This window comes from Xenopus laevis, chromosome 7L (genome assembly GCF_017654675.1).
Source record: "Xenopus laevis strain J_2021 chromosome 7L, Xenopus_laevis_v10.1, whole genome shotgun sequence".
Classification (NCBI taxonomy): domain Eukaryota; kingdom Metazoa; phylum Chordata; class Amphibia; order Anura; family Pipidae; genus Xenopus; species Xenopus laevis.
The window spans coordinates 11,950,543-12,238,900 of NC_054383.1; the positions used below are offsets into that span (position 1 = coordinate 11,950,543).

A 288,358-nucleotide genomic window follows, 5' to 3' on the forward strand; every position below is an offset into this window, starting at 1 on the left:
CAGCATTATGATTCGTTTGTTGGGCCCTAGGGCCCACAATCAAATCAGCCCAATATCGCCCACCTCAATGTGGACATATTGGGGAGAGATCCGCTCGTTTGGCAACATTGCCAAACAAGCGGATCTCTCTGTGTATTGCCACCTTTAGCCGTTCTATAACATATTAAAAGTAAACGTAAAGGTGAACAACCCCTTTACTGAAACCATGCCTGGCGAAGAAACAATCATCAATATATCTATTCCCTGTAATTTTTATACACATCTCACCCCCCATCAAATAAAAGAATAAAGTAACTACCCCCCCCATAAATAAACAAACAAGTCCTTATAATAAAGCAGTTTAACCCTGCACTAAAGGTGGCCATGCACGAGGAGATCCGCTCGTTTGGCGACCTCTCCCCCCGACATTGAGATGGGCGATATCGGGCTGATCCAATTGTGGGCCCTAGGGCCCAACGATCGGATCAGAATGGAGGCCATACCGGCGTTCAGTTCGTGGGATCAAACAGATGCGACCGCGATCCACCGGGATTTTTTACCCTGTCTGATCGGCATTTGCCTGACTTTCGGACAGATATCGATCAGGGAAGCCCGTTGGAGGACCCCATACATGGGCCAATAAGCTACCAACTCAGTCTGTCGGCAGTTTTTATCGGCCTATATATGGGGGCCTTAACAGACTCAAGCCTGACAGCTGATTGGCCCAATTACAGGCAGATCGCCCTTCTGACAACCAATATCGATCGATTCTTCATCGATTTCCAGTTAAAAAAAGAAGAAAATAAGAGATGTCCAATGTTGCCTGCAGCAGATCTTGCTTTCTCTTTCTCCCCCCCTTCCCCTAATGCTGAGTCTATTTTTCCTGCCCTCAAAGCACACAAGCAAAGCATTAATATTTATATGTTTATATAATAAAACACCCTCCTCCTCCTCCTCCTCTTCTGAACACAAGCCCTGATCTCTCATTGACACCATTGCTGATTGATTAAATAAAATATACATTGAGAGAAAAATCTGGCAGTGAAAGGGTGCAATAGAAACGATCAAACGAATGTGCATGTGTAATAAAAGCGATGTGCTAAACAGCATTAGAGAGAAGAGCGCCCCTGAATCTCTGCAGGAAATGTTCTTTATATTGTACATATACACGCAGGTCCTGGTTGCTCGGTAGTGCTGCGCGCACGGTTTAGCGCTCGGGAAAAATAATCGCGCGTCTCTGCGGCAGAGCAGAAACGACTCTGCGGTCGCCCGATGTCATCTTCAACCATTTAGAACGTCGTTTTATTTTTTTAGTCAACGCCAAGGGAAATTTCACGTCAGATTCCGGATCGGCCGCGCCATGTTGGCCGCTGCTGGTATTATGGCGGAGGCGGTGGTCGCGGCAGAAGTTTTTTTCCGATCGGCGATGAAAATATAGTCCGCGGGGAAATATTAGCGCGTGTCGGTTTTTAATTTGGAGCCGGCGTCGGCCATGGGCGACCGTTTCATATTGAGCGCGGCGGCTGCGGGGTTTCGCCCTGCCAGGACCTGATGCAATCCATTCAAGCCAACAAGTTTGGAGAGAATGTTGAGTTCAATCAATTCAGAACGTCGAGATGGAGCCCAACTCACTCAAGGTATTATTAGCTGCTCCTCCTGCTGCTGCTCTATCACCCTGCTGGGGGGACACCCTGTCTCAGGCACCCTGCAACTTTCTCACAAACTTTTAACCTATGGATTTTTACCCAAAAAAAAAAAAAAAAAATTAGAATTTTTTTTTAAATTTTTTTTTTTGCAATATCAATATTGTAAGATGGAGCAGGAAGTGTCAGATTGGGGTGATGTGTGTAGCCCCCAGCACCCCCCCACCCTTCAACCTCCCCCCCCACCACCCCTGATATTTTCTGGGTGTCTGATTATTATTTTGTATCTCTTGCAGTGGGTCGGATCCGCCTGCGGACTGCATGGACCTTACATCTTCTATAAAGCCTTCCAGTTCCACCTGGAGAACAGAGCGCGGATCCTGTCCCTGGGAGACTTCTTCTTGGTCCGCTGCAAACCCCACGAGCCCGTCTGTGTAGCGGAGCTGCAGCTCTTGTGGGAAGAGAGGACTAGCCGGCAACTTTTATCCAGCTCCAAACTTTATTTCCTCCCAGAAGATACCCCCAAGGGCAAGAACAGCAGCCACGGAGAGGTGACATCCCTACCATTCTTCTATATTGTCCCCCCTTGTGTTCTGTGGCCGGCATATGTCTCTATATATACATATAGCTATAGATATATCTATGTAAATGTGTATATATAGGGCATTAACCCTGTCCCTGCCAAGCCTGGAAATCAAACGACAACATCTGTTTAACCTCAGCGTTCGGAGGTGATGGGGTTGATGCTTTGAGAAAGTTGCAGCCGCTGACCAGCAGCTGTTGGGAGCAGGCCACCTATGAGAAGGTAGATCCTGGCAGCTGTAGGGTTAATGCAGTGCCAGCTGTTTTACCGAATCCCAGGGGTGGTGGTTGGGGGTTTGTAACGCTGATCACATCAGGATGATCTTTCGACTAATGCTTATTATTTGTCTATTGTTTTATTACAAGGATTTTTCTATTGATGGCTTTAACCCCCTCCTCTCCGCGGGTGTGTGTGTTTTAATCCCCGCTGACAGAGCCCCCCTATACAATGTTTAAAGAAAGGGAGGAAATTATGAAATGGAAGCTGCGTCCGGATCCAAAGCTGTTTTGGGTTTTTCTTCTTCTTTCTCTTTTATTTTAATTGATTTTTTTTTTTTTTTTTCTCCCCTCTTTCTTTTCCCTTCGCTGTTGAATAAAGTGATCAGTGTCAGGTAGTGCGAGAAAAGGCATTGAAAATAACTTGCTTGGGCGGATTGGAGAGAGAGAAAAGAAACAGAGAGAGAGAAAAAAAAAAAAAAAAACCCATGTAACCAGCACAAACACGTTAAGCATTAACAGCCTGAGACTTAACATCGAGGGATTGGACGTTTATTATAAATGCTCGTGCCGTTGCCAGATCTCTTATTTTTTTGGATAGCTGCCATTGAGTGTTATTGTCATTTCTTTAAAAAAAAAATAAAATGCTGTGTGTTTAGTGTTATGAGCCGGGAGGTAAAGGGTTAATCCATGCGCCTTGCAGGATACGATCTGGCTGCAATGATTGAGTTACATTGTTGATGATATTGTTTCACATTCCTGCAATACGTTAATGCTGCTGAACTATATCTTTGTGGGGCTGGTTATTTATAAGAATAGTATATTAATAGCAAGTTAAATCATATCCACGTTCGCCGTTTCATCTGATTCCACCGTAAGCGAAGTCTCTTCTGTTATTTTAACCCAAATCAGTAGCTTCGTTGCCATTTTTTTTCTCGTTACGGTTTAATATTACATGTCATCAATTGTTCTTGATTGCCCCCTGTGCCCAGAACTAGAATTTATTTATTTCTTCCCAATCCCCCCCCCCCTTCTTTCCTTCTGCTGATGTCAACACTGACATTCTGTAACTTGTAATAAGGTTGTTGTTGGGGGGGGGGGGTTGAGCATTAGCAGGTTGCCCCCCCTCTGTCCCCACCACTGAGATATTATAATGTCCCCACCCCCTGTCTAACTTTCCTGTGCAGCTGTCTAACCTCTCATCTGCCGCTTGAGTACTTTATTATTTGCTTTTCAAATTTATTACTTCAACATGGTCTGTGATCTTGGGGGGGGGGCAAAGGAAGGGGAAAAAAAGGGGGGTGGAAGGATTAAATATCATGAAAGCAGAATGAATATCATCCATGTTTGCCGGTTACTTAGAGGAAATGAGTCAGCCTTTTTTTTTTTTTTTTTTTTTTTTTTTTATTAGACATTGAGCTGCATTAGAAACAGAAGCTGATGACGACCCCCAGCACTGTTACAATAACTGCACTGTTGACACATACCATTGTGACATCAACCATGCATAGATGATAGATAGAGAGAAAGATATATAGAGAGAACAATATATATATATTTAGATATATATGTATGTATATGTATGTATGTATGTATGTATGAATATATATATTTAGATATGTATATATATTTAGATATAGAGTGAGAGAGAGATGTTTATAAATATATATATATATATATATAGAGAGAGAGAGATGTATATACTGTAGGGAGAGCTATATATAGAGAGAGATATTTAGAGAGTGAGTGAGAGAGGGAGAGATTTAGAGAGGGAGAGATTTAGAGAGGGAGAGATTTAGATATATATATATATATATATATATATATATATATATATATAGTAGAGAGAGAAAGATATTTAGAGTGAGAGATTTATAGAGAGAGTGAGAGAGAGATTTAGAGGGAGGGAGAGATTTAGAGAGGGAGAGATATTTGTGTGTGTATATATATATATATATATATACTGTATATATAGATAGATAGATAGATATAGAGAGAGAGAGAGAGAAAAAGAAAAAAATGGCAGGTGGGTGGATTGTTGAAAGCTGATGATTTTTGCCTCTGACTTCTAATTGAATTGAATTGACAGTGTTATCAGTCCTTACAATGAATATTCAGCAGACACAGTTGTGTGAGTGAGTCACAGGCTGGGCCCCAGCACATTGTACAGTAAGAAGCAAAGGCTGAAAACATGTCGTTGTCGGAATGTTATTGAAACAGGTAGAAAGTTTCCTAATGCAGTTTTGGTGTTGTTTTTTTTTACACCCTGGTGATGTCATTTCCCCCGCTGGCCCTGGTTAGTCATTCATTAGCCGAATAGCAGAAGCAGCGAGGGCAGCGCACAGTGTTACTTCACTGGCAGGGAGACGACAGCAGCGCAGCAGATCCTAAAGAGGGCAACATTACACTCCCATTAGTAACCGACTTTGTTTGCCATTCTTCCATTATCTTATTTATACACACACAAACAAAAAGGGAACATTGAATTTTTTCTTTTTTTAATAAATCCGTAAAAGGTTAGGAATTCTGCACATGTACATGGCTGGGTTTTTATTGCCTGAAACACATGTGCCCTTTTGCATGTGTAATTGGACGTGGCGGGGTGAATTATTTCTAGGACTGTAATAAGAAGCCATGTTGTTCTGTTCTTTTGTCCTATTTTCATCTTTGTGTTCTAGGGCTCCCGTCATTGAAGAATTAGCTGCTTGGCTGGGGGGGGGGGCTTTACCTGCTGTTCTTAATCTTTCAGGGCAACTTTTTGCTGACTGCTCTTTTATATGTAGTATGACCCCTGCAGCATTAACCCTTCACAGCCCATAAACTCTGCCAAAGCTGCTGCAAATGCATGGGTTTATCTTCTATTGCCCAATGTCTTGTTTTATAAATAGCTGCGAAACGCGTCATCTGATGATGAAATGGGATGTTTCTGATTCAGGCACTTGTGTGCACTTCATCTTATGTCTGACCGTGAGCATCTATTTCTTTGGGTCCTGCAGCTTTAACCCTTGACAGCCGACCAACTCTGGCAAAGCTGCTGCAAATGCATAGGTTTGTCTCCTATTGCCCAATGTCTTCTTTTATAAATAGCTGCGAAACGCGTCATCTGATGATGAAATGGGACGTTTCTGATTCAGGCACTTATGCGCACACATTCATCTTATGTCTGACCGTGAGCATCTATTTCTTTGGGCCCTGCAGCATTAACCCTTAACAGCCCACCAGCTGTGCCTAAGCTGCTGCAAATGCATGGGGTTATCTTCTGTTGCCCAATGTCTTCTTTTATAAATAGCTGCGAAATGTGTCATCTGATGACGAAATGAGAAGTCTCTGATTCAGGCACTTATGTGCACTTCATCTTATGTGCAACCAGGAGCATCTATTTCTTTGGGCCCTTCAGCATTAACCCTTGATAGTCCATCAACTCTGCCAAAGCTGTTCCAAATGCATAGATTTATCTTCTATTGCCCAATGTCTTATATTTTTATGTTTTATAAATAGCTGTGAAACGCGTCATCTAGTGACGAAATGACACGTTTCTTATTCAGGCACTTATGTGCACTTATTCATCTTATGTTTGACCAGGAGCATCTATTTCTTTGGCCCTGCAGCATTAACCCTTGATAGTCCATCAACTCTGCCAAAGCTGCTCCAAATGCATAGGTTTATCTTCTATTGCCCAATGTCTTATATTTTTATGTTTTATAAATAGCTGCGAAATGCTAGTGAAGAAACGTTTCTGATTCAGGCACTTATGTGCGCTTATTCATCTTTATGTCTGGACGGGAGCATTTATTTCTTTAGGCATATTAATTACCTCATTCCCTATCAGCGTCAGTGAATCATGGAGCTGCAGTGCATTTCATGCTAATTCCAGCAGGAGAGTTTGCTTAGTGATATTTGAAGTAGAGGACTCGATGTCATGTGCAGGAGGCTGTGATTTATTGTCTTGTGAAACGGTTGTCAATGCCAAGGGGGGAGGCTCTGCTACAAGTGGTGTTAATATTGATTTGTGCTGAAAATATGTTTTGCTTTGGCTTCTTTTTCATGTGCCTTATAATTTACTTGCATTCCTGACGTGTTATGGCAGAACTTCAAAGCAAAAATGTTTCATTTTGATTCTGCAAATGCCAATGTAATTTGTCCAATTCCGCAACTTTGTCTACTAGAAGTCTACTAGAAAATCAGGCAAACATCAAATGAACCCAATAAGCTGGCTTTGCCTCCAATAAAGATTAAATATATCTTAGTTGGGATCAAGTACAGGTATGGGACCTGTTATTCAGGATGCTCGGGACCTGGGGTTTTCCGGATAACGGATCTTTCCGTAATTTGGATCTTCATACCTTATGATCATGGTATGTCATGGTAAAAAAAAATTTTTTTCAAAATGAATCAGTTAATAGTGTTGCTCCAGCAGAATTCTGCACTGAAATACATTTCTCAAAAGAGCAAACAGATTTTTTTATATTCAATTTTGAAATCTGACATGGGGCTAGACATATTGTCAATTTCCCAGCTGCCCCAAGTCATGTGACTTGTGCTCTGATAAACTTCAATCACTCTTTACTGCTGTACTGGAAATTAGAGTGAAATCACTCCCCTCCCTTTTCCCCCTCCAGCAGCCAAACAAAAGAACAATGGGAAGGTAACCAGATAGCAGCTCCCTAACACAAGATAACAGCTGCCTGGTAGATCTAAGAACTTTCTCTTCTAAAGTGCAGGCACAAGTCACATGACCAGGGGCAGCTGGGAAATTGACAAAATGTCTAGCCCCATGTCAGATTTTAAAATTGAATATAAAAAAATCTGTTTGCTCTTTTGAGAAATGGATTTCAGTGCAGAATTCTGCTGGAGCAGCACTATTAACTGATTCATTTTGAAAACATTTTTTTCCCATGACAGTATCCCTTTAAGTCTATTGCTTCCAATAAGGATTAATTATATCTTAGTTTGGGATCAAGTACACACTACTGTTTTATTATTACAGAGAAAAAGGAAATCATTTTTGTAAAAAATTGTATTATTTGAATATTATGAGATCCCATACCTGTACTGCGTACACATGGTAATATAAAAATGATCTGGGTTCCCCAGGTATTTTATTTCATTTAATGTCTACATGATTTGCTAGTAGACTTAAAGGGGTGGTTCATCTTTAAGATAACTTTTATTATGTTATAGAACAACCTATTCTAAGCAAATTTTCAATTGGTTTTCATTATTTATTTTTTATAGTTATTTGCCTTTTTCTTCTGATCCTTTCCAGCTTTCAAATGACCCCTTCTAAAAAAACAAATGCTCTGTACGGCTACAAATGTATTGTTATTGCTACTTTTTATTACTGATCCTTCTATTCAGACTCTCGTCTATTCATATTCCAGTCTCTTATTCAAATCGATGCATGGTTGCTAGGGTAATTTGGGCCCTGGTTGCCAGATTGCTTAAAATGCAAATTGAAGAGCTGCTGAATAAAAAGCTAAATACCGGTAACTCAAAAACCACAAATAACAAAAAATGAAAACAAATTGCAAATTTTCAGAATATCACTCTCTACATCATACTAAATTTAAAGTTATCTCAAAGGTGAACAACCCCTTTAAGTTATGAACCCCTTTAAGTTATGAAGATCCAAACTACGGAAAGATTCATTATCCGGAAAACCCCAGGTCTCAAGCATTCTGGATAACAGGTCCCATACCTGTATTTGAAGACTGCTGGCCATTTCACCCCTAGGGGAATTAATACCTGACAGCAGTCAAGGCAGCTTTGTTTTGGGATTCATTAGGGCTTTGGGGCAATATCGGGCATATCGCCTGCCCCATTCTTATCATTGTTGGGAATAAAATACCATTGCACACAGTCATCAGGCAGAGTATCTGGGTGAATGCCTTCAGGGAAAAGGCAGGCAAGGTGGTATATCCAAGCTCACAAGGGCTTGATTTTAGTATTAAAGCTGCAATTTCGTAGGCCGGTGATTTATTCCTAATATTGTCAATTGACTTTTGTTCCAAGACACTGTTAGTGGTGCCAGTCCTTTTCATGTGCCGAGTGGTTCTCCTTCAAGTTAACTTTTAGTATGTTATAATGGCTAATTCTAAGCAAGTTTTCAATTGGCCTTCAATTTTTTTTTTTCTGACTCTTTCCAGCTTTCAAATGTGGGGTCAGTGACCCCCATCTAAAAAAAAGCAAATGCCCTGTCAAAGCTACAAAAATGTATTGTTACTTTGTATTACTCATCTTTCTATACAGGCCTCTCCTATGCATTTTCCAGTCTCTTATTCAAATCAATGCATGGTTGCTAGGGTAATTTGGACCGTAGCAACCAGAGTGCAGAAACTGCAAACTGGAGAGCTGCTGAATAAAATGCTAAATAAGCAAATAATAATAAAAAGGAAAACCAATTGCAAATTGTCTCAGAATATCACTCTCTACATCATACTTAAAAGTTAATTTAAAGGTGAACAACCCCTTTAATGACAGGCAATATCACAGTCACAGCTGCCTCCTGTATGTTTGCTGCTGATTTTTAGTTCAATAACTCAACATGTTGCTCTAGGCCAACTCCTATCCTCTGATGAGAGACGTACTCATGGGAGTTTATTGTGATAAGGTAGCTGGAAGAGAATTGTGTAATAGGACCTGTAAGTCCAGCCTTAGAGATGGTTCCTTGCTGTTCCCTGCACTGCTGGTCCTGACTGTATGTACCATTAAAACAATTTAGCAGTACTCTGCTCCTATACAGCCAAGATATCCGTTCCTACAATGCTTTTGCGTGTTCTGTGCTTCTCCTTACAAGACATGGTGAGAATTGGAGCCTCTGCTGGGCGGAAAGTAGCCACTACTTTATAGGGATGCACCGAATCCACTATTTTGGCTTCGGCCCGAACCCCCGCATCCTTCACAAAAGATTTGGCCCAATACCGAACCAAATCCAAACCCTAATTTGCATATGTAAATTAGGGGTGGGAAGGGGAAAACATTTTTTACTTCCTTGTTTTCTGACAAAAAGTCACGCAATTTCCCTCCCGCCCATAATTTGCATATGCAAATTAGGGTTCGGATTCGGTTCGGCTGGGGAGAAGGATTCGGCCGAATCCGAATCCTGCTGAAAAAGGCCGAATCCCGAACCGAATCCTGGATTCGGTGCATCCCTACTACTTTACTGTGTCAGACATACATGTAGTCAGGACCAGCAGTGCAGAGAAGCAATTGCACTGGCCAGCTAAGGATGATGGGAATTGTGGTTCTGCTGTTTTTGCCTGCACATGATGCATAGCTGATGAGAAATATAGCTTACAGCTGCACACGCATACACAGGCTGATTACAAGGCATTTATTTAGATGAGCCCATAATAAAGTACTTGAAATATCTCATCCTAATTAAATATCTTCCCATTTCCATGCGCGTATAAGAGAATGTAACTGCACCATTGATTCAGCCGAATGAATGGCACGACTCTGAACGCAGCGACTCTTGCTATTCGTTAAATTCAACCTAATGCATTTTAATGGTTTATTATTGCTTTTACTACAGCGCCGAGCTCTTTTATTGTATCCTAAGATCCGCGCATTATGCTATTTGTCATTGATAATGTGAAATCATGGGATTTTTATTTAGAGCGTAAATGCGATTGCAGCGAGCTGTATCTCCGCGGGGTATGATGCATTTCCTCAGAGCGCTATAGAATGGGAGTTTATTGCGTGTTGCCCTCTGGCTGCTGATGGACTGCAACTCCCAGCATCCCCTTCTAGGCTTCGGCTAATTAGTTGCTGTGTTGCCATGCAACAATGTGTATTGGAAATCGCGACTCTCTAATGTTTTATCATCAGCTCAGTATAGTTGGGGCACTATTACTTTATCTTTAAAGGGAAAGTAACCCCAAATATAAACATAATTTGAGCAACCTATTAGGAATGTTGCACTACATGTTTTTAATGGCATTATATTATAAGGGATATCTGTCTGCTATTCCCTGCACTGCTGCTCCTGACTACATACTAAAGTAACCGTTATTGGCCAAGACTCCCAGTCTCCTGAAAACTTTGCACATTCTACATCTTTGTGCTAAAAGCATTACATTAAATATAATGTATCTATGGTAATAGCTGTGCCTTTGCTTCAGAATCTGTACGTTCATATAAATAAGCTGCTGTTTGGCCTAGGGGGCAGCAATTCAAAATAAAGTACAAATCGCCCTCTAAAAACACTACAACTGAAATATTGGCAGATTAACGTCTCTCTGTATGTGTGTGTATATATTGTCCAAATCTATTTCTACACTGTTAATGTCAATATAGCACTTACTTTAAAGGCAAAGTGGTGATTTTTTTTTTTTTTTTGCCTCCCTTTTCCATTTCAAACATGACTTTGAAAATATTTTGATAACCGGGGAACGTAATAAAACTGACCTTGTTAGGGAGGGTGTCGGTCCAGAAAACTACAGGTCGTTTGTTTCTAAATTAATCACAAATACATAACAAGCCAAGTGTAAAGGGCAAGGCACAAGCAATCAGCACAGACTTTGGAAGTCGTGAAGAAAATATAAATTGTTCTTAGCGTGTGAGAAGTTCAATTGTTTTCTTATTTGTTATATTGGCTGGATTTACATTTACACTTTTTAAAAAAATCGTTTTTCCTTAATTGTTGCTTTAGCTGGGGATTGTGTTGTTCCAGGGAAGACAATTGAATTTATTTCACTGCTAGGATACACTGATGTGTTAAAAAACTAGTATATTCAGCCTTCAGCACTTCTGCTGTTACAAAACAACTCTCCTCTAGTTAAGCTTTACAAGAGCAAATGATGAAAGGCCTATAGAAGAACCTCTGGAGATCACTGTGAAAGTATAAGTAGGTGTAAAGTGATTAGCTGCTTGTGAACTGTCTCATAAATTACCAATTGCTTTAGGGAATATATAGTGTCCTACCTACAAGTCTTAGTCCATGTAGTGACCTTTGTGTCTGTCTGGGAATATGGGTCATATTTAGGGATCCAGTTTCAGTACCTAGAATCTAGAACAAGTGTTCCCATGGGGTTGGACCCTCAGACGAGGCCTGCACAGAAGCAGGAGAGGCCATCTGAAGGTTACTTTAGGTGAGATTGATTGAGAATGTTACTTTTCTAGACAAACCTGAAAGCCTAGGTGGAAGGATTGTTAAATATTACAGGTATTCTTGGAACTATGCTTAATGTTTTCCTATATTTGTGACCTTGTCATGAGCTAAGGGAGTCCATGGTCAAAGGCTGGACCTCCAAGGGAGCCTTGAACTTAAAGTTCAACTGCTCCAGGGTAAGGAAGTATTTATGTAGCAATGGTGCCTATAGTAATAGTCTCTGGGAAGGGAGTGTGACTGTGGGATAGCAGGTATAGTAGGGAGAGATGGTGCCTATAGTAACAGTGGATAATAGTCTCTGGGAAGGGAGTGTGACTGTGGGATAGCAGGTATAGTAGGGAGAGATGGTGTCTATAGTAACAGTGGATAATAGTCTCTGGGAAGGGAATGTGACTGTGGGATAGCAGGTATAGTAGGGAGAGATGGTGCCTATAGTAACAGTGGGATAATAGTCTCTGGGAAGGGAGTGTGACTGTGGGATAGCAGGTATAGTAGGGAGAGATGGTGCCTATAGTAACAGTGGGATAATAGTCTCTGGGAAGGGAGTGTGACTGTGGGATAGCAGGTATAGTAGGGAGAGATGGTGTCTATAGTAACAGTGGATAATAGTCTCTGGGAAGGGAGTGTGACTGTGGGATAGCAGGTATAGTAGGGAGAGATGGTGCCTATAGTAACAGTGGATAATAGTCTCTGGGAAGGGAATGTGACTGTGGGATAGCAGGTATAGTAGGGAGAGATGGTGCCTATAGTAACAGTGGGATAATAGTCTCTGGGAAGGGAGTGTGACTGTGGGATAGCAGGTATAGTAGGGAGAGATGGTGTCTATAGTAACAGTGGATAATAGTCTCTGGGAAGGGAGTGTGACTGTGGGATAGCAGGTATAGTAGGGAGAGATGGTGCCTATAGTAACAGTGGATAATAGTCTCTGGGAAGGGAATGTGACTGTGGGATAGCAGGTATAGTAGGGAGCAGGCCTGGACTGGGAGTCAAAATAGGCCCTGCCATTCCAAGTACACAGAGGCCCAAACAGCCCCCTACCAGCCCACTATATGGTAACTTTATATGGAACCATACAGCAGCCCATCTGGCATTTGCCAGAACCCACAGATTGCCAGTCCGGGCCTGGTAGGGAGAGATGGTGCCTATAGTAACAGTGGATAATAGTCTCTGGGAAGGGAGTGTGACTGTGGGATAGCAGGTATAGTAGGGAGAGATGGTGCCTATAGTAACAGTGGATAATAGTCTCTGGGAAGGGAGTGTGACTGTGGGATAGCAGGTATAGTAGGGAGAGATGGTGCCTATAGTAACAGTGGATAATAGTCTCTGGGAAGGGAGTGTGACTGTGGGATAGCAGGTATAGTAGGGAGAGATGGTGCCTATAGTAACAGTGGGATAATAGTCTCTGGGAAGGGAGTGTGACTGTGGGATAGCAGGTATAGTAGGGAGAGATGGTGCCTATAGTAACAGTGGATAATAGTCTCTAGGAAGGGAGTGTGACTGTGGGATAGCAGGTATAGTAGGGAGAGATGGTGTCTATAGTAACAGTGGATAATAGTCTCTGGGAAGGGAGTGTAACTGTGGGATAGCAGGTATAGTAGGGGGAGATGGTGTCTATAGTAACAGTGGATAATAGTCTCTGGGAAGGGAGTGTGACTGTGGGATAGCAGGTATAGTAAGGAGAGATGGTGCCTATAGTAACAGTGGATAATAGTCTCTGGGAAGGGAGTGTGACTGTGGGATAGCAGGTATAGTAGGGAGAGATGGTGTCTATAGTAACAGTGGATAATAGTCTCTGGGAAGGGAGTGTAACTGTGGGATAGCAGGTATAGTAGGGGGAGATGGTGTCTATAGTAACAGTGGATAATAGTCTCTGGGAAGGGAGTGTGGCTGTAGGATAGCAGGTATAGTAGGGAGAGATGGAGATAATGGATGATGAAGTTTGACAGCATATTTAAGCCAACAAGTTGGATAGATCTATTAGTAAATCAATAATAGGTTTGTATTAAGTCTTTTTTTGGCCCCCCTGCCTCCCTCCTTAAAAGAACCTTGACCATAAATTTGCAAGCTGTTAACATAGTCTTTAAGGACACTCAATGCTTTCAATTATCCCTTCGACTATATAATGTGAGTTTCACTGATCAGTTAGAACACACCGCGGGACCAGTCAGTAGGCACCACGGGAGCTTCTCTCCGCTCACTGTAACTGAAATAGCCTGGGGCACACGGTTGGTTTTTTAAGAATAAATATTCACTTGGAAACCCTATGCTGTGCAAGCAGGAAACCAAAAAAAATAAAAAAATGTTCTAATTGTGTCTTTTAAATAAGCATAGAAGTGAATTAATGAGAACATATTTTGTCTTCTGTTGCCTGGTTACAAAGTATTGTTCCATCACGCATGTGAGATAAATTGCTTCTTTCTATGCTGCGTGTCCCCTAAACATAATGACTCTATTGCGCTGGAGAGTAAGATATGGAGATGTGGAGCAATTTTTCCTAATACTCGCTCTGGTTAAGGTATATAATAATAATAATAATAATAATAATAATAATGCTGTCATTCTGAGACTTCCTTATTGCAACCCATGCATTGCTGTGCTGCAGGATTCCTGCGCATGTCACTGGCTGACAGATGTAGAACACCGCTTAGATGGAGTCGGCGCTACCTACTCGATATCTTTTTATAGTACAGGTATGGAATCCATTATCCGGAAACTCGTTATCCAGAATGCTCCGAATTACAGGATAGCCGTTTCCAGTAGACTCAATTTTATCCAAATAATCCAAATTTTTAAAAATGATTAATAATAAAACAGTACTTCCCAACTAAGATATAATTAATCCTTATTGGAAGGAAAACCAGCCTATTGGGTTTATTTAATGTTTAAATGATTTTCTCGTAGACTATAGGTACTGTATGAAGATCAAAATTACAGAAGATCCATAATCCGGAATATCTGGATAACCGGTCCAATACCTGTACTGTGAATGCACCGTTACACTCATGCGCCGGACAAATGTGAATTCTTCAAGCAGCGCTGCTATGGGGATTTATATGACCCCTAAATATCTGCAGGTTTAGTTGTGTATATACTGTATGAATAAATATACATATATACCTCTGCATATATCTAGGGTTGGCACTGGTTAGTATTCTACTCGCTCAGATGGTATAAATGACGTTTTTGCCTCCATTAAGGATTAATTATATCTTAGAAGGGATCAAGTACAAGGTACTGTTTTATTATTACAGGTATGGGACCTGTTATCCAGAATGCTCGGGACCGTAATTTGGATCTCCATACCTTAAGTCTACTAAAAAATAATTTACATCCTATTGGGATTTATTATATATTAGTGTGGATCAAGTACAAGGTACTGTTTTAATATTACAGAGGAAAATATATATATTTTTTAAATGGATTATTTGGATAAAATTGAGTCTATGGGTATGATCTTCCTGTAATTTGGAGCTTTCTGGATAACGGGTTTCCAGATAACATAATTCAGAATGTATCAGTATTTTTTCTGCTGAGTGGTAACCCTTGTTACTACAGGTATGTGACCAGTTATCCAGAATGCTGGGAACCTGGGGGTTTTCTGGATAAGGGATCTTTCCATAGTTTGGATCTTTATACCTTAAATCTGAAACCTAAAAAAGTATTTCCTTTTTCTCTGTAATAATAACACAGTAGCTTGTACTTGATCCCTTGCAATGCAGGTCTGGCTTTATGTGACTAAAGTTTTGCTAGTGTCACCCTGCGAACCAAATTCCTTTATTGCCAGGCTCTGTCATTTCCTTTATAGTCCATACCACACTAGTATGGGACCTGTTATCCAGAATACTCGGATAAGTCTACTAGAAAATCATGTAAACATGAAATAAACCCAATAGGCTGGTTTTGCTTCCAATAAGGATTAATTATATCTTAGTTGGGATCAAGTACAAGCTACTGATTTATTATTACAGAGAAAAAGGAAATCGTTTTAAAAAAATTGGATTTGGATAAAATTTTAAAAAATTTGAATTATTCGATTATAATAGAGTCTATGTTAGACGGCCTTCCCGTAATTTAAAGCTTTCTGGATAATGGGTTTCCTAATAACAAATCCCATACCTGTAGCAGAAGGATCTGTACTGACTGAAAATAGAATTTTGCAACTAAATATTGCTATAGGGCCAGGAACAAATTGAAAGTGCGTGGCACCAATCCATGGGACCTTGTTCTTTGGCAGCCCTCCACATCTTGGCTTGTAGGTACCTTAGCAGTAGTGTTTGCTTTCATTTTAGAGGATAGTGTGGCCTTTATAAATGTCACTTTATTCATTTCTCTTGGGCATTTGAGTCAGGAGAATTGGACTCTTTTGTATTGAATGGCTTTAAAGGGGTGGTTAGCCTTTAAATCAACTTTTAGAGGCATATTTATTAAAGGTCGAATTTCGAATTCATGTGAGTTTTTTTTAAACTCGGTTAAATTTCGAATATACTCGAAATTCGACTGGGGGGGTTATTTATAAAAAAAAATTGAATATCTAAAACTTAGACAAATTTAACCGACTCAAATCGAATTCGAATTGAATTCTTCGAAATTTTTTGTCCGAAAAAAAAAAAATATTGAATGTCAGGAAGGCTACTAAGATGTCTAAATTGGTGCCTGGAACTCTCCCATTGACTTATACATGAACTCGGCAGGTTTTAGGTGGCGAATAGTCGAATTTGAGTTCTTAAAGGGCCAGAGTATGATAAATCTCAAAATTTAAAACTCGAATTGAATTTGGATAATTCACAATTCGAATTTGAGAGTTTTGACCATAAAAAAAATTCGAAAATTCTAATTTTCAATTCCACCCTTAAAGGGGTAATTCACCTTCAAACAACTAGTTGTTTCCAGATAAACCACCAAAAATAACAACTTTTTCTAATTACTTTCTATTTTCTATGTGTCACTGTTGTTCTATTATTAAAGTGTAATTTTTCACCTTCTAAAGCAGCTCTGGGATGGGGGTCACCGACCCTGTAAACTTCTAAACCAATACATTTAGTTGATACATTTCTCATCTTTGTCCCTGCTGAGCAGAATCTCTGGGTTTCATTACAGGCAGCTGTTAGAATTGATACAATAGTTGCTAATACTCCAGAGATGCTGCTGAGAAATGGATCAACTCAATGTTGTAAAATTGTAACAGTTCAGAATCTGCAGCTGAATTACTGAGCTGCCAGACTGAAACACCAGAGACACCAACATTCAACTTTACACTTAGATTTTGGAAAAACAGTAATCTGAAACAATCTGAAAACAACTGAACTCAAAAAAGGATTTGGAATGTGAACGATCCCTTTAATAAATCTGCCCCTTAGTAGAATCGCCAATTCTAAGCAACTTCTCAACTGGTCTTCATTATTTATTTTATATCGTTTTTGCATTATTTGCCACCTTCTTCTGACTCTTCCCTGCTTTCAAATGGGGGCCAATACCCCATCTAAATAAAAAAAAAAAAAAAATACTCCATAAGGCTACGCATTTATTGTTACCGTTGCTACTTTTTAATTTAGGGGAAATGGAATTCGCTGATCAAACAAAAGAGGGAAGTCTTAGTCATTGCTGATGGCATTACATGGACGCATTGTGCGTGTATTAATATATTTCTGAGAATGAATTACTGGTTCTGTAATTCTGAAAATAAAACTGATATATAATATATATATATATATATATATATATATATATATATATATATATATAAATGCTGTTATTATAAATTGTATCAATGTATGACATGTCCTTCAAATAATCTACAACATACAAATATGGTATCTGTTATTTGGAAAGCTCCAAATTACAGAAAGGCCATCTCCCATAGACTCCATTTTATCCAAATCTTTCTTTTTTTTCCTCTGTAATAATAAAACAGTAACTTGTACTTGATCCCAACTAAGAAATAATTAATCCTTATTGGAAGCACAACCAGCCTATTGGGTTTATTTAATGTTTACATGATTTTCTAGTAGCATTAAGACATGAAGATCCACATTAGGGTAAGATCCGTTATCCAGAAAACCTCTGTTCCTAAGCATTCTGGATAACCGATTCCATCCCTGTGCTGTATATCTTTAGAATACAAACAAGCTATTGACATTGTAAAACATTCTGACTGGTGCTTAGTGATGTCATAGGTTATAATTGGTGCTTAGTGATGTCATCAGTGCTTCATAATCTCATTGGCTACATGCCTTCACTAAAATTGGTGACTTTTACGTCTATAGAACTGCTTGGTGAGTTCTATGGCATTTCATGGAAATGTGGACTGTACATTTCTTGGCCAGCTGATAAACCCAGTGCTGATAGAGAATAGGGTCCTTGGTTTCCCTAATACGTTTCAAATGATCAGCTCTGGTGTGATAGGCCTAGTTGGTGTTTTTTGTGGAATATTGATATATATCTACAGTAATTGTGCTGATAAAACCCTGGCTGGTTTCATTGTACAATAAAATAATTTAACAGTATAAACATTTGGTACCGTATATACTCGTGTATAAGCCGACCCGTGTATAAGCCGAGGTACCTAATTTACCTAAGAAAACTGGAAAAATGTATTGACTCGTGTCTAAGCCTAGGGGCCCCATGTCAGATTTCAAAATGTGTGTGTAAATGTGTAATCATGTTTTATGGCATAGAAATCTATCTAAAACTATTTAAAAGAGCCTCCCCATAATTCCATCAGCAGGAACATGACACTGCAAAAATATGCTTACCCTGAGAAGGATCAGTGTGGGCCAGGTTATAAATTGGCTGGAGAAATGTTCCCCTTTACACCCAGCACCCTGCGAGCCCTGCAGAGACAGAGGGAGCAACTGGAGAGCGAAGATCGAAGGAGAGCGTTGAGCATCGAACTCTTGTCCCGCAGAGCTTTGACTTCCAGCCCAGCAGTGCGACCCCCTGTGACCCGGCCCCAGCAGGACTGTCTGTGACTGGCCCATGGCGCCGCTACCCACGTGGCGGCCATGGGCGCCACCATTTTGGGAGCGAACGCCGGCAGGGAAGGACGCGCCGCCCGGAGCTCCTGGACCTGCTCCGGGCGGCGATCGTGACAGTCAGTCACAGACAGTCCTGCTGGGGCCGCGGAAGGAGCGTATCTACGGTATGACCCGCGTATAAGCCGAGGTTGAGTTTTTCAGCACATTTTGGGTGCTGAAAAACTCGGCTTATACGCGAGTATATACGGTAATTTAAAACTGTGTGTATATATATATATATATATATATATATATATATATATATATATATTTTTTTTTTTAAATGGCCAAATATTTATAGCCGAGTAATGTATATTATTTAGAAGGATCAGAAATATAAATTCTTAGTAGAACCATGTCATTACGGGCCAGAATTGGATTGGGCACAGTGCCCTGGATAAGGATATACACGTAAATTGCTTCTCTGCTTGACACGAGCAATATTGGCTGCAGCTCGGCGCGCTATTTCTAGGATATCTGATGGGAAAACCTTCTGGCAGGAACATTTCTCCATGGCTTGATCCTACGGCTGTAGCACTGGGGAAGTGTGAAATTCACTGTGATCCACAGCTGGGGAAATGGAATCGAGCGCAGAAATGTTTGTTGTCGCGAAACCTGATATTCATGTCCACAATTTAATTTATCTTGGCCATTTTTATTCTGTTTTGTTTTATTTGTTCTAATTTAAATGTATTTTTTTTTTTTATTAATGGCCATTTGTCCTGCTGTTTTTCAGTAATATTGAACCTAATACTGGAATATATCTAAATTGGCATAGATCACTCTTTATAATGTAAGAGCAGTTTGTGCCATACAAAATTAACCAATGGGCTGCTAAACCACTCATTATAACACAGTAGGAGGCTTGTGGGAGGTGATAAAGAGGTTTGTGGCAAGTCAAAGACAATGGCGGATTAAATGGGTGGTTCACCTTTAAATTAACTTTTAGTATGTTATATAATGGCTAATTCTAACTTTTTTTTTTTTTAACTTTTCAATTGGTTTTATTATTTGCCTTCTTCAGACTCTTTCCAGCTTTCAAAGGGAGGTCACTGACCCCATCTAAAAAAAACATACTCTTTAGGGTAAGGACACACTGGACGATTTGTCGCCAACGTTTTAAAAGACGATCGTCTTTTTTGAACAGACGATTCACAGCGACTATTGGCACAGAGCGATTTGTATCCCATTACTCTGTGCGGTACGTGCTTTATTACTCCTCTTTCTATTTAGGCCTCTCCTATTCATATTCCAGTCTCTTATTCAAATCAGTGCATGGTTGCTATGGTAAATTGGACCCTACCAACCAGATTGCTGACATTGAAAACCGGAGAGCTGCTGAATAAAAAGCTAAATAACTCAAAAAACACAAATACTAAAAAAATAAAAGGCAATTGCAAATTGTCTCAGAATATCACTCTCTACATCATACTTAAAGTTAATTCAAAGGCGAACAACCCCTTTAATAAAGGTCATGCTGCAAGCAGAGCCTGTAACACCTTCATAGAAGCTCAGATGAACAAGGAAAAATATAATATATATTTATCTTGTCATATTTAGTCTAATTTTAACAAAACATCTAAAATTGTTGTATTGTGGCCCTTAGGTGCAATTTTAAAGGGGGAACGCTGGCTTCCAAACCAAAATTAGATAAAGGGGCCACATAACACAGAAACCCCTAATATACCCATCACAGTTACCTATTTTTTCAAAAAGTATTAATAAATGCCATTTTCTAGGCTGCAATCCAGCTGTTTAACAGTTCTTCTCTTTCTGCATCATTTGAAATCCTGGCAGGGAAGGAGGGACTAAACACTGTTGTTACAAATTGTAACAACTTCTCTTACAGACAGCATGCAGGAACTACATAACCCACAATGCATTGCACTGTGATGTTCCTTTCCTTATTGAAATCACATGTGCAGGGAATTGTGGGGTTTGGAGGATGCAGGCTGAGGACAGATGGCTGTTGATACAAAGTAACAGTAGTCAGTCAGCTCAGCAAAGTAGTCAGACAGATCAGCAGGAGAGCAGGGGGCTAGGCTTAGGGAACTGTCAGAAACAATTAAAAATCAGGAAAATCTGCATATTTTTTAAATGAAGTATATTGCAAAGTTGCTTAAAATAATGTTTACTTTTCAAAAAGCTTAAGTTATGTTTTTGTGGAGTTCCCCTTTAAAAAAAAGTCTTGAATTTTAAATTTCTATAATCCATTACCCCTGTATTCCCCAGTCCTATGATCACTGTCAGACTTCTTCTAGTGGGTGCGAGTGGGGGGGGGGACCAGGGAGAAGTTTCGGAAGTCGCAGTAGGCTTTGCACAGGGATCGGGTCTGGGCCGATGTGGCCCATTGAGTTATTTTTTACAGCTGGGTGTTCGAATCAACAACAAATATCACTTAAATACAAAGCCGTTTTTCTTTTTTAATTTAATGTTACTTGGAACTACATCTCCCAGCATCCCACTGACAGCTGCTGTCGGCTATGATAATTTAGCAACACGTGGAGGACTTCAGGCAGCCATTCCTTGAATCCAACATGCACTTCAAATAGAAACGGCTGTGGCAGGTGTATAACACAGGGCTGATTTATCGCTAATCCCCAACGCTACAGAACAGAGAGAAAATCTGATTAATACACTGTACAGTCTCTGACACACACATGACTTGCCTGCGCCCAAATAAATTAGAAATTGGCATCATAAGGAGCAAAGTTAACAAATCTGTGAATTATTTCCGTGGTTAAAAAAAATAAACAAATAGAATTCAAGAATGTTCAATGTTTAATGGCAAGCTGTTATGATATGTGTATATATATATATATATTTCTATAGAGTACATGAAATATTTACAGGAATGTGACCAAACATGGCAGCTCTTTGACATTCAGAATGCAGCCACAGGCAAATTTGTGTTTTCTTGCTGTTTTCCGTACGTTCTAAACAGAAATGTAAAAATAAAACCTTATTGTTTTTTGTTTGATGGGTTTTAGTTTTTTTTCCCCCTACAGTTCCACGAATGATGTGATACCGTATCAGTAATTTAGTAGACAGTGAAGCAGGTGGATAAATCTTCAGTGACCTAAAAAATGCCTCTCGTGATCCCAGGAAGCAGCAAAGTGGAAATGTTTTGAGCGAGTGACAATTTCATGGGATCATTGCTATCGTTTGCTTTGAAGGCAGGCTACTCGTTTTTTGGGATAGAAATAAATGTTTGGGCTAACAGCGACTGAACTGGTTCAGGGTTGCCAGTAGTGATGGGCCAATCTGTGCAGTTTTGCTTCACCGAAAAATTCGCAGAAAGCATTTAATTATTAAAATAATTTAAATAATTTAAAAATAAATAATTAAAAATTATTAAAATAATTTTAATGTGCGCGTCAATTCTTATACGTGCGACTATTTGGTCCAAATGCATTAAAGTCAATGGGCGTCTGAATAATTTTGACAGCAACAATTTTGATGCGGCGGATCTTTATTGTCGCCGCAGTTTCGCAAATTAATTTGCTTGTGGCGAAACACGGAAGTTTGCTGCGAATTCATGTCTGCCGAATTTATTCGCCCATCACTAGTTGCCACCTGTCTAGATTTGGGACCTGTCCAGGTCAAAAATGCCTGCCCGGTTTAACTAATTAGGAAAACCGGGCAGGATTCCTAAGATTAATGCATCTTTTAATGGGTTAATGGGTGTTTTTTTCCCTTGCATTCTTCTGGGATCATCCAGTGGCACGTGTTAGTAGAAAAATGTTTTTCTTAAAGTATTTTTTTAATTGAAAATGATTTCGAAAATGATTTAGATATAGGATGTATTCTGTCATATTTTTATAGAGACCTAGAATGTCCAGGAGTATATTTTCGATTTAAGGTTTAGATATAAGACGAGATCCCCAAATCACACCTTAACTGGCCTTTAAGGTGGCCATAGATGTAACAATTATGATCTTTCTTGGAAAAGATCTTTCCAAGAAAGATCGTTTGTTACTATACACACGTGTAGAGCTGAATTGTCAGATATTCAGGTAGATATACGGGAAGAAACAATAGAATTCTACCTGTATCTGACGATTCAGCACTAACAATGGGCGATGTTTGAGTCCCTTCAAAGGTGCCAGATCAAAATTTTCCGTCCAGCCCGATCGACGAGCCGACCAATATCCAAGTCTTCTGCTGATATCGGTCGGCTCTTTTTCCACCATACACGCAACGAATATCGGATGAAAATACATTTTGTACGATATTATCTGTGCGTCTACGGCCACCTTTAGGCTGGGCCTCTTGAAACGACTTCTTGGGGTAACTGTGACATGTTATGTATTGTCACCGCAAAGTTTTTCTAAAGGTGGCCATAGACTTAAAGATCCGCTCGTTTGGCAACATCGCCAAATGAGCGGATCCTTCCCCGATATGCCACTAACGGCATGGCTATATCGGGGGTATCGTATGGCCGAACGATCGAATTACGATGCGAATTACGATGCTCCGACGGGTCGGTCGGGTAAAAATCCAACCTTCCCGATCGATATCGTGGCCAGATATCGATTGGGAAGACCCGTCGGAAGCCCCCATACACAGGCAGATAAGCTGTCAAATCGGTCCAAACGACCGATATCGGCAGCTTTATCTGCCCGTGTATGGCCACCTTAAGGCTAAGGCTGTCTAGATCTGCCTCCAGGTAAATGACTTTGGGAAGTGGATTTACCAGTTTCGCTTCACTGGAAAATTTGTGAAATGCGTTATGCATTATGCAAATGCATTAAAGTCAATGGCCATTTTTTCTTGCGGCAACTGTTTTTTGTTTCTGAGACTTTTTCTGAGACTTTTTGTTGCAGTTAATTTTTGTTGCAGATGGAAAAATTTGGAATTTCGCCACAGATCCATGGCTGGTGAAAAGATTCGCTCATCACTAGAAGTAGAAGTGTATTGTCCAAAAACACTATCTTGGGCAAATAGTTGCTGATATATATGTTTGTGTTCTTATAAATTACAGTTCTGTAACTTTTTATTGTTTATGGGAACTGGCCAACCATTAAATGGGCTTCAGTAGACTCTGTTGTTGAAAAAGTTGGAGAACTGGTTTGAGGCGAACGTGCGTGTTTGCTAAATTCTCTGGATTTTAGGAAAAGAAAATCAAGTAATTCTACTTACTGAGAGTACAATGGCGCTTTAGTTTTTGCCAGTGGCAGTTTCACAACTGTATATACTCTATCAGGCAAAATTTTAAGAAATGTAAAAATTTTTTGTTGCCTGGGTAAAATTTAGCTTTTGTCCCACTGGTCCGTTTTTGTTTTTTTTAAAATTATTCCAGACATATTTCCACAATCAAAAATGACTGCTTTGTTTTAAATGGCATTTTTGCAAAAGTTTAGCGCTGCTCGCAATGTAAAATAATTTGCCGGCGAATGTTACATTGCTAAGCAAAGGTTAGAGTTAACACCTGGTCTGGAGTTTCGTTAAATATTTTGTTGATACTGGCGAAATTTTATTACAGACATTGCGAATGTTTGCAAAAGCCATTTGGTCGCAAACTTTGCGAGGAAGTCGTTGAGGTCTGTAATGGGTCGAAAAGGATGCGAACATGGTTGCTAAGATTCGTAATGGTCTTTGTGAACTTTTTTTGTGCTAACGAAACATATTACATTCCACCAATACTGATCAAAGCCTTCTGCTGAGGTGAGGAAAGCCCTATACATAGGCATACAGTCTAAAGGGAAGGGAGTAATACACAAGGTGTGGGAGTGGGCAAGATCGAATTAAGTGGGTGAGAAATGTGGTACTGTATGTGGTGTTGCGTTTGGTAGTTAAGCAGAGTGAGGGTAGGCTTCTCGAAAGAAGTGCGTTTTCAGAGATTTCTTGAAAGCAGAAAGGTTAGGAGAAATAGTGAGCGCGATGACCTCACTATGTGGCCATGGGCACCGCCATCTTGGACGTGAAGTGGAGTGTTTGCAACAGAGAGCTCCTGGCAGCAAGCTAGTGATGAGCAAAACAGTCACGTTTTGCTTCCCAAACAAAATAATTTTGAAATTGCACAGGAATTTCGCCAGATGCATTGGAGTCAAAGGGCATTTTTCCTCGCTCTAAATGTATTGGCGTCAGTGGGAGGTTTCTTTCTTATGCCATTTGCATTGGATCCCATAAGATGCAATAGCAAAGTTCTAGTCACCACTTGCAAAAACACTAATTTTGCCAGAAATGTGTATAAGGCAAACAAAAATTGCTTATCGCTGTTGAAAGCAGAAGGTGTATGAAAAGCCACATGAAGATTTCTCTAATGCCATAAATGGTTTTCAAAATGATTTTCAAAATTTTACCCCTAACAGTGGGTTGGCAATTAACTTGATTGGTCAGTTGAAGCAAAACTCTGGTGACCATGAGTTATTGCAGAGTTGTCTGTATTATTTACTGCATTAACAGATGGCTCCTTCATTAAAGGAAGCAAATGCTTAGAATAATAGGGTTAGATTTACTTTTTGCCCCGCAATTCTGTTTTTTTCCAGTCCTGTGAATCACGGTTAAATCACAACTTGAAAATTAGGGAAAGTTAGGTAACCTAACAATTCATTTTGAATTTAGATGAATATCAAAGAAATGTATGTGAGAAGCATTCTGAGAATGACAACGGTGGGAAAAATATTCTAAATAAATTCCCCGCATTCAAAAGCAGGTTCTGATTGTATCTGCATATCAGCTCGCTCGCCTCCTATAAACACGGCCTTGCTTTAATTTCCAGTTTCAACAGGAGATCTTGATTATGTTGAATAAAGAATGAATTGTTGCACTTGAAATGTCAAGTACGGGGTTTTGCTAAATATTTCAATGATTGCTCTTTTGGGAAAGCAACTCAAGTGGTGCGGTGACTAAACGCCATTATTCCATATATTTTAAAGAAGTCGCTCCCAACCTGCACTTCACAAACGTTCTCCAGAATTATATCATTATATATCTTAACGCACGGACCCCTATATTTTTTATGTTGGGACAATATAATCCCCCTTAATATAGTAACTGTAGTGATGTAAATAAGGTACAGGTATGGGATCCATTATCTGGAAATGTATTATCCAGAAAGCTCTGAATTACAGAAAGGCCATCTTCCATAGACTCCATTTTATCCAAATAATTTAAATTTTTCGAACTGATTTCCCTTTTCTCTGTAATAATAAAACAGTCACTTGTACTTGATCCCAACTAAGATATAATTAATCCTTATTGGAAGCAAAACCAGCCTATTGGGTTCATTTAATCTTTACATGATTTTCTAGTAGACTTAAGGTATGGAGATCAAAATTACAAAAAGATCCATTATCCAGAAAATCACAGGTCTCGAGCATTCTGGATGACTAGTGATGGGCGAATCTGTGCTGTTTCACCTCGACAAAAAATTCACCAAATGCATTGAAATCAATGGGCGTCAAAATAATTTAGACGGTTGACAATTTTGATGCAATCGACTATTCTGATCAAATGCATTAAAGTCAATGGGCGTCCCAATAATATTTGTTGCAATTTCGCGAATTTATTTGCTGGCGGCGAAACGCGGAAATTCACTTTGAATTAATTTGTCTATAGATGACTGGTCCCATACCTGTACAATATGGTTCCTAAACTAATGTTTTGGTTGCAAAGCTGAATTAAATAAGGTTCCTTCAGCAAATGGTTTACATTGTGTATCACCGACACATGTACATCTTTTTTTAATTACCCACCAAATTCTAAACTCTGTTATGCTTTTGTGATGAAATACTGTAATATGTTCTGTTGAAGCATTAGACAAAAAGGACATTATTAAGCTGATGGAGACAGATACACCAGGAATAGTTGATGAATGATGAACTATTCCTAGAAGTGCATATATGCCTTAATAATAAACTATGGATAACATCAGGAAGAGCAGGAAGCAGATGTTCTTTATAACCCTTCCACAAATATCCAAAGGTACTAACTTTAGCAGAGGGTTTTAGCTTCCTAATTTATCAGCTGAGGAATATGGAAACGTCATGAGGGGACAACTGTGGGCACATCATAGGACAACTCTAGGAAACACAAGCCATTTCTCACCTTCTCAAGTTCCTCAAGCGCAGAAGATATCCCTTTTCTTCTTCTTCTTTGTGGTATTGGAAAGTATATTTTATGCCTCTCCTACAGTTGTCTCTACATCCTTCATGAAGTAAAAAAAAAAACGGAGTGATTTATTGCCGAGATTCCAGATAAAGAATCCGAGCAGAAGTGTCACAAGAATTATGGCAAGATGAATGATACTTTGTAGGAAAAGCTATTGTTTACACTTAGCTTGCTGCATCTCAGAGCGAACTTAATAGATAAAAGTACAACGCAGAAGATTGGAAAAGACGAGAAAGCTGACGATCACCTAAAAATATTTCTCTATCATCTTAGTATTTATAAACACACATATATATAATAATTATAATAAGCACTGATTTATTTCAGTGTTGATAAACTGATTATTTAGCAAAACAAGTCTTTAGTTTCAGTGGAGACATTGTGTACACTCAATTATGTAAAAACACACTGCATCAGTACTACTGGTGCTCACAGCAAGAATATCACCTCCAAACACATTCCTCCCCACTAGTGATGGTTGAGTAAATTCGGCAGGCACGAATTTGCAGCGAATTTCTGAATAAATTTGCGAAAAGTCGCCGGTTTTCAAAAATTTTTGGACGCGTGTTGGAAAAGTCGCTCGTGTCAAAACCGTTGCGCGTCAACATTATTCAGGCACCCAATGACTTTAACGCAGGCGTCAAAATTGATGCGAGCGTCAGAATTGACGCCGGAGTCAAAATTCGAATTTCGTGGGAAATTCACAAATTTTTCACCAAAGCAAAACAGGACAAATTCATCCATCACTATTCGTCACCATTGTTCTTACTACCTGCCCATGAACTAGGATTGCCACCTCTTTGTTTGCCGAACTCTGGGCAGGTGATGTTGGGGGTGTGTGGCTGGTGACACCCGAGGCAGACTGTGAGGCGGAGAAGTGATATAGGGGCGGGGCCGATGACTTCGGGACTGGTGACCTAGTGATCAGCAATTGGCTGATCGCCATGCCATTAACTTCAATGTCTTGTCTGGATTTCCTAAAAAAACGGGCTGTCTGGGTGTAAACTGGACAGGCGGCAACCTTACCACCAACCCACCACCATTCAAGATATCAGAAGGTGCAAAAAGAGGATTACATATTGGAGCTAGAGTTCAGGACTCTCTTAGGGTTCATTCTGTTGTATTGGGGTTCCAGGTACCGCAAATGTTTTTTTTTTATTGTGTACCCCAAAACATATAAGTATTTGGAAAGGCCGTCTCCCATAGACTCCATTTTATCCAAATTTAAATTTTTAAAAATAACTTTCTTTTTTCTCTGTAATAATAAAACAGTCGCTTGTACTTGATCCCAACTGAGATATAATTAATCCTTATTGGAAACAAATCCAGCCTATTGGGTTTATTTAACGTTTAAATGGTTTTCCAGTAGACTTAAGGTACAGTATGAAGTTATGGATCGATCCGTTATCCGGGTTATCTAATTATAATGGAGTCTAAGGGAGACAGCTTTCTGTAATTTGGAGCTTTATGGATAATGGGTTCTGAAAGCAGGCTAGAAAGTGGAAATCATATGTTTGCACAAAAGATAAGTTTTGCTTTTGCAGTTGTGTGTGTTTTCTTCATTATTATTATGTAAATAAAGCTTTCTGCATAGAATGAATCATCTTAGCCATTAGTCTGAATGTAGGTTAGATAAAATGAGTTTCTTTCTTGATTTTACAGAATCTGAGCATTATGCAAATTGAAACTGATTTTTGTTCACCCACCGGGGCTAACATGTGGCTGCTTCATGCAAAGTAAAAGGCACGCTCTCGCACTTCAGTCATGTTCTAGAATTAAGAATTATGTGGATTCTGAAGAATGAAAAAGCTATTCTTCATCGGTGGCAGTCCATGTTCTTATAATAGATACACATGGCTTTTTTTTTTTGTCCCAGAGACTAAAGTCCTCCTGGTCTTGTTCATTCTAAGCGGCAGATTTATTGTGGTTCGAATGGGAAATTCGAAATTTTCAATTTGTTTTTTTTTACATAAATAACCTCCCATTCGAGTTGTGAGCACATTCAAATTTATTGGAGTAAAAAAAAACTACCATCAATTCGAAATTCGACCTTTGATAAATGTGCCCCTAATTGTGGAAAAAGAACGTTGTAAATGTTGACTTTTGTATTTATTTGTGGTTATCTGCAGTAAAATGATGGATTTATATGACAGACTTCGTTAATCTCAGAAAGTGGCCTTATCTCGACAGGGTTGGAACAAGAATATGTGTGGCCCAGTGTGAGTGACGTAAGAGTAAATTACTGTACATTTCGTTTGTTTCAGTGCCCATTGTCGTTCCATCCATTCCAGGGGTGTAACTACAGAGAAAGCAGATCATGCGGCTGCAGGGGGCCCAGGAGGTTTTGGGGCCCCATGAGACCCTAATTGATTTACAATTTCAACAAATATTGGTTTAACGGTTCAACCTCTATTTTGGGGGCCTGAAAAATAATTTGCTGTAGGGCCCAGTAATATCTAGTTACGCCACTGATCCATTCCATTCCTGCAGTAAATGGTATTTCCCGTTATTTATCAATACATTTTCCTGAAAAATTCCAATTCAGGAAAAAACACCATAAAAATCGTGAACATTGTCAGAAAATTTGAATCTTACTAATTTTTCGAGTTTTCCTCCCAATACCTCATTTTTTTTGGATTTATGCCTGAAAACCTCGAAATCTTCGGATTTTTACATGAATCCTGGCGCAGATCAGGATATCTTCAGGACTTCTCCCATTAACTTATATACAACCTCGCAAGGTCAGAGATGCTGGATTTTCAGATTCTGTTTTTTTCATCTTTTGGGTATAAAAAAATCCCAAAAAAATCTTTTTTTTTTTCACAAAAAAATTCAGATTTTGTAGTAACAAAAACGTGAATGTTTTTAGTTTTTGGCATGCGGACTTAACCCTAAGGTGTTCAACAATATGCCATTTGGAATGATTTACTCATCTTGCAAACGTTAAACCCCAGCCAACCACAACAATATTTTTATTCGCCCCTCTCAGTCTTCGTTAAAAAAAAATGATTCTGTTTTCTCAGTGCCGATCAGAGCCCAGTTGTGTGCGTACTAATGTGCTATGGGGACACAATGTGTTTTTGTGTTGTGATTATGACGGTATTTAGCATGTGCAAAGCAAAACACCGACTGTTTGATGCTACAAACAAAACTTTCAAACATACACAGTGATGACTGTTATGATATGAAAACGATCAACCTATCTAATCAGGCGTCAGCCTATCTCTACTCTTAATATTATTTCTTATTAGGATCAGGGCACACAGGCAGATTCAGGGATATTAGTCACCTGGCGACAAATCTCCTCTTCTTCAGGACGCCGGCGGGATGGCACTTGGAGCGATTCGTTTGCCGAAGTTGCCCAAAGTTGGCAGACTTAGGAAAACATAGTAACGTAGTAAGTTAGGTTGAAAAAAGACACGCATCAAGTTCAACCTTTTGAAGCCTCTCCAATTTGCCTCAGAGGGGAAAATTTCCTTCCTGACTCCAAAATGGCATTCGGACTAGTCCCAATTGCCATTTTGGAGTCAGGAGGGAAAACAAATCGTACCGGGTGCCATCCGGCCGGCCATTTACATTCTAGCTGGCTGGAAGGCAGGGGAGGCAGTTCGGAGAGATTAGTCACCAAGAAGAAGTGGAGATTTGTCGCCGGGCGACTAATCTCCCCAAATCTGCCTGTGTGCCCTGACCCTTAAGCTTTATGTAGTTTATCTGGGTTTGGGGTGGAATTAGGGTTGGACTGAGCCAGCAGGGCACTGGGCAAAAAACTTTATGGGCCCAGCCGACCCAAGACCGCAGCCCTCCCTCTTACTGGGATCTGCAGGCCCCCACAACCCCCTGCTGGCTGGGATCTGCAGGCCACCACACCATCCCCATTGGCTGAAATTAACAGGTCCAAATCGGAGAGAGGAGGTACTCGATGGGGTGTTAGGGGGGTAGGAGTTTGCAAAGCGGATGAAGGTGGTGGGTCCTTAAGATGGCAGCCCCGGTGGGCCCCGAACCCCCAGTTCGACATGGGGTGGAATTTCTTCAGAAGTAGAGTTTCTCATATATCTCGTCTGACAACTTGAACTTTAAACTCATAGGATTGTTTTGGCATCAGCGTGGTTTTATGTACAAGTTATTGCGTTGATAAAAATGTAAGACTTGTTTGTTTACCTAGAACTCTATGGGGAAACGGCGTTCCTGTATTTTGGACAATGAGTTTTACCAGATCTCAGTTTCATCTCTGTCTATAGAAGATTTATTGCAATGCCTAGAATTTCAGTAAAAATTCTGAACAATTTCTTCCCATAGCTGTGCCCTTGATGCTTTAAAAAAAAAAAAACCCAGCTACCGTCTGCATTCACATACCATTCATACTTCACACTTGACGAAAGCTGCGAGTACTGTTCTGTTACATCCTTTTAATTTATGGGCTGTGGCTCTGCTAAGTTTTAAACTGTAATGATTTGTTATATAAAGTTTAAAACCACACGCCATAATGTAAAAATGTATAAACCCAATCCTGCAAGTTTAGGTCTGCGTTTTATTTCTTTTCTTTTTTTATACCAGGGGTCATAAAATGTTATCTGAAAGGACAAGTATCATGTATAACAGTTCATAGATATCTTAACAGAATGTGTAATATAATCTGAACTCATTGTACCTTTTATTTACAATAATCTGTGGATGTATTTATTAACATTACTATTAGTTGTTTTCTGTTGTCACATCCTATGACTCTCAAACACGCACTCCTGCACCCTAACGCGCACTCCTGCACCCTAACGCGCACTCCTGCACCCTAACGCGCACTCCTGCACCCTAACGCGCACTCCTGCACCCTAACGCGCACTCCTGCACCCTAACGCGCACTCCTGCACCCTAACGCGCACTCCTGCACCCTAACGCGCACTCCTGCACCCTAACACTAACTGTTGTGCAGGCTGGCCCAAAACCAGCAAGACCCACTGGTTAAACCCGGTTTGGGCCGGCTACCACAAAAAATCTTCGGCTTGCGGCTGCAGGCTGCCGTTTCCTGAATTTATAGATGTGCCTGCCCCACCCCTTTCATGACATCACCGCGGGCGTGGGTCTATAAATAGAGGGGATGGAGCAGGCCGGGCTGGGTTTGGGTTGGCACTGGGCTGATTAGGGTCGGGGGTGGGTTGAGGGAAACCTGTGGGGCACACATAATAAATTTCAAGATCACAGTTTTTAAAGGGGTTTTCACCTTTACGTTTGATGTAGAGGGTTATATTCTGAGACAATTTGCAATTGGTCTTCATTTTTTATTATTTGTGGTTTTTGAGTTATTTAGCTTTTTATTCAGCAGTTCTCCAGTTTGTAATTTCAGCAATCTGGTTGCATTGATTTGAAAAAGAGACTGGAATATGAATAAGTAATAAAAAGCAATAACAATACATTTTTGTAGCCTCACAGAGCATTTGTTGTTGAGATTGGGTCAGTGACCCCCATTTGAAAGCTGGAAAGAATCAGAAGAAGGCAAATCATTAAAAAAGCTTAAATACACTAAGGGCCACATTTACTAAGCTCGAGTGAAGGTTTAGAATGAAAAAAACTTTGAATTTCAAAGTATTTTTTTTGGGTACTTTGACCACCGAATAGGCTACTACGACCTTCGACTTCGATTTATAACTAAAAATCGTTCGACTATTCGACCATTCGATAGTCGAAGTACTGTCTCTTTAAAAAATACTTTGACTACATACTTCGGTAGTTTAAACCTACCGAGGTACAATCTTAGCCTATTGGGACCCCAGTACTTTTCTAACCTTTTTTTGATCGTAGAAAAATCCTTCGATCGATTGCTTAAAATTGTTCGAATCGTTGGGATCAAAGGATTTTATCCTATTCTACTTCGATCGATTTGCACTAAATCCTTCGATATTCGAATTAGAAGGATTTAAATTCGAGGGTTTATTAACCCTCGATATTCGACCCTTGATAAATGTGCCCCTAAGACTCATTTATAAACAGTGGACAAATCCACCCCTGTGCAGAAACCCAAAGCGACCAATCAGAGATGACCTTTTTTCAGCCAGATGCAGATAGAACAATAAAAGTAACCATCTCATTGGTTACCATTTGTTACTGCCCCAGTGCTGATTTGTCCACTGTTTATAAATAATGCCCAGGCTCTTATTGCTGTGCCGCAAGTTTTATAGCTATATCCTTAGGGTAAGGACACACTGGACGATTTGTCGCCAATGTTTTTAAAAAGCAAATCGCGGCGACATATCGCTCGTTTTGTCTCTGAACAAAACCAAATGAAAGACGCCAGCTCCTGTGCCCACAGCGCGTTTGTGAATCGCCTGTAGCTCCAAAACGCACTGAGACCCTTTTCCGAGCGATTTATCAGAAATAGCATGTACTTAGAAAAGCACTGAAATCTCCTAGACACGCACACACATACAGATAAGTAGCAGCAATTGTATTCAAATTACAATGCGAACGCAATGACGCAAGAACATAAAGACGCCAGGTTACAGCGGGAAGCACAAACCGTTTCCGTTTTGGGTGGAGCACGTACCGCACAGAGTTATGGGATACAAATCGCTCTGTGCCAATAGTCGCTCTGAATCGTCTGTTCAAAAAAGACGATCGTCTTGTCGCCGCGATTTACTTTTGTAAAACGTTGGCGACAAATTGTCCAGTGTGTCCCTACCCTTAGGTGTGATGTTTCAGCCTATGCTTGTGTAGTATTCTATGTGATCTCTGTCTTATACAGTGTGATATTTCCAGGCTTTTATGTGGGCTGATATTAGATACTTACTAATGTGCTGGAATAGGGGTGACGACAAAACAAAACAGCTTTGCAAACCAGAGCTAATGGGGGTGTGAAAAGCAACATCTCTAAAGCTGTCAAGACACCGGTACAAATTTGTGTTAAAAGCAGAACTCCACCCAAAACCTTTTTTTGCGTAATAAAATGAAACATGCATATTGGAAAAAAGTTGATTGGAATTAGTGATGGGCGAATTTGTGGCGTTTAGCTTCACTGAAAAACTCGCGAAACATTGCCGGCGTCTCGTTTTTGATGCCGGCGTCCATTTTTTTTGTCGTTTTCGAAAATGCGCCGACGTCCATTTTTTTTTTTTTTGAAGATGGCGAATAAATTTGCCCATCACTAATTGGAATGAGATTTTCTAATTTTCTTAAAGGGGTGGTTCACATTTAAGTTAACTTTTTATATGTTCAAGAATGGCTAATTATAAGCAACTTTTCAACTGGCCTTTATTTTTTATTTTTTATAGTTTTTTTTCCCCAACTATTTTGACTCTTTTTTTGTTGTCTTAAAAAGAACAATACCTATTTATTACGATGCCCCTGTATGTGACATTGTCAGGGTAATAAAGTGATGTTTTCGGTGATATTGCCTGGGTGCCGACGATGGATATAAATTAGGGATGCACCGAATCCAGGATTCGGTCGGAATTCGGCCAGGATTCGGCCTTTCTCAGCAGGATTTGGATTCGGCCGAATCCTTCTGCCTGGCCGAATCCGAATCCTAATTTGCATAGGCAAATTAGGGGCGGGGAGGGAAATCATGTGACTTCTTGTCAGAAAACAAGGAAGTAAAAAATGTTTTCCCCTTCCCACCCCTAATTTGCATATGCAAATAGGGTTCAGATTCGGTGCGGTATTTGGGCGAATCTTTCACGAAGGATTCGGGGGTTCGGCCGAATCCAAAATAGTGGCTTCGGTGCATCCCTAATATAAATACAGGTATGGGGATCCAGAAAGTTCCTAATTATGGAAAGACCATCTCCCATAGACTTTTTATCCAAATAATCAAATTTTTTTCAATGATTTCCTTTTTTCTCTGTAATAATAAAACAGTAGCTTGTACTTGATCCCAACTAAGATTTAATTAATCCTTATTGGAGGCAAAATTGGTTTTATTTAATGTTTACATGGTTTTCTAGTAGATTTAAGGTATTAAGATCAAAATTAGAGAAAGATCCCTTATCCGGAAATCTCAAACCAAAGAGAGAAGCCACATTTCCTGCCTTGCACGGAGGAGTTTGTGAATACGTTTGTGACACACAACTTGAACACAACTTGCACTGTGTACATGTAAATATAAAAATAACCAAGGCTGTGTGATCTGCTGTAGGTGCCTTTATAGACTGAAGACCGATACCTTTTCTACTGGAACCCAATTTGTTTGTACATATATAGACGCTTTATTCCAGTTATTCCACGGACTCGCAATGCATAACGTGAAGCTTTTGGTTGTTGGGAGTTCTCTTTCGATTGTCAACACTAAATCGCCCACTCTGGCTCTCCTCGTAAAAAGCCTATTCTGTTTGAAAGGGATTCGGGAACATAAGAGTTTTTCCTGCGTGTGAATAAATGGTTTATTTGTTCTTTTGCTATCGTCTAACCCTGTCGCTTGTAAAGTGAATTCATATATGCATTTAGATAGCATCATTTGCAAGAGTCGGAGAACAATACGGCTTTTATTGTTTCTCCTTGTTGAAATGAGAAGGCGCTGCCAATAAAAATACAGATTATTATTATCCTACCCGTTGAGTACATCCAGCAGGAGAGAGCCCAAATTATTAAGCTGGTTGCCAAGTGACATCAGTTTTAGAAGAAATTATGATGTTTATTGACTCGGTTCCTAAAGACGTCCCTGGTCTAGTAGCAAAATAAAGGCACAATTGGTAAAACTTGAAAATATGAAAAAAAAAGTTTAATTCCCATGCAATTTTATTTATTGTGCCCACAGTCAAAGAGCATTCAAGATTGGCCTATGAATGGCTACCTCAGGCCAGACCTTTGCATGACTCTGTTACTCTTAACCAACAGAATTACTTTGAAAAGCAGTTTTGTTGTGATTAGGATTTGCCCAAGACGCCCTATATACTTTGTTGGGGGTCATCAGTCAAACTGGCTTTTCATTTTGGTTTTTAATTTGGTACAGCTGGGGTTATTTATTAAAGTCTGAATGGTAAAAACTCAAAAAAATGTAGTTTTATTACTATAAAATTAAAAATTTTAGTGAAAAACTAGAATTTTTTCAAGTTTGATTATACCCCAAGGCTGCAAAAATTCAGAATCTGAAAATACTCCCTCTTCAACCTGTCGAGGTCCTGTAGAAGTTTACCGCCGATTTCATGAAAAATTCGGATTTTACGTAAAAAAAAGTTGTGGTTTTCGTTGATCCGTTGATTTTTTTGTGTGTTTTATGTTAAACCATGGATTCTTGTTTGGTCGGATTTTTGTTTATTAATTAATCACAAAAATTCGAGGGATGCATCGAATCCACTATTTTGGATTCAGCCGAATCCCCGAATCCTATGCGAAATCCCCGAATCCTACGCGAAAGATTTGGCCGAATACTGGACCAAATCGCTGAATTGCATATGCAAATTAGGGGTGGGAAGGGGAAAAAATTTTTCTTTCCTTGTTTTGTGACAAAAAGTCACGCAGCTTCCCTCCCCGACCCTAATTTGTAAAAGCAATTGTGGATTCAGTTCGGCCGGGCAGAAGGATTCGGCCAAATCCCAATCCTGCTGAAAAAGGTCGAATCCTGAACCGAATCCTGGATTTGGTGCATCCCTAAGTAAATAACCCCCTTGTTGTCTAAGCTCTGTTTACCCTTTAGTTTCTGGCTGTCACTAGCAATGCTTCTTTGCTTCTATCAGTATTAGTTGATTGGCTGAAAGCTTTACGGTTTTTATGATCGTAACAAGTATATGCTAGTTTCGTTTTTTATGTGATGTGGTTGAACACTGTCAATATATAGTGAATAAAGTACCCCCTCTTGTAAAATATAAGGATATTATAAGTTACTGAGGAGTTTCATGACCATATAAAAACATGAGGCCGAAGGTAACTTCTAATATCCTCATATTTTGCAACTGGGGGTACTTTATTTATTATAATACACAAGTTTTAGGGAGTCATGTGACAGAAATGACATCAGAACTCACCGTTTATAACTGATGACATCAGAACTCACCGTTTATAAGGATATAATTTACAAGATATTCATGACTCTTGTGTATTATAAAGGTATTTTTATCTGTTATACAGAAACCCGTTATCCAGAGAGCTCCAAATTACAGGAAAGCCATCTCCCATAGACACCATTTTAAACAAATCTAATTTATTTTTCTGTAATAAGGACACAGTAGCTTGTACTTTATCCGAATTAAGATACAATTAATCATTATTGGAGGCAAAACAGTCCTACTGGGTTCAATTAATATTTAAATGTTTTTTTAGTAGACTTAAGGTATGGAGATCCAAATTGGGGAAAGATGTCTTATCTGGAAAATTCCAGTTCCCGAGCATTCTGGATATCAGATCTTATACCTGAGCCATGAATATCTTCTAAATGGTGCTTTGAGTTCCATGAATGATTCCATAAGTTGAGTTATAATCGTTGGTGATTTAATTTGTGTCACACGACTCACTGAAATTTGTTATTCTATAGGAATTAATTCACACCCTAACAGGGTCAGACTGGCGTGAAGGCGCCTCGGCGCTCCTAAATCAATAGGTTCCGCGTGCATGCGCAGATGGCGCTGCACGCTGCCTGAAATAAAACATTTTTTTTCCCTGAATCTGATTGGGAGAGGGGACTGTCCCGGCGGGGGCCCATTAAGGGTCGGGGCCCACCGGGTTTTTTCCCGGTGTCCCGCCTGGCCAGTCCGACACTGCACCCTATTGTAAAATAAATATTAGATAGGTCCAAGGAGTTCCATGACCAGATAAGGGCTCAATCCCTTTATGCAGATCGTGGATATTCAAGGGGACTTCTAATATGGTCGTATTTTACAACTGGGGGTACAATAATCATGTTTTAGAGAGTCATATGATACAAATTACATCACTAAGCATCAGTTATAACTGATGACATCACCAAGTATGGTTTATAAGAATAGATTTTACTGGATATTCCTGGCTCTTGTGTATTATACTAGGGATGCACCAAATCCAGAATTCAGTTTGGGATTCGGCCAGGATTCGTCATTTTCAGCAGGATTTGGATTGGGACGAATCCTTCTTCCTGGGCCGAACCGAATCCTAATTTGCGTGACTTTTTGTCACAAAATGTGCTCTAGAAACCATGCTTTGATTTGAATAAAAGGCTGGAATATGTATAGGAGAGGACCTTACTAGAAAGATGAGCAATAAACAGTAGCAGTAATAATAAGTGTGTAGCCTAACAGGGCATTTGTTTTTATATGGGGTCAGCGACGCCCATCTGAAAGATGGAAAAAGTCAGAAGAAAAAGGCAAATAATTATAAAATCAAAAATAAATAATGGAAACCAATGGAAAAGTTGCTTAGAACTGGCCAGTCTATTACATACTAAAACATTACTTAAAGGTGAACTACCCCTTTAAGGGCAGAGACACACAAATATTCTGAGAGATTTAGTCGCTGTCGACTAATCTCCCCGAAAAGCCTTCCTGCCAGTTAGAATCAAAATTACAGGCGGGATGGCACTTGGAGCACTTAGTTTTCCAAAGTTTCCTCATGAGGCAGCATCCGGCGACTTCGGAAAACGATTAAATCTCCCAGAATCTTCGCGCGTGTCTCTGCCTTCTAAAAAAAATGGTTTAAATATTAATTAAACCTAATAGGATTGTTTTGCCTCCAATAAGGATTAATTATATCTTAATTGGAATTAAGTACAAGCTACTGTTTTATTATTACAGAGAAAAAGGAAATCATTTTAAAAAATTTCAATTATTTGATTAAAATGGATTCTATGGGAGATGGCTTTTCTGTAATTCGGAGCTTTCTGGATAACGGGTTTCTGGATAACTGATCCCATACCTGTATTACTCGTATGACTTTTGAATGTATTCTGTGCTAAATAACAATGCGCCAGGTTTAGTTGCGACATTATACATTCCTTGTAAGAGGAACAGCAGTACAGTTAAGGTTCCGCTTGTTGAGGAAACCTAAAGCCAAGAGAGTTTGACATTAAGCCAAGCTGCTTTCAAGTATTATAAATGATATGACATTTCAGAAAACAATCACGTTTGTACCTGGATTCATACTTTGAATATTCAACCTTTTATTCTGTATAAACTGGATGCAAGTCATCACTTTGTATTACATTATGCGGGAAAGGGTTGAAGTCCACTCTCCGTTATCGACGGGTCATATATATATATATATATATATGATATGTTTTTTTAAATGACTAGAGATTGATAAGAAGCTAAAGGCTGTTGGATAAAAATGTTGTATATGGAAAGTGGAAGTGATAAGAAAACGAAGGCAGAAATCAAAACATGTCCACAGAACGTCTCAAATAAACAGACTCGTGAAAACTGGATTATTTGGCAAAAAATTTAAATTAGAGCGCTCTGTCTGTATGCAATACCGCAGGCACATGGAACAAGGTGCATTCATGAATATGTTGTTTGTTTTTCCATATGGTTTTGAGTTTGCATCGAGCTTCAACCTCTGAGGAACAAAATCGAGAAGATTTTTGAGCATATCTCCTCTGGTCCCCATCCACAACCCATTTCCTTTCTTCTGAGGCTACAGCTCCCCAAAAAACAGTAGTGGGTTTGCCATTATGGCCTCCATTTCCTCCGAAACTTCATATATACTTAATTGATTCCTAATAAGTGACCCATTTGTTCTTCAGGGTCAGGCACACCGGCAGATTCGGAGAGATTGTCGCCGGCGACAAATCTCCTTTTCTTCAGGGCGACTAATCTCCCCCCGAACTGCCTTCCCACCGGCTAAAATGTAAATCGCCGGCAGGAAGGCACTCAGAACGATTCGTATTCCGAAGTCGCCCAAAGTTGCCTCACGAGGAAACTTCGGGCGACTTCGGAAAACTAATTGCTATGAGTGCCATCCTGCATCGATTTACATTTTAGCCGGCGGGGAGGCAGTTTGGGGAGATAAGTTGCCCCGAAGAAAAGGAGACTTGTCACTGGGCGACTAATCTCCCCAAATCTGCCTGTGTGCCCTGACCCTTAGGGTTAGTTCACACGAGGAGATTTTGTCGCCTGGCGACTAATCGCCTCGTCTTCTGAGCGACAATCTCCCCAAACTGCCTCAGCGTGTTTTCCCATAGGCTATAATGAAAAGTCGCCTGCGCTAAAGCACACGCGGCAATGCATTTTCCATAGTCGCCCGAAGTTGCCACACGGAGGCAGTTCGGGCAGATTGTTGCTCAGAAGACGAGGCGATTAGTCGCCAGATGACAAAATCTCCCCGAATCTCCTCATCGCCTCGTCTTCTGAGCGACAATCTCCCCGAACTGCCTCAGCGTGTTTTCCTATAGGCTATAATGAAAAGTCGCCTGCGCTAAAGCACGCGCGGCAATGCATTTTCCATAGTCGCCCGAAGTTGCCTCACGGAGGCAGTTCGGGGAGATTGTCGCTCAGAAGACGAGGCGATTAGTCGCCAGGCGACAAAATCTCCCCGAATCTCCTCGTGTGAACTAACCCTTAAAGTCTTTTTTTATCCTTTTATCCAGGAATTAGGTTGGAAGCTTCACTGGGACCGTAGCTGATGTAAATGATTGACTAGTCTGTAATAAGCAGTGTTATATGTTGGTGCTATAAATAATAACAATATCTTTATTGGCTGTGTGCAAATAGACTTCTCAATAGACCTTGAGCGATAACATACAGAGAGGACACCAGAAAATGAGACTTTGGAAAACCAAACATACGTACTCATAGTTATCCCATTAAGCTTGAGCTCTGAGGTTTGCAAATTTCATTGATAATAACTAGATATATTGCTCATAACTAGATATATTGCTCATTTGAAACTAAAATGACAATCTTTAATGTGAATTATGTATCAGTGGAAGACAAATTGGTTATGTCTCATGTCTCAAAAGCCTATTGACCCTCCTCCTGTTTAAATTGCAATTTATACTCTTGACATTAACTAATATATCACGTGAATGCCTTCAGTCGTTATAGGATAATGGTAGCTACTCGGCAGTTCATCATCATTTTCTGTTTAGTGTATAGTATTGTACCGTCCCAAGATTTCCCAATGCAAATCCAAACAAATGCAAGTTCCTCCATCTGTAATCACAGATGCCAAAGTATTTGCATTGCCAGCATTACTAAAGCTCTTAACTATAGAAATACAAAATAGTAATGGATAGATACATATATTTCCATGCAGTGCATAACAGGCAAATATGCCACCTCTCAGAACGAAAAGGGCTGTATGTGCAGGGCCTCCTTCAGAAATGAAGGTCCCCACTCACCCCCAAGCCCCACCCCATATCTTGCCCCCCCCCAAAGTTGTTGATGCCTGGGCCCCCCACTAGTTATTTTAAAGCCACTGGTGGCCAGGACCCTTCAAGTTAAGAAAAAAAAGGCAGTTCGGGGAGATTAGTCGCCCGAAGAAGAGGCGATTTGTCGGCAGGTGACTAAATCTCCCCAAATCTTCACGTTTGTCTCTGTCCTTAGAAAATATAAATGATTTACATCAAAATAATTGCTTGATTACTTCAAAGAAGATCTGAGAAGCCTTCACAGATATCAGGGAATGTCCTCCAAGGAACATAGGCTAGGTTATCCTTTGTAGGAACACATCCCCTGCTTTAGGTGGACAGACTTGAGTCATGGACCCCAAAACAGGTTGAGCTTTCTATGCAGTGGTTGGGGTTATTGTGATGGTTGTGTCTGGGCTAGTTATGGCCTGTACAAACCATTGGCATGGCCTAAAATGTCCTAAATATTTTAGGACTTTCAGTGAGTGGACCATTTGTTGGTTTAATTTGCATTTTGATTTGTGCATTTTCTCAGAAGAAAACAAACTATTGCACATTTCGAGTGTCGATACAGTGAACGTACCTAGTGCTTTACATACGATGCAGAAAAGTTCTTGTTGAATCAGGCGACGACAAAATCTCCCATTTTACAGATGTTGCTCGACTGCTTTTACATTTCACTTTAGAGCGTTGTTTACCAAGAAATGAAATTAAATCTCAGCTTTAGAGAGAAAAAATGAATTATGACACAGATGAAGCTGTTTGCTTTGCTTTCACAATTTCTTTTGAAATTCGATAATGTAAAGCCCGATTTAAGAAGTTTTCTTATCAGTTGCTGAAGCCGACTTAGTGCTTACTAGTTTCTTTAGGTTAAAGCAACAGTTATAAATGTCAAGCTATTGGCAATATTTTTTACAAGAGGGCCCCAAGGCAGTGCTGGCCACAACATGAAAAAAAAGTAAATTAAGGATATCCAACCAGTCAATGAGCATTTCCAAGACCTCCCTAACAGGATGTAATGAGTGAAGATCTTCAATTTTGAACAAAGATCTTTTTTGTTTAATGAGGGGGTTTGTAGAGAGCCAAGTCAATAGGCTTTTAATACAGCCCTACATATACCATCAGGCCCGCCATCAGTGGGGCACAGGGGGTACAACTGTACCGGGCCTGTCCTCCCTTGCTAGCACCAAAGCTGTGCCACCTCTTTGGAAGTCCTGAACCGAAGAAAAGCCAAAGTCACGGAAAGAGTCGAACTGGCGAAGTACCAACGCAGTGAAAAGAGTTAAACTTGAAGTCCTGAAGTCACGAAAAGAACCAAAGTCACGAAAAGAGCCGAAGTTGAAGTCCTGAAGCCACGAGTTCAGTTCTACTGAACACCAATGTGTGTTTTTATTATTTTTTTAAAGCTCTAGCCACCAATGCATTATTTTTATACTTTACAGGCCCCTGCCACCACCCTCGATGTTTTGGTTAGTAAAGAGGTTAAAGTGTGCCCAGCTTCGTTCTTTGGGTTTATCAAAAGCAACTTGTTCTAAGTCCTTGCCTCATTTTAGACCCCTTTAGTCTAATGCAGGGATCCCCAACCTTTAGAACCCGTGAGCAACATTCAGAAGTAAAAGTTGGGGAGCAACACAAGCATGAAAAATGTTGCTGGGCTGCCAAATAAGGGCTGTGATTGGCCATTTTGTAGCCCTTATGTGAATTGTCAACCTACATGAGGCTCTGTTTGGCACTGCACCTGGTTTTTATGCACCAAAACTTGCCTCCAAGCAACATCCAAGGGGTCGGAGAGCAACATGTTGCTCACGAGCCAGGGCCGGAACTAGGGGTAGGCAGAAGAGGCATTTGCCTAGGGCGCAAAGGCACAGGGGCGCCAGGCATGTACCTCTTCTGACGCCTTCCCCTAGCTTGGACCGCTATGTTCATTAGCTGTGGCCACACTTCTATGTAATTTACGCATGCGCACTCTCGCATTTTCGGCGCATGCGCACTCGCGCGGTTTCTGTGCATGCGCACTCACGTGTCATTGCCTTCTGCGCATGTGCAAGCGGCGGGGGTGAAGTATTGGCCGGGTTGCCTAGGGCGCCTAGGGCACTGTCACGAGCTACTGGTTGGGGATCACTGGTCTAATGTATTCTTATATAGACTGATACAAATTGGACATAGTTGTGCGAAAAGAGAAGTTATTCCTGTTTAACAGTCTGGACAAACATTTGTGCTTTTTTAAGTGGATCCACGCTGTGTAACTGTGCTGTGAATTTGAAATATGAAACAAAAATAATAGGCTCTTTAGCTAATAACCGTTAAGAGAATCATTTTCAGGAATTTAAAATCCAGTTTATGCCTGATCCTTCACTGAACTGTTTTACTGGCTGTTTAAATGTGGGTTTGTAGGACAATGTGCATATGCTAGCTATATGATGGGCCTGTTCCAGTTGTAATTTTTTACTTTATTATAATGGGACATTTAATCAAAATGGGAAATTTGATCGTAGCTGTTCAGCTCAGCTTGTCATGTCTTTACATTTCTGGCTGCCAGTAAATTGAGGGCTTCTAGACTATTGGTCGTGGGAAAGATTGTTAGTAGAGAAAACAAAGAGCGGATTCGTCAGATATACAGGTAGAAATAAAATCATTCTACCTCTATCTGATGATTCAGCATTAACATTTTGTGCTAATAAAAAATTCTCATTGGCAAGATGAAATCCAAGGCTTTTGCCGTTATCGGTCGACTCGTATCACACTGAATATCACCTTAAAGGAGAACCAAACCCCTTTTTATTAAAATCCCCTACCCTACATAGACCTCCATCCCTGCTCCCCCCAGCCTAGGTTTTACCCTGGGTAAATACCCTAACTCTTTACTTACCCCTCGTTGCAGATTCAAGGCATCGAAATTCACGGGCGCCATCTTCTTCTCTTCAGTAATCTTTGGGTCTTATTCCGGCAATTTCTGTCACTTTTGGCACATGTGCAGTTGTTCAGGACCGGCAACTGCAAATGCATTGACACAGCACTCTCTTCCAGAAGATTACCGAAGAGAAGAAGATGGCGCCCGTGAACTCTCATGCCCTGAATCTGCAACGAGGGGAAAATAAAGAGTTAGGCTGCGGGAGAGCAGGGAAGGGGGATCTATGTAGGGTAGGAGATTTTAATAAAAAGGGTTTGGTTCTCCTTTAAAGTGGTATTTCACCTACAGTTAACTTTTAGTATGTTATAAAGTGTTCAATTCTAACCAACTTTTTGATTGGTCTTCATTATTTATTTTTTTATAGTTTTTTTTTTAATGATTTGCCTTTTTCTTTTAACTCATTTCAGCTTTCAAATGGGGGTCAATGACCCCATCTAAAAACAAAGCTCTGTAAGGCTACAAATTTATTGTTATTGATACCTTTTTATTATAAATTTTTTTATGCAGGCCTCTCCTATTCATATTTTGGTCTCTTACTCAAATCAATGTATGGTTGCTAGGCTAATTTGGACCCTAGCTGAGGGGGGATGTTTCAGAAACCAGACTGCTTAAACAGCAATATGGAGAGCTGTTGATTAAAAAGCTAAATAACTAAAAAAAAAAAAAACCATTATCTCAATATAACCCTTTACTTAGTTGCAGATTCAGTGCATCAGAGTTCACGGGCGCCATCTTCTTTTCTATGGTAATCTTCATGAAGTAGTCGATGTATCAGCGCAAATGCGCATGCGCTAAAAGTAATGGAAATTGCCAAAGCTCCGGAACATTACCGAAGAGAAGAAAATGTCGCCCATGAACTCTGCTGCGCTGAATCTGCAACGAGGAGTAAGTAAAGATTTAGGGGCATTTACCCAGGGTAGCGTCTAGGCTGGGGGGGAGCAGGGAGGGAGGTCTATGTAGGGTAGCGGGAAGGGGATTTTAATATAAAGGGTTTGGTTCTCATTTTACTCCTGCTATCCAAAATCCACACAGTTGCCAACAGCGCTCTTTTCAGAGTAAAGGTCAACTGAGAATGATACCTTTACATTACAGTACAACAGGTGGAACGAGGTGAAATCAATAAAGATATTATTTGTAAATGCCTTGAAATAGTTTAAGAATTTCATTTTTTTTTCTCAAGGCACCGAGAGCTGCCCATATTTGTTGTTTTCACACTTTTAAACAGAATCTGAGTGTGACTATTAATGTAATTGAATACCAAGTTGTGTGTGCTAAAAATATTCGCTTATAGCTACTTGTCTGTTCTGATATCCATTTTATTTGAAAGGGAAATATCCTCTTATATTTAGACTCCTCCTGATGAGCTGCTGTAGGGGTCGGAATGTGACCCCCTGGAGATCATAGATATGTTGACTGCATTTTAGCCATTAGTGCAGATATATGTCATTGAAATAGAGACATGATTATTTAGATTAAGTACCACACTAATAGTAAGTGATGCACTCCAAGTAGTAGGTGTCGATTGCAGAGTAACATTCACCATAATGCGTGTGTCATACTTTTGACAGACTACCCGGTGATGATGAGTGATATTTTTTTTCCCGCACCAGGCATGAATTCACAGTGAAATTGTGTTCCACCATTGACGATTTATTTTTGTGAAATGCCCATTGACTGTAATGCAGTCAGACTGTAATTAATTTTCTTGCTAATCGGGACATATTCGCTCATCACTAATCGGCAACTAGGGATGATAAATTTTAATACTCTATAAATCCATCCCTTCCCTTCCCTCACCACCTATAAATCCCTCCTCTTCCCCATCTTTATACCACCCAATTCTCCTTAAAACAACAGACCTGAATACCCGTCCTTTCCCGTTCCTTCCCCCGTCCCCCAGGTGATGACATTGCTGCCCCGAAGGCCAATATAATGCAGGACAAACAACCCTAGCCTTAAGGTGACCATATACTATTAGATCTGCTCGTTTGGCAAAGTTGCCAAACAAGCAGATCTTTGGCTGGGCGATATCGTGTGAATCCAAACGTTCAGATTACAATGCTGTGAATGGGCGCCGACGGGTCACAGGACAGCATCAACTAGCCGTTGTGGTCCTGGATCGCAGAAAAAAACAAACTTGCCCGATCGATATCTGCCCAATTTTTGGCCTGATTGATCGGGAGGACCAGTCGGGAGCCCCCACACACGGGCAGATAAACTGCAGAATCGGTTTAAAGGGCCAATATCAGCAGCTTTAATCTGCCCGTGTATGGCCACCTTTACTCGAGGCTGGATTTAATCTAAGGGGGCCCAGAGGCCGATTTCCTCCGTCGCTCCCTAGCACCCACCTGCCCAGAGGATTGCGCGCATGTTCATTCTTAATTTCTACTGGAGCCTCTCTGGAATTAAGGAAATGACTCGTGCGTCTGGGACGGCATGCCTCCCCTTTATTTATGCTGCCCTAGGCACGGGCCTTTGTGGCCTTGCTGCAAATCCCGCCTGGTTGTACTTATATGGCTTATAATAGATTTGCCCTATAGTTGCTTGCGATTAATACAGATTTATGGAACTAATGAGGTCCAAAAGTACAGCTACAGTAGGCAGGTGCTATACAAACTATGGCCACCTTTCCATTGTGTCACTTGTTTGGGTCAACAGCCCGACCTGTGGCTCCTCTTCAGTCCATCATTTGCTGGTGCCCCATGGCAGATATGGTGCACTGGTAGATGCCTGACCCCTAACCAGTCAGTATCCCTTGTACATGGATATTGGTTGGTATCATCACGCCACCATACACAAACTGCCCAGTTTTAGGTCAAGTACTCTTGTTCTGTCTGACCTACAATTCTTCTACATAACAATAACTGTGATAGATGTATCCTTGTAGTGCAAGCTACAATATAATATGACACTAAATGAGAAGATAACAGAGTAATCGATATTGATCTACAGTTGGAATCACTAGTGTTATCTGTTGATATAAACCTCCCTATCCTACCGATACATCTATAAGCAAGCCGGGGTATGGCATGCAGCAATTGTTGGTTAAGTAAAAGTAAATTGTCTGTGAGCTTTACATGGTCGCTAAACTGAGCCAGAACTGAGTGAACAAATTACATGTTCTCTCTTGGATTCAGTCACCCAGATACGCTTGAAAATAGCAAGGCTTCGATGTTCATTTTTAACTTGCATAAGATCTTCCAGTTTGGTGATCACTGCTGAAAAATGTTCTGTTCTTCTGCTCCGACATCTGGTAGTTAAAAATAAACGCTGCCCTCTCCACTTCATATCTGGTGTGTTTCGCTTAGGAAATCGGGAAACATGGAGCATTTTTCTCAAGTGTTTTTTGTGGGCGATTACCTCACTGCTTTATTTCATTTTTAGTACAAAAGCCTAAATCAATATTTGCGTCCAAGACAAGAAGAAAATGTCTCTAAACAGGGGGGGGGATGTTCTTATGAGTCAGAGCCTGAAGAATTCATATTGAGTTTATTTCTGTAAAGATCAGCAAGGCATTCGTCATCTCATCATGACCGGTTGCATTTGCTTCTAAATGGACCTAGAAGTCTTCATTTACCATGAAACTGTTGTGGGTGCTCAACGTAAATCAGATGGACTCTTACAACTTTCAATTTGAGGTTTTAATTGGGATGCGTGGCAGTTTTGGTGTGCAACTAGCATTTTTGTGTTTAGTTATGATTCTGATGACGCTACAATGTTCTGGGATCGCTAATCAGTTTCCGAAATAGCCCCTCTCTTGTAACACTAATTATTTTTACAGTGTGTATACAAACAAAGGTGATTAGCTTGTATGATAAGTGTGCTTATTTCAATATATATATATATATATTGCCATGGTTATGAATGCAAGACCACAACTGTATTGGTGATATTTAATACAAAGGTCAAGTCAGGGCTATGAAAATCCACATTTGCCATGGTACTTAAAGTTTATACAGGTATGGGACCTTTTATCCAGAATGCTCGGGACCTGAGGTTTTCTGGATAATGGGTCCATAAATTATCCATACCTTAAAGGGTATCTGTCATCCAGACATGAAAAGCTGTATAATAAAAGTTCTTTTCAAATTAACCATAAAACCCCAATTCTTTTTTCGTATATAAAACATCCATACCTGTTATACTTATATAAAAATCTGTATAATTTATTGCCTGCCCCCAGGGTCGGCTGGGCCCCCACCGGCCCAGACCTGCTCCCCCAGAAAAGAAAGTAAAGGCTGTGGCGCATCTTCTGTGCGTGCATGCGCATCACGTCTTGTGCTTGCGCATGTGCGGTGCATTCACGGAGGGCAGGGGGCTGGAGGTCAGGAGGAGGCCCCGAGGACTGCTTGGAGGGAGGCCCTGCGACAGCAGCCTCGTTGGGCCCCAGGCCTTCAGTCTGACCCTACCTGCCCCTCCTCTATGCCTTAAAGTAGAAACAAACTCGTACTAGAAAAAAACCCTACCCCCCTACCCTGCAAGACCAACCTCCCTCCTCCCCCACAGCCTAACCGCCCCCCCACGGGCAAATGCCCCTAATTTTTACTTACCCCCTGCGTGCAGATCTGGCCTCGGGAGTTCACTGGCACCATCTTCTTTTTTCGGTCTTCTTCAGAATCTGAGTTGAGTTTGGCGCACGCGCAGTTGGAGTAATTTTCTGGTCCCAAACAACTGCGCATGCGCCGAAACTCTGCTCAGATTCCGAAGAAGACCGAAAAAAGAAGATGGTGCCAGTGAACTCCCGAGGCCAGATCTGCACGGAGGGGTAAGTAAAAGGGGCATTTGCCCGGGGTGCAGTTAGGCTGTGGGGGAGGAGGGAGCTTGGTCTACGCAGGGTAGGGTTTTTTTCTAGTACGAGTTTGCTTCTCCTTTAACATTAACTAAACCCAATAGGATTGATTTGCATCCAATTAGGGTTTATTATATCTTAATTGGGATCAAGTACAAGGTAACTAGTGATGGGCGAATTAATTCGGCAGGCGCGGATTTGCAGTGAATTTTTGCGATTTGCCATCCGCAAATGTTTTCTCGAAACTGCTGCAAAAATTCGACAAATTTGCCGCAACAAAAAAATTGTTGCTTGTCAAAATTGCCTCGCGCATAAAAATTCCCGCGCGTCAATTATTCAGATGCATTTGGACAAAACAGTCGTGCGTATAAAAATTTACTTGTTGCTCATGTTAAAATTGTTGCGCTTCAAAATAATTTTGACGCCTTTTGACTTCAGTGCGTTACGCTAATTTTTCATCCTTCCACTAATGTTTTCGCCATTTCGAAAAAAAATTCTGCGAAACGGGACAGATTCGCCCATCACTAGGTAACGTTTCATTATTACAGAGAAAAAGGAAGTAATTTAAAAAAAAAATATTAATTATTTGATAGTGGTCATCATCTGGATAATGTTTTCACATACTAAAACTTTTATCAAAGACTTTTTGATTTGCAACATTTGAACTATTCTGGAAAAGAACCAAGGTTGACTTAATTTGAATCCATTGCTTATCTAAGGGGGACAAACCACATCAATAAAAATTAGTTTCCTCCTAACTATAAAGCTGTAAAATAAAAAAATATTTATAAATATGATTGGCTGTAAATTGGCATGGCATATGTTTTCCCCTCTCGTAAGCACTGTTGTATTTATAATGGCGTTTTTAGATCTTGAAAGCCTTTGTTGGGTTTTACACGTGTTACAGTAGAATTAAGTGTTATGGATGGCAGGCATTATAAAGTGCATTTTGAGAATTGATTCAGATCAAGTCAAACAAAGATAAATTGCTCTTCCAAACATAAAAAAAAAAAAAAATTGAAATACAATTTCATAACAGTCGTTGCAAAATTGAATATTGACAGATATGAAATTTGTTTAATGACGCAATTTTAAAAAAATCAAACCAGTTTAAAAAAAAATAAAAAAAATATTTCTTACTACCACTTTTACATTTGGGATCTGCTTGCAATTCAATAAGTCCGTTGCCGCTTTCATTTCAGATATAATTGCTCTGCTTTATTCAATTGTTTACTTCACATTAGAATTTTCGGCTGCAACACTGGAGTCTCCGAACCTTGACATATGAAAGTAAAAGTATTTTTAAATAAAGAAGTCTTGGAGAAGGTGGTTGTTGTGTCTGGCCTCCGGGTCAATGTTTTTTCAAGCTCCTCGAAGACCTGAAAATGCCTTTGTTCTCAGAGTTTGCGAATGTTTCTGAGAAACAAGGTCAGATGCCACTCACTTCTGTGTGGAGACAGGAGGAAAAAGGTTGTGATAATAACGTAGTTCTGCAAAGGAATATTAAAGAGGGGGTTGTTTAAATGTGTCAAGAATAAATTATTATTTATTAATTATTATTAATAAATTATTTGTCCGAATAAACCCAGTTGATTGCAACAGAGGATGTGTCTTTTATCCACAGGAAGTAAATTTTTGCATAAAATTCACTTAAACTTTAATTTTATAAACAGCGAAACCTCAGTTTTACATATTTTCATTTTACACCTTTTTTTTTTTTTGTGGTCCAACCAAATGCATTTCCCTAATTTTATATTTTCTCAAATTTTACACCATTTTTTTTCTGATCCTCTAAAAAACACAAACTGGAGATTCTACTCAACGTCACATTTACACAATGCCACCTAAATATGTGTCACCTTTTAATTTCATGCCTATACAGGTATGGGGTCACTTATCTGGAAACCTGTTATCCAGAAAGCTCCGACTTACTAAATGACCATCTCCCACAGAGTCCATTCTTTGCAAATACAGGTATCGGACCTGTTATCCAGAATGCTCGAGTCCTGGGGTTTCCCGGATAACATCTTTCCGTAATTTGGAATATAGAAATCATGTAAATATTAAATAAACCCAATAGGCTGATTTTACTTCCAATAAGGGTTAATTATATCTTAGTTGGGATCAAGTACAAGCTACTGTTTTATTATTATAGAGAAAAAGGAAATCATTTTTAAAAGAATGTAATTATTTGAGTAAAATGGAGTCTATGGGAGACGGCCTTTCTGTAATTCAGAGCTTTCTGGATAACAGGTTTCCAGATAACTTTTAAGAATTATTTCCTTTTTTCCCTGTAATACTAAAACAGTACCTTGTACTTGATGAAAACTAAGCTGATTGAATCCATATTAGGGATGCACCGAATCCACTATTTTGGATTCAGCTGAATCCTTCGGGAAACATTTGTCTGAACACCGAACCGAATCCTAATTTGCATATGTGGGAAGGGGGAAAAAATTGACTTTCTTGTTTTGTGACAAAAAGTCACACGATTTCCCTCCCCACCCTAATTTGCATATGCAAATTAGGATTTGGTTCGGCCGGGCAGAGGGATTCGTCCAAACCCGAATCCAGCTGAAAAAGGCTGAATCCTGAACCAGATCTTGAATTCGGTGCATCCCTAATCCATATTGGTGCCAAAACTGTCCTATTGAGTTTATTTAATGTTTAAATGAAATAAGCAGATGTAAGGTGGCCATAGACGCACCGATAATATTGTACAAAGAAAATTTTCTTACAATATTTGGTGTGTGTATGGTGGGAGATGAGCTGATCGTTATCTGCAGAAGACTTGGATAATGGTCAGCTCGTCGATCAGTCTGGCTGGAAAATATTGATCGTTTGCCTTTCAAGGCACCCAAACATCGGTCATTGTTAGGACCAGATTTGAGGAGGCGGCATAATTTTAGGGGGCGCTTGCTGCCCAACCACACCCACATTGGTTCAGAAATACTGGGGATGAACAGGAGATACGATTTTTTAAATCTCCCGTGTGCCAATCCCCATTGCTCCAGTCCCGATGATGAAAATTTGAGCAAATCAAAAAAGAGGGGATGGGGCGATGAACAACAGCGGGCCAAGGGGTGCCCTTTATGTAAATCCAGCCCTGTTAGTGCTGAATCGTCAGATACGGGTAGAATTCTATTGTTTCAGCTCTACGCGTGCGTAGTGAAATGATCAATCGTAGAAAGATATTTTCTAGGAAAGATCGTAATTGTAAAGTCTGTGGCCACCTTTAAGGTATAGGAACCCAGATTATGGAAAGACCCCTTATCCGGAACCCCCCCTCCCCCTGGTCCCAAGCATTTTTGATAACTGATCCTATACCTGTACTTCCAAAATTTGCAAAAGTTTGTCAGGCTAACTCGGTCAAATATATAAAACGCATGGGGTAAACGTAAATTTGATGACAAGAGGAGCGCTAAGAAGTCAATGGAAAAGCAAATTGGTTCTTTCCCACCCTTGACTCTTCTAGGTTCTACTAGCGCTCAAATTGTCTCGTTCATTTCAGAACCAAGATACTAGGGTTAGACCAATTGAAAAATGTAAATCGTGCCGCGATTGTAAACAAAATACTGTTGCATTCAGTTGGCTGGAGTCACGGGACTGTTTCTTGTTCTACTAGTTGACTTCATGTCATTTGAGATTTTGACATTGTTGTTTTCAAGGGCTTGAGAGAAGTATTTTCCCATTGTGTCAGTGACTCAGCAGACAATGACTGATACAATATGAGTTGTTTCATTAGCAATGAGCATTTTGGCTAACATCGCACTTCTCTTTGGAACAAGAGCAAATAAAGTTCTCTTTATAAAGAAGTACCATTACGGTTTTGAAACAGGCTATTAACTCTCTACAGTCACACATTTGGCAGTGCAGGTATGGGACCTGTTATCCAGAAAGCTCGGGACCTGGGGTTTAACGGATAACGGATCTTTACGTAATTTGGATCTTCAAACCTCTATGATGTAGAGAGTGATAATCTGAGACAATTTGCAATTGGTTTTCATTTTTTATTATTTGTGGTTTTCGATTTATTTAGCTTTTTATTCAGCAGCTCTTCAATTTGCATCTTAACTGGTAACTAGGGTCCAAATTACCCTAGCAACCATGCATTGATTTGAATAAGAGCTTGGAATATGAGGAGAGGGCTGATGAGTAATAAAAAGTAACAATAGCAAAACATTTGTAGCCTGACAGAGCATTTGTCTTTTTAGAAGGGGTCAGCGACGCCCACTTGAAAACTGCAAAGTGAAAGAGTCGGAAGAAAAAGGCAAATAACTATTAAAAAAAATAAATAATGAAAACCAATTGAAAAGTTGCTTAGAATTGGCCATTCTATAACATAATAAAAGTTACCTTAAAGGTGAACCATTTCTTTAAGTCCACAATAAAATAATGTAACATGAAATAAAGCCAATAGGCTTTGCTTCCAATAAGGATTAATTATATCTTAGTTGGGATCAAGTACAAGCGACTGTTTTATTATTACACAGAAAAAGGAAATCATTTTTATAAAATTGGATTATTTGGATAAAAATGGAGTCTATGGGGCAAATTCACTAAACGCCGAAGCGCCTAACGCTAGCGTGAATTCGCTAACGAACGCTGGCGTAGATTCGCTAGTGTTACTTTGCACCCTTACGCCTGGCAAATTTGCGCAACGGACGTAACTACGCAAATTCACTAACACAAGAATGATTCTGAACGCTACTTTTTACGCCAGACTTCCTTCGCCACCTCAGACCAGGCGAAGTGCAATAGAGTAGATAGGGATTGCTTCAAAAAAAGTTATAAATTTTTCTAAGTCCCAAAAAACGCCATTTTTTTGGGGCTCCCCTCCTTCCCCCCTACATTTCCTAACTCATGGCAACTTAACTATACAGTGGGCACATGTGTAGGGCAAAATAAAAATTTTATTTGCTGTTTTGAAATTTTCCCAGGCTTGTGTAGTGCTGCTACGAATACTTCCATTGTAACTTGAATTTGGCGCCGTATGCAAATTAACCATTGCTAGCGCAACCTTAAGCTATCCCTGAGCGCAACTTCGGATTTTAGTGAATTTGCGTAGCGCTGGCGAAAATACACCTGACGAAGTGCGGCCAAGCGGACACTGGCGCAACTACGAAGCTTAGTGAATTTGCCCCTATGGGAGATGGCCTTTCCGTAATTTGGAGCTTTCTGGATAACGGGTTTCTGGATAATGAATCCCATGCCTGTACAGGTGCAGGACCTGTAATCAAGAAAGCTGGGGTTTCTGTAATTCGGATCTCCATACCTTAAATTTACTAAACAATTATTTAAACCTAAAATGTTTTGCCTGCAGTAAGGATTAATTATATATTAGTTGGGATCAAGTACAAGGTAACATTTTATTACAGGGGAAAAAGGAAATAATTAAAAAAAAAATGTTTAATTATTTGTTCAAAATGGAGTCTATGGGAGATGGCCATCCCGTAATTTGGAGCTTTATGAATAACTGGTTACAGATAATTGGTCCCATACCCGTATTTGTCTTAATTATCCTACTAAATTGCATGTGTCAAAGCCATTATCCAGAGCAACCAATCAGAAATTTGTTCCAATCAGAGTGAAATCTGTTTTTTTTTTTTTTGTGAATTCCAACTGAATATTGGGCTAGCTAGCTATGTTCTTGGACTATTTATCATTCATTAACCTACTATGCATTAAACCTCCAGTTTTTTTTTATGAATATAGTTATGTGATACTATGGGAAATTAATGACGGTGATGTGATCCAGCTTATCTGTTTTATATTAGGGATGCACCAAATCCAGGATTCGGTTCGGGATTCGGCCTTTTTCAGCAGGATTTGCATATGCAAATTAGTGACTTTGTCACAAAACAAGGAAGTAAAAAATGTTTTCCCTTTCCCACCCCTAATTTCCATATGCAAATTAGGAGTCGGATTTGGTTCGGTATTTGGACAAATCTTTCTCGAAGAATTTGTGCGTTCGGCCGAATCCAAAATTGTGGATTTGGTGCATCCCTATTTTATATACTTCATGAATTCTATTGTTAAAAATAAAATACAATTTTTTTTTTTATTCTGTTTAGGGATGCACCGAATCCAGGATTCGGTTGGTATTCGGCCAAGATTCGGCCTTTTTCAGCAGGATTCGGATTTGGCCGAATCCTTCTGCCTGGCCGAACCGAATCATAATTTGCATATTTGCATATGCAATATTAGGGGTGGGAAGGAAATTGCGTGACTTTTGGACACAAAACAAGGAAGTAAATTGTTTTTCCCCTTCCCACCCGTAATTTGCATATGCAAATTAGGGTTCGGATTAGGTTCGGTATTCAGCCGAATTTTTCACAAAGGATTCGGGGGTTCGGCCAAATCCAAAATAGTGGATTCGGTGCATCCCTAATTCTGTTATAAATATTAATATTAACGATAATTGTGATAATTTATTTGTATTATATTCTCATTATGCTGATCAGGCATAATGATAATTTAAAAAAATAATAATACACAAATGCAATAATTATTATAATAATATAATTATTGCAATTATATGTTTTACAAATATTTTAATAGACTACTTAAGTTTATATATTTTTTGTTCATGAAGGTAAATTCATGCACATTTTTACGCATTTCAACATAAATTCCAGTTTCTGCTGGAAATACTGCATGTAACTTTTTTTTTCTATGTATAAAATTCGGTTTAAGATGCATAATTTAAGACCTATTGACCCCAACCCATGCACTAAACAAGCAATGGCAGGAAATGGAATGTTAGACGGTTATAAATATAAGGCTATTTTGTAGATGACTTCATAACATAATATAGTCTTTGCATGGATACTGAACTAAATATACTGAAGTTGGATCCTTGTTGTAGTTTCCAGTCTATTTATGGGAAATTAGATGGAAAGTAAAAACTCTGAGCACTTAACAAATAAACTATATTTATCCTTTAATCCTGTGGGTCACAGACAGGTCTCCAGATGTAGGTTAAAATGTTCTGGGCTCTGTTATTCGAAACCTGCAGCAGAAATATTGCAGCATTTATACCCTTAAGCAGCACTTTAATTCTTTTTATCTTTGTTTTTTTCAGCATGAAGTTATAGCTGTTTCAGAAAAGGTCATCGTCCGACTGGAGGACTTGGTAAAGTGGGCACACTCGGATTTCTCAAAATGGAACTGTGGACTCAAGGCTTTACCCGTCAAACTCAAGGAACTTGCCAGGAATGGCCAGAAGGAGTCCCTGGCCAAGTACAGACAATCGGTGCTAAACAGTGGATTGAATTTCAAGGATGTCTTCAAAGAAAAAGCAGAACTAGGTAACCATGATTCTTCATAGGTCAACCTTTTTGTTAAGTGCATGTTGGTTTGGACTGGCCTGCCAGAGATTCATATGATCTCGTAGTGGCCCTAGCCAAGAAAAAATAATATTCTTGTATCCTCAATAAGCTTATATAGCACCTAGAATATGATTGCATGTAATTATTGTGAGAATGGGTCAGTGATGGGATTCACAATAATGCAATCGCCAGGGCTGGATTTACAAAGCAGGTGCCCTAGGACAACTGCCGTTCATTGCCCCATACCCTCCCCTTTATTTATGCAAATTTTCATCATGGGGACCAGAGCAATGGGGATTGGCGCACTGGATCCCCAGTGTTTTTGAACCAATGTGTGTGTGGTTGTGCAGCATGCCGCCCCCTAAAATCCTGCTGCCCTAGGCCCGGGCCTTGGTGGCCTTTCCACAAATCCGGGCCTGGCAACCCCCACGTGCCTTTGGTAAATGGTAACAGAGCAGAGACACACAGGCAGATTCGGGACGATTAGTCGCCCGGTGACAAATCTCCTCTTCTTCAGGGCGACTAATCTCTGGCAACTTCAGAAAACGAAGCGCTCCAAGTGCCATCTTGCTGGCGATTTTCATTCTAATTCAGGAAGATTAGTTGCCCGAAGAAGAGGAGATTTGCCGCCGGGCATCTAATCTCCCCGAATCCGACCGTGTGTCTCTGCCCTAAATGGGATATGTAGATCCCTTGCAATATGAATGATTACACTATGGAATGATCGCCCCAAAAGCGATTAGCCATAGTTAAAATTCTGATTCACCTTCCATCCACTCAAGAGCGTGTCAGTCCTTGGCTCAACCAGGAAGACGATAAGGCCACATTAATATGTGAGTAATCAAGCCTTGCGGCCAATAATTTGTATCTGCAATGAAGTTATCTGCATGGATGGCCCAATCATAGTGTTGTTAGAAAAAGTTTTCTTTGCATGAACTAAGCTACACACACAAGCTAAGATTTATTGCTATTTCAGAATAACTTCCACTGAAATAACTAAATATGACATTTGCCTGCACAGAGATGTGAGTAGTGCAGTTAGGAAAATCATGAGCTTCTATGGCTGTTATGGTCAATGGGGTATTATGTTAAACTGTCCTGTTGGCCAACATTCCCCGTGTATCTTAGTTCATAGAATCAAAGTGTTATTTAAATATAGTGCCAAAAAGTGGATATTGGGTAAATAAATATTAAATTACTAATACAAATTATATTGAAGGTCTACTCAGATCTTCATGACCTTCCTAACTCCAACCAACAGCCTTATACCTTTATATGGTTACAGAACCCCTCAATGACTTCTAATATCCTTATCATTTACAGTAGGGGGTACATTATCCCTTATAATACATGAGTGATACTCAGAGTTCCCTGTATAACTCAGCCTGCAGCCTTGTGCCTTTATATGGTCACAGAAACCCTCAGTGACTTCTAATATCCTTATCATTTACAGTAGGGGGTACATTATCCCTTATAATACATGAGTGATACTCAGAGTTCCCTGTATAACTCAGCCTGCAGCCTTGTGCCTTTATATGGTCACAGAACAACCCCTCAGTGACTTCTAATATCCTTATCATTTACAGTAGGGGGTACATTATCCCTTATAATACATGAGTGATACTCAGAGTTCCCTGTATAACTCAGCCTGCAACCTTGTGCCTTTATATGGTCACAGAACCCCCTTAGCACTTCTAATATACAGAGAATGGCTTCACGTTTATTTAAATGTGGCCAACAGAGTTTGCAGTTTCATTAGAGTATCTGGAATCGAGAACAATCATGGCTGCCTCCTGGCTTATTGTTTGAAAAACAAGTTAATCATGTCACTCTCGATATTTGGGGGTTACCGTGGTTTCAGAATAACACTTAAACATTTCTTGTTGAATGTCAGATTTTTGGTTAAGCCATAATTGCAGCGTAATTGCTGTTTTTATGCAATGCAACACCCATAATAAATATCCTTAATGTCTCCCTGTGTGTTAGAACAAATTTGCATCAGAGTTATCCGAATCTGAAGGACAAATAATGTATGCCCAAAAGCATTCTGCCTGACAGATGGATCAGTGGCAAGATGTCTGCATCATTTCTGGAAAGGAATATGCTTTAGTGTCACATATAGAAATAAAAGGTGAACGATCACATCTGTGCTATGGTGTTTAATTCATAGAGGCAGGAAAATGATTGGTGCTTGGTGGCGTATCGCCCCCTCTTGTTTTAGGAATATTTATTCATGTGGGTATGTTTCATGCTGTTACTGCAAGAGGTTGTTAATGTCTTCATGAGAACACTGCGGTGCATGTGGTTTGAGTAAATGGGGTGCAGATCTGCTTACTCAGCACCATTGCTCCGACCGTGCACCAAAAGCTGCACACAGTTTGCCGTGACTCATTTTCTTCTGATTTGAAGTTATTGATAAAAGTATTGTGCTGTCAGCTGGAGAGACCACTCTCATGTACTGATGGTCAATTCTTGATACAGACAACATATATTAAATAGCTGGTGGACCAAATCCTAGGCCTAAAGGTGACCATACATGCAGAGGTCCGCTCGCTTGGTGGTGTTGCCAAATGAGCGGATCTTTCCATGATTATTCCCACCTTGAGGTGGGTGATATCGAGCTGATCCCATCGTGGGCCCTAGGGCCAAACAATCACAACACTGAGAATACAGGTGGTTGGATCGAGGGCCGCATCAACCAACCAACTCTGTCCTTGATCCAATGAGATTTTTTTTAACCTGGATGATCAGGGAATCCCGTCGGAGGGCCCCATACACAGCCTAATAAGCTGCTGACTTAGTCTCTCGGCAGAGTATATCGGCCTGTCTATGGCCAGCTTAACTGTGACCTCTTTTTGCTGAAAAATTGTTGAAATTAGGGATGCCCCAAATCCTTTTTTTGCTTAAGGATTTGGCCAAATACAAGCCTTTTTTAGGCGGTTTGGCCGACTCCAATAGCCTGTCCTAACCAAATCTGAAGCTTTAAAATTAGGGATGTACCGAATCCACTATTTTGGAATCGGCCAAAACCCCAATCCCTTTGCGGCCTAATACCGAATCCGAATTTGCATATACAAATTAGGGGTGGGAAGGACAAACATTTTTTACTTCCTTGTTTTGTGACAAAAAGATACATGATTTCCCTCCCCGTCCCTAATTTCGATATGCAGATTAGGATTCGGTTCGGCCAGGTAGAATGATTCAGCCAAATCAGAATCCTGCTGAATCCTGGCCGAATCCCGGACTGAATCCTGGATTCGGTGCATCCCTACTTAAAATCATGTGACTTTTCTGATTTGCCTGTTCACATTAGGGTACAGATTCTGTTCAAGATTCACTCATATTCCATCAGAAAACTTCAGGTTCAGCTGAAATCCAAAAATGGGGATTTGGTGCGTGCCTAAATGAGATGGCTAACAAGATATGATATATCAATTTAACAATTCATAACTGATATGTAAAGTTCATTCAAGTGAACAGATTAGTAAATGCATGTATGCAATGTACCCAAGGAATATTGACAATTTTACATTTCGACTTCTTGTATTTAATAAATATGTGTGTAAATGTGTATATAAAATCAAGTATTTCGGTGTGCCCAGGATGCAAGGAATACCGAGTAAAATGGAACTACAAAATGTAACAGATGGCACATTTTTGTTAAGTTTAGATTATTTTTACCTTAGCTCATATATTGTCGGGTTTAATATCAAACGGGGGGAGCGGCAACATCTGCTGCAGTGGCCCAAGTCACAGACATAAAACAAGAGCCTTGCAGTTTCCCGGGAGCCAACAAAGTGCCAAAGTCATAGATTCTGTTTTAGAACACAGAGGAGCACAGGAGGATTTTGATGAAGTCTTTTCAGAAGATTTCAGTTGAGTGTCGCCGTTCATTCCTGTTGGTTGTTGCTGTTGTTTCATGGTGATGTTTTGCATGTTTAGCCCAGGTGGGTGGGGGGGGGGCTGATTCACATAGATTGAATTATTTGATAAAGTCACCCTGATGCCACACAACGTAAAAGACAAACCGGACATTTAGTTCACATGTGCTGTGTCACGTGAGATACCGTGAATAAACTCCAGCAAAACACAATTGCAGGATGAAAACAAAAACAAACTTCTTTATTTTATAAAAGCTCAGGCAACTCCCTTCAACCGAAATCTCCCACTGGAAAATCCAAGCAACCCTCAGTCACCAACTGCTCCTTGTTAGCACCTCTGATTGGCCAGTAAATAAAGTTGGCCCCTACTGGCTGTTGGGCTTCACAGACCCTGACAGAAGATACTGCAACATGGTCTGGCTACTGACACAGGGTCCACGTCACATCACTCCCCCTTCCCAGAATTGGTGTTACCAGGTTTACCCATTGTTGGGTAAAACCTTGGAACAACAGCATTGGGTTCATCTCAATCCTCCTGTCGAGACAAGCCATCAGCATTGCCATGTAGCTTGCCACTGCGGTTTCCAGGCGCTCCTGTAAGATGCGCCTCTCATGCTCACTGGCCGTCAGCACCTTTTGCAGCTGGTTGAGTTGGTCATGGGAGCTGGCAGAGGTGCAGTTACTCTCCGACAGGGCCCCGGTCAGACTCTGCACCTTCTCTTTCAGGGACGTCTCACTCTCCTGAGCCTTGGCCAGGGTGCCAGTCAGCCGATCCACACACAGCTGCAGGGTGCTCACCTTTCCCTCACTGTCCGACAGCTGTCTCTGCAGTCCTTCCATGCGCTGCTGCATCTCTGCTTCCCGGTCAGCAAGAACCAGTTTGTGTCGCTGAAGTTCTCCCTCTAGCCCCCGGCGGGACAGCTCCAGTTTGGTATTTCGGCTTTCAGAGGCGTCCAGTACCTCTTTCAGACGCCGCCGCTCATTCTCGTATTTTGCTTCATTGGTTTTGATCTTGTTCAGCTTGTCCTGTTCTGATGTGTTGCTGGATGATATTCCTGAAGTTGTCGGGGAAATGCATTGCACATCTCCTGGGGTGAGACTGCAGCAGATGTCTCCAACATCATTGCCCACTAATACTGGAGCAGGGAGATGATCAAGAATCCCAACTGTATGCTGTATAGGTCCATTACCCACATCCAAACTGACCTGAGCCATTGGAATCTCCTTCTTAGTACCTCCAGGTAGAATAATACAAACAGAACGTCCTGGGAGGACATCAGAGGCAGAGAGCATATGGGGTTCTACTAGGGAAATGTAGGCTCCAGAATCAAGAAATCCTTCAGCCGGTTTACCATTGAGCATTACTGGGATGATATGTTTGGTGCGAGAAATTTGGTCATTCCAGTGGACGCCCAAAATGACATACTCCAATGGCTTGGGTACAAGTGGCCCATGGGTGTGTTGTTGTACTGCTTGAATAGCCTGTTGTTGAGCAGCGGTCACTTCCTGTCTGAGAGCAGTTACTGGACGAGCAACTGCATTATTGGAGGTTCTGGGTGGTTTTGAACACTGTGCAATAAGATGAGTAGTAGAACCACAGCGAAAACAGCTCTTGTTAAATGTATGATGTGGTTGTGGTGCTGGCCAGACAGGGCAAGGAGTTGAAGAACTTGTCCGTAGTTTTGTTCCCGAATGGATCCCAACAGATGGGAGAGCTGTGGAAGAAATATTACTTCGTCCACGGCGGATTTGGGCCTGCCCTTCCAAGCACTTGTCAGCCAGCCGAGCTGCTTCCTCCAAAGTTTTCGGAGAACGATCCCATATCCATCCCCGAATTTCCGGTAAGCACTTTTCCATGAACTGCTCTAGTAGACACAATTGGCGAAGATCCTGTATTGTCTGAACCTGGCTTGTGTTAACCCATTGGTCGAAGGCTCTCCGCAATTGGTTCCCAAAATCCCAGTATGTATCAGAGGCTATTTTATTTAGAGCGCGAAATGACTGTCGATATGTTTCTGGAGAGATGGCATAATGATTCAACAATACACGTTTCACTTCCTCATAATCAGTGCGCTGGAGATATGGGATCTCTCTATAGATATCACTCGCTTTCCCTCCCAATTTACCAGCAAGTATCTTCGTCCATTCTGCCTTAGGTACAGCGTAATCCTCGCACATAATCTCAAAGATGTGTAGGTACTTATCGATTCCTTCCTGGTAGTTATCAAAAGAGGGAAAGGCAGCATGGGTGAGCTTGACCACAGGTTTGAAATGCTCAGTATTGGGATGCTGCAGTTGTACTGTGTTCACAGCAGAAATGGGAACTCTCTTCATCTGTTCTTCCTGAATAGTCAATTCAAGCAGCTTAAGGCGTTCTGAACCAGTGAGATCAGACCCCAGAGCTGTAAGCCTTGACTGATACCTCACCATCGTGGGGTCATTCTCCACCTGACCCACTGCTGCCCCATACATTGACAGCTCATCCTCTGGTTCAGTAATGGTAGCGACTAGTCCACTTACATGTGTCATCTGGGTTGAGGAAGGACCTGCCTGCTCCTCTGTCTGCTCCATCAATAAACTTGCCACATCTGTCAGTCCTGGCTGAGTGACCTTAGTGTGTTGGGCAATAAGAGATGCCATCTGCGCTTTAGTTAGTCCATTACTTTTGATTCCACGATTCTTACACAGACCTTTGAGAATAGGAAGACGAAGCTCAGCCAATTCATACTCCATTATATGTGGTTCTGGCAAAAGTCTCTGCATAAAATTATCCCACCGCTGCCACCACTTTCTGTCACGTGAGATACCGTGAATAAACTCCAGCAAAACACAATTGCAGGATGAAAACAAAAACAAACTTCTTTATTTTATAAAAGCTCAGGCAACTCCCTTCAACCGAAATCTCCCACTGGAAAATCCAAGCAACCCTCAGTCACCAACTGCTCCTTGTTAGCACCTCTGATTGGCCAGTAAATAAAGTTGGCCCCTACTGGCTGTTGGGCTTCACAGACCCTGACAGTAGATACTGCAACATGGTCTGGCTACTGACACAGGGTCCACGTCACATGCTGCTCTTGATCACTAAACATTTCATCAGCCTTGACCCCCAACAATACTTGAAGAACAAAATGGGTCAATAGGATGTTGTCCCACCGGGTTTGTTATATAGTAACCCAAGGACCAATCTCAGGTAGAGGGGTATCTCTTGGGTTCCCTCCCAGACTGCTGCAGTTAAATTAAAAAAACAGTGGAGTTCGGATGAGATATAACCTTTCTCCGACTGAGTGAGGGGGCAGGCTGAGGTCTGCTTGTTAGGGCAGGACATAAACACAGACCTGTAGTGATGGGCGAACTTCTCCCGTTTTGCTTCACTGAAAAATTCACGAAAATTGACACCTGTGATGAATGTTTGACCTTCACACCTGTGGCTGTGATCCCCAACCAGAGGCTCTCGAGCAACATGTTTCTCACCAACCCCTTGGATGTTGCTCCCAGTGGCCACAAAGCAGGTGCTTATTTTTGAATTCCTGGCTTGGAGGCAAGTTTTGGTTGTATAAGAGTCAGGTGTACTGCCAAACAGAGTCTCCTATAGGCTGCAAGTCCACATACGCTACTAGATCACGTTCTTTATTTGGCAACCCCAGGACCTTTTTTCCGTGCTTGTGTTGCTCCCCAACTCTGTGACTCACAGCTAAAAAATGTTGGGGAACCCTGGTCTACAAACTGAACATTCCAATCAAGAAAAGAATCTGTCTGCATGTGAACTTTGATCCTCCTTTTGTCCTATCTGCTGAGTTTGCAATTTTTTTTAATGTTTTTGCTGAATTTTCATTGAAGCACTTGCACATACATTTTTTTAGAGGTTGAGAGCAACAGGCCTTCAGGTTTCATATAATAAGGAAAACTTCAAGGAGAACCGATCTGATGTCAGGTCAAAAAAAGGCGCTGGTGATGCCTGTGGGACACGCAGTGGAGGGGCATGTGAAATGGAGTAGGAGGAAAATCGATAAGGTGCAGCTGAGAATTTGATTAAAATGGCGTTGTGCAAGTAAACTAGAAAATAATCCATTTGTTTTGTCTGTAAGTCCTCAATACTCGCTTACGGAGAGAGATTCAGATATGTGTTTTTGCGAGAGTTTTAAGCATTAGACTGACGCTAATAATGTTCATGGCTCTTTCTATTACGGGGAAATTACAGAAAGGTCGTCTCCCAAAGACTTACTTTTATCCCAATTTTTAAAAATAATTTTCTCTGTAATAATAAAACTGTAGCTTGTACTTGATCCCAACTGAGATATAATTAATCCTTATTGGAAGGAAACCCGGCCTATTAGATTTATTTAATGTTTAATGCATTATCTAGTAGATTTAAGGTATGAAGATCCAAATTACGGAAAGATCTGTTATCCAGAATGCTCGGGATCTGGGGCTTTCTGGATTACAGGTCCCATACCTCTACCCAAGTTTCATTGAGTCATGTGATGCAAGTGACATCACTAAGAACTAGGGATGCACCGAATCCAAGATTCGGCTGAACTGAACCCGAACCCTAATTTGCATATGCAAATTAGGGGTGGGGAGGGGAAATCACATGACCTTTTTTTTTTCACAAAACAAGGAAGTAAAAATGGTTAACCCTTCCCACCCCCATTGGTATTCGGCCGAGTCTTTCGCGAAGGATTTGGGGGTTCCGCCGAATCCAAAATAGTGGATTCGGTGCATCCCTACTAAGAACTGATTGCAAGTGATACCATTATTATATTTTACAGGAGATATTGTGTGCTAGAGGGATAATAATTCATTTCATTGAGGACTCCGAAGCCATAAAAATGAACAAGGTCGAACCCCTACTATTGTTCAACGACGTTACGTATATTGTTTTTCTCTTGGACGATACGGTTCCGCAAAGTGTTTATTTGATTCAGATGTGCTTTTAAAATGCAGTCTTACGACATGCAAGAATAGCCAGCTCTTTAAACATGTAACCTATTGATTCTCCTTTCACTTAATACATATTTATCAGTGTTCCGTGAGCCTCAGAAGTCATGCCAAGAATGCCGTGATGCAAATAGCCGCCTAATTCATTAAAACAAAAGTTGTGTGATTTAATGACCGGGAAAAGCACATTTCCCTAGCCTGTCTGCTTTTTTCCTGTCCAAAAATGGAATTATAAAGCTGGTTTTTATCATTTGTTATGTTTCATGGTTTAACAATGATACCAGTGACTGGTAAGTGGAACATTTCCTGTTTGCCAATAGTCTATAAATGTCTGCACTTAATGCTCTTACAGTAACTCCGAGATTAGTCCAGGGACTTTATATTGTAATGCACCCTCCGCAGCTGTATTTTTGTTTTTCAGATAAAGTCAAGGATCTGTGAACCAAGTCCGATCCTATCCTAAGGGCATAGATGCTGCCCATCGACAAATCTCCTCTTCTTCGGGGCGACTAATCTCCCCGAACTGCCTTCCCTCCAGCTAGAATGCAAATAACCGGCAGGATGGCACTTGGAACACTTCGTTTTCCGAAGTTGCTTCACCAGGAAACTTTGTGCAACTTCGGAAAGCCGGTGATTTACATTCTAGCCAACGGGAAGGCTGTTTGGGGAGATTAGTCGCCCGAAGAAGGAACGATTTGTCGATGGGTGACTAATCTCCTGAAATAGCAGCGTGTGTCTCTGCCCTAAATCGTTTTAAATTAATCTCTAATATCTGCCCAGGCCATTGTTAAACTATCAGTAATTTCTTTAAAAACAAAATGAATGCACTTTAAAACAGGGTTCCGTTTTAGGTTAAAAAGAATTTATTTGTCTAATGTTGAAGTTCCTTTGTATTTAATCTGTTAAAGATCAGATCTTTGCTGTTACGGTATTATTTAAAGGAGTAGATTACCTTTAAATTAACTTTTAGTATGTTAGAGAATGGACAATTCTAAGCAACTTTTCAATTGGTGTTCATTATGTTTATTTTTTTTAATAGTTTTTCAGCTTTCAAATGAGGGTCGCTGACCCCCAGCTAAAAAAACAAACAGTCTGTAAGGTTAGAAATGTATTGTTATTGCTACTTTTTATTACTCATCTTTCTATTCAGGCCGTTTCCTATCCATATTCCAGTCTCTTATTTATATCAGTGCATGGTTGCTGAAAATTCAAACTATCTCTAGTTGCCATTTCTTTGTATGTAATCTTCTTCCTTTTTGGCAATGTCTCTATAAACAAATGGAAATAAAAGCAATGTCTAAATTAAATATATCTTTTTTTTTTTTTTTTTTTTTTCTCTCACGGTTCTACAAATGGATTTCCATTTTAACATTTGTTATTGTTTTAAGTCCATTTGTTCATTTCCCACTCCGAGCATTTAATTTTTAAAACATACCATTATGCTCTTACTTGTTCCAGCAGAACTTGCCAAAATAACACTTCTAGAAACCAGAGCCTTTTACAAGCGCATCCAAATGTAAATTCCCACTTACCAAGACAGCTACTGTGAATTTTACATTTCATTTTTTTTTTGCTTTTTCTCTACTTTTTTGCTCAACTTGCTTTGTTTTTTTTTTGTATTAATATAATATTATTATATAATATTTTGAATGATATGATTGATAGATTCTTTTTCTAATTTAGTTATAATACATCCATAAATATTGTTTTAGAATCCTTTGTAATATAAGGAAATGCATTCTGGTTTGTAGGCAGCCATTCACTAAAGGTGGTCATACACGGGTCGATAAAAACTGCAGAAAGATCGATTCGGCAGCTTATCAGCTTGTTTGTGAGGCCCTCCGATGGGCTTCCCCGATCGATATCTAGCCGAAAGTCAGATCTTTGCCGGATTTGTTTGTTGACGCGGTCCCATGATCCGTGATGGTCCCTAGGGCCCACGATCGGATCAGCCCCATTTCGCCCACCTCATTCTGGGCATATCGGGGAAAAATCCATTCATTTGGTGAAATCTCTACTTGTATGGCCACCTTAAGAATTTATTGATGACAGCTGTTTGTTACTAGGCTTGTCCTGACCGAGAATGGGCCAATCAGATGTAAAAGAGGTGGTTCATTGTCTTTAATGAGTGTGGATATGATTCCACAGGGTGGGGCTATGATTCAATGGAGTGGGGCAATGATTCAACGGGGTGGGGCTATAATGTCATTGGTCAAAGTGGATAGAGGATTTTCAAGAAGTGATCATGGGTAGGTGGTGTGGAGAAGCAGGACTGAGGCCGGCTGGAGGCAGAACAACCAGGAGTTACAAATTGCCAGCAAGCACATTGCTGGTAAATTTGTAAAACCGGCCTTGTCTGGTATTTTACCGGTTAGACTGGTAAAATATCGGGCAGGTGACAATTCAGACAATTACATTTTTTCTAAAACTCAAAAAATGTTTGATTTATTAAGTGAAAAAAACTCTAAATACAAAGCTTTGACAAGTAAAAGTAGTCGAGCTCCCGTCAAAGTCAATCGGATCTGAGCTGATCCTATTGGACCTTTTTTAATCAATACGGACTTTGAGGTTTTCAGATTTTTTTCCGCTAGTAATTATCAGAAAAACTTACATTTTCTAGACATTTTAGTATATTTTTTTTTTGTGCATTGGTCAGCATTTTTTCCCATTCATACTTTTTATATTTGGAGCTTTTAATAGTTTTCATGACATTCATGTTTTTAAAGAAATAGTTTAATTGTGGTTTCAAAATTCAAAATTGTCTAATTTTACTAAAATTCTATAATAAATTGGCCTCTATATGTTCCTGAGCACACAGGGTGACGTTTGCCCAAAAAATGCACTTTTGACCAAAAGGCTGAATATTTACAGGAGTCGCTTATATGCATACTCCCAATGGGGTCAGGGAAGGGGTCAGGGAAAGGGCCATGGCCAGGGTGTAATACAGCATGTTTTAGAGTCCTGCAGCGGGTCGGGTAACTGCGGGTTACCCGCAAAAACCTGCGGTACCCAGTGGGTTGCCGGTAGAAGTTTTGGGAACGGGTATAGACGCGGGTCGGCGGTTCTCCAGGTTTCCGGGTCTTCTAAATAGTGAGTTTTACTCATTTTTTTCTGATCACGCCTACTTACACTTCCGGTTTACAATGACAGCGCTTCCTGTTTTACTCCTTTTTTTCTGATCACGCCAACTTCCAATGATGTCACTTCCGGTTTACAATGACAGCACTTCCTGTTTCTTGATGCTCAGCGGATCGAGTTGCGGATAAGGTACTTGCAGGTCGGGTAGCGGGTCCAAGCAGGTAAATATGCGTGTTGCGGGTCCGGTTGCATGTTGCGGTTCGGGTTTAACAAATTTGTTCCGTGCAGGACTCTAGCATGTTTGGCTTGGCATTGGTTTGGCCAAAAATCTTCCCAATATGGATCCTTGGAGATTAATGCCTTTATATATGTGTGTGTGTTTCCCGTACATTACAAATACACTATTATCTACTATCTGCATTTTTCCTAAGATTCTGGTGCTTAACTAAATGAAAATATGATCTGTGTTACTCTGTTGGCAATAGACAAGGTTCATTTGGCATGTCCTCCGCTTGTTTCTGCTGTGAGTGTTTAAATATTTATATTAATGATAATAAAAGCGATCCCTTCTCTATTGGAGGTATAACATAATGCATGATCGTGCAGTAATCACCTGCTAATGCAGAAATGAATGCCGATATTCCGCTTTATGAATGCAAAATGTTATTTATGTTCTCGGCCGAAATAAAACAAAGTCTTGTTGCAAATCGGTCAGGCTGGAAGGTTAATATTGTGCTTGAAGATGATGATCTTTTTTTTATTGCCAGTGTGAATCTCATTACGGCTATTAGAAAGGCAGCTGTAACAGAACAATAGAATAACCAGCCTTTTTAATGAACAAACAGCTGTTGATATTTCCTGCTTTAAAAAAAAAAACAAGACTAAATATCTTATTCAGCTGCTCGTATTTGTTTTTTTAAAATAGATAAATATCCATGTCATGTACAGTAAATGTATATATGTGTGTGTTGAAGGGGAATCAAACTTCTAGATGGCGAATACGTTATTTTATGGTATGTTGTGCTACTTACTATAGCCCTATGCCATGAGTACTGCTCTATGCTTCAACCTGGATGAGCAGTCGATTGAAGGCCATACTAGTGGGACCAAAGGGTGAAGGGAGTTTTTCTTGGCGTTGATTCCCAAGTGGTACAGGCCTGCTGAACATAAGATAAAGGACACAATAGCCCAAAAATTTATATTTTTGTTTCCAAGACTTCATTAAGTTACAGTCAACCAGTAATTAGAGAATAAAATGATTAATACTGACTTTTTTCAACTTGAGCTCGTGATTATCGGCAATCCGCTGACTGTCTGTAATAATAAATAAAATACAGCCTAAAACAGGCCTAGTGATACGTAACATTTTAAAACGCCAGTAAATTTTTCCCCTACAATTCTCGTGTCAAATGAATAAGTGGAGTTTCCCATTCGGACCAGAATTACCAAAATGGAAGTTTGTAAAGTATCAGTAATTTATTCGCCAGGCGAAAATTTGCAGCGAATTTCCACGTTCCACTGCCGGCGAATAAATTTGTGAAACTGCAGCGAAAATTCACTGGCGACAATATCCACGAACACATTGACTTTAATACAATTGAACAAATAGGCGTGCATCAAATGTCAAATTGTAGCCGGCGGCATCAAAATTTACGTTTTGCAAAGTTCACGGTAAATTTGTGCATTTTATAGTGAAACAGGACAAATTTCTATCACTAATAGTCACCTTAAAACATTACCAACAAAGTGGACCCGGCACCGAGACACACAAATCTGTGTAATAAAAGTCCTTTTCAAATTAAACATGAAATCCAATTTCTATTTTTTATTAAAGCATTCATAGCTGTTGTAAACTCTCTCATTTGAAAATCTCAGCTGTCAATCAAATATTGTCTGCCCCTCCTTTATGCCATGGGCATAGAGGCGGGACAGGCAATTACTTTCACTTTCCATTCAGCACTTACTAGATGTCACTGCTCTCCCCACATTCCCCCGTTCTCTTCACCATTTAATTGTGTAGCCAGTACATGGGGATTGACATCAGGTCCCCCATTCTGGGGCACAAACAAGATGTTGCAAGGCTTGTCTTAATAACAGTGTCCACAAAATGGCTGCTGCCTGCTTGCTATAATTATGAATTCCCAGACTGAAGGAAACAAGATTCAAATAATTTATATAATGTAATTAAAGTTCATTTTGCTTGACTAATGTGATAAAATAGGATTTTGAATAATTTTTTTGGGTGACGGTTCCCCTTTAAAAAGCATTTTATCACTACAGTGAGATGTTGAGAAGATAATTCCATATTTTCTCAATCATAAATTCTCAAACTTTTTATTTTTTTCCACAAGAATGAATTTTTTTTTTCTGGTGTCCATTGGCTACAAAGTGCTAAATATTCGTTTTACTCTTGTTTTGGAAAACAAAAAAGGTTCTTTGTTCTTCAAAAAAAGAAAAAGACTTCCTCATATGCAGTCACAAGCTCTTGATCACTTACAGACATGGGAGAAATTTACATGTGCACATTTCTCCATTGTTTAAATTTAACAGGGGAAAAAAAAAACAAAAAAACCCTGATCTGCTCATATCATCATCTCTCCCATGACTGGATGTTGGCTTGTTTCCAATGAGCTCAAATTTGAGGCTGTAAATCGCCGGCTGAAATAGCAGAAAGTGGATTTGTGGAGTGTAAACAGTTTGGAAAATCAAGTAATTGTAGAGGGTGATTGATTGCTATGCGATTGTACTTTAAATTAGTCTTAGCCTTGGACACAAATATACACAGGCTGGCTGGTGTGCTGCTTTATTCAATGGAATATTGGCTTATTAGGCGATCTACAAAACACTGTATACATTTCCAAATGTGACCTTTAAGGAAATGAATAGTTTTATTGTGCATCTATGAAACAACAGTTCAAGCGATGATTTTTAACCTGCACTATAAATACTGTATTCTAAATGAAAGGCTTCTAAAACTCACGCCGGTATTCTACCAACCAACCCCCTGAAACCCGAGTAAGAACTTGATGATTCACTCTACAAATGGTATTTATGTTTTATACGTTAGTAACATTTTTACACGTCCCCCGGCGCATGGTGATTAAACCTTGATTGTCACAGTAGTAAAGGCAATGATGACTTTAGCAAAAGGCACCGTGAAAAAAGAAAAACAGTGTAGCCTTTAAAAAGAAAATTGTAAAACGACAGCCATTTGCAGCTGCTTCTAATAAACGATTCCCTTATCCAGTGCTGTGCTTGTTCTCCTCTGTGTCTGTCTGGGAAGTAGATCAGAACATTTTTGGCATTCTAATTCAAACAGTGCTTTTTGAAAGATTTTTTTTTTTTTTTTGTAAATGTTCTTTCACCTGTTGGAGAAAAGTATAAGACTCTGAGTTATACTTTGTAGCACATCAGTCACTTACAGAAGCCATAGAATATTGCCAGATTTTGGAAATAGAAAGACCGTGTGTAATCGTTTTGAAATGTGAAATATTTTCTTTAACAATTTTTCCAATAGTTCTTTAAAATGGGGGACCTAATGCCCATGCATGGTACCCTACACAATTATAGAGTGTGAGGAGGAAGGGGGAATGTGGGGAGAGCAGTGACATCTAGGAAGTGCTGAATGGAAAGTGAAAGTAAGTGACTGCCCCACCTCTATGCCTGAGGCATAGAGGAGGGGCAGACAATATTTGATTGACAGCTGAAACTTTTAAACGAGTTTCTAAAAGGTATGGATGCTTTAAGGAAAAAAATAATTTGTGTTTCATGTTTAATTTGAAAAGGACTTTCATTATACAGCTTTTTATGTCTGAGTAACAGGTCCACTTTAAGCCATGACTTTTTCAGATTGGGCATTTTGATGCCAAAAAAACAAAAAAGTCACAGGGAACCTGTATGCTAGATAACCTGGTGTATAGCCATAAATAGGAGAATGGAGTCCGGAAGCCATGAAAAAGTGATGGTTTAATGCAAAAAAAAGGGTGCAAAATAGGAACCAATAAACAGGAATCAATGGTACCGGCAGGCAAAGCAAAGTCCAGTCAATGGCCCAAACTTCGGGAAAGGCAGAAATCGGTGAAGATCCTATAAACAAGCCAATGTCAGGACAGGCAGAAGTCCAAAGGGAAAGTCCAGATAGCAGACCGGGTCAATACCGGGAGTTCCACACGAAGCAGGCCGGCATCCAGGACAAGGGTTCAGTAGCAGGGAGAGGGCTCAGAGACTGGAACTAGGAACTTGGAACTTCCCTTCTTTCTACATGTCCTCAACATAATGATCAAGTCTCCAAGAGTTGCTTGTATAAAGGGGCAAGATTGCAGCAGAGAGATATAGCATAAGTCCATCATAATATCAAACCCACACTGACTCTTAAGATGTCCCAGTGGCAGGTATGGTTCAACAAATAGACAATAGTTTGATTGCTGGCATTTCCTGACAGTATGACCTTTTCAGGATTTATAATGCAGAAAAACTGTGACAATTCTGAATACGAAAATACTCCAGCTAAAACTTGTTGAAAATGCCCCTTTTACAACTGGAAGATCTTTCTTTAATTCTTGGTTTTAGAGGTTTTCAGGATTTTTATGATGCTGAGTTTTGTGCGACAATACGAAAAAGTCGCAATTATTGTGCCACAACTGGAAAAAGTTGCGGATTTCGTGACTTTTCATTGACTTTTCCCATTCGTGCTTTTTCACTTGGGATTTTTTCATCAATTTCATGACATGAGAAAGCGAGTTTAATCATGGTTTCAAAAACCTCTAAAACCACAGAAATGAGACAGTGAGGTGTGACAGATGATTCATGGCCCTGGTATGCTGTAATCAACATCTTGCATAAAATGGCATCTACTATTATAACATTTTGATGCCAAGTTGTATGTAGAATCCCTTCCAAAAGAACTGGGTTTCTCCTAGGTCCATTCTCCCACTTTATGGCTTTTGGTAATATTGGAGGACCTGGTGTCAACTAATCTCGTTAAGGTGATTTGTTTCTGGTTCTTCAAAAAATAATTACCGTATATACTCGAGTATAAGCCGACCCGAGTATAAGCCGAGGTACCTAAATTTACCTACGAAAACTGGGAAAACTTATTGACTCGAGTATAAGCCTAGACACAACTACAGCCCTGTCTCCCAGCAGCGCACATTCCGCCAAAGCGACCCCCCGAGCGATCACCCGGGCAAAGTTGATAGAGACAGAGAATTGCCAAACGGATTACTGTGTCCCACTGTCCCACTCCCATGTGCAGAGGGTGCAGTGTGATATTGCCATCACTGTTAATCTTTGGTATAACCAACAGAGGGCGCTGTGTGATATTGCAGTCACTGTTATTCTTTCATATAACCAACAGATGGTGCTGTGTGATATTGCAGTCTCTGTTATTCTTTCATATAACCAACAGAGGGCGCACTGTTATTCTTTCATATAACCAATAGAGGGCGCTGTTTCATATTGAAGTCTCTCCCCAAGCAAACTGTTGGTATAGGAATGATTAAAAGTGACTGCAATCTCAGCTACTGCCCACTGACTCAAGTATAAGCCGAGGTAGACTTTTGCAGCACATTTTGGATGCTGAAAAACTCGGCTTATACTAGAGTATATACGGTATTGTACTGTCCTCCCACAAAGGATACTGGGATTGAATTAGTAAACAAGGCTATCCCCTTATTTAAACGTACCCATGAAGGTAGAGGTAGCCTTGGAAAATTTTGAAAAGATATGGGGGTTTATTTACTAAACTCAGAATGCGAAAACCCCCAAAAAATCGTGTGTTTTTAGTATATAATCAAAAATAATCTTCTGCTTTTATAGTCGCGCACCTGCTCATCCCGCCCCTTTTGTGACATCATCGGTGGTCTATATAAGGTCTATAAAAGGAACCCGGAAGTCAGGCGGGTGGAGGGAGTGCGGGTTTTGTGTTTTACCCGACCCGCACATCACTAATGGCATAGTACTTCTTCCCCCCAAATCCTCTAGTTGGCACATCAGAATGTCGCCCTCTCTTGATTCCTGGCTAGTGGCCAAATTTATCAGTTGTCCGTATTGATGTTTTTTTTTGAGTCCATATGGACACTCCACATTCACAAGTATGTAACAGCCCAGCCCAAATTTACAGTGCACTCCTTAAACAAACATTGTTTTTGAATACCAGATTGAATTTTGGTTTGAGTGTGTTATTGTTAGATAAGCTTAGCTAAAAATACACGGTGGCCTTTCCTTTGCTGATGTATTCAGACTAAGGTTGTTTCCCTCAAATTTCTAAAGACTTTAGTGCAAATGATGAACATTACGACTTTTGACATGTTAGAACAATGCAATATATTTAACTGAAACACAGTCTTGACAAATCCTTGCTTGCAATGAGACTAACGTTGTCAGAGTGGCCCCCTTTGAGGTTCACCCACACTAATGCTTATACCCAACTGCTTGTAGTAGTAATTTCGATGCACGGAAAATCGTAGTTATATAAATTTATCCACAAGCATTTGTTTGTTGGGTTGTGTTTGGTCCTGTTGGAAAAAATGCAATGAAAATACGATTATTATAATTTAGATTTTGTCTGTTAATGAATCATTTTTATTACATTACAGACCATAACTTTTAAATATCTAATATTTTTTAATTGCATCTGTGTTATACAACTAGTTGGAGCATGACGTTTTCAAATTAACAGGATACAATCTAAATCGAAGTTGCAAAAAAAAAAAAAAAAGGGATATTTTTTGAATATGCATTGATATCTTTCCGACAGAAACTGGGGGAATCGTAAAAATTCCCTTTGAAAAAAGGAAAAAGTTGGGAAATGCAAAAATAATTTTTAGTGCAACTAATTGGTAATGAGCAAAACGGCTCCATTTCGCTTCACAGCCAAGTGCTTTGGAGTCAATGACCTTTTTTTTTTTACTGTTTTTTTTTTTATCTTGTGAAATGCATCTTAGTCAATGGGTAGGATTTTTTACTGTTTTTTTTCCTGGTGAAATAAAATGGATGGTGAAATTGTAGTGCAGATTTGCGAAATAACATAACCCATTGATATTTTATAATTAATGCAATAAAGTTTGTCAGAAGGGGTTATATTGTCCCTTTAAATGAACGATAAAAATTAATCCTGATATTACATGATCCCCCTAGTGCCAAACCGATGTTGTAAACTGTACAAACCAAGAACAACATATGGAGTCCTATTTATCAACGTTTGGATTTCAGAGGTAAACTCACAAACGCTAATGGGGTTATTTACTGAAATCCAAATTTATCTCATATTTTATTTTAAAAAACCATGACCAAACTCCCATGCTCAGTTTTTAGCTTATTTATTAATAATAAAAAACCTCTGTTTAACCAAATCACGAAAAAACTCTATAAAATAGAGCGAAAACCCAAATTGCTAGAATTTTCCAGGCTTTTTTTTTTTTTTTTTTTTTTTTGGAGTCAATGGTCTTTTTTTATTCACTGTTTTTTTTCTCAAATGCGTCTTAGTCAATTTGTCCCTTTAAATGAAGGATAAAAATGAAAGTGGGATAATCGTATGTCATTGAAAGAACACAACCATGTAGGGGCCCATTTACTTATCTTGTGTGAAGGAATAGAATAAAATTAACTTTGAATTTCGACTGATTTTTTTGGCTACTTCGACCATCAAATTGGCTACTTCGACCTTCGACTACGACTTCGAATCCAACGATTCGAACAAAAAATCGTTTGAATATTCGACCAATATTCGACCATTCGATAATCGAAGTTCTGTTTCTTTAAAAAAAACTTCGACCCCCTACTTTGCCACCTAAAACCTACCGAGGTGCAATGTTAGCCTATAGGCTTTTTAATGTTTTTTTGGTCGAAGAAAAATCGTTCGATCGATGGATTAAAATCCTTCGAATCAAAGGATTTAATCGTCCGATCAAACGATTTTTCGTTCGATATTCGAAGTCGAAGGATTTACATTCGGCAGTCGAATATCGAGGGTTAATTAACCCTCGATATTCAACCTTATGTCAATCTGCCCTGTAATGTATAGCCAATTTAAATAATGCTGTCAGTAGTGATGGCCGAATTTATTCGCCAGGCGCGAATTCACTGCGAATTTGCGCAATTTGCTGCTGGCAAATAAATTCGCAAAACGACCGAGAAAATTAGCTGGCGACCAAAAAAACGGACACCGGCGTAAAAAAAAACGGACACCGGCGTCAAAAACTAGACACTGGCGCCATTTCGCAAATTCGCCCATCACTAGCTGTCAAGATTCAGGGAATTGTAGTTCAGCAAAATCTGGAGGGTGGAACTTTGCCCAAATCTGATCTGCAGAACTTTAAATCAGTTTTTTGTGCAAGCGTCTGATCTAAAAAAAAAAAACATTTCTGGTTTTCATATTCACTGGAGCGTGTGTTCTCCCCAAAGTTTTCCCTCTACAGCAGCTGGGGACGCAAACACTCAGAATTAAAGAAAAAAAAAAAAAGCGTATTTTAATCTTTGTATTAAATCATTTGCAAATGAGATTCTCTGCACATGAATCATGGAAAAAAAAACAAAAAAACTGATCTCATAAATTCATTAAAATTCATGCTTGCGTTCAGAGTCCTGGAATGTTAAAATGCCCTTTGGTTAAAAACAAAAGAGAGATATTACACAATGAGTGTTTATAAAGCTGTAGGTGAATCATGATGAAGAATAAAGACATGGGTGCACATGTATAATCATGTTTTTTTTTTTTACTTTTTTCTTTCCGAGCCGAAATTAAATATATACGGTAATGTAACTGCCAGGCACAGAGCTAATGTGCAATACAAATGACTAGGTATTGTGTATGGAACATATTATATTAATTGCCTTTTTTTTTTTTTTTTTTTTTTTCCATTCCAGCTTCTTGGAAAGGCATAAAGAAATATAACTTGGTCTTGGCAGATATTGCATAATATTGAATCTATTTAGTTAGTGAAATTGAGCCGAATTAACATATTAAAAGCTACTAAATCAGTGTAACCGGGCACAATAAATAGAACAAAATGCAGTTGTTTTTTTTTTTTTGGGGAAAGCTACAATCTACAATAAAACGAGAGGATCTGATTGTTCCTAGAGGGATGTTGCTATTAATATGAAGGAGAACTAAAGTTTCAAGCAAAAATGCCAAAATGTTAGGCCCCGCCCCAGTGAAACATTGAATTGGGGGGGCAGGTACCTTTACTTCTCTAAATAGGAAGGGTAAAGGGTTTAGTGTGGGGTAGTTTGGTGAATTTCTTTCCATACCCTACTAGTTGCATCTTGTTCTAAAAGCATATTTACAGTAGATCTTTCACTTCCAAAACGCTATCCGTTATCTGGAAACTGGGGACAGTCCCTCTTTTTACAGCTCAACCCGCAGTCCCTCGTTTGTACTGGAAAGTCCCGATTTTCTCTGCACTGAACAGGCAGAAAAAGAAACCATGTTTATAACTTAATTGTCTTTTGGCAGAGAGCCCAGAACAGCCACAGCTGCAGATAAGATACTTTTGTGACAATTTTGAGATAAGCAAATAAGTAATTGTAGCAATAATGATGGTTTTTTTCCCACGCAAACTTTGATTTTTCTGGTAAAATTTTTTTTTCATTTTTCAAGTTTTTAACATTTGGACTTTAATAAATAACCCCTTATACTACAAATGTCAGGTAATTTTATTAAAACATTCGAATTATAAAAGTACAAACAGAAAATAATGTGCTAAAAAATACGAATTTGAGTTTATCGGACAATTCCAAAATGTCTAAAAGTCTGAATTGGTTTAAAACAGTCCAATAGGATCTGCAGACTTCTATTGGACCTTGACAAACTTTTATTTGGAAAAGTTTTGTTTTCATGGTTTTCGCAATTTTTACACTTACACTTACATACTTCGAATTGGCTACTTTGACCTTCGACTACAACTTCGAATCGAACTAAAAATCATTCGACCATTCGATAGTCGAAGTACTGTCTCTTTAAAAAAAACTTTGACCACCTACTTCGCCACCTAAAACCTACCGAGCACCAATGTTAGCCTATGGGGAAGGTCCCCATAGGCTTTCTTAGCTTTTTTTGATCGAAGGAAAATCGTTCGATAGATGGATTAAAATCCTTCGAATCCTTCGATCGAACGTTTTTTCCTTTGATCGTTTGATTGAAGGAAATGCGGTAAATCCTTCTACTTCTATAATCGAAGGACTTTACTTTGACGGTCGAATATCAAGGGTTAATTAACCCTCAATATTCGACCCATAGTAAATGTGCCCCTTCATGAATCTCAAATTTTTTGTTTTTTTTTTCAGAAAAAAAAAAAGGAATACCACAAATCTTTAGCAATTCGTGAATTGATTGTTATTAAATTGGCCCCTTAATAAAAACAAATTAAGGTTCCACTGGCGCATGAAACATGATTTCTTGCTATGCCTAAAATATATAAAAGATTCGGATATTTTATTATAGTGGTCCTTCAACATATAATTTTCCATTGCTATAAACAACCAACTCTGTTTGTGATTTTTTTGGATTTTTTTTGTAATACTTAACTTAACCTTACATACACTACATGTAATGTACTAATAATTGAAGAATATTTCAGTTTGAATTTTTGCTTGCATAAGCCTTTAAGTGCTGTTCATGAATCAAACCGCAACCGACTGACTCTTGTATTCATTCACTAACATTTGTCATGAGTTTCACTATGGAAAAAAAATTCTCGAAAACAATATGTAAAAATGCGCGCCCAGATTGTATTCATCCACGATTGTTGAAAGCGGAAAGATGCAAAACTATTTGAATTAAAAAATTTTTTGTTTTTCAATGGTATAAATTAAAAAACAGAGCACAATATAGCAGGTAATGTATCTACCATACCAGTAAAATAAAAAGCATAAATACTAACAGACCTGTGAAAAACTCAAACACACACACAAATATATATAAACGTTATTTAAATATATGTAATAAGTCGGCAGCTTGAAAGTAAATTGGAGGGAGGCCGTGCTGTGTAAAGTAATTATATTTTCCAATTACAGAAAGGTGTAATTAAATTGTGCTTGCTTGTACTAGGATATTTGACTTGTTATTTCATGCCATGCTCACATCATAGAGCTGTTTTCCAGAAAGGTGTTTTTTTTTTTTTAAATTTAAATACTATGGGGCATATTTATAAAATGGTGTTAAAAAAAAATTCATATTTCAATTTTCATTAACACAGTTTACACTTTTTTCCCTGTGTATTTTTGCATGCAGTAATAAAGCTGGCTTATGATTTGTCGCAATGGTGTCAGTGCTAGTAAACAAAAATTGTAAACTGGGGGCTGATTTATCAAAGGTCGAATGTTAGAGTTTTTTTTTTTACCTCAAAAGAACTAATATGACCTTGAAACTCGAATGGTATTTTATTTAAGAAAAAACATCTTTAATGAATGTTACCGACCCAAAAACTCGAATAGACTAAACAGATTTGAAGGCAATTCAAATCGAGTTCTTCTCCGAAAAAAGTTGAATGCCAGGAAGGCTATTAACTTCTTCAAATAGATCGGCGGACCTCTGCCATTGACTTCTACAGGTTTTAGGTGGCCACCTATCGAATTCGAGGCACTTCCAGGATCGGGGGATGATAAATCTCGGATTCGAATTTCAAATTTAAATTCGAGTTGCTGGTATTAAATTTGAAATTGTGAGTTTTGACCAAAAAACCAACTCGAAAATTCGAATTCAAATTTAGCATTCGAACCTTAGTAGGGATGCACCGAATCCACTATTTTGGATTCGACCGGATTCTTCACAAGCTGAACCGAATCCGAATCCTAATTTGCATATCCAAATTAGGGATGGGAAAACATTTTTTACTTCTTTGTTTGTGACAAAAAGTCACGCAATTTCCCTTCCGTCCCTAATTTCCATATGCAAATTAGGATTTGTACTCCTGCTGAAAAATGCAGAATCCCAAACCAAATCCTGGATTCAGTGCATCCCTAAACCTTGGTAAATCTGCCCCCTAGTGTAGTGGATAAACTTACTTAGGTTCTGTTACTTTTTTTTTTTTTTTACACTTTCTGCTTTTTTGTAAATTTGGTTCCATTCATTTTCGCAAAGACCAAACTCTTGGAATCTCCCCCACTGATTTGTACGCCATTTGCTGGTGCACCCGTGTTTCTGGCCATGGTTAGTGATGAGCAAATCTGTCTCGTTTTGCTTCAACAAAAATTTTACAGATTGGCAAAAATTCACAGAATCAATGGGCATTTTTCAGAAAAAATTTTTTTTGCTCATCCCTAGTCATTGTCGCTTGGAAACATGGCCTCTAATGTAGGAGTTTGTAAGGAGTGTCCTCACATTCCTGCATGAAATACGTCTTCATGTTGGCAATGATTTCAACCGATCCAATAATAAGTATTACCCATTATAAGCTATTTTTCTCTGTTACTACTACCAAGATTAATTTCTATATTGCTTCCTTGTGTATTTGGCATGTGATAAAGCCAACCGTTGAGTAAGAATGAGAGTTCATTACATTTCACTGTGAATCTATTCAAGTGCAGTAGGCCATAAATGGAAATGGAATTTATTCTGGTGCTTACATGGCTGTAAATATATGTATGTGTCATTAACATTCTAGCCTATTCTTTACCCAGAACATATATATATATATATATATAATTAATGCTTGCTAATGTTAACAATTAGCACAATAATATTGACAATAACCTTAGTATTAGCATAATCATTTTTTTGTCATTTATTTATTTTTTATTATATTTACTTTTTTTTAGTTGAATATTTTTTTTTAAAGAATTTCAGTATTATTTTAAATCAATAGTTTATCCAAATATGAGTTTGCAGTTTCATCATCTATTAAAAAAAAAAAAACAGGTGGGAATTGCTGGAAAATGTAAGAGTTCATAATATAGAGTATTTACGGAAAGAATTTCAGTATTATTTGAAATCAATAGTTTATCCAAATATGAGTTTGCAGTTTCATCATCTATTAAAAAAAAAAAACAGGTGGAAATTGCTGGAAAATATTCATAATAAAGAGTATTTACGGATTATGGAATGCACCAAATTGTTTTGTGATTTGGATAAAGTCCAGCACTTTTGTATTTGGACTAATCTTTAAAGTTGGTACAGGTATGGGATCTGTTATCCAGAATGCTCGGGACCAGGAGTTTTCCCGGATAATGGATCTTTCCATAGTTTGGGTCTTCATGAATCAAGTCTACTAGAAAATCATTTAAACATTAAATAAACCCAATAGACTAGTTTTGCTTCCAATAAGGATTAATTACATCTTATATATCAAGGACAAGTTACTGTTTTATTATCACAGAGAAAAAGGAAATTGTTTTTAAAAATTTGGATAAAATGGAGTCAATGGGAGACGGCCTTTCTGTAATTTGGAGCTTTCTGGATAATGGATCCCATACCTGTATTCCATTTCGGTTGAATGCTAAAATCATGTGATGTTGAAGCTTTGAACAAAATGCGAAACATTTTTGTTGGCAGATGATGGCCTTTTCTTTTATCTGAAATTAGAATATGCCAAGTAGGGTTTCTTTCAGTATTCAGCCAAATTAAAAAAGTATGGATTTGATGTATGTTTCCCTAATATGAACAGTATAAATGTATGTTGCAATGTACCAAATGTAACACAGAGATGATTACTCATCCTGCAATCAGCTTCTTAAGTTATTCTAATCAATTACTGACTGGAGGTGGGGTGTTTTAATTGTAAGAAAAATTCCCCTTAAACCACTGGCAAAACAATGACTAAAACTCAGGTGATTTACCACAGAGTAGTAGCATTGATAATAATTTGGTCTGTAAATGTACAAATGTACAGTAAAAACAGTTGATCATTAAAGGGGAACTCCACACAAACATAACTGATGCTATTTGAAAAGTAAACATAATTTCAAGCAATTTTGCAATAAACATCAATTAAAAAATATGCAGACTTTTCATGATTTTTAATGGTTTCTGACAATTCCCTAAGCCTAGCCCCCTGCTCTCCTGCTGATCTGTCTGACTACTTTGACTACTTTGCTGAGCTGGCTGACTACTGTTACTTTGTATCAACAGTCATCTGTCCTCAGCCTGAATCCTAGAAACACAATTCCCTGCACACGTGATTTCAATAAGGAACAGAACATCATAGTGCAATGCATTGTGGGTTATGTAGTTCCTGCATGCTGTCTGTAAGCTGTGGACACTGACAGGATTTCAAATGATGCAGAAAGAGAAGAACTGTTAAACAGCTGGATTTCAGCACAGAAAATCACATTTATTCATACTTTTTAAATGAAACAGGTAACTGTGATGGGTATATTAGGGGTTTCTGTGTTATGTAGGCCTCTTTATCAAATTTTTGTTTCGAAGCCGAAGATCCCCTTAAAAAGAGGCAGGCTTCTATGGTCATCAAGGTGGTTATCAAAGGTTGAGTTTGTGATTTTTTTTCTACCTCGAATAAACTCACAACTGAAATGTTTGCTAATTTATGAAAAAACCTGAATGTAAAAAAGTCGACTGAATGCCGTCGGGGAAAAACTCGAATAACTAAAATTGATCGAGGTATAGGCTAAAAAACCTCAAATTAGAGTCCTCCATGAAACCTATTTCTAAGACCCCGACCTGCAACCTGCATATTTAGCCACTTTTATCCGCTACCTGACCCGGACCCACAACTGCCTTATGCGCAACCCGCCGACCACCATCAAACAGGAAGTGATGTTGCTGCAAACCAGAAGTGACATCAAAAGTGGGCAGGGACAGAAACAAGTTTTTTAAAACTTTAAAAGGAGTAATATATAGACAATAGTATATAACATAAGAAATTTAGATGAGACCTGCAACCCGACTCGTGACCTGTAGACCCGCATCTATACCCGCTCCTGAAAATCATCCCCACATTCCGCAGGGTACCTGTTTTTTTTGCGGGTAACCCATGGGTACCCGACCCGCTGCAGGACTCTACCTCAGATACCTCAAATTGATTGAGGTTTTGAGAACAAACCACAGTAGAAAAATCAAAATAAAAACATCTTCAAATGGTTCAAGTGACCCCTGCCATTGGCTTCTACATGACCTCGACAGGTTTTAGATGGAGTATTTTCAGATTTGGGCTTTCAGCAGCTTAATACGGCATAATAAATCTCAAAAAATTTCAGTTTTTTTTTTATCCTGAAAAATTTGAGTTACTACCCTTAAAAAACTTGAATTTTTTGGGACACAACTCAACCTTTAATAAATAACCCCCTAAATGTTAATTGCAGTTGGAGACTTACACCCCCTCGAAAGCTTGCTTGATTGTGTTGAACAACCTTCATATCAGAAGCAAATCTTTTGGAAGCTGCCAATTTTTTCTTAAATCAAATTTTTTGTTGTACTCATTTCCTTGTACAAAATCAATCTGTGCATTCTAGTTGGCATCGACAACTCTTCTCCTGGAACATTTCTATTCTGTCGGTGCTGTCAGGATCATGGATTCCATTTACAGTTCATTTTTGAAGACATCATTCACATTAATAAGATGCTCTATAGAATGTCAAGGAGCAGACGTGTGGTAGAAGCTTAGTGGGTTTGTGATCATATATTGTACAAATGTAGCAATTAAGAGTAATGAGGAAAAAGACGATGTTTGAAGATCTCTGTGTGAAACAGGCTTAAAGAATATTATTTCATTAGCTTTGCGTTTTTTTTTTATGTCTGGAAAATAATTTGTTTAATCTGCGCTGTGTTTTTAAGTCATTGCAAAGTAATTTCATGGTAAAATGTACATTATGAGGCTTTATGATAACAGTTAATGGCCTCAAGGTGCCTGTTCCATTCTATGTGTGGATTAGGGATTTAAGGAAGTTTATTGTATATTAGAATTCATAATGATCTCTAGAAGGGATGCACCTAATTCTGGATTTGGATTGGGGTTTGGTCAAATCCAAACTTTTTTTTTTAGCAGGGATTTGATTGGATGCAAGATCCTGGCAATCTGAACCCTTAAAGGAGAATTAAACCCCCCATTGTAATAACTCCCCATTGGCCCCCTCCCTGCCTTACCCCTGAATTCTGTCCCCTCTAGAAATAGTGACCGTACATGTAGAGGGAGCGCATCGGAGCTCACGAGCGCCATCTTCTTCTCTTAGGTAATCTTCATGTCTTCTTTGTCCACTTATGCAATTTCTGTCTCTTTCGGGGCATGCGTAGTTGTCGCAAGCCGGAAGATTGCTCCAACTGCGCATGTGCCAATGCGCCGCTCACGTTACGAAGAAGTGCTCACTCTGCATGGGGACTTATCACAATGTCGGTTCAGGGTTAGGGTTCACGATTACACTTCATTCTTCCCAAAAGATTTGGAGTTTGGTTGAATCCCAAAAGTAGGGATTTGGTGCATCCCCATAACAGTTCTGTGTTTGGTTCACTAGGGTGTAAACACATTTTAAGAATGCAAACTACAAGGCCACTCATCCTGAGGCCTAATTATATAAGAATCGGGTAATAGACCTCAATTTCTGACCCTATCATTGGTCAGAGTTTTACTTGCTAAAAAAAATAACATGACCGATAATGTATTCTCATCCAATAACATATATGCCAGTCCCAAAAATATGTGTAATGCCACAGGCAGAAAATAATGAAGGTTTAGGGGCGTTTTGCCTAAAATGAGAGCAACAATTGTGGAATTAAGAACTGTGACATGGAAAACCATCTGTTTGCAGTTTCCCCAGATACAAATGTCAACCCTCCTCCATGGTAGAGTCCTGCACGGAACCAATTTCTAAGACCCGAACCCGCAGCTCGCGACCTAAACCACAGCCGCATATTTACCCACTTAGATCCGCTACCTGACCGGGACCCGCAACTGTCTTATCCACAACCCGACCTGCAACCGGCTGACCACCATCAAACAGGAAGTGATGTTGCTGCAAACCGGAAGTAACATCATCAAAAGTGGGCGGGGACAGAAACATGTTTTGTAAAACTTTAAAAGGAGTCAAATCGAAACCATATTACATAAGATAAGAAATTTAGATGAGACCCGCAGTCCTGCATCTATATCTGCACCTGAAAATCCTCCCCTCATTCCGATGGGTGCCTGCTTTTTTTTTGCGGGTAACCTGCTTGTACCCAACCTGCTGCAGGACTTTACTCCATGCAGTAAACACAGTCAGACTGGAGCATTGGGGGCCTACCGGGGCTGCAAAATAAAGAGCCCTCCTGGCAGTCCATGGGGGCCCCTTGCTGACTTCTAAACTGATAATAACCTATCAGCCGATTGCGGGAACAGGTCTGGGCTGGCGGGGGCCCTTGAGGGCCGGGGCACACTTTTTTTTCTTTCCAGTGTCCCACTGGCCCAGTCCAACCCTGGGTGTAGACTACCCTTAACAGTGGTGCCTTGATCTAGGTCACTTGCCTCCTGTTCGTGGACTTTAATATATATGCTAAAAACGTGACGTTTCGGTCCACACAGGGACCTTCCTGCATGGACCGAAACATCACGTCTGCTATTCATGCACAATTTGAATACATTTTTATTCGGTGCACAAATATCCCGGTGTTGCTGGTCTTTTTTGTAATATTATATATATATATATATATATATATATATATATATATATATATATATATATATATATATATATATAGTGAATAAAGTACCCCCTCTTGTAAAATATAAGGATATTATAGGTTACCAAGGAGTTTCATGACCATATAAAAGCACGAGGCCGAAGGCTTAGTGCTTTTATACAGGTCATGGAACTCCAAGGTAACTTCTAATATCCTCATATTTTGCAGCTGGGGGTACTTTATTATAATATACAAGTTTCAGCAGATCATGTGACAGAAATGACATCATAACTCACCGTTTATAACTGATGACATCAGAACTCACCATTTATAAGGATATAATTTACAAGATATTCATGGCTTTTGTGTATTATATACAAGTATATACACAAATATAGCACGGGATGGATAATATGCCTCTCAGATTACCATATAGGGCTGCATATTTTGGCTGCTGCTAAACCTAGTAAGTGCAATGTTGCAAAGCTTTTAGGTTGATATTTGGACAGTTTAATCAAGACTTGTGTTACTTTCACAATGAGTAATGAGTCATATGAATAATGTGTATCGTGTCGTATTTGGAGAAGGTTTGGTTCGGTGGTTTAAGTGTTTGCAAGTGTGCGGCTTCTTTTCCAACCTCAGCCTACCGAACGCAGTCACTGCGATCAAGTCCGGAGCTCGGTGTGTCTCAGAATAAGACATCGCTGTGTATTTTTAGGCATCTCTCAGATGTCCCAGATAGTAGAATAACTCGGTGTGGGGATCTTTTTGAAAGGGCTACATTCTCCCATCTCTGCGCTACTTTTTTTTTAATAATACACCTGCAAGGAATCGTGGTAGGGTGGCCTAGTGCATAGGAGAAGGCAACGCCACTAAGTAAACATCAAGTCATGCAGTGATGGCTTCCTATATGAGCCCTAAATTCTTTTATTTGGCTCCTTTCTCATAATTGTTACCCCGATAACGACGTATAAGTTCCACGCTAACTATTTAAATAAAACTGTAACATCAAACACAGTGTTTTTCATATTTTTCTCCCATAGACATTCCTAGATCTGAGAGATTCTCCAATTAAGTTATTTTAGAATAATTAATGTTAAAGTGTCCACTGGGGATAAGGATTTATTGCATCTTACAGAAAAATGATCTGTGGCACATTTCAAGGAACAGTATACACTTCTGCTAAAAACGAGCCCTATAAATAGCACTTGAAAATGCATTTTGTCCCTATAATGTAAAAATTCCATATATTACTATTTTTTGGCATTATAAAGCACTAATAATTTTTATCCTACATAACTTCCCACCGCCCATCTTTTATAAACATGACAGGTGGCTTATAGCTTCTTATCTACTTCTCCCTCCCCTAAGCTCATTATCAGGAGGCTTCTCAGTTGACTGGTAGATAGTTTTATTGTTTTTTCTCTGCTCGTCAGGACCAGGAAGTGCTAAAGTGAAGCTAGAAAAACAAAAATTCTTCATTAAAACAATAGGCAAAAACCATTTTTAGCACAAACTGTATTTATTGAGCTCTTTTTCAAAAGAGGTCATACTGTCCCTTTAAGGGCAAAAACAGATATGGCATTTACAAATCATTGGTAAGGAACGATCAGTACTGATATTCAATCATTGTTATTTACTACTGGACTGCTTCTATGGATCAATCGAAGTTTACCGGTATTACTGGAGAGTATTGTCATGTTTACAGGGCAGTCGACAATATCATTATTGTTCAGTCACTTGGAAAAAAAAGGCATTCAATATCCTTAGACAGTTTTTTATTTTATCTGGTTGGGGATAACAAAGCCGAAGGCTTGTACAGTGATCAATATTAATATTTATAGAATGCATCCATAAAAAATTCCCTTCCAAATCTGAATTTGATTGAAATTTGTGCAGTGCCCAATTTCAATTTGAGCAAATCAACCTTGAAATGTTTCACCTGCAGGGGCTTTCAGGCCCCTATGCCACCCCCTCACCCCCCTGCTTTAAATGTTTGCGTCCTAGCAGGTAGGGAGGCCCGCATATAAGAGCCGAAATTCCGATTTCTAAAATTGGAATTTCTGCTCTTTAAGTTTTTTTTTTTTTTAGCTTTTTTTTTTCTCAGCTTGCCTCATTGGCGCAGCGCCCCAGTTGACCTGGGTGGTACGAATAGTTGCCTTTAAGGTTGGTAACTCGCCCAGCAACAAATCAGATCTTCTTCTGGCGACTAATCACCCCTAAATGCCTACCCGCCGACTAGAATATAATTCGGCGGTGGAATGGCACATGAACGCTTCCTTTTCCGAAGTTGCTGCTCGAGGAAACTTCAGGCAATTTCGGAAAACTAAGCATTCCGAGTGCCATCCCGCTGGCAATTTACATTCTAGCCGGCGGGAAGGCATTTAGGGGGAGATTAGTCGCCCAAAGAAGATGCGATTTATTGCTGGGCGACTAAACTCCCCCAGAATCTTAGTGTGTGTCACCATCCTAAAGAAGTGGTTCACCTTCACATTAACTTTAAAGGAGAAACAAACCCCATATTGAAAAATAAATCCTCCCCACATAGACCCCATCCCTCCTCACCCCCAGCCGAGTTGCTACCCCAGGCAAATGCCCCTAACTTTTTACTTACCCCTCTGTGCAGATCAAAGATCGGAGTTCATAGCAGCCATCTTCTGAGTCTTCATGTCTTCTTCTGGCTCTTCGGCAATTTCCGTCCATTTCAGCGCATGCGCAGTTGTCGCGAACCGGTAAATTTCCCCAACTATGTTGGAATAAACACTTTTTGCAGCTAGCACTGCTTCAGTGGCTCATTCACAGTTCCTGTTTTCCTTATGCAAATTTCCCCAACTGCGCATGTGCTGCTCTGCTGGTCTCATTCTCAGATTACTGAAGACCCAGAAGATGGCTGCCGTGAACTCTGATCCCTGAATCTGCACTGAGAGGTAAGTATTTGCCCGGAGTAGCAGCTAGGCTGGGGGTGGAGGAGGCAGCGGGGTCTATGTGGGGTAGGGGTTTTCTTAATAAGGGGTTTGTTTCTCCTTTAAGTATGTTATAGACTGGCTTATTCTAATCAACTTTTCATTTGGTCTTCATTATTTATTTTTTATAGGTTTTTAATTATTTGAAGTTTTGAAATGAGGGTCACTGACGCCATCTAAAAACAAATGCTCTGTAAAGCTACATTATGTATTGTTATTGCTACTTTTTATTACTCCTCTTTCTATTCAGGCCTCTCCTATTCATATTCCAGTCTCTTATCCAAATCAATGCATGGTTGCTAGGGGAATTTGGACACCGGCAACCAGATTGCTGAAATTGCAAACTTTAGAGCTGCTGAATAAAAGGCTAAATAACTAAAAAGCCACAAATAATAAAAAAATGAGAACCAATTGTACGTTGTCTAGGAATATCACTGTCTACGTTATACAAAAAGTTGACCAACTGTCAGGCCCGAAGGCTCAGTTTGAAGTAACGGACCAAGGAGGAAGCTCGCAGGTTTCCAAACACCGTTCGCAGTACAAGATGGGGTCAAGAGAAAGAGTAGTCAGCCAGGCAGAAGATCAGTTCAGGCAGCAGATAGTCGTAAACAGGAACAGGCAGAGGTCGGTAACTAGAATCCAAAACACGATAATAGCACCCAGGAACACAATGAAGTAGAACCTATACACGGGCAAAGGCAGAGAGTCTCAATTGGCCTTTAAAACTAATCTTTGGCGACAAAACGTGCGCAGTGACGTCATACGCCATGTACTGACGCTGTGCGCAAATTTGCTGCGTCCAGATGAGGCGCCATTGTTGATTTCACACGTGGCCCGCCCTGGGCGCCGCCATTTTGGACCGAACGCCGGCGGGGATAGACACGCTGGACCGCGCTCCTTACACCAACTCCTTTAATTTTGTGGTTTTTAGACAATAAATTCCACTTTTTTGGGGTTGCAACACCTTTTTACTTTGTGAATGGGGTTGGGAGTTTTCATAAAAGAACCGGAAACAACAAAAGGTATTTATTGAGCTTTGAGTGCTTAATCTCTGTTATTCACACACACAGGGAACAGTTCTATCAGGAGCCAATGAAGCCGCCGGTATGTTTGTTTGAGTGGGAGGAATGTTAAAGGGATCTGATACAGATATTTTTACTTCTCCAGAAACTGCAACAACAATGCAGAATTATATTTTTCAACATGCGGAGTCAGGCCACGTTCCACAGGAAAAGACACTAAAGTAAACAAGCTTTTCTCAGTAAGAGAACTTTTTGAACTTTTTTTTTTCTTTTAAATTTCATCCTAAAGGGATTATTTCATGTAATATGAAATGTTGACTGTTGTGCCAAAGTCATCTGACTAAGCTGCAGCCTTTGGCTCGTGACCAGGAAAATTATAGCTTTTATTACACTCCGCGACATTTAGATTTATTTGTTTTTTCCTCCCTTCCGCTGATTTCACAGTGAATTTTTACATTCTTCGTGAGGGAGATTGGGGTGGGGGCAAGTTGTACCAGCTGACTTACAGTACAAACCGTTTCTGAAAATAACCACAATGCTGTTGTGTAATTTACGTCACTGCATGTTTTCATTTGATGACTTGTGGTGTGTCAAGTTAAGATAGTTTTTAAAAAGATTTTCTACTGGGTCTTTCTTTTGTTCAGGGCAGCCTTTCCCACACTGCCTTCTTGGCTCGCCTCCCGTAAAATTCACTGACGAGATAGAATTCATTTTAATTCTTTCGAGCTCAATTGCCCTTTTTCTCTAGTTGATTTTTTTTTTTATGTTGCGGTAGAATAACTATAAATGGGAATTTCAGTAACATGTAAAAAAGGTTGTTTAACCAAATCATTGTAATTATTAGAACCTGCCATTTATAACCCTTGGAAACTGGTTGGTATTTAGATTATGCTGCTCAAAAGCCAAGAGTAGCATATTAAAAGGGGAACTGTCGTGAAAATGAAAATAAAATGTTAGCTTCAGCATACTGAAATAAGAAACTTTCTTAATACAATCAATTAGAAATTCTGTACAGTTTCTGAAATAATCAAGTTTATCTTCACTATTCCTCTCTCAGCATCTGTTTCTCCTCATTCTGTCTTCCTTCAGGAGTTTGGTGTCAGATATTCATTAAGGGGCAGATTTACTACGGTTCGAGTGAATTTTCGAAGTACAAAAAGTTTGAATTTCGAAGTAATTTTTTTGGATACTTTGACCATCTAATAGGATACTACGACTTCGAATTTACTTCGATTCGAAGTAAAAATCGTTCGAATATTTGATCAATCGATAATCATATAATCATAATCATAATCATAAGTATTGTCTCTTTAAAAAAACTTCAATACTTCGCGAAATTAAACCTGCCGAATTGCTATGTTAGCCTTTGGGGACCTTCTACAAACTTTTTCTAAGTCTTTACACATCGAATAAAAATCCTTTGATTGTACGCTAAAATCGTTCGATCGAACGTTTTTTATTCAATCATAGGATTGCCCAATTCGGTGAAAAAACTTCAAATTCGAATTTGAAGTTTTTCAATTCGATGGTCGAATTTTGAAGTTTTTTGTACTTCGAAATTTGAGCCTTGATAAATCTGCCCCTAACAGTTAGATCCAATATATCTTATAGGGGGGCTCCTTTTGCCTAGAAGATGTATTAGAGATCACTCTATTAAAATCACCAGACATCGTGTCTCTCTACATGCAGAATTTGTGCAAAAGGCAGTTATTTTGTTTGTACTGGAATCAGTTATTTGAGTGAGCCCCCTGTAAGATATATTGGATCTAACTGTCAATGAATATCTGACACCCAACTGCTGCATGAAGAGAGAATGAAGAGAAACAGATGCTGAGAGAGGAATAGTGAAGATAAACTTGATTATTTCAGAAACAATGCAGAATTTTTGATTGTATTTAGAAAGTTTCTTATTTCAGTATGAGGAAGCTTAAATTAAATTTTTATTTTCGTGATAGTTCCTCATTAAATACATCCTTATAATAAATATATAACAAAAGAGCCGACATTATTCTTAAGATCCGTTCTCCGTGATGTCATCAGTTATAATCATTGCTTAGTGATGTCATTTATCACTACTCACTAAAACGAAAAGGTCTGTAAAGAAATGTGTAAACGTGTGGGCGCTATACAGGTATGGGACCAGTCATCCAGAAACCCATTATCTTGAAAACTCCGAATTACAATGGTCTCCCACAGAATCCATTTTAAGCAAATAATTAGACATTTTTAAAAGTTCAGGTATGGGATCAGGTATCCTGAAACCCGTTATCCAGAAAGCTCCAAATAACGCGGAGGCCGTCTCCCAAAGACTCCATTCATGTACGGTAATTAAAAAATTTTAAAACAGTTTTCCTTTTTCTCTGTAATAATAAAACAGTACCTTGTACTTGATCCAAACTAAGATAAAATGGAGGCAAAACAATTCTATTGGCTTTATCTTTATTGGGTCGCCCCAAAGAAGAGGAAATTTGTCGCTGGGCAACATCTCCCTGTCCCTGTGCCTCTACACCGATACTACAACTAAAAAAATACATGTGTTGGCTCAAGAATAACATTTTAAATGGCAGAGTGAATTATTTGCAATGTCAATAGTGTCATTTAGAAATAAATACATAAACGAGAGTCCTGCCCGGGTCCTAGGGTTGCCACCTGTCCGGTTTTGACCCGGACAGCCCGGTATTTTGAGGGGCTGCCTGGGTCTATACTTCCTGCACGGTTTTCCAAATAAGGAAAACCGGCTGGGATTCCCTTGATTGACACGACCTCGTAGCCCTGCCCACTGACATCACAGGTCCGCCCACTGGTGGCATAGCACCGCCCACTGATGTCATGGGTCCGCCCACTGACGTCACATGCACGCCCACTGAAGTAACAGGTCCGCCCACTGACGTCACGGACCCGCCCCCCGCCCGGTCTCAGCCAGACATAAAGGTGGCAACCCTAGCGGGTCCATTTTTTAGAACCTGGACCCGCAACCCGCATTCTTACCCGTTTGGACACGCTACCCGACCCCACAAGTACCTTATCCGCAACCATAATAAGTGACATAATCGGAAGTAGGCATGATCAGAAAAAAGAAGTAAACATCGCTATTGAGAAGACCCCCGGCCCGACCCGCAGAACTGACGACCCGCGTCTATACCTGCACCCGGAACTTATACCCGCAACCTGTTTTTGCGGGTAACGCGCAGGTACCCGACCCGCTGCAGGACTCTAAAGTAAACCATAAAAATCATGACAGAATCCCTAAGCCACTTAGTAATTTGTTACCATGTAAATGCAACTAGGAGGTCATTCAAAATTAAATGAAACCTCCACTAACCGTTTCCTCTTGCTTGGCCTGTTTTTTTTTTGTTTTGTTTTCAACCCTTAACCACAATTGTAGCAGCTCTGCAAAGAAAAAAGAAATATCCCGGATACTGTAGGACCGAACTGTTGTTGCCCTTAATAGGAATGTAGAGTTTCTGCAACCCAACGATGACCACTTCACTGCACAACCGCAGTTCTCTCTTTTGCTTCTCTCGCTTTTGCAATATATCTCATAATTAGAACAGGAAATCATTGAATAACTGCAAGATGAACAAGAGCTCTTAAAAACCGAAAGAGAAAATTACCTTCCGAGAAATTCTATTCTTTTTTTTTTTTTGTCTTCCCTTTTGCAAAGCCTGTAATGATAATAACAGATGTACATGATTTTTATCTTATTACAGCATTCGTGTTTTCAAGAGAAAAAAAAAATGTTTTTTTTTATATTACATTTCAGAGTAACATTGTTTTGCAGAAAAAAAAAGAAGGAAGTAGCTAATTATATGAGTGCACCAAAGCAAACCTTTTTTTTTTTTTTTTTTTTTTTTTCCAAATGAAATTTTAATATGGCTATCAATAAAATGTAGGACTGAACAACTGCCAGTTTTGGTTGCTATGAACAGAACAAAAGTGAGAAGCTGGGAGAATGGAATGTCGGATTCAATAAACGAACTCAAGGTGACATAAATCATTTCAAGAGAGCTTTCTATTGACACCGTCTTGCTTTAAATTCACTTTGAACAAGCCATATAGGTTTTTAAGGGAAGCAAATTAATTCTTACAAATACTTGGACATTTTTTTCTTTTTTTGGGTTGCAAAGTGCGTATTGTTTTCGACGGGATTTTAATGCATCTCAAGGACCCTTTGTGCTGAAATCATTAAATATTTGTTTCCACTGGCGTCCAAATGCAATTGCACTAATACGATTAAGAGAACTAAAGGGTGAAATATTTGGCAGATTTCGCAGTCGATGTAATTAGGTTTACAGGAAGGAACATGCATAAATTTTCCATTTAGCTTCATAGAATCTTTGTGCTTGAGGGCTGGAATCCAGGGGACTAATTGCAACCTCTTTACATAGGATTTGGCCTAAACAAACCGGCCTGAAATATATAGAGGTTTGATATTTTCTCTTTGGATTGTCAAAGGGAAAGAGACATATTGGGGGAAAATATAATAAATGTGTAGACATAAGTACCTAAAAATCAATTTAAAAAAAACAGCAGTGCTCAAGGGACTTAACAAAAGGAATAGTTCTTGCTTCAAGAGTGCATTGATATTTCAGGCCAGAACTTGAACCTTTATACAGATGAAACATTTTGATTCAATTTTATTTTCGTCCTTGTGATATATGGATCGATTGAAAAAAAAAAAAAAAATAAAATAAAATCATTGGCAATTCCATCATTCACTTGAAATTTCAGACAAGGTTAAAACTTTAGTTTTAGCTTTGGTTTCAATGTAATTTTTTTTCGCGTGTGTGTTTTTTGAGTGATTTAGCAAAGCGCATCATTACCCCCTACTGTAAATAAGGATATTGGAAGTCAATGAGGAGTTCTATGACCATATAAAGGCACAAGGCTGCAGGCTGAGTTATACAGGGAACTCTGAGTATCACTCATGTATTATAAGGGATAATGTACCCCCTACTGTAAATGATAAGGATATTAGAAGTCACTGAGAGGTTGTTCTGTGACCATATAAAGACACAAGGCTGCAGGCTGAGTTATACGGGGAACTCTGAGTATCACTCGTGTATTATAAGGGATAATGTACCCCCTACTGTAAGTGATAAGGATATTAGAAGTCACTGAGGGGTTCTGTGACCATATAAAGCCACAAGGCTGCAGGCTGAGTTATACAGGGAACTCTGAGTATCACTCATGTATTATAAGGGATCATGTACCCCCTACTGTAAATGATAAGGATATTAGAAGTCACTGAGGGATTCTGTGACCATATAAGGCACAAGGCTGCAGGCTGAGTTATACAGGGAACTCTGAGTATCACTCATGTATTATAAGGGATAATGTACCCCCTACTGTAAATAATAAGGATATTGGAAGTCAATGAGGGGTTCTATGACCATATAAAGGCACAAGGCTGCAGGCTGAATTATACAGGGAACTCATAGTATCACTCATGTATTATAAGGGATAATGTACCCCCTACTGTAAATGATAAGGATATTAGAAGTCACTGAGGGTTGTTCTGTGACCATATAAAGGCACAAGGCTGCAGGCTGAGTTATACAGGGAACTCTGAGTATCACTCATGTATTATAAGGGATCATGTACCCCCTACTGTAAATGATAAGGATATTAGAAGTCACTGAGGGATTCTGTGACCATATAAGGCACAAGGCTGCAGGCTGAGTTATACAGGGAACTCTGAGTATCACTCATGTATTATAAGGGATAATGTACCCCCTACTGTAAATAATAAGGATATTGGAAGTCAATGAGGGGTTCTATGACCATATAAAGGCACAAGGCTGCAGGCTGAATTATACAGGGAACTCATAGTATCACTCATGTATTATAAGGGATAATGTACCCCCTACTGTAAATGATAAGGATATTAGAAGTCACTGAGGGTTGTTCTGTGACCATATAAAGGCACAAGGCTGCAGGCTGAGTTATACAGGGAACTCTGAGTATCACTCATGTATTATAAGGGATAATGTACCCCCTACTGTAAATAACATGGATACATTTTATCATGCTTAGTAAGTCTTACTCTTTTAAGAAGTGCCTTTTAGTTAATTTGTATAGAAAACAAATACTTGCCATGCTATATCCATAAAAGAATTGGTAGATTTCAAACCTAATGTTGGCAAGTCTGAATCAGACACTGAGAACACAGCATGCCTTTACATGAGCAGTGTATAATGTGCCACTAAGTTGGCTTTAACAAAAGAAAATGCTATAAAGAACTGTTCTTGCTTTCAGTTGTATCCCCAACACACTTTTTTATTGTAGCCACTGGTCTCAGTCATTTCCTGTTCTGTTTGACACTGGCTTTGCAATCGGAAGTCAGTAGCCACACTGTGTTATGCTGAGCAGAAAGTAATAATAGGGATAATAACTTGTTATGAAAACATAAAATAAAAGGTAATATAATAACTTCTATTATTATAGAAACAAATTAAGTTGTAACGGTTTTTCAAGTTGTTCTTTAAAAAAAATATATAAAATTTTAGGTTGCCCTTCTTGCAAATCCATTGTTTACACAGGACTCCTGTACACAGCTGTGAGCCCGTTAGTGATTATAATGACATAACTGAGACCCCACCCAGTACTACTCAGTTCTCTTAAAATGGCACAAGCCTGGGGTACTAATGTAGGAGTGTGGCGTCACCATCTTCTTATTCCTCGTTGATCTGCTCTCTGAGACCAGTGCATGGGCATAGGGTTGCCACCCAGACAGTAAAAACACCAGCCAAGTCCAGTTCCGTATTACAAATTTACTGACAATATAGTAGCTGGTAAATTTGTAATAATCTATGTTTCGCCGCTGGCCTGCTCAATTAATCGTTGCTCTGCCCCAATACTTACCTCTTTCTCTGACAAACTGTGGAGAAAACTTTATCCGCACCCCACTTACGTCTCTGCTCTGTCCAAACGCACCATTGATCCGCCCACTAATTGTAGAGCCACCCACTGATATTGTAAATCCACCACCAATGTCACCCACACCCCCTAACATTTGAAGCTCTCTGTTGCTGATTTATTTGAAAAGGTGGCGACCCTACTGTGACGTTAGGTATCCCAAACTCAGAACAAAGCTCAACGTCCCGGCTCACTGTTCTGTCTATAACAACCGCCTTTCGCTTCGGCAGGAGCCCTCCGCTACTCGGACGCCGCCAGGTCTTATTGTGAGAGGACCAAGGAGAAGGTTCTTGGCGAGCAAGGGAACCGTAAGTGCAAACCGGAACGGAGAATAGGAGCGTGGTCAAAGAACAGTCAATACCAGATCAGGCAGCACAGTAGAAAATCGAAAGGCGAGAGCTTAGTCAAAGGCACAGGCCGAGTCAGAATACCAAATCAGGTGACACAGTACAGAATCGAGAGATAAGAGCGTAGTCGAGGTCACAGGCCAAGTCAGAATACCAATGTAGCTGGTTTAAATCAGAATCCGGGATAATGGTAAAGTACAGGCAGGAGTCAGGACAGGCAGCAATAAGGCAATAACAGGGACAGGCAAGGTCAGACACAGAATAAACAACTAGAAATCGCACCCCAGGAACTACCAAGGTAGACCTACGTTGGGCAACATGTAACTAACTGCGGACACTTAAAATATTTGAATTTCGCACCTATGATGACGCCACACAAACCAAAGCCAAAAAGACATGCACCGGCATTTTGCGCTCCAGATGGCTCCGGAAGCGCCGCACACCGCAGTCGTCCCTGTTAGGAGCTGGACCACCAGGTACTTTCCTCACACCTACACGTTTGGTAGAGGAAAAAGCTGGATTCATGTTTTTTTACACTATTGCCTATACACACAACACTCCTAGGGACCCCTAGAGGAAAGACAAAGATGACAATATGGCACTCCTACAGTCAGGGCCAGATCTAGGGGTAGGCAGAGTAGGCACGTGCCTATGGCGCAAAGCTAGGGGGAGTTGACTGTGCACTGGTGCTTATTTGCATGTGTGTGCTTGCGTGCACCTATTTGGCGCCAGGTTGCCTAGGGTGCATAACCGGATTTGCCCGGCGGTACCTACAGTTGAACTCTGGACTGGTGCAGTTTTCAGCAAACAGGAACAGCGGCCCAGGTCTCTCTAATTACAGGGAGGTACCTAATACCCCCCAGTTATTATGCCTTTCCTCGTCCTTAAATATATTGTGAATTGTGTTTTTGGGGTCTTGCTCAATTTTAGAGATACATATGTATTGGCAATAGAAATATATGGGATGTTAAATACAGCTGATTAAAAGTTTTGTTACCATGTAAAAGTGCAAAGTGGATACGGGCCCAGCTCACCAACACTACTGTTTAAAGGAGAACTAAACCCAAAAGTTAAAAAAAACCCTACCCTACATAGACCCTCCTCCTCCCGCCCAGCCTAGCTGCTTCCCCTGGCAAATGCCCCTAACGCTTTACTTACCCCTCCTTGCAGATTCTGTCCAGCGGAGTACACGGGCGCCATCTTCAGCCGCTTCGGTAATATTCAGAATGAGACAAAATTCTCCTTTAAGTCGACCACCTGATTATTTGCTAGGGGTCACTCGTGAGAAATTTTGAGCCTGAGCTTACATTACCTTTATAAACTACTTGTTGCAGACCTTGGCTCTATGACGAGCTCCTCGTATTAAACATTTTTCGCCCTGACATGCCGGGAATACTTATATCTCTTCTCTTTTGCGAAATGTATTTTACTTAATAGGATAGTGTCCCCGGGGGTGTGTGATCTACATTTCTCAAATATTATATTACACTGTTCCTCATTAATAAAATGTTTTTTTTTTTTAAATGGAAGAGAAAATAATCTAGTTCTCTGTCTACGGCACATTTGCTTAATGGCTTTCTCTGGATCTATATAAATTATTTTTCTCTTCAGCGGGGTATTCAATTAAATAGTCTCCTTCAACATTGGAACGCTCTATCTGGCCACTGCCCCTAGGGAATTATTTTTAATGCTTTCAACTTTTAGTTGCAGCAAATCACATCTAATTACTTTTTTTTGTACACAAACGCTTAATAAAATGCTTAACCAAACATATTTATGTCTGCTTCAAAGGTTGGAAGCTACCGTCATTTTCTTGGCGTGGATATGCAAATTGTAATGGTTATTAGTTCTTAGAAATAAGTGCATTTTAAATATGGTGTCTGGCTTGAGTATTAATTTGTATTTTGGAAAGCAGCAGCTTTCATAACATAATTGTTCTTATTTTTACAATAAGCGTCTTTTCTGAAATGTGCAAGGCTAAAGCAGCATTTGAGGCCCTGCACATAAACAGAAGCAGTAGAATTGTATTTCATTGGATTTTGACTGTTGTTTATTAAATACAACTACCTATTTATAAAGCACCTTTGATATCAATAGGGAATTAAAGGGCTATTGATAACAAAATAAAAAGCTAATTAAAACAGCTCTTTCCCCACGTTATGATTTTGCATTATATTTTTGTCAAGCTTGTAAATTTCAATAAGATTCATACTTATTTTGCCAAAAACATATTTGTCAGCCTCCCACAGGAAATATTAATATTCTCCCCTACGGGGGTTGGCAACAAACTTTGACTATAATGTCTGGTGAAATTCTTTCTCAATTTATTTTATAAAGAGTCGATAAAAGGGAAAAACAAGATTATCCTGTTATTAATAGGCCAATAGGAGACAACATCTAAATTTTTGGGTACCTATGCAGGGTACATTGCTATTAGGATATTTCCTAGTTGCAGCATGAGCAAGTGGAGCATCCCACTAACTACTGGGATTTTTACTTCAAGAATATCACTGCCCTTGTTAGTACAGTAGTTGCATCTGGGCCTTGCAATAAAGCATACAAGTGCCAGTGGGTCTAGCCATGAATATCTGAAGGACCAACACTTCCCTATAAAGCCATCCTAACAAACAATTGCTACATTTCTAACTTCCCCATCCAGGACCCATACAAGGGGTAGGCAGCATAGGCGGCTGTCTAAGCCACAACATGGTGTGGGGGTGGGGGAGTATGGATTGAAGGTGGTGAGGTAAGAGACCATGGGGATTGAGGTATGTGGCAGCTCTGGGGTGCAAGTGATTGGGTAGTAGTGGGGTGGATTTGCAGTGGCCGGTCGTGGGGTATTTGTGACTTTGGGCCCTCAAATAAACCATACAAGAGCTAAAAAATATATTTACGGCCCCCGATTTCCCATCATTTTCCTTGCTTGTAGTTGTCTCTAGGCCTTGAGGTAAAGCTTAGAAGTGTCAATGGATCTAGCCAAGATTATCTGGAGAACCTCCATTTCTTTTTCACTGTCCTTGTTAGTAATTGTTTCTGGGCCTTCAGAAAAAGCATACAAGTGTTAATGGATCTAGCGAAGAGGGCCTTCACTTACCTTTCACTGCCCTTGATAGTAGTTGTCTCTTGGCTTCGAGATAAAGCATAAACTTACCAATGCAACTAGCCAAGAAAATCTAGAGGGCGTCAACTTCCAGATTACTGTCCTAGTTAGTCGTTGCCTTTGGCCTCTCAAAAGATACAAGTGCATTACTGTTGGTTTAATAGTTAGTAATTGCCTTCTGGGCCCTCCAATAAAGCATACAAATGCTTATGGATTTAACCAAGAATATCTGGAGGGCATCTAATTCCCCATCACTGTCTGTAATTATCTCTGGACCTTCATATAAAGCATACAAGTGCCAGTAGATCTAGCCAAGAATATCTTAGGGGCATTCATTTTCCCATCACTGTTCTTAGTTTAGTAGTTGCCACGTGGCTTTGAGATTATGAGTGCAAATGGTTCTAGCCAATAATATAAGGAATTCTAACAGTGAAGTGAGGCAACTGACCTCTATTTTGTATACTTAGTTGTTTTCCGAGCTCTTACATTTTTTAGAAACTCGTAACAGTACAAAAGAGCCATTAAAAGTACCACCATCTATTGAAACCAGAATGTGCCACTCCCCATTCTCAAGAACACTGCTTGGATGCATTTATTGGCACAGAACCTTATATTAACCAGAGTAGGAAATAATAGTTGCTTAAGTACTAAAGTGCTTACCTTTTGCACAGTATTTGATGTCCTACATTAAAATTACAGATTGCATTGTTTTATTATGTTTATTATTGTTTTATTATCTAGTTCTATGAACACATTGATATCATATGAGCACATTGTGACATCATTAGAATGTATTAAACCTGCTCATATTATTTATAATAAGGCTAACATATTAAAGCAGAGTATTGTTACACATAGATCCATCTTAGTGCCATGCTGCTGTTGCAAACGGACTTATTGTGTAGCAGAAAGGGGATGAGAGAAGGGAAACAAAGAATGACGGAGTCAAGCTGGTTCCATTCCAAACAAAGTTTGCTCATTGCCAATATCAACAGTAAAGTACAAGTAACAATAAATGTCAGGTTTATCCCATGGTGGTTTATGATCGATGATTACTTTTGCATTCAGTGTGGCAATACAATAAATGATGATGAAAGATGCATCCTAAATTATCCAAATTAGTGCCAAAGGGAAAAATACAATGTTCGTAGATAAAGAATATATTTGGAGTTCTTTAATATATCGCTATGTTTATCATTTATCGTTAAACATTTTTTTCCTCTTAGCCATAGAAGCTAACGTATTGCTTGTCTTAGTAGAGGTCTTAAAATGGACAGAGCTTAGATAGCACTGTATTATTGCAATAGGTCTATGCGATGAGGTCTATTGTGAGTCTAAGTTTAGTTTGCAATTGGGATTTTTTTCACCAAATGACCTTGAATTTGATGTCACATCATATTGAAAAACTACAAAAACCGACTCTTTTCCCGCTGAAGCATAATTTAGTAACTTGTGAATGCTATTAAAATATTGAGACCGCACTACTTTAAGCTTGTTTCAAAGATAGCCTGACAACACAATAATACGTATGTGGAGATGTGGAAATACCACTCTGAAAAAATTGTTTTCACCTGCATCTCTACAACAACAAATGGATTGACCTCCTTCCCTAAACTTGGGGGTGCAAAAGGGGACATATTTTCAAGAGCTTCTTCTTGTATGAAATCTGAGCATGGTTTGGCCGGATTCCATGTCAGGCCAATTTACATCGGTGGCCCACACAAGAGTTGTTGGGAAGGACCTAATTCAATGAAAAATAAAGTCCACAGCCAGTAAAATAATTCTCCAGATAGGCTGATTGATATCTGGCCAAGCCTTGAGCAGAAAAGGAAGGCTTTTAGTAGACTGGAAGCCATAAAAATCTCTTGGAACTATATCGTCTTTTGTACTATCAGGCTTAGTGTTATCTGAATACCTGAGCAAAAGGTAAGCACGTTAGCTTGCTGAATCATTTTTGTAGCCTAGTTTGGGATTTCAGTGGCTATTTCAGGCCAATATGTACTTGTTTGGTGACTTTACCATATGAAAACAACTTTTTGTGTATGGCCAGCTTCATAATTGTGTTTCCACTCTAGTTAGGCAAAATATCACTCTTATGTCCGATCTTCACATTTAGGACTTTATGTTATATTATTCTACAAAAAATGCCTGTTTGGACAAAGATGGTGACCGGGTGACAGCAAAATGTAATCACCACTTTAGTCATGATCTTAAATTGACATTAGACTTAATGTACTGCCAAGGTATAAATAAAAAAATGGACTGGTGAAGTGTTACTTGAAAAGCAATTTTAAGCTTTTACGACTCCACAAAAATAAACTTTATAGACCACAGTTCGGAAAATTCTGCCGTGTAGTAGATTTAATAATTGCAAGAAGGTATTAATGTATTTTCATCTCAAACTGTAACGCTTTCTGGGTGATTATGTCATGTTTTATTTCATATTTTTGGATTGTTGCAAGGAATCCTGGAAGAGGGAACATTCTGTTTTGAAGAATGAGCAATGTTTTCAAATGTTTAGTGACCCTGCCAAAACTGCAAGGGGGTGGCCTCTCCAATATTCAGCCTTTTTTCCCCATTTTCTTATAACTTAATGCTCAGTCTTATCATGCCTTTGGGAACATTTTATGAACATCAGTTTTGATTTCCACTTATCTGTATTTTAATTTCATTCTGAATACGTAGCCTGTGCTCCATTTATGATTTAAATCCAAAAAGGCAGCTGGATCCACAGACCATTTATTTCCAATATACTCGTTTTCCTTAAGTTGGCTAAAGCTTTCTTGAAGAACTGTGATATGAAGAAATGGGTGATGTAAAATAGGAATTGTGTAATGATTAGAAACTAAGAACATTAGATAAAAAATGCATGTTCTAAAGCACTTTGTGGTGGCAGTTCTGCCAAGGTGTCTTATTGGTCTGATCTGAAAGTTGGCTGGTCTTCTGTCCACCCTCACCTCCAATCAATCTGCTTCTTCGGGCCATCAGTCGAAGGACTAAGTCAGAGGTATTTAACCACCTGGGTGGATTGCTACTTTAGAATATATCCCACCATTTTTGGTCTGTTGATTGACTTAGCCCAAGTGCCGTCATGAAGTATGTGTTAGGAATTCTCCAAATCCAATTTTAATGAGGTTGAATATCAATCCTTCCATCAAGAATTCATTTGAATTCTAAACGGAATAATCCAGGGAGAAAACCTCAAAAAGAGGACATCATTTTTCAACAGGTTTTGGTCGAATCAAATCCTGCTTAGAAAGGCTTTGATTTTGGTGGAATCCTGGATTTGGTGAATCTGTAGTTAGGAATGGACGAATCTGACCTATTTTGCTTCGCTGAAAATTTGCCAAAATGCATTGATGTATATAGGCAACAACATTTTTTTGACGTGCAACAAATTTCCTATGGGCGTCATTTTCGCAGCAAAACTTGGTGAAAAATTTTGCTCATCGCTATCTGTAGTCTCAATTTCAGATATTTCCCCTTGCAAACTGCATTGGACTTGATATGTGGCTGTAATATTCTATAAAGAACTACCTACTCCCTATAGAAGGCATGCACCTTCTGTAGCCCAAGACAAACATAGTAGGGGGGTCATTTATAAACCCTGGGTCAGTTTGCGTCTGGACAAAAACTCATGGAAATCAGATGTTTGCTTTCATTGTTCTACCAGCAGGGAAAGGCTAATCACTGATTGGTTACTATGGGTTGCTGTCCAGATGCAAACTTGCCCATTGTTTATAAACGAGCCCCAGTAAAACGTGTGAATACTTTTCTTCTCAGTCTCAGACTAAGCCAATCAATGCAAAGTTTAAATTATGGTAGTGTCAACTGCTTGTACAACAGAAGTGCTTTGGTATATAATTATATGTGACATAAACTTGAACATGTTTGATGGACTTCTGTTGGATCCATAAAAACTCACTCCATTATTGCAACCTAGTAATAAAATCAGTTCCATTACTATATCATAAAATAAACACCATGACAAAGCTAATGTATCTGTTTTAATGGAGTGTTTTCCAGCAGGAAGACTGAAAGTAAATGAATCTACATTTTATGACCTTACAACTCCTAAAACAATAAAGATGAGGCACATATCAGCCTGCCATTGTGAAAGTGGAGAAGATATAGAACTATTTTGCGTAACCTTTGTCCCGTAATATATCACTTGCAGAGCTAGGAGAAAGTTGCTTACTCTGTTCCCTTGGTGACTTTCATTGCTCTAAAAGGATTTGCATACACGTTCCAGCAGGGTAACAGGACAAATGGGGTTACTGCGCTTGGCAAGGGGTGTATAGAACACAAATGTGCATCTGTAGAAAAGAAGTGTTTGTAGAATAGAAAGACTTTATAACATGTTTGTTTTTATTGGCTGCTAAACATTTAAGATCATTTCTTTCTTTGAGCTTTTATAATTTGTGTAATTTGTTGGCTCATGAGTTCGATTCCAACCAGGATGCTATTTGCAAAGAATTTGTATGTTCTTCCACATGTAGGTATGGCTTTCCTTATGTTACTCCAGGTTGCTCCCACATTCAATAAACATACAGGCAGGTTAATTGGCTGCTGATAAAACTGATTTTTGGTAATCTGATGAGGACCTTAGATTGTAAACTCCACTATCAGCAGGGACTGATAGGAATGACTAAAGGTGGCCATACACGGGCAGATATCGGTCCTTTAGACAATTCGGCATCTTATCTGTCCTTGTGTGAGGGCTCCCGACGGGTCCTCTCAATCGATATCAGGCCAAAATTCGTCCAGGAATTTTTTTCTGCAATCCAGGACCACGTCGGCTAGTTGATGCAGTCCTGCGACCCATCGGCGCCCATTCACAGCATTGTAATCCGATCGTTCAGCCCCAAGTCCGAACGTTTGGATTCACCCGTTATCACCCAGCCATTAGTGGGCATTTCGGGTTAAAATCCGTCCTCACCAAATGAGCGGATTTTAATAGTGTATGGCCACCTTAACAGTACTGTTAGCCCTATAAAAAAAACAGATAAAATTATTCTGATTTTAGAAATAAGCACTACCCTATATAATATTTGCTTTATTATATAGGTATAGGAAAAACACCCCTTCCCTCTCTAATGTTATTGGTGGTGCTGCTCAAATCTAAGCCTTATAACTTACAACTGCCCCTGTTTGGTCAAAAACACCTAAAAAGAAGCTTACTCAAAGCTAAGCCTATACTGTATGTACAAAAATGTGCAACGTTCACATAAACCTCTACTACAATATCTCCTGAAACATCAGTTGAGTAGACAATCAAGTAACAACGGAGAGCAGCAGTGCTACAATGGTGGTGCAACATTGCATAATATTCCCAGATTTTGGGCTATAGTGACCATGAAATTCGAGCATGTACTTATTTAGCCTGCATTATAAGTAATTTACCTGTTTTCTTCACCTGCCAACCATTCCCACAATATTGTTACTTGTAGTTGCCAAAATACTGCCCATTGGAACTTGCCTCACATTATTATGTTTTTATACCTGGGATGTTGCCAATTATGACATTATTCATATACTGGTATAGAAATCAGTCACCTCAAGCATACTGCTGATTTGTATGAGCAGGATATTACAATGGGTTTCCTTGTGATTTACTTCCCTTGACATTTTATTTTTGTTCCTTTATTTCATTTTTCCCTATTGTAAATAAAACCTTGATCTCATTTATAAAGCTGTTTATCTTGTAGCCTTGCGTATAAAACTACACTTTAGATTTTCAACAGAACCGAGCATATTAATCCGCCGTTTTCTTAAAACATGATCTGGTCATATTTTGCAATAGTTCTGTACACAGAGTCACAGAGAAAGGAGGTCAGGTGCAGAGATTAAATGAAGCACCTGCTGCCATAGAGGAATACAGGAGGTTTTCATGGCCGCTGAATGTGTTGACAGCAAATATGTGAAGATGAATGTCAAAATCTAAATTCCTGCCAAATAAGTGGACAAACTGGTCAGTCTCCCAGTAGAAGTCAAATATGTTTCTCGAAAGAAGAGAGATGTTGTTTTAACAAGTTTTGAAGCATTTTTCAAATATTTTTAAAGTACGAAAATAAATTATCCTGGTGGACTTCAATGGGATATAATTGAAAGTTTAGAATTTTTTTGTCTCGGTGTCACCAACTTTAAACTGGTGATCCCCAACCAGTTGCTTGTGAGCAACATGTTGCTCTCCGACTCCTTGGATGTTGCTTTCAGAGGCCTCAAAGTAGGTGCTTCTTTTTGATTTTTTTTAATATTGCACAAGAGGCCATAATACACATGGATGCCATCTTTGCATTGTCCTGTTTGTTAGGGACAACCATCAAATGATCAGAACAGCAGGAAGTGGGGCCGCACTTTATTGAGGCCCGGATTTGCGAGGCCGCAAAAGGCTCGGCACTTAGGTTTACCCGTTGGTCGGGCGGGTTTGGGCCGACCTTGCACTCTTCTTTGCGGGTTGAGCTCTTCTCCTGCTCTCCCCGACCGCCACCATCAAATGCCGGCTCCCAGGTAAATTTTTTATAGATGCTGCGCCTTGCTCGCCCCACCCCTTTTGTGACATCATCGATGGGGCAGGTCGGTGTGGGTCTATAATAGCAACCCAGAAGTCGGATGCGGATGGGTTAGGGTCGGGGAAATCCCGACCCACACATCACTACTAGGGTGGCATAAATTAAGGGGCACATGCCACCCAGCCACAGAGGTAGTTCACTCTGTTCTGGAACACTTAATGCTATAAACGCTTACATCTCCAGTAAGAAAAGATGCGCATGCGCGCAATCCTGCGGAAGGGAGGGGGCATGGAGGACACTGGCCTCCGGGCACCCTGAGGAGAAATCTCCGCTTGACTTTAGTGATGTGTGGGTCAAGCACCCAACCCACTGCGCACTCCGCGCCCGCCCCGCTGTGATGTCATGGAAAGGGGTGGGCATGTCTGCACAAGTATATAAAAAGAAGCATGTCTAGGCGGAAGTGGGGCACTAGAAAGTCAGGAACAGGGTGGACATAGGCCAAAGTTCAGCCAGCCTGCGGCCCACAAATTTTGTGTGGAAGTCGGACTGAACCTGCCAACCCACATATCTTGTGGGCTTCAGGTCGGCCCAAACATCACTACCGCACTTACTTTAGGCTGACCAGAGGAAATTTTCTGTCAGGGCCAATGCATCAAGATAACTGTATTATCTGCATGCTACTCGGCGATACATGCCCAGATAGTTGGAAAGTATTGTTGAAAACAGTCCAGCCGGCCAGTTTAAGATTGTAATGCTTCTAGCCAAATGTGGCCTCTAAGAGATTTCATGGCCCTCAACATGTCCCAAGGCTCCATTAACTTCCTTGTTTCATCAATTTGTGATAATCTGGATAATTGGGCTACCATAAGCAAAGTTCTTCTATAATATTGATAAAGATAAAGATACAAACAGTTAAGCCTTCTGCTAGGCTGCAAGCTGAGCAAAATATGGTTTCTTTAAAACTAGAAGAGATAAAAACAAGAGGAAAATAATAATGCATTCAACTTTTAAGGTTTCCACAACAAGAAAGAAAATATGGCGGCCATTTAATTTGCCTTCTAAGCCTAGAAACAATTTTAAACCAATCGTCTTTGATGACACTTATCAAGCGGATCTCATTTTTTTCCCTAAATTCCTTGAATATGCTTGAAGATTCTTAACATTTACAGATTTATTATATTTCATTTGTCCACCCAATAAAATTAAAAAATCTGTATTTCATGTAATTGCTTCCTAGTGGATAATTATTTAGTGTTAATAACGTCAAATTGGTTAATTTGCTCTACTTGACCTTTAGTCAAAAATATTTCATATACACATTACAGATCATATCTGAATAACTATTTACATTTTATTGAAAGTGGATAATTTCACTTAAATTGCTGACATTTCAGGTTGATTGTATGTATTATCTGTGTATGATAAAGAACTGTGCCAGTGGAGACGTGTACTGTATTTATGAGACATTTAGCAAAATCACAAGTTTATATAGATATGCAGACTTATGGAATTCAATTTGTGAGTGTTTTTGTTTGGTTTTAAAGGAGACATTTTGTGTAAAAAAATTAAGTACCAGTGCGTTAAACTCATTTAGATTTAGAAGAATTGTGGTTAAAAAGTAGTGTTTCAGCCTGATTTATTGAATATTTCTGCAAAAACCCTAATAATCCCTCCCTTCTCTTCCACTTCCTGCTCCCTGAATTCCCAGGCTGTGCACTCAGCTCACTGCACTGTAGGACAGGAACCAATCAGCAGCTAGCAGGACCTGATAGGGAACTGAAGCCTGACTTTGCTTTTGTGACTGCAGGGCTGTGATTGGCCATCCCCCTCCTACTGTGCTTCTGGCAGGGACCGTTAGGACATGCCAACCCCTCATTTGAAACACAGACAAGGACCACTGAAGATCTATAGGGAGCTCTAATAAAGGGGCTATTTTTAAAGATAATATTAATTTTTAGTAGGGATGCACTGAATCCTGCCCGGCCGAACCGAATCCTAATTAACATATGCAAATTAGGGTCGGGAGGGAAATTGAGTGACTCTTTGTCACAAAACAAGGGAGTACATATAAAAAAAATGTATAGCACACCCGATTTGAAAAGCAAATACATTTATTACAAAAAAAAGAAAAAATAAGCAAAAATAGTATACAAAAATCAAATTCAAATAATAATAAGGTGAGCCCAACGCGTTTCGACCTTAAGGGTCTTTTAAGGGTCTTCCTCAGGGGCACAAAATAAACAAAAAATAAAAAAGGCAGGAAGAAAAACTGTTTTCCTCTTCCCACCCCTAATTTGCATATGCAAATTAGGATTCGGTTTCCCAAAGGATTCAGGGGTTCGACCGAATCCAAAATAGTGGATTCGGTGCATCCATAATTTTTAGCACCATTAAAAGCAACACCATTTATAACTGCCTACAAAATGAGGGTTTTTTTCATGTATTCTATGTCTCCTTTAAAAGCCCCAGAACTGTAATATTAGGTGTTTTCTCTTCAAGGCATCTAAAAATGCATCATCTTTTTCTCTGTTTGACTTAGTTGAGTTTTAGGACTAATCTATACATATTATTTTTTCTAACCACAGGTGAAGGCGAAGACGATAAAAATGTGATGGTTTTAAGTTATCCCCAGTATTGCCGTTATCGTTCAATCCTGAAACGAATTCAGGCAGAACCTTCTTCTTTACTAGCGGACCAATTTGTTCAGGCCCTCGGTGGGATTGCAGTCATCAACCACAATACAAAGATACTTTATTGTCGGGACACCTTTGACCACCCAACTCTGATTGAAAATGAAAGCATATGTGATGAATTTGGTAAGTTCCAATTCATGTAAATTTATTTTGCAATATATTAAAATGATATCGATTGAGATTGGATTAATATTGGGGGTTGTTTGTCCTGTGTGACACCATAGGATATCCAGCTAGTGACCCATCAGAGTTGTCCTTGATGAAAAATGTCTTCTTGGGCAAAAAATATGGCAATTTTTTTTTTACAATGTATTTTCTAGAATTCCAATGTTATCAGGTCACCTGTTTAAGGCAGAGACACATGCTCACATTCACATTTAGTCGCCTTGCGATAAATCGCCTTTTCTTCGGGGCGACTAATCTCCTCAAACTGCCTCCCACCGGGTAGAATCTACCCGGTGGGAATCTGCCAGCTAGAATGTAAATCGCCGGCGGGATGGCACTCGGAGCGATTCGTTTTCTGAAGTCGTCCAAAGTTTCCTCGTGAGGCAACTTTGGGCAACTTCGCAAACATAGCACACCGATTGCCATCCCGCCGGCGATTTACATTCTAGCTGGCAGAGAGAGGCAGTTCGGGGAGATTAGTCGACCCAGAAGAAGCGGAGATTTATCGATGGGCGACTAATCTCCCCAAATCTTCTCATCTGTCTCTGCCCTTAAAGGTAAAGTCAGCCCTTTAAGAAAAAAACCCGTACCCCCCACCCCAGCCTAACTCCCCCACTCCCCTCCCCCGATGTAATGCCCCATACTTTATACTTACCCCGTGGCGCAGATTCTGGCATTGGGAGTTCCACGCAGCCATCTTCTGGGTCTTCGGTAAGCTGAGGGGAGACCGGCATGTTGGCGCATGCGCAGTTGGAGCAACTTGCTGGTTTGCGACAACTGCGCATGCGCCAAAACTCACGAAAATTGCAGAGGCGCCGGAAGAAGACACAAAGACCCGGAAGATGGCTGCGTGGAACTCCGATGCCAGAATCTGTGCCTAGGGGTAAGTATAAAGTATGGGGCATTTCCCCAGGGGGCAGTTAGGCTGGGGGGAGGACGGAGGGGGTCCACGTGGGGTGGGGGATACAAGTTTTTTTTTTTCAAAGGGTTGAATTCTCCTTTAAAAGCAAATATCTGATTATTTTTTATTAGTGGTTTGTGTTGAACATCCCTTCAACACCAGTAGTACACTTAGAAGAAAATACTGGTTTTACTTAGAACTGTATTTTGTTATTGTTTGGAGCGGTTTATATAAGTTTTAAAATTATATTTTGACCTTATGCTGCTTGTTTGGCTTTTCTTGGGAAAACAGAGTTCCAACTAAATAGTGTTGTTTAAAGGCCCAGAATGTGGATATATATAGAAAGCTATGCATTTTTTTTTTTTTGCTAGAAAAGAAAGTCTGTCCTCTGGCAATATTTGTTCTTTGTTCTGCATGTTTTCTTGAAGGGAAAATAAATTGTAGATATAAATGAATCTGTACAGATGCCTTTAGCCCCTAATAGAATGCTTTCCTGAAATCCATTCTACAAACATCTGAGAACACTTGACCTCCGTTTCTTTAGATGTCTTAGTCAATGTCAAGTCTAATAATGCAGTCGCAGGGAGGGTGTATTTACTGGGATAATTACTTCTCTTTTGTAGGCTTGTCTCACAATCCAGATATGTTATTTATTCATCGCTCAAAACTTTGGATCCTTCAGAAGTTCCCTAATTGATTTTCACTCTCAATAAATGCAGAGTGTTCTTCAGCTTGTTTTCTGTTTGTTTTGTTAGAGTTCCATAGCTGTTTCAATCTTGTATGGTGCACTTATTCTGTATGATGTTTAATATATTTTACTTGGTTGTACACATGCAAATAGATATACGGTGTTTTACCCAATTTTGAAGTTTTAACTTTTAAAATAATCTTGACCAAATTGCAAGTGACATCAATTGTGTTTGCCTCAAGTATTAACTTTAAAATCTGATTTTGTTTTTACGAGATACTAATATGACCAGATCTAAATTTGCCAAAAGGTGAGATCATGGTGGAATTTTGCCAGTGTCAATGGCATCAGCTTGAAGAAATTCTAATATTAAAGTTGCCAGTTTTTCCTGCCACAAATAAACACTTTTTTCTTTTCCAAAACATACATATTGCACCAGTGTCGGACTGGGACACCAGGGGACCACCAAAAACCCTTAGACCAGGGGCCCACCCAAGCACCTTTAGACCAGGGGTCCACTCTAAGTATTATTTTCTTCCTTTCCTTAGTCAACCTCTATTCTCCTATTCTCTTTTCTTTCCATACTATAACATATTATTCCATCTATATTTACTATTCCATCTTTACTCTCATAGAAAAAGGGAATGGCCATGAAATAAGCCAAAGGAAGCAGGAGGGCCCACTAACACCTTGACCCACCGGGAGTTTTCCTGGTATCCCGGTGGGCCAGTCCAAACTGTATTGCACAATTCTAACGTTAATTTAAAAAAAATGTTTGAAATTTGCTAAAAACCATGCAATTTGCTACTAAACCGTAACCAGTGAAAAAGTATTCTCATGCCTTAGTTTTGCACATTCACGCTTTAAAGGATGAGGAAGGAGGTTGTTATTTTTATTGACACGTGTGGGGTTTTAAAAAAAGTCTGATTTTTATCTCAACATTTTCTATCCTATCCAATACACTCTGGTTTTTTACGCTTATTTATTATTACATTTTCCCAAAAAATGTTACTTTGCTGGAAAATTTCTTATGCTTTTTTGCCCTCCGTCGGGGTATTGCACAAAACCCAGTGCACATCAAAAAATCATTGGGACTTCTCCCATTGACTTATATGCAACCTCGACAGGTCTAAGATGCCGGATTTTCTAATTCTGACTTTTCCATCCTCAGGGTTTAATAAATTCAGAAAAATCTGTGATTTTTTTTTAAAGTCCAATTTTATATATATATAAAAAACAATCACAACATTTTTGGGAATTTTTCATTCAGAGTTTAGTAATTAACCCCCATAATCTAGGTTTTATTAAGGTGGATAACTAAGGGCAGAAGATTCTTCTCATGTGTGTTTCTATTCCATGATAATATTTTTGGAGATTTCTATCGTTTCTGGTAAAACCATTGTCTGCATTATCATAGATTGAGTTTAAGGTTTCTCGAGTTTTAAAAAAATCCTGATTCAGGCATCGCTTTTTCAAAATTTTATGATAAATTCAGGTGTTGAGAAAACAAATATGATGCTAAATATTCAACATTATGGGGCATATCTATCAAGCTCAAATAGGTCAGTTTTCGATGGAATCGGTCCATATTCGGCCGTATTCGAATAGTACAAATCGAAAAAGGAATATCGCATTCGATCGAATTCGATTCAAAGTTTTTCCAAAAAAAACCATAGATTTTTCAAAGTCCACCCATAGGCTAAAACAGCAATTCGGCAGGTTTTAGATGCCTAATGGTCGAAATTGAATTTTTAAAGAAACAGTATACGATAAATTTCAATATTTGAATTTTTTTCAAATTTGAATCGAATTAGGACTATTCCCTAGTCGAAGTACACATAAAATAGCTCAAAATTCGAAAGTTCACCTCGACCTTTGATAAATCTGCCCCTATGACATATCAAAAAAATATTCTCAATAAGATCAGGTGAGAAAGATTGCGAATGTGTTTTTTTTAAAAAAAATATATTTATGAAAAAATGTAAAGACAAATGCATTATTTTGTGTTTTAAAACCGCAATGGAAAAAACGCTCTATTTTGAAACGTACGTTTTGTAGATTGTCTCTTTTTCTGATAAGCGTGTGGAATTATTAGTGCTTTCTCTCTAATGATCATGAATAATATTTTAGTATTCGGTGTAAGATTGCAATATGCTTAAGGCATGATGAAATCTGCTCATTTAGTAATGTATTTGATCACTACAACATGCAAAGACATGATTAATTACTATTTCAACACAGTAACAATATAGGAAACATATTTCACAGGCATCTGCCATTGAGGAAATTAGGTTTGATTGGTCTGCACGACAGCATTGCTTTGTGAAAAATATTGTGTACAGCATTGTGCAAGTCCTTTCAATAGCTTTGAAATGCAAATACAACATCCTCGTTTTTATTTACCGGTACAGTGGAAGGACTGTTGCTGAATACTTAATGCATGAATAATTCCTTTTACAACCCAACTGTTTAAAAAGAACATTATTTGCATTCTTTTTCTTAACACCCACTCGCAATAATTTCTCTCTGAAATAACACAGTTAATATGTACTGTATATAATCCCAACAATCCACTGCTTCCTGCTTTGTTTTTGAGAGGGCATGAAGATTTTATATTGTTATTTTCAAATTCACTTTCCCATGTCGTATATTTGTATATAAAATATAGAGTTGAAGACACTCTAGAAGGCCCACGACACATGCTCAGTTTTCATTATACCGGTCCATCAGAATGACCTCTTGGTTTAACAAAATATCTGTGTGTTTGATGCAATCCATTGGTTTCTGTACATTGGGGGTTACTTGGAAAACACCACACATATGCGCAAATTTATCAAGGTTGAATTTCGAATGTATGTGAATTTTTTTTGTACTCAAATTCGAATGTACTCACAATTCAACTGGGAGGTTATTTATGAAAAATTAAAAGTAGGGAGGGGTGTGTGTATGGATGCTGGGTTTTCATTTGGAGGGGTTGAACTTGATGGACTTTGTCTTTTTTTCAACCCAATTTAACTATGTAACTATGTGATTGTCTAAAATTCGATCGAATGGGAACGACCCACAAATTTGATATAAAATTAATTTTCCTACGAAAAAAACTCATGTCAGGAAGCCTATTAACACCTTCAAATAGGTCAACGGACCTCTGCCGGTGACATGTAAATGAATTTGGCAGGTTTTAGGTGGTCGACGTAGAACTGTTTCCATGGTCGAGGTGTGATAAATCTCAGATTTGAATTGGGGGATTCAAATTCGAATGTGTGAATTTTGACAACACAAATCGAATTTACAATCGATCCTTAAAGGACATGTAAAGCCTACATTTTCCTACCATCTATATAAATTGGGCATATCTTCCCAATCCAAGCCACATCATTTGTACTGCATATACCCCCTCCATTTGCCAGTACCATCACATTTTCCTAAAACAAATAGCTTTCACCCAGCGGCCATTTTCCCTCTGACACATTATCAGTAACATTAAGACATGTATGCTAAAATTCATGGAATGCAGTGTTACAAAGGCACGACATACTTTGATAAAAAGTTTTGCTGGGGTTGAGCACTGTAATGGTTAAGTTGAGCCCAGGAGAGGTGGTTAGGAGAACAAAAATAGGATCAGACAGCTTTCAAGTTTCAATGGGAACCAGCAATGCTGTCTCTTCATTGGCTGTTAGACTGGAGGGTGTGTTTAGTAATCTGAGCTGAGAAGATCTGAGCATGCTCATGAGCCAACAGCCAAAGTAAATTCCTGAGGGAGGGGACCGAGTGGGTTAGAGGTGTAGAAGGATTTCTAAGTGATTAAGGGGATGCTGCAGCCTTACTGTTAACCTTTTAACAACCAGAGTGGCAGTTACCTTCAGATTTCAAAGAAGCTGTTCAGTGATTATATTTTTGTGGGGAGGGTTTACATGTCCTAATAAATCTGCCCCATAGCTTGTAGATATGCTTGTTGTTTACTCATCTTCTATTGATTGTTGACATGAATTTACTGTACAGCCTGCAACAAAAAATCCAGGATAGTTTTCATTTATGGAAATCTCTGGCAGTAGAAATACACCCATGGGGAAAAAATGTGTCAATGATTCAATGATCAATTTAAATAAGCAAAGTAGCTTTACTGATGAGCTACACTAAAAGAACGTCGCCAAATGCATTGGAGTCAATGGCTGTTTTTTAATGACATTTTCTTCTATTTTTTTTCCTATAAAACTAAAAGGAAAAAAACTAAATGATTTAATTCAAACAGTTTAATACAACAGAAATGTCTTAAAAAATAATAAAGTGGTTAGACCTGGAAAAACTGTTTTCTTACAGAGGTCATTAGAGGGTTAGCCAAATAACATTAAGAACTGCGTATCAGTGGAAAAGGAATCCAGCATACTAGAAACTGGCAGTTTATTAAGAAGTAGAAAAGTACAGCAGAGACGTAGGGGAGGAAGAGGAAGAAGAGGAACTGAGCGATGAGTGATTTACTATAGAATATAGTACAGGTATGGGACCTGTTATCCAGAATGCTCGGACCTGGGGTTTTCCGTATAACGGGTCTTTCCGTAATTTGGGTCTTCATGCCTTAAGTCTACTAGAAATTAATTTAAACATTAAATAAACCCAATAGGCTGGTATTGCTTCCAATAAGGATTAATTATATCTTAGTTGGGATCAAGTACAAGCTACTGTTGAGCTTTCTGGATATCGGATTTCCGGATAAGGGATCCTATACCTGTACATGGAATATATAAGGAATGATGTACTGTACTGTAAAATGCAATGTAATTTTCTTCATCCCCAATTTTATTCTCCAGTATGTGTCAATTCTGACCTATCGGAAAAATATCTGGTCAAGGCGGTAAAAGAAAAATTATGAAATTCAAATAGTTCCAATATAAAAAAATAAAATCCTTAGATCTGGAAAAAAACTTTTAGATACAGAGGTCATTAGATGGCCAGCCAAATAACCTATTGTAAATAGCTTTGTTATTAACGAAACAATAGTTAAGCAGTGGAAAAGTTTTGTTGATGCATACTAAAAACTAGTCGTAAATTAAGACGCAGAAAAGAACGGCAAAGGTGGAGTAATGATGGTGCATGAGCAATAATTGATTTATTTATTATGCATGGGATTCATTATCCGGAAACCCATTATCCAGAAAGCTCCAAATTACAGTAAGGCAAAGACTCCATTATAATCAAATAGTTCACATTTTTAAAAAAGTACAGTAGCTTGTACTTGATACCGACTAAGATATAATTAATCCTTATGGGAAGCAAAACCAGCCTATTGGGCTTATTTCATGTTTAAATCATTTTTTAGTAGACTTAAAATATGGAGACTCAAATTACAGACAGATCCCTTATTCGGAAAGCCCTATGTCCTGAGCATTCTGGATAACAGGTGCCATAACTGTACTTGAAATATGTAAGAAATGTTGTACCCCTTAAAATAAAAGGATTAGGAGTTAGAGTTCCTTAACTATATATACAGCAAGCACTTTTAGAAAGTCCTCACTTTCCAGCATGCCTTGAGTAAATTTTTTGGAGTACAGTATGGGACCTGTTATCCACAATGCTCAGGAACCGGGGTTTTCCAGATAACAGATTTTTGGAACTTCATACCATAAGTTTACTAGGAAAACATTAAATAAGCCCAGTAGGCTGGTTTTGCTTCCAATAAGGATTAATTATATCTTGGTTGGGATCAAGTACAAACTACTGTTTTATTATTACAGAGAAAAAGGAAATCATTTTTAAAAATTTGGATTATTTGGATAAAATGGTTTCCGGATAATGGATCCCACACCTGTATTTGTTTATCATTCAGAAATTTACACCTGAATAAAATATTTTGAAATTGTTATAGATTACACTCCGATATGTGAAATATTAAGTCCTGGGATCACTTCCCAAATCAGTATAAGTTGAAGTTTAAGGGGCCAATTTTTTCATGATTCAAACTTTTTAGTGCCAAAAATCTTGCAAGGGAAGAATGGTTTTAAAACGCAAAATTTAGGGGCAGATTTATCAAGGGTCGAATTGAAAATTCACCGAATTTAATAAATTCAAATTTTTTAATACATTTCAATTGATCGTTTTTTTTAAATTTTGTGTGTATGGGAGTTTTTAGAATTGAAAATTGTACATTTTAGTTTAAAATAATAATGTTTGTGTGCCCAACTTTACAAAATGTTGTGAAAGTCCTTGTAGGGGAGCAAGTCTTGCCTCATTTATTTTGCTTGCAGTCCTCTAACATAATATGGAGTTGTTATTTTTAGAAGAGCAAAACTGCATTTCAGGTGAAGAATTTTGTTTACTTTCTTTCTAAGAGACGCCACAAATTAAATATGAAAACAGGTTCTTCTTGTAGGCAGCCAGGTACTTTCATATGTGTAACCCGATGCTCGAGGAGCACAAGCAGAAAACTGAATGGAACAGAGGCTGGTGCTATTAATCCATGCCACTGATATTTGTCTAAAGGATTTGTAAAGAGATGAGAAGAATGCAAGCATTGCATTAGTAAAAAGCAAACGAAAATAAGGACCAGGCTTTCAGAATATAAATAAGCCTGTACTGAGGATCTGACAAATATTGGCCGGCATTTACATATGGTGATTAGAAATGATGTAGGTTTATTTAGGGTCTAGTGCAGGGGTACCCAACCTTTTTCATCCGTGAGCAACATTCAGATGTAAAAAGAGTTGGGGAGCAACACAAGCATGAAACAAGTTCCTGGGTGATGCCAAATAAGTGCTGTGATTGGCTATTGATGGCCCCTATGTTGACGGTCAGCCTACATGAAGCTCTATTTGACAGTACATCTGTTTTTTATACAACCAAAACTTGTCTTCAAGCCTGGAATTAAAAAATAAGCACCTGCTTTGAGACCACTGGGAGCAACATCCAAGGGATTGGAGAGCAACATGTTGTTCACAAACTACTGGTTGGGGATCATTGGTCTAGTGGGTTATTTATCAAGTAGTAGTTTTTTCTGAAAACTACTCCAAACAAATCCACATGGGTTTTTTCCCCTTATTTATCAAAAAAAAAATTCCAAAAATCTTCTGTGTTGGAAAAAACTCGAATCGTACGAATTTTCTGGATTTTCCGCCCGAAAACTCAAGATTTTTTCCGATTTCTACCCGAAATCAGCAGATTATTGCATGAAACCCAATGCAGATCAGGATATCTTCGGAACTTCTCCCATTGACTACATGGACTCGGCAGTTTTTATTCAAACTTTTAACGCCCTCACGGTTTAATACAGAGTTTAAGACCTTGGGGCTCATTTATCAACACTGGACAAATTTACCCAGGGGCAGTTACCTATAGCAACCAATCAGTGATTAGCTTTATAAAACCAGCTGCAGGTAGAAAAATTAGGGATGCACCTAATCAATTATTTTGTATTCAGCTGAACCCCCGAATCCTGCTGAAAAAAGCCTAATCCCAAAGCGAATCCTGGTTTGGTGCATCCCTAAGAAAAATGAATGCAGCAATTTGATTGGTTACCATGGATTACTGACCATGGATAAATTTGCCCAGTGTTGATAAATGACCCCCCCCCCACACCCCTTGTGTTTTTACCCCTTAGTTCTTAAAACCTGCAGGTTTTTGGATGCAATTTTTTTTTTTTTAGATTTATTTAGATTTTCGTCAAACCATATTGACAAAAATAAAAGCATGACAATCATAATTTTTGCTGGGCAAACTGTTATCTCAAAAATGAATAAATCCATCCTTAATCTTTGTTAGTACTGACACATGCTTTTCATGTTTTATGTTCAATATCCAACAATATTCTAAGCTTGGGCAGCACTTCTTCCCTTAAAGGGATACTGTCATTTTTTAAATGAACCAGTTAATAGTGCTGCTCCAGCAGAATTCTGCACTGAAATCCATTTCTCAAAAGAGCAAACTGATTTTTATATTCAATTTTGAAATCTGACATGGGGCTAGACATTTTGTCAATTTCCCAGCTGCCCCTGGTTATGTGACTTGTGCCTGCACTTTAGGAGAGAAATGCTTTCTGGCAGGCTGCTGTTTTTCCATCTCAATGTAACTCAATGTGTCTCAGTGAGACATGGGTTTTTACTATTGAGTGTTGTTCTTAGATCTACCAGGCAGTTGTTATCTTGTGTTAGGGAGCTGTTATCTGGTTACCTTCCCATTGTTCTTTTGTTTGGCTGCTGGGGGGGGGAGGGGGTGATATCACTCCAACTTGCAGTACAGCAGTAAAGAGTGATTGAAGTTTGAGAGCACAAGTCACATGACTTGGGGCAGCTGGTAAATTGACAATATGTCTAGCCCCATGTCAGATTTCAAAATTGAATATAAAAAAATCAGTTTGCTCTTTTGAGAAATGGATTTCAGTGCAGAATTCTGCTGGAGCAGCACTATTAACTGATTCATTTTGGAAAAAAAAAATTGTTTTCCCATGACAGCAGGTATATGTCTCGGTGGTGGCCACCACACATTTTGCTCTGATAAGTGATGCAGAAATATTTGGAGCCCTTTCATGCTCATCTCATAAAGAGCCTCCAGCAGTGTCTTTATACATTTTATAAGCAATCACTTGACAAGATTTCATTTGGAGACTGTATTAAAGAACCGGTCCTGATGCTCATGCTTTAATTAGCAGGGGTGGTTGTTTGTGAATGTTAATTAGATGATATAATCTTCATTATTATTGATTCCCTGGCTTTGGAAAACATTTTTGACGGCTGTAAAGCAGTATAATGATTTGTAAACATGGGAACAGTATGTTTTATACCCAAGATAAATGTGGAATCGAGCTTCTCACTTGACACACGCAACAGATTTTTCCATTAATCTTTTCCTTATGTGTTTATACAATAGTGCATCTTTCATAAAGAATGCTCTGCAGCCTTCCAACGTTGAAGGCAATGTATGTGTGTGTAGTGGGGGTATTTCTTGTAAGGGGGGGGGGCATGCATTGGAAAGGCTCAAGATTAAATTGCTGCTTTACTTTAGCAGAAGTCCAAGCAGATTGGCTGAGTTCCATTGTGCAGCCATGGACATGTCAGTTCGTAACATGTCAATATAGTGATATTAAATATATTTTGGTATATATTAAATATGTCCAAAAACAGTGCAATTTGCATCCATTTTTTTTTTAGATTTTCTTATTGCCCTTATTTAACTAGCCCTACAGTTATTTATAATTGGTTCATTTGTGTTCCCTGAAGTCTCTGCATCAACCCTTATTATATGTCCATTAAAGGAGAAGGAAAAAACTAAAGTTAAAGGCTAAAACTTAGTAAGCTTTATCAGACAGGTCTATATAAATAGACCAATAAACCCTGAAAGTAATGCGACTCTGAGTCCTCTATCAAAAGAAACACAGCATTTCTTTCCTTCTATTGTGTACACATGGGCTTCTGTATCAGACTTCCTGTTTTCAGCTTAAACCTCCAGGGCTAGGGCTTGAGCATGCTCAGTTTGCTCCTCTCTCCCTCCTTACCTCCCAGAGCTAGGAGTTAACAGGGAGAGGCAGGAAGTGATGTCACACCAAAGCTAATATGGCAGCTGTATCCTAAACAAACAGAGACAGTTTCTAGAACTGTTTACTCAGGAATGGTAAAGCATTCTACAGAATAAATATAGTGTTATAGCTTGCACTATTATGGCTAATCTATTGGTAATAAACTGCCTCAGTAGCTCAACTCCTTTTTTAAAGGCTGGAATTTCTGCTACTAAACATTTTCTAACAAAGCAAACATTTACTGAAGGCTATTTAATCCTGCGGCATCAAAGAAAGGGAAATGGTTTTGTGCATCATATGCAGCAACTGCTTACACTTCCTCTGACATTTCCTCAGCAAGAAAAAGGGGATGTTCTACATTTAAGACTTCTTTGGATAATAATAACCTATTTTATCCATTTTATATTATCTGTTTGATTCCCAACACTCCACTGCATTATATCGAACAATTTTCATTTAAATTTCTGGAAAATTTGCAATTAATGTATATCGGAAAGCTGCTTAGAATTCAAATCTGAAAAATGTATTGTTTTTGTAAAATTTTCTCTAGGCTATTTTTTTTATTGTCTATGCCACATACTTTCCTCCACTTACAGTAAGTCTTAACTAGGTTGTTATGATCAACAGCTGGAGACAGAGCTTGTTTTATCCCTTCAATGTATTGTTATATATGTCCCCTTCCCATCTGGTAGAGTTCTACAAGGGGCCAGTCAGGCAGACCCATAACCCGACCTACACCCATCACCAAACATGCCCTGCTACCCATAACCACTACCAAGCCCAGATTGCAAATTCTCAACTTAACTTCCATCCCAGGACCAGCAAAACTAGAAGTGACGTCATCATGGACTGGAAGTGACGTCACTTTGTTCCCGGAACAGCAGGGTTAAGAGGAAAAAACTTGCCAAAACCTCAGTGGAGGGAGGGATGGATCACTCCAACACCATTGCCAGCTACCCAGGTGGGTTACTGTCAGACTGCCCACACGGCAGAGAATCAGAGAGTTTCTACCCAAAACCCAACCACTTTGTGGGTACCCAGTGCAGAACTCTACCATCTGGTTCCTACAAATATAGATCATTCCCTATTTTTTCCATCACTACTTTATTATTCAGCATCTCACACTTTAAATAGTTTTTTATTTTCAAGTATTATCACAGGTCTCTGACCCACAATTTCCCCACTTACTAATATGTTTGTATACCAGATACAGCATGCTGAAATAAAATGTCTTTTCTGATTTCTTGTGTTCAAACTGAAAGCAATGACTGAAAGGAAATTTCACTTCCCCACTACTAAACGTAAATTTCCTTTTTGCATAATTTCGTTTCCTTTTGTGACATTATGGGCTTGGGTTTTTATTTCAACAATAGGTTTTTTTTTCATCTTATTTTTGTTGGATTAATACTTTCTTCAGATGAAACTCATTTCCAGGCAATAACTACATTGCCTTTTATGCAGTTTGTTCTAATTTTTTGTCCCATTAATAATAATAATAATAATAATAATAATATTTTTTTTATTGTTTTTTAAAATACCTTAACAGGACATGAAAAAAACTGTACAATTTGTTTCATTATATTACATGTAGTTTGCTAGATTAGTGCTTTAACCTTTTCCCCAGAAATCCATAATTTATATTTTTGTCCTTAATTAAGCAACTAAATGAAATAGGCTTTCAAAATCTTATTTTGTTTGAGAAACTGGATTGTAAATATACCACTTAAGCTGGCCATAGACGCAAAGATCTGATCCTAGATTTTCGAACCGTGTGTGGAGAGTCCCGACATTTTTCGTCTGGCGGAGATCGGTCGTTTGGTCGATCGGACAGGTTAGAAAATTTCTGTCGGCTGCCGATAATATCTCTGCGTGTATTGCCGATCGTACGATTTTCAGTGGGAGACTGTCACCAGCTTTGGTTGGACATAGATATCGTACGATTGCTGTCAGGGGCAGAACATTGCTGATCTGTTCTTTAACTAATCTGACTGGTAAGACTTTGATCTGAATGGTTAGTGGCGGGTCGGGAGATGGGAAAGTCCGATCGTACGATGATTCGTACGATCAGATCTTTGCATCTATGGCCAGCTTAAGTGCAGGGGTCTCCAAACTTTTTTACATGTGAGCCACATTCAAATGTAAAAAGTGTTGGGGAGCAACACAAACATGAAAATAGTCCCTTAGGATCCCAAATAAGGGCCATTTTGTTGCCCTTATCCATCATGCAGCCTACATGAGGCTCTGTTTGGCAGTACACCTGGTTTTTATACAACCAAAACTTGCCTCCAAGCCTGGAATTCAAAAATAAGCACCTGCTTTGAGGCCACTGAGGGCAACATCCAAGGGGTTGGTGAGGAATATGTTGCTCACGAGCCAATGGGCATCACTGCCTTAATGTAAAGCCATGGGTTATTGTGTATTTCTATATGACTTTTGCTAAATTATTATAAGAATAATATATTTTCCATAGATAATAATCCTATTATGGTTTAAGCATTAGTGGGCAATTGTGATACCCCAAAAAAATTAGTAAGCAAAGGAAAGAAAAGAGAGTTAAAAAAAATAAAAGAAGAATTTAAGGAATATCATGCACCTGGAATAACGGCCATAGGGTCCAAAATGCAAAAATAACTTGTGTTAAAGTGGACCTGTCACCCAGACACAAAAATTTGTATAATAAAAGTCCTTTTCAAATTAAACATGAAATCCAATTCCTATTTTTTATTAAAGCATTCATAGCTGTTGTAAGCTCATTTAAAAATCTCAGCTGTCAATCAAATATTGTCTGCCACTCCTCTATGCCAGTGGCATGGAGGCGGGGCAGACAATTACTTTCACTTTCCATTCAGCACTTCCTAGATGTCACTGCTCTCCCCACATTCCCCCGTTCTCTTCACCATTTAATTGTGTAGCCAGTGCATGGGGATGGACATTGGGTCCCCCATTCTGGTGCACAAACAAGATTCTGAGATGATACAAGGCTTGTCTTAATAACAGTGTCCACAAAATGGCTGCTGCCTGCTTGCTATGATTTTGAAATCCCAGACTGAAGGAAGCAAGAATTAAATAATTTATATAGTGTAATTAAAGTTCATTTTGCTTGATTAATGTGATAAAATAGGATTTTGAATATTTTTTTTGGGTGACGGGTCCCCTTTAACACCAGACCACTTTAATCCATTTATACTGTGCCAATACATTTTTTTGCAGAGCTTTTTTTCCATCATTCACATTGTGTCCTATTTACAAATCATTAGATGAATATTGCACATATATTAATAATGTAAAAAAAAGGAGTGTGGTAAGAGGGGCGAACACTGGATGTGAGATTTTTGAAGCATATTTATTTAATACGGTTCATTTTTTTTAATATTAATGACGGTGTCCCTTTTAATAGATAAGATCTCAACAACAAGATATGCTATGTGACAACAAATTGGCAGGAAAGCGTATTTGATCCAGAAACACGGAGAATAATAATACGTACTGTACAGGGTATCATGGGTTGCATCGTGTTATGTAAACACTAAAATATTAGTCATGAGAACATCTTGTTATTTTTTCTTTTCAAGCAATAATATCTGTTTAAAGGAGTTGAAGAACACATTGGCCAGGAGTTTCTTGCAAAGCAATTCCTGTTGTTTTCAAGCTAAATATTTTGACACTGAATTTGTTGTTTTGTAATGATAAAATTCCTGCGTTGAAATGTTTATGCTTTCATTGAAGATCCAAATATTTCACCTAAGGGCATTTCATTGTCCCTGTTTTATTTGCTGAAACTTCCTTAAAGGTCAGGCTGCAATATTTTATGAGTTTTCTTATACGTTGCTAAAAGTGTTGTGCTGTTCCCAGTAAAAAAAAAAAAAATGTTTTAAAACTGTGATAGACTCGCCTTTCAATGCGCCTAAAGCGCTGCAGAATGTCAGGTCATTGCTTTCCAGCTGAAAACTTTACATTTGTGTTCTTGAGAAAATACAACTTCATAAAATAAAATGAAGCCTGCCGTTTACTTTTACTGGGTTTCACAAGATACATAGACATATTTATATCCTTGACAGAATGCTGTCTTGGTCGTTCAGTTGATTTTGACTTGCTGTTGGAGACCCATGTTGGAAAACTGATCGTTTGTTATAAATTGGGATCAGGTTTACTTGTTACAATTCCATCCCAAATTTTTTTTGAATATATTATACCATGGAACTGCAAATATGGTGACAGTTTGAAGCTTCTGCGACAGTTTGGGGAATGATGGGCATCCACAACAACTTCTCCACAAGGACGGTTGTGTGGTAGGAGGTACCTGCAGTTTTGCTCTGGTTTGGCCATGCTACTATGTTATCTGTAAAGCAGCATACACAGGAGAATTATTTTTTAAATGGACAAGTGACAGTGGAAATGAGTAGGGCACACACAGCATCCTATTGGGGCCCACCAAGCGGCCATGTCAAGGGCCCCATACCACCTCAAAGGCCCCCCCGCCCAGGCACAAACCCCCCTCTAACAACGCCTACCTTTCTTCCTGCAAGTCGTGGCCAGGTGGGGAGGTCTGGGAGAGGCATGGGGATCAAGCCTGGCCTGGTGAGGCCCACTGGGTTTTTTCCCGGTGTTCCGCCAGCCCAGTCCGACCCTGGGCACACAAAAGTAGGGAACAAGGAATATTATGTAAATATACAGGAGAGGATGAGAAGATACAGATAGCCAATGGATATAAAGTTGATATGCAAGGGGTAGTAGTATTATGGGAGGAAATGTATATGAGATGTGAAGTAATAAAGTTGAGGATAGCAGGGGGGAGTACACATACAGATGCATACTGAAGGTTTAGTTCTCAATGGCTACAAGGATGAATGCATATGAATGGGAGTTGATGGAAAAGTAGGAGTGCAAAGAAGTATAAAGTTGTCCATAAATGACCAGAGTTAAGCTGCCAATTTGGCACCTTCAGAGTCAGCATCTTATCTGCTCATTCATGGACCTTCTCAAACAGCCTATGCAATGGATATATGGCTCAAAATGGACCAGTAATCTATCATACAAGTTTAAAAGGCCCATTGGGCAAAGACTGCACCTGCTCGTTGATGAATTCTGCTCCTTACAGTCTGCATAGGTACTTGCTATGATCAGCCCAATATCTCCCAGCACAAAGTGGCCATATCAAGCAAAGATCCACTCATTTGGCCAGGTTCCCAAACAATAGAATCAACAGACGTGTGGCCAGGAATAAAGGTATAAAATAGGATCAGACAATTGAGGTAAGATGAATTGGAAATGCTTAGGTCATACATAAACAGCAGAAAAGAACACATATAAAGGAGGAAACCTAGGAGCACAGGGGATCATAATGTAACAGATGGGACAGGTAGGGAATGGTGGTGAAAAGACTAGACGCAAAAGGGTGACAAATTAAGGCACACAGAAAGCAGTCCGTGTGGGATTCCCATGATACAATGGCAGGGGACCATAATGCTTTAAAAGAACTCTTGTTTTTGAAGCCAAGTAAATGATGATTCAGAACATTTTGTGGCTTATTTGTAATTGCTCTATATCTCAGTAGCAATCAGGCCATATGGAACACGTCATACAACTAACAAGCTTTTGCAGGGATCTGCACATGAGCATACTCCGGCCCTCCACTCATTTATACATTAAACCGTTTGTTCAGAAAGTGGTTTCAACAAAAGAAAAGAAAATCAGGAAATGCTTTGAATTCCCGATGAGATAGATCCATGAACATATTTATTTAACCACAGCCTATTATTCATGTTACCCAGGTGTAGTTAGCAAGGGTCCATTTCGGCAGCAGAAAAATAACAACTTACAGTAGCCTTTAAGTGCAAGTGGTTTTGTTAAATGGGGCTTTCATGGGTGTGTGGGGGGGGAGCAGGAAAGCAGAACTGCTTTGTTTGTATGACTAATATAATTGCTTCTGTTAAGGGAGTTCTTCAGTTTTAACGTTTTAGCTCTTAATTGCTGTTTTTCCCATACAGCTAAAAATAAATACGGGCACGTTTTGCATTTTACTACTCATTACAGAACATGAAATATTTGCTCACTTTAACAAAAAGTAATATATGTCGTCCACCTGAAATACATCATTAACCTTCTTGTAGACGCGTAAACTAGAACATTGGGTGAGCCAGTTGGCACGTCTTCATTTTGGAGAGGGAAGCATTTAAATCTTTGTCAATGTGCAGGCCTCGTGTTTGGAACAAGGAAAACTGGAAGTGACCTGGTATCATTCATGCTTTCATTAGAAAATGATTACATAACCGAAATCGGCTTGTTTCCAACGTTTGCTGGCCTGTGGTCCATGGGGGCAGGGAGGGTGACATCACGGGGTGGATCCAGTGGCATCATGGGGTGGGGCTATGACATGGCGATTGGCTGATCTCAGTGTCAGTCTTGGAGAATCATCCCTGGTTTTCCTAATTTGGAAAACTGGACAGACCTTCCAAAAACCAGGCTGTTGATGATCCTAGGTATCCCTCACCCCACAGATATAGTTACAAAGTATTTGGCACTTGAAGAGTTTTTTTTTCCTCCCCATATTAATGGAATTTACAATATAGCTACCCAAGGGCCAGCCCCTATTGCTCCCACCTTAGGCAAGGGTCCTTAAGTGCCTTTATAGTAAATACGGCCCTGTGGTTTGAGATGTTAGCAGTTTTATTTCGTTTATATGGCTTTATATGCAACGGCTCTCTTTGATGGATGACAGGATCAGTGAGCCTAATTGTTTCTAAGCATTTTCTGGGTTGGCTTTCCTAGATCACATACAAGAGGTCCTCTGCACTCAACCCATTATCAATATATTTAAGACAGAGACATTTTGTGCATACTGCTACTGAAAAATGCCTTACCCTTTAAACAAAACAGGGATTGTTTGTCCATATATTGCAATATATTTAAGCTGGCCAACTATGTCAAAGTCATCCCATATCTGGCCAGTCCTACGCTCAATTTTCATCTGATTCATTAAGAATTCTATTGCTTCACTATACATTGTACATACAGGGATTAAGTTTTACCTGCAACTTACTAGCTGCTTTCCTAGCGTTGTTGACCCTCAGTTGAGCCAAAAGCCTGATATTGGGGCTAAAAAATCTAAAAAAGCAAATATCTCAAGCTGAAAAAATTTAAGATTTATGTACATTGAAGGAAAATATATTGGGGGAAATGTAAGTGGGGAAGAAGTAAGTTTCATCAACTATCAACATCAACTATTGGTTCAGGTCCTCGTTAACGGTATTTCCAGCAGCCTAGAGCTCTCCTATGCTAAAATCGGTTGTGTTGCACCAGTGATAATATGTGTGTAAAGTTTGGGAGGGTGTGGCTAGTTTAATCCGGGTGTTAATTTGAGAATGTTGGGAGCAATTAATTTCTGCTCATGTGCCAACCCTTTTCAAGCGTGTAATATAGTATATCACCTCAACAAAAATGTTTTAGATTACGGATATAAATATACATCATTCTTAGAAATATAAAAGTTTGAGGATAAAATGAAAAAGGTACAAAGGCAGTTTTTTTTATTTAGATCACATGGAAAACTGATAAGACATTTGGTGTAATTATAGAGCCGAGAAGCGACTAATGTAAACATCTGCGGATACACTTCGGCTTGAGATAAATTGCTGTTTGAGGTGATGCAAAGTTGGTTTTCATTTCTTTTAGAGTTAAATTTCAAGGACATTTTATCTGTGTGTCTTATTTTGATCTGGGACACATCTTCAGATGTTCTGTATTGAGTGAAATAAAGAGTAATGACAACATGGATCAATAGCAAGTGGGAAAAAATCTTTTCAGGAAGGGATGTCAAGTCTGGGCTCTTCCAACTGTTGAGCTGCAGCTCCTGAGGGATACTTGGAATTGTGTTTCAAAGGATGTTCCTTTTTAAGTTTATGTCATACAGGGAGAATAGTAGCTGCTACTCATAGCTTTTTTTTCTTATGGGGCCATCTCTTACTTCTAGAATCCCTGTGTGAGAGGCCTAAAAGTGACACTAAGGGGCACATTTACTTAGCTCGAGTGAAGGAATAGAAGAAAAAATAATTCGAATTTCGAATGTTTTTTTTGGCTACTTCGACCATCGAATTGGCTAATTCGATCTTCGACTACAACTTCTAAACGAACGATTCGAACTAAACATCGTTCGACTATTCGACCATTCGATAGTCAAAATACTGTCTCTTTAAAAAAAACTTCGACCAAATACTTCGCCACCTAAAACCTACCGAACCTCAATGTTAGCCTATGGGGAAGGTCCCCATAGGCTTCCTAACAATTTTCTGATCGAAGGAAAATCGTTCGATCGATGCATTAAGATCGAACGATTTTTCCTTTCGCTCGATCGCAGGAAATGCGGTAAATCTTTCGAATTCGATATTCGAAGTCGAAGGATTTTACTTCGACAGTCGAATATCGAGGGTTAATTAACCCTCGATATTTGACCCTAAGTAAATGTGCCCCTAAGGGTATAATTTATCAAGGTCCGAATTTATTTCAGTATTTTTAATATCAAACTTCAAGCAACTCCGAATTCCCAAATGGATCTTATTTATGAAGAAAAAAGCCAATAAAATCGGTTTGGCAAAACTGAAAACTTCAGAGCTTTCCCCCAAAACTTCGGCAACAACTACGATTCTTTGAGTTTCCTGAGTTTTTTGCTCCTAATTCCTAAAATCATCAGATATCGGTACGGACATCAACGCAGACCCTGGGACCTTCCCAATTGACTTATACAGGACCTAGAGAGCTTTTAGATGCCGGGGTTTCGGATTCTGAGTTTTTAGACCATGAGACTTTGATAAATCTCGAATAATTCTTAGTTTTTTTTTTTTTTTTTGCTCCAAAAACTCAGAATTATTTGAGGTTCGGATATTTGGAGCTTGATAAATAACCCCCTATGATAATTATTAGTTTTAATAGTTATTAATCAGTTATTTAATGGCCTTATGTATGCTGAGACAATTTGGGGGCCCATTTATGAACATTCTCATTTTATTGGTTTCGAGATTTTTAAAACAACAAATAAACTAATTTTCTCTAAAGCCTTAAATACCATGTAACTCATTAAAAGATCTGAATTTAAAAAGCACAAATGAAAAAAATGGCTTAACGATCTGTATAAAAATTTGAAAACCTCTATTTGAATTTTTTGGGCTATTGCTAGCAAAAAAACAAATCAGAAAACTTCCAAACTGATTAGAAATGGACAATTTATAGAGACCATAGATGATGTTGAGCCAACTTGGAGGCCCATTTATCAACATTCTTATTTTAGTGGTTTTAGATCTTGAAGTAATAAGCATGAATGAAAGAAATTGCTTAACGCTCCTTATAAAAATACAAAAACCTTGAAAACCTCTAATTATTTGATTTTTTTTTGGAAATTACCAACAAAAAAAATATAAAACTCTGAATTAAAAATTGAGAAATAGGAAATGCTCAGCTCCCCTTGACTTGTATAGGACCTCAACAGCTTTTACGTGGCAATGTTTTGTATTAGAGTTTTTCATGGTTTTTACACTTTATGAATCTCAAATTTGTAGACTTTTAGAGAAATTAAAAAACTGAGGAAAAAAAAGAGAAAAAAAATATAAAAAAAAATAGAAACTTGAATGTTAATAAATAGGCTCCTTGTAGTGTATTGAACTATTATTTTTGTGTTACAGTTTTGGTTAGGTGGAAATATTTACTCGTAATCATGTGACGGAATGACTTCCTGTCCAGGATCTCCTGCTGTTTGAACAATGCTCCATTTGCATAAGGAGCAACTTGCGCAAAAAAGCCCCATGAAAGTATAGGATCTATTTTCTAGAATGCTTTGGGGCCTTTGGTCTTCTAGATAAGGAATTAAGGATGCACCGAATCCAGGATTCGGTTTGAGATTCGGCCAGGATTCGGCCTTTTTCAACAGGATTCAGATTCGGCTGAATCCTTTTGCCCGGCTGAACCAAATCCTAATTTGCATATGCATATTAGGGGCAGGGAGGGAAATAGTGTGATTTTTTTGTCACAAAACAAGGAAGTACATTTTCCTCTTCCCACACCTAATTTGCATATGAAAATTAGGATTCATTCTCCCGAATCTTTTGGGGTTCGGCCGAATCCAAAATAGTGGATTTGGTGCATCCCTATAAGGAATCTTCCTCTAATTTGAATCACCATACCTTAGGTCTGTTAAAAATGAAAACCTTAAGGAGCCAATTTATTAACATTCAAATTCAAGTTTTTACTCAAAACATTTGAGTTGTATCATAAATTTGATTTTACAAACTCAAATGTTCAAAATATATTAAGTGCAAACAACTTGAATGTAAGAAACTCCCCATCTAAAAGCTGGTGAGTTCATGTAGAAGTCAATGGATGTTTTTCTAGCAAATATTAAAGCTTTTTTTAAATTTTTTTCAATTCATAGTTCATCAAGTCTTTTTTAAAGTTGGTACAGTAATTCAAAATGTGACTGTGCTGCATTTCTTAGGTTTTTAAGCGATCAAGCTTTCAAAATTCAAGTTTTTTTAATAAATTAGTGCACATTCGAGTTTGGTAAGTTTTTGAGCAGTGATGGGCGAATAAATTTGCCAGACACAAATTTGCGCCGCATCTAAAAAAAAAATAGTTGTGCATCGAAAATGGCACGCCTCAAAATTACTTGTTGTTTCACAAATTTTGGCACATATTTGCCCATCACTATTTTTGAGGAATTCGAAGAACTTTAATTTACAAATTAGAAATCAGCTAAATAGGCCTATGGATGCACCAAAACCAGGAGTCAAGAATTTAGCCTTTTTATCAATGATTCAGATTCGGTTGAATCTTTTTGACATCTGAATCCGAATCCTAATTTGCATATGTAAACTAGGGGCAGGAAGAGTAACCACGTGACTTTTCATCACAAAACAAGGTAAAAACAAAGAAAACATTTTTCTTCCAAGGTTTCCTTTCCAGGCCTTAATTTGCATATGCAAATTAAGATTCGATTTGGTATTCCAAATCTTTCACGAAGGATTCGGCTACATTAAGTACAAGGTACTGTTTTATTATTGCAGAGAAAAAGGAGATTGTTTTTTAAAATTTGAATTATTAGCTTAAAATGGACTCTATGGTAGATGGCCTTCCAATAATTTGGAGTTTGTTGTATAACAGGTCTCTGGATAAGAGGATCCTTTATCTTCCTTTTGCTTTTGTGCCAGTGGAATATCTCATTACTGACGCGTTCATACGGATAAGTCCATGTCCAACCGCAAATATTTTGACTTCCAATACGAGGTGCAAATTGTCTGCCAGATTGTGGTTGGAAAAGTATGCTGGAATTCTAGGAAGGGATGGAACATGGCACTGCTTTAGTAAATAAGGGCAACACTTTTTTTTTTATTTTATTGAAATTAAATTGAAATCCAAATTATTTGCAAAGAATGGAATTTAATGAAAATCTAGACCACCACCTGCAACCACAACACCACCTTCCACCTGCAGTCAGTTCGCATTCTGCTCAGTTGTATTGTATTTGATTGAGAGAGTAATAATTGCTTTCAGCTCCATGAATAAGGATGTCTGCCAGTACTTGCTTTTATTGTTTCTCCGCTGCCACTTTGCAATCATGTTGACACAGGTTTTTTTCTTTATTCCTGACAAGGCCTAAATGGTGGGAGATAAATCCTTATGAATAGGCTTTTTTGCCTGATAAAAGTAGCATTAGAGCTTTTTGTTTGCGCAGACATACCAGCAAGTCCGTAGGGTATGTGATGTATGTTTTAGCTCTGTCCAGGAGGAAAGTCATTCATGCCCAGCAGGCTTTTGTTCCTTACATTATTTCTGCTGCCTTTTCATTTATGTTTCTGAAATGGCATCAAAATTCCAGGGAATCCAAGAGCTTCTGAAATAATGAGGCAAAATCTTTTATTTTAACTGAAGAATTTTCTTTAAAGAACATGACTTTGATGGTAGAAACACCATTTATAATTATTTTAATAGATAAGTATTAATATACTTTCCATAGATCTTACAATCAAAGTTTTGGTTTCTGTGAAGCAAGAAAGCTGCTTATTTTTCCATTTGTTTTTTAGTGGTTGCTCTCATTTATTTCTATTTTTTATAGTCCTGCCTAGGGTTGTCATCTGTCCAGTTTCGACCCGGACAGCCCAGTATTTTTAAGGGCTGCCCGGGTCAAAACTTCCTGGCTGGTTTTCCAAATTAGGAAAACCGGACAGGATTCTCCATGATTGACACGGCGATCGGCCAATCGCTGTTTGCCGCATCATAGCCCCGCCCCCTGCCCAATCTCCACCGGGTGAAAAATGTGGCAACCCTCACCCTGGCCATAACCTTTTAATATTTTAGTAATCGTTTCTCCATTTTATCGTTTAGTGGCTCTTTTTTTTTTTTAAATTCGAGGTTGTATTGTTTCTAAGATTTGACAAAATCATGGTGGCAAAATGCTTGTTTTTTCGAATTTGAGTTTTCCACTAAGGGAGTTATTTTAGAGCTATTTGAGCTTTTTAAAAACTCAAATTAACTCACAACTCGAATGGAATCTTATTTAAGAAAAAACTTGAATGGAAATAAATGTAATCAGCAAGTTCGGGGTTAACAGACCGAAAACTCAAATTTATTGAGTTTTTTGTGGAAAAAAAACTCATATCGCTCTAGTTTTTGAGCGAAACCCACCGAAAACAACTCTAACATCATGAAGGCTATTAACATCTTCAAATGGTTCAAGGGACCTCTGCCATTGACTTCAACATGACCTCGGCAGGTTTTAGATGGTGTATTTTCAGATTCGAGCTATTTCCAGGGTCAGGGTATAATACTTGAAAAATAGAATTTTGACTCCAAAATAACATTGAAAATCCGATTTTTTTTTTTTTTTTTTGGTAAACACAAATCGAACCTTAATAAATCTGCCCCTAACTTTCAAGTTATATGGAAAACTCAAAAATTCTAATGAAATATTTAAGCAGCTAAAACCCGGTGGTGTATTTTCAACAGATGTTAATTTTTTTAACTGTAATTTATAATATCTAATAGGACGATGCAATTTTTAGGAGTGTTTTTGTAAATATGCTACCAATCAAGAAGAAACTTTTAGTAATCTTTTTTTTTTTTTTTTTTATAAATATCTGAAAACGTGACTTGAAATTGAATAGATTTGCCACTTTTTATGTTTTTATAAACCCCCTCTAGAGAAGATTGCAGACCTTAAGATATCCATTGCAGAAGAATGTAGATCAGAAGCCAACCTGATCCGCTTGCAGAAAGTAAAGCTTGTGCCCAAGAATACCCACCCCCTCAAACTTTGTTTTTATTGTGTTAAACAATGGCAAATAAGGGAAAACAGTGAGTGCCTCTAAGTTCAAAAATAAGAACTGCTTATATGCTAACTAGATTGAGCGGAGTCAATGAGGCTGGTGGCAGAATTTAGGACGTTTTCAGGATGTTTGTAAGGTACTATCTTGGCTGCAGTAGAGAGAGAGTATGGGTCAACTCAGATTTCCACTGGTGAATACTGCATACCGGTACATACTGGAAGTTGTAAAGATGTGCCTCAAACCAACTTCTTGGATTTAAGACCGTGACTGAAGGTCTTCGGACCATAGTCAATTGTCTTTCAGAAGTTCCTCTTAAATTGACCCATTTTTGCAATTTGAAATTCGTCATGAATTCACGCCTGCCCAATTAATTGGCCCATCACTAGACTTGACCATATAAAGCAACTGGAAGTGCAGGAACTTTCAGGCCAGGATTTGTGGGCGGCCACATAGGCCCGGGCCTAGGGCGGCACATTTTTCGGGCAGCATCCCGCCCAGCCGCTCTATGGGGAGCACTGGGGACACAATGCTCCCCAGTGCTCCAGCGATTGCACACCAGCGCTCTTGCACCTGCGTAAGGTTGTGCGGGTAGGCGTTAGGACCGCGTGGCCTAGGGGCAAATCCGCCACTGGGAACTTTAGTTTTTATATTACTCCGATCCATTTGATGATCTTTCCAATTTGATTCATGATGTGTTTTGCAGCATCTCGTAACATTTTGTGGTTTCATTTTAGGCAAATAATTTACATGTTGAGACACAGCAGATCCCTCACCTCTAGTCATAGCTGCAGGAAAGCTCATAGAAAATCCAGTCGCCCATTGTATGTACGGCACGGCGTGTTTATTTAATTGAGCTGCTAGCTGTGGTTAAGTCTGAGCCTCACTGCGAGTACCTGGTTTTACTCAGCAGGAAAAGCCCTTTATTGAAGTTCATGTGCCTTCTCAGGTGAACCAACGTCTAATCATCTCAGTTTCTCATGAAAGTATAAGTCACCAGAGACAAATTCTAAACCCACAAAGCAGCTCTCTGGGGACATTCAAGCGCTGCAAAAACAGACCATAAAGCTGTCGGCTCCACTTTACACCACTACAGAAAACATAACTTTATCTTCCATTCTCTCTTTGCATCTTTGCTTCTCTTTATGTTGCAATATGGAAGCTGCTCGGGTTAATAATACACTAATAACTTTAATATATTTGCTGTAGGCGAGGAGACTGACATGGGTCTTGTGTAGGAACTCAAGATAGAAATGCAGCCCTACATCATCTGAACGGAGAGTATTCAGCCCTGCAGCGTGTGTATTTTATAGGTGTCATTTTAAACTAGGATGCGGTATTGCCCTATCCATATGAGAAAATGCAAGTATAGTGAGAATTGGAGGCAGAATTATTAATTTTTTTTTTTAATTTGAGTTAATTTGACATTTAATTGTGAAAAAAATTGTGATTGTACCATTTTTTTGGTATTATCTTATCTTTATACAATCTTAGGGCAGAGACACCCAGTCAGATACGGGGAGATTAGTTGCCCAGCGACAAATCTCCTCTTCTTCAGGGCGACTAATCTCCCCGAAATTCTTTCCCATCGGCTAGAATGTAAATCGCCGGCGGGATGGCACTTGGAGCGCTTTGAAGGCAGGGGAAGGCAGTTTGGGGAGATTAGTTGCCCTGAAGAAGAGGAGATTTGTCGAGGTGCGACTAATCTCTCCGAATCTGACCGGTAGTCTCTGCCCTTAAGGCCCCTAATACACACATACACAAATACACACTAGGGTCAATTAAATCAGGAACCAATTAGCTTGATTATATGTATTTGAGATGTGGGTTCAAACTGATGTACCTGGAGGAAACATGAAGAGATGGGGCACTGCTTGCAAATACTGCCCTGGCTGGAATCAAACTCTAGACTTATTTCTCTATAAAAAGTAAATCAGTACCTTGTACTTGATGGTAACTAAGCTGCATGGATCCATATTGATGGCAAAACTATTGGGTTTATTTCATGTTTAAATACTTTTTGTCGTATGGTCACCCAAATTATGGAAAGATCCCGAAGACACCAGGTCCCAAGCATTCTGGATTACAGGTCTTATACCTGCATAAAAATCATGTAAACATTAAATAAACCCAATATGTTGTTTTTGACTCCAATAAGGAATAATTATATTTTAGTTGGGATCAAGTACGAGACGCTTTTATAGTATTACAGAGAAAAATTAAGATGTTTTTAAAAATGAGAATTACTTGCTTATAAGGGACTATATGGGCATTGGCCTTCTCGTAATTTGGAGCTTTCTGAATAACGGATTTCCGGATAAAGGATTATATTTCATTTACTGTGTTAGAAAAAATAAACAATAATACAGATTTCTTGTAGGCTAATGTTCATGGAACATTTTTTTTTGCTTGGAGAAGACCTCAAAGTAGGGTTGCCACCTTTTGGGCCATCTAACTCTGGGCAGGGGATAAAGCTGTGATGTAATGGGATGGGATTGTGACATCAGGGGCGGGGCTAGGACATGGTGATTGGTCAATCTCTGCGTTAATCATAGGGAATCCTGCCCGGTCAAAACCGGACAGGTGGCCTCCCTAACTCAATGGTCAAAACTCAACTTGGGTAGGGTCATTTACTGGCTACACGTACAGTAAAACCCCCATTTTTTTCAGGGAACCAGATAAATGGTGTAAAATCCGGCAACATGTAAAATCTGAAAATAAATGTACAGGTATGGGACCTGTTATCCATAACGCTTGGGTCCTGGGGTTTTCGGATAAGGGATCTTTCCGTAATTTGGATCTTCATAATTATGTAAAAATCATGCTACTAGAAAATCATGTAAACATTAATTCAACCCAATAGGCTGATTGTGCTTCCAATAAGGATTAATTATATCTTAGTTGGGATCAAGTACAAGTTACTGTTTTATTATTACAGAGAAAAAGGAAATCGGTTTTAAAAATTTTAATTATTTGGATAAAATTGAGTCTATGGGAGACGGCTTTTCCGCAATTCTGAGCTTACTGGATACTGCTCCCATACCTGTATTGGCTGCTTCATAAAAAAAATAGTGTAAACCCCAACTGCTGTAAAACATTATATTATTCAGCCGTTACAGTTGCTTTGGGGCTAAAAGCACAGAATGCATGGCACTGCATGGATGTGGGCTGCAAATTATATCCTTGTCCTTTAAAAATGAAAAAAAAAAGGCGGAAATTGTAATCAAAATAATGTTGGGCTCTGGGTGTATTTGCAGTAAAAACATCTGTTTGCACAGAGATTTACAACTTTTCCTGAGAGCAAATGTAATTTTCATGTTTTCAGCCAAGTTCTCTGGAGCACAGGAAGCTCATTTTCAGCTTCAGCCTTAGAACAATATATGTAGCCAATTATCACGATATAAATGCAAGTGCAATTTATTTATTTATTTTTACATGTTTACACAGAGGATGATGTATCCTTAAGATAAAATACAGGTATGGGACCTGTTATCCAGAATGATTGAGTCCAGGGGTTTTCCAGATAACTGATCTTTCTGTAATTTGGCTCTTCATACCTAGTCTACTAGAAAATCATGTAACCATTAAATAAACCCAATAGGCTGGTGTTGCTTCCAATAAGGATTAATTATATCTTAGTTGGGATCAAGTACAAGCGACTGTTTTATTATTACACAGAAAAAGAAAATCGTTTTTAAAACTTTTTATTGCTTAGATAAAATGGAGTCTATGGGAGACGGCCTTTTCGTAATTCGTAGCTTTCTAGATAATGGGTTTTCAGATAACGGATTCCATACCTGAATAAGAATTCATGGTTCTAAGGTTGGAGCCAAGCAAGAAGAAAGCTTTTATATAGGTCATACAACTCCAGCGCCTCTTTATTTGTTACAGTGTTAAAGTGGACCTGTCACCTACACATAAAAAGATATATAATAAAAGTAATTTGCAAATTAAACATGGAACCCAAATTCTTTTTTTCATTAAAGCATCCCTGTCTGTCATAAAGGTGTTTAAATATCTGAGCTGTCAATCAAATATTACCTGCCGCGCCTCTATGCTTGAGGCATAGAGGCGGGGCAACCAATTACTTTCACTTTCTATTCAGCACTTCCCAGATGTCACTGCTCTCCCCACATTTCCCCTTCCTCCTAACACTTTATAATTTGGTAGGGTACTGTGCATGGTCATTAGGTCCCCTTTACTGGTGCATACATAAGATTTTGGGGGTGATACACAATTTGTCTTAATAACAGTGTCCACAAAATGGCTCCTGCCGGCTTGCTGTGATTGTGTAATTCCAAGACTGAAGGAAACAAAATGTAAATAATAAATGTAGTGTAAGTACATTTTATTTTGCTCAAACATGATAGAAAATAAATTGGAATTATTTATTAGGGCGACAAGTCCCCTGTAAGTAAGATTAAACTGCAATATTCAGTGAGGTTAGGGTTGCCACTTTTATGTCTGGCTGAGACCGGGCGGGGGGCGGGTCTGTGATGTCAGTGGGCGCGTCTGTGATGTCAGTGGGTGGACCTGTGTCGTCAGTGGGCGGGGCTATGACACAGCGATTGGCCGATCACCGTGTCAATCAAGGGAATCCCGTCCGGTTTTCCTTATTTGGAAAACCGGGCAGGAAGTATAGACCAGGGCAGCCCCTCAAAATACCGGGCTGTCCGGGTCAAAACCGGACAGGTGGCTCAAGTTGTAGAAAATGATTATAACTCGTTGTGATATCATGAAGCAGTTTCTAATTGATGTTTTACAGGTATATACACACACACAGACTCTTACAGTTCCTGCAGTGAGTGCAATGGAAAAGAGAAGTGGTTTATAATAAAAACACAAAACTTCTTCAAGCCGCTAAAAAAGACAGCTAACATTTTCCACCGATGGGTTATGATAGGTCGGTTACGGATTTGCATTACAATTTGTTATTTTATCCTTATACACATTTAGCCATTTATATTTGTGATGTTTATATTGTGAAATTGGCCAAACAAACCACTTTTGTATTGTGGGGAGATTTGTTCTTTGGCAGCTTCCTCCATGCAGTATATAAAAATATATAGAAACTGTATATATATATATATATATATATATATATATATATATATATATATATATATATATATATATATATATATATATATATATATATATATATAGGTATTGAACCTGTTATCGAGACTGCTCGGGACCTGGGGTTTTCCAGCAACGGATCTTTCTGCAATTTTGATCTCCATATGTTAAAGGAGAAACAAACCCTTAATAAAAAAAAACCCTACCCCCCTACATTACATAGACCCACCTGCCCGTAACTCTTTACTCACCCCTCGGTGCAAATTCTGTCCAGCAGGCGCCATCTTCAGCCGATTCGGTAGTCTTCGGAATGAGATTAGCGCTTCTGCAATTTTCGTGAGTTTCGGCGCAATTGTCGTGAAACAGGAAAAAAATTGCTCCAACTGTCTCTAGCTAGTCTCATTCCGAAGATTACCGAAGAGAAGAAGTTAGGGCATTTGCCCGAGGGGCAGCTAGGCTGGGGGGGGGAGAGTCTATGTATGGTAGGGGGTTAGGTTTTTTTTTTTTTATTAAGGGTTGTTTCTCCTTTAAGTCTACTAAAAAATCATCTCAATAAATAAACCCAATAGGCTGGTTTTATATCCAATAAGTAGTGATGGGCGAATAAATTCGCCTGACGCGAATTTGCAGCGAATTACTGCAAAGTTGGCGTCAAAAAATTTTCTTTCTCCTGAAAACTTCCTTGACTACTTGGTGGTCAGACTGGTGGGAAAATGACCAGCAGGTGGCGCTGTTGTAACAAAATTCATTTGTTAGTAGATGTAACCTTTAATAACTTGGAATTCAAAAAAAAAATAATGAAAGTACATTGCAAAAGTTCTGAGAAAAGCCCCCTCATCAATTTTACATTCACTTATTTTTAAGGTTTACTTATCCTTTAAGGAACCCCTTAGTGTAATAGAAATCTCCAGGGAGGATAATTTTGTGCCGCTCTGTTTCCCAGTGCAAGATACACGTAAATCTTTATATGCTATTGTCACATTTTACAGTAAGACCGTTTCTTTCCATTTCTATTGTCCATATTGATGTTGTTTTCACTTCTATGCTTGTTTTTTGCTTCAGGGGCCACAGGTTTTTCTTTCACTTGTTGAACTGAATTCACATTAGGTTTTTAAGGTGATTTCCTTCTGCTGAATCTTATCAGGAAGCCTGCACTTTTCTAACCAAATGTGTTCACACTTTGCACATCTGCCAACTGAGGCTTCTGTTTTTCTGGGTAATTTGCCGATGTCTCGCATCTCCCTGAAATTTTTTTTTTTTACTTAATCTTGGCATAGATCAAAATCAGGCCACATCAAAATAAAGCATGAAAGTAGAATCGGGCTTTGAGTCATTTTCTCACTGTAAAGTTCAGAATATTCTGCTTTGTGGGGTTGAGATTGATGATAAAGTAGAAGTAATTGTCCTTATTAACCTGTTTTATATAACGGACGGTAACGAAAGAAGCATTTGGTTTTTTTTTAAATAGATAATCGATTCCATGAAATGCGACGTTTGGTTTCAATTCCGAGTATTGGATTTTATTTTGCACAATAAATCATTAAGATCGTGCAGAAAAATGCTACTTTAAAATGTTACTTTTATGTAATCGCCGTAACTGTAGTGTTAGAGGTTTATTAAGGGTCAGGGGACACAGGCAGATTCGGGGAGATTAGACGCAGGCGACAAATCTCCTCTTCTTTGGGGCGACTAATCTTGCCAAACTGCCTCCCTGCCGGCTAAAATGTAAATCTCCGGTGGGATGGCACTCGGAGCGATTCGGTTTCTGAAGTTGCCTCACGAGGAAACTTCGGGCAACTTCCGAAAACGAATCGTTCCGAATGCCATCCTGCTGGCAATTTATGTTTTAGCGTGCGGGGAGGCAGTTCGGGGAGATTAGTCGACCCGAAAGGAGGAGATTTATCGCCGGGCGTATAATCTCCCCAAATCTGCCTGTGTGTAGGGTTGGGCGAATTTTTTCGCCTTGTTTTGCCAAAAAAATGACGCCCATAGACTTGTATGGCGTTGTGCGTCAAAATAAAAAGACATGCGTCAAAAAAAATTTGCCGTGCGGCAAATTTTTTTTGACACCCATAGAATTTAATGGGGGGCAGCGTCATTTCGCCGGCGGCGAATTTTTGGCGAAACCAAACGGGACTAATTCGCCCATCCCTACGCTGTGTGCCCTGACCCTAAATCTTTCTTTATTTGTGATTTAATTTCCTCACTTGGGGAGGATGGACTTGCATAAGACATACACATACAAGTGATATCATTTTGTTTGGTTATTGGAACAGGTATGGGATCCCTTATCCAGAAACCCATTATCCAGAAAACTCTGAATTACGGAAAGGACATCTCCCATAGACTACATTATAGTCAAATAATACAAATTTTTAAAAAATAATCTCTGTAATAATAAAACAATACCTTGTACTTGATCCCAACTAAGATATAATTAATCCTTATTGGAGGCAAAACCAGCCTATTGGGTTTATTTCATGTTTACATGATTTTCTAGTAAACTTAAAGTATGAAGATCCAAATTACAGAAAGATCCATTATCCAGAAACCCCCAGGTCCCAGCATTCTAGATAACAGGTCCCATACCTGTACATGTGTGGTGGCTTGTCAATGCTGGCCGATATGTATAGACTATAAGAGGCTGATTTATCAAAGCTCTAATTTTTTTCTTTACATCGCTTCAAGTTTCACAAACTCGACTTATAACTTCAAATCAAGTATTTATTAAGTTGAAAAAAAGTGAAGTGAAGGAAAAACGTGGCAGGCAATGGGAGCTGTCCTAGATAAAATTGTAGTTATTTTTTCAATTCAAGCTGTTTTTTGAACTTAAAAACGCACAAATTGGAGGTATTAAAGCTTTTACACAATTTTATTAAATTGATCTTTATACTTGGGTTTTTAAATTAGCAAAAAATTTTAGTTTTTGTTGAAGGTTTTTTCTGCTTTGAATAAACTCACAATTAATACCTCACAAATCAAAATGTTGGTAAATAGGCCTCTAAGTGTCAAGTATTGGACAGGTTCGAACATTTAAACTGTCGATGCCCCATGTTGGCCAATTTATGATGCACCAATAGAAGAACCTGCTGTCCAGCAGCTGTGGGGCCCAGTAACATCTATTTACTCCACTAGATCATAACAATAGGAAGGCAGCCATACCGTGTGTGGCCCCTTGTATGTTCTCCATCCATTGGGACCATAGGCTGATTTTTTCAAGTGTATTTTAAGTGTATTACTGCATTGCCGGTAAATTTGTAATACAGGCCCGGCCTTGGCAGGTGTTTTACCGATCTGGCCCTGCCCCTGATTCAGATGCAATTTGACACTCCCTTTCCTGTTCCAGATGTTATTGGGGGGTCCAGAAGCGTCACTAGAGAGGGGCGGGCCCTGGTGTGTGACGCACAGCCGGGCCCCGTCCCCCTCCGAACGGCTGCAATTGTCAGCCCCTGAGGGGGTGCGGGCCCTGCCCCGCTCACACCCCCTGCTCCCCCGGTAGTTCCGCCACTGGGGGGGTCCACCAAGATGGAGGAGGGGTCTCTGCGCTAGAAGAGATTTTCAACCCGGAAATTCATCTCTTAAAATTACCAGGGGCGGCATTTTTTGCTGGTAACTAGAGACGAGTTTCTCGAGTCACCTCATTGGCACAGCACCCCTGGCCCCGCACACCGAAATCTGATGGCCTCTCATGTTCCGTAGATTCCCTCAGGTCACAGTGTGGTCTTATGAATCCTATGGAGACACCACCTGCTAAGGAACAAGTATTGTGTTTTGTCATCGGAATTTGTTTGATTTCACTGAGATGTCAATGCCAATCTGTTGTATGGGGTGTTAGAGCTCAGTTAACACTGCAGCGGATTCCTAGCATCGAAACACAGCGCAACTGTACAAAGCTCTTTTCAGAGCTGGGATGAGCTTCTCAAACATTACAATATCACTATTAACGATCTATAATAAAGCAATGTCCTTGTTCATGGAATGGTATTATGGCCGCCGGTGGAACTGTGTAATGCTGAATTAATGAGAGGCAGAACATCTAAATCCCTAAATCCAGCACTTTATATTTATTTTAGGGATTAGTTTCTCTTTAATATTAGATCTTTCTATTCCAAGCAAAACTGGTGACTTTAGGAGACTTCTCTGCTGCCTTCATAATTTGGGCGTTAAGTGGATCAGATTGTTTGTTTTCCCCTTAATGGAAGAAGGGACAAGTTTCGGCAAGCAAAGTACTTTTGTTCTTAAATGGGTAGAAGTCTGTACAACAGCGAACGTCAGATCTTTGACTCTAGAGCTGTGTGTATTGTGCAGAACATGTTTACATTGAAAAGGAAGTGTGCGGGGGTGAGCCAAAAAAGATTTCAAAGAACAAATAGACCTTTTACAACATATGTGAACAATTTCTTTCAGTTGGTTTCTCTTTTTTTTTTTTTTTTGTCTTGTGTGGCTGGAATTTTTTAATATGCACTTTAATAAAACAAGAATTGTGCCCTAAATACAGTGTTTATATGTTCATGGTTTGCATTGCAGTGACTTTATTTATAAAGCATTTATATCCTATAAATTGAAACGTTCAGTGGCTTTGCACAAAGTAGTTTGTTGTGACAGCGCCTTCTCGTCTCTTTATTTCTGTGCGACTTTTGCTATTTGTTTGTGCTGGCGGAACCGATACTTTCCTTGTTTGGTTCAATCAAAATAATGTCTAAATTAAGCCTTTTGTGGATTTGTATTCGTAATCAAGTGAGTTAAAGTGACATAATCTGCATTTTGATTTGCTCTGCACATTGTTAGTTGTCTGAAGCGGAGGCTGCTCAGCAGGGCCGCCATCGGGGGGGGCAGGACAAGTGGCCCGGACATGAAGGAGGGGCCCGGCAGTGCTGCAGTTTTGAAAGAGCCGGGCCCCCCTTTGCGAGCACCGAAGCCTGCGTCCATTTTCGAAGTCCCGAACAGCCGAAATGCAGAACAGTCGAAGGACGCAAAGCCATGAAAACAGCCCGAAGCCGAACTCCCGAAGCAGCGAAAAGATCCGAAGCTACGAAAATAGCCGAAGTCCGAAGCGGCGAAAAGACCCAAAGTCACGAAAGGAGGCAAAGTTGAAGTCCTAAAGCCATGAGTTCAATTCTACTGAACACCAATTTGTGTGTTTTTTTTTAATCCCCTGGCCACCAATGTATTATTATAATATTCTATAGGCCCCTGCCACCAATGTTTTTATAAAAAATATTTTATTATATTTTTTTTAACTTGTAAGGGGGACCCAGACACCAATGTTTTTTTTAAAAGGGCTGATAAAGGGGATCTAAATACTGTTTGCTTAACCATACCTAGTTATAGTTGGCCAACAAATCCCAACATACTTTAACATATTCAGTGGCGGAACTACCAGGGGAGCAGGGGGTGCGAGCGGGCCAGGGCCCACACCCCCACGGGGCCCCCCCCGGCAGCCCGTGCGCCACTGAAAATGCAGCCGTACGGACCGTACGCACCAGGGCCCGCCCCCTCTAGTGACGCTACTGAACATATTATTACGGGAAAAAGGAATAGCTACATGTTGCTCACCAACCCCTTGGATGTTGCTCGCAGTGGCCTCAAAGCAGATCCTTTTGTTCGAATTCCTGGTTTCAAGGCAAGGTTTTGGTTGCATAAAGCGTTTTTTTTAGAACTTTTATGACTTTTCGCATACAGGATATGATGTCGCTGACATAAGATTGAGGAGGATGTAGCTTCATCTTATCAGTTCGCCAGGTATAAGGTGGTTCGAAGGAAACTCTGGCAAAAGAGGAAACGTTCTGTAAAATTTGAACTTTAGTGAATTTCGGAGTAATGATTGTTAGCCTGAGTGAAAATTAGTCTAGGGCGCGAAACTGCACTGGCGGCGATCTCTTTCACTAGCGAATTGTCCTCCATGCCTGATAGTAAAATGTCCTTGCGGGTGGGATTTCTGGCGAATTTTCGCTAGCGACAGCTACTTCGGTAAATCTGCTCCATGGTTTGTTAATTATGTTTTCCATAGCCCTGACAAAGCTCCTGTGATGGTAGATCTCATTGGGAAAACATGACTAAGTAGACATCTCAATAGGAAAGTCTGGCACCCATGGTTTACTACGCCGTCCATATCTCAGTTCATTTATAGATTAGTGAATAAATACCACTGTAAGTTGAATGTTGCAGCTGCCACTTCTGCACTTTTCCTGATACCCAGATCAGAAGCCGTCGCGCATTTTAGTCCAAATGGGAAAGAACTGAGTGTAATTGGCTCTAAATTCCACTAAGTCCCAGTATCTCTAGAAAGCAAAGCCTCCGTCCCTAAAAGTACGTCAATCATTGTTCTCTCGATTGGTTTCTAATGGAATGTTTTTAGTTCTCGTTGCTTCAGTTTGGAGGTCTTGATCCCCGGGTTAATGTTATGGATCATCTGGTGAAACAGGAGTGTAACATCTTTGGCATTCGCTGGTATCTGTTACATAATAATGAGATGTAGAGCATAACCACTTTATAAATACATCCACATTTCTAACCATATTGTGTATCACTGCTCACCCTCGCTGTCTGTCACATGTAGGAGCAGTAATACTTATAGTAAGTGTGACTTGTTAATTTAGTGTTGCTGTTTTGTAGAGCCGTACACATATTTTTAACCACAATAGTCCCATAAACCATACAATTTAGGGGCAGATTTACAAAGGGTCGAAGTGAATTAGAGGGAATTTTCGAAATAAAAAAATTCGAAATTTTAAGTAATTTTTTGGATACTTCGACCATCGAATAGGATACTATGACTTCAAATTTACTTCGACTCGAAGTAAAAATCATTCGAATATTGTCCATTCGATAATCAAAGTACTGTCTCTTTAAAAAAAACTTTGACTTCAATACTTCGCCAAATTAAAGCTGCCGAAGTGCTATGTTAGCCTATGGGGACCTTCTACAACATAAAAGTCTTTACACATCGAATAAAAATCCTTTGATCGATCGCTAAAGTTGTTTGATTCGAACGATTTAATCTTTCGAACGATTTAATCGTTCGATCGAACGATTTTTATTTAACCCGCAGGATTGCCAAATTTGTTGAAAAAACTTCGAATTCTATATATGCGAATTCAAAGTTTTTTAATTTGATGGTCGAATTTCGAAGTTTTTTGTACTTCGAAATTCGACTATTGATAAGTCTGCCCCTTAGTCTCTACTTTTTGATGCGCATGGGGATATAATAACGACATAACTGTTATCTGAGATTAGACTTCAGTATGACTCGGCAGTATATTTTTCAGCTGAAACCAGAGTATTTTATTTATGTTAAAGGATAAGTAAACCTTTAAAATAAGTGAATGTAAAATTGATGAGTACATGAGTATTTTTTTTTTATTTGTTTTAATTCCAAGATATTAAGGGATACATGTGCTGTTAATATGAATGAATTTTGTTACAACAGCGCCACCTGCTGGTCATGTTCCCACCAGTCTGACCAGCAAGTAGTCAAGGAAGTTGTCAGGAGAAAGAAAGAGGCTGATGTTCTTCTGCTTAGGAAAGATGTAGAACACTTTCCAAATCTTTCCTAATTATTTATATATTTTTTTGGATCAAGTTTGAGGTACAGGTATGGGACCTATTATCCAAAACACTCAGGACCTGGGGTTTTCCAGATAAGGGATCTTTCGATAATTTGTATCTTTATACAACAAGTCTACTTAAAATTAATTTAAACAATAAATAAACAAAATAGGATTGTTTTGCTTCCAATAAGGATTTATTATATAGTTATAGTTTGGACCAAGTACAAGCTACTGTTTACAGAGAAAAAGAGAATCAATTTTAAAAATCTAAAATATTTGGATAAAATGGAGTCTATGGGAGCTTTCTGAATAATAAGTTTTCAGATAATGTATCCCATACCTGTTTAAATTATTTGAATAAAATGGAGTCTATGGGAGATGGCCTTCCTGTAATTCGGAGCTTTCTGGATAATGGATCCCACACCTGTATATGCCCTAAGTGTAGTCACTGTTATAATTGGTGTAAAAGTTCTCCTGTGTAAGGGATATTACCTCACTGAGAATTGTATAAGTGCCGATCACTGATATTTACATTTCAACAACAAAAAAAAGAGGAAACCAAACTTGAAACTTCAGCAATAACATAAAGACTGAAATTAGTAGTTGAGAAGTCAAAGCTCAATATGCTGAAGGTATCCAGGCTTGTGCTTAAGTTCTCACTGTGATGTGCACTAATAAGCACTTTGTCTCTGGACTGAGATCATGGACTCATCACATCTGTGTGTGTAAATATTAAAGGGGATGTAATACACTGAAATCCATTTCTCAAAAGAGCAAACAGATTTTTTATATTCACTTTTGAAATCTGACATGGGGCTAGACATATTGTCAATTTCCCAGCTGCCCCAAGTCATGTGACTTGTGCTCTGATAAACGTCAATCACTCTTTACTGCTGTACTGGAAGTTGGAGTGATATCACCCCCTCCCTTTTCCCCCCAGCAGCTAAACAACAGAACAATGGGAAGGTAACCAGATAGCAGCTCCCTAACACAAGATAACAGCTGCCTGGTAGATCTAAGAACAGCACTCAATAGTAAAATCCAGGTCCCACGGAGACACATTCAGTTACATTGAGAAGGAAAAACAGCAGCCTGCCAGAAACCATTTCTCTCCTAAAGTGCAGGCAGTCACATGACTGGGGGCAGCTGGGAAATTGACAATGTCTAGCCCCATGTCAGATTTCAAAATTGAATATAAAAAAAATCTGTTTGCTCTTTTGAGAAATGGATTCAATGCAGAATTCTGCTGGAGTAGCACTATTAACTGATGTGTTTTGAAAAAAAACATGTTTTCCGATCACAGGATCCCTTTAATTTGGAGTTTACTGGATAGCGGATTTGCAAACAAAGGATCCCATACCTGTACTAGAAGAGCTGAAGCACCAACATCTTTCTGCCTCAGTCACCCCAAGCTGTACTTGTTCAGCAGTGCATGGATAGAGGTGTAAAGAAATAGTACTTTACCCTTTGTCGTACTAGGGTTACCAACCTTGTACAGGGGGCGGGTCATGACATTAGGGGCAGGGCAATGTACAGCAGCCTGTGATTGGCTGAAATATGCTTCAGTCAGGCATATTTTTAGACTTCTGTCCAGGTTTCAACCCTATGTCATGAAGGCTTAGGGGCAGTGCCATGTTTCTATAGACTGGACTACAAATGAAAACAGTACTCCAGCCTATCGAAGGGTTACATCACCTCCAGCTTAGTATTTTCATAGAAATGTCGCAGTATCGCTTTAAAAGCCACAGAAAATGTTTGACATACTGTAGGTTGGAACATTCTATCTTTAGAAATAAGTATAGTTCCCCTTTATGCTTAATGGTGTAGAGTATTTCAATACAATCTCAATTCTTTTTTACTTTTACTTAAAAAAATCACTTGACTACATGAATGTTTTTAGTTTAAAAAGAAAAATAGAGAAAAAACCTAAATCTAAACCCTGATCTTCTTATTTGTCTTTCTTAGCATGTTTTTAATTTGTTAAAATGTTGAAAATGTGAAACATATGGGAAAATACACTGTTCAGCTTTGAAAATGGGGAGATTTCATACATCGCACTACAGTGTCTGTTTATTTAGCAGTTACATTTGGCAACGTCTTGTAAACACACAATTAATATTTATGTGGCCGAGGGAATTTAAAAAAAAAAAAAAAAAAAATTCAGATTGATCGCAGTTCAGATAATATTCTCAAGCCTCGCTTGAATGCGGTTTATTTTTTACTGTATGTGAAATAAATAGAACTTATGAATACAGCAAAAGCATGGGGAAAATATTTGGATGCCATGTCTTGTTGTGAAATGTCCGGTTCATTGTTTAGTTTGAATAGAAGCACCGTATTTATTTTGGATCTCCAACCAAATCAAATTTGTGGGTCATTTCAAGTTAAAGTCCTAACAATTTGTATTGATCATTTCTTTTTGTATTAGAAGACTAAAATACAAAATTTTTTTCCATTACCCTAATCCATCCTGACTACTGAAAACACTGACTATTACTTATAAGCGATGAGCGAATTTCTCCCGTTTCACTTCCCCGAAAAATTTGCACATCTCCAGCGAAATTCTCAAAACGGCGAAAAATTTCCGGCATTAAAGTCAATGGGTGTCCGAATAGTGTTGACACGCTACGGTTTTTACGCAAGCAACTTTTCTGACACGCGTCCAAAATGTATTCACAGGCGAATCTGTGCATATCGGGGAGAGATCCACTCTATGGCCAAACGAGCGGATCTCCCTGTGTATGGCTACCTTAAAATCATGTAAACATTAAATAAACCCAATAGGCTGGTTTTGCTTCCAATAAGGATTAATTATATCTTAGTTGGGATCAAGTACAAACTACTGTTTTATTATTAAAGAGGAAAAGGAAATATCTTTTAACAATTTGGATTATTTCATTAAATTGAGCCTATGGGAGATGGCCTTACCTGTAATTCCAGATCTTTCTGGATAACAGATGCAAATGGCTGGTATCTGGAAATCCCCATGTCCCGAGCAATCCCTTACCTGTAAATGAAACTGGGAGTTGCATTCTTAGACTTCAGTAGAGAAGTTAAAGGGATACTGTCATCGTAAAACATGTTTTTTTCAAAATGAATCAGTTAATAGTGCTACTCCAGCAGAATTCTGCACTGAAATCCATTTCTCAAAAGAGCAAACAGATATTTTTATATTCAATTTTGAAAACTGACATGGGGCTAGACATTTTGTCAATTTCCCAGCTGCCCCCAGTCATGTGACTTGTGCCTGCACTTTAGGAGAGAAATGCTTTCTGGCAGGCTGCTGTTTTTCCTTCCAAATGTAACTGAAGGAGTCTCAGTGGGACCTGGATTTTACTGTTGAGTGTTGTTCTTAGATCTACCAGGCAGCTGTTATCTTGTGTTAGGGAGCTGCTATCTGGTTACCTTCCCATTGTGCTTTTGTTTGGCTGCTGGGGGGGGAAAAGGGAGGGGGTGATATCACTCCAACTTGCAGTACAGCAGTAAAGAGTGATTGAAGTTTATCAGAGCACAAGTCACATGACTTGGGGCAGCTGGAAAATTGACAATATGTCTAGCCCCATGTCAGATTTCAAAATTGAATATAAAAAAATCTGTTTGCTCTTTTGAGAAATGGATTTCAGTGCAAAATTCTGCTGGAGCAGCACAATTAACTGATTCAATTTGAAAAAAAGTTTTTTTTCCCATGACAGTATCCCTGTAATACTGTGATAGGGACACTTATTTGTATACAAATAAACACAGCCATTATTGAAAGTGTATTACCAATATAATGCATTTCATTAGATATGCATATTGACTCTAATTATATTTATACACAATCTGCACATGGCAGGTCAGTGATGTCAATGGTTTACGTAGGCAAATGGCCCTTTTGGTGATATCTCTGGCTGCCAAGGCCACTCTTGCTGCCTGCCATTGACTTTAGTGGCAACCACCTGTCACCATATACAATGTTTTCAGCCATAAAATGTGCACTTGAGTCCATGTAATTGTTATCATTTATAAAATGAGACTGCAAAGACTAATTCAGCAAAATTATGTCTAAGACAAGTCTCCAAAGTCAAGTTATTTAAATCCTTTGGACGAACTACCGACTAAACAAATCTAAAAGCCCTGTTGTCCTATTTAAAACGTGAGTAATTGTATGACGGGGTGAAAAAGTGCAGTAATTAATGATGGCAGTATCCCTTTAATCCCTTTAATGGTAACTGCGCTTTATCATTCTTGAAATCTCAGCACTTGTTGAGCTTTTTCTTCGCCCTCAGATCTTGACATTGAGATTATATATTGCTTTTGTATTTTTCTCGCAGACCTTGTTTCGTATTTCCCTGTTGCTTTGCTGGAAGTGAAGGGCATGTACAAACTTTGATGCATTTCTTTTTGTCCTTGTGTTTTGTTTTTTTACAGCTGTTTCACTGGTGGAGGAAAAAAAAATATTCTTTGGAGCTTTGTCTCTCCAACTCTAGAGCTGTTGAGACAAGAAACAAATATACAAACATTCTGTTCCTGCCAATATATATATATATATATTTAATACAGTAGAGTCGAGTTTGATTTTTTTTTAAGGTTATTATTTGATTATAGCAATTATATGCCATAATGTTCTTCAGCTTTGTTGGAGTGAAAAGGCTCAATAAATAAATGTAATAGCATGGTACAGAGTAAAATAGGGAATGACCAAACATGCTTTTTGTGTATTGCAAAAACAAGCATCTTCAGTTGTTTTTTTGTGCTTAAAATCAAAGAAAAAAACCCAATAAACCGTTCCTTTTGAAGTTCTTTAGATTTTCTGAGACTGCCCTGACTCGTAGATATGAAAATGGTTGGGGCTTAATGGCAAATGGGCAGTTTTCAGGATGATCAGAGGTATCATTGGGTGTATTTTAGTTGGATTTTCATGGTTCAGACATTTATGGTTGAAGCCACCTTTGAACATCTAGTCTTTTGGTGAGAGTCCCTTAATTCGTGACAAGGTTACAGCTATAGGAAGACAGTGGTGTGCCAGCCGTTGTTCCAAGAGTATCTAGAGCAGCAATGATTGTCGACCCACTAAATCCAACTCTTAGGGCAGAGACACACAGTCAGATTCGGGGAGGTTAGTCACCCGTCGACAAATCTCCTCTTCTTCGGGGCGACTAATCTCCCCAAACTGCCTTCCCGCCGGCTAGAATGAAAATTGCAGGCTGGAAGGTTGTTCAGGGAGATAAGTCGCCCCAAAGAAGAGGAGATTTGTCGACGGGTGACTAATCTCCCCGAATCTGACCTTGTGTCTCTGCCCTAAGAGTTAGATTTAGTGGGTCCACAATCATTGCTGCTGTAGATCTGCTCAATGGGATCGCTTCATTTTCTGAAGTCGCCCAAAGTTTCCTCGTGAGGCAACTTCGGAAAACGAATTGCTCCAAATGCCATCCCACTGGCGATTTTCGTTCTAGCCACAGGAAAGGCAGATGAAGGCAGTTCGGGGAGATTAGTCACCCCGAAGAAGAAGAGATTTGTCGCCGGGCATATGTCTCTGCCCTTAGTTGTTCTTTAAGCTGCTAATTATTCTTCAGGCTAAGCCACTCCCTGTCATTACTGATCCAGATTCCCCAGAATGGGGCAAGTCCTACAGCTAGGGAATTGCTACCTTAAGCCTTTTACACTTACAGCTATTACCTTACATTCCATTTGCCCTTGTAAAGTTATTTTGTAGCAACATGCTCATCTTAGGCAAGGTTGGAACCCCCAGTCATGTGATTTAGAATGTAGAATGTTCTTTCTACACACTAAAACTAAACCTCTTCTTTAATGTCTATATTTTAAGGTAAGACCAGCAACTGGGGTATGTTTGGAGTCAGAAAAAAGTTAAGTGAGAACTGTGTGAGAAGTGTTTTCTTCATCATAGCCCCCCTTCCCTAACCATACCATCCATGATCCAGAAAATGGTCTCAAGTTCTCAACCCTTGTTCTTGATCAGGATATAACCGGCTAATGAAATTGTGGCGACAACTCCCCATTCTCTGCCTTTTTAAATCAAGTATTGGGGCGTAGAGGTGTCTTTAAGTTCAGTTCAGGTGGGGTCCCTCTGCAGGGGCCCTGTAATAGGAATACAAAAACTTCTCCTTTTCAATCGTCCAATTCAGTTTCTCCCTTTATAGCCCAGTAGAGGAAATGCAATTAGGAACTCCTTTTGATCTCCTGAGGGAATGTTTCCATGGATGAGAGAACCCAGTAGTGGCTAAGCCTTTAATTTACTTATTCAGAGCAAACAAAAAAAAAAATACATAATTTAATAGCATTCTATAAAGACATTTAAGTCTGCAAATCAAATAAAACGAACGTCTCTAACAGATGTAAAACCTTCCATTCCTGTTTCCGACCAAATCAAGCAATAAATAAAAGGGAAATTTTTTTTTTACTTAAATAAAGCAAGAGATGTTACTACGCTTTCATCCTTTTGAATGTCAAAATCTGAGGTTTTATCACTTACAAAGGCTTCCAGAGTCCTTGCTTGCTGCTGCCAGCGTAGTTAAACTATACTATTCGTAACCATTAAATCGGACAAATAGAAACTTTTTGACTTTCTGAAGTCGGCAACTTTTTCCGTTGCATTGCGTCTGTGCTCCTACGATTGCTCAACTGCGGCAGGGAAAATTTATTTTCTTCATGGAAACAAAAAGAGCCGGCGTTTAGAATTGTCCGTGTGGGTAGATAGCAATGGCTACTTTGGCTTTACTAGGAAAAAGAAATTACATCTTTCTATGTAAGTGGCCACTTCAAAAGAACTGATTTTATTCTCTGGCTATAACTGAAGCGAATGAAAGAAACGAGTGACTTTGAAAGCTGTCATATCCACAGCCCCGTAGGTGTTCATTTTTGATAATGGCTCAGCGTGCTTAGCATTGACAACTTCCACAGTATTGGTATAAAGGGAACAAAAAAAAAAACCTGCTCTATTTAAAATGAACCTCTATGTTGTATGTATGCTGCAGAAAATTTACATGATAGTTGGTATTTCAACCAGCATTATTGAAGATGACACATTATTATATACATAATAACTATATACAGAATCATAGGGCAAAGAGCTTAAGAGCTATGTGATAAGAGAGATAGTGGGAAGGAGGTCCCTGCCCCGTAGAGCTTACAGTCTAAGTGGATGAGAGGCTAACATACAGGCACAAATTGGAGATAAAAAAAGTGCACAAGGTAATGGTGGCCATAGCTGCAAAGATCCGCTCGTTTGGCGATGTTGCCAAACGAGCGGTTCTTTCCCCGATATGCCATTAACGAGCATGGCTATATCGGGGGTAATCTGATTGTTCGGCCGTACGATCAGATTACGATGTGCCATGGACTCTGGCTGGATCGGTCAGGTCAAAATCAAACCTGACCGATCGACCAAAGGACCGATCTCTGCCGGACGAAAGATGTCGGCACACGACACACACGATCTGAAAATCGTACGAATCCTCGATTTGTACGATCAGATCTGTGTGTCTATGGCCACCTTAAGGCATAGTCAGTAGAGACAGGACTAGGCAAATGTTCTAGTGCTCCATAAGGTAGGCTCTTAGTTTTTTCTTGAAGAGCTTAAGAGAGGATTCCTTACGGAGGAATTCAGGGATGGAATTCCAGTGGTAAGGAGAAGCAAGAAAGAAGGGTTTGAGAGGAGAGGTGGATGTGGATGGTGAGAAGAGAAGGTGACTCTGAGAAGAGCAGAGAAGACGACCAGGAACGTATAGTGAGACAAGAGAAGACATGTAGTGAGGAGCAGAGGAGTGAAGGGCTTTGAATGGTAGTAGAAGGGTTTTATATGCTATCCTTTGCTTAACAGGCAGCCACGCTAAGGATTTTAGTTGGGGTTGAGCAGGATCCATTTTAGGAGAGAGCAGAAGGATCCTGGTAGCAGAGTTTAAGATGGATTGGATAATGGGTCTTTCCATAATATGGATACCTTAAGTCTACTAGTAAACAATTTAAACATTAAATAAACCCAATAGGCTGGTTTTGCTTCCAATAAGGATTAATTATATCTTAGTTGGGATCAAGTACAAGCGACCGTTTTATTATTACAGAAAAAAAGGAAATCATTTTTAAAAAATTTGGATTATTTGGATAAAATGGAGTCTATGGGAGATGGCCTTTCCTTAATTCGGAGCTCTCTGGATAATTGGTTTCCGAATAACGAAATACGTGAAAAATGTAAACTTAAGTTATTTTATGTAAAATTAAGGCTGCCACCTTAGCTGGGGGCTAAACCTGAACAAAGGGGGTCGGGAATATATCATTGGGGGTGGAGCAGTGAAGACATAAAAGGCAGACACAATGAAGTAGGTGGAGTTATAATGCCCGGGATGGGTTATTGCATCACAGAAACAACTGGCTGAATTTCCATCCACTTTTCCAAATGTTTTAGGGTAAGGTCACAATGGAAGATTCGGGGAGATTCAGTCGACTCGGTGACTAATCGGCTCTTATTTGGGGCAACTAATCTCCCCGAACTGCTTCCACCTGCTAGAATGAAAAAACGCCTGCGGCATGGCATTCGCGGCACTTCGTTTTCCGAAGTCACCCGAAGTTTTCCTTCTTCCCGAATCTCCCAGTGTGACCTTACCCTTAAACTGGACAGAAAGTTTTGAGGTCCAGTTCAAAACCAAACGGATGGCAACCCTATCTACTATCTATAATCTGACTGATGAGTAAACCCAATCCTTTAATTACAGGTATTTGATCTGATATACAGAAATCAGTTATTTGTGTATAATACCTACATCAAGACTGATCCAGTCTTGTTAATCTTTAAATAAACGAGCATTTATACTTAACCGTTATAAAAAAAAAACCCTTTGGTAAGGGAACTTTTTGGCTAAATTGCCAGAAATATTTCTCAGACGGCAAAATACCTAAAAATAGAAAGTGATTTTTTTTTTTTAACCAACAATGTTTGAGTATAATTATTTATGCCAAGTACATGATTTGCTGGAATTGGAAACAGCATGCTGCTCTGATTCCAAATATGCCCGGACACGATGTCTTTATAGATAATAATTATGGATTATTTACTTTGCAAAAGGGAAAGCTCTGGACTATGTTACTTTTTAAGAAGCCTTGGTTTAAAAACACTGCAACAATAATAAAACCTTATAAAGAAGGTTTGTTCCAAAAACATTTTTAGTATTAAATAAATGTTTGCATGTATGTTCAAAATGTAAATTATAAGGATATTATGTTTTCTTTGAGGGGTTCTGTGACCATATAAAGGCACAAGGCTGCAGGCTGAGTTATACAGGGAACTCTGAGTATCACTCATGTATTATAAGGGATAATGTACCCCCTACTGTAAATGATAAGGATATTAGAAGTCACTGAGGGGTTGTTCTGTGACCATATAAAGACACAAGGCTGCAGGCTGAGTTATACAGGGAACTCTGAGTATCACTCATGTATTATAAGGGATAATTTACCCCCTACTGTAAATTATAAGGATATTAGAAGTCACTGAGGGGTTCTGTGACCATATAAAGGCACAAGGCTGCAGGCTGAGTTATACAGGGAACTCTGAGTATCACTCATGTATTATAAGGGATAATTTACCCCCTACTGTAAATTATAAGGATATTAGAAGTCACTGAGGGGTTCTGTGACTATATAAAGACACAAGGCTGCAGGCCGAGTTATACAGGTCATGGACCTCTAGGGTGACTTCCAATATCCTCATTAGTGATGAAAGAAACTGGACTGTTTGGCTTCGCTGAAATTTTGGCAAAATTCATAGGAATCGATGGCCACTTTTTTGGGGTTGTTTTTTTCCAGAAAGTCATGGAGGAAACCGTTCCTTCTGATGAAATTTTAGCATGGATTAGTGGAAATATGTGGTGCTGGCAAAAAAATTATGAGTATAGGTCTAGTAACCCACACCAACCAAATGAGTCAACAGTTAATAAAACAAATATCTCATTAGTTGCTGGGAGTTACAAGACCTGGTATAAACTTTGCACCTTGTATCAAAACATCCCAAGAAGCTTTATGAAAGTTAACGCCGTTCCAAATCATTTCCCCTTTGCACAACATGACCTGTTACCTGAAAAGGGGGGGGGAAAAAGTAATTTTGATGAAATTTCTGTTTAAATTCAGTTACAACCTTTCACCACTCTTCACCAGTATCTTTATCAGGCAAAAAAAAACAACTGACTTCATTCTTCAGATATTTGGAGCTTGTGGTTTGTGCTTGTTTACGGACGGAGAGCAAAGCATCAGAATATTGTCAGCCTGCTGCCCAGGATATCATTTCATGGGCATAAGGAAAACATTAAAGCTATATTTTCCGCGATGCTATGCAGTATAAATAGTTGAGCAGTAAATCAATTCATTATGTAGGCCTATTTTTACTGAGCCAAGTTGAAAGGTTTTTGGGGGTTTTTTTTTTTGCACACAGACAAATATTTCCTCAGTTAACATTTAGGAGATGCATATTTGACCCATGATGTCAGCAGTGACCCATAATGCCTTTGCCATTGCGTGAAGGGATTCAGTAAAACATATTGGCTCTAACGATGTGATGAGTTGTTAAGGGGATGGGGCACCGGTCATGGAAGGTTAATAGAATTATAATACACACAAGCCATGGACAACCTGTAAACTATACCATATAATTGATGCTTGGTGATATCATCAGTTGTAATTGGTGCTTGTTGATGTCCCTTGTGTTACATGACTCACTAAAACCTGATTATGATAAGAAAGATGGTGTGGCATGCTTAAATGTGGAGTAATATGAAGTCAACTAGGGGTTTTATGATCTAATGATCTATGATCTAATGATCTATGTTCTATGATCTTTAAGCCCCCTGTATATGATCATAACCATGAACTTGTGGTCACTCTACTTTTATTTTTTTATTTTTTTATAATCTCTTTTATTTTTCAAAAATAGATACATTGACAGAGGATAACGTAAATATCTTTTCCAGTATAGAACAGTGAAAGTAGAACACATCAGTACAATTCCATGTAGTATAACATACATTGAACTTATTGTTTTGCTCAAGGTTGCAGAAACGAATCCCATGGGGCCCAAATTTGCATATGTCTCTCTACCCTGACTTCCAATAAAGCCGTTAAATATAACATATTCTGTGTTTGAGTAATTTTTGCAATGACAACATGAGTATCAATAGCGTATTGTAGCCAGTGTTTCGCTAAATTGGTTCGTGCAGCAGCTAAGATTTGTCTCATCAAAGTATTCTGGAGTTTCGTAAGGGACTTGGACGGGCAGGCTAAAAGAGCCGTAGTAGCTTCGGGGACTATATGTGTGTGAAATACTCGGTCAATTAAGTTATAAATCTCTGCCCAATATTGTTGTGCTACAGGACATGTCCACCAGATATGTAGATAATCACCAACTGCTGTACAACCCCTGAAGCAAGAATCGGGAGTGGAAGGATCAAAACGATGTTTCCTTGCCGGTGTAAGGTGCCAACGCATCAGCACTTTATATGTGGATTCTCTAATGGCAGTATTAGGGGATATCCTGGAGACAGTATTCCATATTAGTGACCATTCCTGCTGAGGTATAGAACGCCCTAAGTCTTTCTCCCAGTCCAGCATGTACTTAAGGGGCTTTTCCACATCCATAGAGACTAAATATTTATACAGTAACGAGATGGTGCCTCGCAGTTTCCCAGCTCGTTGAGAGCAGGTTTCCAAACTCTACTTTTATTTTTAATCAGAATCTGTATTTTGCTTGAAAAGGGAGTTCAGCTAGGTCTAAATCTTTTTAGCACTCATATGTTATTCAGATCACACTGAAACCTTAGGAGGAGTAAAACCTAAAACAAAATATGGCTAAATATGAGTTATTTCAAATACTTGGGGCCCATTTACTTAGCTCGAGTGAAGGAATAGAATAAAAAAAACTTCAAATGATTTTTTTGGCAACTTCGACCATCGAATGATCTACTTCGACCTTCGACTACGACTTTGAATCGAACGATTCGAACTAAAAATCGTTAGTCTATTCTATAGTCGAAGTACTGTCTCTTTAAAAAAAACTTCAACCCCCTAGTTCACCACCTAAAACCTACCCAAGTCAATGTTAGCCCCCCCATAGGCTTTGCTATCTTTTTTTGGTCGAATAAAAATCGTTCGATCGATGGATTAAAATCCTTCGAATCGAACGATTCAAAGGATTTAATCGTTCGATTGATCCATCGATCGTTCGATCGATGGATTAAAATCCTTCGAATCGAACGATTCAAAGGATTTAATCGTTCGACCGAACGATTTTTCTTGCGGTAAATCCTTCAACGTCGATATTCGAAGTCGAAGGATTTCAATTCGGCAGTCGAATATCGAGGGTTAATTAACCCTCGATATTCGACCATAAGTAAATTTGCCCCTTAATGTACTGTACCAGACCAGAGGTTCAACAGCCCAATATTAGTAGTGATCCAGGTCTTTAAAGTTGTCCCCAGCAGCTCACATCTTGGATCTTGTTAGTGGCACTGCACATACTCAATATGGGCTGCTGTTTGAGAAGCAACACTTAGAGGTCAACAGAAATCCAAACATTACTAGAATGCTTATTCATCATTCTAATGCAGAATACTGAATTCATTTTTCATCAGCCATGTATTGTGAATCTGATATTAAATGTACATGCTGTATAATATGAGAACTAATGGCAGCCTACAAATTAGCTGTGGATTGGCAGAAAGAAAGATGGGGAGCTACAGGAGGCACATATCTTAAGAGGTTGTGGAGGCCACAGGCTGGTAGAGAAATCAAAACATACTGTAAGTGTAGCATATCTGAACTAATTCTTTGTTGAGCTCTAGATTTTTTTGTTAAGACCAATGCCGCACTGGGCACTTTATGCTTGGTGGAGAAATGTGTGTAACCACCTCTCCACCTCTTTAAAGACTTTAATGAAACCCATTTGTACCAGTGGTATCTGGAGGTTTCCAAATCACTGCGAGATGTTACATGGGGTGGTGGCTTCCTCTGCTATTAGCCTAAAGCCTGTGGTGTCTTAAAAGCTGCTGGCTGAAAATGCCCATGTCTACCCGTCACTGGGGTCATTTATCAACACTGGGCAAATTTGCCCATGTTCAGTAACCCATGACAACCAATCAGATTGCTGCATTCATTGTCCTACTTGCAGCTGGCTTCAAAAAGCTAATCACTGATTGGTTGCTATAGGTAACTGCCCATGGGCACATTTGCCCAGTGTTGATAAATGAGGCCCAGTTTCTGATGTTCCTTGATCATTGATTGATGGACCTTCATGTCCAAATTTGTTTGCCTTGACCACTACTGTTTTATGCTCCGTGTATGAGACGAAGTCTATGTCCAATGATACTAGGCATTTACTTCACCTGCACAGAAAAGGCCTAGAGTGCATCTGACCTCTTGTTGATCTAGAGGTTAGAGATAAGAATGCCAAGTGCATCGGTCTTTTTGCCATGAGGAAAGGTCAGAGCAGTTAATAACAGTCAAATTTCCTGTTATTAAACCGGAAATTCAACTTGTCTAGTGCAGAGAGCGATGCAGGACCCCCACCAGCGTTGTGTAGGTAACAAGGGGGCAGGCATCGCAAACACTGCCTCAGGTGCCTGTAATGCCAGGAACGCCCCTGGCCAAGTGGTGTAAAGCAATAAAATTAATTGTGTCCCTTTAACAAAGGATGTGGACTGGAAAGACATTTAAAGCTAGCAATGTTTAACATGATGAAGGTGTGTCGTAGTGAGCAGGATTATACCATGTAATACAATCCCTTGCCTCTCTTTATGCACGACTGCATAAAGCCGGTGTAACAGTTTATTATTGTAAAATTAGCACAGCATAGCATGGAGCAGGCTGGGATGTTTGCCAGAAGAAATAGACAATGAATAGTTACACAAGGTATTCAAGTAGAACACAAGCGCCCTGTATTTTCTTCTCAATTATCTGCTGTCTTTAATATTTTTCTTTTTATTTTGCCTCTGCTTGAAGGAACACAAAAGCGAAAATACGTGTTTTTTTTTTTTTTTCCTGTTGTGAAAGGACATGTCGAAACATACCTTCCTTAACTGAACTTTAAAGGATAATAAACTATATTTATAATTAGTGTTTATTGTGCATTTAGTTTCAATTAAATAGGCTGTACCCTATGATGGCATAGCCTACTGTATATTCCTTCTGTTCTTAGTGCTGATAAGACATATCACAGCACCCCTTGTGGTGATAAAAGATTCTGTTGTATGGTTCCCGAACCATGGGGCTGCCCTCTAGTGGTTCCTAAGCAGTTGATGAGGGTCACCATGATGACTTGAGTAAGATTTAGAAAAACAATTGTCCAAAATATTTTTTAAGCTATGAAACAATAATATTTTCCGCAAGGTTTTTGGGGAGAAAAGGAATTTTGCCAAAGGGGTGCTGCACCCCAAAAGACTATAAAACACGACTATAGGGAAGTATGACTTCTCCATTTGCTTGTGTTGATATTCTGTCAACAAAATAATGCTCTCGTCTTTAACCTAATATTTAAAAGTCAGCAAATGCAAGCAAGAACCGGTTTATATTCAGAGTATGTTTTCTTTACAAGTGTTTTGAAATTGTCTATTTTGTTTTTTTCCTACAAGCCTGAGAATGCTTACTGCTAAAAAAAACCCAGCACACATGCTATTCATTATCCTGCAAGGGCCAGTGACATAAATTCTTCTAATGTTCTGTTTGTCTGTACTTGTACAAAGCTTAACGTAGCTTTAGAAGCTGTTGAGCGTTTTACAAATGAGTTGTCCGCCATCCCCAACTATTGTCCAAAAGTAAAGGGGTGGTGCTAGGATGGATCAGCGGAACGGACTGGCAAAATGGGGTGTGAGCTGAGTAGATTAGGAGTGCAAAAGGTTTCCAGAATATGAACCAGGAATATTGGGAGGTGCCAATTTAGTAGCCTAATTGGAAACTCTTAACTGAATTGCAACCTGTTGGTGCTTGCCATTCAGGGTTGATATCTGGTTGAAGCTTGCTCAGGCATCTATTTGGCAAGATTGAATATTCTAAGGACCAAAAGGTCTACATTGGTCCCCTCCATGTAGATCATCAGTAGTCCAAACCATTAGTTCAATAGGTAACAGATGCGGTAATGGTGGAGCTCACCCAGAGCTGGCCGACCGCTGCTCTCGTGATACGCCAGTTACCTCTAACTGGCTCCAACATGCAGACAAGAGCTCGCTATGGAGCGCTGATTGGAAAAATCCAGGAGACGGTATAATATCAATCCGGCTTTATTACAACGCTTAAAATTACATGGAACAGAGGCGTATGTGATTCTCTCTAACGTGTTTCGTGCCTACATTCTTGGCACTTCATCAGAGACTCCGATCAGCGCTCCATAGCGAGCTCTTGTCTGCAAACCATTAGTTCACCCTAACTTTGCACCCTAACTTTGCTTAGCCGAGTACCTCACTAATACAGAAAGGCTGGTATAAGGAGGCGGAGAGGCTTGGGAGATAAATGACATACATTGGGGTTGTCCAACCTGATGTCTACCACTTGTTACTGAATTCCAGTTTCCACCAAGTCCTTCAGCAGTCTGAGGGATGCTAGAATTTACAGTTTAAAATCTCAAGAGGGCTGAAACCTGGGCATCCCTCTTAAATAGGGAATAATGTACCCCCCTATTGTAAAATACAAACACATTACAAATCACTTAAGAGTCTATGACCATAAAAAGGCAAACGGCCACAAAGCCAATGTTTTTATACAGGTCATGGATCGCTGAGGTGATTCCTAATATCCTTATTAGTTATTAAAATACACACCTTTCCATGAGCCATGTACTTCGAGTGCCATCACTAAACACAGATTACAACTGATGACCATTTACAAGGATATGTTGTGGAGTGTATTCTAAATCTCATAATTAGCATTTCCTTTTTTTTCCACTTTTCCTCTGGAGATGGACCCCAGGGCCCATCTCTTTTCCAACATGACCTAACACCAGCCTTAGAATTCCTGCACAGGCCATTGAGTCGGAGTACTTGTTGAGTTGTTTCTGTTCTTCTGTTTGGCCCTGGCCGCAGCCCTTATTTTGCAATCAATATGAAAGCTTTACTTGAAAGTTCTAGAATGTCACGGTGGGAGAAATCTTTTGTAGCTGCAGTTCTGTTCAGCTTCATTTCAAAACATCATTTTTTTCATTGATCTTCCTACAGTTATGATCTAGCCTCTCTTCCTCACCGGGCTTCTCGCACGTGACCTCATTAGCATTTTATTGATGTTATTTTTTCCAGCCGGTGAGGTTACAAAGATGTAGAATTGCTTCAGCAAAAGAAAAAGTACATTTTGTACAGTACATGCATCTCAGTCAGCCATTACGTTAATTGTATGGCATGTGGAATTTTGCCTTTTTTTTTTTTTTTATTTCCTTCTTATATGTCTATGGTCTCGGAGGAAGAAAAAAAATTCCAGGCGAGATCTTGAGCAGCGAGATAGTAACAAATCAGTAAGGAAAGGTTAGTAAATAATTAAAATGCTTGATGTGATAAGAGGAGCTTTAATTCTTTCATTACTGTGGTAACATAATAAGGGAAGGAATGTGTTTTTCTGTAGAAGACATTACAAAATAACAAAAGGATTATGCAAAATGATTACATTTGCATTGATTATCTTAACTCACAGAGTAAAAATTCCAGCCGTGATGAAATGCCAAGGGACATTACTTGAAATGTCATCACTTGCTCCTATTAAACCCTGCTCGGTCCGACTGCAGAAGCGAGTGACAGATGCAATACTCCTGGCTGGATGGGCAGCCAGACCCAGTTTATAGGCCATTGGTTGGGTTAATTGCTACTGAACCTGTCATTAGTGGCATATTAAGTTTGCCATATACTGACCAAACCCGTGGGCCAAAAGGATGGATACCATATGAGTTGCCTTAGATCAGTGATCCCCAACCAGTAGCTTGTGAGCAACATGTTGCTCCCCAACCCCTTCAATGTTGCTCTCAGTGGCCTCAAAGCAGGTGCTTTTGAATTCCTGGCTTGGAGGCAAGTTTTGTTTGCATAAAAACCAGGTGTCCTTCTAAACAGAAGCTCCTGTAGGCTGCTAGTCCACAATGGGGCTACCAATAGTCAATCACAACCCTTATTTGGCACTACCCTGGAACATTTGTCTTGCATATGTTGCTCCACAACTCTTTTTACATCTGAATGTTGCTCACAAGTCGAAAAGGTTGGGGACCCCTGCCTTAGATTGGTAAGGCCACCTTTTCTTGGTCTTCTCTTCATTTCATCTGACATGTTGCATTGGCAGATTATGTTTTCAAAACTGTCCAGTCAATGAACTGGCCCATAACCATGGACCGTAGATATCGTCCAGGACAGCCCTGTCAGTGTACGCATACTGAAAATCATATGAAACTCAATCTTGTTCAGTTTTTTTGTGCATATATGCCCAATTTACTTTAATTGTGTAAATCTCCTTATTCCCAAAGCCACCAAGGCCAACCAAAAGCTCAGCTAAAACTAGGTACAGGTATGGGACTTGAATCTTTCCATAATTTGTGTCTTTATATAATGTCTACTTAAAATTAATTTAAACACTAAATAAACCCAATAGGCTGGTTTTGCTTCCAATATGGATTAATTATATCTTAGTTGGGATCAAGTACAAGATACTGTTTTATTATTACACAGAAAAAGGAATTAATTTGAAAACATTTGGATAATTTGTATAAAATGAAGTCTATGGGAGTCGGCCTTTCCGTATAATTCTGAGCTTTCTGGATAATGGGTTTCCGAATAATGGCTCCCATACCTGTACTAAAATTCCACACTTGGGAACTAGTCCGTTGGGAAGTCACAAGGTTAGAACCTGTTTGTAACCACCATCCAACAGGAACTGTTAAGCGAACCAAGCCTTATATCAAATATAACTGGAGGCTGTGTATTTAACATTGAGCCCTGAGGGGGAACATGAAGTTACCGCTTCTGCACCACACAACAGACCAAATAAAATAGGAAGGATAATTTGTAGCTGAGACCGATCATCTTCTTTGCATATATGTATTGTTTGTTGAACCTCTTATTCTGGCTTTTTTGTATTGGTTGGGTTTTAATCTGTAAATGTTGCCATTTTATGCCTTAAATTGATTTGTGGTGGCCTGGCAGATGAGAAAGTAGAGAGAAGCAACAATGCCTATAGCTCTGATCATTTGGGCTGTTGACCTGCACCAATGGAACAAGGTAGGTATGGCTGTATGTTCCTTTATCTGTCCATGGTGCCTTTGGTATGGGCCAATGTATGACCGTCTTGAGTGCTGGTGTTTTTAGGTGTATTCAGTGATGAATTCCTAGAGAAATTAAGATTTCAAATGGGGCATTTTCTTCTAATAATCAAGAAAACTGTAGAAAAATAGCTTACTGTAGAAAACAATTGATTCATTTGGGTTTTTTATTTTAGGATTTAAAATGTTTGATCATTTTGATATCAACCTGAAAAATCTCAAAATCAAAAATAGGATTAATTTGGGATTTTTATTTTAGGATTTAAAATGTTTGATCATTTTGATATCAATCTGAAAAATCTCAAAATCAAAAATAGGCTGTCCGTCAAACATATTGAGCTTCTATGGGAGTCATTGGAAGGTGCATTTTCAAAATTCAAGCAATCTTGCTTTATTTTAATTTAATTTTATTCTTAAATTGGTTCAATAATGGGATATTTTGTCACCTTGTCTAGGTGTAGCTACTTTTTTGCTGTTTAATAGGCCCTCGGTATGGGTCAATGTATGGCCATCTTGAGGACTGGTGTTTTCAGTGGTAAATTCCTGGAGAAACTAAGATTTTAAGTGGGAAATTTAATGAAAGTCCGTCACTTTTCTTCTAAGAATATATAAAAAAAAAATCTGGTTTTAGGATTTCACATTAATAATCATTTTGATTTCAAAATCTCAAATTCAAGCGAAGGACGTCCGTCAAATATGTTGAGCTTCTATAGGAGTCAACTGGAGGTACGGTTTTAAAATTCAAGCAATTTTTTTTTTTCTGTGTCTTAAAGCTATCAAATTTTTACCGATCATATGCAGGAATTGGGTCGCTTAGAATTGCCACTTTAAGAAAGTTGGCCTTCTGATACAGCTAGCTATGCAACCATTTCTAAGGTTCCTTGTTAAAGACTATTTAAAGCTACGCTCATTTGACACCGATACGCTCACTCTGAAATAGGCAAGTGTCAATTTGCAAACAGATGTTCCTTATGTCTTTTAAGTTTTAATAACCTTTCAAGCTCGGAGCTCTGCTCTAATCGGACCCCTACACTATTATTATATCTGTGCCTTATTGAATGTCCTGGAATAAAGGCGTGTAGCATTCATACAGTAGTAAACCCCTTTGGCAGAGGAAGTAACGCGTTTTAAACAAATCATTTTCAGAATCTTTCTGAAGCGTTTCATTTGAATAGTCACGCATTGTTCTTTGTACCGGGGGAAGACTTGATACAAAAGAAGAAGGGGGATTTTACCAGATTTCATTCAGTATCGGGTGACAATGGACAGTTTTTGAAAAGAATGATCTTCGGTAATGTACTCTGTAAATGTATTTAATCAAAACAAGAAAACCTTCTCGCTTCCGGGCCACCTTGCCTTAATAAATCCTATGGAATTTTCCCTAAAAATAATACTAAAAAACACTTAAAGGGATATTGTCCTGGGGAAATTTTTTTTTTTTTTTTTTTTTTAAAATGAATGAGTTGATAGTGCTGCTCCAGCAGAATTCTGCACTGAAATCCATTTCTCAAAAGAACAAACAGATATTTCTATATTCAATTTTGAAATCTGAATGGGGCTAGACATATTGTCAATTTCCCAGCTGCCCCAGTAATGTGACTTGTGCTCTGATAAACTTCAATTACTCTTTACTGCTGTACTGCAAGTTGGAGTGATATCACCCCCTCCCTCCCCCCCCAGCAGCCAAACAAAAGAACAATGGGAAGGTAAACAGATAACGGCTCCCTAACACAAGATAACAGCTGCCTGGTAGATCTAAGAACAACACTCAATAGTAAAAACCCTTGTCCCACTGAGACACATTCAGTTACATTGAGAAGGAAAAACAGCAGCCTGCCAGAAAGCATTTCTCTCCTAAAGTGCAGGCACAAGTCACATGACCAGGGGCAGCTGGGAAATTGACAATATGTCTAGCCCCATGTCAGATTTCAAAATTGAATATAAAAAAATCTGTTTGCTCTTTTGAGAAATGGATTTCAGTGCAGAATTCTGCTGGAGTAGCACTATTAACTGATGTGTTTTGAAAAAAACATGTTTTCCGATGACAGGATCCCTTTAACCGATAAGCTGCTCTTCTGTTACATTAGAGACTATTTGCAGTTATCGTTGCTTTATTGCAGCAGCAGTGACTCATGCCAACGATCCGGGATTATAGTAGTTTAAAACTCACACCGCCGAGCATGAAGAAATAGTTATTAAATAGATGAAGGCAGCGGCGTTAGTTATAAAAGTGGCAATGCCGCACTCTTATAGCTGGCTTACAGAATGCACACGCAGCCGTTAATACCGATTCTTCATATTTAAAAGGTGTAATGGTCCATATTTATAAATGTCTTCTGCTGCATGAGTAGGAATAACACATTAGGACATTATAATTAGGAGAGTGCTGTGTTACTGTGTGTGGCAAGGCTATTGATTTCACGTTCATGGAAATATTCTGAGAATCCTCTTATTTATCTGCTTTATTACTAGGGTGCCATATTGCTTCTTCAGTTGGTTCCATACTGTGTATTCCATAAAATTTCATGCATGGAATCCCCCCCCCCAAAAGTTTATTGAGGGACCCAAAACTCTCTGTAGAGGTAGGGGCAGGTTCATGCCAACAAAAAATTTCAGACAGACTGAGGTTTTTTTAAAGTCTTATCCCCACCCAAATCATGTCATTGTTCATAGTCAACCCCTTCTCTGACATCATTCCCATCCTCCAGTGACATCTTCAGGGACCTCAACCCTATTGTATTATAAACATGGTATGCCTACTTTTAGACACACCCCTGTTGTGCCCAAGCTATTCCTGTCCCATCCCCATTTAGCACCCCAGGTTACATTCCTTGCTCTGTCGGTTTCGGAGCATTGAGGGTTAGGTTTCAATGGTGCCGGTTTAGGAAAATTGGGGTAAAAATTCGGACACAGGGATGTTACTGCGGGTGACCGTGAGAGGGGAAAATCAGGAAGACAATCTAAAAATTAGGGTGAACTGATATTGGCCTAATTTTGGCAAAAGTTAAAGAGGGGTCCAAGTACCAAGAAGGAAATTCCTGACCTGTTCATTACAAAATGCCAATAAAAACAGAGCCCCTAGTGGGTAAATAAGCTGAATAATTCAAACTCTACATTTATTTGTAATATGATTTTTAGAAGCATATTTGTCATGGTCAAGTTTGCTGTTGTTTTTACCCCTTAATACCACCCTCGCCCCCCAGAAATCCTATGCAGGTAAACCGAGAACAGGTAAATTTTCTTGTGGTGAGCTCCATTTTCACCCTTTAACAAGTATCATTTTTTTTTTCTAATTCGAGATTCCAAAAACAAAAAAAAATCAAATTACAATTTAACAAATCAAAAAAAGAAGCCTGCAAGCTTCTGTAGAGGTCAATGGGATGTGTATTTTCATCATCCAACTAATTTTATTAATAAAATGATATAACATTATAAATCCGCCTCCCGTCCGTAGGACGCTTCATGTTTTGGCCGTCAAGAGAAAGTGGCCGTTCTGGTTTGACAATGGAGATCTGGTGGCAGGGTCTCTAGTTATATCGACCTAGGGGGTAACAAATGTATGAAGAACTTTTTGTTATACAGGTATAGGACCTGTTATCCAGAATGCTCAGGACCTGGGGTTTTCCAGATAATGGATTGTTCCGTAATTTGGATATTTGTGCCTTAAGTCTACTAATAAATCATGTAAACTTTAAATGGAGCTGATTGGCTGGTTTTGCTTCCAATAAGGATTAATTATATCTTAGTTGGGATCAAGTACAAGCTACTGTTTTATTATTACAGAGAAAAAGGAAATTATTTTTTAAAATTTGGATTATTTTGACAAAATTACGTCACCTTGCCATAAGCTTTCTGGATAATGGATTTCCGGGTTAACGTATCCCATAGTTGCATGTGAGAGCACAGGTAGCACAAAAGTGGATAATTCCTTTCCTACTTTATACCTTGGTCCATTTTGCCCATCCCCGGAAGAGCGACTGGAACTAAATTATTCTCTGCGCTCCTATACGTCACAGGCTAATTAAGCAGCGTAACACATCTATTAAGTGGTGATTAGAATAATAAACACAATTTGAGTGCAGATATATAGCCTGCTCCTTGGGATTACATCCAGTACTGACATGTTTCCTCCCCCTCGCCCCAAAGTAATAAAGATTTCGGATGTCGATTTTAATTGAATACGACTGTTCAAAGACGTTCGTTCCTAATTTAGTTTCTTCGGAATGTGAAACAATGAGAGCAGCATCGTCCGACTCAACGGCTTGATCGTATTTACTGTATCGCTTACATTACTTGGAATTCTTGTCAATAAGTCCGTCTTCAAAACAGATGAACAATGTAATTGCATTGATTTTTTTTTTTTCTTTAAGGACCCAAATGGTACAGCAGCTCTCTCAGTAAGTGCACAACACGGCAAGGTATTTTAAAAATAACACTGAATACTTTTTTTTTTTTTTTTCAGATATCTGCTAGAAAAACATGCCTTGCAGATGGGCTTTAAATATTTAATTTCCCCTTTCAGCAGAGTAACAGAGTAAAGAGTAAACAAAAGCTTGTGTTACATGGAGAGATCGAAGGGAGGCGCAAAGCATACATCTTTATGGGGGGAGAGAGTTAAATATTTAGCAAGTAATATGGAATGTATCGGCACTAATTGCAAGTGAGGCAGCGTATTGGGGCTGATTTATTTAGCAGCAGGTATAAAAAGCATCTTGCGGGTTTTGATGCAGAATTATTTGTTGGCAAACATTACGTTTCCTATTGATGCACTTCTTTTTAAATTTCCCCATCTCTATACCATGGCCTTAGCTCAGAATAGGGATGCACTGAATCCAGGAATACCGAACCAAATCCTAATCCTAATTTGCATTTGCAAATTAGGGTCAGGAAAGGAAAAAATGGAAAAAAATCTTCTTTTGAGACGAAAAGTCACGTGATTTCCCTATCCGCCCCTTATTTACATATGCAAACTAGGATTCGGTTGGGCCAGGCAGAAGGATTCGGCCGAATCCGAATCCTGCTGAAAAAGGCCGAACCTAATTCCTAATTTGCATATGTAAATTAGGGGCGGATAGGGAAATCACGTGACTTTTCGTCTCAAAAGAAGATTTTTTTTTCCACTTTTTCCTTTGCATATGCAGATTAGGATTTGGTTCGGTATTCGGCCTAATCTTTCACCAAGGATTTGGGGATTCGCCCGAATCCCAAATAGTGGATTCGGTGCATCCCTAGCTCAGAATGACTTAAATGTACGGTTAATGGTAATACAGGAATGGGATCCATTATCCAGAAAGCTCTGAATTACAAAAAGGCCGTCTCCCATCGATCCCATTTTATCCAAATAATCCACATTTTTTAAAATAAATTCCTTTTTCTCTGTAATAATAAAACATTAACTTGTACTTGATCCCAATTGGAAGCAAAACCAGCCTATTGGGTTTATTTAATGTTTACATGATTTTCTAGTAGACTTAAGGTATGAAGATCCAAATTACGAAAAAAAGATTCATTATCCAGAAAACCCCAGGTCCTGAGCATTCTGGATAACAGGTCTCATACCTGTTTAGGGTTATTGTTACAATGAGCTATGCTCCTGATTTAGCCTTTTATAGTACACAAATGCATAAATAGGTGCAAAGGGGCATACATGATTTTTTTTTAAAGGGGATATAAACCCCAATATATAATTTTGCCTAATAAAAGAAAAGGAATTCAGAATTAGTTCTAGTATACATGCCTTACAAATTTCCACTGGTTTGGGAATCTCCGCTATTTTTGCAGAATTTGGATTGGGACAAATCCTTAGGGGCTGGATTTTTCAAAAATGCAATTGCAAAGATGTATGATTCTGAATGCAAAGTGTTTGGTGAACTGAACCCGAACCCTTACAGTCATATACTTTAACGCTCTGGAAAAATGAATGTAGCAATTTTTTGTTCACAATTCATGCTTTTTTTTTTATATTTCGCAATTCTGAATCTGCAGATAAGGGTTGGAGTTTGGGCAGTGCGGTGCTTCCTTATAAATAATATATGGTGCCTTATATAATTTTGGGCTATAATAGCTTTTAAAAATACACCTGTGTTGTAGGCCCCCTTGGGGTGCTCTCGCCACGTGGGAAGGTGAGAATTTTGCCTGGGTACCTAGGGCAGAAAAATCTACTACTTGTAGCTTGATGAGACGCATTTCCGGTAAAGACGGCTTTTCAGTAAATGTTCTCTCTGCACAAGCTTTGTGAACCCTCCTTGCCCCTGTAAAAATTAAGAACTGCAGTGGGAGAGGTTGGCATTGGATAGGCAGCCTCATTACACTGTAGGGGAGGGGGTGGAATTGTCCCACGCTTTCCCCTATCCGTGGGGTGAACAGGAGCTGTGTTCTTAATATTGTGATCTTCACACTTCGGACAGTGGGTTGAGGAGATGATGTCATAGGGTGGAACTGGTGATGTCATTGCCAGGTCAATGATGCTTAGGGGGGAAGCCCTTTCTTTGCACCACATTAGCTCTATCCCAGTTTGCCTTAGGGTCTGGAAAATGGGTGCTGAAGCCCCTCTGAAAGTTTGGCAGTGCATGGGAAAGGGTTAAACACTGCGCTGGGTTATGTTACATAAATGGACACAATCCATTCCTAATAGGAACATGAGTTCTATTATTGTAGAGTTTATAAATTGGTGTTCCAGCGTGTATTGTGCCCCTGCCTCCATTCGCTTTATACGCTGTAACCACTTCCTAGAAATACTCCCCGGGGGCCGCCATTTCTCACTCGCTACATAAACCGCCTACAAATATTTGTTCCTTCGCCCATTACTAAAAATGAAATGATTTGTTCAAAACCAGACTCTCTTTCTTCTCTCTCTCATTGTCGATGTTCTGAAGGATTAGTCATCGGATATATTTATGTAAGCGTTTCCAGGCCGATTACTCTTCATTCACCCGTAAGCAATTTACAGGCTGGAGAATAAAATCAATCATATTTTCTCCATATTAGGAAGTCCTGCCAAGCGCCATCAGTCAAGCCGTAGAAAGTGCTTTAATCCATTTATGCATCAATCTAAATTTAGCGTACAAATAAACATTAACATATCGCGCAGGCTGCTTTTATGGAGTTTTCAGTTTATTGCAAGTTCAGGGATGGGACTGACAGCTGATAAACACAGCGCCGTGTACTTCAGTTTCTGTGTCCCCCCTGCACTTTGCAGGAATGGCAACAAATGGGAACCATGTTCCTAAATCTTAGTGAGTTGCACCTTCCCATAGGCCTGTTTTGCTCAAAGCTATTGTGTACTTGCTCCTGCATGATACATGTCTGGTGCCATTTCTGTTTGGTGTTTATTTCCTGAACACTAGAGGGCAACTGAGAGTTTTCTGCTTACAAAATAAAAATGAGTTTTATATTGTTTGATTCACATTTTTGCCAGTGTTTTGTTTTGCCATTGGCTCCAGTGCCTTTGGTGCAAGAAAAAAATGCTCATTGACTCCAATGCATTTGGTTCAAGAAAAAATGGCCATTTACTCTAATGCATTTGGTGCAAGAAAAAAAGGCTCATGAAATATTTGGTGCAAGAAAAAAATGTAAATTGACTAATGCATTTGGTGCAAGAAAAAATGGCCATTTACTCTAATGCATTTGGTGCAAGAAAAAAATGCTCATTAAATATTTGGTGCAAGAAAAAAATGTAAATTGACTTTAATGCATTTGGTGCAAGAAAAATGGGCATTAACTCTAATGCATTTGGTGCAAGAAAAAAATGCTCATTAAATATTTGGTGCAAGGAAAAAAAAGGCTCATTGACTATTTGGTGCAAGAGAAAAATGTTAATTGACTTCAATGCAAGAAAAAATGGCCATTAACTCTAATGGATTTGGTGCAAGAAAAAAAATGCTCATTAAATATTTGGTGCAAGAAAAAAAAAGGCTCATTGACTATTTGGTGCAAGAGAAAAATGCTCATTGACTTCAATGCATTTGGTGCAAGAAAACAAAATGCTCATTGACTATTTGGTGCAAGAAAAAAGTTAAATGACTTCAATACATTTGGTGCAAGAATAAAATTTCAATTGACTCCAATGCATTTTTGGCGCAAGTTAAAAAAAATGCCCGTTGACTTCAGTGCATTTGGCACCAGGAAAAACTAGCCATTGATATTTTTTTAATGCATTTGGTGCATAAGAAAATACAAGAGACCAAAAAGGCCCGTTGAGACAAATGCATCTGCTAAAATGTAACCATTTTGAAAAAAATGTGTCTTTGTAACATTTTGGTAAACGGAAAAAGGCAGTTTCAAGATCACTATTTCAAAACATCAATTAATAAGGTTGAAGGCTGACAAATTCCAGTTAGTTGTGTTACATATAGTTACACCACCAAACACCCATTATAACTGATGACATCCCTAAGATCCTTTAATAATGATATAATTTACAGAATATTCTTTATACAGGTATGGGTCACCCAATTTTTTTTTATCATACCTAATTTATCATGTTATTTAATCAAAATAAACTTTAATTACACTATATAAATTATTTGAATCTTGTTTCCTTCAGTCTGGGAATTCATAATTATAGCAAGCAGGCAGGAGCCATTTTGTGGACACTGTTATTCAGACAAGCCTTGTATCATCTCAGAATCTTGTTTGTGCACCAGAATGGGGGACCTGATGTCCATCCCCATGCCCTGGCTACACAATTAAATGGTGAAGAGAACGGGGGAATGTGGGGAGAGCAGTGACATGTAGGAAGTGCTGAAAGGAAAGTGAAAGTAATTGCTTGCCCCTCCTCTATGCCTAAGGCATATTTGATTGACAGCTGAGATTTTTTTAAATGAGTTTACAACAGCTATGAATGCTTCAATAAAAAATAGAATTTGGATTTCATATTTAATTTGAAAAGGACTTTTATTATCCAGCTTCTGGGTGACAGGTCCACTTTAAGAGAGTGCAGAAGAGAGGTTTTTAGTGGTGCAGACCCCCCCCCCCTTCCTACGACCGTGGGGTCTGCTTCCTCTATTGTTATGCGCCTGTCCGCTTGTTTGGCAAGGTTGCCAAATGAATGAATCTTTCCACCGAAATGCTCACCAAAAGGTTGGAGATTTTCGGCTAATCCAATTGTTTGGCTTTACTGCCAAATGACCGTGGCATACCAGCCTATGAGACAAGGACCACATCAACTAGTTTATGCGTCCTCAATTGGGCTGGAAAATCAAACCTGCCCGATTGAGAGCTGGTCGATTTCTGGTCAGATATTGGTCTAGGAGACCTGTCGGAGGCCCCATACACTGGCAGATAAGCTGCCGAATCGGTCTAATTGGCAGCTTAAATTTGCCCACGTATGGCCACTTTAAGTGCCACATACTAGTTGATCTGAACATGATGGGCCCATTGCTTTGCCCTGTGAGACTCTATGGAGCATATAGCACATCATACAACAGTGCACTATCATTTATGGGAACCAAGGAAAATTTAATTTTTCAGCATGATTCCCCAGAGGTATAATTATAAACCAATAAATATGACTGCATGGGGTAGATCAATATGAGAATGGGTAAATGTGATCTATAAAGATAAATCTGTAGTAATGGGTCAATAAATCCTGCAGTCTCTATAGATTACAGCTTGTGTGAACTCTTCAGAATTATTCATGAGCCCAATAGCATTATATTGAGATACAGTATATACTGTATAATATATGCTCAGTACGATTTGTTTTATATATTCTTATTTAAAGAGCCATCATATAGTTACATTCTTCCTGAGAAAATCTAGCGAATGCCAATCCTTCAGCGCTCAGTTAAAGGGGACCCGTCACCCAAAAAAAATATTCCAAATCCTATTTTGTTATTCAAGCAAAATGAACTTTAATTACACTGTATAAATTATTTAAATTTTGTTTCCATCAGTCTGGGAACTCATAATTATAACAAGCAGGCAGCAGCCATTTTGTGGACACTGTTATTAAGACAAACCTTGTATCATCTCAGAATCTTGTTTGTGCACCAGAATGGGGACCTGATGTCCATCCCCATGCCCTGGCTACACAATTAAATTATTAAGAGAACTGGGGGAATGTGGGGAGAGCAGTGACATCTAGGAAGTGCTGAATGGAAAGTGAATGTAATTGTCTGCCCGCCTCTATGCCTAAGACATAGAGGAGGGGCAGACAATATTTGATTGACAGCTGCGATTTTTAAATGAGCTTACAACAGCTATGAATGCTTTAATTAAAAATAGAATTTGGATTTCATGTTTCATTTGAAAAGGACTTTTACTATACAGCTTTTTATGTCTGGGTGACAGGCCCAATTTAATTCTGGGAGTTGTAGTTTAATATAAGACGGTTGTGAATCTTGGGCATGGAACAGGAGGTGGGCTTAAAAAATTTGGGTTTGGTTTGGGGTGGATCAGCCTTGGGCATGGGTGTGGTGGATGGGATGTTGGTTAAAGGAGTGGTTCACCTTTAAGTTAACTTTTAGTATGTTAAGAATGGGTAATTATAAGCAATTATCAATTGAACTTTATTTTGTATTATTTTTGAATAATTTGCCTTCTTCTTCTGACTCTTTCCAGTTTACATATGGGTTTCACTGGGCCCCATCAAAAAAACAAATGCTCTGTAAGGCATCAAATTTATTGTTATTGCTACTTTTTATTACTCGTCATTCTATTCAGCCCTCTCCTATTCATATCTGGGTCTTTTATTTGAATCAATGCTTGGTTGCTAGTGTAATTTGAAACTAGCAGCCAGATTGCTAAAATTGCAAACTGGAGAGCAGCTGAATAAAAAGCTACATAACTCACTCATTTCTTTCTTGCATTATTATTCATACTATCCCACAGTTACAGCATTTTTTAAATAACTTAGTGGGAGAGTTTCGATCATATTGCATAAAACTGTTGTATACGGGCCCCCGAGTTAAGGACCCGGGTCAGTCGTAGCTGAAGACTTATCTGAAATCCTGTCTAATGTGCTGTGGGAGCTCGGCTCTTGCTGGTGCCTTTTCAAACCTGTCTGTTGAAGTTGAAGCAATTAGCTAATGTAGCATGCAAACGAAATCTTGTCTTTTAACACACCCCTGACACCAGTGTTTAGTACTTTGATTGCTGGAGTCTGCAAACGTGGGAGCTAATCCGTATTCTGTTAAAAGAGTTCCTGTAAAAAGCTGCTGCAGTCTATAAAGGCTCATTTAGCCAGGGCGCACCGCACTAATTACATTCCCTTAAAGGATCTGCAACTTCCACAATAAAAGTTATTCAGTTGACTTGGTTATTTTTATCCTGTACCTGTGAAGATGATTCCATTTCAACAGAAGCACCGCAATTCCTGCAGTGTGTTTTATATCTGCACTTCTGTGTTCGGCCATTTTTAAACAAAGCTCCGCCTAGAAAACAATGACTATTTAATATATTGTGCAGTTTAGAAATAGACAATAGTTGATTGTTGAGCTGCTGGGCAGAATTGATGGATAAATGATAATGTGCATATGATTTGGAAGCAACTGGCAGGAGAATTAAGGCTAATGCTATATTTCCGCCAGCTAAGAAATGCCTGTTGCTCCCTGTCATTTACTTGAAGGAACAGTAACACCAAAAAAATGAAAGTGTTTTAAAGTAATGAAAATATTGTGTCCTGTTGCCGTTCACTGTTAAAACTGATGTGTTTGCTTCAGAAACACAACTATAAACGAGCTGTTGTGTAGCAATGGAGGAAATTGCAAAAAGTCTATATGGCACAGGTTAAATAGTGGATAACAGATAACACCATTATGTTCTATAGAGCTTATCTGCTGTGTAACCTGAGCCTTTTCTCCTTTGAAGGGCTGCCCCCATTGCTACACAGCAGCTTATTTATTATAAACTATAGTAGTGTTCCTGAAGCAAACACTTTAATTTTTTGATGTTACTGTTCCTTTAATATCATGAGATCGGACATGTTAACTTGATTTAACCTCCTTTTACCTAGTACTTTGCACCTGAATCTCAACATATCCCCACTTCTGAAATGGATAGAAGTGGCTCTCAGAAACAGGTGGAGTACAGTGCGCTGTCAGGGGGCGTGGCCCAAATGGGTCAGGGGTGTGGTCTGGGTGTAACAGGGGCAAAACTGGGGCACACACTTGGATCTGAAAGGGTCCAGGTTGGCTTCTTGGAGAAATATCATGGACCACGACTCATGGTAGTGGTGTGTCAGCAGGATTTTACCTGGGGGCCAGACTGGTTTGGATAAGTAGAAGCAGGGCACTCAAACGGATCCACAGGACCAGAGAAAATTAGTTTAAAAATATTTTTATGTATACAAAGTTAAAATATGTATATCCTCTCCATGCGCCCTACGCGTTTCGCCCATGACTAAGCGCCCCGAGTAGGGCGGATGGAGAGGATATACATATTTTAACTTTGTATAAATCAAACTAAAAAACTAATTTTCTCTGGTCCTGTGGATCCGTTTGAGCGCCGGTCGACCCTGCTTCTACTTATCCTTTGTTGTACTGCTCCCTAAAGCTGGGGGTCTGGGGTTGGAGCACCCGGACCACATTTACTATTTGGTGAGTCATCTACCAACTATTCTGGGGCACCATGTTTCTCCTGCCAAACTGGTTTGGCCAAGCATACCACTACCAGCGGAAGGTTGCGGGTGGGTTTCAAATTTTTTTCAGGGTTCCTTTTTGCTGGATCAGTTATTGCCCAATGCCCATACCCCCTTCCCTTTCGTTAATGGAATCGCTGTTGCCCCACTTATCTGGTGATATCACCAGAGGGGCAAGCCCAGTATGGGCCTAACTTGGCAAGGGGTGGGACAGGGTTGGGTGCAGGTCAGAATTCATGGCTGTCTTCTCCAGTATCATTGTCCTCTGTTGTCCGCCATTGACTTGAGGGCAACTGGACAACACAACAACAAAAAATGATCCAATCTATAGTGATTATTATGTACAATGGTCAAGAGAACCCCTTGATGTTGCACAGATACAGGGAGTTGTAGTTGGACAGCACCTGGAGAGCTGCCAGTTGGACATCCTTACTAACTGACTATATATTGGAGGGCAAGGGAAGCCTGTTCTGGAACTGCAGTCAGTAACACAGAGCTTTTCCTTTAACTCCCTAAAGAAATTGTCGTCTTTAAGTGACTCCGAAATAATATTTACTGCAGCCGTTTCAATTAGCCGGAACCCTTTTCCAGAGCTATTCTGTGATATGATTCAGCCGTTTCTGTCTTAAAAACTAAAATAAAAGGTCATTAGAAGGATTTTCCCCCTTCTGCAATAATTGAAATCTCCCATGTACCCTTTGACCTCCCTGCGCTATGTGTAATCACTGAGCTGCAGTTATTTGGCAGCAGTCCTTAATTAGATTTACATTACAGTGAAAAGGGTTAGTGAGCAAAAACAAGAATTAGGTCAAGGCTTCACCACCATTATTGAAAAGGGAAGGGGTAGAAAAAAAAATTCTAATTTCTTTGTTCAGAGACTTTTTATAGCGTGAGGTTTTTTTTTTAAATAAATGAATGTTTTTTTTTTTGCATCATTAATAAGATTATCTCTGTTGAAAAATATTTTGAGCTGAACTTGAACTTGACAGTTTGGCGGAGGGGGCAGTTGAATGAGCACATTTACTTGGCCATTGTTTGAGTTAGGGACATTTATAGAGACTGTTTGACAACATCCTAATGATGTCATCAAAGGCTATGAAAAATGGACGCGCGCAGCAATCTGTCAGGTAAAAAGGCACAGCCATTAATTATGTATCGCGGCTGAACTCTCGGATTTCAACTGTAATCGTGATCCTATATTATTAATCACCTGCAGAGATGAGTTCACAAAGCCCGTGCTTTCATTAGCTCACATCGCTTATTTATACACTCGCCATTCGCATGTTCCCCTGGCGCTTCACTTAATTGTTATTTATTTATAAAATGCTGCATTTGCTGCGCCAACGATTTCCCTCGGCGTAAAGGGTGATTCCGTTACCTTGTTTTTAAATATTGGTTAAAACTGGGGTACTGGGTCCAGTTCCAATCCAATTATGAGACCTGATATCCAGAATGCTTTGGACCTGGAGGGGAGTTTCCAGATAACGGATCTTTCTGTAAATTGGATATTCATACCGTAAATCTACTATAAAATCATGTAAACATTAATTAAATGTAATAATTAAACTGGTTTGTTTTCAATAAGGAGTAATTATATCATAGCTTGCATTAAGTACAAGGTACTGTTTTATTATTACTAAGAATCTTTTTTAACAATTTTGATTATTTCTAGTGATGGGCGAATAAATTCGCCAGGTGCGAAATCTTATTGGATTTATTTACTGTTTAAAATAATTTTGAGTAGAAATAATGTGTGGAGATGCAAATTACCCCTTATCTGGAAAGCCCCCAGGTTCCAAGCATTCTGGATAACGGGTCCCATAGCTGTATATAAATAGAGAAAAATGTAAATGTTTCATATCTTAAAAATCAGGGGGAAAAAAAATTCCAGGTTAAGAAGCACCAAACACAGGTGAAATGCAACATGCTGCATCCCAACCTGCGTTTGGCGCTTACATGCGTCTGTGTGAGTACAGCCCCCTTCAAAATAATTGAGTGCGTCTACTCCTGCGATCCCCTGCGGCTGAACCGAAGAAAGCCCGTGTGTAAGAGCCCTAATTCTGATGAGAATTAAGGAATCTCACTATAAATCAGGGACGCTATTAAAATAATCATCCAAATTCTGATGAGAATTGGAGACACATCCTAGAAATCAGGGACACTATAAAAATAATCATCCTAATTCTGATGAAAAATGGGGAATCTTCCTGGAAATCAGAAATGCTATAAAAAATAATCATCCTAATTCCCTGGAAATCAGGGACGCTATAAAAACAACGCTATAAAAACAATCATCCTAATTCTGATAAAAATTGGGTACTTTTCCTGGAAATCAGAGATGCTATAAAAAATAATCATCCTAATTCCCTGGAAATCAGGGACGCTATAAAAACAACGCTATAAAAACAATCATCCTAATTCTGATAAAAATTGGGTACTTTTCCTGGAAATCAGAGATGCTATAAAAATAATCATCCGAATTCCCTGGAAATCAGGGACGCTATAGATATAATCATCCTAATTCTGATGAGAATTGAGGAATCTCACTAGAAAGCAGGGACGCTATTAAAATAATCATCCTAATTCTGATGAGAATTGGGGACTCTCCCTAGAAATCAGGGACACTACAAAAACAATCATCCTAATTTTGATGAAAATTGGGGACTCTTCCTGGAAATCAGAGATGCTATATAAAATATTCGTTCTAATTCTGATGAGAATTGGGGACTCTCCCTAGAAATCAGGGACACTACAAAAACAATCATCCTAATTTTCATGAAAATTGGGGACTCTTCCTGGAAATCAGAGATGCTATATAAAATAATCGTTCTAATTCTGATGAAAGTTGGGGACTCTTCCTGGAAATCAGAGATGCTATAAAAAAATAATCATCCTAATTCCCTGGAAATCAGGGACGCTATCAAAATAATCATCCTAATTCTGATGAAAATTGGGGAATATTCCTGGAAATCAGGGATGCTATAAAAACAATCATCCTAATTCTGATTTTTTTTTTTCTTTATTCCATAAATTCTTTTTTTTTTTTTGTATAAATTGCAAAGGAATGTTTTATTTTTGTCTCCACTTGGCTTGTTCCTAACCCATTAGGAGAAAACTTGGTGCTTCCCTGGCGGTTACACTGCTAATTGTTTACCTTGTAGCCTGACTTTGCTGCTCTCAATTTCAAGAAAACTCCAGCGAGATCAGAAAGGCTTCTCAGAAGGTCAGATTCAACGGCAAAAAAAAAAAAAAACTCCATAACCCACATTTAAAAGGTGGTGTAGTGCAGCACCAACTGGCTGCTCGCTGAAGCAAGAGCTCATCCCACTTTCTAGCCACTAATGTGTGTTTATACGACTAATGTAGTGTAGCTGGGGAGGGTGAGAGGGATTGCTAAGCACACGGCACATACTCCGAGTGTTCATTGTGTGTTAAGGCTACATCACTGCCGAGTCAAGGCTTCCAGGGATTTAATGGCAAGTGAAATGCTCTGTAGCGTTCATGAGAAGTGATACAAATGAGACAGATGCTAGTCGACTGGAATGGGTAACCGCTTTATATCATTCTCTCTCTGTTTGTCTGTTTTTCCACTTCACTGTGCTTGTTTTGTTTCTACTTCTTGAAGAGAGGAAACTTTAGACCGATATAGATATGTTAGTCTTTGTGTGTAAAGAGCTTAGACTTTAAATTAGAATTTGTGTGATGAGTTTATTTCTATGACAAAAAAAAGCTTGTTAAACATTTCAGCTCGTGACTTCGAGTCCCCGGGATGATGGATAAAGAGCATCTTTAGCAGAGACTTGGTGCCAAAGTGCTCGGTGTTTGCAGATTGATTCCAATGGAAATGTCATGTGTCAGTAGCTGAGGCTCTTCGATTGGGAGACAAATTTAAAATAAAACAAAGGTCAGCGCTAGATCTGATGTGACTTGGAATTTCACAGTGGTTGGAGGTGGAAAGGGCATTATCTAGAAGTTCCCCCGTTAATATTTCATGTTTCGAATGGCGTTTGGCAGCTACTGATGGATAAATTGTTACTCAGTAGGACTTGCCCTACCTGATGTGTAGGATCAGTGTCACTGAAATCACTTTTAAACACTCTATTTATGTTTACGTTGTCGTGGGAGGGGAGTGGGTCAGTACAGCACGTGGCGGAGTTAATTGAGGATAAAAAAGAGTTTGTTTGCTTTTGATCATTGCCTGACTTTTATTGTTAGGACATGTCATTGGTCGAGATGTTGTTTTGAAAGTACATCATGTATTTATGTTCTCATTCAGGGACCTGTTCCAGATATGGAATGCTACTTCCATGCTGCTTTTAAAAAGGAACATAGTAGCAAATTATGGAATACAGTGAAACCTGAATTTTACATCCCCTTGATTTTAAGTTTTCCTTCATTTTACATTCTTGTTTTCTGGTCCCACCTATATATTATGCGTAATACTTTATAATACTTTTCCCTGATTGTACATTTTCCTGGATTTTACACCAGTTTTTCTGGTCCCCTGAAAAACGTAAAATAACATCATTATGGAATAAAAAAGAGGTTACGTCATGATTCCTTGGGTGCAACAGTAATAAAAATCAAGGTAGAGATTTTTGGTGGACAAGCTGGTCAATTTCATGCGTTGAGGTCCATTAATAAATATAAGTATTGGCAGTAATATTCTGGGGTAGTTAAACAACATCTGGGGCTCCTTCAGTAGCACATAACTACTACTGAGGGTGTGCACTCAACTTACTTCTCAATGTGATGACATTTGTAGAGAATAGTGGTGGACTGTCCAGTTCATACCTTCATCACTGGAGGCACTGAAGTCTTGACACAATAAATTGCACCAATCTGGATGTCCTTGAGAGCACCCTCTCTCTCTTTTGAGGGAACACTCTATCTCTCTCTCTTGAGGGCACCCTCTCTCTCTTTTGAGGGCACTCTCTCTCTCTCTCTCTCTTGAGGACACCCTCTCTCTCTGGTAGAGTATCTACAGCCAAGGCAGCACCAGGGCTGGTTCTTTGGTTCTCTCTAAAGAGTAGATGAATCCTGTTTATGGGTGACCTTTGCTAATAGTGTACTTGTTTGTTTAAGTGTTCAAAAAATGTGTTATTCCTCACAAGGAGTGTTATTTGTCTGTGTATTTGTGTCTGTTTATATAAGTGGGGATAGCCATAAATGGTTGGAGGATGTAGAGTTGTATAAAAATATATGAAATTGTGTCCTCTCTTGGCTATATGTTCATGTAAAATTGTGATTTATGAAAGAATACATCTTGAATGAAGCACCTCAGCAAGAAAAGCCCTGGAGAAAGCCTATTGTTTCCTCTGTTATGCTCGCATGGGATAATTTCAATATTTCATACATTCAATTTCCACTGGAGAAAGAGAGAATATGTAATTGTCATTCGATTTAAACACAAATTGAGTTCATGTAGTAAAACAGGAGTACGATTGTTACACAGATTTATTAAAATGAAAATTGAAAAATGGAATGAGCTTCATACTATTATACTAATAGTCACCATATCTGTAATCTATAATTTCTTGAAACATTTACAACAGGCAATATTTAGGCAGAGTTGTATGTAGGGTTGGCTAATGGAGTGATACTTGGGGGCTTAGCAAGTAATTAACTTTTGTGGCTAACGGACCACATATCTATTCTCGTGCCTATTTTAATGTTTTCAGATGTTTTACTGTGTAAGCATCTTTTGATTATTGCATTGGAGTTCTTTCTTTGATGTCATTGGAAAGGTTATTTAATGACTAACAGGGCAAGTGAAAAACCTTAACTTTTTTTTAATTACTTGGCTGATGAGTAACATTTTTGGCTGTTTGAAGTTCACCGTAGCATCAAGAAGGTTCCTAAAATAAACAAATGTCTATGGATTCTACCTGATATGAACTCTTGGATTTTATTTTTTTTTGCTTTTTTTACTTTTTGTTTATGGCATTTAACTGTGGGTCTCTATTTATACATATTACCAGTGTGATACTCGTGATAATCATGATTCAAAGTATCATTGTACCAGTCGTATATTAATATACCTTGAAAGGTCATGTCTACCAGATCACTACACAGATATCTGGGATCTTTAAGGGACAAAATAACCAGAATAAATATGTAGTCAGGCATCATCAACAAGATGTGACTAAAATTGTATTCAAAATTATGGGTCTTTGCCATGGAAGATAAAATAGCCCAATATTAGTGAATGATCTCCTAACCCTTCTAGCAATATTCATAAAGTTGGCCATACACAAATAGATATGTTCTTTGCCCAGTTTCACTATCCAAGCTGTGGGCCAAATCTGGTTGACCTGATCATTTGACCCTAGGTTTTTTCGACCTGCTCAATAGATTGGACAGTTGGGGATGCTGTATTTTTCCCCACTAAGCTGACTAGTCTGCAAGGTCCAAGTTGACAACTTTAGGTGGCCATTCATGGATAGATCTATCTTGCATTGAAAAGCCCAGCTTGAGTGGTTGGTATCAGACTGATCCGTTCATGAGTCCTAGGGCCCAACAATCAGATCACAAGGCAAGGAATGCAGGCGAAAGGGATCAAGGTCTGCATCAACAAACCTAAGCGGTCCTTAATCTGACGGGGAATTTAAGCCTGCCCCATAGTTATTTGACGGGGGCCCCACACACTGGCCAATAAGCTGCCATCTTTGTCTGTTGGCAGCTTTTATCAGCTCTTGTATGGCATCTTAACAGTAACTTCTGTCTGGTATTACTGGAAATGCTATAGGAGAAGTGTACTCTCATGAAGAACATTCACTTCCGAGTTTGATTACATCCTACAGTGCATTAGGGAAATGTTAAATGTCTCATCTCAGAAGTTACAGTGAAATATAAATTGATCCAGTTTGTTCAAAACAAATGTAATTCTAGTAAGTACTTAGTCATACTTGACTAAGTGTTATGAGTCAGCCTGATTATGTCATAAATCTGTATTTCTTATCACCTTTATGTGTTCGCTTTGAAAACATTCCTGTAGTAAGGGAGCGAGTGACAAAGACCAGAACGCTGTAAATAAGCAATCCATATCAGTCAGAACTAATTGAAAGCTATCACTATTATGTATCATCCTGCTGATTGTTTCTGCTCATGGTCAGAGTAAATGAGATGGCCTGTGAAAAAAATACATTTTAGGGGAGTTAAATAAAACATTTCTCTGTCAGACTTGTCCTTTGTCTGCTAATGTATGCGTGTAATTCTTAGAAGCATTTTTTTTATCATTTTTTACAATGTATGTCATCTACATTAGGCTTTCCACATAGCAGGACAATGTGGTTGAGGCCAAGTTTCTAATGAACCCTTGAGTAAACCAAGGATAAAAAAACCTTTGGAGGCCTACATACGTGCCTCTTGCAGGCCTCCAGTTCTGAACCCCTGGTTTACATTGTTGTTCTGCTAATGTTTTGCATTTTTAAACTATGGAAGTAAATTAGTTGACTGATACGTTGACTGATAAAATGTCTTCAGAACTGGCAGATATGTAGCCCAGCATCAGAGTCAGTTAGGTGTATGTAAAGCTTAACGATTAATGTGGTTGAGGTTGGTTCCAATAAAGTACTACAGTGATGCTATTTTTGTGTAAATATCAAGTGGAAGTGGAAAGTGGGCATGAACTTTATCATAATGCAGTGCGAGGCTTCAACTGTGATGGAAAATACATTTCAAATGTGTCTTAAGCAGCTCTACTAAACCCATAGCGGAATTATTTTCAGAAATTGGCAGACCAGATACCCGGGCAACTCGTTTTGGTTTTACCTGTGTCTGGAAACAATGTGTTATGTTGCGTACATAACTGTAGTTTGGAGGAAAATAGTGTTTTTTTTATAAAGTGATATATTTTGTGCTTTCATGAGGAAGAACATTTCTTGTTTGTAAAATAGCGAAAAAAAAACCAAAGTCCTCCCATGCTTACTGACAATTTATTTTAACTATACACTTATGCTGGCCATCCATGGGTCAGTATTAACTCCCCACCAGGTTGAGTCACAACTGGCTCTTTAGGGCCTTCCCAATCAAACCAACACCCAACCAAACTCTGTGTAGAAATACCATTGGGAGAGGACCATGTTGACCTGTTGATGTGGTTCTTCTCTGATGGGTCTGCCTATGATCTGAATATTAGCCCAGGCAATTGGATAAGCCTGATTTGACCAAGCATCTGGGTGACCAAATGCTTATTTGGTGACCATTTATATTCTTCCAGTGTTGTTCAGCCCAGAGAGGCATCTAACACTGCCACTTTTGGCCTGGTAAGTACCATTTTCTGTCATAGGTTCCCCATTGAAGTGAATGGGGAGGTATCAGGGGCTACTTCATTGGTGAGAATGAGTCCTGTGTACCATAGGTTCTGTTTGTTATGCTTTACCCAGAGCTTTTCCACTGTCACATAGACAAAACTATTTCAGGCCTCAGTACCACAAATAAGACTTTCAGACAAAGAATAATTGATCATTTTTGATTGGCAAGGTCACCAAATAAGCAGATCTTTGCTCGATTTGGTCACCCAGATACTTGGTCAAATCAGGCTTATGCAATTGCCTGGGCTAATATTCAGATCATAGCCAGACCCATCAGCGAAGAACCACATCAACAGGTCAACATGGTCCTCTCCCAATACACAGAGTTGGGTTGGGTGTTGGTTGGATTGGGAAGGCCCTTAAGAGCCTCTCTGGGCTGAACAACACTGGCAGAATATACACAGTAGCCATTAACATTATAGAACGTAGTGCTGAAGTGTTACATTTATATAAAGAGCTAATTTTGTGAATTTCTATAACTTTCCATACCCGCAAGGAGGAATTTGTGCTGGGAAAATAAAACTGTTATTTCTCCTGCTAATGTCAGTATCTTTACATAAAACTCAGTGAGTCAAGATCTCAGACTGATGATGGTGGGGACATAAATATTGAAACACTGGTTCTTCTGTACGAGGGAGCTTGCATAATTCATTGAGAGCCTTTCTTCATCTCCACTGTAACCTTAATATTTCATTTTGCACTTTCTGTCTTTAGTGAACAGAGTTATATAACAGCTCATCACCCTCCATCCATCATTATCCTGCTGAAAACTGGCTGCACTGTAAGGGGATTCATAAAATTCAAGTAATCAGATTCAAGCAAGGAGTTAGGCTGTTAAAGCAAACGATTACTGTAATTACTAGTGAATAAATCTGACGAGCCTGTTTTTATATAGAGCCTATAGTTGAATCTGCTGCCTTCTTAATCTGATCCTGGATAATGATGTTAGGCTGCAGACTGATCATGTATTGGGGTTCAAAGGACTCAAAGGTTCCAACATAACTGCCGGGTTCTCAGGTTCTGACTCCTGCAACAGTGTAGCAGTAATTTCTCCTCTTAGAATGACTTTTTGCCGAATAATAGAAAAAATATTTTTGGGTCGAGTTCCTCTTTATGCCAAGGCTGTACATGATGGTGACATGACTGGTCTAATCTAGTTTTATATTAATTTTTCAGCACCAAATCTTAAAGGCAGACCACGCAAGAAGAAGCTTGGTCCACAGAGAAGAGAGTCTGTTAATGGAATAAAGGAGTCGGCTGGAGTTTGTGATGGGAAAACTGTTGCCAAGGTAAATCGGTTTTACCCCCCCCCCCCGATTTGTTATTCTCATTTATCAGATAAGGGGGACCTATATTTAGTTTGGGTTGGGTTGAGGGGGCTTGAATTCATACTAGAACCCTGCAGCAAGGGTATATGTCATATTCACATTTACCAAAAGGGGAAGGGCTGTGACCGAGAAAACCAAGACGTGATGCAGGTTTAATTAAAAAGCTTTTTCTTATAAGCTAAAGAGCAGTGTGTGCCATAAGACTAATAATTAAAAAAAAAAAGACTGTGTTGACTGTATGTTTGACTTACCCTTTAAAGTTCCGAACAACAGCAACAGCTCCATTGCACTCTTGTCATGTAGGGTTCAGAGTTCAGATTAGCTGACATAGCAGGTTGCTGAAGTGATCTTACACTAAGAAAATAAACAAGAGGATTTATAGCCTTGCTGTCACCTTTCAGCTCCAGCACCAATGCTTTAAAGGTTAACCAGAAGATAATAACAGTTAGGGGCTCCTTTCATTGTTAGAATAATTTACTACAGCTTGTAGAATCTATTAAGCAAAGCATTTAGTGGAGCCTGTAACAACAACATTTATTATGTATTATTGCCATATTTTACAATCTTGGGTATTTAGAATAATAATGTCATTGGGGTACACAAGGTCTAGAGTTGTGTTAAATGCACGGAATTAATTGATTTCAGATTTGGATGAAATGGAGAACAGAATCTGAAGCCATTCAACTTTGAAAATATTATAAGTATTGCATCAATTAAAAAAGAAATATTGTAGCATTCGCTTATCCAGAGCCTTAAAATCACATGACTCTCAGAGGCAAATTTATTAAAATTCAGGATAGTAGAAAATAAAGTAAAAAAAAAAAAAATTTTTCCAAATTTGAATAAATGTATATGAGCTGTATCAGTCAAAAAAAATTTCAAAATTCAGATGATAAAATCTGGCTATTTTATTTTTTGGATTTTTTTAACCAGTACATTTTTTTTTATAAATGAATGGAGCGATAGAGTTTATTTTTATTATATATCCGTAAACCGAAAAACCCAGAGTGAGTTTAATTGCAATTTTATTTAATTAAAACATCGCATTAGGAAATAAATAAATCAGCTTTTCTTCGTTTGCTCATACCATCCCTAACAAAATTCTGGATCCAGTGTAAAATGTTGCCATTGTTTTTTGAGATGCTCCAGTCTGTGAGGTCATATTATATTGAATGTTTGCAATTGTATTCGATCCATTCCAGCTTCAACCTTGTGATTGTTTTAGGTCAAATGTGAAATCAAGACCACGTTGCCCAAAACGAAGACTCCTAATGGGAACTGCAAAAAGATACTGATTGAAGATAAACCAAAAGCTGGTGAAGAAGATGGATGTAAAGTAGAGGAAGGAAAGGCGGACGAGCAGGCATTTTTAGTGGCACTCTATAAATACATGAAAGATCGAAAAACTCCAATTGAAAGGATACCGTATTTAGGCTTCAAGCAGAGTAAGTAGACATTTCTTACTTTAAGATAATAAGCGGGACTGGTTTAGATATGGTATTAGCAATAGCATATAGTAGAGGGCGACAGGTCTTGAATAATGCTCAAAAGTCATTTGTTTCATCATTAACATAAAGCGTCAAAAATTCTTATAAAAAAAACTAGTTTCTGCGATAAACAAATGAATTGACATACAACTAGCATGGTGTAGATGTATATATAAACTCTCTTCTTGCTGATTGGTTGTCCTCTTTCTTTTTTAATTCCACTTTTCTGAGCATAATTTTCTTTTCCACTAAATTGGGTATATGTTTTAATATGTGCAGATTATTATTTTTGATTCAGGTTAAAGGTCAGGCTGGCTTGAGTTGGTCAAGGACCACTTTGTCATCTTTCCCACAGTTCAATGGCATCAGTAGTTAATAGGGATGCACCGAATCCACTAATTTGGATTCGGCCAAACCCCCGAATCCTTCTTGAAAGATTCGGCTGAATACCGAACCGAATCCGAATCCTAATTTGCAAATGCAAATTAGGGAAGGGAAAAACATCTTAGACGTCCTTGTTTTGTGACTAAAAGTCACGCGATTTCCCTCCCCGCCCCTAACTTGCATATGCAAATTAGGATTTGGTTCAGCCAGGAAGAAGGATTAGGCCGAATCCTGCTGAAAAATGCCGAATCCTGAATTCGGTGCATCCCTAGTAGTTATGGTGGCCATAGACGCACAAGTAATGTCGTACAAAACTAATTTTCGTACAATATTCAGTACATGTATGGTGGGAAAAGTGCCGACCAATATTGGCAGAAGACTTGAATATTGGTTGGCTCGTTGATTGGACTGGACAGAAAATTGGGATCAAGCGTCTTTGAAGGCACCCAAACATCAGCCATTGTTAGTGCTGAATCATCAGATACAGGTAGAATTCTATTGTTTCTGTCTGTATATCTGACGATTCAGCTCTAAACGTGTGTATTGAAACAAACGATCTTTCTTGGAAACATCCTTTCCAAGAAAGATCGTAATTGTTGCGTCTATGGCCATCTTTAATTGTCCACAGTTTACTATTATTAATGGGCAAAGTTTCATTTGTTAAATTTTGAGATCACATTTTTTTCCATGATCAGTGAAAAGATGTTCTTAATAGTTTTTTTTTTTTTTTTTAGAATTTGAGTTTTACAAACGTACATTTTTGAGATTTATTGGTCAAAAAAAATCTTGAAAATTCAAATGAAAAAAATTACAAGCTAAAGCCTTGCCATCTATATAAATCAACAGGGAGTGTGTTTTTAACACCGAAACTATTTCATTTTTATAGACCGTTTTTAACCAAAGTTTTACATGTTTTTAAGTGAGAAATCATTGCCAAAGAAAAAGCAATTTTAGTTTTGGATTTTTTATCCAATTGAATAAAAATGAATTTAGCAATGTGATTTTTTTTTTTTTCCTTGAATCAACTCGATCAAGTTTTTCCAATTCTAGGTTTTTTTAAAAAAAAAATATATTAGTGACTGGGAAATGTAACTCGTCAAATTCTGAAAAAAAGAAACATTTTGAAAATGAACGAATCTGCCTCCCAATAAATGTGAAAAATGTGTTGTTTTATTCAACAAGCCTAAACTTTTTGCCTTTTCCCCTGTGCTACATGCACTGGAGTGATTTGCCGTCATTGAAACCATGTGTTATTTTATGAAAGATGTCACCCCTGCATGTTCTACATAACAATTTACATACCTAATTGGCAGTGATTGCTGCATTACCCTGGCAGCCATGGTAAAGTTGAATAACTGCGGATGATTACAGCGTTCGTCTCCAAACTGCCGCCCTGAAACAGAATTGAAATGAATGTTCTCCGAACAGCTTTGTTACATTATGCAGCGGTTTAGATTAAATCAAGACCTAAGCAAATCTGTTAATGGCTCTAAAAACATTGCCAGGGTTCAGCCAGGCTTTTCCGAATGTTTTGTGTTGGAGGCTGCGTTTCCTAATGTTAATTTTCTTGAACTCCTAAACTGGCGATTAACTGCATGTTAAACAGGTCTTAAATTCTCAGCTATATGGCTGCTTTTAATTTAATTGCTGTTCCCCGCCCCCCCTGCCAAAGAAGCTATTGTGAGAGGAACATGCAAATACTTGTAAGGAAGTCAGAGAGATAAATAGATTGTAGGAAACCAATTCTAAAGGTGGCCATAGACTCAAAATTCCGCTCGTTTGGCGACATCGCCAAACGAGCGGATCTTTCCCCGATATGCCACTAACGGGCATGGCTATATGGGGGCTAATTCGAACGTTCGGCCGTATGGCCGAACAATCGAATTACGATACGCTAAGGGGCTCCGACGGGTCGGTCGGTTAAAAATCAAACCTTCCCGACCGATATCGTGGCCAGATATCGATCGGGAAGACCCGTCGGAAGCCCCCATACACGGGCAGATAAACTGTCAAATTGGTCCAAACAACTGATATCGGCAGCTTTATCTGCCCGTTTATGGCCACCATAATTGTCTAATAGTGTCCAATCACTGATGCCGATATACATAATACATATGTAATTATAGGCACTTAATTTGCCCCAGATGCAGTAACCTACAGCAACCAATCAGCAGGAAGCATTTACTGGTCACCTGTTTGAAATCAAACAACTTATTGGTTGCTATGGGTTACTGCTCCTGGGCAAACTTAGTATCTTTAACTTTAAAATTAAAGATAGTTTTTTCCTAAACTGCTGTGCCGTCTTTCGTTTTTTTTGCAAACCTGCATTGCACAAAAATGTTCGCAAATGGCTCACAAATGAGATGAGCGTTTGCGACTACGCGCGATAATTGCGCGCTAAAATAGCATTGACAGTAAATTAAATTCGCAATTTGCAAAAACAGTTTTGTGAATATTTTCTCCCCGCCACCAAAGTTCTGCAGTAACTGAAAAGAGGGATGCACTGAATCAACTATTATGAGCAAATCAGTGTTATTTGGCCATGCAGACTCGTTTAAATGGTCAGTGTTATTGACTTAAATGAGAGCTAAAGAAGTAGCTAGAAATGTTGGACATGATGTTTTGAGCTTCTGTAGGAGCCCAAGACAACGACAGCCCTTTAGCAGTAAAGATCTGTGTCTCCAAAGATGCCCCAGTAGCTCCCCATCTTCTTTTCTGCTGATTCACTGCACATGCTCTGTGCTGCTGTCACTTACTGAGCTTAGGGACCCACTCACAATATACAGTACACATAGAATAGAAATGTCACAATTAGTAATTAATACAGATAATTACTACATGGCAGCACAGAAACCAGTGCAATTAGCATCAGAATTTAATAATCAGCAAACCTGTAGCATCAGCTTATATTACAGCCAGGGAAGCTCATTTTCTGCTGGATAATTAGTGACGAGCCCTAAGCTTAGCTTCTCAACAGCCAATCAGAGCCCACTGAGCATGTGAGTGTCACAGACACTTTCCAAGATGGTGCAATAAGTTCACTATATAAAATATGGTATTTCCAGCCATATTCAATTTTAAGGTTTAGTTCTCCTTTAATTTTCAATAGTGCTCCCTTTATATAGCTTTAGCCTAAATCCTAACTTTCTAATATTTCATACCAATACTACTAATATTTCATTATAGATTCTGAATTCAGCCATTAGATGGCGGATGCTTGTACATATAAAAGCATTAAACATGTTTCACTAAAATCCTTGACAAATGGCACTGTTGCAAAAGCACCGCACTTTACAGAAATCCGCTCTCATTGCGTTCTAGATAAAACAATACCTTGGAACCTATACTAGGTTCCAAGGTATTGGGGGCGACTAATCTCCCCGAATTTGCTCGCGTGGCCAGACCCTAATAGTGTAATGTAGATGGTTATACATAGTTTCCCTTTAAAGATGGATTTTAAAAAGTCCTCTTTTCAGTTACTCAGCATTCCCACATCGAAGTAATCATCAATCATACTGTTTGTCGTGGAAAATTGTTCAATTAACATTTGTGTGAAATGTGTTGGTTAATGCAACGCTTATCTAAATACTTATTGTCCCTCTAACAGTTAACCTTTGGACTATGTTTCAAGCTGCGCAAAAACTGGGAGGATATGAAACGGTAAGTGCTTTTTAAGTTCTGGAGAATTAATTGTGCAATGTGATTTTTTTTTTTTGCTGGATGAAGAGAGTAACATTACAGCTTAAGACAAACAAGCCTTTAAATCTTCACATATGGGGGGGGGCGTAGTTAACCAGTCCTAGTGAGACGCCTGATTAGCTCTAAGTTTAGAAAAATTGTAAACTTGTAAAAAAAAAATCTGCAAGTGGAAAACATATGTAACCCTTCCCCGTCAAGGAAATTGGTTGGGTCTGTAATTTTTTCCCATGTTAAGAAAGAGCTTATTATTGTTCCAGTGGCCAAGATTGCAGAAAAAGAAAAATTTCACTTGGCAACATACCTGACATCTGCTCATGTCTAATATGTGGAATGTATTAAAAGCCTAAATTCAACATCGCACTTCGCTAGTAAGACGCTGGGCTATTCATTTAGTCAATTTAATTGCTAGTGTAACAGACATTTAGTGGACATTATAGGGAAATGTAAAAAGGGTAAATAATAGGCGCTGGGTAGAATTGTCTGGGCAAATTTAATCAGTGTGTAAGTTGTTATGTTTTGGTAGCTGAGGATGAGTAGAGTATAACGGTGCTTTATTAGCAGGCTCATGCAGCCATTACACAACAGTAAGCAACTTTAACACCACAAGCTGTATAGAAAGAATGCACAGTATGTCTTGAGCACAGTGACATCTACAGGCCATTTGTATTAACACCACATAAGTGTTTAAATGCATGCTACCTACCTGATAGAACCTCATTTACTTTTTTACAGGCTAAAATAGTTCTTATAATTTTTTTTATACGTTAATCTTATGTCACACCAGGGCTGTATTTAGCTCCAGTGCCACCCATAAATGTACATGTGACGTACAGAAGTGATGTCACACACACAGGGGCTCGCAAAGTCACTTCCGCCAAACATCACGTCTGGTTTTTGCTGCAATGGGCCCTGTACAATGGCAGCTGGGGGGCGGGGTATTTATTTTTCTTTAATAAAATGTATTCAATATATATAGGCACCTGAGGGTCATCCCCAAAATCTGGTGCCCTGGGTAGAGGCCATCGGGTGCCTATGTATAAGTACGGCCTAGCGATGGGCGAATTTTTTCAGCAGGCATGGATTTGTGCCAAATTCCGTCATTTCGCTGCCCGCAAATGTTTTTGCAAAACTGTGTTGAAATTTTGCAGTGGAAAATTTGTTACGACAAAAAGATGTTACGCGTCAAAATTATTCAGACACCCATTGAAAAAATAAATTTTTTTTTGCTGTTTCGCAATTTTTTTTGTAGTTTAGTTAATTTTTTTTTAGCAATGTCAAATGGGCACTTGTACGGCCCTGAGTCACACTTCTCTATTTTACTTCATATGGAGCCCAAATTGCTGGGGTTTTGGTATCTAAGTATGCCACACCTGCACCATTTGGACCCCATATGAAGTAAAATAGACAAGTAAATGTTAGAAAAGGCATTACTCATGATGTCACAAGCCTGCCCCCTAAACCTCATCACCCCACTCTCTGATGTCAACCACCATGCCCCCTGCCTGGATTTTTTTGGTACCACTGGTGGAAACCCTACCACCCACTGATCACCTTTCAGGGGAAATAACAGCGTCGGACTGGGCCGGTGGGACACGTGAAAAAACCCAGTGGGCCCCACCGGCCCAGACCCGTTCCACAGAGTGAGACCTCCTCCGCCTGGTTGCCTGGCTCCGCCTCTTGTACCGCCCGCTCTGCCCCACTTGCCCCGCCTACAACCAAGCGCGCCGTAGATATGCGCTGCCAGGGGGGCGGGAGAGCACAGAGGTAATTTTGCTGGGCAGGGGGCCTGCGACTGTGGAGGGGGGCCCTTGGGGGGGTTACGCGGGCCCTGATGTGGCAGTCCTGGTGGGCCCTGACCCCCCAGTCCGACCCTGGAAATAAATGCAGATTCTGTAACAGGAAATGCCTCAGTCCATTCATTGGCTAATGCAACCTAGCATGTAAAAAATTTTTTTAGAGACCTGCAATGTTCTATGGTGTAGTATCCCTTTAACCAGGAACTTGACCATGTTTGAACTCATACCTGATTGTATCAGCCGTGGGTGACTTTATATTTGTTGTGAGAGAGCGAGGGGAGGGGGGAGTAAATGTTTTTCACCTTTATTGCTTTAGCAGTAGGAAAACAGTGACCAGGAAGTAAACAGGAAGTTGTTATTCAGAGCGCTCTCCTGACTGGTGTCTAATAGCCAATGAGATCTGACAAGAGACGTCTAAATTTAGCTCATGAGAAAAGAAATAGTCCCAGACTAAAAACACTGTATTCTTTGAAAACAAAACAAAAAAAAAACAGACGATGTAAGATTTTTTCTTTTTGTTTAATTTCTGCTAATGTACAGCGTTTAGAGGAAACATATACAGATGACATCTGCAGCAGGAAAATGCAAGATGTCATTACAAATTGTTTCCAGATCCTGCTTTGATTCAGTCTAATGTATTTTGCTGAACTGAGAGTTGTTCTAATCTCGGATATCTGTTTGTGTGTGTGAAGAGAGTGTGTGGCGGAAGGGAAACTGTGAGAAAAGGGCTTTATTATAGAAATACTGTACAAAATAGAGAGAGACTTTCATTGGCGTGTATCAAATGAGAAACAGGTATGGGATCCGTTATCCAGAAAGCTCTGAATTACTGAAAGGCCATCTCCCATAGACTCCGTTTTAATCAAATAATTCAGATTTCTTTTAATGATTTCCTTTTTCTCTGTAATAATAAAACAGTAGCTTGTACTTGATCCCAACTAAGATATAATTAATCCTTATTGGAGGCAAACAATCCTATTAGGTTTATTTAATATTTGATGATTTAATGATTTTTAGTAGACTTAAAGGACCCCCAAAATGAATACTTGAGCAACAGATATTATATTAAATTAAGTGGCATATTAAAGAATCTTACCAAACTGGAATATATATTTAAGTAAATATTGCCCTTTTACATCTCTTGCCTTGAACCCCCATTTCGTGATGGTCTGTGTACTGCCTCAGAGATCACCTGACCAGAAATACTGCAGCTCTAACTGTAACAGGAAGAAGTGTGGAAGCAAAAGACACAACTCTGTCTGTTAATTGGCTCATGTGACCTAACAAGCATAGTTTGTTTGGTATGTTTGTGGGCACAGTGAATCATACGATCCCAGGGGGCGGCCCTTATTTTTTAAAATGGCAGTTTTCTATTTATGATTACCCAATGGCACATACTACTAAAAAACGATATTATTATGAAAATGGTTTATTTACATGAAGCAGGGTTTTACACATGAGCTGTTTTATGCAATGTATTTTTATAGAGACCTACATTGTTTGAGGGGTATAATTTTCCTTTAAGGTATGGAGATCCAAATTACAGAGAGACCCCTTATCCTTAAAACCCCTGGTCCCAAGCATTTTGGATAACCAGTCCCATGCCTGTACTGGGATTACTAATTTCAGATGTTTTGTCCACCTTTTCTTATTTTAAACAGCTTAATATGATCTCCATTGCCATCAATGGAAATTACATATTTATTAACACCTGCCTGTAAAGCTGGACATTCACATACCAATAAATAATGTTTCATACTAGTGATGTGGGGGCTGGCCCGATACCTGTGGGTCGATGGGTTTACCCACGGGTTTAGGCTGACCTCACACTCTTCTACGCTCGCCCTGCCCCTTTTGTGACGTCATCGGCGGGGCTGCGTAGGTCTATAAAAGTTACCCAGAAGTTGGGCGTGGGTGGTGGGAGGTCTGGTGGTGGGCGGGTGTGGGTCGGGGAAATCCCAACCCACATATCACTATTTCATACAATTCTGACAATATCCATATACCATGGATGTTGGTCACTTGAAGATTTTGGTATGAAAATGTAATCTTCCCATTCACAGTGTTGGCTACTTCACTGGCAGATGAGAAAGCGGAAGGGGCCCACGGTACAATAGGAAGGCATTAATGCCGTGTGTGGCCCCTTCGTAAACTCTTCCCATTTGGCACAAGGGCCGATCATGTCCTTGCTAATCCTCTGTATGGCTGCCTTAAGAATTGGTTTAGTCCCCTTTACATGCCTTAAAGAAAAAAATGCTTTATTTAAGGGATTTATGGAGACCAACTCCAAAAAGCATGTGGAGATATTTATGGCACCTAAGCCGCAGGTTAGAAATCTCTGCTCTAGACTTAAGATAAACTAAAGATTCTGAAAAGTTAGGCCTTTACTGGTGCATAACTGTACTTGCTTCTCAATGGGCACAGCCTACTTCCAAACTTTTATACCCAGCCCATTCCCCATCTGTGGACATTGGTCATTGGCTAGTCTCTTGTGACTCAGTGCCCAATGCACATGCATTTTATCTATAGGAATTGTACGAAAAAATAGTGACCCTTCTGATGTGATGCCAAGGAAGGTTCTAATTGTGTAAGGTGGGTTCCAGTCAATTGACTTCCAAAAGGCAATCTTGGAAGGAGTTCATTGGGAAGCAAGTTTCTAACAGAAACAAAAATGTTGTGTCAAACATATTGTTAAGATTAATAATACCGACTATCACTCTTCTTGTGAAGCATGGGGCACCAGTGTTGTCTCGTACTGCACACTGACTCTGTTGATTGGTGTATTTGTATTATTTTGAACTTTTGATTGATTGTACACATATTACAATGATGATGTTGTGGTAATTTTGTAACAGATTACTGCGCGGAGGCAATGGAAACATGTTTATGATGAATTAGGAGGAAATCCTGGAAGTACGAGCGCTGCTACGTGTACTCGGAGACATTACGAAAGGTAGGATAATCTGAAATGCAAATGATATTCTTAATAGAAAGCCACAGAACAGAGATGCAGACCTGTGGCTTTGAATTACAGGACATATGCCAATATCCAAAACTAGTGCTGGACTGAAAATGGATATCCAGTCGTTTACATGTCACTCAGATTTGCAATTTATTGAATGTCAGAAGAATGCGATGGAGCATGATATTTAAAGGCATCTTTCTAGCGATGCCTCGCCTCATGCATTTTAAGTGTAAAACGTGTCAAGGTTTAATAAAGCATCTATATATTGCATTTCTTCAACAGAAAAGGCTCCATTTCTTAAAGGAGATTCTTAAAGGAGAAGGAACGGTTAAAATTAAGCAAGCCTTATCAGAAAGGTCCACCAAAATATACAAGTAAACCCTCAACGTGTCCTCTGTACACTGTATTTTTTTCCTTCTATTGTGTACACATGGGCTTCTGTATCAGACTTCCCGTTTTTAGCTTAAACCTCCTTGCCCCGGGCGTGAGCATGCTCAGTTTGCTCCTCTTCCCCCCCTCCCCCTTCTCTGCTGTAATCTGAGCAGAGGAGCTATAAGTGAGCAGGGAGAGATTCAGGCACAAAGTGATGTCACATCAAGCTAATACTGCAGCTGCTATCCTAAACAAACACAGACAGCGTCTAGAGATGTTTACTCGAATGGTAAAACATTCTGCAGAATAAATATAGCATTCTAGCTTGTGCTATTGCTTCTAATCTATTGGCAATAAAATGCCTCCTTAGCTTTTCTTCTCCTTTAAGAAGAGGCCATAAACCCTAAAATTTTAATTAGAGTATAATCGCCAAATAGGAGCTTATCAGGGGAAATCTGTGAAGATGCTGTAATTTTTTCTGTGAAGCATTCGATTTCCTATTCAGAACCTAGATTGATCTTTTGCAAAACCTCAACTTGGCAGTTGGAGTTGCAATGGCAATTGCAATGTTGAATTGAAGCATTTGTTATGATTAGTAGGTTCTTCAGACATGATAATGATGGAAAGCCATCCTGTCTGTGTCACTTGAAATGAATAATATCTTTAATGTACAGCAGTATTTTGCTAAGCCACCTGGGATTTTTTCCTAGGGCCTTGAGACACTTCCCCCTGTGCTTAGTGAAAACTGTTGGAGGGAAGCCAAACACTGAAAAATGTGTATGTAATAATCTTGACAATTTTTCCTTAAAAGTATAAGGTTGTGAATACTTATTGTTATCTTTATAGTGTAATTTGTCAGTTTGGTATTAAAGGAAAACTATACCCCCAAAATGAACACTTAAGCAACAGATAGTTCATATCATATTATGTGGCATAGTAAAGAATCTTACCAAACTGGAATATATATTTAAGTAAATATTGCCCTTTTACATCTCTTGCCTTGAGCCACCATTTCGTGATGGTCTCTGTGCTGCCTCAAAGATCACCTGACCAGAAATACAGAAAAACTCTAAGGGGCCGATTCACTAACTTCGAGTGAAGGATTCGAAGTTAAAAAACTTTGAATTTCGAAGTTTTTTTTGGGCTACTTTGACCATCGACTGGGCTACTTCGACCTTCGACTACGACTTCGAATCGAAGGATTCGAACTAAAAATCGTTCGACTATTCGACCATTCGATAGTCAAAGTACTGTCTCTTTAAAAAAAAACTTCGACCCCCTAGTTCGCCATCTAAAAGCTACCGAAGTCGATGTTAGCCTATGGGGAAGGTCCCCATAGGCTTGCCTAACTTTTTTTGATCGAAGGATATTCCTTCGATCATTGGATTTAAATCCTTCGAATCGTTCGATCGAAGGAATTATCCTTTGATCGTTCGATTGAACTATCTGCGCTAAATCCTTCGACTTCGATATTTGAAGTCGAAGGATTTTAATTCCTAGTCGAATATCAAGGGTTAATTAACCCTCGATATTTGACCCTTAGTGAATCGGCCCCTAACTGTAACAGGAAGAAGTGTGGAAGCAAAAGACACAACTCTGTCTGTTAATTGGCTCATGTGACCTAACATGTATGGTTTGTTGGTATGTTTGTGAGTACAGTGAATCCTATGATCCCAGGGGGCGGCCCTTATTTTTTAAAATGGCAATTTTCTATTTATGATTACCCAATGGCACATACTACTAGAAAAGTATATTATTATGAAAATGGTTTATTTACATGAAGCAGGATTTTACATATGAGCTGATTTATGCAATATTATTTTATAGAGACCTACATTGTTTGGGGGTATAGTTTTCCTTTAATGGACTATGTTCCAACATCAACTTTCTAGCTTACATGTGTTTAATCTCAACTGGTGGCCTTCCAGATCTGGAACTAAAGCTCCCTTGATCCCAGACAGCCTTCAGCTTCTAGTTTGGGGTTCTTGGTTGCCCTTCACTGTCTTAAAAGAGAGAATATTTTTGCCAAAAACAGCATGTTCAGTTGTACAATGGGTTTTTAGTCTTAATAAAGGTAAACTGGTGTTTACAGCCATGTTGAAAAGAAATGCCGTTTAAAAAGTTTTTATTTATCCTTGTTGGACTTTGAATCCTGAAAATCAGAACAAAACTGGATTCGTTAATTAGAGTTGCATTTTGGTTAAACTCGAAATAATCCTTGAACAAATTAGCTTTATCAGGTTTAAGGTGAAGTGACGGTTCAATATAATGCTGTGTTTTCTCATGCTACCTTTCACTTTTTTCTATGTTTACTCAAAACATTTACCAGGTAGTGCATAATGAATCTTTTACTTAAGTGTCCACAGACCCATAAGAGTAACATTTTCAGTATGTTGTGAGCAAGAAAAATAATGTAATGTAGAAGCCTTCAGCTCGGAAGGCATCAGGTTTCACTGCATAAATACTCCTCCCGGCTGTTAAACCTCATTCCAAATGCAAAGTACCTTTAAACATACAACAGACAAGAAGTCTCTCTATTTTGAATGCATATTGATAGATCTCTCGCTTTTCTAAAAAGCTGTTTCCTCCATATGTTAAATTGCTAGCTTTACCGATCTATTCCTCTCTGGGGGAAATTCCTAATTTCTCTTCTCCTGTAAAAATTCATGCCAAGTTTTTTCTTGTAACATTGCTGCAGATTTTTTTTTTTCCCTCTATTTAACTGCTCCACGCAATTGCTTTTCCCAAAAAGGTCTCTTCGTTTTTTAAAGTTATTAACCCCCTCAGGGCACTTGAACGGTCTCCGTTGCTTCACAAGACAAGAAAAAGAAACTTACGTATGTGCAATATTTCCTTTCCACGTTATTAATGCAAGAGTAACAGGCAAAAAAAAAAATGGTTTTGGCAGTTCTGAGTTTAAAATCACAGCGTGTTTTAAAGTCCCACTGTGTTCATTGTCTAAAGACAATGTTCATTACTGCCCATAAAATGAAATAAGAGAGTTGCCCTTTAAAATGTGGGTTAATTGTCAAGAGTATTATAGTGTGAAGATAAATACAACACATAAGATCCTCAGTTGTAAATAACTTAGATATATACATGTAAAAAAACTTTAATTTCTGTATCAGTGTATTTTACTATTAGCAGGAAAATGCAAGTAGACCCGGTTGGGAGGTATATGATAGACGAGTGAAAGGCTACCTTGGTCCTAAAATGTTTTTGGTACAAACTATTTATTACATTGCATAAGAATTGGATGATGTTCTTTTGTAGTGGGAAACACAGAATTTCTCCTTCACTTGGGGGCCCCAAAACTTACTAAATTGATGAGAGCCTCCTCATCTTCAGCACTTCTGAAGATGAGGAGGCTTTATGGTGCTGAAAGTTATGGCGGTAATGTAATGAAGACTGCAAGGTTTGCACCAGGTCTAGTAACCCATATCAGCCAATGGGATGTTTGCTTTCAAACAGTTACCAATAAATGCTACCAGTTGACAAGTTGTCACGGCTTCCAAACCCTGGGGTAAACTTTACAACACTTTATGATATATCATTTAAATTGAGTGACAAGTAGGGATACAGCACATATGGAGTGCTGGCATGGATGGATTTGTCTGGCAACATAATATAGAGCAGATATAGAGAAGCAGTTGAATGGAATTCCAGGAAGGAGAATGTTGCAATCGCTTAAACCAGCAGGAACTGGAAACTATTTTGACTTGAGGTGTAGAAATAAAGGTAGTGTCCAATATAAGTCAAATTAGTCTGTCCCTTTGTGTTAAGGGAGACCATTATTGACTGGTAGTAACAATTCTCTCCGTGGAGAAGATGACGAAGTTCAAGCTTACTGTGCCAAAGTTGGCAAACATCTGTTTACGCTGTTGTAGAATGCGATTTGCCAGGCACAGGCTGCTTTAGCAGATATTAAACTAGGGAATCCTGAAGGCTTCCCAGCAGTCCCAATGTTTTCCCCCATTCATAAAAATTGGCCTTTAACCAATTACATATTTAACAAAGCAAATGAATGTGTCCGTTTGTCAGAATGTGTTTGATTTCCTAGAGCAGTCAAATGCCATTCTGCTTTTTGGGGTGTTAGAGCTCAGCCACAGCCCTGAACTCTTTATACCCCACTAAATTGTTTATCCCCAAGTCATTAAAAAGGTTATGATAAATCTTACAGTTTATAACCCAGAAGATCCAGCCATCCATGGGTATAATCTAATATCTAATCTCCTTGTGTGTCCCTCCCCAACTTTTTGGTAACCCCTTCAGCATACGCCTGCCGTGCTTTCCACCTCTCTTCCCCCCTGCTTGTATAGCAGAAGCTATGGTTACGCCACTATCTAATAGCACTTGAGAAGTAAATCATTTAGTAATAAGGGTGTGTGCTTTTTGTTTTTTAAAGTAAATATTTTCCCACATCCCATAACCCATATACTTTGACTGTGTTACAGCTTCAACCAACACCTGACTTTTGTCACCGGAGAGCAGATATTGTTTTTTCTCTTGTGTTTTGTACTGTATACATTAGGGCTTATAAAAAGGAAATACTCTGAGAACAATTCTCTGAGCTGTGCTTTTATGTGTTTTACAAATAAACTTTTCAATGCAGGGCTGGATTAACAGTAGGGCGGATGGAACTTCAGCCCCAGGCTTCTTGGTAAAGATAGACTCATCATTACAATCTGAAAGTCTCAGGCATTGGAAGCACTGTTCCAACACTATTGTGTGAATTATTTGCTTTTTGCTTTTTTGTTTCAAATTGAAGAGACTATGATTATATCAGTGTGCGAATGAGTGAGCCAGTGTCAAAGTGTGTAAATGTAGTCTTCTTATACACATAGGGGGTTATTTATTAAAGGTCGGGTTGCGTTTTTCCCCATAAAGTTCAAGTTTTTCGAGGGTAGTTTCACTAAAAACTTGAATGTTTTGTCCTGAAGCTGCAAAAAGTCAGAATCTGAAAATGCTTCAGCTAAAACCTGTCGGGGTCATGTAGAAGTCAATGGCAGAGGTCCCTTGAACCATTTGAAGATATTTTCTGCTTGAAAACTCAATCATTTTGAGGTATTAGAGTTTTTTTAGCTGAAAACTCGATGAATTTGAGTTCCACCCCCCCCAGTTGCAATTTTTTTACATAAATAAGCAAACATTTGAGTTGTGAGTTTATTTGAGGTAGAAAGACCCCTCACAAACCCCATAGAGTTTTTATCAGGCCGTGTCTGAATCTCAAAGTGCCTTGGTTGAGTCGAAGAACATTGTCGTTTGTGCCTCACCAAGTAGCATAACGTTTCCCTAGCATAACGTTTCCCTGCAAATACCATTGCTCTCAATGAGTTGTTGCTTCCTCACCTTTGTAGCCCATGAGCAGTAGTCTTTTAACAGACAGAAGGAATCTTTTATTTCAGCTACTAATGCCTTTAACTGATACAAACTAGTTGTAGACAGTTCCATCAAGCTCAAACTGATAAACCATCCCTAAATTGTAATCTTCTTAACATGAATGGTGGCCATAGACATAACAATTACTATCTTTCCTTGAAAGATCAATCATTTCAATACACGCGTGAAGAGCTGAATCGTCAGATATACAGTAGAAACAATAGAATTCTACCTGTATGTGACGATTCAACACTAACAATGACCAGCGTTCAGGTGCCTTCAAAGGTGCCCGATCAAAATTTTCCGGCCAGCCTGGTTGACAAGCCGACCAATATCCAGGTCTTCTGCAGATATCTGTCGTCTTGTCTCCCACCATACACACACCAAATATCATACGAAATTTTTTTTGTCTAATATTACGGTGCATCTATGGCCACCTTAACCCTCAACCTTTTTCTTCTCACCATCTTAAAAAACAGCAGGGTTCTATGGTTGGCAAAGCTCAGTTTAGGTTGAATCCAGTGTTGATAGAACTTAGGACTCAGTAGTACGGGATCCATAGTTTGAAGTGTCAACACTATGGGGGTGATTTATCAAGGTCCGAATTTATCTCAATATCGGCTGCTACAAACTCCGATCTAACCCGCTCGGGTTTTTAATGCTTATTTATTATTACATTTTCCCAAAAATTACCTTTGCGGGAAAAGCTCGGATTATCACGATTTTTTTTGTGAATTTTCCCCGAAAACTCCGAAATTTTCAGAGTTTTCACCCAAAAGCTCCAGAAACATTGTGAAATAGCCCGAAACCCCTGACACAACCAAACATCAATGGGACTGTCCCCATTGACTTTTATGCAACCCTCGACAGGTTTGAGATGCCGTGTTTTTATATTCGGGCTTTTTAGCCCTTGGGCTTTAATAAATTCCGAAAAATTCAGGATTTTTATAAAAGCCTATTATAACGCAGAAAATCACAAATTTTTCGGATTTCGGGGAATTTTGGATATTCTGAGCTTAGTAAATAACCCCCTATGAGTCATAAGCGGCTAAGCAAAATGTGTACAATCTAGTACTAGTCTAAAGAGTCAACACTCTGGTTTTTGGTGTGGATGATGCAAAAGTTTCTATAATGCTGAATAAGACTGTCGCACTCTGTTTTTCCTTAAGGAGGTTTGCATTAAGTGACATGACAGTTTGAGCTTGGCTGTAGGAATACAAACATACCATTCAGAAATAATCTGTGCACACTATAATCTAGGCCTGGGTATGTTGCTAAATGGAGACTTAAAGCCTCTTTATAAAAGCTATATTTTAATTTAAAATGTCCCAATTTTGGAAGCTCAAATTATTTTGAGCAATGGCAGGTGGTCTAAAAGTACCAGGCACTCAAGATAGAAATTTACCAATTAAATATACCCGGAAGACATAATGCTGTATGTTATTGCTTTGCTTATATAATTGCCATGGATGCCTCCTGTTGGAAAGAAAATGTCTTCCATTTGAGACCAGTGAACGGAATGTCAAACAACTGCATTGCCTTGTCCGTTAATATCAGGCACTTTATACATCCAAGCAAAACACATGTTAAACGTTGGAGAGATTGATTACCCACAGTTTATTTTTCACCCCCCCCCAGCTGCTTAATGATGTCACTGCTTATGTCATTGCCTAATCATTCCATTATCTAAATATGTCTTTCATTGAGGCTTACATAATGAGATTCCAGTTCCATTTGAACTGCATGCATCAACTGAGTGCGTGGAATAGAAAAGCGCTTAAATGTAACCCGAGTTCTTATGAGCCTGACCTTCCAGCCATAAAACAGTCACACGTGCTTACCCAAACCATCTCGTTATTAGAAAATCCTTTCCAAAGGTCATTTGGAAGCATTCATTTCTATTAAAGGGAGAAAGGGAAGGGAAAATAACTAATTACAGAATAGTCGTTGGAAGTATTTTATATTCAATTTGAAGACTTCTGTTCTAATCCGGATAAGATTTAGATTAATATTAGAACATTTATACATTTTTTTTTTTAGGGCTGACATTTACCAGCATCACTATACTAATATAAACTATGGTGTAGAACTGTAATTATGTTGATTCTTTCTTAACTGAAGGTTTGTGGCTTTCTATGGACTTTTGTCAGCAGTGAGGAATTTTGTGGAGCTCACGTTTTTGTCCTTGGTGCACGTGAGAGACACTGAGCGGCATAGCAGGGTTTTATATGCTGACTCATCGGTGGCACAAAGTTTCCAGTAAGTCAATTTGTTTTTGAAGAGAGAGAAAAAGGCGATCTAGTTTCATTAAGTGGCGTTCCCATATCACTTCAGCCACTTCTTCTTTATTAATGAGCTTAATATTGGAAGTGCCTAAGAAGAAGAATGATGGTGAGTTTGCATAATGTTTAGACCTGGAGCCGGATAATTCATATACTCGATGTATTAAACTCTGTGGTTGGTGTACATCATAATAATTGAATTAGTGATTTGTATAGGGACGTATTTAATGTCTTATCTTGTATACAGGTATGGGATAGGTTAACCGTAAACCCAATATCCAGAATGCTCCAAATTACTGGAAGACCATCGCCTACAGACTCTATTTTAATTAAATAATCAAAATTTGTAAAAAGAATAATAATAAAAATAATAAACAGTGCCTTGTACTTGATCCAAACAAAGATATAATTAATCCTTACTGAAGGCAGAACAATCCTATTAGGTTTTATTAATGTTTGAAAGATTTTTTAGTAGAAAAAAATCTACTCCAGATCCAAATTATATAAAGACCCCTTATCCGGACCGGAAAACCTCAGGTCCCAAGCATTCTGGATTACAGGTCCTATACCTGTATTAACTATTAAAATTGTGGCAACTAAGGTTACTTAATATCTTTATGCAAAGGTCCACCAGAAGGTATGTGACTATTGTGCAGGCCACATTTGGTGTTTAATTAAAGCCAACAATCCACGTGGGCCTGTGTAATACCCAACTGCAAACTCCCATATGGTCCATGTGACTATTTCATTGAGGACATTCATTGAGGGTTACATTTGCAGATTATTACTTATTTGGGGGGGGCATCCTTACATCTGGGAACTACATTTGAAGTTGTAGAAGTCCACATTGACACTGTTACACAGATTATTGAGAGACACAGTGGAAAAATATTTTGATATTGGTAGGGTGAACCAGGGAAGGTGCAATATACATGTATATGGGCTCTCTGTATATGTTCACAACACCAATTAGGTATGAGGTCTAAATATACTTTTTTTTTTTTTTTTGTCCGAATGCCAATAATCTGGATCTTGTTGTTTTTCTGTGTATCTGTTATCTAGAGGCACCACCAATGAGGCCATGGTTTGAACCTGGGATAAAGTAGATGTGCCCTCCTTTTAAGCCTTTTAACTTATCTCATTTGTGGTTTTTATATGCAATTTGGGAAATTTACAGTAGACTTCTCTGATGCACAAAATCTAGAAATATGCAACTACACATTATTTGTTATTACGTATCTACAGGGATTCCAGCAATTGTATAACAATGATAAACTAAAGTCTAAAGTCTGTAAGTATTCTTACCCGTGATCTCGTGGAAACCCAATAGAAGTAGAAATCTTAAACTAAACAGAATCTGACCCTTTATCTTGTTTGATGAGCATGCACCATGCTTTGTTGCCCTTGATGTAAAAATGATCAGGTCACTTACAGATCCAAATTTTAATATATCAATTACATCAGATTGGTAATGTGCAACTACACGTGACCTCTAGGATGTGATCTGTTCACTCCATTTTTAGAGAAAGCACTACAATGTTGATTTACAGCACTGGTTCCCAAAATGTGCGGCCGCCCTCCCATAGGGGCCTGGAGCAGAATGCCTTCCAGAAACAAATAAAAGTCGAACTGGGTTTAGGGTGAAAATGCATGTGTTGTCCTAGATATTTATTGAACTAGACCTGAAACACTGATGCTTTCCTATAACTGTAACCTTTCATGAGCTAAAAGGTATTTTAACCAAAGGTTGGAACTCCAGGAGGCGCCTGAACTAAGAAAAATCAGACAACCACAGGTGAACAGGTAGCTTATGTTATGTAAAGGCTAGAATATATTATTATATTAGAAAATATTCCTGCAGAATTGTGCTTGGTGTAAGGAAATACCTGTGCAGGCAAAGGTTGGAAAACCTATAGTGCAATTTTAGGGGGTTTTGAGCAAGGAAAACCACATACAAACAACCATCCAGCACTTTGGTAATAGGAGCTTACTTTTCAGGGGAGTACGCAAAGCAATTTGTTCACCTTCACATCTTTTAGACAAAATCCATAGTAAATTGCAGCACACCTAGATAGTAACAAGTAAGTAATATTACTACCTGTGAGTGCTGCAATTTACTATGGATTTCAAGGAAAAACTCAAGCAAAAAACCCTAATTGATAGATTCCGTTGAACTTATTCTGATGAAACAGAATAGAATGGAATGGAATACACTACCAGGTTTTTTTTTTTTGGTCTTGTGGAGCAATTTCTCTGCAGTGAATTTCGCATGATGTATTGGATGCAAATGAAGATGGGCTTTGTATCAGAACATAAATCAAATTGTCAGTGTGAGGGTGCAGGTTTCTGTCTGCATGACCTAACTGGAATATGTGAAAGTGTCTGGCTCTTCTCAAGGCTAGCAATGTTTGGCTGCATCTGTAAAAATGTCCTTTGCATTTATTTGTAACCAATATTAATAGAGAAATGTCATCTATGGAATGCACATTTGCATACTTTTCGTGTAACCCTTTGTATAGCTGAAATAATCTTAAAGGAACAGTTCAGTGTGAAAATAAAACCTGTGTAAATAGATAGGATGAGCAAAATAAAAAATGGAGGCTGTATTTCACTCTAGTGGACTGTGGTGATCTCTAATTTAACTTTTTGATAGGCTGTTCAAAATAAAAAAATGTTTCTAATATAGTTAGTTAGTCAAAAATGTAATGTATAAAGGCTGGAGTGACTGGATGTGTAACATAATAGCCAGAACACTACTTCCTGCTTTTCAGCTCTCTAACTCTGAGTTAGTCAGTGACTATAAGGGGGGCCACATGGGACATAACTGTTCAGTGAGTTTACAATTGATCCTCAGTATTCAGCTCAGATTCAAATCAACATATATGACCCATGTGCCCCCCCTTAAGTCTCTGGTTACTGCCTGGTAACCAGGATAGGAAAATTCTCACCACCGCACTCCTGTATATTCACTCCTCTGCTTCCAGTGGTGCTGGGTCTCCGTGAACCTGGCAAGGTCCCTTATAAGCGAATATAGAAAATTACGGATCCGCACACACTTTATCTTCAAGCAGATGGGGGTTAACCCAAATTTATTGTACCACCACTAAGATCAACGTTTCGGGGGGGTTTACCCACCCTTCATCAGGATGAAGGGTGGGTAAACCCCCCCGAAACGTTGATCTTAGTGGTGGTACAATAAATTTGGGTTAACCCCCATCTGCTTGAAGATAAAGTGTGTGCGGATCCGTAATTTTCTATATTCGTTGGTAACCAGGATAACCAGTCTGTGTAACCCAACAGAGCGAAAAAGCAGGAAGTAGTTTTCTGGCTATTAAGTTACACGTCCAGTCACTCCAGCCTTTATACATTACATTTTTGCCGTACTAACTATATTAGATACATTTTCTATTTTGAATAGCCTATCAAAAAGTGAAATTAGAGATCACACAGTCCACTAGAGTGAAATACAGCCTCACTCCATTAATTTCTATGGGATTTCACCCTTTGATAAATACGCCTTTAAAAATCCAATCGAAATGAATGGAGAGGCGCGGAATCACTCTAGCAGACTGTGGTGATCTCTTATTTCACTTTTTAATAAATATACCCAATTGATTGGATTTCTGAATAAGTGTGAAAAACAATGAGTAAAGGTGGCCATACACGGGCCGATAAAAGCTGGCAACAAACCAAGGTGGCAGCTTATTGGCTTCCCCGACTGATATCTGGCTGAATATCGGGCAGATGTTGTTTGGACAGGTTTAGAAATCCCGTTGGATTGAGGACCGCAACGGTTCATTGATGAGGTCCTTGCATCAACAACCTGCATTCCTGACATAGTGATCTGGCCCTTGGGCCTACGATTGGATCAGCCCAATAGCGCCCACTCAAGGTGGACAAATCAGGGCAAGATCTGCTCATTTGGCAACTTCTCCAAACAAGCTTATCTGCATATGTAAGGCCACCTTAACAACTATAGGATTATAGCTCAGATAGTGGCAGTGAATATCATTAAAAAGAGATCCTCTTTCTCTTAAATTTAATCATCATCAGGGGTCAGTAAAGCCATAAAGTGAAACATGAATACATGTAAAGATAATATTTGTTTGTTTAGCACCTACAAGTAAGACCTTGGCAACACCAGCCTTAGGTTATATGTATGTATTCATCCTGTAGGCCATAACCCTCAAAGTAAACCCTTGTTGAGGTGGCATTTATTTCCATTTAAGTCTGTTCTCAGTTTGCCACAGTTGGTCCACCTGAACTAATGACAATATACTGTGTATATATAGAGGAAAATTTGTTGTTACTTTTGGAAAGCATGCTACAAAATGGTCCAAAGGCACCAGCAGAGTTGGCCAATAGCTGTGGCCACACCCACGATGTTCCCTCTCCTGTAGCATTCTGTGAATATTATCAGTTATTCCATTTTCCAAAACTTGATTTATTTTAAATCCATGTTATGTGTAGTCAGTGATTCACTTTTATTCATACCATCTGGTCTCTCTTATTCATATTGAATGCTAAGATTGTTTTTTTTCTGTCGGCGCTGGTGTTCTGTTACAATTCACATTTGTGTCAAGGCTGGTGCATTTAACCAAGACTAGGCAGGTGTTGACTTTGACACATTCTTCCCCAAACCGTGCACTTCTGTATATATCACCCATTGTTTGACATCTGACAATTCTTGGACACTTTTCCAGGTTTTATTTATAAAAGGCATAAAAAAAAACTTTCGGATGTTGATACGTTAGAGTTGGGAACATGTGGGTTTAAATATGAAACATAATGTTACGCATCTTGACTGTTCAAGTAATTCCGTGCATGAAATGTTTATTGTGCTTCATTTTTAATACACAGTGTCTGGTTGTGGGTTTTTTTTTTTCCTTAAAATGTATTAAAATTTTACAGTTCAGGTTTTCACATTGTTTTTGCATTAGTTGATTCGCCTGATAAGGTGGCCGAACACTGGTTGACCTACCGACGAGGCTGATCAGCAGAATACATTTTCAGTGTGGACAGATTTTAATATGCAGCTTTGCTTAACTGAATTTTAATTAACAAGTCTCCATTGCCTCCTGGAATATTTTGACCAAGAAGATAACGTTACAAAGCAGTGTTTTGTTTGGCTGTACAAATAAAATTATCATCTTTAATCTGTAGACATATTTGTTTTGTTGAGGCCAATGATTCTCTCAGTATATAGATTCTCAAAATGGAGTTGCCATGGCCATCGCTCCAACCAGTTTAATGGGCTAGAAATTGTATTATACGCTCATGTAAATTCAGCATTTCAGGAGAGACATTAGTAAATCTGGTGTGCTTTCCTTAAATATTGGCCCAATCAAACAGTTCAGGCCAACTTCATCCAACGGATGCAGGTTCATTTACTTTATAGCGCATCCTTGGTTATAAAACAAGGCTGTATGTGTAGCATGAGGTATGTGAACTGGGTAGGACTGGGTCGGTGGGCCCCGCTGGCTCAGGCCTTCCCCCGTCTGCCTGAAACTGCACTCTTTGACCTCCCCCCATACCCCGAACGATAGGAGAAATGCAAAGTACGTGCTAGTGGGATGAGGTAGGTTGCGAACCATTGTGGCTGGGCACAGAGGGGGGTTGTGGCTGGAGTCGGGGGCCTGTAGGTGGATTTAGGTTGAGGTTGGGTTGGGGCCCCTGTGGCAGAAACCCTTGTGGGCCTCCAAACCTCCAGTCTGACCCTGTATGATATTGAGACAGTCTAACCAGGTTGCCTGCAAGTTGGTTCAATTACTCTGGATCTGAGCTGTTAAACCCTTGTTTTCCACCCCCAAAGGGTCTTTGTGATGTTTGGGTCCTAGGTGAGTTGGGAAACAAGGCCCACCCTAGTGCCTTAGTGTAATGCGTCTTGTTGGTGGTAGCACCAAAACCAGTCATCACTAAAATCCCTGAGAAATATATTCTTTATCAATGCAGGTATGATCAGCAATGTATGTTGTAATCAAGAATACAATTCTTTGTGCTGACGTCTTGCCTTGGTGCCTGCCATCTTGTAAGAATCCAGCCCTGCACCAACCAGTTATTTGTACTCTTTATACTTAATGAAAGACAATATAATAAAGCCAGTTGTTGGACTTCATGTTTAATCTTGCATGTACAGCACAAAACACGCATAATGACTTTACAAGCAAAGCCTTGCCGAAATATTAACCTCGTCTAGAATATTCCAGTTGGAAGCTCTTCAGTTGATATAGGCCATGATTCAAGGAAACCAACTGTAGATGAAACAAAATAGCCAGCTCAAACATTGTTTCTGAAATTCCTCTGGTATGTGTTAGGCTTTCTTCCCAAAAATTTCTGCCGTCGTGACACAAGACTTAAGAACATATCTTTAAACAATCTTTTCTCTGGAGCTTGTTTTGAAACATAAAGAGGCTTTTAGAAGGTCTTGATTCTGTTTAGTATTTCCATATAAGCAATGAGTTCATGCAACAGGCATTCACTTGTGGTTACTTATTAAAAAAAAACATATATATTAAATGTCATTCTTGTAGCTGAGTTAACACATGGGAAACGGAATTTGTTTAAGCTTTGATATATTTTATTGGGCAGTGATATAATTGTATACAGATGATGTTCTATATAAAAATAAAGTGCCTGCTGGCTTTTCTTCCAGAATAACACAATTTGTGAAGCCCTAAAAAAAATTACATTTTTATTCCCATTTCATTTTGATTTCATGGTTCACAGTTTACATATGTTAATAGCTGTTTATTCTCATGCAGTGTGAAAAATGAGTGCCTGCATACATTCTGGAGCCATGAATAGTTGCTTAACAGTACGGTACTTTATAGAAGACATTTTTAAATATATGTTTTAAAAGGCTGATTGGGGGAAAGGGTTTCATTTGGTCTCAGAAAATGTACTGCCAATGTATAGCTCAAGTGTTGAAAAGAAAAATACGTTTTTTTTTTTTTTTGAAAAACAGTTTAAATATTAGTTATAGTAACTTCAAAAAGAGACTCAATGACGACGGACGACTCAAGTATTTATTTTCCGTTCAGATATAGACTTCAAAGACACTGTATAAAACCATTACCTAATACGCCCTGCTCCTTATAACTTCTAGAACAGTATTTATTATGTCCTGCATTACACTGCATTTGTCAGAGGGGGCATCATATTATACATAGTTTCCTGAATATATCATTTGCATTGTTAACAGAAGACTGATGTTATATTACAAGTGCTGAGACTTTTCATTAAACGTGTTAAACGTTGTAAAACTTAGTCTTACCGTCAGGAACTATGTGGATTTATTCAGGTTTCCGTCAGTGTATATAAATAGTTATTTGATGCATACACACAGATATTGGGTGACGGCTAGATACTAAGTGGCATCATTTAAGAGGCAACATGAGCACACATTGAGAGCTACTTCAGTTGCCTTCACACTCTTTCCTTTGGATGTAAAATTTGGGGTTCTGTTTTGCATTTGAAGAGCAATGTGAGGTCAGCAATTGCTTGAGCAGAGGACTGGAACTAGCGTAGACAGTAGAGGCGTCTGCCGAGGGCACAATTATGGGGGATTCTGGGCAGGTACTTACCTCTTCTGCCTACCCCTAGTCCAGGTTTTCTTTCCCTTACCACCACTTGGCACTGTCGTTGTCAAGGGCACCCTGCCAGCTTAGCCAATCTCTGCTTGACCGATCCTGTTGCATATCTGAGACGGTAGCTCATGCTTCATAAAGTCAAATATTACCTCCCGCCAGAGACTGCTTGTTTTTGTGACGTGGCTTCCAAAGCCAGGCCTTCCCATGCCTTATTCAGATCAGAAGGCTTTTAATCTTCTAGAAAATGCCCAAGTATGGAGGTAAGAGCCTCATGCCATGGCCATGCAACGTCATCTTTACAGCATGTGCATCAACATTGGGGTTTCTTGCAGCTGTAATAATCAGGGTAGAACCCAGGCACAGAAGGGCAGGCCACGGAGGCCCAGGCCTAGGGCAGCAAAAATTGGGGGGCCGCATGCCATCCACTTGCCGCATAACCACTGGATGGGAGATCTTGACAGAGGTTTGAATTTCACACCCAGTCCCCAGTAGAAGAGATCACAATAGGCTGGAAGAAGGAGAGCTGATGGGGGAAGCAGGTTGTTGCAAATGATTGGTGCGACTATTGTGAGCAGTAGGGGGGGTCAGGTGTGTGCAGGGGATGCAAGCGGTGGGGGCCTAGGGGCACTCACTTTGAAATCCGGCCCTGGTACAACTGCTAAGCCTCTTGCTGTATGGCCAAAAAGGGATGAAGACATTGAAACCAAAAGTTCAAACCTGCTCCCTTGTTTATGTCACCCGAAATTTAGTGGAACATTATTTACGCCTACCTGCACAAACCTGGGCATTCAGAAATATATTTGGATACATAAGTATATAAAATGTATAGACAGAATTCATCTTTTCACTGGAAGCTGACACACTTACAATTTTTGAGGGCTGAGGGATCTGTCTTTTGGTATTGTCTGCTGGGAACCTTCCTAGAATGAATGCAAAAAAACATTTTTTTTTCAGTGCAGTACCCCGTTCTTGAATTAGTTCATTTTCAACAAACATCATTGTTAAAATCTGCAAGTTGTTATTCAAATCCATGTTCACATATAGAACAAGTACAATGGTGGCTCCACACATTCCATAGTGCAGGCTGTTAAGCAATACCTCCATTGTACAAGAGCTTGTGATTCCATAACATGAAACGAGATCCATTCGTGGAAAGTGATCCTGCCCTTGGTCTATACAGAAAATCCTTGTGCTGAATTTCACTTACTTGTTGTTTCAGCATCAGATTACCTTGTTGGGATGAGGCAACTGATAGACAAAACAACTGTGTCCTGTAATACCGCAATTAAGTTCTGACATTTGTCTCTCGTATCAAGTTGTCGAGCCCCATAAATTGGTAACAAGCTGACCTAATTTTAGATAAGTGCTGAGTTCATTTAATCTTGATTAGAGTATTTATTTAAATTCCCTTCAACTGGGTCATGTTTTAGTGGGAAAATAGTCGTATGATAACGTAATGACTAAGGTAAAATATCAAAGAAACATGGTCTTATATAAGACACACAAATTAATCAAGACCATATAGTTCATCTCATTATAGACGTGACTTAAGACTTAGAGTATGAAAAATAATGTTTAAACAAAATATTACAGCACACATTTTACAGCAGCCCCCCTCCCACTGGATACAAGATGAGGTATATATTCTTACATTCTGTTTCCTCAGGCTCCATCATTAGCATTAAGTAACTGTACTCCATACATATCGCTGCACAAACATCTTTCCAATTATGCGAGTAACAGATGCTCTAACAAAGGGCCTATTGAAAATTGGTAAAGCTTGTTAGAAAAAAAAAACTCAGATGTCATCAGAATGTGATTATTTTACATGAAACCTTCATGCAGAATCAACATAAAGATGGGACCTAGCTGGTGGTTTTTAATAGGTATATTTCAGCTTTTCTCCAACGATACAAAGAAAACTATGGCTAAAACAGGCGTTTGGCTTGCTCTGTAGGAAAGAGAATTTTGTAATATTTACATTCAGAAAAGATATTTAAAATCGTATTTGCTTCTAAGATCAGGAGAAAGTAGCATCACTCAATTGTTTGTTCAGGCCAAAGTCTAGGGAGGCTTGGAACAGTATTGGCTCCACCAGAGAAAATGTTGAGTGACTTGGGGAGCAACACAGGCATAAAAATAGTTCCTGTTGGTGCCAAATAAGGGCTGTGATTGGCTATTTGGTAGCCTCTATGTGGACTAGCAGCCTACAGGAGGCTCTGTTTGGGAGTAGACCTGGTTTTTATGCAACCAAACTTGCCTCCGAGCCACGTTAAGACGAGTCTAGATATTCATTAAGAGGTTTATGTTCCGTGTACGATAAACTTCGTAATCAATGATTGATGTTGCACCTACCTATCACAGTTCCTTCAACGTTTCGTAAGCACAGCGAGGCCCTTTTTAATTAATAATCAAGTTGTAAACAATAAGGTGATGATGCTTTGGACAGTGAGAAGACAAACATCACATGGTTACTCAGAAATACCATGCCATACAAGGAGCTATGTGTTCTTTGTGTTGTTGTAATGGGGATTTTATTGGCCAACAGAAAAGTCTATACACCTACTGTAACCAGGTAAATCTGTGCTTTAAAACAGGTCACCAGTAAACATACCTCCTAACTGTTCCGTTTTTTGCAGGACAGTCGCGATTTTGACAGCTCAACCCGCAGTCCCGGGTTTGTTAGTGAAAATGTCTTAACTTTCTCTTTGATCTCCTGCACTGAATAGCCAGAAAAATATACAAAATGTTTGACTTAATTTGCTTTTGGCAGAGAGCCCCGAATAGATACTTAGATACATTTGTAACAATTTAAGATAAGCAGCTCTTTTGTGAGAACTTAGACTCACAGCTTAAAGGGCGATTCACCTTCATTAGCAAAACCGTAATAACACATTAAAACCACAGAAATGTGTTCAAACTTGCCAACTTTGTAACATGGACAGGGTAATTAGGCAAATCTTTTTGTCTCTTTCTATTTCCAAAATGTTGGGAGGTATGAGTAAAGGTTCATTGTTTCTATTGGTTACTACACATGGTGCATACGGTGTCCCCTGGCACCCTTCTGATAATACCATTAATGATCTGGCCACAAACCCACCCAGGTTCTAGTAACCCGCACAAGTAGGATTGCCACCTTTTAAAAAAATATATACCGACTAGTGGTGGGGGCGGTCACTAAATGGGTGGGCCATGATGTAAAATGGGGTGGAGCCGCGGGGGGAGAGGGGCAGAAGACGAAGAAAAGGTAAGTTTCTTACCAAGGGCTTTGGTTAAGGGTATTACAAATTACCAGCAGCTGCATTGCCGATAAATTTGTAATCCTGGCCCTGGCAGATGTTTTACCGGCTAGGCCGGTATAATACCGGTCAGGTGGCAACCCTACGCAGAAGGGTGGGGGCGGTCACCAAATGGGTGGGCCATGATGTAAGATGGGGTGGAGCCGCGGGGTTCATGACGCAAAAGGAGGCGGGACAAATCGCGACAGGGGCAGAAGACGAAGAAAAGGTACGTTTCTTACCAAGGGCTTTTGTTAAGCTTTTGGGTTGGTGGGGGCCCTAGGCCTCATGGGCCCCCACCAACCCAAGCCTGCTCCCCTCGTTGGGACATGTGGTCTGCTCTGAGTGTAGCGGTGGTGTTGGGGGTGGCCTGGACGGTGCCATATGGAGGAGCTGCAGCTGGTGACTAGGGTTGTGGCTCCCAGGTGGCAGTGCCAGTGGGTCCCAGACACCCCAGTCCAACACTGAACCCCGCACCCCCTTTTAAGAATAAAGATTCTGCTGTCCCAGTTACATCAAGACCATTAGAAGGAATGTAAATATATGTAAGAAGTAATCTAAAGGATATTAAAAATCTCTGCTCTATTGCAGAGATGGAGTCCTAGGTTCAATTCCAGCCAGGGCATTTTCTGCAAGGAGTTTATATGTTCTCCTCATATCTACTTGGCTTTCCTCCATGTGCTCTTGTTTCTTCCCACATTACAAATATATACAGGTATAGGATCCCTTATCCGGAAACCCGATATCCAGAAAGCTCAGAATTACGGAATGGCTGTCTCCCATAGACTCCATTTTATCCAAATAATCCAAATTTTTAAAAATGATTTCCTTTTTCTGTTTAATAATAAAACAGTATAATTAATCCTTATTGGAAGCAAAACCAGCCTATTGGGTTTATTTAATGTTTAAATGCAATTCTAGTAGACTTAAGGTATGAAGACCCAAATTACGGAAAGATCCATTATCCGGAAAACCCCAGGTCCCGAGCATTCTGGATAACAGGTCCCATACCTGTACAGGCAGGTAAATTGGTTTCTGCTAAAACTGACCATAGCATGTGTGAATGTCATATGGACTTAGACTGTAAGCTCCACTGGGGCAGAGACTCGAATACGCCATGGAATATGTCAGCGCTATATAAGCACAAGGATAATATATTTTTGTTAAAACTGATTTGTTTATGTTGCCACGACGGTTCATGCTGTTAAGGCGGCAACAATTTCCTGGAAGTTGCATTTTAATACTGTGATTTCAATAGAGTTTCTGACAATCTGCAAACAAAACTCGAGTCAGCTCTGTCGCCCCTGGTACTTGCCCAGATAACTTACTGTAATAGATGTGTGACCTTTGCCAGCGCCGTGCATTTGATTTTCATAAGTTCTGATGGGAAAAACGAAATTCAAAGTCCATGTGCACCTTTCTTTCATTTCAGAGCAGCGTGTGAAACCCATTTCGGTCTGGGAGCGTTGCAGTGTGAGTCATTATTACTTCAGCAGTGAAAATCCATTTTCTCACAATAATGTGAAAACGTAACTGATTTGTGCAACAGCAGTGAAATGTTCATTTGTTTTAACTGTTCCAAGCCGTGTCCATTTACCAACCTTTATTTCATATAAACACTGGAGACGTTCCAAAAGGGACATCGAAAACCTAATGTAAACAAAATTGCTGTTGTAAAGGTTAAGCGTATTGAATTTCTTACATTTATTTATCTTTGTGTAGATGCAAAGTATAAGGGCAATGTTCTTGGAATGCCTCCTTTTTTTTTTTTTTTGCCTTAATGCAGAGTTACATAGTAATTGAGGTTTTAGGTAAATGCACAAACTCTCTTTTTATTCTTTGGATTCATTTTGTATTATTAGGGATCTATTTATAAATATAGAGCGTTTTTTTTTAGGATTAAATTCACGGTATATTTAAAATATCAACTTCCTCTTTATCCATACATCCTGAATGTAGAATGTATATTTCTGGTGTATATTTATAAAAGTGTATATGCTCAGTGTCAGACTGGGACACCAGAGGCCAACCAAAAACCTTAGACAAGGTGCCCACCCAAAAACCTTAGACTAGGGGCCTACCCAAAAACCTTAGACTAGGGGCCCACCCAAAAAGCTTAGACCAGGGGCCCACCCAAAAAGCTTAGACCAGGGGCCCACCCAAAAAGCTTAGACCAGGGGCTCACCCAAAAAGCTTAGACCAGGGGCTCACCCAAAAACCTTAGACCAGGGGCCCACCCAAAAACCTTAGACCAGGGGCCCACCCAAAAAGCTTAGACCAGGGGCCCACCCAAAAAGCTTAGACCAGGGGCCCATCCAAAAAGCTTAGACCAGGGGCCCACCCAAAAACTTTAGACCTGGGGCCCATCCAAAAAAACTTAGACCAGGGCCCACCCAAAAAACTTAGACCAGGGGCTCACCCAAAAAGCTTAGACCAGGGGCCCACCCAAAAAGCTTAGACCAGGGGCCCACCCAAAAACCTTAGACCAGGGGCCCACCCAAAAACCTTAGACCAGGGCTCACCCAAAAAGATTAGACCAGGGGCTCACCCAAAAAGCTTAGACCAGGGGCCCACCAAAAAACTTTAGACCACGGGCCCATCCAAAAAACTTTAGACCAGGGGCCCACCCAAAAACCTTAGACCAGGGCTCACCCAAAAAGATTAGACCAGGGGCTCACCCAAAAAGCTTAGACCAGGGGCCCACCAAAAAACTTTAGACCAGGGGCCCACCCAAAAACCTTAGACCAGGGCTCACCCAAAAAGATTAGACCAGGGACCACCCAAAAACCTTAGACCAGGGGCCCACTTTCAGTACTACTATTCTTCCTCACCTCACTCAAGCTCTATTCTCCTGGTTTCTTTCCTTTACATACTATAATCAATTATTCCATCTATTTAGCCTCTTTGTTCTCATAGAAATAGGGAATGGCCATGAAATACCCCAAATGTTTAGCAGTATGAGAACCCTAAGCATATGCTGGATTTTCTTGGGACTGTTTCTCTCCAGCTTTAAGCAGCGGTAAACAATTTTATCCTATGGGCCAAAAAATATCAGTTTGCTGCAAATGATATCATTCAACAGAAGTGAAAATTGAAACAGAGGTAAAAAGCAAAGGTTAAAGTTGGGTATGCATGAGAAGGTCTGGTTATTTGGCCACGTCACAAAAACAAGCAGATTTTTTTTTACCTGATTTAGCCACCAACATGATAGTTCAAATTGGGATGGTTTAGCTTCCAGGCCTACAAAGACCAATTACCAGCTTACTGGTACAGAAAACCTGCCTGATAGATATCTGTATAACTTTTAGCCAGATATCGATTGAGTAGGCCATTGGGAGAGGCCCATACTTAAAGGGGGTTGTTCGCCTTCACGTTATCTTTCATTATGATGTAGAGAGTGAAATTCTGAGATAATTTGCAATTGGTTTTCATTTTTTATTATTTGAGGTTTTTGAGTTATTTAGCTTTTTATTCAGCAGCTCTGCAGTTTGCAATTTCAGCATTCTGGTTGCTAGGGTCCAATTTATCTTAGCAACCATGCATTGATATGAATAAGAAACTGGAATATGAATAGGAGAGGCCTGAATAGATTAATAAAAAGTAGCAATAACTATACATTTGTAGCCTTACAGAGCATTTGTTGTTAGATGGGGTCAATGACCCCCATTTGAAAGCTGGAAAGAGTCAGAAGAAGAAATAATTCAAAAACTATAAAGAAAAAGAAAAAATGAAGACCAATTGAAAAGTTGCTTATAATTGCCCAACCTATACCATGCTACAAGTTAACTTGTATGTGAAAACACCTGTTACGTGTTGAAACAGAAAAGCTGTTTTTTACTTTGAAGCGGATTAATATTTTCTAGGAAGGATTTTTTTCCCACCTTTGTGGAAAAAATAATGCGATTTCAGAAATAATTTTTTCTTCTTTTTTTCTGGATTGATATGCAAATGTGTCTTTTTTCACACCCATTGAACTACTATATTACAATACTATGAATGCACTTTAGGCAAAATATTTTTATCAGTTCAACTAATTACTCATTTTCCTTCCTCTGAATTTATTAGTATGGGCTGTTTATGCACAATATGGGCAATGGAAGAGTTCAATATCACCCAGTGAGGTTGCAAGCGATTAAATCAAGGCTGGTGTAATTGTGTTTGAGTCACATTTGGACCCATAGCAGTGCTCCCAGGGAACTGTAGAGATGTAAATGTAACGTAGTGAAAAGATATATCCTCCCATCTGTCATTAGCCCTTGTGAAATAAAAAAGCTGCTAATATAATGGCTATGGGTGGGAAGCTTGTACTTCCTTTACAGCTGTTCTGCGCTTTTTCTACAGCTTTAACCCCTCTAGTGCAACTGCTACTTAGGGTAACCTAATAATTTGTGGATTTTTTTTTCCATGGATGAAAATAGAACCCAAAAATGCAGAAGATAAAAGTGCTGGTAGCAGTTTTAGGGTCTTCTCAGTGGGTTTGTATCAGTAGGGATGCACGAATCCATTATTTTGGATTCGGCCGAACCCAAAGCAGTGCTAAAAAGCACACACGCACCGTATACATCTGCAAGCGGGGACCGGACTAGGCGGTAGGAGATGCGGAGAAGGCGCGTGCCTGGCGCCCCCAGCTTTGCGCCCTAGGCACGTGCCTACTCTGCCTACCCCTAGTTCCGGCCCTGTTTGTGAACTTCGGACAATCTGTGCATACCTTCCAACTGTCCCGTTTTTCGTGGCACAGTCCCGATTTTGACAGCTCAGCCTACAGTCGCGGATTGTTATTGAAATGTCCCGACTTTCTCTTTGATCTCCTTCACTGAACAGCCAGAAAAAGATACAAAGTTTTTGAAACATAATTGGCTTCTGGCAGAGAGCCCAGAATAGGCGGTAGGTGCACTTCGATACCCTTGTAACAATTTAAGAAAAGCAAAGAAACACTTGTAACAATTTAAGATAAGCAGGTCTCTTGGGAGAACTTTGACTCACAGCTTAAAGGGCAATTCACCTTCATTCGCAAAAGTGTAATAACAGAAAAAAAACAGAAATGTGTTCAAACTTTCATAACGTGACAAATTTAGTGAAATGAACATGGTAATTAGGGGGTGTGGTCACAGAAAATGGACCTGGTCAAAAAATGTCACCACGCTCCTTGCGGCACTTCTTTTTCTCCCTTTTTTTATTTCCACAATGTTGGGAGGTATGTTTGCTGTGGATACAACCCTTATTATTGGGCTGCGGTATATATATATATATTTGGGACGGGCTGTCTATTTTCTTTAGCTTGACCTCTGGTTTTCTAGTGTTCCCAGTGAATAGAGCTACAATCTATCTGTAGTGCAGCCCTTGTTATTTTAAGAGCAAACGGAATAAAAAAAAACCTCTGTTGTAATTGAATGATAAGATCTCATCCTGTAGGGAACTGGTGCTGTACAATTACAAAAGAGCTGTAAAAAAAAAAAAAAGTGACAGAATTTCACGGAAAATTTATTTTGTAAAACTATTTGTTCAAATGTGTTTGTTTCTTTTTTTTACAGGTTTGAGTAATCCCTGAAGTGTTACATCAATGATTTCTTTATTGTTGATACTAAAATACTGACTGTAATTCTGTGTTAACCTGTAAGGCATGAAATCCATATTTGTGTTAAAGGGGCACTGTTGCTTTTATTTGAGACCTGTGTGTTTTACCTTATTCTTATTAAAAAGCTGGCGGGTTTATAGGCTTGGGGATTATCTTGCCTAGACTGCTGCATTTACTTAAACTTTTGCAGTCCAGTCTCTTATCTGCATTCATTTGCCTTAGATTCATGGGAATCACACCTTAAAGGGATTGTTCACCTTTGAATTCAATTTTAGTATGATGTAGAGAGTGACAATTTGCAGTTGGTTTTCAAAGACTATAAAAAAGAAAAATGAATACCAGTTAAAAAGTTGCATCGAATTAGCCATTCTATAACACAGGGTTGGGTTTAGGCAATCTGGCGCCCCCACCCGCCCCGGGGTGCGTGCACATGCACCAGACTGCGGCGAAGGGGAGAGCAATGGAGTGAAGGGGAGAGGAAGAGAGGGGAGAGTGACGGAGGGTAGGGGAGAGTGACAGGGGGAGAGTGACGGAGGGGAGAGTGACAGAGGGGAGAAGAGGAATAGAGGGGAGAGTGACGGCGGGGAGATCGACAGAGGGGAGGAAAGGGGAGAGTGACGGAGGAGAGGAAGAGAGCAACAGAGGGGAGAGTGACGGAGGGGAGGAGAGGAAGTGAGGGGAGAGTGACGGACGGCAGGGGAGGAGAGGAAGAGAGGCGGGATTGACGGAGGGGAGAGTAACGGAGGGGAGGAGAGGAAGAGAGGGGAGAGTGACAGAGGGGAGGGGAGAGCAACGAGGGGAGGGTGACAGGATGGAGGGGCGAACAACGGAGGGATGAAGGACTGCATCAATGAGTCCTTGCCCCTGTTTTGCTGTAATTAAAGAAACCCAATAGGCTGGTTTTGCTTCCAATAAGGATTAATTATATCTTAGTTGGGATCAAGTACAAGCTACTGGTTTATTATTACAGAGAAATGGGAAATCATTTTGAAAAATTTGGATTAATTGGATAAAATGGTGTCGATGGGAGTTGGCCTTCCCTTAGTGCTGAGCTTTCTGGATTTTATTGCAAATAAATTATGGCGACTAATCTCACCGAGCTGCCTTCCCACCAGTTAGAATCTAAGTCGCAAGCGGGATGGCACTTCACCCAAAGGAAACTTTGAGGGATTTCGGAAAATGAAGCGTTTCGAGTTCCATCCCGCTGGTGATTTAGATTCTAGCCGGAGGGAAGGCTTTTTGGGGAGATTAGTCGCCCGAAGAAGAAAACGATTTGTCACCGGGCGACCAAATCTCCGCGGATCTTTACGTGTGTCTCTGCCTTCAAATTACAGAAAGATCTGTTACCCTGAAAACCCCAGGTCAACAGATCCCATACCTGTATACATATCTACCATGGAACAGTCTGCTCAGAAGGATCTTTTGGGGGTAATGTAATTAAAGTTGCACGGTCTAGTAACCCGTAGCAACCAATGAGTAGGTAGAATTTTCTGTTCACCTGTTAAACAACAGACATCTGATTGGCTGTTCAGGGTTACAAGATGTGGTACAAACTTTGGTGCTGTTATTCCATTACTAGCGGTGAAACAGTTTTCCGGCAAGGGTCCTGTTTATGGCCTGAAACGAACTCTATGGCATCGGATTAGCACTGAAAACAATTCTTTTGCTTCTCAAAGGATTCAGGTAGTTTTACATCACCAGCTGGAGGGCAGCATGTCCCCAGGGCAGCCATCAGGGGGGGGACAGGGGGGAGAGTTGTAGGGGGCCCCGAGGGTAAAGGGGGCCCTGTCATGCCACACTTACTTGATTAGCCGGGCCCCCCATCTTTGTGAGAGCTGCTGACTTCGGGAAGGCATGGACGTTTAAGGGGCCCTTGCCACCAATTTTCTCATAATGTGGGGGGGGGGCCATGGTCACCAATTTTTTTTTCTCATGTGGGGTCCTAGCCACCAATATTTTTTAATGGGGGTGCCCTGGCCACAAATGTTTTTTTATGGGGGGCCCTGACCACCAATATCTTTTTATTTTTTATTAACATGTTTTTTTACTGTGGGGGTGGGGAGGACGGACCTGTAGGTGGGGCTTGCAGTGGGTGCAGCCCAGGGGGCCCAGGAAAATTTGTCGTATGGGGCCCTGCGATTTCTGATGGCGGTCCTGCATGTCCCCGATATGTCTGTGATGTTTGTTACCTATTACAGTACGTTCACCCCATTATACAGCACCGCTTTCCCCAAAACAAGAGCGCCTTGTGTTTTCCGCTCAGTTTTTACCTTTACCATGCCTCTGTTTTTAACATTTAATTCCACATTTCCTGCTCTCGGCTTTTGACCAGCTGCATAAAATGTATTTTCTTTCTCCCCCTGCGCTGCTGCCAGCTGCTGAGCTCAGTGAAAAAAATAACTTCATATGAAAATAGCTCCTCCGCTTCTCCGAGTGGCAAAAAAGCAATGGAATTAGTAAGAAAGCAAAGCAGAAAGAGCCGATGCCTCCGCGAGAGCTGGAGAAGATGTGTCCAAGTGGAGAAGAAGATAATTGAACATTGCTAGTAATTAGTTACTGCTCTGTCAGCATTGCCCCAGTTGGTGGAAAACGCTGGGAGTTGTAGTTCAAATTAGAGGTAGAACATTTTGATGATCAAATATCTAGTATAGGTCAATCCAAAAAAAACAACTGGACTTGCTGAGTAATCAATGATTTTTTTTTAGATTGACCTATACTAGATAGATATACCATGACCTGGATGAATGAAAATCTTCATAGTCCTATTGATGATCAAATATTTTTGCGGTGGCGATGACTATTACAGCTACGGGATCCGTTATGTGGAAACCTATTATCCAGAAACCTCTGAATTGCGGGAAGGCCGTCTCCCGTAGACTCAATTTTAATCAAATGGTCCACATTTTTTTCAAATAATAAAACAGTAGCTTGTACTTGATCCCAACTAAGATATAATTAATCCTTATTGGAAGCAAAACCAGCCGATTGGTTTGATTTCATGTTTAAATGTTTTTTAGCAGACGTAAAGGGGAACTGTCGCGAAAATGAAAATTTAATATAAGCTTCAGCATCCTGAAATAAGAAATTTTCAATCAAATCAATTTGATTTGTACCGTTTCACTTCACTATTCCTCTCTCAGCATCTGTTTCTCCTCATTCTGTCTTCATTCAGGAGTTGGGTGTCAGATGAATGATCCAATATATCTTATAGGGGGGCTCCTTTTGCCTAGAAGATGTATAGAATCGAAATCGCCAGCGGGATGGCACTCAGAGCGCTTTGTTTTCCGAAGTCACCTGAAATTTCCTCTTGAGGCAACTTCGGAAAACGAAGCACATCAATTGCCATCCCGCCGGCGATTTACATTCTATCCTGCAGGAGGCAGTTTGGGGAGATTAGTCGCCCCGAAGAAGAGGAGATTTGTCGCTGGGCGACTAATCTCCCCGAATCTAAGCGTGTGTCTCTGCCCTAAGGCACCTGAGGGTTATTTAATTAAAGGCACTAAGTTTGCCCAGGAGCAGTAACCAATAGCAACCAATCAGCAGGTAGAATTTACTGGTCACCTGTTCAAAAGCAAGCATCTTATTGGTTGCTATGGGTCACTGCTCCTGTGCAAAGTTAGTGCCTTTTATTACATATGGGGGAAAATGTCTCCATGTCCTTGATAATGGGTTGAGTGAAGAGGACTCATGTATTTGTCTAGTGATCAGCTTTCCAGAGATAGAGATCAGGCCATTATAGGAAGGCTGAGATTTGCTGATCAGTTTGCCACAGGCTGGGCCTCCCTGCTGTAAATGAATCCTGTGTATAGCCGCAAGGGTAACCCTAGTGGGGATTCTCCAGTCTTATTGCCAGCGGCAACAATATTCTGTATATTCCCCTTCCTATCATTCTGCATTACCCACCAAATTTTATTTGCTTAACACCTATTACTGCACGGCTCACTGCCGGCCATCAATATTTAACACCGAACAGTTTTTAACAGTTGTCCCGATGAAGTACGTGCAATAAAATATCGAAAAATATTTCCTGGAGACAAAAAAAAAGGCCATTAGCCAGAGTTATCCTATTAAGCAGATAATTAGCTCTGTGCTAATGTATTTTAAACGCTTCGAATGCGAGGAAGGGGAGAAAATGTGTGTGTATATATATTTGACATTCATTTAACACACATGGAGGCTCATTTATCAGAGGTTGAATTTCAAATCCATGTAAGTTTTTTTTTTTTTTAAACTCCCATGAACTCAAAATGTATTATTAAAATCAAAATTTTTAAACTCTGGTGAATAGGATTGACCTGAAAACTCAAATCTAACTCGATTCGAGTTTTTTCTCTGAAAAAAACTTGAATTTCAGGAAGGCTGCAAACAACTCCAAATCCCCTTGACTTAAACAGCAATTCCATAGGTTTTGGCTTGTGACACAGGGGCAGATTCGGGGAGATTAAGTTGCCTGGCGACTAATTGGCTCGTCTTCTGGGCGACAATCTCCCCGAACTGCCTTTCCGTGTCTTCCCGTCTGCTATAATGAGAAGTCGCCTGCGCTAAAGCACACGTGGCGCTTTGTTTTCCGAAGTCGCCTGAACTTGCCTCACGAGGAAACTTAGGGCGACTTTGGAAAAACAGCGTTGCGTGTGCTTTAGCGCAGTGACTTTTCATTATTGTCCCCAGAAGAAGAGGCGATAAGTCTCCAGACGACTAAATCTCCCCGAATCTGCCTGTGTGTCACAAACCTTAAAGTGGCGAATAGTCTAATTCAGATTTGTAAAGGGCCAGAGTATGATAAATCTCGAAAATCAAATTTAAAGTTTTTTAACCATAAAAAAAAAAAATCGAAATTTCGAATTTCAAATTTGGATTTTCAATTTGACCCTTGATAAATCTGCCCCTGAATGTTGGTACTCATGCTGGCTTTTATTGTAAATCAACAGTAACCGGCAGCCTTGGTTGCCAGCCGGGGGGCAACGCTGAGAGAAAAGCTTTTTCAATATGGAGACAGTCATCTCGGATCTTCTGCTGCGCTCTAAAGTTTTATTATGTAAACATGAACTGTAATATTACAGCAGGAAGCAGGTATTTGGCAGTGCAGTATTATTTTGGGAAGGCTTCATAGAGAGAGCAGTTTACAATTTTAGCAGCTGTAACATGTTTAACTTGGTCTGTAATAGGATCTGAGGACGACTATTCCCCCACGGGCGCTGTTTAGCTGCTGGCAGGCGGCCATGCTTTGAGTTAGAAAGCATTAGTCACTGGCCTGTGCTCATACCGTGTCAGAGCATGCTTTCTTAATGAATTTTCTATTCGCTGTAATGTAACCAGAGTTGTTGTTTTGTCACGGCTCTTCTGTGAAACACTGGCATTACCAGCCGGCCCTTCTCAGAAACCCCAATACGTAGAAATGCCCATAAGGGATACAGAATAATGACTGGTCTACGTATTCGGTGTATACTCTCAGGCATGCCAGAACTGCGGAATGTATAGCCCCTTTCTCTCCTGGTCGCCTGATTCCCATAATGTGCACCCAAATTAATTTTGCCTGAAACAGCAGTGTTGTCTCGCTTTATGGCCGGGACTCTACATACAAAGTAGACATTTGTAATTTGGGTGCTATAAACCTCCTCGGTCTGGCAAAATACTCAAAACAAAAACTAAACCAAACTCTCTACTCTGCATTCGGGACAAGGTCGGGGCTGGTATTACATATTGCGGGTACATTTTTAAGTTTATGGCTCAGTCACTTAAACCCCAATCTGCCCCTAATCTTACCTTTTCTTTTTAATCTGTCCTGGACCCATTTGTCACATCGTATTTTGATAGCATCCGCCCCTTGTATCATGGCAACGCTCCTTTCCATGCTGCACACATACCTTAGATAAGGTAAAGTAAGCTCTACTAGGTCAGGGACCAATAAAATTGTGATAGGGACTTTAGACTGTAAGCTCTACTGGGACAGGGACCAATGCAAATGTGATAGGGACCTTAGACTGTAAGCTCTACTGGGACAGGGACCAATGAAAATGTGATGGGGACCTTAGACTGTAAGCTCTACTGGGGCAGGGACCAATGAAAATGTGATGGGGACCTTAGACTGTAAGCTCTACTGGGGCAGGGACCAATGAAAATGTGATAGGGACCTTAGACTGTAAACTCTACTGGGACCAATGAAAATGTGATAGGGACCTTAGACTGTAAGCTCTACTAGGACAGGGACCAATGAAAATGTGATAGGGACTTTAGACTGTAAGCTCTACTGGGACAGGGACCAATGAAAATGTGATAGGGACCTTAGACTGTAAGCTCTACTGGGATAGGGACCAATGAAAATGTGATAGGTATTTAGACTGTAAGCTCCACTGGGACCAATGAAAATGTGATATGGACTTTAGAATGTAAGCTCTACTGGGACAGGGACCAATGAAAATGTGATAGGGACTTTAGACTGTAAGCTCTACTGGGACCAATGAAAATGTGATAGGGACTTTAGAATGTAAGCTCTACTGGGACAGGGACCAATGAAAATGTGATAGGGATCTTAGACTGTAAGCTCTACTGGGACAGGGACCAATGAAAATGTGATAGGTATTTAGACTGTAAGCTCTACTGGGACCAATGAAAATATGATAGGGACTTTAGAATGTAAGCTCTACTGGGACAGGGACCAATGAAAATGTGATAGGGACTTTAGACTGTAAACTCTACTGGGACCAATGAAAATGTGATAGGGACTTTAGAATGTAAGCTCTACTGGGACAGGGACCAATGAAAATGTGATAGGGACCTTAGACTGTAAGCTCTACTGGGACAGGGACCAATGAAAATGTGATAGGTATTTAGACTGTAAGATCTACTGGGACCAATGAAAATGTGATAGGGACTTTAGAATGTAAGCTCTACTGGGACAGGGACCAATGAAAATGTGATAGGGACTTTAGAATGTAAGCTCTACTGGGACAGGGACCAATGAAAATGTGATAGGGACTTTAGAATGTAAGCTCCACTGGGGAAGAGAAAATTTAACTGCCAAGAATTTGGGGGGGACACTATACACCCAGAGTGCCCTGTCCCAGAGTGAAGCTTCTCACAATACTCCACTAAATTAATTTGTCTTTAATACAACGACGGAAAGAGTTCAATAAAATAATGGTCATTTTCTCAGGCCGGTGAGTTGTGCATTAATCCCACACTGAGTCATTAATCAAGCTGAACGCATTAAAAGAAGAAACCGAGAGAGAAGGGCGACTGTAACGCAATCCATCTTTTTTAATTATATCACCAGCGTTTTCTGCTCCAAGATCAAAAGCCGCGCGGCGACTGGAGAACAGATGATTATTAAACGCACGTGGTTTGATGTGTCATTCTGCAGCCGCTCACACGAATGCCATTGGGTTTGTGTCTTTTCATTGAGACGGATTCCTGCGGCTTTGGTTACGTTGGGAAGTTAGGAAACCTCTTATTTGTTTTTATTTACAATTGATGTTTTATTGTATTGGACATAAGCTCTTCCCAGTGCTTTGTTATGGGCCGTCACAGCACAGAATAGGAATCTGTAATTTACATTGTTATACCAGTGGCATAACTAGATATTACTGGGACCCATCTTGGACTGGGCTGGTCGGGACACCGGGAAGAAACCCAGTGGACCCCGCCGGCCCAGACCTGCTACACAGAGCCGGCGCTCCAGACCTCCCCCGTCTGATTGCATAAAGAATATGCAAAGCAGGTACGCGGGGGACAGAGGGAGCCCTGCAACTGGGGAGGGGAGCCCTTGGGGGGGGGGGCGGAGGCCCTGATGTGGCAGCCATGGTGGGCCCTGACCCCCCCCCAAGCCGGCCCTGCTGGATCCCACAGCAAATTTTTTTTGAATAGGAATTAGGGCCACATGATACCCCTATACCTTCTGGGTCCCCCTGGGTCTGCTTCCTCTGTAGTTACACCCCTGGTTGTGATGTATGGGCATATATAAATTAGGGATGCACTGAATCCGGGATTCGGCCAGGATTCTGCCTTTTTAAGAAGGATTCGGATGCAGCCAAATCCTTCAGCCCAGCCGAACCAAATCCTAATTTGCATATGCAAATTAGGGGCGGGGAGTGAAATCGCATGACTTTTTGTCACAAAACAGGAAAGTAAAAATGTTTTCCCTCTTCCCACCCCTAATTTGCATATGCAAATTAGGGTTCGGTAATTGACCGAATCTTTTGCGAAGGATTTGTGGGTTTGACCGAATCCAAAATAGGAGATTCGGTGCATCCCTAATATAAAAAATCTCAGAATGCCAGCATCTGGTGAATCAGAAATCTATTGTCTGAATGTGCTGCATTCTCAGGGCAGACCGGACTAGGGTGCCGATTAGCTGGTATAGGTAGAAAGCTGCAGAACAGCAGCCTATAACAACTATTCAGAACACCTACAGTGGCACAACCCACCAGTTTTTAACATGCCATAATTTTAACATGCCAGTACCAATAGACTGGGTGAAAAACCTGTTAGAAACCATCCAATGCATCAAATCACTAACCTTCAGGGCTGGACTTGTTTACACAGGGCTGGGACTAGGGGAAGGCAGCAGAGGTACGAGTTTAGGGTGCAGTTTGGGATGGGTACAATATCGAGCAAGCAATCTAGTGACTCGCAGGAACAGAGTGAGGGTGTAAGTGATCAAGGGCCTTAGATACAAGTACTACTTGGCCTGGCTTTGGGTGGGGTAAGAACTGGACAGATGGCAACCCTAGTTTTATGTGAATCTCTTCCATAAGGATCACACCAGCTTCTATGGCGTTGCCATGTTTCATTCATTTCCCAAGTGTCACCTCTCCCACCCTTTCCACTGGGGATGTAGTATAATAAACGCAACAAAAGTATTTTACTGCCCATGCCGGCACACAGGAAACTTGGAAATTGGTCTAACGTGGTGACATGGTGAGAGTTTTATGGAAGGAGTGTGCCACCCCAGGCCAGAAGGTTGTGGATTGGCCCCAGTTGGGAAAAAGCAGTACCCTACACAAATTATATTGTTACTTTGTCTGTCACATTGTATCATTGATGTGATGATGAAGGGAAGGGTGTATCTCCCCAAAACGTTGATGCTGTTTGGGTAAGTTCCCCAACTGCATATAATAATCGTGTTTTGTATATGCGGATCCCTAAAAAACTTGTTGACATTGTCTCATTTCCTGATATACATGAGTGTGTCTACCCTTAGCTTCTGATAATACTTTCTACTTTCATGACCGAGGTCTGGGATCCCTTTGACATCTTGTATCACAATGTTGCAGCCTAGTAATGTAATATTTGGAAATAAATTTCCTACTACATTGATTTAATCTGCCAGGTCTAAATCTCACCTTTTTTCCCCCACAGATTAATCCTCCCCTATGAAAGGTTCATCAGCGGAGAGGAAGATAGACCGTTGCCTCCGGCCAAACCTCGAAAACCAGAGAATGGCTCTCAGGAAGTGGAGCTGAAAGCAAAGATTTGTGGGTCAAAGCGCATCAAGAATGAAGCCCAGAAGTCAAAGAAAGAAAAAGATGCCACGGCCAAGGGCCACAACATGGCTGAGGTATATTGGGGCACTGCACCTAGTCAATATTGGCGAGGGATCTGCAACTTGTGTTTACTCTGCTGTTATTGTAGAACTGCACCCTCCTCTCAGTGGCCAGTGGAAATGATATTAAAATGTAAATGAATTGGCCACTATATATATATATATACTGTATGTGTGTGTGTGTGTGTGTGTTTGTATGTGTATATATATATATATGCCACATTGATGTATAAAAATTGATTTGAATAAGAGACGGGACAGAAAGATGAGTAATAAAAAGTAGCAATGACAATACATTTGTAGCCTTGTTTTTAGATGGGGTCAGTGACCCCCATTTGAAAGCTGGAAAGCTTAGAATTAGCCATTCTGCAACGTACTAAACGTTAACGTAAAGGTGATAATTAGTGATGGGCTAATCTGTCCCGTTTAGTTCCGCCAAAAAATTCACGAAACGCATTGCAGTCAAATGGCGCCAAAATTATTTTGACATGTGTGACAATTTAATGTGCGACTATTTTGTCCAAATGCGTTAAAGTCAATGGGCGTTAGAATAATTTTGATGCGCGTCAATTTTTATTGACATGTGCCATTGTTTTTTATTTTTTATTGCTGCAGCGAAATTTTCGCCGGCAAATTTTTTCCGTGAATCCATGCCAATAAATTCACCCATCACTGGTGATAATGGATAAACGGTGTAGATTAAAATGTTTTTAGTTCTTATACTGAAGGATAAACGCCAATTTAAACGCCATTTAATTCTGTACAACGACTGCAGAATAAAAAAAAACTTTCAGGGTATTTGTTGCATCTATGGCATTACCGGCCCTTTATATATATATATATATATATATATATATATAATACAAAGCCATGTTTTCTGATTGGAGAATGTGTCTGCTCAATATCCTGGAATAAGAGATGAATGCCCGATTGTGCGATTCTCAGAATAAATACACATCACCTGTTCAGAGAACCTTAAAGTCCTAAATACATTTCAATTCATTTGTGTCTCCATCACTAACAGTGTCCAGTGCTTTAATATTCTCTTTTTTGTTTTGGCTGCTCGGAGCCCCGCCTGTCAGATGTCATTGTGTGCTGGAATCATTAACACAAGGCATATACTGTATATATAACGAATCTGTTTCCCATGGCAACTATCTCTGCTTCTCTTTTATAGCCATAGCCGTTTTGTAAATACAGCCAATGCGAGAGATTAATAAAAAGATGGCATTCTTTTATCCCGTAATATTCCTGTTATCGGGACGTGTTGCAGAAAAGAATGTTTAGCTGGGAAGGAAATATGCTCGTTAAGTTGTACGACAGGCTATTAACTACATCATGGCGTTTATCGGGAGAATGAAAGGATATGAATGGACGCTGAGCTCGGGGAAACTGGGATTCTGTTGTACAGCGCCGTAGAATATGTTGGTGCTATAATTATACATGCTCTTGATAAGGGCAAGCTAGATTTTTTTAAAATTTCTTTATTTTCAATTTTTCAACAAGGGTACAGAACAAAAAGGGGAAGTAAAAGGGTGATATATTTACAATTACAAATATCCACTTATATAATATATATATTGCAGTATCATCATTCCAATCCTTTTATTACCTTTTAATCTATCCTTAAAAGATCCAGGGCAAGCTAGATTTAAAGAGAAACAGGTCATTGGAGAACCGGATAATGTGGACAATTTACACGTCGTTGATCACATCGGAGCTCAGGCTAAAAAATGGGTTCTACAATGCCATCAGGGATGACTGGGGGAAAGTCAGGGCTGCCCTTAGGAGCTCCATCCACATTGGTCTAGATTGCCATGAAAGGGCAGGTTTTGGATGGTCGGGGTAAAGTTTGACCAATTGGGGGTATGGCCAGTTAAGTGCAGGGCCCGACTTACAGCAACCCTGCATGTGATGGTCTTCATACATTAGATAAAGGGGGACAGTACACAATAGTTTTCTTATGGTGGATGTTGGAGGAGAGTAGACAATACATTGGGTAGAGGGGAGCCATGCATGATAGTCTTTCTACTTTAGGTGGTGGGGGACATTACACAATAGTCTTTATACTTTTTTGTAAATGGGGGCAGTACACAATAGTCTTTATACTTTAGATAGTTGGGGCAGGGCCAATTCTTACTCCTCTGCTGGTCTGAGACGGCTTTGTGTTGCCCTGCCCCCATGCTCACCTTTCCAGGAGGGGTCCACTATGGGCCATGACGTTAGTCTAGAAGAGCCAAATTTCTGTAACCAGCAATTCAACCAATTACCCGGTAAAGTTTCCGTCCTGGGGCAAGTTTTCTCGACTCACTTCGTTGGCGCAGCTCCCCTGAGTGGGGGACAGTACACAATAGCCTTTATACATTAGATAACGGGGGACAGTACACAATAGCCTTTATACATTAGATAACGGGGGACAGTACACAATAGCCTTTATACATTAGATAACGGGGGACAGTACACAATAGTATTTATACCAAGCGTATCATTCGCTAGAAATATTTCATGGACCAATACGGCGGCTCCCGTTCAAAGCATGAATCAGTGGCGTAACTAGATGTTGCTGGGCCCCACAGCAAATTAGTTTTAGGGCCCCTAACATATCCAGTGTTTGTCCTGTTTTACCAATATATGTTCAAATTGCTCATCAATGAGAGCCTCATGGGGCCCCCTGTACCTCCTGGGCCCCCCTGCAGCCGCAGGGTCTGCTTCCTCTGTAGTTACACCCCTGGCATGAATGAAATATTCTCCTTCTTTGTATTTCTTTTTGTTCACGTACATCATTTATACTATGAACTTTGAACACATTGTAGTTGCTCAATAAAATGACTGAACATTGTAGTTGTAGTAGAAGAATGATTCTGTTTGAAAGCATGTGTCCGTATGACTACCCTTTGTGCCCCATGCCATCTTCACATTCCCTAACCCCTCGTTAGATACTGCAGCCCCACCCCCACACGGACTTGTCTCTTTCTGGAAAAATGCAAAACGTTCCCGAAACATTATTTCATTCTTCTTCCTTTGGTCTTTACTCATCTGTCTGGTATTTCCATGAAATGGAATAAACTCAAGAGACCGCTGATAGAGCAGCACTCATTAAAGGACTAATGATGGTATTTTGACTGAAAAGACAGGTTATTAAGCCAGAAAAAAAAAGGTTTCTGTGGCTAATATGAAAAGCAAACACGGAGGGACAGACGAAGCCGGCTGTATAGAAAGACACCTTCAAAACAGTTGCAAATCATTAGTATTCTTTCTATTTGCCGGCTCCCGATGACCAGCGGTAACGCATATAGATAATACATTCCTTGATGTTTGCCTTCAAGCCTCTTATCTTTACAAAGGACAGGAGAAAATAATAGGAGCAAATACAATGTTTTATAATGGCCTCTTCACAATAGAATGACAGGCACCTTTTAACGACCTGTCAGATTGCAGTATCACACGCGGAACGTTCCAGCGACTTCCTAGGTTAGCGGTTAGTGGACTACATAATAGTATGAATAGACTGAATAGACTTCACTAATAGAGGAGCTGAAAGCTACAGGTTATTGATGACTAATGTGAGAGAAGCCGCACTTTGTAAATTGGACATTCTGTTTCTCGCATTAAACAATATGCTGCAGTACATGGAAATGTTATTATTTATAATGTATTTACCTGGGCTTGTGTGGATGGCTCCATGGGTTCATCCATTTGTTTTCCTTATGAATATAAAGTATGAGCTCATAGCCTGCTGCAAATGTTCCCAAATTCTTGGATGTTATCAGTAGTATGAGGGCTTAAAGCAGTGGACAGAGAGGGCCAACAAACAGATGAGGTTCCTCTAAGATTCAATAGTTTGGACAGTTGACCCAAATGTAGTTTGTTTGCTAAATAATCTAATAAGTCAGTAGTAAGAGTAGTAGAAGGACAATTCTGCAGAAGTTCTGTTTCAAAGGAAGGGTGGGCCCAGTCTGCATGATATTTGCCTACAAGGCTTATTAACTGTCTTAGGAAATCGTAGAACTGTAGCAGAGTGTCCATGTTTTGATATAGAAGTATCTTCTGAGCTCAGGCCAAGCAAATATTGAAATGCAAAAGAGTGAAATCTCTGACATAATTATCCTATGCATTGGTCTGTATCAAAGAATCCCGCCTGTAGTCTACATGTGGCTTAGGGTGATGGTAGTTTTAATTCCAAAGATGTCTACAGGGCCACATATGGACATGGCTGGTCTGTAGTCTATCAAGAAGACATTTCAGGCACCCACTACTAAAATGAGAAGGTGTTTGTGGTGACACCAGGGAAAGGAATTAATCCTTTCTTATTTTTTTTTGTTCAGGTTCCACCGGATGAAGAGGATCATCTGGAAGCAGATGAGCAAAACATGCCTCTTGGTTATGATTTAGAGGACACAAATACATCTGTAGACAAGTCTGAGTCAGTGGTCTCTGAAGTCAAGTATGCCTCACCTCTGGAAAATGACGAGCTGGAAGAAACCATTGCTAACAAAGACCATGTGACAAAGGATGAAGATTCATGCCAAGACGCTGATCCTGTTGATTCTCTGATTCATGTTAAAGAGATTAACTCCAGGCAAACGGATGAGCAGCTACAAATGCCTAATGAAACCATGACAATAACAAAACAAGAGCAAATCAAAAAGGATTATTCCGACCACTTGGAAAATGACACAGAGGATGTCCAGTTGCACGTGTTTCCCGCCGTTCAGGCGCCACAACATGAAATGCACTTGGAAGAGGAAAAACTTCCAGATATGCCTGATTACATTGCAAATTGCACAGTAAAGATGGATCCACTGGGATCAAATGATCTCAAAAATCCCCTGGACAGCAACTTATTCCAAAATGCACTTAAGCAGAATCCCAAAGTTTACTTAGTACAAACACTTGACATGCTGAATGAGAAAGATGCACCTGCCTCTATGAACGATGAGTCCTCCTTCAGTTACACGCCTCTGCTCTACTCACGCGGGAATCCAGGAATCATGTCTCCTCTTGCAAAAAAGAAGCTTTTATCGCAGGTGAGCGGGGCCTCACAACCTGGTAACCTCCCCTATGGTTCGCCACCTCCCTTAATAAGCAAAAAGAAATCAACCTCTAAAGGTGAAGTATCTCCATCTTTGTTACAAACTCATCATTCGTCTAATTCGGAATCTGTTGCCATAAACAGACCTTCTGTTATTCAGCATGTACAAAGTTTTAAGCAAAAAAGCCCAGAGGAGAAAAAGACTGTGAATGACCATTACAAAAACAGTATGTTCAGCAAAGTGGACTCTTATTGCTGTGATTTTGCAAAACACCACCAGAGCGTTCTGGCTGACTCTTACGCCCTCAAGTCCAGCGTACAAGAGTGCAAAGAAAAAATGGCCGAAAAAAGAGCTGCGTCAAACTCAAATGTGCCTAGCTTTTTGGCTGAATTTTATTCCTCCCCTCACCTGCACAGGCTTTATAGGCAAACAGAGCACCATCTCCACAATGAAAACTCTGCAAAATTTCACTCCCGAGAAATGTTTAGGGACTTGGAAAATGTATCTTCTTCACACAAACACCATTACCATGCTTCTTTGCACCAACACGACAAACAGAATTTGTGCAATGACGTCGATGACCAGCCCACTGATTTGAGCCTCCCCAAATCTCTGCACAAACTCGTCACAAAAATACCAGGGTCTTCTATTTCCCACCAGCCTGTACAGCAAGATGCCAAAAGCCACAATCCATTTCAAACTCCAAACAGCAAAACCCTTGGTGTGGACTGCACTCCAAAAGCCTGTAGGGTTTCACCAATGACCATGCCTATGTCCAAAAGAAATGTAGATTCAATCCACAGGCCTTCAAAGACTGTAAAACCTGATACTGTTAGAAAAGTGGAAGGTTTAGTCCATCCATTCTCAATTGGTAAAACCAGCACTCAGAACTTTGGTGCTCCTCGATCCCTCAAAAGAAACTTGGAGGATATGGACAACGCAGTCACTGAGAAAAAAATAAGAGCTGTATCTCCACTAAACTTGCCAAAGGAAATGTCTGGGAAAGAGACATTTGTTGGCCAGGATGGGGAAAGCAGCAAATCCATGCATGATATTCATTCTGGTAGCATGATGGAAAGCCACAAATACCCCTTTCATTCACCCATCTTTCCTGGCATGTACCCTGGAAGCTTATGTGGTGGTTTAAGTTCTCGCATACCAACTGCTTATTCTCACCCCTTGCAGTACTTGAAAAACCAGACTGTGCTTTCTCCCCTTATGCAACCTTTGGCTCTTCACACCTTCATGATGCAAAGACAATATCTGACTAACTCTACTAACTCTCAGCAGCTGTACAGACAAATTGCTTCAGGTGCACCTGTAGGCTCTTCCTATGGAGACCTACTACACAACAGCATTTATCCCTTAACTGCCATCAATCCCCAATCTCCATTCCCTTCCTCTCAAATGTCTTCTGTACATCCTAGCACAAAACTTTAAACGTCCCTTCTTTGCAAAGTCATTGTTAATACTTTAGCGACATTCCTTGCCCAGCAAAACTCTTGGTCATCAAAGCCCCGTCTCAACTGCAGCTTCGCTTCTTAACAGCATATGTTAGAAGTATGGACGGGGTCACATTTTTTTAGTCCCAGTTTTGTTGGCCTGAATCTTTATTTTCGAAATCTTGTAAATGTTACATATTCTTTCTATTTTGCACATCACTTTTATGTTTTCAGTATCCTTATGCCCAAGGGAACCTAGACCAGTTGTGGTCATGTTTGTAAGACCGCTATCATTTTTGGGAAACTGTTAGCGCACGCTCACCCCGAAGGTAACGCTTCGTGCATATTCTGTTGGTGTTATTTTTTTTTTTGACTGTTAAAGGTTCCAATCAATGCAATGTATAGTTCCAAGCCAATCATTTTATTAATTTTAACACTATAAAAAAGAAAAGGTAAACACTGTTCAAATGACTGTACATATCTGCTCTTACAAATACCAGTGTCACTGTCGTTTCACCTAATTTATATGTATTAATCTTTCAGTTGATTCTGTGCTTTTTTTTTATTAAACAATATGGTGTCAACTGCAAGGCCAATTGTTATGGCGGATTGTTATTATTTGTATGCATGCAAACGGATAATACAGTATATTGAAAAGCAGGGCACTCGATACACGATACCCAACGCATTTCAGTCCCATTAAAAAATGGGGTCTTTATCAAGGGCACAGCACAAAATACTCGGCTATTAAATTGTGTAGCTAGGAGGTCTAAAGGTAAAATGTGCCTAATGTGTTGAAAAGTATTTTTCATAAATAAAATTTTTTGGGATTTGCAACACACAAGAATATTGAAGGCTATATCTTTGGAGCTATGGCGGCCTGCACAAACCACTAGTGGTCCTGTTGCTCATCATTCATTCATATGGGAGCCATTTTTTGCACTCAAAGAGGGGGAGCTGTATTATTTGGGCTGCCGTAGTTCTAAAAATGACTGTGATTTCAACAGGGCAAATTCTTCATGAGGTCCTGGTCATCAGGATTCCACAGTAGATCATTACATAATAATCTTAAATGTAACTCTGTGGTTTACTTTCACATACAGAATCTTTTTGATTCGTCAATCTGTTTCATAAGTTTTATTGGTTGTTTGCCCCCTTCTTAAAGGGATACTGTCATGGGAAAAAACATTTTTTTCAAAATGAATCAGTTAATAGTGCTGCTCCAGCAGAATTCTGCACTGAAATCCATTTCTCAAAAGAGCAAACAGATTTTTTTATATTCAGTTTTGAAAACTGACATGGGACTAGACATTTTGTCAATTTCCCAGCTGCCCCAAGTCATGTGACTTGTGCCTGCACTTTAGGAGAGAAATGCTTTCTGGCAGGCTGCTGTTTTTTCTTAATGTAACTGAATGTGTCTCAGTGGGACATGGGTTTTTACTATTGAGTGTTGTTCTTAGATCTACCAGGCAACTGTTATCTTGTGTAAGGGAGCTGTTATCTGGTTACCTTCCCATTGTTCTTTTGTTTGGCTGATGGGGGGAAAAGGGAGGGGGTGATATCACTCCAACTTACAGTACAGCAGTAAAGAGTGATTGACGTTTATCAGAGCACAAGTCACATGACTTGGGGCAGCTGGGAAATTGACAATATGTCTAGCCCCATGTCAGATTACAAAACTGAATATAAAAAAATCTGTTTGTTCTTTTGAGAAATGGATTTCAGTGCAGAATTCTGCTGGAGCAGCACTATTAACTGATTCATTTTGAAAAAAAATGTTTTTCCCATGACAGTATCCCTTTAAGCTAACTGACATTGGGGGGGCTACCCAAGTAGTGGGTTAAGCATTTGTTGGGTGTTGCCTGATTTGCCTGTTTACACTGCTCCACTCATGAGTAACAGGTGTAGATGTTCTCACGTCCATCATCAAGAAGATGCAGTGCCGAATATGAACTGAGTTGCAATGGTATCATGGACTGAATTGCCCATAGATGCTTTATTGGTTGAAATTGGCCAACTTAGCAAAACCTACCGTGTAGGTAAATAAATACATAACGGGGGTCAACTTAGTGGTTTTTCTGGATCAAAATGTAAAATTAGAAGCAGCCTCACTTTCCCTTTCACATTCTATACTGCAGATCCCTGTCCTTTCCCTTATAATACCCTTGTACAGGACCAAAAATATTTACAAAAACTCTACCCTCCAAAAATGACATGACTATAGATACAAAAAAGCCTTTGTTTTTATGCTATCAAGTCATTTTCCAATGGATTGTCTTATAGTAGAAGTGCAAGAGAGACTTTGTTTGTTGATGAACATGAAATTACATGAGTACAAGAGCCATTTTCTTCCCTAAGAAACTTGCCTTTCAAATGACCACAGATAAATGCTAAATGAAGAAAGTCTGTGCAGAAAAGGCAACCTTCAGCTTCATCGATATGGCAGAACTCCAGCTCTTGGCATTCAACCACAAGTTCAACTAAAAGGGAGATGCTTAGACTACGTTTTATAACGCCTGGAATATCCAACGGTGTCTCTTTTTCTGTGGGTATATCTAGCTTGTATGGAGGCGCCACATGCACATTTGGGGTTCACTTGTAATGGGACTAATAATGCGCAACTGAAGGTGAAATGTTTTTGTTTCCAGTGATGCCGTTTAATCAAGTGTAATTCATTTACAGATGCAAATTAGACTTTGAATTTGTTTGGTGTTCAGCCAACTCTTTTGAAAAGAATTCTGGCTAAATCCAAAAATGATGAATTGTGTTAATAACTTTTATTGGTTTAATCAGATATGCAGACTTCATACTAATCCGTGCCATTATATAAACTCCTGCATAGGAACTGCTGTCACTACTACTCCTATAGGATCATAAACTGGGGTTTACATTTTTGGTAATGATTTTTTTTATTTTCCAGTGAGAAACTCAAAATTCCTACATTGTTTTATTTATTTTCCAGATTAAAATGAGAGGTCTTGTTCTGGTAAAAGTATGGGATCTGTTATTCCGGAAAGCTATTATCCATAAAGCTCCGAATTACTGTAAGGCCGGCTCCCATAAACTCAATTTTTTCCAAATGATCCCAATGTTTAACAATGATTTCCTTTTTGTTTGCAATATTAAAACAATACTTGATCCCAACTAAGATATAATTAATCCTTATTGGAAGCAAAACCAGCCTATTGGGTTTATTTAGTGTTTACATGATTTTCTGGTAGACTTAAGGTATGGAGATACAAATTACGGAAAGATCCCCTATCCAGAAAACCCCAGGTCCTGGGCATTCTGGATACCAGGTCCCATACCTGGTCAACCAACTTAGCACCAGAAGTCTCTAGAACCAATATGAGCTTTACATTTTATATAGGAACCAATGATAACATTCAGGAGTTACTTCTGAAGAATTAACAGGTCCACAATAGAATCGGCAAAAAACCTGACTTATCAGGTTTGTATAACCTGCCTCTAAGTCGGCTTTAAAGGGATACTGTCATGGGAAAAAAAATTTTTTTCAAAATGAATCAGTTAATATTGCGGCTTCAGCAGAATTCTGCACTGAAATCCATTTCTCAAAAGAGCAAACAGATTTTTTTATATTCAATTTTGAAATTTGACATGGGGCTAGACATATTGTCAATTTCCCAGCATGTGACTTGATAAACTTCAATCACTCTTTACTGCTGTACTGCAAGTTGGAGTGATATCACCCCCTCCCCCCAGCAGCCTAACAACAGAACAATGGGAACCAGATAGCAGTTCCCTAACACAAGATAACAGCTGCCTGGTAGATCTAAGAACAGCACTTAATAGTAAAAACCCATGTCTCACTGAGACACATTCAGTTACATTGAGAAGGAAAAACAGCAGCCTGCCAGAAAGCATTTCTCTCCTAAAGTGCAGTCACAAGTCACATGACCAGGGGCAGCTGGGAAATTGACAAAATGTCTAGCCCCCATGTCAGATTTCAAAATTGAATACTGTCATGGGGAAAAAATTTTTTTCCCATGACAGTATCCCTTTAAGAATCATTAGTATCACTCCACACTAGTGATGGGTAAAATATGTTTGCGCTCCAATGACTAGTGCTGAGCGAATCTGCCCCTTTTCTCTTTGATGAAAAATGCACGAAACTGCTGAAAAATCAGCAAAACAGAGAATAATTAGCAAAAACGCATTGAAGTTTTTTTTTTTACGCACACAACTTTTTTTTTGCATTAAAGCCAACAGGGGTTTTTTTTTCTTGCGGTGATTGGCGACTTTTTTTGACTTAGCAACTTTCTGTCCAAATGCATTAACGTCAGTTGCGTTATTTCTCACTCTAAATGCATTAAAGTCAATTTTTTGTCTCTGCAACTTTTTTGTTTTGGCAACTTTTTTGCTGCAGTTTCGCGAAAAAATTTGCAGATGGCCGAATGTTGGATTTTGCCACAAATCCTTGCCTAGCGAAAAAATGTGCTCATCACTATCCATGACAACTCCCATTGCAATTAGTGATAATCGTTAAAGTTAAGAATGCACCGAATCCTAGATTTGGACGAACTCCACCACTTTTTGCGCACGTCAAAACCTATTTCTCCTTCAGTCCAAACAGTCGTGAGTAATAACAGGAATAGGATTTAATCCCCCCCTGCACTTCTAGAACTGCTGCCACTTCAATGTTCGGACCAAAGCTGTTGACATGAAGGAAACATTCCTCTTGGACGGCAAAGCCTTTTATTAAGACGTAAATCTTTTAAAATGTGCATTAGGCACCTCCGTGTTCACTTACTGGAGCTTTATTTAGTGTCTGATTAACATTTAAGTGTGAATTATGTTCCGGGGGATCAAGCGGTGCAACGCGGCATTCTTGTACTTAGTGACCCTCAGCATTTTGTCTCCTAGCGACCTGCAAATATATTCATGAGTTCCACAAGCTTTTGTTCTTACTGATTTACTCATACTGGCTCTAAAGGGGAAATTATCAATGGGAAAACAAGTCAAATTATGTAGATATGAGAAAGAGTTAGTGATGCTATAAACCGGGACATTACAGTTTTTCAAAAACTATTTGCGGTGGTTCACTATGACCTTTACCTTAGGGGAGCCTTCGTTTTATTGACATTGACAGTTTATTGAGCAAAGTGTTGTGCTTTTTCGGTGAACATTTGTAAACTACATGGAACGGGCTATGTCTGGGATCTGTTATCCAAAAACCTGTTATCTAGAAAGTTCCGAATTATGGAAAGGCCATCTCCCATAGACTCCATTTTATCCAAATCCAAATTTTTTATAAAAAAATTTTTTCTCTGTAATGATAACAGTAGCTTGTGCTTGATAAGATATAATTAATCCTTATTGGAAGAAAAACCAGCCTATCCAGGCCCAGATTTGTGGAAAGGCCCGGGCCTAGGGCAGCAGGATTTTAGGAGGCGGCATGCTGCCCAACCACACCCACATTGGTTCAGAAACACTGGGGAGGTGCAGGAGATGCGATAGTTTTTTAAAAGTTCCCATGCACCAATCCCCATTGCTTCAAAAATTTGCGTGTATAAAGGGGAGAGGATGGGGGCGACGAATAACAGCAGGCCTAGGGGCACCCTCTATGTAAATCCGGCACTGAATTGGGTTTATTTACATTTTATTATTTATGTTTAAATGATTTTATAGTCAACTTAAGGTATGAAGATTCAAATTACGTTATCCAGAAAACTCCAGGTCCTGATCCCATACCTGTATTTATTCTGTTGCCTATAGCAGATTTGTTATTTAAACACAAGCTTAAGTCAAGGGCAGTTGCTATAAACTGATGGGGATTTCATCTGCTTTTAACATGTGTTTTGGAAATTAGAGCTGTAAAGGCCGTTGACTCTTCTTCAGGATTTTGAAATGGATTAGAGGTTTGTTATTCAAAAGATCTGATCTATAATACTCATGTAATGCATAGATGCCTCAACCCCAAAGCATACTCCCTCTGGACAGCACTAGCCTCTTCAAATAGAGAGAGGGAGATGAGAGAGACTGAGATGGCAATGATAGAGATGGACATGAAGAAAATAAAGATGGACACGGAGAAGATAGAGATGGACATGGAGGAGATAGAGATGGACATGGAGGAGATAGAGATGGACATGGAGGAGATAGAGATGGACATGGAGGAGATAGAGATGGACATAGAGGAGATAGAGTTATACAATAGGGATATAGATGGATGATAGAGAGATGATTGAGAAATGCGTCCTGGTGCCATTTATCACCTGATTTTTCCTATATCAGCTTCACACTAATTGGAGAAATGCCTTACGTGCATAGTCACTAAACAAATTCCAAGGAAGAGACAAGTTCAGTTTGAATTACTATTATTACTGGTTTCTCTTAAAGGGGATCAAAGCCCTCTTTAAAATTGCCCTACTGTGCCCCTTAGTTATCTAAAATAGTGGGCTAACCCAAAACCTGCAGATGGGGTGGGTTCAGGCCATTGCACTTTCCCAGCAGGTGTTGAACTACTTGACGGTGCTTTGCCCACAGTGTCAACTGCCATGGATTGTTCCTCCTTTATGGCACCCACTGTTTATTTATATGCCTGGGCCTGACTACTGATTATAAATATGGCTGGTGTGCTGGGTCTGGTGAGTTTCAGGTTGAAAGTGGGAGGAGTTTGGTTAGTTGACCCCCCTCATCACTAGTATGCTGGGATTTATAGTCTAGTACAGTGATCCCCAACCAGTAGCTCATTAGCAACATGTTACTCACCAGCCCCTTGGATGTTGCTCCCAGTGGCCTCAAAGCGGGAGCTTATTTTTGAATTCCAGGCTTGGAGGCAAGTTTTGGTTCCATATAAACCAGGTGTACTGCCAAACAGAGTCTCCTATAGGCTGCCAGTCCACATTGAGGCTACTAATAGCCCATCACAGCCCTTATTTGGCACCCCAGGAAGTTTTTGCATGCTTGTGTTGCTCCCCAACTCTTTATTTTTGAATGTGTCTCACGGGTAAAAAAGTTTGGGGACCCCTGGTCTGGTATATGGTCTGGCAACTGCTTGGCAACTGGGTTGGGGGACATTCAGACACAGTTCCTCTGACATTAAAGGGATACTGCCATGGGAAAAAAACATTTTTCAAAAACACATCAGTTAGTGCTGCTCCAGCAGAATTCTGCACTGAAATCCATTTCTCAAAAGAGCAAACAGATTTTTTTATATTCCACTTGAAATCTGACATGGGGCTAGACATTTTGTCAATTTCCCAGCTGCCCCAAGTCATGTGACTTGTGCCTGCACTTCAGGAGAGAAATGCTTTCTGGCAGGCTGCTGTTTTTCCTTCTCAATGTAACTGAATGTGTCTCAGTGGGACATGGGATTTTACTATTGAGTGTTGTTCTTAGATCTACCAGGCAGCTGTTATCTTGTGTTAGGGAGCTGCTATCTGGTTACCTTTTGTTTGGCTGCTGGGGGGGAAGGGAGGGGGGTGATATCACTCCAACTTGCAGTACAGCAGTAAAGAGTGATTGAAGTTTATCAGAGCACAAGTTACATGACTTGGGGCAGCTGGGAAATTGACAATATGTCTCACCCCATGTCAGATTGAATATAAAAAAATCTGTTTGCTCTTTTGAGAAATGGATTTCAGTGCAGAATTCTGCTGGAGCAGCACTATTAACTGATGCGTTCAAATAAAAAAATTCCCATGACAGTATTCCTTTAACTGAATCTCCAGCACCCAGGAAATGTGTGAGTCTGTATCATGTCATTACCATTGATATGGGTGGTATCCGCCTGTCACTGTGCACACTGGGTGGATTTCTCTCTGAAAAAAATGGTTTACATTTTGTCCTATCTGGAATTTGCCCCACATGTTTAGAGACAAAAAAAAACACTTCAAAGCATTAGACAGGTTTTCTCCACTGACAGGACATGTTACATTAGTCGTATGAACAGGGTCACTGCCAGCACATCTGCTACAACCTCAAAGAGCAGGAAAGAAACTCCAAGAAAGGAAGAAAAAAATGAAAAGGCTGTTTATGTTATTTCCCAGTGGCATCATTGGCATTGGAGAAGGTAAAGGTCATAAACAAATATAGTGTGTCCTTATTCCAGGCTTCCATTCCACTAAGTGCCTGTGAATAGCATAAAGCCTCTGCAGAAAACCAGCAAAAATGTATTCAGTTCCAAATGTCACCTGGTTTTTATTTTTAAAGGAGAAGAAAAACTCTCGTTGCTCGCTCATAGCTCTGAGTCCAGATTACAGCAGAGAGGGAGAGAGGTGCAAACTGAGCATGCTCAAGCCCTAGCGCTGGAGGTTTAAGCTGAAAACAGGAAGTCTGATACAGAAGCCCATGAGTACACAATAGAAGGAAAGAAATGCTGTGTTTCTTTTGACAGAGGACTCAGAGCAGCATTACTTTGAGGGGTTACTGGTATATTAATATAGACCTTTCTGATTTAATTTTAGCCTTTCCTTCTCCTTTAACGATGTAGGTGCTCCTTTATATATCATTAAAAAAAGGTTATTCAAAGAACTAGACCCTAAAAATGAATAGGGCTAAAAATGCCATATTTTATATACTGCACTTGCACTTGCAATTGCACGAGGCTAAAGTTTCAGCTTGTCAATAGCAGCAATGATCCAGGACTTCAAACTTGTCACAGGGGGTCACCATCTTGGAAAGTGTCTGTGACACTCACATGCTCAGTGGGCTCTGATTGGCTGTTGAGAAGCTAAGCTTAGGGCTCGTCACTAATTATCCAGCAGAAAATAAGCTTCCCCTGTAATATAAGCTGATGCTACAGGTTTGCTGATTATTAAATTCTGATGCTAATTGCACTGGTTTCTGTGCTGCCATGTAGTAATTATCTGTATTAATTACTAATCAGCCTTATATTGTGACATTTCTATTCTATGTGTACTGTATATTGTGAGTGGGTCCCTAAGCTCAGTAAGTGACAGCAGCACAGAGCATGGGCAGTGAATCAGCAGAAAAGAAGATGAGGAGCTACTGGGGCATCTTTGGAGACACAGATCTTTACTGCTAAAGGGCTGTGGTTGCCTTGGGCTGGTACAGAAGCACAAAACATCATGTACAACATTCCTAGCTACTTCTTAAGTTTAACTTTCCTTGTCCTTTAATGATGCTATAAATTTAGAAAAAATTAACTTTTAAAGCAATGCTGGGAGATAGAGAGATCTTTTATTCCACTATAATGAAGGGGCTGTTGGCCTTTAAATGAACTTTTAGTATAATGTAGAGAGTGATATTCTGAGACAATTTGCAATTGGTTTTCATTTTTTATTATTTGTGGTTTTTGAGTTATTTAGCTTTTTATTCTGCAGCCCTCCAGTTTGTAATTTCAGCAGCTCTCTGCTCTCTGCTTGAACGACCAGGCAGTAGCTTGAATAAGAGACTGGAATAGGACAGAGCCTCAATAGAAAGACAAGTAATAATAACAATGAAATTGTAGCCACAGAGCAATAGTTTTTTGGCTTATGGAGTCAGTGAACCAAAGAGAAGGAGGATATTCTTTTCAGCTATAGAGGAAGCAAAGTCTGTTCCTTCTATAGTTACTGTAAGTCACTGAGCAGTGCTGCCCTTATACTCAGGTTTCTGTGTGGCTATTGGTTAGAGGGGGTACCCCTTCCATTAGCTCCGCCTCCAGAGGTGTATAATGGCAGGAGGCTGGGGGATTTGCTAAAAAAATTGCTATTTTGCCTGTATATTCTCCCACGGTCTGCCATGTTATGCCCCTATCCAAGTGCCTGGCCAAACCAAATCAGTATCCTGTGACTATGGGAATTGACTAGGGATGCAACAAATCCCAGAATCCTTCATGCCAAATACCTAACCGAATCCCAATACAATGTGGAAATTAGGAATGGGAATAGGGCTGCCACCTGTCCGGTTTTGACCCGGAGAGCCCAGTATTTTGAAGGGCTGCCTGAGTCAAATGGATTCCCTTCATTGACATGGCTATTAGCCAATCGTATCATAGCCCCGCCCCCTGACATCATAATGCCCAACATTTTGGAAATAAAAAGAGAGACAAAAAAATTACCGTGTTGAAATTTGTTTTTGACCAATGCCCATTTTTGTGGCCACACCCCCTAATTACCATGTTCATTTTACAAAATTTGGCAGGTTATGAAAGTTTGAATATATTTTTGTGTTTTTTGTGGTGAATTGCCCTTTAAGCTGTAACTTTTCCCAAGGGACCTGTTATCTTATATTGTTGCAATTACTTATTTGCTTATCTTGAAATTGTTACAAAAGTATCTTATCTGCTGCTCTGGCTGTACTGGGCTCTCTGCCAAAAGCTGATTAAGTTAGAAACTTTGATTCTTTTTCTGGCTGTTCAGTGCAGAGAAAACCGGGGGACAAACTAGGGACTGCGGGTTGAGCTGTCAAGAGAGAATGTCCCTCTAAAAACGGGACAGTTGGGAGGTATGTGACACGGACACTCCCATCTACGTCACAGCCCTGACATCACAGAACCGTTTCAAAAGGTGCCAACCCTAAACGGGAAGGGAAAATGTGGAAAAAAACATTTTTTTTATTTGCTTGTTTTGTGACAAAAAGTCACGTGATTTCCCTTCCAACCCCTAATTTGCAAATGTAATGCGATTCGATTGAGCCAGACATGAGGATTCGGCCGAATTCAAATCCTGCTGAAAAAGGGGCAAATCCTGGCTGAATCCCAAACCCAATCCTGGATTCGGTGCATCCCTAGAATTAAAGATTTTTCCTGCGCATATTTTTCCCTGGATTTTGCTCATTCGCATAAACAAGTTTAGGATTCAGATTCGGTTTGGTATTCGGCCGACTCCTTAAAGGATAAGTAAACCTTAAAAATAAGTGGATGTAAAATTGATGAGGGGGCTATTCTAAGCACTTTTTTGTAATTTACATTCATTATTTATTTTCTTTTAATTCCAAGATATTAAGGGATACATGTGCTGTTAATATTAAAGAATTTTGTTAGGACAGCGCCACCTGCTGGTCAGTTTCCCACCAGTCTGACCACCAAGTAGTCAAGGAAGTTGTCAGGAGAAAGAAAGAGGCTGCTCTGATGTTCTTCTGCTTAGGAAAAAAATTAGAAACCTTTCTCACATCTTTCCTAAGCAGAAGAACATCAGAACAGCCTTTCTTTCTCCTGACAACTTCCTTGACTACTTGGTGGTCAGACTGGTGGGAAACTGACCAGCAGGTGGCGCTGTTGTAACAAAATTCTCTTATATTTACAGTACATTTATCCCTTAATATCTAGGAATAAAAACAAAATAATGAATGTACATTGCAAAACTTCTTAGAATAGCACAATCATCAATTTTACATTCACTTATTTTAAAGGTTTACTTATCCTTTAATGGAAGCTTCGTATTCAGCCAAATCCAATAATAAATATGGTATTTAGGGGATAAGAATACATTTATGGTTAAAGCCGGTGGGTCCAGTTGTACTGAGTATAAAGGAGCTTTTGCTTGTCGTCTATTTGCTCTGTAGCGGCTCAAGGAGATTTAATAGGAAGTCAGACGAGGCTTTGGGTGCAATTAAACAATTGTTATTCCATTCGGCCTGTCAAGGAAAAGCTGACGTCTAATTGGCAATACTCGTACGTCTATTCAGGAATCTATTCCAAGAAATGCTGTAATACGAGCAATGCGAGACTTTCATTAGCTGGAGGCTGCGACATCCAAACACTCGTAGAACCTCTGGCGAGATCCTGCTCCGTTTGTCTCCGACCCAGATCCCAAACACAAGAGCAGCTGATGTTCTCAGAAACCCAATTGCTTGACCGTCACACAGCTAAAAATATATCCTGCCAAACAAACACAATCAGCTGCCTCTAATGAAAACAACAACAACTTCTTCTTCACTGACTCTCGGCCTAATGCGGGTTTCTTGCCTTTACCAGTCCTGCTCTTTATTTGTATTCAGTTTGGCCACAGAACAGGGAACAGTGTTAATGAATGGACATATTAATTAGTGCAGAAAAACTAGGGATGCACCGAATCCAGGATTTGGTTCAGGATTCTGCCTTTTTCAGCAGGATTCAGCCGAATCCTTCTGCCTGGCTGATCCGAATCCTAATTTGCATATGCAAATTAAGGGTAGGGAGGGAAATTGTGTGACTTTTTGTCACAAAACAAGGAAGTAAAAAATGTTTTCCCTTCCACCCCTAATTTGCATATGTAAATTAGGATTCGGTTCGGTATTTGGCCAAATCTTGGATTCAGGGGTGGGATTCGGTGCATCTCTAAGAAAAAACATTTAGGTTTAGGGTGGTGACACGCTAAGATTGGGGGAGATTTAGTCGCCTGGTGACAAATCGGCTCTTGTTCGGGCGACTAATCTCTCCGAAAAGCCTTCCTGCCGGCTAGGATCTAAATAGACGGCGGGATGGCACTTGGATCAATTCGTTTTCCGAAGTCGCCTTTCAGAAAACTAATCGCGCCGAGTGTCACCCCCCCCCCGGCTATTTAGATTCTAGCTGGCAGGAAGGCTTTTTGGGGAGATACATCACCCCAAAGAACAGGTGACTAAATCTCCCTGAAAAGCCTTCCCGTCGGCTAGGATCTAAATCGCCAGCAAACCTCCCAACTATCCCGTTTTTAGAGGGACAGTCCCTCTTTTGACAGCTCAACCCTCAGTCCCTCGTTTGTACTGGAAAGTCCCGTTTTTTTTGCCAGAAAAAGAGACAAAATTTCTAACTTAATCAGCTTTTGGCAGAGAGCCCAGAACAGCCACAGCTGCAGATAAGATACTTTGGTAACAATTTTGAGATAAGCAAATAAGTAATTGTAACAATATAAGATAACAGGTCCCTTGGGAAAAGTTAGACTCACAGCTTAAAGGGCAATTTACCTGCATTAGAAACTGTAACTGAAAAAAAAAAACACAGAAATATGTTCAGACTTTCATAACCTGGCAAATTTTGTAAAATAAACATGGTAATTAGGGGGTGTGGCCACAAAAATGGCCACACCCCCTGGCTCAAACTTTTTTTGTCTCTTTTTTTAATTCCAAAATGTTGGGAGGTATGCGCCAGCGGGATGGCACTCGGAGCGCTTTGTTTTCCCGAAGTGACCTCACAAGGAAACTTTGGCGACTTTTGGAAAATGAAGCTTTCCCAGTGACATCCCGCCGGCGATTTAGATTGTAGTCAGCAGGAAGGCTTTTCGGGGAGATACTTTGCCCGAAGAAGAGGTAATTTGTCGACGGCCGACTAAATCTCCCGAGTCTTAGAGTGTGTCTCTAGCCTTAGGAATTGTTAGAGCTCAGCAGTAACACTGGACTCTAACGTCCATCAGAATCGCTAATCCCCAATGTAACAGTGTTAGAATTATTTTCCACCACATTATCAAGTATGAAAACATGGTTATTTTTCTTTAGTAGTGGTAGTAAGTATCACTATACCTTGTGTCTCACTTATGTACACGGGTGCTGTGCCAATAACGCAAGTTTAGAAACTCGTCTCAGGCAGCAGCACCTCTACAAATTACCAGGGGCAGCAGAAAGCCATTCCTGGTAACTTTTAGAACCAAATTTCCAGTTTTCACACCGGAAATTCGGTTCTTCTAACACAGAGAGCACCAAATATGTGAGCGCTGGGGGAGGGGGCAACAGCAGGAAAGCTACCTCAAGGCGGCAGAACAAGAACATGTCATCAAAGAAAAGATTCACTGTCAAGGCTTCAATAGTGATGGTCGAATCTGTGCCATTACGTTTCAACAAACTGTAAAGTTTGCGAAATGCCGAAAAATTTGCAAAACGCATTGAAGTCAATGGGCATCAATATAATTTTGACGCGAGCAACAATTTTTATACGGACGCCGATTTTGTCCAAATGCATTAAAGTCACTGGGCGTCCGAATAATTTTGAGGCTCAACATTTTATTTTTTGTTGCGGCGGATTTATTGCTGTGAAATTTTCCCGAAAAAAACATTAATTCATAGTGAATTTGTGCCTGGCAAATTTATTCGCCCATTTCTACATTTTATTGGTTCTAGGAATAACGGGGTTCTCGTCTAATTATCTTCAATTATTAATTAAATTGGTCCTACACCTAAACGTCCATTCTGAGATACCTTGGAGAGGTTTGGCCATTGACCATGGGCTGGGAGGTGGGGGACTAATGATCAGGCCTACATTATGTTGGCCAATGGAAAAACTTTGGGTAAGGAACACATCAGCACTCCAATGTGGTACCTTCTCAATATTTTGATGCTCTTTTGGGCAGGGCCATCTCTATATCATTTTCATTGTATATGCCCATGGATTATGCAGCCCTGTGGAATATGTCTTAATAAAAATAATAAACCTGCCCAATAATTGACCCGATATTGGTCAAGCCATCAGAACGGTCCCATACACTGGGCGATCTACTGCAACCTCAGTCAGAAGTGGCCCTTTTTTTTCAGCACCTACAAACCAGAAATTCCAAGCTTGGCAGCTTCACAAGAAATACGAGTTCTTGTTTTAGAATACCGTTGTCCACAACAAGTTAAGGTTAGAAAAAAACTCTTTAAAGGGTAATTATGCCCTCCATTGTACTATAGCATATAGACTTTTTTCACTTGCTATGATGAAAACCAAGTATGACCCTTGCGATGACAATCCTACTAGTGTTGTCATGTTTCCTGGATTGTTAGATCTTGATAAAGTTATTTTAAAATATCAGGGCAGTGGGTGGAGCTAAGGAGCTTGTGGCCAGCCTTCCAGAGGGATAATGGCTGCTTAGAGAAGGTTAATACTGCAAGCTGAGACTTTAAACACGTAGGGGAAGGAAGCAAGAAAGATAAATATACATAATCCGTTCCATGGAGAGAATATGAATGTGAAGGTCCATGGGGACTTTAAAGTCAACCTTTTATACCCAAAACAATATGTTGATATTGACGTTGGCAACAGAGGAAGGGTGATTAATATGAGCCTGCTTTGCTCATTCCTTTCTGCTATGAAACATTAGTATTTAGAGGATTTATTTTGTTGGAATTCTTCACAAAGGGCATGTTTGCAGTAATGTATTTATCTTATGACAGATTGGGTGTAGGCTTTCAGATGCCATTAAGGCTACAGAAACAGAAGAGAGCCGCGACAACAGCTGGAAAACATAGAGAATATCTCCGAACTCCATCTTTGTTGCTACTGCCAGGGTCACTCTCTCTCTCCGGCAAAAGAATGTGGATCATCCAACTTAACAAAATCAGGAATTAACTACATTCTTCTGAAGAATGGAATCCAGGCTATTCTGCTGCAAGGAGGGCATTTATGAGAGCATTTATTTTGATTAATCCCACATTCTGGATAAACAAGCTCCAACCAGCCTGCTGGGTCACGGCACATCATTTATTCTCATCTGTCGCTCATTCTTGTTTTTCTGCTCTGTACAAAATATGTCACAGAAGAACAGAATTCAAATGTATATAAATGTATATGTATAAAGTAAGCACTGCTGGTTTATATTCCAATTCTGAAATCAGTCACAGTAGATTAGGGGTTTTCAGACTCTTTGGGTTAAAGGCCCCACACCTTCGAGGTCCAACAGTTGGGCAGAAACCCCCTTGGCACATAGATACTTAAACATTGTTGTTTTAGCCATAGTTTCACCAATATCCAGGGCCTAATCTCAAATTAAATTCAAAGCCGTGTATCTGGGAAAACAAACAGGCACTGGCCAAAATCTCACACTACCTGGTCTTCAGGCCGGGCCCCCTCAGTCTGGCATTCCTAAAATAGGGGCCCCCTCAGTCTGGCATTCCTAAAATAGGGGCCCCCTCAGTCTGGCATTCCTAAAGTAGGGGCCCCCTCAGTCTGGCATTCCTAAAGTAGGGGCCCCCTCAGTCTGGCATTCCTAAAGTAGGGGCCCCCTCAGTCTGGCATTCCTAAAATAGGGGCCCCCTCAGTCTGGCATTCCTAAAATAGGGGCCCCCTCAGTCTGGCATTCCCAAAGTAGGGGCCGCCTCACAGTTTGGAAGAACTTGATTAGAAGAAAAAGGAAATAGAGCAACGGCATAAAGGCTATTGGTCTTGTGTTGGAGGAGATTTTACCACCATGACAAACATCTTAAATTTGAAGGTAAGTCTTTAGCTTGTCCAGGTGTTTTTTTGCATGCAATTTTTATAGGTTCTGCCATCAAAAATGAACGAATGATACAGCTGGACATACATCGGTCTATATATTCGTTGTAACCCCCTGCAGACCAAGCCAGAAGTTTATTGGCCTGTACAAGGGACTCCCCTTACAACTTGCCTAAATGATATCTTAGCAGGTTAGAAAATCCTATTAGGCATTTGCCTCATCTGCATGTTGATGCTGTCCTCATTCACCATCTTCATAGACCTTCATTGCCATCCAATCATTGGCCTGTGGCCCACATGCTCAGATCAGCCCAGTTTGACCAAGCACAGTGATCCCAAACCAGCTGCTCACTCACCAACCCCTTGGATGTCGCTCCCAGTGGCCTCCGAGCAGGTGCTTATTTTTGAATTCCTGGTTTGGAGACAAGTTTTGGTTTCATAAAAACTAGAGATGCACCGAATCCAGGATTCAGTTCAGAAGTCGACCAGGATTCAGCCTTTTTCAGCAGGATTTGGATTCAGCCGAATCCTTCTGCCCAGCTGAACCGAATCCTAATTTTCATATGCAAATTAGGGGCAAGGAGGGAAATCCCATGACTTTTTGTCACAAAACAAGGAAGTAAAAAATGTTTTCCCCTTCCCACCCCTAATTTAGGATTCAGATTTGGTTTGGTATTCGGCTGAAGGCAGGCGCTTTTCAAGCTTTCGAGTTCTCAATGCCACCCCCAGGCTTACCATAGGATTGCCGATGAGAGGTCCGGTGGGGGGCGCATTGCTAGCGCAGAGTGCGAAATATCGTTCTCTGCGCTAGAAAAGCCAGATTTCCGGTTTAATAACCGGAAATTCAGCTCTTAAAGTTACAGGAGCGGCTTTTTGCCGCCCCTGGTAACCCCTTGGGGAGCTGCCGCCTGAGGCAAGGTACTCACCTTGCCATATGGCAGAAACGCCCCTGGCTGAAGGATTTGGGGGTTTGGCTAAATCCAAAATAGTGTATTCGGTGCATCCCTAATAAAAACCCTAATAAAAACCAGATGCACTGCCAAACAGAGTCTCCTGTAGGCTGCCAGTCCATATAGGGGCTACCAAATAGCCAATCACAGCCCTTATTTGGCATCTCCAGGAACATTTTTCATGCTTGTGTTGTCTTTTTACATTTTAATGTTGCTCCTGGGTCAAAAAAATGTCAGGGGACCCCAGACCAAGCATGATGGCGGCCAAACGAGTGGATCTTGATGAAAACGTATAAATTATTTTCCTTTCAGGTAAAGTTACCTGGGTTGGTTAGTAATCAGAGCAAGGACTAATGGCACCCAACACAAGGCACGCACTCCTAGAATGAAAAGAAACATTAGACGTTCTGCTTTGAACAAACGATTCAATCAATTCTGGGTGACAGCAAATCATTCTGAGTATATGTTATGTTTTTATTTCTGATGCTCAAGACATAAAAGGACAAGACAATGTATAATTTGCTGAGGAGCCTTGAGATGGAACGTTTTTTTCACCATCGTTATCAATATGGGCTTCAGACATGAGGAGAGATGATAAAGGCAGAGCATATAGACATAAGGTTGTCACCTTTGCTGACATAATAAAGTGGACAGCAACAAGGAGACTCGGGTGGTCACATCATGGGGTGGTGGGTGCAGGGATCTGGATATAGTGACTGAGGACTTCAATGCGTGACTGGGGGAGGACAAGGAATTATTTACTGGAATTACATTGATCATATATTTGTTATATCATCTGCTATTTACCAGCTTGGAGGGTGAAATAATGTCAACCCTACTGTCACGGCCGGCACCCGATACCAGAACAAATGCCAAGCACCCTGGTCTCGGCTCGGCTTCACCAGTAGTGTGACCACCGTTGGGCTTCGGGAGGAGCCCTCAGCTTACTTGGGTGCCACCTGGACTTAACGAGGGGTGCAAGGCGAGATGTTCTGGCTGGCGAAGGGGCACGGCTGTTTAGCAGAGTCTTTTTGGGCCGAAGGTCACGGTACAAAAGGATTAGGCAGATGGATGGTCAGACAGGCTGGGTCGAGGCAGGCGGATATCAGAATCATCAGGCAGGCTAGGGTCAAACCGAGTTGTCAATCAAGGGGTTAAGCAGGAAGAGTTGTCGTAGGCAGGCGAGGGTCAGGATACAGAGTTCAGAGTAGTCAGGATACAGGCTGGGTCAAACACGGATAATCAAGATACAGAATAACAAGAACAGATGTACTAAGGCTCAGAAGCACCAGGAAACAAATCCTATCACGGGCACCGGCTGGGAAACAGAATGGGCCTTAAATATTCAAATTTCGCGCCAAACGGGCGTCAAAAAACGTGCTGGCGCTAATGCGCCGGCGTGCTTGCGCCAGCTCGAGGACCATGCAGCGGGCGTCCCCGCCGCATAGGTAAGTTTCTTACACCTACATAGACATGAGGAGCCCCTCTATGAACCTAATTATATTTTATGCACAAAGTTTAGGCCTATGGCAATGATTTCAGCCATTTCAGTGCCACGTGTATCACCCACGCTGACGATCATGTGACAGTTGCCTTTGCCTTTTTCTCCCAGCAATGGGGTGAATTGCAAAATCTGCCACAGGCTTTAAGATACAGTCGCACTGGGCCAGTGGGACCAGGGCCACCATCAGAAATCACATGGCCCCATATGAAAAATTTCCTGGGCCCCCTGGGCTGCGCCCACCACAAACCCCACCTACAGGTCTGCCCTCCCCATCCCACAGGTCCACCCCCCATTGAAAAAAAAACATTTATGGTCAGGGCCTCCCATTAAAAAATATTGTGGTGGCTAGGACACCGCATGGGGGGAAACAATGGTGGCCAGGGCCCCCCCACGTTATAAGAAAATTGGTGGCCAGGGCCCCCTTAAACGTCCATGAAAAAAACTTGCCCTCACAGAAGTTTAAAAACAATTGGTGCCGAGGGCCCCACCACACAACAGGGACCACAAAGGGTTACCTTTAGGGGGCCCTGCCATGTTACACTTACCTTATTAGTGTGGTACACCTGCATCTTCTTCCCTTATTGGTCACAGAATTTCAAGTTCTGGTAAAGCTGCATGGTGATTGGATGAGCTGGAGGAGAAGTTCAAACCTCAGCTATCCAATCCCAGAGCAGCTCAACCAGACTTAAACTCCGTGACCAATAAGGGGAAGTAATGGACAGAAGAGACCTCCCCTTGTGCTCCCACCCTGCCTTCCCGAAGTCAGCAGCTCTCAGAAAGCAGGGGGCACGGCTTATCAAGAAAGTGTGGTGTGGCAGGGCCCCCCTTACCCTCGGGTCCCCTACAACTCTCCCCCCTGCCCCCCCCTGATGGCTGCCCTGAGTGGGACACCAGGAAAAAACCCAGTGGGGCCCTGTTGACCCAGACCCACTCCCCTTCTGCAATTGTGTGAGCTGCTAACTGGCCTCCCACCTGGCTCAAGAAAAGGAATTAAGGAATTTGCCGTGGCGGCTTTGTGGTTGGGCCTGTGACCTGGATGGCTTGTGGCTTGGTGGGGGTTCAAGACAGACTTTCAGCTGGGACAAGGCCCTTGTGGCCAGGCCCTGATTTGTGGCAAAGCCCGGGCCTAGGGCGGCAGACATTAAGGGGTGGCATGCCACCCAGCCTCACCTACACCTTGTCTACATCTGGAGCTCTAGCTGCAATTTGCCCCTGGCTGGATTTAGATAGTGAGCGCCCCTAGGCCCACTGCCATTAGTCGCCCCTGTCCCCTCCCCTTTATTCATACAAATTTTCATCGTCTGGACTGGAGCAATGGGGCTTGTCTCATGGGAAATTTAAAAAATTATTGTATCTCCAGCGCATCCCCAGTGTATTTGAACCAATGTGGGTGTGGTTGGGCAGCATGCCGCCCCCCCTAAAATCCTGCCGCCCTAGGCCCGGGTCTTGGTGGCCTCTCCACAAATCCAGGCCTGACTAGAGACAATGTCCTATGATGAACTAAGGACTGGAGTGCCGGGCGCACCAGAAAACCTTAGACCACTGCCCAACTCTGCAAACTATTCTTCTCTCTTCAATCAATTTCTGTATTCTCTTTAACAATTCTCCTTATTATCATCATTATATCTGCCCCTCTTTTTCTTCTTATTTTCTCTCATATAGAAATGAGCAAAAGTCATGGTATAGGAATGTAAGGCAAATATTTGGGGAGCAGGAGGGCCCCCGGGGACTTTTCCTGATAACTGAGTGTGTCTGAAGCTGCCTATGACTGTTTCTTTTCTGTCCCCCTCTCAAACGAAACGTCTTCAAATACTGAATTCTACTCTCATCTCTTCATGGTTCTCAATACTAAAGCCTTTATTGATTCCCTGGGAGGGGAAAGCGCTCGCAGAAACACAAGAAGAACGGAAGAAGAATTATTTCTGATTTTCATATATTTTTGTGCCCAGAGGCAAACTCAGTCAAGCGCAGGCCTTTAATTAGAACGTTCAGCAGAAAATGTTTGTGCTTTTAAAAAAAATAACCCACAAAGGCAAATATTATTAAATTGCAGAGTAATCAGAAAACAAAGTCTTGTTGAAGAGGCGGAACACAATAAATGGAACATATTGTGCAAATAAAGGACTCAAAGTATTTATTTAGTATTTTGTCCAATTCCACCACAAACTAAGAGACAGATTTACAAAGGATCAGCAATTCTGATTAAACCATAACCAGTGTTGGATTTATTATTCCAAATATCGAATCAGGTTGTATTGGATTCCGTTCAGAATGGAATATCATCTATCAGTTCATTTGATCAACGGCGATATTTATAATAATAAAAAAAAAACCTTTAAAGGAGAAGGAAAGCTACAGAGGCATTTTATTGCCAATAGATTAGCTGCAATAGTACAAGCTAGAATGTTATATTTATTCTGTAGAATGTTTTACCATACCTGAGTAAAAAGCTCTAGAAACTCTCTGTTTGTTTAGGATAGGAGCCGCAGTATTAATGTGGTGTGACATCACTTCCTGCCTGAGTCTCTCCCTGCTCTGGGCTCAGATTACAGTAGAGAAGGGAGGGGGGGGAGAGGAGCAAACTGAGCATGCTCTTGCCCAGGGCAATGAGGTTTAAGCTGAAGGCAGGAAGTCTGATACAGAAGCCCATGAGTACACAATAGAAGGAAAGAAATGCTGTGTTTCTTTTGACAGGGGACTCAGAGCAACATTACTTTGGGGGTTTACTGGTGTATTTAGATGGACCTTTCTGATAAGGCTTACTTAGTTCTAACCTTTCCTTCTCCTTTAACTTGGGGGGACTTTAAACTCCAGCCAGTGACCCTACCGACTGCGAGGGGTCGGCTTCCCCTAGAGTTATGTGTTAATCTCTCCTCTGTAGCTGCTCTACTAATTAAGAGCTGGCAGGGAGTGGTGAAAGCCAGTGGGAGGGCAGGTGGGTGGGTATAGGGTCGCCACCTGCCTGGTTTTGACTCAGAAAGACCGGTTTTTTGAGGGCTGCCCGGGTCAAAACTGCCTGGTGGTTTTCTAAATCAGGAAAACCTAGATTTCCTATAATTGACGCTGCGATGGGCCAATCGGTGATTGTGGCATCATAGCGCTGCCCCTGATGTTACAGCCCCACCACATCATTGTCACAGCCCCATCCCCTGCCCAGATTCCACTGGCTGAAAAGGTGGCAACCCTAGGTGGGTAGCAGGGGCAGGTTGGGAGTGGCTGTGCACGCTAGGCCCAGGGTCGTAACCAGGGTCGGACTGGGCCGGCGGGATACCGGGAAAAAGCCTGATGGGCACCGCTGGCCCAGACCCCTCTCCCGATCTGCTGGCCCTAACAAAAAAATTGTGAGGTGTCATGCAGTGCCCGTCGCGCAGCTCCATTTGTGTATGTGCGCGGGGCCCTGGTGTTTGTTACCCGGTGGCCGGAGCGCTTGATGACACAGTAGGGGGGTCTGGAGGGGGCCCTGGACAGCTATACCGGTGGGCCCAGGGCCCCCCTGTCCGACCCTGGGCATAAAAACAGTGCATCTACCCCCCACCAGAAAAATCTTCGAAGGGCCCTGCGTGCATAGGGACTTCTGCGCTGCTCACGTGCTCCTTGAGGCGCAATTTAAATGAAAATAAAGCAACGGGGAGGGGGATTTCAACACTATAGAGGAAACAGACCCTGCAGTTCGGGCCCCCCTTTTGCCCCCACGAGGTCTGCTTCCTCTATAGTTACGTTAAATAAAGCCAATAGGCTGGTGTTGCTTCCAATAAGGATTAATTATATCTTAGTTGGGATCAAGTACAAGCTACTGTTTTATTATTACAGAGAAAAAGGAAATCATTTTTAAGAATTTCCGAATTACAGATCCCATACCTGTATGTCTCATTGAAAGGGCAATATTTAGCAAAATGAAAGCAGAATAATTCCAGTAGAGATCATTATAAGGGCAAGCAAACAGCTGCTTGTGACGTATACTGGAATGACATCTTCCACTTGCCAGGAGTACAATGGAATGGAAGTTTACAAAAAAAAAAAAATTTTGTCTGAAATTGTGAAAAAAAAAACGGAAGTCAAATTTTAATAAACTTGGCCTTTAATGTTAATTTAAAAGCAACTTTGAAAAATACAAGAAGAATGATCGGTACCATTAAACATGCTCCGACCCCTCATTGGGAGTCCAGAAGGCAAAAAAAACCCATGACATACAGTCTGTACCAGGGCACTTGGCTTTGTTCACTAAGAATAATTTAATAGAAAAACAGTTCAGGACATGGAGAAATACAAAGCAGCAGGGAGGCATATTACAGGCAAAACGACAGCTGGAGCAGGAGGACAAACCATGAATTTATAAGGCTGAAGTCGTGGAGATAATTCTTCTTCTTGTACCGGTACATTATTTGGCCAAAAGTATCCAAACCACTTCTTGTCGCACCTTATTTCCATAAAAAGCTGAGCCTATTTGCCATCTTTGAAGACTTTGAAGGCATCTTTGAAGGCTTTCCAATAGATTATCGTTGCCCAACTAGAGGCCTGTGGGACAGGTGCGACCCATAAGATATTTTTATGGTACCTCAACCTGCCCAAGAATTCTATAGACCTCTTTGTACGATATCAGTGTTTTATAATAACCCCACTCCCAGCCCTGTGACATAGAGGATAATTGGCCAACGGCATGGGAAATCTTGGGCAGCACTGTATTGTAGATGCTGGAGCATTACTGGTGGAGGGTGGGATGGTTCTTGTGCTTCCAGAGAACTCAGCAGTGGTCCAGATACAGTCATGTGATTTCAGAAGGGGTAAAACCTACTGGCCATAATAGTACCTGGGATGTTTTTCACCAGAAGCAAGGAGCTTGCTCGGCACCAAAAACATGTGAGATGTTCTAGAAGAAAGAAAAGAAAAATAAATGATTCAGCTAGCCTTTCACTGGAACGAAGGAGCATGATGGGCACCAAAAAGATTTTAGATATTCCAGAAAAAAAGGAAAATATTCAACTGCCTTTTAAATAGACAGTTGAAGACCTACCCTGTATTAACATCAGCAGATACAACTCATGGGGGGACTCTACATTTGGACATTGACTCTTTGGGACAGGAATTAACCATTACACTTCATACTTGGGTCTCAGACCTACTATTTTGGAAAATATTGATGTATTAGTCATTTTAGGGAAGCAATTCCACATTCACCACAAATCTCACCCTAATTGGCTTTCATGCTGGGCTTTCGGGTGTATCAGGCTTCCTACTAGGGAAATATGAGATAATGGTCTGCAACACCGAGCTATATAATAAAAATAGCTGACTCTATTAAAGTACCCATATATTGGCACCTGATGAGTGGAATTTCCCATTCCACCAATACAATGAGAGAGACCTCATGACTTGCTTCTGCCCTGGGTTACATCAACTCTAGGGACAGAGAACAAATTCAAATCTATTGCCTTTCAATGTCTTAGAATTAGAACTTTCATTTTCTCCATCTCACCAACAGTTTGTTTTCCAGCTTCACCCTGACAAACATGTTGCTTCTGTTCTAATGGGATTTTCAGTGCATATATACATAGGTATGGGATCCGTTATCCAGAAACCCGTTATCCAGAAAGCCCCAATTTATGGAAAGCCTGTCTCTCATAGACTCCATTTCATCCAAATAATCAAAATTTTTAAAATGGGTTTTATTTTTCTGTGTAATAATAAAACAGTAGATTGTACTTGATCCCAACTAAGATATAATTAATCCTTATTGGAAGCAAAACCAGCCTATTGGATTTCTAGGTATGAAGATCCAAATTAGAGATCTGTTATCCGGAAAACCCCAGGTCCCGAGCATTCTGGATAACAGGTCCCATAACTGTTTATAAATATATATATATTCAGAATATGGACATTTTATTTCTCGGTCGGGGGTCGGAGAGCTGTAAAGAGTCACAGTGCCGCCACTTCTCTTGTTAATGGTGAATAAGTGACAATTTTTTTTCTTCCTTTTTATCCCCAAAACATTGTATCTGCCATTGCTTCTATACAGACATGAATAGTTTTGTTGGTCATTTTTTATAATTCAGCAAGTAGGGGGATCACCTTTGGGCAACGGTTTATAAACAGATTTTTATTGGCTTTACTACATCTGCCCTTAAAATATATCTCTGTGTTGGTACTAGTCTTCCTAATATGCATTTAATACTTTAACCGTCACTTGCCCTATGAGCTGAGAGGTCTCTGTAAGCAGTTACCTAGAAATTACATACATAAAAGTGATCATAACAAAGCGATAGTGTAGATAGATAGCTGATAGTAAGCTTTGTGAAAGATAGATGACAGTTAGATAGATAATAGATAGATGATAGCTATTTGATAGATAGATGACAGTTAGATAGATCATAGCTAGAGATATGATAGTTACATGACAGATAGATATGTGATAGATGATATATAGATGACAGATATATGATAAGTAGACGACAGATAAACAATACATAGATGACAGATAGATATATGATAGATCGATATATGAGATATAGATGACAGATATAATATAGATAAATGACAGATAATAGATACATACTGTATATGCTAGATAGATATATGATACATAGATGACAGATAGATATATGATAGATCGATATATGAGATATAGATGACATGTGGAGCCTGTGAATGTTCTATGGGAGAATACAAGGCTACAGTTATATTGCGCTGCCTCTGAGCTCTGACGTGGCCACAAGATGGCGCTGTAAATACTGTTCTTTCAGAGCCAATACTGTACATAGAGAAATAAATGCAGATTCAACACAATGTACATTCCAAGGGAAACTATTGGCGCTCAGTAATCCCCACCCTAAGGATTTCACAGAAGCACAAAGTGGAAATAGGTGTAATTAACGTGAATGAGCCCTGAATATTAGGTGCAGGCTATTCGTCTTGTCTTCGTATTGTCCCTGTGACTTATCTACATACAGTAACATGTTCTTTGTATCTAAAAGTTACTACAGTTCGAATAAAGACCACTGCCCTGGGCCCCAGATGAGAGGTGGGCAATGTTTGCTATAATAGATGGAACAGACTTTAATGGTGCATTGTAATGCAAAATATCTGTCCTTGGCTATCTCCTGCACTGCTGGTCCTGACTACATGTACCAGCAATGTTGCACTAGATTTCCACTCAATGCTCCCACAATGCTTTGCATATTTACAGGTCTGTTCATAAGAGAAGACATAGGTATATTGCACTTATGGACCCCATTGACAACATGGGTTTATTTGCATTACTGGCTTTGTAACAAGGGCTGATCCATGTTGGAAGCCGCACTGTGTTCCTCCTCTGGTTTTCATTAGACAGTCTGTTTCCATTCAGTAAAATGCTGTAAAAATGTTTTTTCTTGTATCCCGGCCCGCAGATAATCCCTTTTAGCATCTGATAATGTTCAGTGTTTGTTTTTTCAATTGTTCTCATCAACCCACTGTATCAGGGTGAAGTGGAAGAGCAAATGTGTGTACATTCTGCCCGGTGCAAAGTCTGCCAATAACTCCAGACTCAACTTCCGCTCTGATTTACTCAGTGGAAGTGGAAGACTTTGATGTTATTAGTTTTTTTTTTGTTATAAGATGAAAAGCCTCATAACAAATTTATATTAACATAAATATTTGTGAAGTGGAGGATAATATTACTGTCCTGTACTTACATAGCGCCAAAATATTGTGTAACGCTATACAGAGATTATCCATTATTCATATCAGTCCCTGCCCCAGTGGAGCTTACAGTCTAAGGTCCCTATCACACTCACATACAGATATGTAAAAACTCAGATAATGCCCTTGCTGGAATCAAACCTATGACCCTGCCCTGTTGTTCTAGGTTCAATTCCAGGCAGGGCTCAGTCTATATGTTCTCCCGGTGCGTTCATGTGTTTTCTCCTGGTATTTCAGTTTCGTCCCTTACAGGCAGGTTAATAGTTTGGTGTAACTATAGTGGAAGCAGACCTCTTACCTGCGTCAGGGAAGAGGGCACCAGTTGGCACAGGGCGGGGAGTGGGCGGAGTTGGGAAATGGGCGGGTTGGGAGGATGGGGATCGGCGGGGCTGGGCTCCTCTGTAGATTTTTTTTCAGGGGGGACAGCACACTCTAGTTACACCACTGTCTCCATGGTATCTGACCTAGAGTCCTGCTCGGAACCAATTTCTAAGACCTGACTCGAACCCGCAGCCCGCAACCCGAACCGCAACCCTGCATATTTACCCACCCGGACCCACAACTACCTTATCCACAACCCGCTGACCACCATCAAACAGGAAGTGATGCTGCTGCAAACCGGAAGTGACATCATCAAAAGTGGGCAGGGTCAGAAACAAGTTTTGTTAAAATTTAGGACTAAAGGACTAAAATATAGACAATATAAAATTAGATAATAAATTCAGATGAGACCCGCAACCCACATCTATACCCGCATCTGAAAATCCTACCCTCATCCTGCAGGGTAACCACTTTTTTTGTGGGTAACCCGCGGGTACCCAACCCGCTGCAGGACTCTAATCTGACCTATTATATATAGTCTGGTTCATCAGGAGCCTGTTAACCTGACTGTATGTTTTTGAAATGTGTGTGTGTGTGGGGGGGGGGTGAACAGAGTAAAAATCAACAGAACCGTTGGAAGAAAAATACAAACTTCTTGTAAATAGTGCTGGAATCAAAGACTCTAGATCTACAGTCTTAGGTTCAATGCCAGCCAGGGCACAATATGTTCTTCCTGAGATTGTACCAAACTTGACTGATCAAAGTAGAAACCAGGCTGATAGGCTAAATTGGGTTGTGTATTGGGTCATTGCCTGACCTAGAAAGCACGTTTCTGGCCTTCAAGCTAGGCCTTTCCAGGTAATTCCGTTTGGGAATACCTGTAGTATACTGATCAAACCCAGTTGACGATTATATTAGTGGTTAGCACGGCAATGGGGTGACAAGTTCGAGTTCAACCCGAGCACTTTCTGAAAGGTTCATCTCTTAGATTTATCTCTTGATTTATCATCAGGTTCATAACAAATGTAGGGAGGAAGCAATCAATAAAAGAAAATGTATTAAAACCAGAGAGAAAGATCTTAATGGAGCTCACAATGGTTAATGAGAACCCAATGAAGGATCTGCCCCATGGTGTGTGGGTGCTGGGTAGAGTTTGTAGTAGCTTGGCTCATTATATGTATTAATACTAGAGATGCATAAAATCTAATATTTGGGATTCTGCCAAATCCCCGAATCCTTCGTGAAAGATTCGGCCAAATACCGAATCCCATCCTAATTTGCAAATTAGGGCCGGGAAAGGAAAAAGTGGGGAAAAATGTTTTTACTTCCTCGTTGTGATGAAAAGTCACGTGATTTCCTTCTTGTCCCTGATTTACTAATCAGGATTCAGATTTGGTTAGGCCATGCACAAAGATTCCGCCGAATCTGAATGCTGCTGAAAAAGGCCAAATTTTGTCCGAATCCGGGACAATATGAAGGGATAATACTCTATATTCACGTTATTTAATGGACCAGTCCTTCATCTTTCATTAAAGAAGGATTTTAGGGTTGGTCTTTCTTAGGCAGTTAATTCATTTTATTTTAACCTGATTGTACAGAATGTGTTTTGTAGTTCCAAAATAATTTTCTTTTTTGACTAAAAAATATACAGAAAAGATGAATAGCCGCATCCGTACTCAAATGAAGTGCATTCAAATGTAACCTTGAAGATAACGCGGGCTGTATTCCATTATGAGCACAATATTAGATGGGAATCAAGGTCGGCAAAGTGCAGGGAAAGCGAATGGCGCCTTGTAATGATACCCCGCCCATGGTTCATATGAAAAATACATTAAGAAATGACATTTTGACTGACAAATATCAGCGCATCTACCCACTGTCGGGATAATGGATCCAGTACGGAGTGTGACAAAGAACGAGAACGGGGGAGTATTTATATGAAATGGTGTCTAATGTGATATTACCGACGTTTAGTCCTGGTTTTGTTATTGAATGTTTTTTACCAAGAGAAGGAATAAAGTTCAATAAAACAAATTGTTTTATAAATATAGATTCTCAGCATCTTGTCCCATTGTTATATTCTCTTCCACTGATTATAAGAGCCCTGGTTATTGTAATATTACAGGAACGCTGTACTTAATAATTGGCACTATATTAATACATTTTTTATAAATATAAATAAATCATTTATTAAAGGTATGGGACCTGTTACCCAGAATGCTGGGGTCTTCCAGATAAGGGATCTTTCTGTAATTTGGATCTCCATATTTTTAAGAAAATTGGAGTGGGGGGGAGCTGGATTGTGCTGAAATAAAACTGAACTTTGCACACTGGGTTGCTTTCAGAAATGACCCTTTAGTTGTTCTATTGGCTGATATGGAATAACAAATCTCGCAGGCCAAGCCTATAAGAAGTTTAATTTAAATTTATAGAATTCATCAAATTGGTCCATGAAAGTTTGAATGAAAGTTGGAATGAAGAATCCAGCAGGATTCCCAAATCAGACCTGCGCAGCAGCGTGAATCATCCTGCTCAGAATCTGAAGCCAACGCTCATACATGTTACACTCAGGGCCGCCATCAGGGGGGCACAACTGTACCGGCCAGGGCCTAAAGGGGGGCCTGGCTATGTTGCAGTTTTTAAAATAGCCGGCCCCCCATGGCAACGCCAAAACCATGCTGCCTCTTCAGAAGTCCTGAACCGCCGAAAAGTCAAAGTTCCGAACTCGTGGAACCACAAAAGGACCCAAAGTCACAAAAAGAGCTGAACTTGAAGTCCTGAAGCCGCGAAAAGACCCAAAGTCACAAAAAGGAGCCAAACTTGAAATCCTGAAGCTGTTAAAAGAGCCGAAGCCACGAGTTCTACTTAACACCAAGGTGTGTTTTTTTTATTTTTTTAAAATCCTATTCACCAATATATTATTTTAATACTCTATAGGCCCCTACCACCAATGATTTTGAAAAAACATTAACGGGGGTCCCTGGTGCCAATGTTTTTTTTTTTACTTTTATGGGGGACCCTGGCACCACAGGTTTTTTTTTAACTTATAGGGGGGCTCTGACCATCAATGGCTTTTTATATATCACTGTTTTTAGCGCTGATGTCTGTGTGGTCTTTTAACTGCGGTGTGGGGTGGGCAGGATCTGAGGCAGGGCTTGGGGTGGACTTGCCCAGGGGGCTCCAAAAATTTTGTTGTACGGGGCTCCGTGATTTCTAATGTCAGCCCTGCTCACACTATTCAATCTTTCTTTCCAGTCTGTGCCAACATCCTTACTGAAATGGCTCTGAAATTTATTAAAACATCTGCTAAACCCAAATGCAGAAAACAGGTCTCATCTGAAATATTACAAAAGAATATCAAAGTGCCGTCTTTGTTTGCTGAAACATCAAGGTGCGATGAGCGGTAATGAGACAAGTCCCCGCCAATGTGAGAGCTGTGATGTTATAAATGATACATAACAAGTCGGATTATAATATAATGGCTGTGCCCTGTGATCTCAAGTATTTGTGCACCATAGAAACGGATAAACAAGATATAGCTCTGTATTGTACTAATTACCTGAATCTTAAATGCTTTGTTTCATAACTGCTGGTAATTGCAAGAAGAAGAATGTAAGCAATGCTGGGATAGAGCAAGTAAAACCAGAATTGAATGAAAGAGAGATGTTCCAGTAGCCTCTCTACATCATTATATATTGTATTTTTTATCAGAGGTGGGGGCGAATGTATTGTGAAACTACTGTAATTACAGACTATTAAGCCAGTGAATCCATACAAATGATACCCTCAGAGTTTCCTGTAGAATAGTGACTCCACTCCACCAGAATATCAATGCTGCTACAAGTTTATTGCCAAGTTTATTGTATCTCTCTCTACAGACTATGAGCAAATTGAGTCGGTTGTTTCTGCTAAAATTTTCCCTAAGGATTGTTTTGGATGAATTGCATTAAGGAAAACAAATTCTGAGGAAGGTATTCCAAAAGTTGGTGTAGGTTCTACTGGTGTATATCATCCAAAACTCTACTCACGAAGTTAATAGTGGAGCTCACCCGGACCAATATGCCTGGTATTCTTGATCTGCGCCGTGGTATCGGTTCGTGTCTTTGATGTAGGTTCTACTGGTACATGGTTTGAGTAAACAAATTGCCGCTGTCAGTTTTGGGTGGGTCTCAGGATTCTAGCAGAGGGCATCTCTGCTTTTATAGACCTGCAGGTGTATTTGTCGATACTATGACCGCCTTCAACATATTCAAGGAGGAAGGATGGGTTTGGATAGTTTTTAATGGGGTCAAGCGAGGGTTGGAAAGTGTAGTAGTTGGAAAGTAGTTGGAAAGAGTAGTTGGAAACTACCCGATGGAGAAGGAAAGTTATAAATGTTAGGTGATCCCTATTGATTAAAAAGGTTTACCTGATACCCTAGGCCAGTGCTTCTGCCCCATGTTGTGAACTTGATGGGTGAACGTGGGTAGTAAAGTGAAAGAGCCAACTTTTTTCTTCAAGTTGGACTTCCTGCTCTAGGGCGCAGGCAACAGAAAAAGGAAGAAGAGGAAGATCACTATGTGGTGCTCACACAGAAGTTTTTGGTACAGTTTTAAGCAAGAAGCACCAGTCTGGGGTCCAAGGTCCTTTAAAATATAAGCATATCCAGCTGTTCTGATACCATAATTCAATCAGATCTCCCGAGTCTTGTGGGGTCAGTGTTGGACTGGGCTGCCACTCCGTACTTGGAGGCGCTACTGGGGTTGAGGAGGCTGTGGAGCAGACCAAGTTCCTGACAGGCAGTGGTTAGCAGGGAGCGAACCTAGGTGCCCTCTGGGCTTTTTCTGGTAACCCGTTGTCCCAGTCTGACCCTGTGTGGAATGTCAGACCATTTCCACATCAGTGAAATGTAGGCTTTTGTCACACTTAGGGCTGTATAGTATAGACCAGTGATCCCAAACTAGTGGCTCACAAGCAACATGTTGGATGTTGCTCTCAGTGGCCTCAAAGTAGGTGATTATTTTTGAATTCCGGGCTTAGAGGCAAGTTTTGGTTGTATAAAACCAGGTGTACTGCCAAGAAGAGCCTCCTGTAGGCTGCCAGTCCTCATAGGGGGTACAAATAGCCCATCATAGCCCTTATTTGGCACCCCCAGGAACTTTTATCATGCTTTTGTTGCTCCCCAACGCTGCATTTGAACGTGACTCATGGGTAAAAAGGTTGGGGACCCCTGGTATAGATTATATCCCCATAGTAGGTATTGAAACCTATGGTGTTTCCATAATTCTTATGAATTTGGATATCCATTAAATAGTCTCAAACAATTTACAAATTTTTTTCTTTGAGAATGAGATCAAAATTGACCTATAACCAACAATCAAATATAATTGTACAACGCAATATATACGGAGATTGGAGAACCGTCCCGATCAAAGTATACGGCTCATTAGGATTTATTCTGCATCAAATATACATAGTAGTGTTTCGTTCTTCTTTCAGTAAGAACCAGTAGAGTTTCTCTACAATACAATTCCGCGTAAAGGATATTTTCTTGCTGCCACAGCACAAAACAAAGTCTTGTATTTCAGCAGTTGGAGGAATATAAACATTGTTAGACAAAGAAGATATTTACTGTACCTCTGACCTTCAAGTGCAGCCGACTCAGTAATATACCGGAATTTCAAGTTGAGGAAGTCACTTGTCAAACAAAACTTGCTCATTAGACAAATCTTATTTATTGAGAATGTAGATTTCATGTAAAATTCACAGAAACGCACTGTGGGTGAGAGGTTTAAAGGGGAATTAGGAGTAGATTTCCTGTAGAGTGCTATAAAAGAAAGACTCGCTCAAACATTTCCTTGCGTTAAATGAAACGGATTCCGTGTTTCTTATGCAGCGTATGGGCACTAGACAAATTGCAGAGGTCATGGAAAAATATCTTTTATTCAGCTGATAAAGCACAATAAAGGTGTTATGGGAAGGCAGATTTATTCATGTTTCAATTTGCTTATTTTCGTGGTTTTTATTCCAAAATTGAAAAAAAACTGGAAAAGCTTATTTATGAAAAAAATAATTTAATACAACCAGATCATGGAAAAAGTTTGCCAAAAACTCAATTATACGTAAATCACATTCTCTGTAAAAATCTAAATTTTTCCAAAAAAACGTAGGAATTTTGAAAATACACTTCCCGCTGACTTTTGCCGAAGCACTTCAACATCAAGTTTGATGTCTTTTTCTGTTTGATAATTCTAGAAATCAAGGTAAAAATGCAATCTCTGACTTTGATGAACTTGCTCTTTGACTTGGTTCTCTTGCCTCTGCTCTGCTCACTCATATGGTCATGACTTGTCTACGTTCTCTTTTTCTTCCTTAGGTTTATTTTTTTTTAATTTGATTAGTTTTCTTTGTTATTTTTTACCATTCTGTTTTTCACCATAACACCTGGGGCAGATTTATCAAGGGTCGAAGTGAATTCGAGGGAATTTTCAAAGTAAAAAAATTCTAAGTAATTTGTTGGATACTTCAACCATCGAATAGGCTACTACAACTTCGATTCGAAGTAAAAATACTTTGACTATTCGATAATCGAAGTACTGTCTCTTTAAAAAAACTTCGACTTCAATACTTCACCAAATTGAACCTGCCGAAGTGCTATGTTAGCCTATGGGACCTTCTAGAGCAAGTTTTTTGAAGGCCAAGAAAAATCGTTTGATCGAAGAATTTCATCGTTTGATCGAACGATTTTACTTGGACTGCAAATAGCCAAATTCGATGTAAAAAAAACTTTGACTTCGATATTCGAAGTATTCCAATTCGATGGTTGAATTTCGAAGCATTTTCTACTTCGAAATTTGACCCTTGATAAATCTGCCCCCTGATATTGTGCATTTTGTAAAGCTCAATTTTTGTTTTACTTCCACTGTATCATGTTACAAGGTTTTGCTTACAATAGAACAGTCATTTCCAGATGTTTTTGGTCCGGAGTCCTTCCTCCTTACCTCGCAGAAATGGTTACAGATATAAGAAGAATATTATCAGTCATTGTGCTAAACTTCCAGGAGTATCTAGAACAGCAAATACAAGTTCACTCAAAATGTACCCTAATTGGTCTTTAGGCTGAGATTCCATTTTCAGCAGTGGCTCAATATATTGGCACCTTTGCATTTGTTTTTGAATAAAAAAATGACAAACAATTTGAAAAAATTGTAAAAATGTTTGAAGCTGTCAAAACCAATTATTCAGTGTTCCTTCACAATGAAGATACTCTCCTGACTTTGCGATGGCCTCCAGTTTCTCAGGCATCAAAGCAATCCTGAAATATCTCAGAACCTTATCCGTGCCTGACAGTAGGTACAATACAGCGTTTGACGGCTTCGTTTTTTTATTCTGGTAAACAAAGATACCTTGACCTTCCCAAAATGATTTCAGCTTTGTTGCGGCAAACTCCAACTAGGCGGCACAGCTGTCAGAATTGGGTCTGCAACCATAGAGCCCCTTTTCCAGTTGACATGGATTGAAACAGTTGTACCTTGCGTCTTAAGGTCATCTTGATTGTGTCTGAAAGATCAAGATTCTTACACAACAATTTAAAGATCTTCTGCCATCTTGGATCACATTTTCTTTAGGATACAGCGCCATGTGCCTCAAATTTCTTGATAACATTGTGTACAGGGGGTTAAGGTCTTTGGAGATGGCCTTGTAGCTTTGACATTGTCCATATTTGTCTCACCTCCTCAGTAGGGATACACCGAATCCAGGATTCTGTTCGGGATTCGGCCTTTTTCAGCAGGATTCGGCCGAATCCTTCTGCCAGGCCGAACCGAATCCGAATTTGCATATGCAAATTAGGGGCGGGGAGAGAAATCACGTGACTTTTTCTCAGAAAACAAGGAAGTAAAAAATGTTTTCCCCTTCCCACCCCTAATTTGCATATGCAAATTAGGGTTTGGATTCAGTTCGGTATTCGGACGAATCTTTCGCAAAGGATTCGGGGGTTCGGCCGAATCCAAAATAGTGGATTCGGTGCATCCCTACTCCTCAGACAGTTCTTTGTTGTCTTTTTTCTATCTCACATGTTATGGCGTTATTAGTTCAGACACCAAGGCAAGCGGCTCCAACAGGAAAACCATCTACTGAACACTTTAAGGTCAAATTTTAGTGGTATTAGAGCCTTTTGGAACCACAATTTAACTCTCTCTAAAAATCACAAATGTCATGAAACCCGAATATAAAAAATACGAACAAAACAACGTACAAAAAAAATTTGCATCTCTCTAAAACTTCTAAGGGGCAGATTTATTAATGTTTGAATGGTAAATTCAAATTAGAATTTGTTGGAATTTTACATGTTAGAGTTTTTTCTTAAATAAGATAACATTCGAGTTTTGAGTACATTCATATTCATTAAAGTAAAAAAAATTCACAGAAATCCGAACATTGATGAATCTGCCGCTACAAAGTCAGGTTTTTGGATAATTACTAGCCCAAAAAAAAAATCTGAAAAACCTCTAAAAATCTGAATGGCTAATAAAACAAGTACAATAGGATCAGCAAAGCACCCATTGACTTCAATGGGACCTCGAGTCCTTTAACTTGGAAAAGTTTTGCATTAGAGTTTTTTTTTTATTAGAGTTTTCCATGGTTTTTACACTTAATAAATCTCGATACTAAATCTCTTGCCCCATAATGATCGCCTACTGCATCCATTTGTCCAGATAATACATTTTAAAATAAAAATTTTGGGGACAGGTATTCAAAACGATCATACCATGGTAAAACATGCTAGGGGTTGGGATACTATATTTTAGATTATATAATTATATACACATATATATATATAAATAATATGAAATATATTTATATTATAGTATACACAATATATTTTTTAATCACTGTAACAGCTCAAAAAAAGGTTGTCCAACATTTCCTTGGGTAAATTAAATTTTTGTAGTGGTCTTCAATGGCCATGTGACTCATGACTCATGATAGACACTTTTTTTTTTATTAAGCACCCCCCCACCCTCCGAACATCTTTCTGAAGTTGGGATCAAGTACAAGCTACTGTTTTATTATTACACAGAAAAAGTAAATCATTTTTAAAAATTTGGATTATTTGGATAAAATGGAGTCTATGGGAGACGGCCTTTCGGTAATTCAGAGCTTTCTGGATATCGTGTTTCCAGATAAGGGATCCTATACCTGTACCTTAATGTAGAACCTGTCAATGAGGAATTGTAGAAAAACTTAATTTGTTCCATTTTTTTTTTTTGTTCGCATTTACTTTTTTCTGTTGTTGAACGGGTATCATAAAGCTCAAGAGAGGGAGACTGAACGGCACTAAACTCCACGGCTGAAACAGCAGAGCTTCTTCACTTTATCCGCCTGGGTGGCATTCACAAACCTACTTCATTACCAGATGTTTACTTTTGTTTTGTGGAGTGAAATTCGTTCCCACAGAGGCTATAAAAACCTTTCAAATCTCACAGTTTACGTTAGTCACTAAATATTTTGGCAAAATAAGGCATGGAACAGACTAAAGCATCTGGTTGCAAAGCCTCTCAATAAAAAAAAAAAGGAAAAACTAAGCTGCATCATCCTTTTCATTTCTTCTCAACCACACTTTGCCATTTTATATTTACAAATCGGAATCGGACAAATGTTTAATTCAATAATAAATGAAAAAAAAAAAATCGGGTTGGAAATAAAGACAAAACTTAATCAATTATTGTTGCTGTTCACGATTAGCTCATCTACGGAGGTTTTGGTCTTCATTAAATAACCGTTTGGGTTTGAGAAGCCTTTGTAAGAAGCAGAGAGTTTTATAAACCCAACAGCAAGTTGGCCTCTTGTTCTTGTCGGAGCTGTCTAAGGAGCTCTATGGTGCTATTGAATATGTTGGTGACATAAACAATCATAATCTTCAATATTTTGGATGGCTTATTAAACTATAAAACGAAAGGGGGAAAAAATTCTTTCCTGACGCCATTTTGGAGTCAGGAAGGATTTTTTTCCCCTCTGAGGCATTGGAGAGACTTCTAATGGAGTTTTTTCGCCTTCCTTAGGATCAACTGGCAGTTGGGCAGGTTTTATATAGACTTATGGTTGAACTTGATGGACGTGTCTTTCTTCAACCTAACTATGTAACAAGAAGGGGCAGAAAGCCCCCTTATAAAGCCATAGATTTTTTTCATCATGCCATTTTTGGAATTTTAGCATTTTAATTTTTTTGCCACATGGATAATTGCTAGGCAGTTTGGAGTTTCTTCTAGCCATAACATTTTCAACCCCAAATAGAAACTGGTGTTATTTATGAAATAATTCTGGCACTAAGGAGCAAGTGTCATTTCAAGCGTCGTCATGGTCTTTGTAGTGCTATGGTGCGTTCGGTCAGGAAAACAAGATGTGCTTTTTTATAAATGTTAATTAGGGTTAACAGGGGAGCGTTTGGTCCAACCCAGTGCTGGGGTCTTTCCCAAGTCCCATAAAATTGTGACTACTGAGAACTTTTTTACAATTCAAATGAAAAAGCTTAAAGGAGTGGTTCAACTTTAAGTTAACTTGCATTAGTTAAGATGGCTAATTTCTTTTCAATTAACACTTTTCAATTGGTCTTTATTTTTTCTGTTATATTTTTGGAATTATTTGCCTTCTTCTTCTGACTCTTTCCAGCTTTCAACTGGGGGGAGTCACTGACTTTATTCACTATATAAACAGTACTTAGCGATGTCTTCAGTTATAATTCCTGCTTCGTGATGTCATTTCTGTCACATGACTCGCTGAAACTTGGCTATTATAAGAAAGTACTTCTATTGTAAAATATGAGAATTTTAGAAGTACACTTGGAGTTCCATGACCTGTATATAAGAGCTTGGTTTTCAGCCTCCTGCTTTTATATGGTTATGGAACTCTTCACAGCTTTTAGACAGGGGTCACTGACCCCGTCTAAAAACAAAGGCTCTGTAAGGCTACAAATTTATTGATATTGTTACTTTTTATTACTCCTCTTTCTATTCAGGCCTCTCCTATTCACATTTCAGTCTCTTATTCACATCAATGCATGGTTGCTAGGATAATTTGGATCTTAGCAACCACATTGCAGAACGCGCAAACTGAAGAGCTGCTGAATAAAAAGCTAAATAACAAAAACACAAATAAAAAAAAATGAAAACCAATTGCAAATTGTCTCTGAGTGTTCCGATATAAAGATAGCAGGAATCTCAGCCATAAAGCATAACAATACTGTTGTTGCTCTACGAGAGAAAAAAAGGAGACCCTTACTACACATGTAAGAAGATGACTTCTTTAAAATTCCAATTGTTTTTCTCTTCAAAATGCTTTACTAAATATCAAACATTGTTCAGGAACAAATAGGATTCTTATTTTATCAATGACAGTTGGGCTCATTTTTCAACACTGGGCAAATTTGACCATCCATGGCAACCAATCAGTGACTGGCTTCCTTCAGCCAGCTGCAGGTAAACCAATGAATGCAACCGTTTGATTGGTTGCTATGGGTTACTGCCCACTGGCATATTTGTCCAGTATTGATAAATGACCCCCGTTGTCTCTCTTTACAACTTACAAGAACAGTCTCCGACGTGACGACGTAAAACAAATTGTCCATTTGTAAATGACTGAATAATCTCGAGTGCAGAATAGATTACTAATCATCTTCACCTTTGTCTGAAGGCAATGACCTGTATCAAGACGAAACTGAACATCATCCCATGAATAATTCAGACTTTCCTTAAATCATAAATTGTGGTTAACGGACGCGGAACAGAGCGTTTTCTATCCACTGAATGTTATAAATGCAGAATTCAGGAAGGTTACGCTGTATCCTATCAACAATAAAGATACGGCACAAATATTCTGGCAGCTCATCAGAAAGACATTCACAATCACAAACTTTGCATTTGTTTAAAATCGTCTTAGGGTCGAAGTCGGAGATCTCAGTTCAGTAAGGTTAATTAAGGTTCCTATTATTAGCCTTCAATTACATAACAGCAGCATAAGTGCTTTATAGAGATTATACATCAATCACATCAGGTCCTATCCCAGTGGAGCTTACAATCTAAGGACTCTATCACATTCACGCAAACACACACAGTATGGGCAATTGTTTTAGGCTCAAGTTAACCTGCCTGGATATTTTTGGAGAAAACTGGAGTACCCAGAGGGAACCCACTCAAGCACAGAGAGAACATACAAACTCTATGCTTATAGTGCCCAGGCTGGAATTGAACCTAAGACCCCAGCACTGCAGGGCAGAAATGCTAACCATTGTCCTTACAGAGTTTGCCCTTGATTTACAAATAATTTTCCTATATCTGTTATGCAATTCATGTTTTTGCAATCCTGAATTCCATCTGAAATGTTTGGGCTTTATAATACCGGTATGGGACCTGTTATCCAGAATGCTCGGGATTTGGCGTTTTCTGGATACTGAATCTTTCCGTAATTTGCGTCTTCATACCTTAAGTCTACTAGAAAATCATGTAAACATTAATCAAACCCAATAGGCTGGTTTTGCCTCCAATAAGGATTAATTATATCTTAGTTGGGATCAAGTACAAGCTACTGAAAAAAAGGAAATCATTTTTAAAAATGTGAACTATTTGGATAAAATGGAGTCTATGGAATTTCTGTAATTTGGAGCTTTCCGGACAACGCATCCCATGTCTGTATTTCAAATTATCATTGATGGAAAGTGTCTTCTCTCCATTTCAGATCTACCAAGGTACATTGAAATCAATGGAAACTGCATAGTTACGCTTTTTCTCTTCAAAAACTTCGGTAAATCCCCCGACTCCGCAAATATGGTGGAGACTGCAGGGAAAACTGGGATTCTAAAACAAATAAAAGCGACCTGATGGATCGTGTATAATTTCTTCAATCTAATCTGATCAAGTCGAACTGATTTCAGAGCTTTCTTGAACAGATTAAATGGATACTGTCATGGAAAAAAATGTTTTTTTCAAAATGAATCAGTTAATAGTGCTGCTCCAGCAGAATTCTGCACTGAAATCCATTTCTCAAAAGAGCAAACTGATTTATTTATATTTAATTTTGAAATTTGACATGGGGCTAGACATTTTGTCAGTTTCCCAGCTGCCCCCAGTCATGTGACTTGTGCTCTGATAAACTTCAATCACTCTTTTCTGCTGTACTGCAAGTTGGAGTGATATCACCCCCCTCCCTTTCCCCCCCAGCAGCCAAACAAAAGAACAATGGGAAGGTAACCAGATAACAGCTCCCTAACACAAGATAACAGCTGCCTGGTAGATCTAAGAACAACACTCAATAGTAAATACCCATGTCCCACTGAGACACATTCAGTTACATTGAGAAGGAAAAACAGCAGCCTGCCAGAAAGCATTTCTCTCCTAAAGTGCAGGCACAAGTCACATGACTTGGGGCAGCTGGGAAATTGACAAAATGTCTAGCCCCATGTCAGATTTCAAAATTGAATATAAAAATATCTGTTTGCTCTTTTGAGAAATGGATTTCAGTGCAGAATTCTGCTGGAGTTGCACTATTAACTGATGCGTTTTGAAAAAAAAACATGTTTTCCGATGACAGGATCGATTTAAGATTCTAGGTAAATCGAGATTAAACAAAAGATATAGATACATAACACAAGCACCAAAAAATTTGTGAAAATTTGTGAAAATTCATCACATTGATTTTCGATAAATGTGCCTCGTAGCATTACATTTATTTATACTATTTCAGATACAAAACTGACTATAAAAAGAAAAGGGAAGATTGGATTTTATCTGCGCAATTTAGTCGTTTTGTTTAATTAGAAATCCAGCTTTTGTTTGTGGGAACTTTTACAAACAGATTTAAACATTCATTAAAGCTGGCAGATAAGTGCTCTCTCTATAGACAGGAATGACAGATGATGGTTTCAGTCTTGCGGTCACGCCGTTAAACCAAATGAGCGCGAGTCATCCGAGGAAACGCCAGAGTCATTAAAGATCACAGATGTAAAAAGGAAGAATGAGCAATGTATCTGTCGGCAGTTTACACGAAAATGCCCTGAATTGTAACATACGTAGGGGCCAGACACATCGCTCATCAGCAGCTGCTCTTTGTTAAATCGGCTAATTCAGAAATAATCATGTTTATTGCTCTTGTGGAAATGAGGTATTTACGTAGCTGCATTTTACCGCCTTACGGACTGGAACGGAGACCTTGGTGTTTTACTACAAGAGCAGCCGTAGACAAAGTGAAAACCACTGTAGGGTCTATCATCAGGGCCACCATCAGGGGCCCCGGTGGCTTTAAAGTGTTAAGGGGGGCCCGGCTGTACTGCACTTTCTAGATTAGCCGGGCCCAACTTGAGTCATGAAGTAGGAGACAAACCTCCAAAGTAGGAGCCAAAGTAGAAGCTGAAGCCAACGAAGGGAACCAATGAGGATAATGGGGGGACCCTGTGCACCAATTTTTTTTATCTTTATGGGGGAACCCTGGCCATCAAATGGGTTTTTTTTTTTTTACTTTTTATGGGGGGGGGGACTGGTCACCAATGTGTTTTTTTTTTTTTTAACTTGTGGGGGTGCCTGGCAACCAATGGGTTTCTTTTACTTGTGGGGGGGCTGGTATCCGATTTTTTTGTACGGAGCCCCGTGAATTCTGATGGCAGCCTTGTATGCTGTATATGAGTTTGATTCAGATCATCGAGTGGCTTCTGCTACATTATTTCACGAAACAACACCACCAAGGCAGAGAATAGAAATGGACAGACGGATCATTTCAATAGCAATAATATTTACAAATAACTTAAATAACATTGAGACAATGTCATCAATATATATTGAAAAGCTGCTTAGAAAGACTTTTTATTAGGCAAAATTGGATTATTATTTTTTTTAGTATAAAGTACTAAAAACGGCAAAATGTTTTGCTCTTGCAACAAGGTTACTTTGGATAGATTCCTACGTGGGTCATGGAGTTATTTCAGATCAACAGAAGCCATGGCTTCAAGCAAGAAGGCCCCCAAGCAGACAAAATTGGTTTTTATTGGAAACCTAACATTTATGTGAAACACAGAGAACTGGCTCTTACAAACAAGGCAGGCCATTAGATGGGGGGGTTTCCAAGCTTTTCTTTTTAACCCGGGAGCAACATTCAGATGAAAAGAAGAGTTGGGTAGTAACACAATGTTCTGGGTGGTGCTGTGATTGGCTACTAAGCCCCTACTAGCCCCTATGTGGACTGTCAGACTACAGGAGGCTCTGTTTGACAGAACATCTGGTTTTTATACAACCAAAACTTGCCTCCAAACGTTGGTGAGAAACGTTGCTTGTGAGCCACTGGTTGGAGATCACTACATAGTTTAGTGGTGTTTCTTAATTAGATTCCATAGGAACGACTAAATCACACTTGATGGTGTCTCCAAAGATGTCCGCTCATAAGTATTTTTCTCACGATCCACGCATGGATGGCCAAATTATACGAATATGCTCCTCAAGCCTAAACCACATCATACATGACAATGATCCTCCTCCTTCAGTTAATCAGAAGTTACATAGGTTATATAAACCCATTCCCAACTGCCTACATGACACAGCAATGTAACCACACAGTAATGAATAGTGTGTGATGTTCCATACTTCCATCAACCATCACACAAGCCAAGAGAAGGAAGTGAAGCAGGAAGTGAAGTGGACACACAGAAGGCTTTCTCGCTGGAGGATTCTCTTGAATCAAGTCGGCTGATGATCCTGGATTGCAGGGGAAAGATCTATCAAGCAGCATCTATCTGGGAGTGTGGTCCAGTAATATATGGGTGGAGCAACAGCCACATAAAACCCGATCAGCTTCCGTACAAGTATTTATGAGCGGCTAAGGTTATTGTCAGTTGAGTGGATCTGTAAACGAGTCCCAGCTCCTAATGCTTCTGGTCCAACCAATCACCTCCTGACTTATGTTTTTTAGCCTGGGAAGTCCGACCGCCATCTGTTGGAGTAAAGGTGCCCAAACACTGAGAGATCCGCTCGTTTGGCGATGTCATCAAACGAGCTTATCTCTCAACCCGATATGCCCACCTTGGGGTGGGCAATATGGGGCTGATCCGATCGTGGGTCCTAGGGCCCAACGATCAGATCCTAACGAATAGCAATGAGCGGTCTGATTGCGGGACCGCATCTACAGTGCGGCCGTGATCCGACGGGATTTTTTGTCCCATCCGATCGAGATGGGACACGGGCCAATAAGCTGCCGACACGGTCTGCCACCTTAACACAATATTCTGTCAGAGCTGCTGCCCTGTGGTTGGCTGAAATGAACACACGTGCCCGAACACACTGCTCTGTATATATAGCGACATTACCAGAGACGAACAAGCAGAAAAGAAATTAAACAATGAGTAAAAAATAAACATGTTTGACAGCTGGAAGGTTTGGAAAGAATTGTTTAATAATTATCATCAAACAGCTCTAACTTTCTAATAATTATCAACAATCGCATCAAACATTGTGTTTAGCTGTCATTAGCAACATCCAGTTTGTTTTTTTTAACTTTAAAATATTTCATTTTAAAGAATTTTAGTAGATAAAAAAAAGGAATAAAAATGGGGTCTAAGGCACACGCAGGTGTTACTGCAATGGCTGAATATATTTTGGGGTGAGAGGCCGCACATATTCCAGATAACCGATCCCACACATGTAATAGTGCAAATGATCCATCAACATTTCTCTTTGGAAATAACAGAACGACATGGGAGATTTTGTGGGTCAGACCCACAGGATCCTGTTCTGCACATTTTGTGGAATGAAACCCAATGCAGTATAAAAATAAAATCTGATTGGATGAAGTCAGATGGATTCCCGGTTTCATGCCTCTATATCTGAGAGTCAGATATTCTTGCTTTACGAACGTGCGATAGTCGTTCAATACCAAATCTTTGTTTACAGATGAGATTTTAAAGGACCAGTAACATGACGGAACCCCCCCCCCCCCACCAAGACACATTTAACTTTAAATTCGCAATGTCTTTATTGAGAAATAACTTACCGATACCGACGATCCATCATGCGGCGCTAGATTTCTCCTACCTGCTTTCTATAGGAGATAGACAGGAGAAATCGAGTGACGCACGATAGATTGGCGCCCTGTCGCCTTTTCTGAAGAGGAGTGCAAGCTAAGTTATTTCTTAATAAAGACTTTGCGAATTTAAAGTTAAATGTGTTGTGTTTTTTTTTTCGTTATGTACAAACTAATTTTTCAAAAAAAAATTATGCTACTGGTCCTTTAATATTGGTGCCATTATTTTTGACTTTTTGGATGTTATCTGTCCGGTGCTGGGCTTCCTAGGGTCCATACGAATAGCTGACACCTAGGGCCCACTCAATGCATCATTAAATATACGATGGACTAGTGAGGCCCAAAAGGAATTCTCAGATATTCTTGTTGACCAGTCTTGACTTTGTCTGACTATCCATCTAACAAAATCTTTGTATTTCTACCATATGAGGTGGTCAAAACCATCTTAAGGGTAAGGGCACATCTGGCTATTCGGGAGATTTAGTCACCTGGCGACTAATCGCCTCTTCTTTGGGGCGACTAATCTCCCCGAACAGCTTCCCCCTGTCTTGCGCCGGCTATAATGAAACGTTGACTGCAGCGTGGCAAACAAAGCGCTTCGTATTCCGAAATCGCCTGAAGTGTCCTCATGAGGCAACTTCGGTAAATGAATCACCGTGTGTGCCATGCCGCAAGTGACTTTTCATTATAGCCGGCGTAAGACAGGGGGAAGCCTAAATCTCCCCGAATCGCCAGGTGTACCCTTACCCTAAGGCTTAAGTTGGCAGCCAATTGCCCAGTGTATGGGGCCCTCAGTCGGGCTTTCTCAATCAATATCTGGCCAAAAGTTGGTCAGATGTCGATCGGCTGGGCTTAAAAATCCTGTCTGATTGAGAACCACATCTGTTTATCAATGTGGTCCACGATCAAACCGCCCATTTTCTCCTTGTTGTGATCTGATTGTTGGCCCATGATTGCAGTTACAGTCAATGTGAATCACCTGTACCAGGTAGTTGAATGGGGTTTTGGGGAGTTTCCCTCCTGGCTGAAATGCCCCATGTGCCATGATCCCTCCATTTAAAATTAAAAACAGCTGCAATACACAAATTTAACTCGACAAACTAAAAACCCTTTAAACAGCTTATAAAACCGACATAACTTCAACAAGATTTCTCCATTAAAGGGGAACCCCCCCCACCCGGGGAACCCCCCCACCCTTATTGACATGAGCTCCTTCAGTTGGGCTTGTGCAGAAAAATTGCATAAATATTATCTGAACTGTCAAACAAAGGTTTTCCTTGTTATACACAGATATCATGGATTCCACAGACTGAAAGGAAGTCACGTCACTTCCCAGCCCCTTTAGGCTCACAGTGTCATGCAATCCCTCCCTCACCATGTCCATTGTGAAATGATGGATTCTGGGACATGAAGTCCCTTCTGCTTGCCAGACAATATGTGTACCACCCACGTGGAAGACTTCAAGTCCCAGAATCCATCACTTCACAATGGAACAAGGTATGGGAGGTGTTGCATAACACTGTGAGCCTAAGGGGGGTTGGGAAATGGTTTCTACAAGTAACACGTCTTTGTAAAAAAAAGCTATATTTATGTTAGGCAGTTAATATAGTGTTTTTATACCGTTATTACATAAGCCTAACTGAATGTTCTCATTTAACAAAAAAGGGGGTATATTTTCCATTTCTACCCTTGTGCATATTTTCCAGTATTTGTAGCTAACGAATCAATCTATAGGTCCAGTTTCACCAACTAAATTAGAATGAAAGATTAAAATGTTTAAATGGGACTTACGGTTAAACAAGCTAAGAATCCGTGCTACGATTTATTACGCAGAGTCCTTTGTACCTAAATAGTCAAAGTATTATTCCGCTTTCACCAGATAAATTGGAATGGCAAATTTATAAATGAAAGAGTATAACTGAATACAAGTTATACTTGAGATTGGAGCCATACTCTAGGGTCCAGTTTCTCCCTTAAGGATTTTTGTCTTGGGGTTGGCACTGGTTTTATTGGCTCTTGAGTCCCAGTATCCAGCTCAGCCTTGTTCTCCGTCACCTCGATTTTCTCAGGAGGGGCCGGTGTGAGTGGGACTACCATAGGCCTTTGGAGCTGATGCATTATAGCCGAGAGCTTTGTATCAAACGACTTGCGGACGAGACTTGCACGGGACCAGATGTTCTCTTTGTCCGACGGATCATTGCCTTCCACTAATTTCGAGAATGGAGTTTTGTTTGGCGGAGGTGGTGGAGCTCTTCTTTTCTTAGCTTTAACATTGCTACTGGTTGAGGGATCATCACTTGAAAGCAGAGGAGGCTTGTTCCTTTCAACATGGAGCTGGTGGTTGCCATCAAACAAAGCAGCCCACGGAGCTGGGGCAGACTCTTCTTGGGGTCCAATCAGGAATTGTCCATCGGTTTCCTCAATTTTATTGTGAATAATATCGGTGATGCTTTCAAGTTTCATGGGTGACCCAATGCCTGAAAATGAAAGTGAACATGGCTGGAGAATGCTGTATTTTACATACTGAACTTACTGTACCAGCCTAGAGGTTCGGCAACCCAATAACAGTAATGATCCAGGCCTTTGTTTACAGGAGCTCCCCATCTTGGATCTTGCAAGGCCATCATTTGAGTGTCAGTGGCACTGCTCATGCTCAGTGTTCTCTTGATAACGAGCAGAAAATTAGGTTTTTCTGTTACAGAAACTGATGGTATAGGGCAGTGGTGTCCAACTTATTACACATAGTGGGCCAATTGTATGTCGTGCAACATGTTGGAATGCCAGAATGAATTAAAATAATGTCATATGGTGAAGACTATGGAGCCTGTGAGCAGATTGAGGGCCATAAAAATCCAAATTGGAGGGCCTCCAGTTGGACAGCCCTGCTATAGGGCAATTCTGATCTGGTTTATGAGCTGCCATATAAATTTAATCTAATCAGTCTTGTATTATATAAATATACTGTATATTGTGATTGGGTCCCTAAGCTCAGTAAGTGACAGCAGCACAGAGCATGTGCAGTGAATCAGCAGAAAAGAAGATGGGGAGCTACTGGGGCATCTTTGGAGACACAGATCTTTACTGCTAAAGGGCTGTCGTTGCCTTGGGCTGGTACAGAAGCCCAAAACATAATGCACAACATTTCTATCTTAAATTTTTGTTGTGAACAAAACCCTCCGTAACCTAATTTGCATATGTAAATTAAAGTTCCAATTTGGTTTGGGATTCGGCCAAATTTTTCACGAAAGATACGGGATTTGGCCAAATCCTGAAATAGAGGATTAGATGGATTCCAACTCTATTAAAAAAAAACCCAGCCTGTTTTTTTTAGGAAATAATAATTACAACAGTTTTGCTTTGAAACCACCAGGGCCGCCATCAGGGGGGGACAGGGGGGACAAGCATACCGGGCCCGGGCATGAAGGGGGGCCCGGCAGCGCTGCATTTTTTTGAAGATCCGGGCCCCCCTTACGAGCGCCCGAGCCGTACGTCTTGCCTCTTCAGTGCCGAATGCGGAAGTGCCGAAAAGCCGAAGCCGATGCGACGAAAAGACCCGAAGTCACGGAAAAAGCCGAAGTCACGAAACGCCGAAAAGACCCGAAGTCACGAAAACAGCCGAAGCCGAAGTCCTGAAGCAGCGCAAAGACCCGAAGTCACGAAAACAGCCGAAGCCGAAGTCCTGAAGCGGTGAAAAGACCCGAAGTCACGAAAGGAGGCGAAGTTGAAGTACTGAAGCCATGAGTTCAATTCTACTGAACACCAGTTTGTGTTTTTTTTTTTTTAATCCCCTGGCCACCAATGTATTATTTTAATATTCTATAGGCCCCTGCCACCAATCTTTTTTTTAAAACTTTTGTTTTTGGGGCCCCAATTTTTTTTTAACTCGTAAGGGGCCCCTTGCCACCATTGTTTTTTTTTGGGGTTTTTTTTTTAAAAAAAAAAATTAATTTTCTTTTTGGTGGCCCCAAATTTTTTAACTTGTAAGGGGGCCCCTGCCACCAGTTTTTTTTTTTTTTCAAAAAAAAATTATTTTTTTTTTAAATTTTTTTTGGGGCCCCAATTTGTTTTTAACTTGTAAGGGGGCCCCTGCCACCATTTTTTTTTTTTCAAAAAAATTTTTTTTTCTCCAAATTTTTTTTTTGGGGCCCCAATTTGTTTTTAACTTATAAGGGGGCCCCTGCCGCCAATGTTTTTTTTTTTTTTTCAAAAAAAAATTAATTTTTTTTCACATTTTTTTTTGGGGCCCCAATTTGTTTTTAACTTAGAAGGGGGCCCCTGCCACCAATGTTTGTTTATTTTTTAGTTTTTTTTACATTTTTTTTGTTGGGGCCCCAAGTTTTTTTTAACAGGGGGCCCCTGCCACCAATGTTTTTTTAAAAAAAAAAAAATTTTAATTCTTTTTTTTTGGGGCCCCAATTTTTTTTATAAGGGGGCCCTGACCATCAATAGCTTTTTACAACTTGTGTGGGGGGGGGGGGTTACTTTTTTAGCGCTGATGTCTGTGTGGTCTTTTAACTGCGATGTGGGCGGGATATGGGGCGGAGCTTGGTCGTCAGTGTTGTACGGGGCCCCGTGATTTCTAATGGCGGCCCTGGAAACCACAAAGTATAAAATAAAAGTAGGATCGTTCTTACAGCCTTGCGTTGTACATTGAAACCTTAATTTTACATCTCCTGGTTTTAAGTTTTCCATTATTTTCCATTGTTGTTTTGTGATCCCACCTATATATTATGCATAATGCATTTCCCTGATTTTACATTTTCATGGATTTTACACCATTTTTTTCCGGTCCCCTGAAAACGCATAATGGGGGTTTTTTACTGTTTTTTTCTACAGGGAAAACAACTTACTCATGTCATGGTAGACTGAAGCAGGTTCTCTCGTTAAGAACAATGGTGGTTTCTGCGGGGAAGTCTCATTTATTTTCATTAGTTTTTCGGAGCAATGTTTCCACTGACCTGGGAGGGGTGAGAAAAACGCAAGTTAATAGGGACTACTGTACATTAAAGGGCAACTTCCTAGACAAAACAATTTGATACATTTTTTGATAGTTTTCCTGTCAAGTATATCATATATATTCAATAGCAATTATCTTTACAAATAATTTTTAAATCAGTGTAATGATTATACAGGTATGGGATCAATTACCCAGAAAGCTCTGAATTATGAGTCCCATCTCCCATAGACTCCATTTTATCCAAATAATTTTTAAAATTGATTTCCCTTTTCCGGGGACTGGGGGGCCCAAGGCCCACCGGGGCTGCTGTCTCCGGGCCCCCTACCTCACTGAGGTGCGCCGCAATTGTGCATGCACATTGGGTTTTTCCCACGATTGCGCATGCAATGACCTAAAAATCTTTTTTGCAGGGGGTATGTCTGGGCCAGCCGGGCACACAGGGTTTTTTCCCGGTGGCCGCCAGCCCAGTCCAACCCTGCCCTTTTCTCAGTAATAAAACAGTAGCTTGTACTTGATCCCAACTAAGATTATTATATTATAATTAATCCTTACTAGATACAGAAAAAAATAATCCTTCGCAGATTTAATAGACCAGTAACAATTTTTTTTTCTATTTTTACAGATAAAAAAAACACAGAAAAATTAAACTTTGAAAGTCTTCATTAAGAAATAACTTATTGAATCTCCAGAAAAGGTGATAGGGTGACTATCCATCGCGTGGTGCTCAATTTCTCCGCCCTGGCTATCTCCTATAAGGAAGGCAGAGAAATTGAGCACCGCACGATGGATCGTCTTTTCCGAAGAGGAGCACAAGCAGAGTTTTAAGTTGTTTCTTAATAAAGACTTAGTGATTTCAAAGTTTTATTTGTCTTTGCGTTTTTTTTTTTTTGGTATACGAACAAATTTAAAAAAATAAAAAAAAATTCTGTTACTGGTCCTTTAAAGAGATATTGACACCAGAAAATAACTTTTTTTTTATATCTATTATAACATTATCTTTGAATGCTATTTATAATTTTAAAAGTATTTGCCTGATGCTTTTAAATTTCCTTTGTACAGCAGTAGTCGGTTAGCTTTTAAAAACGAAGTAACAGGCGGAGATGGGACAGTCGGGTTGACGTACAGGCTGGTTTAGGAACTTTGATAATAATAATTATCAGCGAAAAACGATCAACGTGACCCAAGTGTAACTTTTAATGCAGATTAATATTTTGAAAAGAAAATGTTTAGCGTCAGTATCACTTTAAAGTATGGAGATCCGAATTACTGAAAGATCCCATATTCCGGAAAACCCCAGGTCCTAAGCATTCTGGATAACAGGTCCCATACTGGCAATATTTACATTCCCTTTAATTTCCCTATCATGTATAAAATAAGAAAGAATAGCAGAATTATTATACAAAAAGAAAATTCTTATAAAAATCTGGTTTTGTTTCACATAAATACACACACAGCAGCTAGTATAATTAATTTTAAAACATCAGCGCCACCTGCTGCTCATTTTGTCAGGCTGGCTCAGCTGAAAATGTATTTTATGAGAAGAGGGAAGTTGTGTGATGTTGCTCTGCTAAGAAAATAGAGTTTCTGAGCAGAGAAGTCAGTTGAGGTTTCTCTCCTGTTCTGAGCAACATCACAAGACATTCCTTGGACAAAATTACAACAGTAGGTGGCGCCGTTGTATCAAATTCATTATATTAAAACTGTTAATATCTTGAAAACCAAAACCAAAGTGAATCCATTTTTTGTGGGTTTACATTTTCTTTAAAAATACATGTAGCTCGGTTTCGATTGGCCTTTTTTTTGTAAATGGTCACGCAGAAACTAAGTTTAACCAAATTAAACTGGGGACAAAAGATAGCAAATAAATAATAATTTACAGCAAATAAAAAATGTTAATGTTTGGATTTACTGCCATATTTAGAACATTTCCAATTTGCAATGGCGCTAGTATAAGCAGAAAATTGACCACTGCTATGCAGATGATAACGGCTCCTACTAGAGAACGTCAATAAAATGACAACTTATAATGTAATATCTCACATCTATATTCCGCAGGAACTCAAAAATAACATCAGTGCAGTATAGTAGATAAAGGAGCGGTGGGGTGTTGAGGCTTTTGTCAGTAATGAAAATCTCGAAAGTTTTGCAAATCAAGGGTAAATGCGATGCTGAGAGAGGTGTAATCTAGGTGCATGTGCCGCTGATATGTTTGAAGGATAGAGAACTCACTTACTCCAGTGCTGCAATCAATCACAAGCATTTTTCCCCATTTTTAGAAAAAGTAAATTGGCCTGTGGGTCGTCACATGGGGCAACTGATTGCGGCGACACTGGGGGGCTTACTCATAAATAGTAAGGGCTGTGCTTGCTGAACACAGGGACCTTTGTGTGTGTGTGGACTGCTAGATACTACTCCATCAGTGAAGTGTGTGACTAAATGCGATGGGATACGGAATA

At 39.7% G+C, this 288,358-nt stretch overlaps 2 protein-coding genes across 4 annotated transcripts in view; one reads left to right on the plus strand and one right to left on the minus strand.

Moving 5' to 3' along the window:
* The first annotated feature begins 1,203 nt into the window (after positions 1 to 1,203).
* LOC108696083 (AT-rich interactive domain-containing protein 5B) lies at positions 1,204 to 238,001 on the plus strand. 3 transcript variants are annotated; one of them, XM_041570245.1, is made up of 10 exons: positions 1,204 to 1,616; positions 1,919 to 2,173; positions 55,681 to 55,906; positions 108,817 to 109,047; positions 186,438 to 186,550; positions 187,815 to 188,034; positions 192,092 to 192,120; positions 196,811 to 196,908; positions 230,753 to 230,951; positions 235,262 to 238,001. In XM_041570245.1, exons 1-10 carry the CDS (start codon positions 1,596 to 1,598, stop codon positions 237,407 to 237,409), a joined length of 3,540 nt encoding a protein of 1,179 aa, XP_041426179.1. In that variant the 5' UTR covers positions 1,204 to 1,595; the 3' UTR covers positions 237,410 to 238,001. The 3 variants fall into 3 exon arrangements, with proteins under 3 accessions (XP_041426179.1, XP_041426178.1, XP_018080600.1); XM_041570244.1 differs by having other exon boundaries at positions 1,205 to 1,616; positions 192,068 to 192,120; XM_018225111.2 differs by lacking the exons at positions 1,204 to 1,616; positions 1,919 to 2,173; positions 55,681 to 55,906; positions 108,817 to 109,047 and adding an exon at positions 180,284 to 180,492 and having other exon boundaries at positions 192,068 to 192,120.
* Positions 238,002 to 281,270: 43,269 nt separating this feature from the next.
* The window catches only part of rtkn2.L (rhotekin 2 L homeolog), a 64,756-nt gene continuing 57,668 nt past the window's right edge, over positions 281,271 to 288,358 (minus strand). Inside the window, 3 exon segments of the mRNA NM_001094816.1 lie at positions 281,271 to 281,487; positions 281,671 to 283,422; positions 285,796 to 285,903. Coding sequence (NP_001088285.1) covers positions 282,875 to 283,422; positions 285,796 to 285,903 — 656 coding nt within the window. The 3' untranslated portion in view covers positions 281,271 to 281,487; positions 281,671 to 282,874.

Bases quoted from the DNA above. Each gene is read 5' to 3' on its own strand.
- LOC108696083 (XM_041570244.1), top strand. From the start codon at position 1,596: ATGGAGCCCAACTCACTCAAG. The intron at 1,617-1,918 runs GTATTATTAGCT...TATCTCTTGCAG, and splicing joins TGGAGCCCAACTCACTCAAG to TGGGTCGGATCCGCCTGCGG. The intron at 109,048-186,437 runs GTAAGTTCCAAT...TTAATTTTTCAG, and splicing joins AAGCATATGTGATGAATTTG to CACCAAATCTTAAAGGCAGA.